At 40.6% G+C, this 267,184-nt stretch overlaps 3 protein-coding genes across 3 annotated transcripts; 2 read left to right on the top strand and 1 right to left on the bottom strand.

The window, feature by feature from the left end:
* Positions 1-24,354: 24,354 nt before the first annotated feature.
* On the top strand, positions 24,355-145,895 carry EPAS1 (endothelial PAS domain protein 1). Its single transcript, XM_060754405.2, has 16 exons — positions 24,355-24,903; positions 88,265-88,455; positions 104,862-105,013; positions 106,351-106,435; positions 108,317-108,435; positions 108,538-108,740; positions 120,660-120,766; positions 126,168-126,315; positions 127,231-127,439; positions 129,916-130,103; positions 132,340-132,450; positions 133,953-134,443; positions 137,138-137,261; positions 137,383-137,506; positions 138,872-139,057; positions 140,584-145,895. The coding sequence occupies exons 1-16, from the start codon at positions 24,878-24,880 to the stop codon at positions 140,733-140,735; spliced, it is 2,616 nt and encodes an 871-aa protein (XP_060610388.2). The 5' UTR covers positions 24,355-24,877; the 3' UTR covers positions 140,736-145,895.
* Positions 145,896-180,646: 34,751 nt separating this feature from the next.
* On the bottom strand, positions 180,647-185,879 carry LOC132777292 (transmembrane protein 247-like). Its single transcript, XM_067463240.1, has 4 exons — positions 185,850-185,879; positions 183,541-183,762; positions 182,404-182,739; positions 180,647-180,850 (listed from the first exon to the last, which is right to left on the bottom strand). The coding sequence occupies exons 1-4, from the start codon at positions 185,877-185,879 to the stop codon at positions 180,647-180,649; spliced, it is 792 nt and encodes a 263-aa protein (XP_067319341.1).
* A 51,470-nt stretch (positions 185,880-237,349) lies between these two features.
* On the top strand, positions 237,350-244,901 carry LOC132777408 (transmembrane protein 247-like). Its single transcript, XM_067463239.1, has 4 exons — positions 237,350-237,601; positions 239,077-239,298; positions 242,402-242,737; positions 244,698-244,901. The coding sequence occupies exons 1-4, from the start codon at positions 237,350-237,352 to the stop codon at positions 244,899-244,901; spliced, it is 1,014 nt and encodes a 337-aa protein (XP_067319340.1).
* Positions 244,902-267,184: the final 22,283 nt, after the last annotated feature.

Raw genomic sequence — 267,184 nt, 5'->3', positions numbered from 1 at the left:
TTACAAAACTTTCCAAAAAAATGTTTTGTTATTTACGAAATTTCGTAAATATTTACAAAACATTTTAGAAACAATTTTTTTCTTGATCAAACAGGCCTAGTAAACATATTTCTCTCTCTCTTTCCCACCTTTATTATTTATTATTATAATAAATAGCCTGAGTAACTATGAGGAGCCACCTACCTGCTTGGCCAAAAGATCCCCCTCCAGAACGCTATCACTTTGCTCTCCTGGGCGCCGCCATCTTTACTGCTCTACGGCGTGAGCAATCCCTTTCCCTGCTTCACCTACGGAAAGCCTGAAGGGACATACTTTCTTCCTCAAAAAAAAAAATACGTATTTGAATACTTGCTTGGTCTGTGAAGCTTGGTTGGCAGGTTGAGGCGTGTGTGGGGAGGGAAACTGATGGTCAAGGCGAAGGCAGGGGAGAAGGGCGTGCGCGAAAGGGAGGGAGATGTGATTGGCCGGCGGGGCAGATGATTGACAGAAACAGGAGAAGGTCGTTGCAGCCAAGCGAAGAGAGAGAGAGGAGGGCGCCCTCCTCCTCCTCCTCCCCCTCCAGCTGGGAAGAGAGCAAGCGAAGAGAGAGAGAGAGGAGGGCGCAGCAGCCCGAGCCGATCGGATGGCGCGCGCTCCTGCGCCCTCCTCTCTCTCTCTCTTCGCTTGCTCTCTTCCCAGCTGGAGGGGGGGGAGGAGGAGGGCGCCCTCCTCCTCCTCCTCCTCCTCCAGCTGGGAAGAGAGCAAGCGAAGAGAGAGAGAGAGGAGGGCGCAGCAGCCCGAGCCGATCGAATGGCGCGAGCTCCTGCGCCCTCCTCTCTCTCTCTCTTCGCTTGCTCTCTTCCCAGCTGGAGGGGGGGGAGGAGGAGGGCGCCCTCCTCCTCCTCCTCCTCCTCCTCCTCCAGCTGGGAAGAGAGCAAGCGAAGAGAGAGAGAGAGGAGGGCGCAGCAGCCCGAGCCGATCGGATGGCGCGCGCTCCTGCGCCCTCCTCTCTCTCTCTCTTCGCTTGCTCTCTTCCCAGCTGGAGGGGGGGGAGGAGGAGGGCGCCCTCCTCTCTCTCTCTCTTCGCTTGCTCTCTTCCCAGCTGGAGGAGGAGGAGGAGGAGGAGGGCGCCCTCCTCTCTCTCTCTTCGCTTGGCTGCAACGACCTTCTCCTGTTTCTGTCAATCATCTGCCCCGCCGGCCAATCACATCTCCCTCCCTTTCGCGCGCGCCCTTCTCCCCTGCCTTCGCCTTGACCATCAGTTTCCCTCCCCACACACGCCGCCCTCAACCTGCCAACCAAGCTTCACAGACCAAGCAAGTATTCAATACGTATTTTTTTTTTTTAGGAAGAAAGTATGTCCCTTCAGGCTTTCCGTAGGTGAAGCAGGGAAAGGGAAAGGGCAGGCACCAGCAGCACTCAGCAGCCTCCATCCCATTAACGAGACGAGCTGAAGCTCGTAAAAAAAATGGGGCTGCTGTTTCGATATTTTTAAACCCTTCCGGGTTTGAAAAAATGTTTTGAAATCGCGTCGGATATGCTAAAAATAACGAATAAATTCCGAAAAACGAATTAACGAACTAAAATCGACAGGCCTAGTAATTATGTATACATTTGCTATTATTTTATTTTATGTTATTTCCTACCTATCTCTCTGTGTAAGAGATCATCATCATAAGAAAACAATTAAAAAGTCATTAAATAAGTGATCATATTAATAACAGCACTGAATTTAAAACAAATTTTAAAAACAATAGAATTAATTCTTGGGAGCTAGGTTTGGTTCATATGCAAACTTGTTGACAGAGTAATTTATTCAGCTGGCAAAGCTAAATTTTTCTTGGCTCCAAATGTTATTTATCTTAGCACAGATGCCAAATTTCTAAGGGTGTGGGTTGCTTTTTTTAAAAAGCAGGGATGAAAAAGCTCTAGCCCATGCAGGTTCCTCATCCACCCATAGATTTATTCTGCTATTTTAAATCATTGAAACTGTTGTGTGGAAATTTGCCATTCTTAGCATCCTGGAAAGTTATCGCCTTATAGCTTACTCCTGTGTAGACACGTAGATCAATTTTCTATCTTTGGTGCAGTAAAGGCTAAAAGTGATATTTAGCTCTGCTAAATTTCTTTGGGTCCTGTCTGGCTTCTTTAATTTAGGGAGGGATATTTAGAATTCTGTGTCAGAGCATTTTAGCACCCCAGCAAACTATAAACCCCAAGATTCCACACAACCCTAGCAATTGGTGCTATGATGCTGTATTGCTAAGGTATTCGGATTACTGTGGGATCATAGAGTTCGAAGGAGGACTATAGACCATAAGGTCCAACCCACTGCTCAGCTCAGGTTCTCCAGCTAAAACATGTGAAACAGCTAGATCTCCAGCCTCTTTTGAAGATGTCCAGAGAAGGAGACTCCAACACATCTCAATGAAATTGATTCCATTGACAAACTGCTCTCACTACCAAGAGGTTCCTTCGCATGTTCAATCAAACTTTATCCTTTTGTAACTTCAAGCCATTAGACCTAGTTCTACCATTTGAAGCATCAGACAACACATTTACACCTTTTTCTTTGTGACAGCTCTTGTGGTCTTCAAAAGTGTGTAACTATGTTACTACCTCAGTATCTACTTGACCAAGCTGAACATGCCCAGCTCTTTCAACCTTTTCTCATATGTTCTGCTCTACATACCTCTTATCAACCTTGTTGTTCTTCTCTAAACCCTCTCTGACTTGTCTAGCCATTTTGGAAGCAAGATGGTGGGTGTGAGCCATCTTTTCTCTTCTCTAGTAGAAGTGTTCTGTTGGTCTTTTGGGTGAACTGAATCCTTAACAAGCTTCTTTGAGAAATCTGACTCACTTCAAAATACTGTAATGTCTTCCTAGTAAGAATGTATTTCTATCACTGCAATCTAAAATGTTGGGCAATACAAGATTAATTAGGACTTTCCCTGTCAATTCGACATTGTTGGAAGGTGTTGGTCTGGACCTATTTTAAAACACTGGATGTGCATGGAATTATCTAATATCATCTGTTCCTTAGGTTTGGTAAGAAAGTACTGTAAATATTTTTGATCCTCCACTTTGCAAGTTTGACTTTTGCAGATTTGATTAAAGTGTTATCTCTAGGAATCTCTAACCTAGAGTCATCCTAGAGTTCTGCTGGAAAACATAGACAGTGCTAGAGAGGTGTCATCTCAGGGTGAAAAAGAGTATTTTTTTTAATTTTCTGGTTTTGGCTTTCACAGAGGCCCTGTACTCCAAAATTTCAGTGAATTTATTTCTTTATCGTATCAGGAGCGAACCAAACAGTTGTATTGCATTAAAAACAAACAAACAAAACACAAAGTTTGCAAACTTGGTAGTTGATTAAATGTCCTTTGACCAGTAGCTGGCTACTTGGAGTGCCTCTGGTGTTGCTGCAAGAAGGTCCTCCATTGTGCATGTAGCAGGGCTCAGGTTGCATTGCAGCAGGTGGACAGTGGTTTGCTCTTCTCCACACTCGCATGTCGTGGATTCCACTTTGTAGACCCATTTCTTATAGTTGGCTCTGCATCTCATGGTGCCAGAGTGCAGTCTGTTCAGCGCTTCCTAAGTCGCCCAGTTTTCTGTGTGCCCAGGAGGGAGTCTTTCATTTGGTATCAGCCATTGATTGAGGTTCTGGGTTTTAACCTGCCACTTTTGGACTCTCGCTTGCTGGGGTGTTCTAGTGAGTATCTCTGTAGATCTTAGAAAACTATTTCTTGATTTAAGTGAATGAGGAGAGCTGAGTGTGCTATGATTTACCCATATCACTGAATTTTGCTCAATATAAAAATTATATCTGTGGAGGATGAAGAAGAGGAGAGAGGAAGTGTTGATAGATTTGCATCTCTATCACCTTTACATTTGATTACCATTTTCAGTGGCTTTTTCCATTGTGCTCAATGTACTGATAATGATTATATGCTTGGTGAGGACACTTTACTCAAGTGTCATTGGGTACATTGTGATGCATACCAATATAACCAAACTTAAGGCAAAGCAATAAGCCTACACCAGGTCACTTGTGATATTTGCTGGCTGGCCTACTCATCATGTAGATATTTACCATCTGTAATTGTTTGCTGATATTCCTTCCCGATAAGACACCTTTCGAAAGCCCTTTATTTGTGTCCCCATGATAAACTCTCACCTTTACCTATTTTTAACACCTTTCCCCTTGGTTTGGTAACATAAGTAGATCATTCTGTATCTCTTGCCTATTTGCGCCATTTAGTCAGCATTTTCCCTGGAGGTCACAGAGGAGGGAAATGTTCAGGGCTACCCATGGCATCCCAAAATGCTCACTTTCTACACACCTAATACCTTTGGCATGAGAAAACAATTTCTGGCTGAAAGGAGAGCTAACTGGAAAATAAGGATGATGGTCAATTGGGCCAAAATAAGAAGCTCTTACTAATGTAGATCTTCTCCAGGCAGGGGTTTGTGGTATTTGTTTTGGAGTTTTTGAAAAACTTCCAGATGTTTTTACTGACTCAAGATTAATTCATGCTATGCAAATATAGCAGTATGATTCCACTATAACCATCATGATTCAATTGCCTGAAATTGCGGGGTTTGTCATTTATCGAGGAACTCTCTAGCTGTGAATTCTAAATGTCCTTAGACTGCCAAAGGAGAACATAATTATGTGGGTTAATGTGGAATAATAATACTATATAGCAGGTATGAGCAAACTTTGGCCCTCCAGGTGTTTGGACTTCAACTCCCAGAATAGCTAAGTGTCTCAGGCCATTTCCTTTCCCCCCTCAGCTGCTTAAGTGGTTGAGGAGGAAAAGGAATGGGTCTGAGGCTGTTAGGAATTCTGGGAGGTGAAGTCCAAACACTTGGAGGGCCAAAGTTTGCTCATGCCTGCTATACAGTCAGCCTTCCAAATTGGCTGAGTTCAAGGGTGTAGTGCCTCCATGAAAGTGGAACAAGCCTAGAGCTTCCTAGGCGGAACCTGTTAATCAAATCTGTGAATAATGAAATCCAGTGCAGAAGATTGACTGCATTCCTGTAATGCGAATGAATTTTCAATTCATTCAGGTATCAGCTACAAATTTTATTCCTAGCCTTAAATTTATTTATTTTTAATTTCCATGCCTATTGAAGCAGTATGTCTATACATGTCACTATAGGAATCTTATCACAGAAGGTTTTGTACCCAAATAAACTGATTTTTGGTAATCAGATTTATTGCTTTCAGACATCAACACTGACTGACTTCTATAAAAAGCTGAAAGACTTGAGTCACCTAATGCAGTCCTTTGAAAACTTAGGGCAAGGGATGTGATTTGTATCTTTGTAGATTCTGTTATGTTCTATCCCACTCCCACAACTGTGTGAATATGTTTTATAGTTTAGGACTTTGTATTACTCTGCACTGCATCAGAAGTGGGTTTATAGCCACAAAACATCCTTTTCCTTCCACAATGGCACTCCTTAAAGGGTTAGTTCAGTTACTCATACTTAAAGTTCTTCACCTTTGGACTTTTTAGTTGTGACTTCCAGTTTCAGTTTTATATATACTAATAATAAAAGCATATTGCTATGTTATATCATAACTGTGCAAACTTTTACTTTTCCACGAATAACTAGAGTCTTATTCCCTAAGAGTAAACAATGGGCGGTATTGGTTGCCTGTAAAATCCAACAAGACAGGCCTTCTTGTAGCAGCTTCAGATTAAATGTGTTACATTGTTACCATATGTGCCTCCAAGTCATTTCCAAATTATGTCTATCCTGTCATAGGGTGATCTTGGCAAGATTTGTTTAGAAAGTTGGCGTTGCCTTTGCCTTCTTCTGAGGCACACAGGGGCGGTTGGGTAAGCATTTGCAGTATAGTTGATTTTGCCCAGGGACGCTCTTGAGGCGCTCTTGGGGGAAAATAGACCTTGACATATGCAAGTTGTAGTTACTGGGATGTATAGTTCACCTACAATCAAAGAGCATTCTGAACTCCACCAATGATGGAATTGAACCAAATATGGCACACAGAACTCCCACGACGAACAGAAAATATATATCAGTGATTGGTTGGGGGCGCCAAAATACTGTTTGAAAATTACCTAGGGCCGCCTCTGGAGGCACATAGAGAGTCTTTCTTGCCCAATGTCTCCTAGGGCAAGGATTAGAACCTAATCATACATCACATGTTCATGGATTTCCTGCACCATCTTCTAAAACAATAGGAACTGTAATACATATGGCCCGAGGCTCAGTTTTATATAGGTTGATGCTTCAGTTATTCATTTATACTGTATATATCGACTAACGTTACTGTGGCCAGTGAATTATCCCTATACAGTTATTTACTATATATTTTTATATGAAATCTCTGCTTTTGGGTTGTGTGTTGACTTATGGCAACCCCTTGAATTTCATAGTGTTTTCTCAGAGAAGGAATACTCAGAGGTGATTTTACCTGTTATTTCCTCTGAAATTTAGCCCACAGTGCTTAGGATTCAGTTGTGGTATCTCATGCAAGTGCTAACCAGAGCTAACCTTGCTTAGCTTCCATGAGCAGGAAGTATCTGGGTTTTTTTTGGTATTTGGACATACCCTGTAACATTTCACAAATGTTCTCTGAGTACAAGATCTCAGAGAAGGAAAGAGATCTGTGGTGTTCTGAAGAGCAACAAACAGAAGTTTTTCATGGACTAGAGTTGCCTCATCTGATAAATCTGAGACAGTAGGTTTTAACCCAACAGACTTTATATCTTTAAGGCATCGCAAGACATTACTGTCTGCATGTGGGTTCCCCAAACAGCTGGTACGCTAAACACACGGTAGCTCCAATAATTGTTTTACAGCACTCACAAGGCCAAACTAGATACTAAGCTCAGTCTGCAATTACTGCAAAGTTTCTAAAATATTCCTCCTCCTTACGCTCTTCTATAACTACCAGAGGGAGGCAAGCAAGCAGAAATCGGGATCTAGACTAGAAGGGAAATGTAACCTTTCCCTTTCACCATTTTGACAAAACGAAGTCTCTCTTTCCACCAGCACCATTTTCCTCCAAAACTGTTTGTTTTGTGAAAGAAGCTGTCATTTGGTTGTTCACTGTTTACACATTGTAGGTTTCAATTCTTTATTTCTGGATTGCCTTGGTTTATGGTTGTTAGCAATGAAGTCTGTGAAATATTAAGAAGCAGTCAAGTATCCACTTTTTTTCAGATTCTCTCTGAAACTGACATCGGTTTGGAAGAAAAGCTATTAAAAAGTGATTTGTGGATTTGCTATGCAGGAGTTTGGTCACAGCTCTGGAGAAGTTCCTAGGATTTTGAACAACCCAATTGCAGGCAGAAATTCAACTGGTTAAACTTCCCCTTGTATATTTGGTTCAATGATCAAGAAAACTGTCTTTGTGTGCATGTGCTTGTGTATATTGTTGATGTTGCCATAATTTTGCAATTTCCATAAAATAAAATTAAAAAACCCCAAATACACACTGAATGGGGCATAGGGGAAAATGTGGAGATATGAACTTGGTGCAGAAAATAGAACATGGGACCAAAGATCACCAAACCGGCACTGTAGCACTACTGTGGAGACATATGATAATGAATGTACCTATCCTTGGTTGTTTCCATTCCCTTAATTAAATATTGCAGCAAGAGAGCAGGCTGGTGTGATCGTTTCTACAGAGTTTCGTATCTCAGTGGAGACTATAATCCAGATCTCCCAGATTTTAGTGCAACACTTAAGTACCTACAACAATGCTGGGGCTCAGAAAGGATTACTGTAATGCTGAAAGATATTTTGAGAATAGAGGACACTGTGGATTTTTTAACTGCTGTGAAAAGTATTTCTAATTTCTGTATTTCCATGTTCTGTCTATGACTTTGAATGCCGGATGATTAAAAAAGCTGATAGGAAGAACACTAATGCATTTGAAATGTAGTCCAGGAGATGAGTTACACAGATTCCAATAGATTACCACTTACTTACTTACTTCTTACTTACTTACTTTAGATTACCAAAAAGGCAAATGAATGAGTCCCAGAGCAAACCAGGTCTGAACTCTCAATAGATGAGCAAACTCAAGATATTTTGACCATATCACAAGGCCATGTCACTCACTGGAAATGATTATAATGCTCTATAAAGAGGAAGGCAGCAGCACTAAAGTTAAGAACCCCTTTTTTCTAGTTCCAACAGACCTCACTACCTCTGAGGATGCTTGCCATAGATGTGGGCAAAACATCAAAAGAGAATGCCTCTAGAACATGGCCATATAGCCCGAAAAAACCTACAACAACCCAGTGATTCCGGCCATGAAAGCCTTCGACAATACAAAGTTAAGAAAGATTATTGAACTGATTCAGTCAAGGAAACCAGGGCCCTGGGTTTGCAAAACAAGAGCAGGGCAATTGGAATCAGTCTTACACCTGGAAGTTGCAACAAGTCAAACTGACTTAACAGCAAACAACAAAAAAATGTAAAAGGCAACGTTTGTCTCAATAGTATACTTCCCCCCCATTTTTACGACCCCATTTTTGATGAGCTTCTCCCCCACAAACAATCTGCTCCATCTCTATCTCACCCTGAGTTTTTAGCTTTTAGAATTTTATCCTGTACATGAGGCCCGCTCACTATCACTGTGATTGTGAAAGATTTTATTGTAATTTTATATTGCTTACTGTATTTTTATGTTTTATGTATCTTATTATACTGTTATCTTGTATTTTGATTTGATTTTATTGTATTGCATTGTTGGGCTTGACCTCATGTAAGCCACCCCGAGTCTCCATTGGAGAGATGGTGGCAGGGTATAAACAAAGATGATGATGATGATGATTATTATTATTATGGTAGCAATAGCAGGTAACCAGGAAAAACCTCTCATTTAAGGCTGAGAGAGTATGTTGTGCCTAAGATCACCTAGGCTAGTGGGTTTCCATGGTTGAGAGGGGATTTCAACCCTGGTCTCCAGAATCATAGTCTAATTCTCAACCTATATCATGCTGGTATTTGATCACAGTCATCAATGCTGAAGAATTATTATTTATTTATCATATTTTTATCCCATCTTTCTCACTCCAGAGGGGACTCAAAGCAGCCTTCTCTCATAACCTATGTCTCTCAGAAATAGGTTCTGAGAGAAGGTTGGACACAGCGGCCTTGCTCTCCTGGAGCCACTTTTGGAGGGAGTTCGCAATGTCTTGGCATTGCTGAGAGCAGTCCAGAAGCAGGTTCAGGTGGGATCCAAGGGTCGCACACTTGGAGTGTAGAGTTTGATGCCGTACACACACATATATAAGATAAACAATTATGATTAAAACCAAACCATTAAAACATAAAGATTAAAAACAACAATTAAAATCACGCCAATTAAAACATAATCCAGGGCCATTCCATTTGTCAGTTTCAGAGTGTCTTATTGCAGTGCTCCAATTACTTGTCAAAAGCTTGGTCCCAAAGCCACATTTTAACTTTTTTTTCCTGAAGGTCAAGAGAGAAGAGGCTGATCTGATCTCACCAGGGAGGGAGTTCCATTGGCAAAGGGGCCGCCTCTGAGAAGGCCCTGTCTCTCATCTTGTTAAGCTGGGCTGGAACTGTTTAGGGCTTTATAGGCTAAAGCCAGCACTTTGAATTGTGCTTGATAGCAGACTGGCAGCCAGTGGAGCTGGCGTAACAGGGGGTTGTGTACTCCCTGTACCCTTAATGGGATTGATGGAGTGTTGTCTGTGCAAGCTTGCATGTCCAACATTTTTTTTAATTTTGTCAGGGTTTTGTTTTTTTTTGTTTTTTTGCAATGATTGCTGAAGACTCTACTTAAACAATAGGAAAATTTAATGCAGCCAGAATCAGCAAGAACACAAGCATCAAAATAGAGCAATTTGTTGCTTTCCAGTGAAGCAAAAATACTGAAGGGTTGGTCTTGCTCCATCAGGAGACATCCAGTCTATGCCAACCTTGTTTTCCATCCATTTGTTGCAACAATGGCAGTTGTCATCAATGACTTCTGGTTTTGACTTGTAGTTAACCTTGTCAAGGTTGGCCACTGCAGCATTATTTGCTCAAGTGTTCTCTAAATTGATACCTGGAAAATCCCATTTTACACTGAAATCCTCCTCAATACTCCTATAAAAAGTTTCACCCACATCTCCTCAGCCACCTCAGTTGCTTCCTACATGGGCTTCTTGCCTCTCCTTTTGTGAAGCATATCAATAATGATTACATTACAGACAATAGGAGGGTTAATAAAAATTAATGTGATTACCTACCTGATTAATTGTATAGTAACCCTATGTGATTGTATTCTTTGTTTATTAACCTGGGGAAAATCATTACAACCCTTTCTGGTTTAACACTCACATTAGCTAAAATAGATTACCTCAAAGTATTGGAATAACAACGAATATTTCCCCAAGGAAGATTCTTGTGCCCAGTGGTATACTACTTCTTCTGATGCTTGCATAGATTAGACCAGGCACGGCTTGAAAATATTATTCTAAATCCCAAAAGTAAACCTTGATTTTGCCATTTTATATGAGGGACACATTTTCATTATACCACTGAATATATGGAACTTGAGCATCCATAGGTTTTTGCATCTATGGAGGTTCTGGAAACCAAACTTAGGTAGATGCCGAAAGCCCATGAATTGGACTACGACCAGAGACACTGGGAGACCAGGGTTCGATTCCCCACGCCACAATGTAAATCCATGGGGTGACCTTGGGCAAGTCACTTACTCTCAGCTTTAGGACTGACATGAATTGAAAATGACTTGAAGGCACACAACAACCATAACAACATTTCCAGTCAGCATGGATTACAACAAGGGAGGTCAAGTTTGGCAAGCCTGGGGGACAATTTTCCTCCAACCCACTCCAGGCTATACCAGCCAGGAAAGGCTTAAAAATGAGATTTAAAAAGCCAGACCAGAAGGCATCTGGTTTGATTTTTTCTTTCTTTCCAGGAGTGTGGTTGCTTGTGGGATGCTATGTTCCTTCTGGGAGAGTGGAGGGTGTGAAAAATTAAAAATGTTTCCACATCTGTTGGAAGAGGTTTGAGGAGACATGCACAAATGTCCTGGGGATTACATACAGCCCACAAGGCATGATTTGCCCACCATTGCATTTGATAGTGACCCTCCCTACTTTCAAAGGCACCAAACCATCTTGGAAGCTAACACTAGTTCATACATAGATGAGGGACTATCAATAACATCCAGTGCTATAGGCTGTATTTCAGACCTGAGCATCTCAGGTTATTTTCCTACAGGTTATATAATTTATATGGATAGTTATTTAAGAAAACCTTGATGATAAATATTCTAATAATTTCAGTTTTACATAACTGAAGTAGATTTCACCAATGAACTATCTAGAAAGACCTGGTAATTTTCCTTTCCTTTCGCCCTCGTACATTGCTCTTTCTCTGACACATAAATCCTTGTTACTACTTCTGCAAAACTCAGTCGAAGTGACCTACGATTCACATTCTTCTTCATTTTGTCATCCCTGGCCACAAGGTCATAAGTCACAGGGTCCCTGATGTTTGTTATGAGCCAGAGCTTCTTTGGTCATGTGATTGCATACATATCTGAGATTACAACCTCTAGGATGTTTGGAGAAACTTAAAAACAGTTCTCTTCGTATCTTAGAGACTAACTGAAATAACAAACTTGGTACCATAGATTTTACAAAATCTTTAGTTTTCTTTGGCAAAGAGCTAGTGCCCTACAAAGCTCCAAAAATGAAGTGTTTAAAAACCTCCAGAGAAGGAGATTACACTACCCTCCAAGGCAGTTGTCTGTTTAACTGTCTAACTACTCTTACCAACAGGAACGTCTTCCTAATGTTTAATTGTTTAATTGGAATCTCTTTTTCTGCAATTTAATTTCATTGTTCCATGTCCTAGTCTCTGGAGCAGCAGAAAACAGCTGACTCCAACTTCAATATGACATCCTTCCAACTAGTTAAACATGACTATTGTGTCTTCTCTCAATCATCTCTTCTCCTGGCTAAACATGCCCAGGTCCCTAAGCTACTCATCACAGAGTTTGTTTCCAAACCTTTGACCATTTTGGTCATCCTTCTCTGGACACATTTCAGTTTATCAATATCTTTACTGGACTATGGTGCCCAGAGCTGGATACAGTGTTCCAGGTGAAGTCTGACTAAAGCAGAATAGAGGATACTATTATTTCCCTTGAATTCGTCATTATACTTCTATTGCTGCAGCCTAGAATCACAAACCCTTTTTTAGTTGTTGCATCATACTGTTTACTCATGTTCTTGTGATCTACTAAGGCTCTCAGATCTTTCACGTGTACTATTTTCTACTGAGGTGTGATCCATCTTATATCTGTTTCATTTTTTCAGCCCAAGTGTAGTGCCTGGCATTTCCCCCTATTGTTATATTTGGCCCAGTTCTCTAATCTCTTGGATTGTGATCTTGTCCTCTAGGCTACCTCTCCTAATTTGGTGTCATCTACAAATTTGATAAGCATGACCTCTATTCTAGGCAATGGCAAACCCCTCTGAACAAACATTGCCAAGAGAACCTTGTAATAGGTTTACCTTAGGGTTGGCTTAAGTCTGAAACAACTTGAAGGCACACAAAACAAACAAATGACTAACTCTACAATACAAATGATTTGCATAGCTTGTCCCTAGGGAAGTTTCCATCCTCATTATTACTACATTTTCAGCACTCAGAGGAATCTCAGATTTTACATAATCTGGATATCTGCCTCATTCAAGGAAATGTTGTGACAAGAAAGTGTATTTCCCATGTGTTTATTTTGTGATACAATGTCATCTGCAACTAGATGACCCAGAGCAAAGGAATTGTCAGATCACAGTGGTGACAGGTGTCTTCCATGTCTGCGAAGTGGTGAATCCATTCTTAAGGTACATTTACACTACAGGAATAATGCAGTTTGAGACAACTTTAACTGTTATGGAATTATGGGGTTTGTAGTTTTATAAGTTATTTAGCTTTTTCTGTGAAAGGGAATCTACAAATCCCATGATTCCATAGTACTGAGCCATTGCATTTAAAATGGTTTCAAATGACGTTATTTCAACAAGTAGATGCACTCTTAGTTTCCAAAACACTAACGCTTCATCTCCCAAAACAGATTCACTCTCTTAGAGCTGGGGTCTTCACACTTTTTAAGCAGAGGGCCAGTTCACAGTCCCTCAGACTGCTAGGGGAGGGGGAGGGCAGATTATAGTTTGGGGGAAAAACATGAATGAATTCCTATGCACACTGCATGTATCTTATTTGTAGAGTAAAAAAATGAAACAACAATACAATATTTAAAATGAAGAAAAATTGCATCCAGAAGTATTTCAATGGGAAGTGTGGGCCTGCTTTTGGTTGATGAGATAGTCAAGTTAATTAGGTTTGTTGTGAAGTTTAGGGCAGGGAGCAGGTAAATAAATACCCTTGGAGGGCCACATCCAACCTGCAGGCCTTATTTTGGGGACTCCTGTCTTAAAGCCTCAGTGAAAACTTTGACTAGATCCACTGCTAGATCTACTGCTCAGCTGACATGGAAGTCATTAGCCAGTAGTGCTTGGTACTTGGTGATAATAAAAATAAATTCAGTGATGAAATGTTAAGCGGGCCAACACAGAAAGTGAAAACATTACTCTGGAAGATCATGGAAGTTCTAGTCCAAAATTTCTCTAGCATTTGGCACAGCAGCATCAACTGTCATCATTACTTGTGCCAAATAACTTGTTATGGTCCACTAGAGTTGATATTTGCCCCCATGTCTACCTGTACAACTTTCTATGAGTTGATGATGACAGTGGCTGGGAAGCCACCCCACATTTTTATTTTCCCCCTGATTACCTAGAGTGTTCTTCCAGATAATGAGGAGATTAAAATCATATTAAGATATTGGTACCTGGTGAGATTTTTGCCTTGAATAGGTGAAGGAAACAGAGAGGGCTTCCAGAAGGCAGACCATTCTGCTGGGCACCCCCTGAATTGTAACCTGACTCAAGTGAGTAAAGGCTAGTTTAAGACAATTGTCACTCTAAAACAATTCCAAAAATAGATATCCGTCTGCACACATATGCATACCCCCATAGGAGAGCTGGTTTTGTGTTGTGGTCGATGAGGTTAGGCTGCATTGCTAGGTTAAGAAGACTTTATCACTTTTGCTTGTGTCTACCTATCATGAGCAAACCTGGAGACACAGAGGCAGCAGTTCCAATGGACTACTTGATTCTTTACTTGTATTACATCTGGGCAATAGGATTGTCACATGTTGGTATTGACTGACAACCCATGGAAAGGGCAAGGGAAAGAAACTTCTCTCCAGTACAAGAAATGTGTGTGTACATGGGTGCAAAACTAGAGTAATATCTTAGTCATTGAGAGCTTGCTTCTATTGCATCATTGACCAGTCTTGAAATCTTTAGATTGTAAATCACTCAGCTTGGGAAAGTTCCTTTTTGGACTACAGCTCCCAAAATCCCCATGGGGGGTTATAGTTAAAAGAAGTAGTTGTTTTCATACTTCATCTGTGAACTCCCAATCTAGACCACTATTGCCAACTACAACTAGCAGCAAAGGTATCAGAAAAAGGACCATTTACTGGGAATGCCATGACTTAAAACATTGTTATTTTGTGTCATCAAGCCCTCTCTGGCTTATGACAATTCTAAGATGACTCTATTGTAAGGTTTTCATGCCAAGATTTGTTCATTGGAGGTTGCCTTTGCCTTTCTCTGAAGTCAAGAGAGAGTGTCTTGTTCAAGATCATCCAGTGGGTTGTTGTAGGTTTTTTCGGGCTATATGGCCATGTTCTAGAGGCATTCTCTCCTGATGTTTCACCTGCATCTATGAGGATGCTTGCCATAGATACAGGCAAAACGTCAGGAGAGAATGCCTCTAGAACATGGCCATATAGCCCCAAAAAAACCTACAACAACCCAGTGATTCCGGCCATGAAAGCCTTCAACAATACATCATCCAGTGGGTTTTCATGGCTGAATCTAAATCTGAAACCTGGTTTTCAAAACCACAGCTAAGTGCTTAAACTGATGACTGGCTGGATTAAAACTAGGGATTGGCTTTCTCTTTATTCTGTATGAATATGTAGTTGTACTATACGACTACACAAATGCCCAGCTGTAACAGATATTTCCAGTCCTCTTCCATCGGCAAGACTATGATAATCAGAAACAGGATCTTTGCTGCAATTCCTCCTTGCAATGTCAGTCATTGGTGGGAGAGGACTGGAAAGATCCTCCTTGCAGCTGAACAGATATATAAACACCTCTAAAATGGGATACATCTTAGAATCATAGTGTATATATTATATATCTGTTTTCTGTGGGTGTTATTGAATTGGCTGTGTACATCATACAATTGATGATGTCTTAGAATTGAAGGACCGGGCTTTAGCACAGTGGGTTAAAACACCAGCTGCAGAAAATCTTGCCAATTGAAAGGTCTACAGTTCAAGTCCAGGTTGTGGTGAGCTCCCAACTGTCAGCCCAGCTTCTGTTCACCTAGCATTTCAAAAACAGTAATGTGAGTAGATAAAGAAGTACCACTTTGGCAGGAGGTAGTAAAAGGCGTCCAGGTGGACATTCCGGTGATTTGAACAGGAAAGGGTCTAAAGACAACAAAGCTCCTTAGCAGCACCCCCTGTGGCTGGAGTTGAGCACAGCTTCCAGATGCCGGAGATGGAAAAAGATGGGAAGCCTTTACTCTGTTTATCTACTGTCTGTCTTTGTTAACTGTATAACGGCATTGAATGTTTGCCATATATGTGGACTGTAATCTGCCCTGAGTTGGGGAGATAAGGCAAAATATAAATAAAGATTATTATTATTATTATTATTATTATTATATTGAAGAAATGTGGTACTTAGGCATATAGAACTGCGGAGCCACTGTCAGATATCCTTTATGCACAATGCTAAGAGTTTGCCACTGATTCATGATTTTCAGCAATTCATCTCATCAAACTATTAACCATTGTCAAATGACCCATTGCCTAATGATACAAAGAATCACAGGCTATATCCCTTGAGTGAATATATACCTATATATATACTCTGCAATTGTCCAAGTCCCCTTTGAAGACTTGTTTGTAAAGATGTTGCAAGAGCTATGTTATGAAACTTTCTCATTTCTTCTGGAGTCTTTCAGTGAAAGATGGAGTTCAAAGATAAAACTCTGTAAATGTAGGTAAAGGCATCTCTCATTCCCATCAGGATAATCTGTGTAATAAAGTCTGTAGAAGGAAGGTCATTGAGATGGACTAAAACATGGTATGTCCTCTCAGGGTGCTTTATCTGTGTATTCCTGTATGCGGGGAGTTGGACTAAATGGCCTTTCCGCCTCTGTAATTCTATGAAACTGATTGATAGAAATCTTAATAGTCAACAATCCAAGTTACATTGATTTACAATAGATAAAAACAGAAAATAGCATGGTGGTTAACATTAAAATATGTGTTAAATTGTACTTAAAAAACTATTGACTTTGGAAATCCACTATGAGCAACAGTGATTTTCAACTATCAAAATCACGCATCAGGGGATCAAACTATAAGATGCAGCTACAGTAAACTCTCATCCAACCCTTCATGCAAAAGCCACATTTTATCTCACCTGCTCTTTCTTCTCCAGGCATTGATGCCTTTTATGAGTTTCAAAACCATAGGAATGAGGTACTTTGCTACAACGCCTAGCGCATCTTTTCATTAACTTTCTAACCTCATCAGTTAACTCTTCACCCAGAATACTTATACCCTCAGGGTCCGGTTGAAACAACATGTTCAAGAGCCAAAATTTGGTCCTAGCCATTACAAAGGGTGCCCTTGAGTCTGGCTGTATAGAAGTCTATATTTGGGGGTATATCAAGACCCAATTGTCTCTATTTTTAGTGAGAGACTTTCTTTTCTTTTTAGAGCAGTGGTTCTCAACCTTCCTAATGCTGCAACACCTTAATACAGTTCTTCATGTTGTGGTGACCTCCAACCATCAAATTATTTTATTGCTACTTTGCAACTGTAATTTTGCTACTGTTATGAATTGTGATTAAATATCTGATATGCAGAATGTATTTTCTTTTACTGGACAAAATTTGGCACAAATACCCAATACAACCAAATTAAGTGGCTGAGGGGGGAAAGGAAGGGACCTGGGGCTGTTAGGAATTGTGGGAGTTGAAGTCCAAAACACCTGGAGGGCCAAAGTTTGCCCATGCCTGGGTTAGACCTTTAGGGGCTTGCAAATCCTATTAGAAGAAGCAATAACATGTTCTGCCCCTATCTTTGCCCTTCGCACCAGGTCTCCTTCCTTCTTATCTGTTCCTCAGGAATATGATGGTTGTTATTAATTGCTGACAAGTTGGCTTTGACAGATAGTGACCAAATAAGGCAGTGTTTCTCAAACTGTGCTTCTCCAGGTGTTTTGGACTTCAGTTCCCAGAAATCCCAGCCAGTTTACCAGCTGTTAAGAATTGTGGGAGCTGAAGTCCAAAATATCTAGAGGAGCACAGTTTGAGAAGCTCTGCTATAAGGGTTTGGGCAGCTCTGGAAATTCAAGGTTGTGACATTCTTGAGTTTATCCATGTGTGGAATTCCTCTATTCCTAAGTCCTACTTAATAATGCACCGTCTTCCTTTGTACTGAGTCTTTTTTCCTATGGTCAATCACCAGTGGAAGCTAGCCATTGAATTGCACTGAAGACCTAGAACAAACACAACCCTAGGTCTTCCAGTGAAATAGTATGGTATTCATGTGAACCATAGCATTCTTATATTCCTACTGCTTTCCATTTTATGAAGCACTGTCCTCTTTTCTAATGAATCTGATTTTTATTATCAACTTCCAGATGCATTGCTAGATTCTCCAGCATGCTTTGAATGAAACATGCAGAATAATCACAGGATGTCTCAAACCTACACCTGTTGATAAACTCTACAAGCTATCTAGCATTGACCCCACACCCAGATGAATGACAGGAAGGTTGAACACTGTGAAAGCCATCCACTGATTGGCTATTAAGCTCCAGTAGACTCATGAGAACCTCCACTCCTCTTAACATTCCCCCAGCAACAGTAAGAATATCCCTCTGGGCAGCTAAACCAGGGAATCCCAATTGGATGCCCCCCTCTAAAAGCAAACCAAGAATGGTCCACTTAGAAGTCCCTGAACAGACTCAGAAGTGGAGTGGGAAGATCAAAAGACAACCTGGCAAAATGACACTACCTAAAAGAATCTGCCACCTTGTGTGACTGTGGAAGCAGAACAAACAACTCTGCATCTGTATGCTTGTCCATTATTCCCTGTCTCATGTACAGAGGAAGAATTGTTGGAGGCTACAGACAATGTGGTCACTGTTGCCTGTTTTTCGACAAAAGATATTTTGCCACTTGTGTTCCTTCTATTTTTATCAGTTTTATACTAATTCATGCAATGCTTTTGATACAAAATAAATAAAAAGCATGTTTGCATGATATTATAACTTCTTAGCATATAAACCAGGCATGGGCAAACTTTGGCCCTCCAGGAGTTTTGGACTTCAACTCCTACCAGGCATTGTGGGAGTTGAAGTCCGTAACACCTGAAGGGCCAAAGTTTGCTCATACCTGATATAAATTGAAAGCATATTCAATAAGCTTGTGTAATAAGTGTAACAAAACACCCCATTGTTACCACTTTCTCCCTTCATGATCACTACATCAGACATGGGAGCTGGTGACTCTCTTACCATTTAATGTTAACTCAACCCTTCAAACTTAGAACCATTTTGCCTAGAATCAAGAAACCCCAAGGGCTATGCAATCCAACCATCTGCCATGCAAAAGCACACAATCAAAGCATTCCCAACAGATGGCCATCCAGCCTGTGACAGTTTGGATGCTTTGGTTCATTCATAGATTTGTTTTTTCCCCCCGTGTCAGAAGCGACCTGAGAAATTTGTTAATTGTTGTGGATTGATGTTGTTGATCCTGTTTGTTGCATTTGTTGCGTTTTAATTGCACTGACATTATTTGATAATTTGTACCATGTAAACCTCATTGAGTTGCCTGTTCGGGCTGAAAAATGCGGTATAGAAATAAAGCAAATAAATAAAAATAAATAAACTGCAAGTTGCTTCTGGTGTGAGAGAATAGGCTGTCTGCAAGGACGTTGCCCAGAGCACACCCAGCTGTTTTGATGTTTGATGTTTTACCATCCTTCTGGGAGGCTTTGTCATGTCCCCGCATGAGGAGCTGGAGCTGATAGAGGGAGCTCATCCGTGCTCTCCCCAGATTCGAACCTACAACCTGTCAGTCTTCAGTCCTGCAGGTACAAGGGTTTAGCCCACTGTGCCATCGAGGGCTCCTAGGTGGCGTATTCATGGGTAATGTGAAAATATCTAGTCGGCCTGCCTGTTTTTAGCTTCTTTACATTTCTTATGTATCACCTAAGCGTTTTCTTGCAAAGCACCAGCATTGCCCTTGGGCCTGATTGTTCCTGTTCTCCAGTCCAGTCGACTCTGCTTTGCTTAAACTGTAATTCAAACCTTAGCCGGCATGGCAAGATCTCTTCGTCTTGGGCCAAACTGATAGACCTGGCCTTTGGCCGTGTGCCTCCCATTTAGCTAGTTGAAAGAGTCTTTTTTAACTTGCCGGACTCTGAAGCCTGACTGTTTATCCTAGCATAATCAGATATCGAGAAAGGAGATTTGAATTCAGCTGGTATCAGTGAAGATCCCAAGGGTTCTGTTAATCTAGGGAATGAGTGACCTGGTTCTTTGATCTTGCAATGTTCTTTCTATCATCTGTTAGATAAATGTAGGGATCCTTCATTGCCTGCACATGCATTGTGCTCAACTGAAGTTTCAAATATTTGCAGATTACCATTGTTTATATTCTATTACCCTACAATCAGATTGTTGCTTTGCTGGCATGTTGAACTCGCTTCAGAAGAGAAAGCAGAGGAGATTGGTACAATATGCTCTGGCTTGTTTCTGTTTAACAGGGAGAGCCTGGTCCCCTTCTGCTTATATAGGAAATGTAGAGACGCTGATCAAAAATTGGTTAGTATGGGTCACTTGATGTTTCCTTCTGAGGTTTCCATTTCTCACCCTTTAGTCTTTAGAAATTAAATAAATGCGGATTTGCTCACGGTTTGTAAATTCTATTTTATATGCATTGACTCAGATTTTAAAATGCAGTATATTTCAGTGTAGTGAGGAAGGTACGAATCCAGCCTCAATGCAACTAGAGTAAACCAGCTGACTCCATGGAATACAGTTGTCCCTCCACATCTACGGTTTTGACTGTTATGGATTTGATTAAAAATGTTGGACTCAAGTGTCTTAAGATCACTTTTAGGTATTGTTGATGGGCAAGATTTCTGTGTACCATTTTTGTAGATTTTTTTTAAAAAAAATAGGATTTGGGCTTGTTGTTGTATGGCATCAAGTCATTTCTGACTTCCAGCAACCCTAAAATTATAGGGTTTCTATGGATTCCTGTGGTCAAGTGGGGTTTTGAACACTAGTCTCTCGACCACACTGAAGAATTAATGCAATCTAACACCACTTCAACTACAATGGCTCTATGCTAGGGAATTATGGGAACTTTAATTTTAAAAGGCCTTTAACTTTCTTTGGTGCCTCACCAAACTAGGATTCCATAGAATTGAACCACCTGAGTTAGAATGATGCTTTTTTATCTAATCAGAAGCAACTTGAGAACATACTGCAAGTTGCTTCTGGTGTGAGAGAATTGGCCATCTACAGATGTTGTCCAATGGAGCCTCGGATGTGTTACCATCCTGCTGGAAGGCTTCTCTTATGTCTCCGCAAGCTAGAGCTGACAGATGGGAGTTCACCCCATCTTGCAGATTTGAACCGGCAACCTTCAGGTCAGCAACTCAAACTTCAGGTCAGCAGTCCAGCTGTAACAAGGGTTTAACCAGGCAATGACAAACTTTGGTCCTCTAGGTGTTTTGGACTTCAACTCCTTCAATTCCTAACAGCCTACTTGCTCTCTTAGGAATTTTGGGAGTTGTAGTCTAAAACACCTGGAGGGCCAAAGTTTGCCCATGCCTGGTTAAACCCATTGTGCCATGCTAAACTGCATAAATTCTACAGTATAGTTGCACTCAATGTGGCCACAAAGGCTTTCAGAGGCAAGAATTAAGTAATTAAGATTGACACATTATTCAAATGGTCTAATTTAGTTGGGAGTTAAAGTGTAACGAGGCACCTGCACTCATTGGCATAGGTTTGGACCATGGATATGTACACACATACTTTAAAATTAATTGAAAAATCTTGGGGATTTATTTATTTATTTATTTGCTGTATTTATATACCGCCTTTCTTAGCCCGAAGGTGATGCAAGGCTGTTTATATTCAGCACAATTCAATGCCCCCAAAAACATAAAATACAATTTAAAACAGTAGCATATAAAATATAGATTCATATAAAATCAAAAGCATGTCCTTACTGAAATTATTATGGCTGAGGACACATTTTCCTTCACCCTCGTTGTTTACTATTGGCAACTCACTCAAAAACACCAAGTTGCCAAGCGAGTTTGGCATTCTGAATAATAGCTCAGCCTTAAGGCTAGTCCTGCTTTAATCTCTCTCTCAGTTTTCCAAAGAATTAAGGGAAGTATATAGTACTTAACAGAGAGCCAGCATGGGGTTGTGGTTTGAACATTGGGCTACAACTCTCAGCCTCAGAGGAAAGGAAAGGTAGACTCTCTCTGAACAAATCTTGCCAAGACAACCCTATGAGAGTGGTTTGCCTTAGACTGGAAACAAAGGTAGTGGGTTGTTGTGAGTTTTCCAGACTGTATAGCTATATTCCCAAAGCATTCTCTCTTGATGTTTCGCCCATATCTATGGTAGACATCCTCAGAGATTGTGAGGTCTGTTGGAAACTAGGCAAGTGGGGTTTATGTATCTGTGGAATGTCCAGGGTGAGAGAAAGTACTCTTGTCTGTTTGAGGCAAGTGTGAATGTTGCAATTGGCCACTTTGATTAGCACTGAATAGCTTGGCAGCTTCAAAGCCTGGTTGCTTCCTACCTGGGGTAATCCTTTGTTGGGAGGTTAAATTGGTTAGGATTCTATGAGATATTAATTGAAAAAAAATATAGCAAAATATACTGCAGGATGTCCTGGGGTAATCCTTTGTTGGGAGGTTATCTGGCCCTATGGAGCCCCCGGTGGTGCGGTGCGTTAAACCCCTGTGTCGGCAGGACTGAAGACCAACAGGTCGCAGGTTCAAATCTGGGGAGAGGCGGATGAGTTCCCTCTATCAACTCCAGGTCCTCATGCGGGGACATGAGAGAAGCCTCCCACAAGGATGATAAAAACATCAAATCATCTGGCGTCCCCTGGGCAACGTCCTTGCAGACGGCCAATTATCTCACACCAGAAGCGACTTGAAGTTTCTCAAGTCACTCCTGACACGACAAAAAAAAAACTGGCCCTGATTGTTTCCTGTCTGGAATTCCCCTGTTTTTTGAGTGTTGATCTTTATTTCCTGTCCTGATTTTAGAGTTTTTTTTTTAATAATGATAGCCAGATTTAAAGGTACACAACCTAAAGGTATATAACAACAACGTGCTAAACCCTCACCACAAGGCTAGTCCTCAAATCCACAACTTATCCAAAATAATCTGGGAAGCAATGTGGCTGAGCTGGAGTTTTGCATTTATTATTGTAAATACCCCTTTCTTATTCCAATATAATCTTGAAGTGGCAGAATCTTGACTTCTTTTTAAAATGCTCAATGTACTTTGCAATTTCTTTCCTGCACCTCATATTATCAGACCCGGGGAAAAGTTGCTTCAGCATTGTATGTAACTCCCACTCTGATCATACTGCCTGGGAGATTCTGAAGGGAGTTGCCAATATTTCATTTCATTTTAAATTTTTTCTTCTTCTAGTTTTGCTCTGCCTAACTTTCCAGAGCATTGACCCTGACTGAGTATCCACACTGCAGAATTATTGTATTTTGACACCACTTTTACTCCCAAACCTTCTACAAAATCCTGGAATTTGTAGTTAGTTCAACCTAGTTCAAAGCAGATATTGTGGGATTTTCTGCCTGGATATTCTGGGTTATATGACTGTGTGAAAGGGCCCTTAGTGAGACACCAGCCCTCTTGACCAGTGAAATAGCAATACTTAAAAAAAACATATCATAGGATCCTATATAGGGTGTGATAGGTATGGGCCCTTCAAGTGGTGCCAAACCCTGCAGTATAGAGTGCATTTGCACTGTAGAATGAATGCAGTTTGACATCACTTGAACTGACCTGGCTAAAAGCTATGGAATTATGGGACTTGTAGTCTGGTAAGGCACAGGACTTTTTGGCAGAGAAGGCTAAAGACCTCCTAAAACTACTGTACAGCATCAGTGATTCCTAGCACGGAGCCAGGGTAGTTAAAATGACTTAAAATTGCATTTATTCTACTGTATAGATGCACCAAAACACTTGTTGATCTCTAAGGCACTGCAAGATTTATTTGCAACTGAATTTAGCTATACTTTGTGTTTCCCTGTCAGTCTCTTTGGGGGGGGGAGGGGGGTGCTGCTGCTGCTATAAAACTCCAACTCCAGTGATTCTGTGGCCATGAATCAGCTCAAATGGAAGTCAAACTGCATTTATTCTGCAGCGTTGATGCACTATGACCCTCTTTTAATTTCTAAAGTGCTGCAAGATGCCTTTTGTCACTGTGTCTAAGGCGTTCTTGGCATTTTCCCTGCCGGTTGTTAGGAATGGTGGGAGTGGAAGTCCAAAACACTTGGCGGGCTGACGTTTGCCCGTGCCACTGCCTACTGTAGAGGCACCCTAGGTCCGGGCCTTTTTCCCCCGGGGGTGGGGGTCTCTGCTCCGGAGTGTGTGGTAGAGGAACCTTCTTTGGAAGCTTTTAAACAGAGGCTGGATGGCCATCTGCCGGGGGTGCTTTGAATGTAATTTTCCTGCTTCTTGGCAGGAGATTGGACTAGATGGCCCATGAGGTCTCTTTCAACTCTATGATTCTATGATGCTATAATGTGGGACTTTCTGCCTTGATATTCTGGTATATAGCGCTGTGTGGAAGGGCCCTAAGGCGCCCTTGGCGTTTCCCCTGCTGGCTGTTAGGAATGGTGGGAGTTGAAGTCCAAAACGCCTGGAGAGATGAAGTTTGCCCGTGCCACTGCCTACTGTAGAGGCACCCTAGGTCTGAACCTTTTTCCCCCCGGGAGTGGGGGGTCTGACCCATCCGGCTGTGCCTCCTTCGGCCCCTCCCTCGCTTTGACTTGCGATCAACAAGTGCTGCCAAGTGGCTGGAGGCGGGTCCGGAGGCGTGGGCTTTGCCCGCCCCTTGGAGGCAGCGCCCTCGGCGGCCTCTCCAGCTGGAAGAAGCGCCGCCTGAGGCTCCAGCCTGCCTCTGTCCTCCTGGCCGGTCGGCAGAGCCTTCCCAGGGCGACCCGTCCTCCCTTTCCTCCTCCTCCTCCTCCGTACATATACCCAGCGCCAAAGGAGGAGCGGCAGAAGCAGCCAGGAGCAGTGGCGGCGGGGAGCCGCGGCGCCCTTGCCTCCTCCCTCTCTCTCTCTCTCTCCCCTGAGCGGGCTGTACAATCCTCGGCAGTGTCCTGAGACTGTATGGTCAACTCAGGGGCGGCTCGACGGCCTCCTCCTCTTCCTCTTCCACCCCCGCCAAGCCCAGGAAAGGCAACCCACCCGACGGCAAGCGCGCAAAGAGCGCAACCCATCTCTTCTCCAAAGTGGTCTCCAAGCTTGGCGCGCGCGCTTTCTCTCTCTCTCGTGCGCCCTGACATCTTCCTCCCCAAGGATCCCGACGGACAGAAAGCCCCTTCCTCTCGGGGATACAGCGTGAGAGCATCCCAGCAAGCAAGCAGGAACCCCCGCTTCCCAGGATGACAGCCGAGAAGGAAAAGAAGAGGTAAGGGAGGAGGAAAAGAGAGCCAGGGACATCTTTGCGGGGACAAAGTTCTCGCGCCAGTTCTTTGAAAGCAAGGAAGCTCTTCCGCTGGTTGGATTCAGGAGGGACCTCTCCTTTTGCATCTCTTTCCTAACTCTTCCCAGTCCTTTGGAGCCAGGGAGGTTGAAGTGGGGCTGGATCTCTCTTTCCCCAATCCCAAATGGTCCAACAATGGTGCCTTGTTTGGCTCTACTTCAAGTCCTTTCCCTCTGCGTTCTGCTCCACTCACTTCTCTGAAGCGCCCAGGCTCGGGTCCATCTCTACAGTAGAATAGATGCAGTGTGACACCCCTTGAACTACCAAGGCGCAATGCTAAGGGAGCCTAGCAGTTGTGTTTCCCCAAGGTCTTTAGCCTTCTCTGCCAAATAGAAGTGGTGGTTCAATAAACTGCAACTCCCCAGATTCCAGTAGCACTAAGCTGCGTCAAACTGCACCCATTCTACAGGGTAGATCAGGCCTGGGCAAACCTGTGCCTTCCAGATGTTTTTGGACTTCAACTCCCAACATTCCTGAGGCCCATAAGCGGCTGAAGGGGGAAAGGAAGGAGGCCGAGGCTGTTAGGAATGGTGGGAGTTGAAGTCCAAAACACCCAGAGGGCCCAAGTTTGCCCATGCCTAGTGTAGCTGCCTGAACACTAGGAATTATTTAACTCGAACTGGATCTTGCATTCCAATATCTCAAATAGAGTGAGAAATGTCAGATCTTGGTGCTGTCCTTGCTGTGGCATATTTCGTGATCTAGAATCATAGAATTGGAAGAGACCTCAAGGGCCATCCAGTCCAACCCCTTGCCAAGAAGCAGGAAAATTGCATTCAGGGCACCCCCGACAGATGGCCATCCAGCTTCTGTTTAAAAGCTTCCAAAGAAGGAGCCTCTACCACACTCCGGGGGGAGGGAGTTCCACTGCTGAACAGCTCTCACAGTCAGGAAGTTCTTCTTGATGTCTCTTTTCTTGTCGTTTGAAGCCATTGTTCTGCATCCTAGTCTCCAGGGCAGCAGAAAACAAGTTCACTCCCTATGACTTCCCCTCACATATTTATACATGGCTATCATGTCTCCTCTCAGCCTTCTCTTCTTCAGGCTAAACATGCCCAGCTCTTTAAGCCACTCCTCATAGGGCTTGTTCTCCAGACCCTTGATCATTTTAGTCACCCTCCTCTGGACACATTCCTGTTTGTCAATATCTCTCTTGAATTGTGGTGCCCAGAATTGGACACAATATTCCAGGTGTGGTCTAACCAAGGCGGAATAGAGGGGTAGCATGACTTCTAGACACTCTACTCCTATTGATGCAGGACAAAATCCCACTGGCACTTTTTTTTTTTGCCTTCTTTAGCCTTCTCTGCTGAAGAGGGCTGGTGGTTCAACAAACTGCAACTCCCCCAAATTCCAATAGCACCAAGCGGCTTCAAACTGCATCCATTCTATGGTGTAGATCAGGCCTGGGCAAACTTGTGCCCTCCAGGAGTTTTTGGACTTCAACTCCCACCATTCCTGACAGCCTCAGGCCCACAAGCAGCTGAGGGGGGAAAAGAAGGGGGCTGAGGCTGTTAGGAATGTTGGGAGTTGAAGTCCAAAATACCTGGAGGGCCCATGCCTGGTGTAAGTGCACACTTGGACTGCTTTAATTTGAACTGGATCTTGCATTCCAACATCTCAAATAGAGTGAGAAATGTCAGATCTTGGTGCTGTCCCTGCTGTGGCATATTTGGTGACCTGTGGACTTTCAAAAAGTTTACTTCCACTTCTTGTTTGACTCAGGGCCCTTCCACACAGCCTTATATCCCAGAATATCAAGGCAGAAAATCCTACAATATCTGCTTTGAACTGGGTTATCTGAGTCCACACTCAGATAATGTGGGATTTCCTCCCTTGATATTCTGGGATATAGGGCTATGTGGAAGGGCCCTGACACTCTCTGCAATGCAACCCTGAAAGCCAACTAATAATCAATGTATTGTCGAAGGCTTTCATGGCTGGAATCACTGGGTTGTTGTAGGTTTTTTGAGCTATATGGCCATGTTCTAGAAGCATTCTCTCCTGACGTTTCGCCTGCATCTATGGCAAGCATCCTCAGAAGTTGTGAGACCTCACAACCTCTGAGGATGCTTGCCATAGATGCAGGCGAAACGTCAGGAGAGAATGCTTCTAGAACGTGGCCATATAGCCCAAAAAACCTACAACAACCCAACTAATAATCCCTTGCAAGAAGATTCAGTCCTTTAAGGATGTCCTCACTTTTAATCTCCAACAAAGTGTGGAAGGGCACTTCCGAACAGGATTGTATCATTTTCTTATAGTAGAATGAAGGTGGATGATGGGAAGGCAGCATCCAGTGTTAGATAAGAAGAGGGTACTCACACATTACATTGAATATGCATGTCAGTGCATAGTTTTGGTTGTTTTCTTGGCAATATGCATTCCAGTGTGTGTGTGTGTTTGTGTGATTGTTTTCATGAGGCTGAGAAAGTGTGACTTGACCAAGGTCACACAGTGGATTTCCATCGCCATGTGGCAATCAAACCCAGGTCCCCAGAGTCATAGTCCAACACTCAAAGCGCTACACCTCCTTGAATGGACATTTGTTAAAATGATTGTGAACCTTTGTGAGAAGGAAAGTCACTTGGGAGAGGGAAGCCTTGCCTCTGTTTATGTACTGTTTGTCTTTGTCAATTGTATAACAGCATTGAATGTTTGCCATATATGTACCTGTAATCCATTCTGAGTCCCCTTTGGGAGATAGAGCGGAATATAAATAAAGTATATTATTATTATTATTATTATTATTATTATTATTAAAGTCAATTTGCAAGACTTTCTTCAAGAGAATAGTGCTTTGTCAAAGAAGGCTATAGATTTGTAAAACTACAATTTCCATGATTCTCTCCATAGCATTGAACCGTAGCAGTTAAAATGGTGTCAAAATACATTAATTCTTCACTGTCAACAAGGTAAACTCATCTCCAAATTTAGTTGCCTTCTTCACATTGAACTGAGTGGATATTGGTAAAATAAATTCTAAGATAACATAGGACAGTCTTATTTGGTGTTTTTACTTTATTTAGAGTGTGATTGCGCCAGAGTTAGGCATTTTGAAAGCCTAAGTGTACTTTAAAGCAAACACAGTGTAATCCTACACACACTGTTTTGGAAAGTCAATGAAGCTGGGTTGAAGGTCTTTTACTCCTCAGTAAACTGAACACAGAATTGTAGTCCAAAAACCCTTCAGAATGAAACCAATGTGATATCTTTCTTTCCTAAGCCAGCTTGAATAGTTCCCTTATTTTTTTGAAGCTCATTCTCTTTAGAAAAGGGTTTATTGGATATTTTATTGGTTTGACCAAGCCAAGGGAAAGGAGTGAGTCAGAAACCTGATCAAATAGTAAAACTTTTAGATTACAGCCTCTCCTGTGATTGTCGCTACTCTCTTGCAATGCTTTTGCAGGAAGATGATTGCTTTTTTGCCTCTTTTTATGCGTCCATACAATACAGTTTGGGCATGTTACCAATTTTGTCTTGATGAAGGCATTGCCACTCTGTAAAAGAAAAAGTTAAAGAGGGGGAAATGGAATGGCAGTTCCAAAGGTGGGTCAAAGGTGATGTGTATTATGTAAATAATACATATTCCTGTTCCAAGCCTGGCATATAACAACTTTTAATGTCCTGAGTTTGCTGAGAGAAAGAAGGCAGGAGAACAGTTATTTCATATGACTGGGACATCTAACAAAATATAGTACTATATCTGAATAACTTGCAAGTTGTATTGCAAACCAAAGACTGGAGAGAGAAATGCCAAATGCATGATTTAATCATTCCAGGGTCTTCATCCATTCAGTTCCCAGAGCTGGAATCATTATGGTTGAATTGATCATCAATTGTTTTGGGGTATTTTAAATTGCTAATTTGTTTGTACAGTGGGTCCTTGGTATCCACTGGGGTTTGGTTCCAGGATCCCTTGTGGATACTACAGCCTTGGATGCTCAAGTCCCATTACACTCAGTGGCATAGTAAAATGGCATCCTTTCTATAAAATGGTAAAATCAAGGTTTGTTTTGTGGAATTTTTGAGAATATTTTCAAGCTGTGGATGATGGAATCTGTGGTTACAGAATCTGTGGATACGGAAGTCTGATTGTATTGTATTTGTGACATTTTACTTGTGCCTGTTGAAGTCTTTGACATTCCATAGGCAACTTTTTAATCATTGCTTTTAGTGTTGTGAATTCAGGGTAAACCTTGACCCGTTTCATGTCCTGGCTTTTGGTGAGGGCCCAATCCATTTTTGAGAGCCTTCCGAAATCAGGAGGTGCAGATACCTGTTTTTGCTCTGAGGTGCCGAAAGATCCATTTTCTATTAGCTCATTATGGGAGAGGTGGGCTTCCCAGGCTCCCCTTCCTGTGATTTCAGGCATTGCCATTTAAGCCGTTTCTTTTCTAGAAAAGAAACACTCAGATGCAGGCAGGCTTGCGCTTTAAGGAGGTTTCTTACCTGTTTCTTACTCTAGAGGAGGCATTCAGTTGCTCTTTCCAAGGCAAGGAGGCTGCTCATGAAAAGCAGGTAAGGAGCCAGTACCCACTCCCACTTGCTTTCGTGTCGAGCTGATTTTCTTACAAGGTGGAGTCTTCCCGTTAGGTGCTCCCAAAAGTAACGAAGTAATTAAAGAATGAATGTAACAAAGGAAAATGGTTTCGCACACAACTCTAGTTGCTATAATAGCAGTGCAGGAACGTAGGAAATGCCTTATATTAAATCAGAACATTAGTCAGTCTAGGAGGGCATTATCAGCTGCAGATATCAGCAGTTCTCTATAGTTAAAGCAAAATGGCTTCCTAGCACTACCTAGCTGGAACTCTACAGTAATCCATAGTGATCTCCCTTCTGAAAATTTATCCTGCCCTAACACTGCTTAGCTTCCAGACTCAAATGAGATCAGTTGTATTCAGTGTGAGATATAGATATCTTGAGGTCCTATATTAGGAGAAAGGTGAGATAAAAATAAAGTCAATACATCACAATTAAAATATGTGTAGTTTGGAATTCAAGAAGTGATCAGAAAGTGATTCAGAAATTAATTTCTAGTTTCATCCTGGTACCAAGTTTGAAAAAGAGATGATGATGATTACAGCTTGAACATCTCTTAACCAGACTCCTGAAATACTTCAAAATCTAGAATTGTCCACAAATGGCTGAGATGTTAGGATCCTCGTTTCCGATGGTTCAATATACATAAACTTTATTTTATATACAAATTATTGCACACAAAATTTCCTTCAGCCTATGTAAATGAAACGTATGTGAATTTCTTATTTATACTTGGGTTCCAGCTCAAAATATCCCATTGTGTACATATAGGCAGATGCAGCTATTTTAAAATTTGTGTGTGTGTGTGTGTGGAGGGAACCCAATTCCAAAATTGAGATTTCTGATCTCAAAGGTGTCACCATCTTCAATCACCCATGTAGATGATTTTGGGTTTTGGAGTATTTTGGATTTCTGGAAAATGGAGGCTCAGTCTGTAGTGTTCTATTCTTAATATCACTTGATATTTATACAGATAATGAAGTATTATGCAATATTCTTAACACATGATTTCTGCAATCTATTATAACGATCAGAATTAAAGTAGACTTGATATGAGATTTCTGTATTCTGTCTTTTTTCTGTGAAATGGGTTTATTAGTTTTTGGCTCCAGGGTAGTTCAGAGGATTAGCATGTGACTGTATGGAAAACTTCGCAAAAGCATTGCACTATTAAGTTTTGATACATATTGATATGATATAGCCAGTCCCCGAGTTACAAATATCTGACTTACAAACGACTCATAGTTAAGAACAGGCGTGAGACAACAGGGAGAGAAATCTACCCTTAGGAAGGGAATTTTACTCCTGCAACACAATCAAGATCGTTTCAAAACATTAATCTTATTTTATCACCTGATTAATCAGTGGAAGTTATGGGTTACTCTGTTAAATAGGGACCATATTTTTCTTAATCTGTTTCAATTCATTTTGTATAATCCATCAAACTTACACTACTAATTTTTAATCTATATCTGTGTATTCTTCTTATGGAGAAATGACTTAAGCCAAAAAATCCCTCGGACACCTGTTTTCTGTGCCTTTATGGATGGCCTCAAATTTCACAATAAATACCCACATGGAATCTGCAATCCCTGAAAGCAGAAATCCGGGCAAAGTCCTAAGGCAAAATAACACAACTCTGTATGTCTAAGCAAAAGCAAGCCCAAGTACTGCAATCCAAAGTGCTTAAAGCCACAATCAGATACTTGTTGATCTGGTAGTAAACTTTAAGGATTGGTGCCTTTAAACACAGTTTGGAATATTTTCCACCAGCTTCAACAGGACTTAACTTTGGCTCAGCTGTCTTTTGAAAAGAGGCTCCAACTATTAGATTGCTGCTTTGGAAAAACTTTCTAGTAGTTTCAGATCTTCTGTGTCCATATCTTGTATGTCCTGTTATCTAAGATAAACAAAATAGATGTAGATTTTTTTTCTTTTGGCTTGTTGGCCAAAGCTCTCTGTGTACAACCAGGCATGGAACCTATTCTAAAACATGAATAATAGAAAGAAAGAGAATGACTTGATATACACTATGCCAAGTGTCTTGATTTTACAGAAACAGGCGCAATTAATTCTCTGACATTCTACTCTTTCAGCTGTTTTTAAGTATCCCAGTTTATCTCTCCTTCTCCCTTTGTCCACAGCTTACTTCAATAACTACAAACTCAATTCAAAGTGCCATATATTATATACATAGTTTTACAAATTCTTTCATCTTCTTTGCCAAAGAGTACCAGTGCCTCACAAGACTACAACTCCCATGATTCCATAGCATTGGACCATGGCAATTAAAGTGGTGTTGAACTGCATTATTTCTACAGTCCAGATGCACCTTCCGTGGGGAAGAGAAAAAGAGGGTGATAATCTTGCCCTTCCTAGTCAGTGCAAGCAAATGCAAACTACTGCAAACTCTTTTTTTGTTGTTGCTGTTTATTCATTCAGTTGCTTCTGACTCTTTGTGACCTCATGGACCAGCCCACACCAGAGCTGGTCAGAGACGGCCATCTCCATCTCCTAGCTCCTTCAAGGTCAAGCCAGTCACTTCAAGGATACCATCCATCCACCTTGCCCTCAGTTGGCCCCTCTTCCTTTTTCCTTCAGTTTTCCCCAGAATCATTGTCTTCTCCAAGCTTTCCTGTCTTCTCATTATGTGGCCAAATACTTAATCTTTGCCTCTAATATCCATTCCTCCAGTGAGCATTCGGGCTTTAATTCCTGGAGTATGGAATGGTTTGATCTTCTCGCAGTCCAAGGCACTCTTAGAATTTTCCTCCAACAACACAGTTCAAAAGCGTCTATCTTCATTGACTCGGCCCTCCAACTCTTGCATCCATAGGTTACTACGAGGAATACCATTGCTTTAATTATGTGGATCTTTGTTGCCAGTGTGATGCCTGTACTCGTAACTGTTTTATCAAGATTGATCATTGCTCTCCTCCCAAGAAGTAAACGTCTTCTGATTTCCAGGCTCTATTGTTTATTAATAATTTTTGCAAACTTGACCATACTCTGGTGTTATTTTCTCAAGTCAGGGAGCATGTTGGCACTTGTGCCAAAACAAAAATATGATAATAGTAATAATGTATGTATGTATGCATGTATGTATAGTTGTGAAAGTTGGCCAGTGAAGAAAGAAGCAAGCTGATAGGAAGAAACTAACTCATTTGGAAAATTCTACAATACTGCAGATTGCTAAAAAAACAAAACAAAAAACCAAATAAAGGAGGCCTGGAACAAATCAAGCCTCAAATTTTCACTAGAAGCAGAAATGACAAAATTGAGGCTGTCATACTTTGGAGATATCTGCGAAGACATGACTCAGTAGAAAAGATAATAATGCTTTGTAAGGTAAATGGCAGTAGGAAAAGAGGAAAACTACATCCCAGATGGATAGACTCAATCAAGAAAGCCATAGTTTGAGTCTGCAAAACTGGAGCAGGGCAGTCGAGGACAGTGTGACTTGGAGCTCTCTCATTCATGGCATTGTCATAAGTCAAAGTGTACTTGACAGCAGTTAACAATACCAACACCACACTAAATAACTTATCATTTTGCTACCCTTCCATGACATTCTAAATCAGCTGCACCAAACTCCATACCACAGATCTGAAACCCGGGCGTCTTGACCTCTATGTAACATTTGCCTGCTATAGTGGCATTGCTTCAGGGCACAGCAGAGTAACTGGAAGTGGGCAGACCTGTTTGGCTGAGATAATAGATATTTGCATTGAACTTTAACACATTTGTATAGTTACTGTATATTGAATTCTCTTCCTCCCATATCTCTGCCCTTCCATGCTTTGAGACTATACATCACTGCAAAGGAATGATAGTAGTGATGATCATGTATAATAAATATATAATAATTATACACATAATTAAAAATATATAAATATACCATAATGAAATGTATAAGACTAAAGATTCATCTACGCTGTAGCAATAATGCAGTTTGATACCATTTTAACTTCCATGGTTCCATGCTATGCAATCATGTGATCTGTAGTGTTTTCGTGCTCTCTTTCAAAGAGTGCTGGTCCCTCACCAAACTACAATCACCATGATGCCATAGCATTGAGCTATGCCAATTAAAGTACTGTCAAACTGCATTAATTCTATAGTCTAAAGCAGGGGTCCTCAAACTTTTTAAACAGAGGGCCAGGCCACAGTCCCTCAAACTGTTAGAGGGCCAGATTATAATTTGAAAAAACATGAATGAATTCCTATGCACACTACATATATCTTATTTGTAGTGCAAAAAACACTGTAACACAATACAATAATTGAAATGAAGAACAATTTTAACAAAGATAGGATTGTTGTTTTTGTGTGCTTTCAAGTCATTTTAGACTTAGGTTGGCCCTGAGTGAGGGCCGGGCAAATGACCTTGGAGGGCCGCATCCGCCCCCCGGGCCTTAGTTTGGAGACCCCTGGTCTAGAAGATGCCGCCTAAGAAATTTACGCTGTATTGCCTAGGCTGATGATTTTTGCTTATAATGTGAGTGAACTAAAAGTCTGGTCGCAAAATTTGTTTTAAATCAAGTTCCTGAATGAAACGTAGTAATTTTAATAAATGGCAAAATTTAGTGATCTGTGGATCTACTTGTCTATAAATGCTTGGGATGCCAAATCTAAATTTAAGAATAATCTTTGGTCCATAACAGTTACAAAATGTACATTCTGGAGCAAGACCAAACAACTCTCAATAGGTCGTTCCAGACAGGCCCAATATCCCAGGATCTGATCCCAGGTTTTCTGTTTATCCCAGATTATCTGGCAGTGCAAACTCATATAATCCAGTTTAAACCAGAAAACATGAGATCAGATCCTGGGATATAGGGCCTGATTGGAAGCCCCCCCCCCCCAAAAAAAGTCTTTGCTTTTGTCCTGTAAGATAACATAACAAGTTAAGTGACCCCGTGAAGCATGCAAATTGTAATGTGAATGTTTTCTTAGTTGATGGTACTTCATACTTCAAGTATTCTTTTACCATACATTGATTAATAGTTAATAATTTCAATATGTGCTTGTTATATTTGTTAGGATCATTAAAATAGAATTTAAGAAAGTAAGAATGCCTATATGAATAAGCATAAACCCATTTACTAGTCCCAACAATTTTTCACTAAATCAGTGGAAAATTGATAAATCAACTTTTATATAAATTCTATTAATTTTGTGGGTTAATTCTGAGTGTAATTCCAGTAGGTATTGCAAGGAAACATGATTCCAATGTGGTGAAACAGCCTTATTTATCATCATAATGTTTAATGCAGCAGTTGAGATAGATAGATAGATGTTAAGCACTGCCTACAGTGGTCTTGGTTATGGAAACCTATTGGGTCATACTAGGCAAGTCACGGGGTGCATCTACATGGTATAATTAATGAAGTTTGGTGCCTCTTTAACTACCATGGCTCAATGCTATGGAATTGCCAGAGGTGTTGTTTGGTAAGATGCATTCTTTGGTATAGAAGACTTAAAATCTTGGAAAACTCTCCCATGATTCCACAGCACTGACACATGGCAGTTAAAGTGGTGTCAAACTGTATTCATTCAACAATGTGGATACACCCCAAGACTGCAATCCTGGACAGATTTAGCTGGCTGTAAAAACTCTGGGGAATAGTAAGACTTACTTTGGAGTAAGCATATATAGGATGGTACGGAGCATATATAGGATGGTACCTTGGACTAAAAGGGCCAGATTCTTCTTTATATAGACTTCCTGTTTTCTTTTGAAATTCCAATATCCAATGTTCTGAGAATATTGTAAACTGTCTTCTTGAGAAGTCTTGATTTTTCACTTAGTCGGAGTCCCAGGGTGCTTATAAAACTACTTAAACATTTTGTTGCTGTTGCCAAAGGCATGCACAAGGCCAGGCAGATATTCTTGTTTTGTCTACTAGAATCGAGCATTAATTTGAATTATTGAATTCAAATTGTTGCAAACGTTGGCTTGATTGAAAAGAAGAAAGTTCAATGACTTTCTGCATTCTCAGTGTGCCTTGTTTTGTATTTGTCTTCTCAGTCTATGTTGACAATATTTTTTTTGCTTTAGTCATTTGGAACAAATGTTAATAGGTTAGTCAAAGCAATATCAGATGTTGCAGTCTAGGCTGGATAATGGTGGTTAAGCCCTGCTACAGTCCGCAAAACTGGAGCCAATTTATGAAGATACTGGAAACTGCTCTTCTAATAGCACATCTACACTGTAGAATGAATGGAGTTGGACAACACTTTCACTCAATGCTATGGGATCCTGAGAGCTGTAGTTTGGTGAGGAACCAGCACTCTTTGGCAAAGAAGGCTAAAGACCCTTTAAAACTACAAGTAGCCATTTTGAGTCTCTTTTAAGAAAGGAAATGGTGATTATTATGATGAGTTTATCTGAGTATCTTCTCCTTCTCCTTCCCAAAGTACCTTTTCTCATAGGGGTTTAAGGTCCTTTACTATTTTCTGCAGCAGTGGGTAGGTGAAATTAAAGAAATACTAAAAGGTGTGTATCGACTTGTACTGTTTAAATTGTTGGATTCCAAAACTCTTTTCTTCTTGTAAACTGCATTACTGAAATGATAGATGAGTCACATGGGTGTGAGGTAATATCTTCCAGAGATGGCATGCTGTTGTGTGTGGTATTACAACATGCAAAAGTCGTTTTAGAAATTCCATTATAGCCACTAGACTAGTCATGTTAACTGTACACACTGGAATATGTTTCCATGTGGTGGGATGGAAACATAGCGATATGGTTTATCACCTCCGAAGTCCTTTGAATACAGTTCATAGCATCAAACTTGAGTGTTATTTCTACTCTATTGTCAGTGTGGGCAAGGTTGGGTCTACTTTTAAACTGAGCGAAGCAATTTCTTTGGGTGGCAAACTGTTGGGTGCACCAAATTCATCCTTAGGTCTGGGACCATTTCCTTCTCTCTTGGTGAGCAGTAGAACTAGTAGAACAGAAGCAGTTTCCTTCTCTTGAACTACCCTGGTTCCCTCAGGTATTGATAATTGTGGGTGAGTATTGGATTATTTCAGCTTGCTTGGCACAGTGTCATCCCTGTATTTGTGGGACCAGTACCCATGGTTTCACCCATGTTCAAAAATCATGTTTTCTCTAGTCCACTAATGGAATTTTGTGACATGTTTCCACCAGAAGTTGATTATAGAGTGATACTGGAGGAACTATAAATGCTGGAGAGATGTTCTTTCTCATTATTTTCTATGTTTTCCAGTGTAATTTTGTGGTGTTCTTTCAATGGAACGTGATCATAGAGTTGCAGTAAAGGACCATGAAATTCTGGAGGGGCGTTCTCTTTAGGCATTTTCTAGGTCCTCCAATGCGATTCTGTGGTATCCTTCCTCCAAAAGTAGCTCTGATCAATAGCTTTCACTGCTGTCTGTGGTTTTGTGTTTCCACAAGTCCAAAAATGGATCCCACACAGATATGGGGGTTTCACTGTACTTAGTTTGGAATGGGGTTATGCACTGAGGTTCATCTAACATTTCGGTAAAACGTGCTGTGGCCTCTATGTGTGCTCATAGGCTTTGTCCATATTTTGCCACAAAAATCCATGGGTTCAGTGTATTCAAAATAAAAGGTCATCCAGTAAAATAATCATGGGAATTTTTGCTTGAGTGGATTCAATAGTACTTGAGTTCTAAGTGTTCTAGAATGTACAGTTTGTTCACTTGGCGCATATTTGTCATCTGTGATTTAAAAAAAAAAACGTCCGAAAGCCATCGTTTCAAGAGGTTCTGAAATAGTTTCTGTAAATGTCATTTTGCCCAAGTTAAGCAAGATGGCTTGTGTTTGATTTTACTCCTGATGAGGTTAGCTAAACATAATGGCATCAATAATGGTCCATGTTCTGTGCCCTTTTAATTAGAAATATCATGCTGCTTAGTCTCACGCTCACTTTATATGGCAAATCACAGGCTGATCCTTGAAATATCCCACCTCTGGATAACATTATCAATGAATCTCCTAGCCATGTGTGTTCAAAATTAGATTGCCCTCCATGTAAACAAATGCTTGATGTTATCAGACCAATTAAGTTTGTAGTATTTTAGAGCTTTAAAGGTGGTATACTAAAGCACTGTGGTTTTTTGCTTAAATTGCATTTTAAAATTCACAGTTCTCACCACCAATCTAGAATATAGATTTTTTTAAATTTTCTGAGCATTTTTATGTGTCGTGTTTTCAACTACAGCAAATTTGCCCATTTCCCTTTGCACAGCATTATTATTTAATCTTAAAATTAGATGGACTGTGAAACATGTCAAAATATGTAAAAGACATATGATTATATTGGAATGGCAGTAGCAACAAAACTTTAAAAAGAAAAGGAAGGTTAATCGGAAAAGCAAAAGAGTCCGTTTTGTCCATTCTACTGCTCCAAAAGGAGAGAAAAACTAGGATGAACACCACAGCCAAAGGAATCAGTAAAATAAAAGGTGTATGATTTAATACATACCATCTGATTAATCATTGGCAATGGCATAAGTATTTCAAAACTCAACTTGCTATGATTACATATACTAAATACGTTTAGCATATACTAATTAAAAAAGTGGTGTTGTGGAAAATATTGTGGGCCAAAGTTCAACTTTGTGCCTAGAATTAGGCATGAAATGGATTAAAAATGGGCATCACCTTGTACAATGCTGACTTATGTTAATCTCTATAGAGCCAATGTGGTGTTGTGGTTTCAGTAATAGACGAAGCCTCTGGGTGATCTTGGGCAAATCACATTCTCTCAGCCTCAGAGGAAGACAAAGGCAACCCTCCTCTGAAAAAAATCTTGCCAAAGTCCTCCAATGCAATTCTGTGGTATCCTTCCTCCAAAACACATCACAGATTTGCCTTGGAGTGCCATAAATCAGAAAGTACAACAACAATGTTAATCTCTATGCTGAAAAATAAAGATATACAATTTTCAATAAAAAAACAAAATGAGGGAAAACTTTGTCTCAGTAGGCTTTCCAAGTGTGGATGGTATCAGACAACTTTGATTATAATTTTTTTACTTTAGTGGGTCTTTTATCTTAGACTTAGGCTGAACTATCCTTCAAATAAAGCAAATTTATAACTGGCCAAGACACAGTTTGGTGCCTCCAATGTTAGACCTGTTTCTGGCCTGCTCCCTTCCCAGAAGAGCCAGGGAGACAAACATGCCGCTGTCAAACAGCAGCAGTGTGTTTGTCTTCCTCGAGAGAGACCTGCCCTTCACTCTCACTGCCCCAGCCCCACCTTTCCACTCCTGGCTGAGCCCCTTCTGGCCTTGCCCCTTCTGGCCACAGCTCCACCCCCTTCTGGCCCTGAACCCTCCACTTCTGGCCCTACCCACACTCCCTCCTGGCCCAGTCCTTGCAGCTAGGATCACAAGGTAGCTCCAGGGCAAAAAGGTTTGCCCTGGAGCAAATGGTTTTTCCACCAATCTATCCAACAGAGCTTGGAAATGTTATTTTTGGACTTCAGTCCTCAGAATCCCCCAGTTGTTATGCTAACTAGGGAAATTGCAGTGAGTTATTGTCAAGATAATTTTAAAAGTATTTTTATTGGCAAAATGTTTATATACAAAGTTTTAAAAAGATTAGGAATGAAAGGAAGGGCAGGGAATGGTTGATGGTAGTGAAAGGAATTAGGAGGAAAAAAGAATAGGGGGAGAGGGAGTAGGCGAGGGAGTAGTTGGGAGCAGGAGTGGAGGGGAGTTTGTTGACCTCCAATCTCTTTTATCATGGTTTGTTCATTCGTTTTTTAGTTTTGTTTATTTCTGTAGCTCCCAGACGTTCTTTCTCTTGGTGTGGAGCATTTTCATGTGTATCTTCCTTGGATTCAAATCATCATTATCATTTTTTCTTGTTTTATGTAATCTTTAAATAATGTCCAGTCAGATGGGGGGGTTTTTTTGGACCACCATGGTTATTTTAGAGTTGTTAAGTTGCCCATACTCATTATGCCTACAATTTTTAATAGCCATTCGTCTGCTGATGGAATTTTTTTAACTTTCCAGTTTCTTGCGTAGGTTATTCTAGCTGCTGTTATGTAATAAACGAATATAATGTCTTTGTTTTTTTTTCTGATTCCAAGTCTATCATTCCCAAAAAGGAAATATCCAGGTTTCAATAGAATCCTTATTTTCAATATTTTCTAATTTTTTTTGGATGTTCTTCCAATAGTTATTCACTATTTTGCAGGACCACCACATGTGGTAAAAGGTACCCACATGTGTTCTGCATTTCCAACATTTGTCTTGTATGGGTTTTTTTTAACCATTTTGCCATTTTTTGGGAGGTTATATAACACTGGTACATCATTTTGTACCAGTTCCTTTTTAGATCATATACATAGATGTATTTCAAGTTTTTTATTCCAAATTCTTTCCCATTCTTCCATTTTAATTGAGTGTCCAATGTTGGCTGCCCATTTTATCATACAGTCTTTCACTTAGTTTCTGTTGACTATTTTGTATATTTTGGTGATTCCTTTCTTTTCTATCATTTTTTTTATCCCATGTGGATTCTTTGTCCAAGAATCATCTTACCTTATCTTTAAAATAATATTATTTCAATTGCCTATACTGGAACTATGAAACATTCTCATATAATTTATTGATTTCTTTTTGGGTTTTTTTAACTACTTCATCACACTAGAGAATGAATCCACTTAAATCCAGTTTCTGCTTTCTGCAGAATTCTGGAGTTTGTAGTTTAGTGAGGCTGTTAAAGGCTCCTCCCTTAACTACAAACCCCAGAATTCTGCAGAAAGCAGCAACCAGATTTAAAGTGGATTCATGCTCTAGTGTGATGCGATCCATAGTCTGTAATCTTCATTTTGTTTCTTCAATATATCTCTGTATGTTGGCCACTTTTTCCAAGCTAGTTTCCTCCTTAGTAGTGCTTCCACTATAGAATCTGTTTTTATATTTCTCCCATATTTTAATTAGGGCAGACCTTATAAACAGTTTTTTTCGATTTTGTTATACCACATGCACGAGAGCCATCCACCTCTAAGATCAAAACCTTCCAATATTAAAATCTTTTCTTTGTTTAAGTTAGTCTACTCCTTTATTCAGAGCATTACACATGCTTCATAGTGTAGTTTCAGATATGTTAGGCCGAAGCTGCCCCTTTTTTTGTTGTCTGTTAGGCTTATTAATTTTATTCTTGTTTTTTTTCCCTAGCCAGATGAATTTTGCTAAGTCTTTATTTCAATTTTTAAATATCTGGCCATTTCTTAATATTGGAATGGTTTGGAAGAGGAATAGCATTTTTGGAAGGATATTAATTTTGATCGCAGAAATTCTTCCCATTAAGGCGAGGTTTAGATGCTTCCAATTCTTCAGATCTTTTTTATTTCTTTCCATTTTGTTTCATAATTATTTTTCAGTAATTGGGTATTTTTAGCTGTTATGTATACACCTAAGTATTTGATTTTGTTTGTGATTTGTAGCCCCGCTATTTCTTTTAGTTCCTCGTCTCTTCTTGGACATATCCTTGGTCAGTGTAATTGTCTTCTTATTTATCTTATGTCCCAATAGTTTCCAGATTCTTCAGTTATTCATCCATTTTTGGAGATTTTCCAATAGGTCTTTTATTATGCATGTTAAATCATCAGGGAAAGCTCCTATTTTTAAAGATTCTTTCTTATCTTGGTTCCAATTAGATTTTTGTCTTCTCTCATGGCATTCATTAGTATTTCCAGACATTATAAATAGTAGGGGTGAATAGGAGGCACCCCTGACTTGTTCTTTTATTTATTTTGAAACTTTTAGCCTCTTGACCATTTATTGGAATGTTAGCCTCTTGATAGTCATAAATTGATTTTATCGCATTTGTAAAGTAATGGCCCATATTCGTCAAGATAATTTTTTCAAGCATTGCATTAAATGTTGAGCCAGTTTAATATACTTAGGTTTCCTGGGTTGCCAGGTGGCTTATCTTCTATTGATGCCATAAAGATTTATATTCCTTAAAGATTTATATTCCTTAAATAGGCTTACACTATTATTAGTTTCTAGTGGCAGAAAGATTTGGTATATCATCTAGTGTTATCTTGTTCACTGTTTTGGAACACACTTACTGCTTAATAAAGATTGCATTGTGCCAGAAGCTGAGAAGGGGAAAGTACCAGTTATCCTGTGTGTTCATTGTGCTCTCCAGTTAAATCATTAAGGTGTTGTGAATGGCTTTTTCCTCACTAAATTGCTTTTTTGAGTTAAAACACCAGCTGTTCTGTGACATAGGTACACTCAGGTAATTTGTCTTAGTTGTAGCTTTTGATATGCATGTAGATGTTTTTACTATCTATTGATGAAGATGCTTGTCTGACAAAATTTACACTGATTGAAAATACACAAAGAGGCTAATCACATTGGCTAAACCCATATTATTAAGGATGTTTAACAGCTCCATGGTTTTGTCTTATGGGTACATCCTAGCCAATATAGATTGGATGAAAACGTCTTCCCACATATAAATATGTTAGCTGGGATCAGAACTTTTAAAATTTCCTAAAAATCAGTGGATGACTGCAAGTTTCTGAAATTTGGCAGGCTTAAAGTAGGCAATGTTATCTACAAACATGCCAAATTTCCCCCTAATAGCCATAAAAATGATAGACAAATGAACGTTGAAATTTTCCCAATTGCCACTAATGGAATAAATCTTAATGAAGCAATTATGAAGCTTTGGAGATTTAGATTACAAATCAGAATAGAAGCAGGGGCCACTTGAATCTCTGGAACGAATTACTAATCTGATTTCATTTGTTTCACCCACCTCTTTCTGGCTAGTAGATTCCAAGTGCTATAGTCCAAAAATGTGACTAGCACAGGGTTTGAATAAGGGAGATCCTGGGAAGGATAAATGTGCCTTTGGATAGTGCTTGCCGCACAATGTGTTTCTTCCATCATTGTATTGCATTTGCATCATCGTTGTTTTCCCATTGATAGGGAAAATTGTTAATCCAATCCAGTTGCAGGAAAATGGGGGGGGGGGGTATTAAGAAACATTGAAAAAGTACATGCTCTGGGTTGGGCAAACATGCGTAGGATTTGAGACTATGAGGAAAATTGTTCACAGAAATTCACATCAACAAAATAGCAGGATTGCACAATTGCTATGAAGTGTGAAAACAATTGTTCAAAAATGGTATGTTTCTGTTTGTTTGCAATCTGTGATTGTGATAAGATAACACACTGCTATAATAAAGTCCTCAGATTTTTTTAATCAAATTCCTTTTCTGTAAGGAGATATCCCACTCCCATTCATGTTCATCATTTTTACAATTTAAGCTACTGTTAAAATTAGTAAATCAATAGACATTTTGGTAAAGCCATTTCTTAATAAGAAAGCAATTGAAGCTTGTTTCTGTGATATTGATTCTTAAGCAACATATTTTATTTATTTATTTATTTGCTGTATTTGTATACCACCCTTCCCAACCCCGAAGGCGACTCAGGGCAGTTCACAGTGTTGGCAACAATTCAATGCCCTCGATAAAAACTTTATAAAATATCAAAATTGACCCTTCCCTGATAAAACATTGAACATCATTAAACACATCACATAAAATAACATCACATATCACACAGAGACATAGCCGTTGTCCGTAAACAGTCCTGGGTCTGTTTACTGTTGCAATTTTCATCATTGGGTAACTTGGTGCAACTTTTTGGTGACATCCATGTTTTATTAAAAGCTGGAGTGTATAACAAGGAACATAGGAAGAAAGTTCTATTAAAAACCCACCATATTTCTCATGACAGCATTGCTTGTATATTTAATTCATTTTCTGTTTGAGAAATCAAAACTGTCTAGGGTTTTGGCTCACAACTGTAACCCTTTGTCTTGGCTTAGATAGGGTATGTTTATTTGTATAGGACTCTTTTTTACAAAGCTCGCTTGCATCATGTAACCTCAGTCCTCATCTGAACCTATTACTCTCCATAATTAACAATGGTAATGGCTCATAATTATTGGGAAGGTGTGGTTAAAGTATGAAGCCTACTCTGTCATGCAATCTGCATTGCAACTTCTCCTCCCACCAGCCACTCGTGTTTTTCTGTGTAAGCAACTGGGCAAGATTTCATTTTCAAATCATTTATATGTTATTTTTGCATGTAACCTTTGTACACCATCTATGTCAAGATTAAATACTATTGGAAACAATTAGCTAGGTATGTTTTGAGAGCTTATAGCAGAAAGAGTGTGTCATGTAGATGAGTCATCTATTGTTGTGGTTGATGATGGCTAAGATTGGTGTTGTCATGTTGAATCTGTAGAATGTGATGTAGAAAGTAGATAAAACAATGCCCTGATAGAGTTGATAGTGTGGCATAGTACTGATCAGGGAGGGTGTATAAAACCCCTTTGTTGATTTGATTAGGTTGATACTTTGATCACGGCTCTCGTATTCATTCATTTATCAATTTCCATTTAATTGGTATCCAGTGTTTCTCCCAGCATGGGATTCAAAGCGGCTTAGATTTGATAGAGAGAACATGATATTGATTGTGAAAGCAGAACTAAAAATCCCAAGCGGTGTTCATGGGACTCAAATAAAAAACAGTTGGCTGTTGATATCTGTTGAGGTTTAGTTCAAGGACCCCTGTGGATAGCAAAAACCATGAGTACTCAAATACTATTATATATCGTGGTGAAGGAAAATGGTATCCCTTATATAAAGTGGCAAAAATCAAGGTTTGCTTTTTGTATGTTTTAAAAAATTAAACATACAAAATTAAACATACAAGAGGTAGCACAGCTGGGGAAAGAAGAAGAAGTAATTATATGAATTATAGATATGTTTTTTTGTAATGAAATAAATATAAATGTAATAAAATTATTTTTAAAAATTTCAATCGATATGAATCCGTGGATTCAAAGGTTGACTATACTCATTTTTTCTGCATAGAAATCTTTGTAGTTATGTAACTATTATGCCATTTGCAAAAAGGCTATGCAAGTGCATTAATACACAGTGCATTTGTTGTTTTCCAGTATGTGCAGTATAAAATCATGTGTATTTTTGCACAAATGAGTTTCCCGAATAATATTCCGCAGTATGAATAGTGTTCAAAAGTTGCACAGAAACCCTCACATACCTGCAGAATGAAGAAAACAAGGTTGAAAATATCCATTAGATGAAAGCAGGGGCTGAAGACCAATTCATTACATGTTTAATTGTAATGAAGTCTCATCTTCCTTTGTGTGTGTACACACACAAAGGAAGATGAGACTTCCTTTGTGTCTCAGAATTTGTGTCTCAGACTTCCTTTGTGTCTCAGAATACTATGTGTGTACACAAGTGCACATGTGTACACACATAGTATTCTGAACAGGTGGAGGGGGCACAAACTAAGGGTAAGGGGAAGAGGGGGAAATGGTATAATAATAATTATAAAGAAATACAATATGTATAACTGGATAAAAGGTGTGTGATAGAGTTATATGTAGCACAAGTTGTAATGGAAATTTAAAAATACTGATAAGAAATATGATCAAAGAAGTTTTTGATGTTTATTTACTGTTACATTGTATATAATATGAAAAAAATAAAAAATATTTTTAAAAAAACATAGTATTCTGAACAGAAAATTCTGTTACCACAAAACTGAAAATTTGCCAGTGACCTTTCTGTATAATATCTGCATGGATTCTTTGATTCTTGCTTTGGTGCAAGTGCCCTTTCTCTTTACTTTACTAAAAAGAAGGGCATCACTGCGGAAATGAATTTTTGGCAAGATGTGTCTTCTGAAGACTGGATGGAAAACATTTTGGTTGATAATCATAGTATTAGTGAGACCTTTCACAAAACTAATTTAAGATATACAGTTTCATCTTGGTACAGGTTGAGTATACTGTCTCTAAATGTTGGTGTCTTCCAAAATCTGAAATACTCCAAATTCCAAAATTGCCCGTATAGGTGGCTGAAATAGTAACACATTTTGTTTCTGATGGTTCAGTTGTATACAAACCTTATTTTGTGCACTAAATTATTAAAATATTATGTATATAGTTACTTTCTAGCTACCACAATGTGCTAATGAAAGTTAAATTAATTTTGTGTTAAATTTGGGTCTCATCTTCAAGAGAGCTCATGATGTATATAAAAGTATTCCAAAATCTGGAGATAAAATCCAAAATTCTGAACACTTCTGGTCTCAAGCATATTGTACAAGGGATACTCAACCTGTATTAGATGCAACATATTTGTGTATGTTGGAAGGAAGAGGAGTTGTGGAAAATCTACTATATATTCCACACAGAATTTGAAAAATGAAAGATTTTATGGGCCACAGAATGTTAGCAGGAATGTTGACTGGGAAAGTCTGAAATTCGTTGAAAAAAAAGAGTAAGCGCTCCAATATTTAATTTCACAACTGATAGCATACTTAAGGAGATTTAAACTGATGGTTAGATCTCCTTGAGTTTATAGTCTTCAAAGTTCTTGTTTTGATGGATGTTATTAGAGGCTGAAAAAATTGTTCCATTAGTTGGATGAAGACCAAAGTTGGAATGCCTTTGTTCTTTACTATAGCTTAGATCAAAGAAAATAAGAACATTTATAAGGGTTTAATGAAGACATTTTCATTTTTAAAATAGCATTTCGAAGGCTTTGTGGTTCTGCCTGAAGCACCCCTCTTGCTATACATTCTTAGGAAACTTGCTAACACTCTTTTTCCCTGTTCAAGGTGTTCATCTTTAAGAAATGCATGATTATTTTGCTTTTTCTTCAAAGAGTTCAGAGTAGTACATTACTTCCCTTTCACACATTTTATTTCCAAATCAACCTTGTGACATAGATAAAACAAAGATATAGTGACTGGCTTAGGGTTATCATATTTGAAAAAGAGGACACGACATATTGACTGCTTCAAATTACTGATTGCCATAAAGATACCCCTACTATATAAAATGTGATAATCACTACTAGAAATATTCCCAATTTTCATTGTATTTAAATAGCAACAATTTTGCATCTTCTGTATCCATTGGTGATCACCTTTTGTAAAGGAAAAGCTTCCCAAAGGCTTCCCACTGGGAGAAAAATCAAAGGGGAACAATGTAATATGAAAGGTTCCAGCCAAATATCCTATTATTGTGCTTTAATTGAGATGTATAAGATTCTAGGATTTATATGTGGGAAATGGAGCAGTGATATCATGAGATAAATCCCGTTGTTATCCTGCTGCAATAGCAATTTTCTTGCCTTGTGCGATAAGATCCGAGGACTTATTCTTGGTAAATGGATTATCCAAAACTAAATCTTTATTTGTCACTTTTAGGTACAACAGACCAGGTTGATAAAATATTATCTTTTATCAATAAAAGCCCTCTTAGTAAAGGTTTCCCCTTGACATTAAGTCTAAACTAGTCGAATCCAACTCTTGGGGGTGGTGGTTATCTCCATTTCTAAGGCAAAAAGCCAGCTTTGTCCATAGACGCCTCCAAAGTCATGTGGCCAGTATGACTGCATGGAGCAATGTTACCTTTCCACTAAAGTAGTACCTATTGATCTACTCACATTTGCATGTTTTTGAACTGCTAGGTTTGCAGAAGCTGGGGCTAACAGCAAGAGCTCACCCTGTCCTGCGGATTCAAACTGCCAATCTTCTGGTCAGCAAATTCTGCATCTTAGCAGTTTAACCCACTGTGCCACTGCAGTCCCTTAAAAAATCCTCTTATTCATGTTTATTTTCCATACTGGATTCCTGTGAAAGTGAAAAATGCAGTCTCTCTAGGCATTTCTAAGTCCTCCAGCATGATTGCTAGAAGCTGACCACAGAATTGCCATAGAGGTCCTAGAGATTCCTAGTTAGAGTACTTTAATCAAATCCGTGAATAATCAAATCTGCAGTCAAATTCACAAATGTGGAAGGTTGACCGTACAATGTATGTAATCCTTTCTTGATGGAAATTGTAATCCAGTATCAGTTACAGTTTTACCTCCCCGTATTTGCAGATGTTACATAGTACTTTCTCAGCTTCTATCAAGTTGTAATAAGTTCACTTGTAAAGGGTCTTTCAGAATAAATATAATAAGATATGTGAAATCCCATTGTGCAATATGGCTGCTTAAAATGTAGAAATCTCCACAGATATGCCATGTTGAATTTTGACTGCAGAGCTACTTTTTTTCACTTGAATAGCTGTTATATCTCGAACATGTTTTTCCATTGTGCTTTGCTACCTAAATCTGTTTTTCCAAAAAATATTGTGAATAGAAATTAAGTGGTATTTAATGTATTGTCGAAGGCTTTCATGGCCGGAATCACTGGGTTGTTGTAGGTTTTTTTCGGGCTACATGGCCATGTTCTAGACTAGAGGCATTCTCTCCTGATGTTTTGCCTGCATCTATGGCAAGCATCCTCAGAGGTAGTGAGTTATTTTATTGTCAGTTGTTAAACATAACTTTAGATAACTGCCATTTTAAATCCATTCAATGTATATGTGGTGAGCAAACATTTCTCGACAAGAGCAGGATATGAACAACTTCGCTTGCTGTTTTGGCCATGATGCATGTAGGAGAGAGGGCTATTGTTTCATTGTTTGGAAGGTAACTGTGGAAATGCAATATTGAGTCTGTGGAAGATGATGACTCTGAATACCACAGCAACAATTGCTCTCTTACGCAAAATGAGCCAGTGAGGTCAAGAGGGAGCACTAATTTCAAATCCCTATTTAGTCATGAATTAAGTGATCATGTTAGCAGTCATAACTATAGTCAGATTATTTTTGTAATGCATTCTCCACAAATGCATTTTATTAGAGTCGTTTACAGGAAAAAGCGTGAGGTATCTAAATACAATAATAGCACAGATCAATTTTAACTATAATACACAAAAAGTTACAGCTGAGAATCTACATTGTGTAAAATTGTACTTGTGTAGCACATGAGGGTTGTCAATACTATTTTTCTGATGTATAACAATATTGTGGAATTGATTGTGTATCTTCCAGTGAACCTGTATATTATCCATTTGTGCAACCAAAAATGCACAAAGGCTCTTTCTGCAACCTAAGTGCATAAATAAGTGCATAGAAAGTATTGATGACTGCACCAGCCAGCAAGGTGCAACTGCATGGCGGGAATCATCATCATCAACAGCAACATCATCATCTTTGTTTATATCCTGCCGCCTCTCCCCAAAGGGACTCGAGGTGGCTTACAACAACAGAGCAAATACAGCAAATGATATAACAGACAATAATCACATATCAATAAGACAAAATGGTACAATATTGTAAACAAAAATAAATAAACAGTTTAAAAGACTATTTAGCCCTCTAAAACAGTATATATTTAAAATGCTATTTAAAACCAGCCAATTCCTATGATCAGGGTATTATAGTTCTGATAACCATTTAAAGTCCTGTTTGATAGGGTGATTAGTACTCTTAGTCATTATCAAAAGCCTGCTTGAATAGCCAGGTTTTCAAGTCCTTCCTGAAAGTTATGAGGGCAGGTGCTTGTCTTATTTCCTTGGAGAGGGCATTCCAAAGTCAGGGGGCACTACCGAGAAGGCCCTCTCCCTCGTCCCTTGCTTGTGAGGGAGGTGGAATCAAGAGGAGCCCCCCCCCCCAGCTGATCATAAGGTGAGATGGGGGTCATGTAAATAGGCAGGACCCGAACCATATAAGGTTTTATAAGTAATAACATGTACTTTGAATTGAGCCTGGAAGCAGATTGGCAACCAATGGAGCTGCTTTAAGAGGGGGGTAGTATGCTTCCTACAATTTATCCCGATCAGCAGTCTGGCTGTGGATCTTTGCAGTAATTGAAGCTTCCAGACCGTCTTCATAGATTGCCCTATGTAGAGGTTTTTTCAGTAATCCGTTCAAGATGTAACTAAGGTGTAGACCACTGTGACCAGGCATAGCTTTTCGAGGTATGGTTGCAACTGGCGCACAATTTTAACTATGTGAAGGCCCTCCCGGCCCTCCTGAGCTTCAAGCATCAGCACTGAGTCCAGGGGGACCTCCAGACTGCGGACCTCTGTCCTCAAGGAGAGTGTAACCCCATTGAGCACAGATTGCCACCGTATACCCTGATCAGTCTCAAGACTGACCAGGAGGACCTCTATCTTGTCTGGATTAAGCTTCATTTCATTAACCCTCATCCAGCCTGTCACAGCTGTCAGGCACTGGTTCAGGACTTGGGGAGCTTCCTTGGATTGGGGTGGAAATGAATAATAGAGTTGTGTGTCATCTGTGCACACATGAATTCACCCAGCAGTTTCATGTAGATGTTAAAAAGCATGGGGGATAATAGAGTTGTGTGTCATCTGCATTGGTTAGTCCCAGTGAGACTAGACTTATACGAGTCAAGAATAGGTACATTTTGTTCAATAGTTCTTTTCTAATTAGGACCAACTATAATATTTAGATTCATGTGAAACAATTACAATTGCACAACTTCACATACACAACCATGAACTGAATATGTTCATTACACAATAGTCAAAAACGTTCAACTGAATGCACCAACAGAACTCCAGAAATATTTTATAATAGAACTGAAAAAATCTATACCATTTTAAGTACTGAAAGTTGAAATTAAGCATAGAACATACTTTGCTGGCACAGTCAATACCAGTTTTATCAACACTGTTACCACATTAAAGAGTTTATTTGGCAACTCATCTTAAGCGGTTTAACCATCTAATATCTATCTATACTAGCTTAAATCTAAACTAGTAGCAGGAGAGGAATAAGTGCAATGTAAGTATGCTTAGTAGCAGCTTTCCTCCAAGTTAGGGCTGTTATGACATATCCCTGGAGCAGCATTTGTTAAAGTAGGGATATTCAGAAATGTGTCCACATTGCATAGTTATATCATCCTAATTGCATTTTAACTATGATGGTTATATCCCATGGAATCCTATGAATGTAGTCTAGTGAGAGACTTGGATTTCATTAGCATCTTCCCCTCAACTATAGTATTAGCATTCACTGGTACAGAATTCTGAATATTTTACTAGATTACAAAATACAGGACTTCACAGAATGTAGAGAAGAAGCATTGAATCCCTCTACTTTCTCCACCATGGCACCACTTTGGGCTTTCTGGAATGCCTGGGCAGAGAAATAGTGGTGGTGGTCATGAGCCATTAGCCCCATCAGATGGGTGCTTCCCCATCTCCATGAATGACCCCGAACCTATCCACAGGTCATGAGTTTGGTCTCAAAACCTTCCCTTGACTTATTTGGCAAGACTTGTTTGCAGAGTTTTCTTTGTTTGGGTAAAATTACTTTGAGCAATTGTTTCGTGTATGTTAGATGCCATGAATGCAAGCAGTGCATTCATGGCATATAACAAATACTGAATGGGCACTCCCACCGCTCCTGTCCTCAGCTCCCCACAAGAAAAACAGTTGGCACAGAGAGAGGGGGGGACCTGGGTTTATCTGATTTCCGTCAGGTACACAACGTTCTGGATCACAGCCCACTGGCAAAAACATGTGGAGTATTATCCTCTGCAGCACTAGGAATGTTCTCTGCTCAAGTTGGCGCCAATGACCGAGGTCTGCTTGTTAGCCGAAGTTCACACAGACTTCTTGCCAGGCCTGCCCAGAATACTGTCTCCTCAGACTTCCTGTGGTCTTGCATAATATTTCCTTGCTGCTTGTTATAGCTGTGTGCGGCTTCATTTGGTTGCTCTGTGCTGTTAACGTGGCACATATCCAAAGCTTGATGCTTCAAAAGTCTTAGCCAAGAAGGACTGCTTTACCTGAAGAGCATTGGAGGGGTCATTTGGGGCAGTATTGTCTCCTGAAGATGGTTACAGCTTGAGGTTCAGATTGAACTGTGTTGATTGTAGTTTTAGGCCATATTTTGGAAATATTTTTAGACAGTAGCTCACAGTATAGGGTAGCTGCTCAGGGATGTTGGGAATTGAAATCCAAAACATTTTTTCTTTTTTATTATTTTTTAAATTTTCATGTTCACAGTTTTATGACATAAAAGAAAGGGGAACAAAGGAAGAGGAAAAAAGATGGGCGATAGGCGAAAATGTATTATGTTGGTCATGGAGTTTTGTTAGTAAATTAATTTTATGAATCATTCTATTGTATTACTTAGGGTGTGAAGAGGGGAGAAATTATTATAGATATTCTTTAACATATAAAGGAGTTCCATCTACAGTATCTTTTATACCAAAGGCAAATGAGTTCTTTTCACCTGGTGTTTGTGTTGATCTTTGTCTTCTTATATTATTCCATCATTTTTCTTATCCTCCTCTTAGCCTGTGCAATAAGTGTTCCTTCTAACTGTTTTATCAGTTCACTTATGTATGTTCTATTTCCCCCCCTAGTTTTAATAATATCCATCCATTAACATAGCTCATGCAGTTCCCAGTGGCACAGCAGGCTAAACCACTGAGCTGCTGCACTTGCTGACCAAAAGGTTGGCAGTTCAAATATGGAGAGCAGGGTGAGCTCCCGCTGTTAGCCCCAGCTTCTGTCAACCTAGCAGTTCAAAAATATGCAAATAAGAGTAGATCAGTAGGTGCTGCTTCTGCAGGAAGGTAACAGTGCTCCATGTAGTCTTGACCTTGGAAGTGTCTACAGAAAATGCTGGCTCTTGAGATTAGAAATAGAGATGAGCACCACCCCCCAGAGTTGGATACAACTAGACTTAATGTCAAGGGAAAAGCTTTACCTTTAACACATCTCAAAGTCTGTTCTTTTGTTAATACATTAGTAATGCATATGTAAATACTATTGTATTAATCTATCTTCTATGCAGAATATAGTCAAAAAGTTGTGTGTGTGTGTATGTGTGTGTGTGTACACACACACTGAGTTGACCTTTGGCTGTTTTCAGGATCTTTCTGCACTGAGTGACAACTTAGGCTACCACTTCAGTACATGTATATGTATTGTTAAGGGTGATGCATAGATAAATCCAAATAAGTTATGGCTGCAAAGGTGGCCTTAAGACAAATCTTTCTCACTGTTTTCTTGGCAAGTTTGTTTACAGAGGGTTTGCCTTTTTCTCCAGAGTGGAAAAACGGGACCGGTCCAAGGTCACCCAGTGGGGCTCTGTGACTCAACAGGGATTCAAACCTGGATCTCCAGAGGGGTAGCCCACATCTCAAACCACCATCACATTGGATCTCTGCTGGTGCTGTGCTCCAGTAAAAAAAACTGACATACTGGCATTAGTCACCAGAAGAACTCTATCATGTGCCTATCTTTCTATCTACTTATGTTTGTATTGCTCCCACAATTATTAGAGAGAGAGAGAGAGAACTTTGAGGATGTAGCATATCCTTTGTTAAATCTTCAGTACAAGGTCACAGTACATAGAATGACTTGGATTGTTCTAAGATCTACCAAACACTGGATACTGTGGAAGTGATTTTGCTATTGGCAGCTAAACAAGGCAGCTGGAGTGGAAGGCTTTGTTCCTAAGCCGTAGAGTTCTAGATGTCCAGAGCCACTGAATTCATTGGGACTGCTTCCTTCCCCTCCCTGCAAAAAAAGATGTTTGCAAAATTGAAGTGCGATTTTTTTTTCCTGTTCTCGAGACCTTTTGTTATCTTGAACAGCCTGCAGTTTTAAGTGACGTGCATGCTGACGGTGCCATATAAATAATAACAGCGATATTTGAGAGTTTTTGTTTTAAAGCACACCTTACTATTTAGGATAAGAAGAGGATAATGTTTGTTTATTAAATTTGTATGCCATCTTTCTCTCAAAGTGGGACACTTGGCAGCTTCCAAAAAGAATACATTAAAATATTTCCTGTATATAATTTAAAATCATATCATATGCATTTAAAATAAATTTAAACATACAGTAATGAAATGCTCCATAAAACATGCCCAACAAATGGTCATGATGTTCCTGAAATAATAAAGAATATATACCTGGGTGTGGATTAATCCGATTAGTGGCAATTATAAATGAATGAAAGAAAAGTGTGACATCTTTCTTTGTTGAACTCTTTGTGAAAAGCAAACCAGGTGTCTCCAGATTAAAATGACAACAAGCATAGTGAAATGCTTCAGAATTCATTTAGAATTATCTCCCCACCCCAGTTATTCAGATTTTCTTCTTTCCCATTCTGATTAATGTCTGTATCCAAGATTTTATACACTTTTAACAAATAAAATAACATATATTTGGCAAAGTTGAGTGTAAATAACTCCTGTATCCTGTAGATATGAAACTGAATGTGTTTTGGGTGCATGAATTGCATAATGGTCAATGAGCTGCTACCCAGTCAGCAATCAAACAGAGGGATGTGTGTTGCCCTTCTGAAATGGCTGTCTTCACAAGGAAGAGCACTTACACAACTGTTGAAGAAGCAGAACTGTTTGTACAAGTATTTTTATTATAGTATATAGTGCCCCAGAAGGATTCCAGTATAAATTCTGATATCATCATGATAATCTTATCTATAGAATCATAGTTGGAAAAGACTAATCATGAGCCATCCAGTCCAACCCTCTGCCAAGAAACAGGAAAATCACATTCAAAGCACCCCTGACAGATGGCCATCCAGCTTCTATTTAAAAAGCCTCCAAAGAAGGAGCCTCCACCACACTCCGGGGCAGAAAGTTCCACCGCTGAACAGCTCTCACAGTCAGGAAGTTCTTCCTCATGTTCAGGTTGAATCTCTTTTCCTTCAGTTTGAAGCCATTGTTCCACATCCTAGACTCCAGGGGAGCAGAAAACAAGCTTGCTCCATTCTCCCTATGGCTCCCCCTCACTTTAAGAGGTGCATATATATATTTATATTAAATTGAACAAGTTGAGCATCCATTATCCAGAATCCCCAAACCCAAAATAATCTAAAATTGTCCACATGGATGGCTGAGATAGTGCTTTCTGGGGGTTTAAACTTTGTTTAATGTTTAACATTATTCAAATATATTATATAAAATTATCTTCAGGTCTTGTGTACAAGGTGTACATGAACCATAAATTGATTTGAATTATTTTAATGTGTGTGTTACTCTTTTAGCTATGTGTTTTAATCTATGTACTTTACGTGGCTTTATTTTTTATCTTTTGCATCAAAACTATGTTGTATCCTGCTTTGGTCCTTGGTGAATGGTGGATGAGAAATAAAATTATTATTGTTATAGTTTAGACTTGGGTCCCATTTCCAAGGCAACTCATTGTAGATGTATGTGCAAAGACAAATATTCCAAAATACGAAAAGATTCAAAATCCAAAACACTCCTGATCCTAAGCATTTTGAATATAACCTGCATTTGCTTTTGATGTTGAGTGATCATAGATCATCCAGAACCAAGAATTCAGAAAGAAGTAATAGAAGTGTGCCATACTTAAATAAGAAGTGGCAGATTGACCATGTAGTGAAAAACAGGTTGTTAAAAGTGGGTCCCAAGTTTTGAGCCAGAATTCTGAATCTGAAAAACTTCAATGGTGTTATGGACCACTCATCCTAAAATGAAATAGTATTTGCTATGTTGAGTTTATACTTTGACGGAGATCTTACATTGAACAAGCAGAGCATAGTGGAGTTGCATCTTTTATATAGTGCAAATACAAGGGGGAAGGAGTGGAAAAGCCTGTCCAGAGAAGAGGAGTTTCATGAATACAGTTTTCCAAAGTTTATTGGCTGATATAAATTCTTCCTGCTCAGATTGACTTACAGGTCTATGAAGATGAAATTATCCCTGCTCACAGACGTACAGTGTAAAGGTGTGTTTCTCAAGTTCTCAGATGTGATGCATTGGCCATTATTGTTTTTTTACTGTTCCAGGGACAGGTGCTAAATGTGTGAGCATTAGGTACAATTGTTCCTTTCTTTCCTGTAAATTTGCCAAGGAACACCAATTTGAGTAGCAAAACACAGCACAAAAGGAAAAAGGATAAGGAGGAAAAAGGAAAGGATGAAAAAGAAGAGAAAGCTCCAGTTATATGGCTCTTGTAACAACAACACAATGCAACTGTAATACATTCTAGGAATTGTAATGCAAAATTACTAAAGTAAACCTCGGTATTCAACCAAAGAATGTGTTTTGGAAGGGCCTTTTAAATGCAAAAGTTACATGGGGTTTACATTGAGAGATGTTTGTGAGTTTGTTCTTTAAATATTTTTGGACTAGTACATAGCTAGTCCAAAATAATCTGCTTTCAAAGATATGGAAACACCCTTGTTTTGCTTATGTAATAGCTGTATTGCACTTTATGCAAGTTCCAGTTAACACCGACATCACGTCTCAGCAGTAAGCAAATCGTTCAAACTTTGTATCTGTTCCGAGTCTCCTTGCATCCACTGTTCAGTTGTAATTGTGGCATAGAGATACTGCCGTTCCCCAAAGGCCTGTTGAGGCAGATAATTCAATGTCTAGAGATGCCTGAGCCCAAAGATAAAAGGGGAGTAGGTTGTTACAGGCTGGGCTGTTTTGCCCATGCATTCTGACATCTTCTCTATGATGACATTCTGGTACTCTCTTTATTGTGGATTTTAAACGCAAAAGTAGAGTTTGGGAAATTTTTGGAGTGCAACTCCCAGAATCCCCAGTCACCACACCCAGTTGCAGCCCCAAAATGTCATATTTCCAGTATCTGTGGAAAGCATATAATAATCCATGTGTAGAGTAGACATTATCTTTGTTTCTTGTGTGCCTCTAAGGCAGGGGTTCTCAACCTGTGGGTCCCCAGGTGTTTTGGCCTACAACTCCCAGAAATCCCAGCCAGTTTACCAGCTGTTAGGATTTCTGGGAGTTGAAGGCCAAAAAACATCTGGGGACCCCAGGTTGAGAACCACTGCTCTAAGGCATTTCTGACTTATGGTGACCCTAGAGCAGCCTTATCCTGGGTTTTCTGGGACTGAGAGTATGTGACTCACCCTGGGTCACCCAGTGGGTTTCTGTGACTCAGGGCAGAATTCAGCCTAAGCCTCCAGAGTCATAGCTCAAAGGACTATACCATTGTGTTACCTTCTGGGAAATGGAAACTGAAGAGCTTCATGATTCCCTTAAGGCAGGGGTCCTTAAACTAAGGTCCGAGGGCTGGATGTGGCCTTCCAAGGTCATTTACCCAGCCCTCACTCAGGATCAAACTAAGTCTGAAACGACTTGAAAGCACACAACAATTACAACAACAATCCTATCTCATCAGCCAAAAGCAGGCCCACTCTTCCCATTGAAATTTATATTTATATTTGTTAAAACTGTTCTTCATTTTAATTATTGTATTGTTTTTAAGTGTTATTTGCACTACAAACAAGATATAGGAATTCATTCATGTTTTTTCCCCAAATTATAATCCAGCCAACCAACAGTTTGATGGACTGTGACCTGGCCCTCTGTTTAAAAAGTTTGAGGATCCCTGCCTTAAGGTATCAGATGAAGTGGGGTGTAATTTACAAAACCTAATGCTGTAATGTACAGTTATAGCACCTTCTAAAGTGCCACCAAACTCTATGCTGCTTCTGGTGTAGGAAGTGAACACAGCTTACCCACTGGAGGGCCATTCACACTACATAAGAATAGTATTATAGTCTACTTTAGCTGCCATGGCAACATCCCATGGAATACAGGGATATGTAGTTTAGTGAGGCACTTGGATCCTATGGCTGTGCATCCCTAAAGTATCAATCACAGGATTCTATAGTTTATTGTCATTGCAATTCAAGTGGAATGTTGCACTATAATTCTGTCATGTTAATAACGTATTGGCTTTTGATTTGCAAAGCATAATTTTGATTAAAGTTCCCACATCTCCACCTAGACCTTCTTCTTCAGGTGTCAAGGTGAGGGGAAGAAATCTCAGAGTGAAAACTGTTTTTAGGCTATATAACTAAATCTGCATTGGGTTAATTTTTTTTCTTACAAATGGCTATCTTGATTTGTGTGCCACCAAACCGAAGGACCAACAAGAAGGAATGATTGTCACCACTGCTACCTGCATTTCTCCATATAGGTGACTAGTTGTGTTGGAATTTGAAGTAGGAACTGAATTTTCATTCCAGCACACCATGGTTTGGATTCTGAGCTTATGTCGTTGTACTGCTATGCAAAAAGAAAAAAAAAGATGAATGAAAAGTGATTATTATGCATCTTAGAAATGACATGTTTTGTGGTCAGAATTGAAATCGTAATAGCTTCCTTTCTGCACATGCATAATATTTCTCTTCTGTTATGTAAACGTAAAACAGCACTTGGACACATTATTTGTTCAGGCTTTCAAATCGTATTTCTCTGAAATGTTGCACCCTAGTTTTTCATTGTTTCAAAGGAAAACAAGCCCATTCTTTAAAATGTAAGAAGTCTTTCCTTCAACGCTATCAGGAAAGGGGATTTTTTTTTTCATGCCCACCTAATTTCACTACAGCAATCGCTACCCGTAATTTTCATAGCCTGGCTTTCACATAAAGATAACATGCTGCGTAGAATTAGGAGAACCCTGTGATAAGGTATGGGTAGTTTTATGGAGTGATGATGAAGCTTACTGCCTTAGAAGGAATAAAAACAAGGTTGTATTTGCTTTTTCTTATATGGAGAGATCTAATTAAGCCCAAAGAGGAAATTTTAACAGATATGGAGAGCAAGTATAAGAAAGGATTGCTTAAAAAGATTGGTTTATCAAACTGATATACAGTCAGCTCTCCATATTCGCTGGGGTTAGGGGTATAGGGCCCTCATGAAACTGAAAAACTGCAAATAAAGGGTTTTTTTTTAATCTGAAAAATCATATCTGTAGGGATTCCTGGGACCTCTGGCATGTGAAAAGCAGCAGCTTTCTGATCTGCTTTTTTATAGACACAAAATATATGAAATGTTCATTGAAAGCAAAGGCAGAAATATTGCAGAGGTTCATTTGAGAAGTAACATGATAGGAACTGTAGGGTGTCAGATCAGAAAATACTAGTTTAAGAGCCCTGGAATTCTTCATTCTCAGATTCATTTATGTTGATTTAGTATGGTCTGCTCTGTAGCAACTATCCACATTTATTCTCCTAAATGAAAAAAATGGCATCTGCAACAGTTCATTAAGGCTGTTTTGGACATAGTGGATAGCTTAAGTGTATTTCCATGGATCCCGCTAGAAGGTTCCCAATCTTTGTTTGACCAGGGACCACCTTCCAACACTATACCAAAAGGGTTACGAATCAGTTTTTAGTCAACTTTAGATTTGGTTTGGTTATTTGGGTTGCTGGTTCAGAAAATTGCATTGGATAGATCACATCAGCTCCAGCTTCTGACACAGAACATATGCCATTCAGTAGTCACCATCTGTTTGCCCACAGAAAACCATATTTAACTTTTAAAGGGTTTTGTGAGACCAGTCACTCTCGTTGCAGTGGTGTAGTAACGGTGAAGCTCCAGACCATATTTTACTTCTTGCAGACCACTGGTGGTCCATGGACCACAGGTTGGGAACTACTGCCTAGATCCTCAGGATTCAAGTCGGATTCCTATCCTGTTGAAATTCTGCCTACTTTACAGGGTTGTACAAACAAACAAGATAAGTTGTTCCACAGTCTATCGCATGCTTTCAGTGCTGTTTGAAGGATTACTAATTGGAATATCTCATGGCAATGAAAGGCCTTTGAAAGAGTGTGACTTCTGTGTACCTCAGCAGTGCAAAACAAGGCAATTGGGACATTTGTGTTCAAATGTTCTAAGAAGAAGGTCACTAAAATATTAACGTTACAGAGAGGCATTGTTTGTTTATTGTACCCACCAGAAAACATAACTTTTAGTTATAAAACAGTTCAACAAAAAGGTTTTCATGTGCCTGCATTCATGGAAGCAACAGAAACAAGGGGCCTGTGCTTCTTTTTTATATTGATATAAAATTTAATATGTGTGTGTGTGTATAAAATGGAGTGGGTCTTTCTGGCTTGTTTGGGGATATATATATCACACATGACTGGTTCTGATATTTCATAGCCAAACATGAGAGCTATGGATGACTCTTGGGAATGACATGCAGGTGAGCTCTTAAGATACGATTAAGTATAATACCTGTAGCGTCAACCACATTTGCTCAGAATGCTCTGAGCAATTATGGCTTCATGTATGACACTTTACCTTTAACACTTCAGCCTTCAGATAAAAAAGCAAAAATGATTTAGAAGATCATAAAAACAATTTTGAACACGCACACACACAAAACCTCTTCATCATTCAATTTTCAGAACTCTACCAATTATTAGCACTATTAGTCTTCTTCATTCAGGTTCTTGAATTCTCCTTCATCTACGACATAATGATCACCATAATCATCATAATATTACTAATAGTAATCATATATTCGGGGGAAGGGGAGACAAAGAGGAGGATATGCCTGCCCTACTTCTATTTGTGCAACCCCGCCCTTCCATGTCTGCCTGTGTTACTACTCAAAAAGCAATCTTGTGTGTGTACACCTTCAAGATGCCAATTGAGCTATGGTGACCCCAAGGATTTCATAGGGTCATGTGATTTTCCTATAAAAACTGTATATGTGTATGAGTGTGCTTTCAAGTCATCTGTTGACTATTGGTGTCCCTGTGAATTTTATTGGGGTTTCTTCAGCAAGGATTTCTCAGAGGTGGTTTTGCCAGTTCTTCCTCCGAAATATATCCTACAGTGCCTGAAATTCATTGGCAGTCTCCTATCTAAGTAGTCACCAGAGACAACCCATACTGAGTTTTATTGAAACAACTTGAATTTCTGAGAGTTCAACCTATCCTAGTCAGTAACAGAGTTGAAGTGACAGAAAGAAGGTAGGAGAAGAAAGCAATGGATGCAACCAAGGGAAGAAGGGATAGAAGGAGAAAGAGATAGAAGAAGAGAGATGAAGAATGAAGGTCAAGATGAAATATAGTTTAAAGAAGTGGGGATAAGGGAAAAAAAGAAGATGACAAATTAAACTCAGAATTCTGAGAGAGGAAGAAGATATTTAGCCAAGACTTGATAAAAGAACTAGGGAGAATCAAACCCCCTGCCATGCAGGCACAACCAAAGCACTCCTGACAGATGGCCATCCAGCCTCTGTTTAAAAGCCTCCACGGAAGGAGCTTTCACCACACTCTGAGGCAGAGAGTGCCACTGTTGAACATCTCATACGGTCAGGAAGTTTTTCCTAATGGTCAAGTGGAATGCCCCTTCTTCTCATTTGAATCCATTACTCCGAGTCCGGGAGGCCTCATCACACTAGAGAAAAAATCCACTTAAAATTGGGATTCTGCCTCCTGCAGAATTCTGGAGTTTGTAGTTCAGGGAGGAGCCTTTAACAGCCTCACAAAACTACAAACCCCAGAATGCAGGAGGCAGAAACCAGAATTTAAGTGTATTTTTCTCTAGTGTGATGAAACTAGCCTCCAGAAGGAGGAAGAAAAGAAGGGCAAGAGAGACTTGGGAATAAAGGGCTCACTGAGTATACCAGGAAACTGTAGGGGATGGGAAAGGTGTGTGCCTATGTCAATTGTACAACTCACATTTCATAGCAAAAAGGAAAATATTTTGCAACCTCAACTATTTAAGGCACCATAAGGAAAGTAGGAACAGACCTAGAAAAGTTAGCAATACAACAGGGAAAACGGCAAAACAGAGGTCCTTTAGAACTATATTCTGCAAGCTGAGGCATCAGAGTACTTAGGAAATGAACCATTTCCCTATCTGGCTGAACCCTCTGGTGTGGCCTTTGTTTGAGAAATTTTGGGAAAAGAGAGGGAAGGAGTGGTGAGGTGGATCCCTTGAATTGTCTACAGCAGCTGCTCCAAAGCATCTTTCAGCAGCACCAGGGACCCTTGTCTAGGAGATGAATCTCTGGCCAAGACCCTAGCATCCGGGAAGTCTAAAGAATGCAGTAATAAACTAATAAATTGGGAAAACATTAGCTTCTGTTCTGAAAGGTACTTCATGGCGCCAGACAGTCAAATTATGTGCAAACAAGTTCAGGCTTGCTTTGTGGCATAACTGTTGCTTATTTGCAAATTGGGACAGTTATAGTTGTTTCTTGATTGATAACAATCTCCAGTGAACAAATTACCTTCAACAGAATTCTTAGGGCAAGGATTACAATATAAGATATGAAAATATGGAGGGTTAGTACTTGTTTCTAGTTAAAACTAGGGGTGGGATAGCTAGATATTAGCTTCAGTGTGTATCCTTAAGTCATGGTAGGAAATAATGCCTCCAAAGCCACTGCACAGGAGGGTAAATGTCTGGGATAAAAAGAAATAGATCAACCGTTATATTTAATTTGATGGCTCAGTCAGAGAAGTCAATAGTTCTGGTATTGCTGGGCTATTCTGTTTCTGATTTCCCAGTCTGTAAAGATGTGACCTATAAGGCTTAGGTTCAGGTCATGTGAAAGACAGCACATCCCCGTACAAACCTGCCATTGAGTGGAATACTGCATCCAATACTGAAGGTAATGCAATATAGTCAGCATGAGTAGTAGGCATTGATATTTCCATCTTCCTCCCATTAACTAATTTTAGAATGCCAACACTGTGCATCATGATATACAGGATGCAAAAAGACAGTCCTTCTTATGTAGCCATGTGCCCTGTTAAAGTCTGTCATATACCCAGTTTCCTAAAGAGTTGCTGTGTTCTCTTTCTGGAGTTCTTTTTAAAAAATAAATGTTGTCTTTTGTTTAGCGATGTGGCCTTTTACTACCTGCCACTCCTTTCCCTGTGCCCTATAACCTTGACAGACACATTTCTGTCTTCGAGCAGAGTAGGATAGACACACACAGAGAGAGAGAACTAAAAGTCCTTTCACGTTACACAACTGAAATGCTATGTTTCCCTGCCAATTGCCATGGGATCAAACTATAGATTCCTGAAATTTGCAGTCTAAGGAGGAGTATTTTTAATTGGGACAGAGACCTTTGGTACCTCACTAAGCTCCAGACCCGCAGGGACCCTGCAAGTTGTCATGCCAGGTAAAGTGCAAGCATTGTGCTATCAACTGCACATTGTGAAAGGGTCCAGAGAGAAATCTTCCAGGGTCATGGCCCTCTTGTAGTAAGTTGATGATGTTTGGACCACATCTCGTTTGGACTAAACTAAATAATTAAGGCAGCATGGTCAGATTTCTTTCCTCTCTAGTTGTGATATTGGGCTGCCCCAATATCTGGGAAGCACAGCTGAGAGGTATAATCTCCCCTCCAGTTAAAGTGTTAATGATGTGTTGGATTTATATTGAATCTAATCAGGATAGCATCACAAAGGAGCAACAGTGATCACAAGAGACAATGTCCCAGTTTGGGAAGAAGTGTTAAAGCTTCAAGATAATTTCTAGCATGAAGTTATAAGAGGCAGAGAGACAGAGAGAGAGAGAGAGAGAGAGGGACTTTGGGACTGAGGCTGCTGCCTCACTTAGGGAGTTTGGACATAGGCTACTTCCATACAGCTGTATACAATCCACATTGAACTGGATTATATGGCAGTGTGTTCTTGTTGTTGTTTATTCATTCAGTCACTTCCGACTCTTCGTGATCTCCTGGACTAACCCACGCCAGAGCTCCCGGTCAGCCGTCACCACGCCCAGCTCCTTCAGAGTCAATCCAGTCACTTCAAGGATAAAATCAATCCATTATGCCCTTGGTTGGCCCCTTTTCATTTTTCCTTCATAATGATTCTATGAAATAGACAGAAGGGCCCTGAGATCTGGCAACCCTTTTCTTCTCCCTGGCAACCCTTTTCTTCTACCACATGTGTTTTCAAAATTTGTTGTGAAATGTCTAGGAGTTGCAGAGGCTCCAGGTGGGACCATATGAGTCCATCCCAATGAAATGTTCCATCAGCAGAAGGGCAGTAGTTGGATTTCGTCCTCTGATTATTTTTATTAATGCAATGTGTTTGTCTATTGTTTTACGGGATCTCTACCCAACCTTTTCATATAACGGTCCATGACAAAGATGAAATATTATACAAAATAGTATTTAATGACATGAAAAGATAATCACGATCTGTATCTTGTCCTCATCATATGGAGAAGATATTTTCCATAGTTGCTGCAATAATGGCACAGAATTAGTTAAGTCGAGAATGACTGCATCCAAAATAGGGGTAGTTTTGCTTTTGCAACTCTGATAAGATCCTGGATACACATCATGGCCTCTCCTTGTCTGCCAACAAGTAAAAATGCATTTTGCGTGGATTCATCTGCTCAATGTTTGTTAAAAATGGCAATGGATTCTGAAAAGTGTACTTCAGAAAATGACCTTTGCAAGCTCTCTCAACACAGACAGTGGGAAAGTCAATGAATTTCTCTCTCTCAAAAGCAGTCATTCCGTGTTATGTAGCAAAACATCCCCTTGAAATTCATTATAAGTTTCATATTGCCTATTTTCTTGCATTCTTGTATGTCTGGGACTGATATTCTTCCAGCATAATTCAATGCAAATAGCCAGTCATCTTAACATGGGGCAGGTAACACTTTTTGTGGGTGTAAACATGCATCATCCATGGCACTTGTTTTCCATCTTTAGAATGCAAAGCAGTTAGGTTAATTAATCCTTCCACCACCATCCAGCAGTCAGTACACTGAATTATTAACTTGACAAATCCATCTAGCAATATGGTAGAAGTGCTGAGCTTAGGCATGCCTGGAATTCCTTCTGTACTGAAAAGTGCTTAACCCCCTTTTCTATTGAGATTAGTAGGGCCTGTGTGCTTAACTTTGGGAATATTAGGCATAGATACCAAAATCAGTGGATGCTCAAGTCCCATTATATACAATAGCATAGTAAAATGGTATCTTACATAAAATGGCAAAATCAAGGCTGGCCTTTTAATTATTATTTTTTTGTGTGGTGATGGTGTATGCAAGTTTTGGGTTGAACTCTGTATACAGATATCCTGATTGTATCTTCTGCTGTCTGTTATTTGGCAATCATTTCCACAACCACTTAAACCTGGTATGTTTCTGACTTGGAAGAAGGAGGCATTATATTTGGGTGGAGATATCCAGATGACACCATACTACAATCAGAAAATAGCAAAAAAACTGGAATGATTGCTGAAGAAAGAATAATAAAGTGATAGAATTATAGACCACAAAGGATATTCAGTCAACCCCTGCCATGAAGGAAAACTTTAAAAAAAAAACCCGCCACTGCCACCCAGATTTCTTCCTAATATTCAGGTGAAATCTCCTTTCCTGTTGTTTGAATCCATTGCTCTGTGTTTTAATCCGTGAAGCGGCAGAAAACAAGCTTGCTCCATCTTCAGATCATTAAACATGGCTGTCATGTCACTTCTTCTGTTGGCAGGACTGCTGTCCTGCAGATCAAAGCTGGGGAGTGGGGTGAACTTCAGTCTGCCACCCATAGGATGGTAAAACATCTGGGCATCCCCAGGGCAACATCCTTGCAGATGGCCAATTCTCTTACACCAGAAGCAACTTGCAGTTTCTCAAGTCACTCCTGACACACACAAAAATGTCCCAGTCCCATTGTTCGCCCCTCCTGGGTTCCCCCACAGACACATATTTCTACATTTACTTGTCTCACCCAGGGTTTTATCAATCTTATTCTGTGCATTTGGCCCGCCCACTGTGCTTTCATTTTATTTCTTCATCATGTTATTTTGCATCTGTTTATCTCATTTTCTGTTATTTTATGTATTTTATTTTGATGTTATTATTTGCTGTTTGTAATTCTGGGCTTAGCCTCATGTTAGCTGCCCCGAGTCCCCTTTGGGGAGATGGTGGCAGGGTATAAATGATGATGATGATGATGATGATGATGATTTGAAACACAACAAGATGAGTCCACAGGAGACAAGATCACTCTGCTGGCTGTTGTATTGGATCACATGTTGGACACTTCCCAAGGGTCTAGGACTGTGTGATGTATTGGCGAATAATGCGAGTAGATCCTAGTATGGTGGCCTTCTGCAGCTGGCAGATGGAAATTTTGTCAGCGCCGATTGTGTTTAAGTGAAGGCCAAGGTCTTTAAGCACTGCACCCAGTGTGCCGATCACCACTGGGACCACCTTTACTGGCTTGTGCCAGAATATTTGCAGTTTGATCTTTAAATACTGATATTGTGTCCACTTTTACAGTTGTTTCTCTTCAATCCTGCTGTCACCTGGGACTGCAACATCGACAATACATATTTTATTTTTTAACACAATTGTGAGGTCAGGAGTATTGTGCTTTAAAACTCTGTCAGTTTGAATTTGGAAGTCCCAGAATAGTTTGACCTATTCATTTTCTGTAACTTTTTCAGTCTTGTGATCCCACCAGTTTTTTTGTCGCAAGCAGATGGTATTTGTGGCACAAGTTGCAATGGATCACCTGAGCAATGGTGTTATGCCTCTGCTTGTAGCCTGTCTGCACAATCTTCTTGCAGCAGCTGAGGATGTGATCTGTTGTTTCATCTTTGCAGAGTCTACATTTGGGATCTGTCACTGACTTTTCACTTCTGGCTTTGATGGCATTTTTCTAATAGCTTGTTCTTGGGCTGCCAGAATCAGGCCCTCCATCTCCTTTTTCTGTTGTTGTTGTTGTTGTTGTTGTTGTTGTTGTTATTCTCCATATTGGCTCTAGAATCTTCCCTAGTAGTGAATTCAGCCTAACTGGCCAGTAATTGTTCGGGTCCCTTTCCTTTTTTCCTTTTGCTCTCCAGTCTGCTGGAATTTCTCCTGTTCTCCAGAAATTCTCTAAACGGTATTGCCAGTGATTTTGAAATTGCCCCTCCAGTCTTTTTAATGCTCATATGGTTCTGGAGAATTTGTTTTGAATAGTCAGATATATCTTTTAATGAGAACTTTGAACTATTTTGGACTGAATTTTCTACAGTTCTAACTCTTGGCTTCTCTGGCTGCGGCTGATGGGAGATGAAATCCAACCAAATGTGGAGGGTTGCACAGTTCCCACACCCACCTTGTATGTTACGTCAGCTTTTATATTATGTCTTGCTCTTTAGAAGAACTGGCGGATATATGACTGTGATAGTGAAGACTCATGTAAATATGTTTGGGTTTGTATATGGTTTTTGAGGTTATCCTGAGCTGCTTTCATATTCTCTCCGTGGTCACAGTGAACTCAGTGGGCTCCCATGGGATTGTCAAATAGGAAGAAGGTTCAGTTTGTTCTCTAAAATTAAATGTTGGGAGCTCTAAATGGACAACATGTGCACCAGGCATTTTAAGTCTTTGGGAAAGCTTTGACTTTTGAACTCCTTGTAAAGGAAGAGTGGGGCAGGGAGGAACTCAGAGGCTCAGCTGAGAGCTTAACTGCTGTAATACTTGCCAGCCAGCAACCAAGTTTCCCTTTCCTTTTTACTACAACTTATTTTCTAGAATTTTCATTTCTGGTATTACTTTTTTAAATATATAGTGTTATATTTGTATTAAGGAAGGGGGGAATCAATGCAGAGTTTAGAGAAATTACCTTGCTGAACTATAATTTCAAAGTTTCCCACAAAAGTAGCTTTTCATTAGAAAACAGAATGATCTATTTTGTTTCATATATAGGTTATAAGTGGAGGCTCTGTTCTGGATATGAGATCTATTGCTTTTTAACTTATTCTGACTTCTTGATGAATTGATGTTTTTATATGTGCATGTGTTTTATTTTATTGTATTTTACACTGTGTTCACCGGTGGCACAATGGGTTAAACCCTTGTGCCAGCAGGACTGAAGACCAACAGGTCAGAGGTTTGAATCCGGGAAGAGTGTGGATGAGCTCCCTCTATCAGTTCCAGCTCCCCATGCAAGGATATGAGAGAAGCCTCATATCACATAAACAACAAAACATTCAGGTGTCCACTGGCCAACTCTCACACACCAGAAGCGACTTGCAGTTTCTCGAGTCGCTCCGGACACACAAAAAAACTTTTGTTTGTTTTTAGGCACTTTATGCCGTCTGTAAGCCAATCCAATCTTGGGAGGAGAGCAATGTCCAGTCTCGATAAAATAGTGAAGAGTAGAGACATCAGACTGGCAACAAAGATCCGCTTAGTCAAAGCCATGGTATTCCCTGTAGTAACCTACGGATTTGAGAGCTGGACCTTAGGGAAGGCTGAGCAAAGGAAGATCGATGCTTTTGAGCTGTGGTGTTGGAGGAAAGTGCTGAGAGTGCCTTGGACTGCGAGAAGATCCAACCAGTCCATCCTCCAGGAAATAAAGCCCGACTGCTCACTGGAGGGAAAGATACTAGAGACAAAGTTGAAGTACTTTGGCCACATCATGAGGAGACAGGAAAGCCTAGAGAAGACAATTATGCTGGGGAAAGTGGAAGGCAAAAGGAAGAGGGGCCGACCAAGGGCAAGATGGATGGATGGCATCCTTGAAGTGACTGGACTGACCTTGAGGGAGCTGGGGGTGGTAACGGCCGACAGGGAGCTCTGGCGTAGGCTGGTCCATGAGGTCACAAAGAGTCGGAGACGACTGAACAAATGAACAACAACAACAAGCCAATCCAAGTTCTTCGGGTAGATGGTGGTGGGATATAAGAATAACTAGGTTCATCCGTATAGCTAGTTTGCCTGTAGCATTTTATAACTAGTGACAGAAGAGCAAATTGCACCCACTTCTCATGCGCCAACTAAGGTGCATCATTCTCAAAGCTGGCCAAATCATGTTGGCTCATGGAGCATAAAATCTCACAAGCATCTCTCACAATTCCTAGCAACATGTGCATGTATAAATGAATTATATAGCTAACAATTTATTTTTCTTTCATGATTTCCAAAGTCTGTTGCCTGAGGCATCTGTCTCATCTTGCCTAATGAGTTGTCATCTTTTGAGCATAACTTACTAGAATATGCTTGTATCCAGTGGTCTTTTAAATGGGGGACGGCACTGTACTTGAGCCTAGCTGAAATGTGAAGTGATTCCCAGTGTTTAGTTCCTTATTGCTAATGTTAAGATGCAATTCATTTTTCCCTTAGGCATCTGGGCTTGTTTTTAAATACTCGTTTAAAGCAGGAAATGGCTGGCAAAGTTCTATCTTGTGCAATTAGTGGAAATTTCCAGAATAGTTTAAATAGCTTTGAATGTTAGCCTAACTATGACTCTGTTAACCGAGCATTGTGTAGTCAGTACAGTGCAGAGGTTTGCATGCTGGACTATGACTTCGGGGACCAGGGTTTAAATCCCTGCTCAGTCTTGGAAACCCACTACGGCTCCTTCTACACTGCCATATAAAATCTGGAGTATGGCAGTGTAGACTCATAAGCCCAGTCAAAGCAGATAATATGGATTATCTGCTTTGATCAATTGGATTTTATAGCAGTGTAGAAGGGGTCTAAAGTGACTCTCAGATGAAGGGAAAGACAAAGCTGTTTCGAACAAATCTTTGAGGGGGGAAACCTGTGATAAGTTTGACTTAGGATGGCCATAAAATTGCTTTAAGACATACAATCAATTTGACCACTAGAAGTAATAAAAAACATTTTCCATTAGGGGTGGATCCAGCCAGGCCCTTATTCCGGGGGAATCCGCGTTTGAAAAACATGGATTTTCCTTGGGGCCTGTTCACACACTTCCAGAAAGTGTGCGCTTTCTGGGGTGAGTGTTCAGACGTTCTCCTGGTACTAGCCCGGGAGAATTCTGGAAGCCCTACCCCCCTCCTCCGAAGCCCCCAGAACCTTTTGAAAAGTTAAAAAACTTACCCGGTGTCCAGTATACTCTCAGGGTAGATTCCCCCCCCCCCCCAGCTCTCCTGGCACATCATTTCTACATGCCGGGAGAGCTGCTCCAAGAATATACTGAAGGCCGGGTAAGTTTTTTTTTAAAAACTTTTCAAATGGGTTTAGGGGTTTTGGTGGCGGGTGTGGGTATTCCCACAGTTTACTAGGCGTATTTAGCATGGTAAACTGTGGGAATGTTGTCTGGACTGTAGTCCACACATTGGAAGTAGGTGCGGAATAAATCCACTATCTAATTAATTCACCACAAACCAGGGTTGTCCTGGCTTGTGGGAAATTAATTTGGGACTGTCCAGAACGTTATCTGGACAGCTTCTCCTTTATTGCGGTAGATACCACAATAAAGATACTGTCGGAAAGGGCCCTAGGTTTCCCAACTAATAGAATATTACATAAGTTCCTAAGGTCTTTTGCAGTAGAAATTATAGTTGGCAGGCAATGTTATGACTAAAGTATATGCTGCCCTAGAACATATGTTGCAAACAATATAGATAAGGAACTACATAAAATATAATATAATGGAAACATATAATGAAAATATATATAAAAATACATAAAATGTAATGAAAATATAGATGTAAAAAATATAATGGCAGCTAAGATATCAAGAGTCTTGTCAGATTATTATAAAAATACCAGAACTAAAGAGTTGAAATTACTGCAGATAAGAGTTCGTAAAGGTTGTTAAGTAATGGTGATGTTTTTCCCCCAGCTTCTAAAAGGCAACATACATATGTTATCAGATGCTATGCTGTTGTATTTAAATGGAACTAAACACAAATATGTGGACATAAGCACACTGGATAGTTCTAGCTCACATTAACAATGCTTTCTCTAGATGTGTTGAACAGCAACTCTCGCTTGCTATCTGGGGATGATGGTGATTGTAATTCCAAACAAGGCAAGAATACCAGATTGGCAAATTCTGGTCTCAATAATAATTTTAAGCATTTGCAAACTTCCAGAACTGTGTAGAAACACAAAAGTCCTAAGTCCTGCATATAGTTGTGATTGTCTGCTGTTTACAGAATGTCCAGAACAATGTCTTCTTAAAATGTGACTTGAGAGCTTTAATTGGCTTTGATTTGTCCGTGTTAATGGATGGTACAAGTGCTGGAGCAGCTGTAAAACAAATTGGTTGTCCATGTTGTCTGTGAGAGATAATGAAATAAAAAGCTAAATTATATCCAATGAAAGGTAATTTGCAGATGAGATAACAATACAAGACAGAGATAGTCATTTAGCAATCAGAATGTACGTATAATACCTCCTGCATGCTTCTAGCTTGCCCTCGTTCTCTCTTCTTTTTTCTCCCTTTAAAATCAGTGATTTTTTTTCCCAGGATGCAATTAAGCAGAGAAACACCCCCCCCCCCCTCTCTTTTACATCCCATGGCAAACTTCCTGTATTTTGGACCTATTCTTAGCCTTTTGTTATCGTATCGTTTCCACTACAAGATTGTATTGTCAAAGGGAGTGGTCCCTGTGAGGTAATGAAATTAGAAAGCCATAATGAGTCTTAAAGCACCATTAAGCCGAACTTGCGGCATGTGGGAATTATGATCATGTACTGCTTAAAAGGGCAAGGTTGCTCCCCTCCAGCCCTAGATGCCCATCATGACTTGCAACCAGAAAAGAGTACAGGGAAAGGTTACTTTATCTATTAAATTTTATTTATTTTAATGTATTGTCGAAGGCTTCCATGGCTGGAATCACTGGGTTGCTGTAGGTTTTTTGGGCTATATGGTCATATTCTAGGAGCATTCTCTCCTGACGTTTCGCCTACATCTATGGCAGACATCCTCAGAGGTTGTGAAGTTGTTTACTTAATTCTGATCCTGATATAGAGACTCAATATTTGGCACAGTTGAGTGCATCATGGTGTTCAGTTCCTTGAAACACAGCTTCATTGAAAGGAGAGAAGGAAATGCTGTATTTTAACTGGAGCTAACAGGGTATCATGTATGAAAAAATTGCAGCAGGGAAGAGCTCCTTGCCCCACCCCAGCCATTCCACAGATATATAAACCCATTTGTCCTAATTCCAACAGACCTCTGAGGATGCTTGCCATAGATGCAGGCGAAACGTCAGGAGAAATGCCTCTAGAACATGGCCATATAGCCCAAAAAAACCCACAAGAACTGAGTGATTCCGGCCATGAAAGCCTTCGACAATGTATGAAAATATAATTTATATTCCCTGGGACAGTTTTGAGCCTGTGCAACTTGGCAGCTTGTGTCCTGTGCTTGCCTTTTCCCAAATGTCAAGGACAGTTAGAATTGCATGTTATCAAGTGGCCTGTGGAGGAAGAAACCAGAGAGTGTTTATCCGTCACAATTTTCCCAGCTTCTGTTCTTTATCCTTTTCTTTTATCCATAGCTTCATAATGTACAGAGCTTTGGAAATTTATTTCTTTGGACTATACATAAAACAGCTTGGCTAAAGCATTCTGGGTATTGTCATCTAAGAAAGTAACTTTCTATTGCTTTTGTCGTACCAGATACTCATTATAAACTTTCCGTAGTGTAGAGTTTAATTGGACTGGATTGCTATAGACATTAATGCTTCCTGGTGAGTGTCCCGGGATGAACCCTGCTATTTGGACCCATATTTTGGAGTATTGCAGAAATTAGCAATGCAATCTCAATATTAATGCTATCATGCTACAGAAAAGTAGAAGCTACAGCATTTTCATGTTTTCATTTATCCTCCCGGCTCCTAAGCGTGGAGCATTTCTGGCGTGTTTGTTTACCAAAGAAGCTCTAATAGTTTCCTAGAAGTAAATAGCACCTCTCAAAACAATGTGAGAAGAGCGTGACAGAAAGCTGGCTGTCAGCATACAGAAGTTTCTAAGAGGCTTCTAATAATAAACAAGCAGAAGGTATTTGTGAGCTGATTATTAAAGGACACATTTAAACACACTCATATACATTGGCCCTCTTCATCCATGGGTTCTGTATACACGGATTAGACTGACCACAGTTCTAAAACATTTTTGAAAAGTCATCAAAGACAAACCCTGATTTTGCCAGAGGTTAAGCACTATGTCCCCTTAATTCAATGTTGGGACAACAGTAAACATTTTCTGAACGTCACCTAGTGGCTGTTTTAGACATTTGCACGAATCAGTATGTGCAGTATTTACAGTGGTCTCTGCAGAAAATGCTTCCGCTGTAAAAAAAAAAAAAGGAAAAGGAAAAGGAAAAGGAAAATCAGTCTGTCAAGCAAGCCTTGCAAATGCTGATTTCTCATCACAAAATGTTTGATTTTTATAACTATTTTATGTACCCATATACCTGGTGTCATGTAAAAAAATTCTCAGGCCAAAAACGGTCCCAAGTAGAAATGTTTGAGAAGCCCTGCTTTCGACCTGTATATAAACGAATTCAGACCTAGGAGACTTTCTAACAAAAAAAGGAAGTAAAGCAGAAATCAATTTTTAAAAGATTCTTAAAAGACGAAACTCTTGGTGTAAAATACTTCAGTGGGATAAGGCCCATGGGACTTCAAAAAAGACAGCAGTTTTTGGGCTGCGCTTTCACACAATCTGGTATCATACTGTCCAACTATCCTGATTTAGTAGTCAGATAAACTCTCCTGATTAATTCTCTGTGCTAGTAGTAGTAGTAGTAGTAGTTGTTGTTGTTCTTGTTGTTGTTGATGATGATGATGATGATGATGTTGTGTGCCATTGAATTGTTTCCTAATTACTTGCTTATCCAACATAAATAGACCAGCAGAATGTTGGATAAGCGAAAATGTTGGATAATAAGGAGAGATTAAGGAAAAGCCTATTAAACATCAAATTACATTATGATTTTACAAATTAAGCACTGAAACATCATGTTTTTCAACAAATCGACAGAAAAAGCAGTTCAATACATGGTAACGTTATGTAGTAATTAGTGTATTTACGAATTTAGCATCAAAACATCACAATGTATTGAAACAGCTGTGGATCCGGGCAGGAGGCAGACTGTGTTGGATAATGCAGAATGTTGGATGAGCAAAGGTTGGATAAGTGAGACTCTACTGTATAACAAGCCTATCACAAGGTTTTACTTTGCAAGATTTCTTTAGGAGGGGTTTGCCTTTGCCACCTGCTGAGTCTGAGAGAGTGTGAGTTTCCATGGCTCAGCAAGGATTCAAACCCTGGTCTCCAGAGTCATAGCCCACACCATTACACTGCACTGGCGGTCAGGCAAGAATTAGGCCCATACAAGGGGGAGATATAGTGAAACCAAAGTGCATATGTTAACTGTGCATTTATGGGAGATTAAATGTATTATTTGACCAAAGTTGTTCTGCTACTTGTTCTATCAGTTCTCCTTTTGGCTGGGAAGACTTTTGCCAGTTCTATAGAGATTGAATGTTGCAGCTATAACAACATGCAGGTTTGCACTTTCAAGACTGTTTAATCAAAATGTTTGAATATTTAATTTTCCCCATGATGACTCTTTCAGGAGTGAATTTCCCATCCAGGGGGTAATTTCTCTCACTTCCTGTTGTCTCACACCCGTTCTTAACTATGAGTTATTTTTACATTGGATGTTTGTAACTCAGGGACTGCCTGTATTCTCTATTGTTGTTTCAAATTTTATTTTCCACTTGATTTTACATGTATGCCACCTTGAGATTGCATGATACAAAGATCTAGCTAAGAGCTAAAGAGGGAAAGTGCTTTACTGTAAAAGAACATCTATTAAAGTCCTGAAGCACTCTCCAAGGTATTACAGGGAAATTGATAAAACGGTTGGCATTACCAAATCCTGAGATAAGTTATGGTAACTGGAACTGAGCAAACCTACTTAAGTGAAATCTGATCTCTTTGGGGGTGCACATTTTTCTGGAGGGTCTACTTAATTCCTGTGCAGGTATCAGACAACTTTATTAATTACAAGATTTAATACACTTGTGAGCGAAATGTCAGGAGAACATGGCCATACAGCCCCGAAAACTCACAGCAACTCAGTGATTCCAGCCGTGAAAGCCTTCAATTTTTTTTTTTGTCGTGTCAGGAGCAACCACTCCTGTTGTGAGAGAACTGGCCGTCTGCAAGGACGTTGCCAAAGGGACACCGGGATGATTTTTGATGTTTTATCATCCTTGTGGGAGGCTTCTCTCATGTCCCTGCATGAGGAGCTGGAGCTAATAGAGGGAGCTCATCCACCTCTCCCCAGATTCGAACCTGCGACCTGTCGGTCTTCAGTTTTGCCGGCACAGTGCTTTAACCCACTGCGCCACGGGGGGCACCTTCGATAACACATTAGTACACTTACATTGCTAGAGAAAAATGGAAATTGAGTAGGAGACTATAATGGCTCATGTGCTGCATATGATTTAGGAAGGAAAAGGTTAATCCCGCAATAAAATTATTTATTTATTTATTTATTTACTTGTATACCGCAGTTTCTCAGCCCAACAGGCAACTCAACGCGGTTTACAACAAGGATAAGAATCAATCAACGATATATACAATTTAAAACCATAAAAGCATAATATACAATATTGACACAACAATAGACAACACAATGCATCTCATAACTAGAGTCGTGATCCAATCCGTCGTCCAAATTTACATTCCTGTAATCATCACATTCATTGCACTGTTTAACCGAATGCCCGTTATTATGGAAGAGTCATCTGCAATGTAGACTCTGACTATCCGCTCTTACCCTGATCCTTTTATTTTCTAATAGTTGAGAGCCTCCTTGACATTCCCTGTTGTTTACAAGTGTACTTCAGATTTCTAAGCAACTATTTTAGTGTTTAGCAATCAACTCCTGCAACATACCCAAGGCTGCTCATTTTGAACTTATGGCATGAATATACTGCACACTACTTACCATACATACTCGTGTATAAGTCTAGAAATTTTAGTTTAAAAAATCCAACCCAAGAAACCTGGGTCAACTTATCCACAAGTCAATGCAATGTACCTTAACTCTTATCAAAAAAGGAACCACTCCTTTCTCTGAGTAGAGTAGTGAAAGGCAAGAGCTTAGTCTATCCTAGGGCAACCTAAAATAAGCCCTGACTACTGTCTCCCTCATGCCATTTCTGGACTTTCAAATGTTTGAGTGAGGCTAGTGGCACCTGACCCCCTGAGGGAACATTGGTCTTTCCCCCTTTCCACAAAATGAACCTCAATAAGTCCATGGGTCATATAAAAATCCACAAGTTTGTCCCCAAAAACTGCCCTCGACTTATACAAGAAGTCAACTTACATATTGTATATGGCAATCAAATGGATAGGCTGATGGTGCATTGGCATTTCCCCTAAACTTGATTTTTCCTGCACCATAACATACTACCATCTAATGCATTTGGGGGGGGGGGGGGAGCAATATTTTTTTCTTGCAGAAAACATTCTATGAAAACCTCCCCTGAGTTGATCCATCATTCTGAATCTTGTTTTAAAAATTAAAATACAATTGCAATTAAAGACATGAAAAACTACCCGACTTTCTTGTGTTTTTATAAGGCCCATTCATTCTTTGTTTTCATTAGGTTGTCAGACTTTGTTTTTTCCTTCCTGTGTGGACATTCACATTTTTCTGACCACATTTTTCACAATGAACACATTTATTTATATACTTTATCAAATGCATACATTTTCCTTATCATCTGCAGAATGTTTGTATATATTTGGCAGCTGTATTTATTTTTAGCATTTTTTAAAAAATGCTTTGGGAATCTCTAAGACTACAATGACACACACACACACACACACACACACACATATAAACATAGATGTTGAGTTAAAGCACTCAGTGCCCAAGCCCACTGCAGCTGCTGAATGGATAATTTTCAAGACCACAAAATTCATTTTCATCCTTGTTCATAATGAAATCTTATACCAGTTTTGTATGGAAATGAACATGTCTGATGGATTGGGATTTGTGTTTAAATGCAGATTTGTGATGTTCAATGCTGGCCCTTAAGACATAAAAACTGTTGCACTAGAGCCCTGAAACACCTTTTCACCACAAAGCATGTTGTGTCTAGATAATCCACAAATAAAAGTTTTATTTAGAGAAGAGTATATTTAAAAAATAAGCAAATCTAAAAAAGAGAATCAAAGTTCCAAAAGTTATTCCAAGATAGGCAAGAGTCCAAAATCTTTCAAATACACTCTCAAGAGTCAATCCACAGATATATCTGTAAACATGATAGCATAAATCCAAGGTAGGCAATCTATGCCACACGTGAACTAGAAAATGAAACAAACTTGAATACCTGAATTCCAAAAATGTAGGACCAAGAACCAAGAGCGGTTCACCTGAATACCACCTTGCTCTCTCAAAGGATTGCACGAGCAGAAACCACTTTAAAAGGCCTTAATCCCTCCCATGACATCATTTCTCATATACCTGCTTTTCCTCTCCTTATCTCTAACCCTTTGTTCTATACTCTAGCTCCAAGTTCCAAGCACCTCGATCTGGACAAACATTCATCTCCCACATTACTCTCAGTCTGCACTTCTGTCAGGTTCTCATGAGAACTGATAACACTTTCATGGGAACTGCCAGAAGATTCCAAAACAACTCTCTCTAGGCCACTACTATCCTCCTCTTGGCCCTTTAATTCTATCCCAGCATCCCCTTCCTCATTTTCTGAGCACTCAGAATCTGACCAGGCTACAACAAAATCTGCATTAGTAGGTAGAACTCAAATCCAAGCAAATAGACACATTTTCACTCACTTTGAAGGGGAGCTTAGAAAAAGTTGCTATTTTTGACCACAGTTTTCAGAATCCACAACTGTGGATTCTGGGAGCTGTAGCCAGAAAATATTTTCAAGCTCTGCATTATGCACAGCTTTTTCCCTTTAAGGGACCAATTTCCCTTTGTCACAATATTTTAGAACAAAGTAGAAAAATGAACCTTAAGGGTCAAATGAAATTTTATGGTAAATGTTGAGTTGAAGCTTCTAGTGCATGAGCCCACTCTGCACGTTTCCCCTCTGTAATATTTGTAATATGAGAGAATATCACTCATATTGTGGACTCAGTGCTCCATCGTTCCTTGCCGTGAGCCAGTGTTACTGAGGAATAGATGGAAAAATGCAGAACGTTGAGATTGCAAGATATGGGTTGAGCAAGAGTAGAAAATCATCAGTTTAGAGTGTGAGTTCAAAAGTAGCTCTTTGCAACTATTTAGATCCAAGTTAGCCTCACTGACTATGGAGGGATCTACACTGCCATATAATGCTGTTTTAACTGCATTAAACTGCATTATATGGGCCTGTAAATGGCAGTGTAGAACCAGACTATGGATGTCAAGAATTGTAGAGAATGGCTCTTGAAAACGCATTGTATTTATTTCAAGCTGGAGACAATGAGATAAGCAATGGGTGTTTACACATGAATCAAAGTTAATTTAATCTTAATAGTGATTCCTGTGGTGCAGCAAAGTAAGGAATCCCTTATTCATGTTGGAGAGGTATACTTTTAAAAGATGGTAGGATTGTCTGGCCTTCCTATTGAATACATAACAGGACACAACATGACTGCAGGCTCACTGTATGTAATATACACATATACAAGCTATAAGCTATTGTTCATTTTAATGGACTTCATAACGTGAAGTGTAGCATCGAATAAAACCAACAGGGAAGTGCTACTTCATTTAGCGACCAATGCAAATATGACCATGTTGGGTGGAATATCTCTTTCACTTCCCTTCTTGGAAACAGAATGGGGACCTGAGTGCATATGTTATCATTAGAAAAGACTTAGATGGAATAGCCATTTTCCAGAAAGTGACTGGCAGGTGTCTGACACATACTTTCAAACAGAAGGACATTCTCTGTAAAGCATTATACATGATAACTCCACATATCAAATCAACGAGAAAACTTTCCAGTATGTTTAAGCAATGCAATCAGATATAATACTCTTATAGCAATTGAAATCCAAAGTAACAAACTGTAATAAGGGTAAAGCCTACTTTACATGAGAGTCAGCATGAGACAGTGGCTAGAGTGCTGGATGACAACTCTGGAAACCAAGATTCAAATTCCTGCTCTGCCATGGAAATCCAGTGGGTGACTTTAACAGGTCACTCTTTCTTAGCCTCAATGGAAGGCAGATGCAAACCAAGAAAACCCCATAATAAAAGATTTGCTTTAGGGCAAGGATCTCCAAACTATGGTCCACGAACCGGATGTGGCTATCCACGGTAATTTCCCCCACGTGTGTACGTGACTGGCAGAGGTGAGTGTTTTAGGAAGCAGTGGCAGGGTGTGTGTGTTCATGGCATCAGTGGGTATGTGGCATGCTGTCATGCACATGTGCCCACACGCAATTAAGCCCATCCCCCCACCCCCCCAAAAATCTGAGGGGCTGTGAACTGGCCCTCCACTTGAAAGGTTTGGGGAACCCTGCCTTAGGGTCATCATAAGTCAGGCACAACTTGAAGGCTCGCAACAGAAACTTTGCAGTACAGTACACTTGGACAATTGCTTGTCCTTACAAGTAGCAATTATTTATCTATATCTCTCCAATTCACCATATGACACAACTTGTTCTTTTTTGCCATTGGCCTATAAATTTTATATTGCCCATTGCTGTTATTAAGAAAATAGTGGTGTCAGTGTGTTTTAGAACATGAGTTTTGTTAACTGGAATATATAATATTATAATTTTGTTATAATCTAGCAAAATTATAGCCGTGGTAGAAAGGTGGGTTAAATCGCTAGCTTCAAGAAAGCTGCTGACTGGAAGGTTGGCATTTCAAGGCTGCGAGTTGGGGTGAGCTCCCGACCATTTGAAATCATGCAATGCGAGTAGTTTGAAATCATGCAATGTGAGTAGCTCAATAGGTACTGCCTCGGCAGAAAGGTAAAAGGGCACCCCATGCAGATATGCAGACATGCTGGCAACACAGTCGGAGATGTCTATGGACAACAGGCTCCTCGGCATGGAAAAATGGAACAAGAGCCCCTCCCCATGGCCGGAGTTGAGCATCACCTCCAGACACCAAAGATGGGAAAAGGAGAAGGCCTTTATCTTTGTCTGTGTTGTATGTATGTCTGTGTGTAAAAGGCATCGAATGTTTGCCTCATATGTATATTGTCCCTCTGGGAAGATAAAGTGGAATATAAATAGTGTAATTCATTCATTCATTCATTCATTCAATACCTTGAGAGCCACCTTGAAAAAGTTAGACCTGAATGATAAACTATTCAAACAATAAAGCAATAAATCCAGCTTCTCTTATCTGATGGTTTCATAGGTAGCTTGAAATTGCCATTTCAAATGATAATACAGTATTTAAGAACATGAATCAGTCCCACTATGACAATATAGTGATTCATGCTATTAAGTACTATCTGATGTCACAATGAATTTACTATCTCTCCCTCTTTTCTTTTATTACATGCCTTTGAACTGTCCTGATAGAACAGTCTTGATTAATTCTCCATCACCCCATTTTTCGTCTGCCTACACAGCATCTCAGTTTCTTTATCCTTCTGCCACTTTCCCCTTTGTCCTAAATTTATTTCAGTTTCTGCTGATTTTAAAGTGAAAAAGTAATTCGCATTCTGCCAACTCAGCAGGAGGAAGAACAGAGGAAGGGCAGAATCTTGCCCTTCCCAGTAGGTTCAAGCACAAGAAAACTGCTGCAACTTCTTCTACTTTGTGTGTTCTTATTCGTGAATTGCTTTTTGCCTCTTGATCACACTGTGGTGTTGCTTGGACACATACCATATTTGTTGTTGTTGTTGTTTATTCATTCAGTCGCTTCCGACTCTTCATGACCTCATGGACCAGCCCATGCCAGAGCTCCCTGTCAGCCGTCACTGACTCCAGCTCCTTCAGAGTCACTTCAAAGATACCATCCATGCATCTTGCTCTTGGTCAGCCTCTCTTCCTTTTTCCTTCCTTTTTCCTCAACCTCATTGTCTTCTCTAAGATTTCCTGTCTTCTCATGAATAGGCCAAAGTACTTCATCTTTGCCTCTAATATCCTTCCCTCCAATGAGTAGTCGGGCTTTATTTCCTAAAGTATGGACTGGTTGGATCTTCTTGCGGTTCAAGTCACTCTCAGAACTTTCCTCGAACACCACAATTCAAAATCATCTATCTTCCTTTGCTCAGCCTTCCTTATGGTCCAGCTCTTATATCGTATTTACCGTATTTACACCATTCGAATGCTCACCTTTATTGACTAAATTACCTTTCCAAAATTAGGGTGCAAATTAGATTCATGTAATATGGTAAATACTTTTGGGGTTTTCATGGTTTTGAAAATGCATTAGATTCGATGGTGCATTAGACTTGAGTAAATAAGGGTATATCTGAATTTTCAGCTGTGAAATGTTGGAGGGGATTCTTATTGCTTCACATCTTGTGAATTTATCCTTCACATCTTCTGAACTTATGGTATCCATAATAAAATATGGGTCAGGATCATACTGGGTAGGTATGAATATTACAGAGCACTAGTCTTTAATTATTCGTTGGTGTATGGAGGGCCTCAAGATGCTAATCTGAGAGCTGTCTTTCCACTGTAGTGATCACTCATTTATTCTTGACAGCTTATCTACTGCTTTTGGGGGGTAGGACATCATTACCCAGAAGCTAAACCTGCATTGCTGAGATCTTCCTGCAGATAAGTCAACTATTTACATATTCTAAAAAGTACATACCAAAAGGGGTGGTCAAAGTGTAGGGCAAAGGGCTTCCAAGCTGAATGTGGAGCTCTCAGGAATGAGAGAGAATGAGTTTCTATAACATGAACAGCTTGATCCTGTAAGTCAGTAAGTTCAATAAGTCACCATGTTTTTACCCATAGGCAAAGCTTGCAAAGATTTGTTTGGGGGCTGTAATTCCTCAAGCCTCTAGAATGCATGGCTAGTTGGCTGCTTGTCACTACTCGTACCAGCTGGGGAATCCTGGGAGTTATAGTCCTACAAAGTTATCTTTTCTTACCAGTTCATAAATTGTGTGTTGCAGTTACCCATGATTTGATAGCACCAAGTCATGACAGTTAAAACTGTGTCAAGTTGCAATAATTCTGTAGCGTATTTGCACCCTGTATTTCTTTTTCATGCTGTGAGATGCACCACCATAAGTTGAGCTCATTTTATGGAGCCCTAGGATTTGTAATTTGGGGAGACACTAGAACTTTTTGGTTGAGGATGCTGCCATCATAATTACAAATGTGCAATGTGAAGGATCTGGCATCCTTCAATGGGGGAGACCATGGACTAAGATGCTTTAACAAGAGAGATAACCAGAGACTGGGGTTCCTTTCATGGGAGACAACAGAGATTGAGTATAAACTTTTCAGCATGTGTTCTATCACTAAGATTTACTCATGTACATTACTAGGCATTTGCTTATCTTTAACACTCTTCAGTCTTGACCATATTTGGTGTTCTTAATGTGTGTTGAGCAAATAGCATGCAAGATGGAGAGAACGTTGTATGGCTATCCCATCCAGCAGGAGGAGGGAACCAATATCCATCTAAATGAAATATGAATGACTAAGATTGAATCCACACTGCAGAATTATACCAGTTTAAAACCATATTAACTTCCATGGCTCAATGTTATGGATTTGTGGGATTTGATTAACTTTCTCTGTCAACGAGCTCTGATGCCACAACATACAACAAATCCCAGAACTCCATACAATGGAGCTAATATGTCAGTTAAAGTGATATCAAATTATGCTGTGCATACAGGAGGTGAGTTTGGCCATGTAAGTCCCCCATTTAATTTGCCTTATGGTAGTCCTTACTTTGTTATTTTACATAGTCATATTATATCCATAAGATTGCTTTGGGATGCTGTGGGGAAAAGTGTGGTATTGATAGATCAGTAATACAAATAAAAACCAAATTTGTAAGATATTACTATAAGTAATTACTAATTACAATAAGTAGTAAGTTAAATTACTGCAAGTAGTAACTTACTATTGTAAGTTACTTTTAGAGCTATAGAGTGTGGCCTCACTGCACAGTGAAGGAGAGATATCACATTTTTACAAACATGGCTTATGTTTTCATTTGTGCTGTTGCCTTGTACTTGGTTGTAGATACTGAGTTTGCATGATCATGGATGAGGCTATGTTTTGCACCACAGGCCAATGACTTGTTGTCTTTAGATGTTTATTTTTAAGTAGCAAAAAGTATCTGTTTTGACAACATTTGAGAAAGAGGAAATTAAAGAGTTACTTTTCAAAATGTGACATAGTGATTACTAACTATTGGGGAAAGTTAACTGCGTTCTGTGCTTAATTACATTTTAAATTGTCAATTATATTGTTTTCAGTGTTGTAAGAGAGCCTTCGGTGGCACAGTGGGTTAAAGCCCTGTGCCGGCAGGACTGAAGACCGACAGGTCGCAGGTTCGAATCCGGGGAGAGGCGGATGAGCTCCCTCTATCAGCTCCAGCTCCTCATGCGGGGACATGAGAGAAGCTTTCCACAAGGATGATAAAATGTCAAATCATCCGGGTGTCCCCTGGGCAACATCCTTGCAGACGGCCAATTCTCTCACAACAGGAGCGACTTGCAGTTTCTCAGGAACTGCAAGTTTTGTCGTTCCTGACACGACAAAAAAAGTGTTGTAAGACAGGCTTGTTTTAAGAGAGAAATAACTACAATAACTACAACAATCACAAGACCAGTATCAGTGGTTTCACTCATCCACCTCTGAAAAACTATATCCTCTCTGGGCATTTGTTAGGTTTTCTAGTACATTTCTATGGTATTCTTGGTCCAGAAGCTCTTCATTTCAATAGGATTTGCTATTATCTGCACATTTGCATTTTCTGCAAAGTACAGGGATATATCCCTTTTTGGGGAGAGGGTTGTATAATGTAACTAATTGATTTTCCAAAGTACCTCCCAAACATTGATGGGAGCATAAGCACTATGGTTTGTGCATGTCACAGGATAAGGAAGCATGTTGTTGTTCTCTTGAACTCTGAAAATATCCCCCTTAAACTGTAGTTATATGATCTCTGGTTTCCATTTGTGCAGAAAGCCAGGCATATTTTCCTTTATCTCTGGGTAGCATTAAAACATGCTATTCTTGTTCTGCGAGTTAACATTTGAAGTTGTGATAACAAACCTTTTGACAGCAGCATTTATTCCTGACAAGCTAATTAACTATAGATTCTTGACCTTTGAGGTGCATGAACCAACATTATACAATACAACAAACAGAGGTAGGATGGGGAATTTATGTTTGTATAGAATCATAGAATTGGAAGAGACCCCAAGGACCATCCAGTCCAACATTCTTCCGCCGTGCAGGAACCCAGATAGCCATCCAGCCTCTGCTTAAAGCCTCCATAGGAAGAGACTCTGCCATCCTCCGAAGCAGCCTGCTCTTAGCATCAGTTGTAATTTCTCCATCTCCACTTACTTCAGCTCTCAGAATTCCTGACCATTGAACAAGCTGGCAAAGGCTTCTAGGAACTGGAGTTACAAACACCTAGAAAACCAAAGATTGGGCACTGCTGGCTTAAACTCACCAGATCCCATCTGATCTTGGAAGCTAAGCAGGGTCAGTCCTAGTTCCTACTTGGATTCAATACTATGTGCTACAAGCTATCCCTTCTTCTCCTGGCTGCCTTCATTACTTTCCTCTCCTTTCCTTTTTCTCTGTTTCTTCAATTTCATTTTCCCCATCTTGACACCAAGATTAGGGTGGATTGGATGGTCAAGATTTCAAAGTTGTCTTATTCAAACACAACAATTCAAACACAATACCTTCTGTTTAGTACTTTGATGATCAACCAATTAATTTAAGGTGCTGTATGTTATATTGCAGTGGAAGAAACTGGCAAAACCACCTTTTGAGTATTCCTTGCCCAACCTTATTAAATTCATGGTATGGCTGTAATTGACTTGAAGGCTCATACACATACATCAATTTGAGAATCAGAAAGCTTGTCCTTTATAAGGGTGGCAGGTGTTCTCTATTGTAAGAGATGTTCCTTCCTTGAGGGTTAAAGGATTTTCTATTTTATATAGATTGAATGAACAAGACTCCCAAATACCATATTTCGGGGGTGTTGGTTCTTTCAAACAGCATAAATGTAGTTTATGAACATGAAAAGCATGCTGAAGTCACCAAACAATCTGTTGCTTGAAGAAATTAGTTTGAGAGGTACATTGTACACCTTGCATATTGTTTGTGGTTAAACTGTTGTGGTTCGGATTATGGTTTGTTTCTACAGGAAATGTACTTGTAGGTTTTTGGCCTGCAGTATCCCCAAAGGCACAGGGTAAATTACTTTGACTTGGATGTTTTATGTTTGTTTATCTCCAAAATAAATCCTTCTTTTATTCAGTTGTGGTTGTTTGTTTGTGTTGACATAATTAAGACTGAATACATTGTTTAGAGAATTATAATATTTTAAATTGGTTGATGTCTTTTGATGATTCTTTCCTTTGAATATTGTCTGGCATTTACAGCACTCCCGTTTCTTGATTACTTGTAACTTTCTTTGTTTTATAAGCAGCCTTGAGACCCAGTCATACTGGAAAAATGACTTATAAAATTATTGATTGACTGCACTTATACTGTAGAATTAGTGCAGTTTGACGCCATTTTAACTGTCCTGACTCAATGCTGTGGAATCATAGGAGTTGTGGACAGCTGGTAGGATGCCTTCTATTCACAGTTGAATGAATATGTATGAATTCATTTTGAAATCATGACTCCCTGTGTATTTATTAGGCAGGTTTGTGTAATTTCTCTGTTAGTAAACCAAGTATCTCAATTGGACAATTTAGCTTCTTCCATTAATCTCATTGGTATACACATTATCTTTTATCTAGAATTCCAAAAACCCAAATTGTCCATATGGATGGCTGAGATAGTGACACCTTTCCTTTCCAATGGTGCAGTATAGGCAAACTTTATTTTCTGCACAAAACCATTACAAATATTGTGTATAAGATTACCTTCAAGTTATCATTACAAGGTATGTATATGAAACATAAATGATCTTTAGACTTGGGTCCCATTTTCATGATATCTCTTTATTTATTTATTTATTTATTTATTATTTGGACTTATATGCCGCCACTCCCCTGGGGCTCGGAGCGGCTTACAAGATTCAATTGCCTATGTATAGGCAATTATTCCAAGATCAGTCTCAAGTATTTCAGATAAGGGCTACTCAACCTATCTTATCCAATTTGTCATCAATCCATTCCTTTTGCCAAAATATACGGTCCTGTGCTTTTCTTTTCCATTTCTGGATGAATAGTTTAACCATTGGTTCATCCCATCGAGTAAGAGGTCTGCCAAGTGCCACTTGTGGTCTCTTGTTATCCAGTTTGTTATTTGACATGTCTATCGGTTGTCTCTTGTTCGTGCTATATGCCCTGTCCATCTTTTTGTCTCATAAATTTTATTGACTACATCTCTTATCCCAGTTCTTTGATTCAGCTCTTCATTGCTTATCATCTGATACAGATCATGATTAAAACACCTAGCCTTTTCTAAATATTTGGTGATGGTAGTGATGCTATTAGAGGTTTCATATTCAATGCCATATGCATGCATAATGGCAAAAGGTATTTAGGGGAGCAATTACAGAGGAAATTGTATTTTGCACATTCTAGGACATTTGTTCCTTCTTAGAATTGGATGTCAGGTACTTGTCAGAAGGTTGGCTGATGAAGAAATAACTATTTGTTGATAGAACTATTTTCTCTTAATTTTTCTTTGTAACGCCTTTGGGATAGAATTCCCAAACAGACGTTATAAATCTTTACACATTCCACTCTCTGTTTCCATGAGTTCTGTATTCACAGATTCTACCATTTAAGGCTTGAAAAATTTCCAGAAAGGAAAACGCCCAAAAGCAAAACTTTGTTTACCATTTTAAATAGGTGACGCCATTTTACTATGATGTTGTATACAATTGAACTTGAGCATCTGCAGGTTTTGGAATCAATCCCCAGCAAATACCAAGGACCCACTGTATTTCAACTGATATATTGGGGGGAGGCTGGGAAAAAGAAAATGTCATTTTCTGATTAGCCACAATTCAAGTATGAAGACACAGAATAGATATATGAAATATATATTTTCCACGGAGAAACATCTGTGTAAAATATGTACTACTGTCTTCCTCTTGTGGGGATATGAGATGAAAGAACAGGAAGTTAATTCTGAGCTGTTACTTCAACATTTTTGACATCCTCAGGTTTAATCCTCTGTCATCCCACCTTTTCAACTGCTTTTAAAATCCCACTTCCCCCTTTTTCCTCATCTTACTATAATGTGGTGTATAGTTTAATCCTGAAAGAGATGAATATCCTAATGCAAAATATCCTTTCACCAAGGAAATGTTACTCTTTTGAATATGACCCAAATTTCTCAGCCAAACTAAGTTCAAAGTAAAATAATAATAATAATAATAATAATAATAGCATGGACACTGGAGAGGAAAGGAGATGGAGGGCCCTTGGGGTGCATCTACACAGTAGAATGAATGCAGTTTGCCACCACTGTACACGCCTTGGTGCAATGTTATGGAATTGTGGGAGTTGTATTTGTATTAGATCTTTAGCCTCCTTTGTCAAAGAGTCCCAGTGCCTCACCAAATTGCAACTCCTAGGATTCCATAGCATTGAACCAAGCAAGTATCAAATGCATTAATCTTACAGTGTACACATACTCTTCTCTATGGGCGCCGACAAAAATGAACTGTTGCAACATCTCCTAATTTGTGCTTTCTTCTGTATCAATATGTTTTGCCATCTTGATCACACTCTGATATTGCTTGACCACATATCTTTCAGTATTAATCTGTGAAATGATAGTGCCAAAACAGAATGTTTTTGCTGTTACTCCTCTTTTCTTTGGTCCCATCCACACTGACTATTTAATGCAGTTTCAAACCGGTATTGAAGAAAGTGGTTTCACTGGGCATATGATTACAGAGGAAATCCTGGAACCAGTTTGAGGCTCGGATGGTGATTACATAAACCGTAGAGCAGTGATGCTCTTTACGGGCTTTCTCTTGCATGCTTTTGTGGGAGTTTGTTGCCTGACCACCACAGTTTGAAGCTAAATTTGAACTGCATTAAATGGTTCGTGTAAATGGAGCCGAAGGCCACAAAAACAAGGCCAAAGACGGGAGGTCTCCTATCTCTTGACCTGTGGAGTAGTATGAGATTTTAAACAGACAAGATAAAATAGTGAACTCCTTTACACTGATGACGCATGGCCTCTTCCAAGCTAGCAAAACACTTAAGATAGGCATCGCTAACCTGTTCTGCCACAACTTGTTCTTGCTCAAACTATGTATATAGCAGTAATCACACACACACTTTCTGTAACAACATGAAAACAAGATCTAGCCCAGGTCCAATTTTTCATTTTTTGCAAGGAATTCTTCCAGTATGATTTATGACAGCATTTCTAGTCTGGCCTTCAGTTTCAGGTTCAGGAGCCAAAATGCAAAATGACACAACCGTAGAATGCAACCTCATTGTAAAATGATAGGATAAACCATTAAAAGGAGCATGAAAGCCAGGAAACATTAAAAAGGAACAAACTAGTGCATGCATGCACACACATAGGCATATACAACCTGTATGGTTGCCAAGTGATCTTACTATTATTTATTTATTTTACTGCATTTCTATACCACTCTCTCACACACACCATGAAGGGGACTCATAGCGGTGTACAACATGGCAAAATTCAATGCCGAACATATATACAAATCAATCAATGACATTAACTAAAATTAGTAACATATAGAAATGAATTAAAACCATTCAAACACTATACATAAAACATCATAACATCAACCAAAATATATTAAGATTACTTAGCAGCCAGTAGTGCTTGGAAATACTTGCATAATTTCCATAATTCTCTAGTTGGCATGCTGATTGAGAAATATGAGAGTAGGTTCATATTCAAATAAGTAACTTTTCTAAGGTGGAATGCTTTTGTTTTGTTTTGCTCTTTTAAAATTAAACCATGCTTTATATTGTGTGTACAGCTATACTTGTTGAAGTTATACCACAGTTTTATGAAACTCCACTGACACTTTTTGTGGTGGGTGAGAGAGACCTTTGTATGTATTTGTTCTGCTGAAATATAAATTATATCTCAAGATCTTTCTTTCTCTTCTTCTGTTTTGACAAGGAGCAGCTCTGAAAGGAGGAAGGAGAAGTCCAGGGATGCAGCAAGGTGCAGAAGAAGCAAAGAAACTGAGGTTTTCTATGAGCTGGCCCATGAACTCCCTTTGCCTCACAATATCAGCTCACACCTGGACAAAGCATCCATCATGCGTCTTGCAATCAGTTTCTTGCGGACACACAAGCTCTTGTCTTCAGGTAAGCCAGGCTGTCAAAGATGGTCATGTTGAAACATCATTAAAGTGCCTGACTTCTGGTCCCAGCAATCCACAGTGTTCTGTTGTAAGACCTTGAGAAGAAGTGTCTTCTCCAGTAATTTGGTAGGTCCTCCAACACAACTTCTGGAGGACACATGCAATAAAATCGCCTGGAAAACCTAGGTAATTTCTAGAGATATCATTTTCCCCCAGATACAGATGGATATGGATTCAGTGGCTGCTGGATTTTCTTCTAAATAGCGAAACCCTGTAGAATTGGGTTTTTTTAAGTCTTTCTTTGCCAGTGTGACATGTTTGGGCAAGGGGCTCTTTCTGACAGTTCAGCGACGTTCAGTAAAGCTTCACACATCCAGCAGATATATCTCAAGTCAGAATCTGAAAAACAGAATCAAGGTTTTAATGGTCAGTATCATATAAGAAAGTCAGGAAAGCCAAGTACGGGGACACAAGTACTCCAAGTACAAAGCAAAAGACTGATAACAATACAGGGCCATCGGCCAGCAATGCAAAACATAACAGGAATTTCAGGAACACCAACAGCCAGTAAGTTCTGAGTATGCTGCTGAGACTAACACTGTTATGCAGGAATAGCTAAAACCACATTCCAATTCAGTGCAAGTCTGTTAAAAACATGGGTGAAAATCAATCTGGTATCAGCAACCTTTGCTAGCAAAGACATGGGTGCTGATTGTTAGGAGTTGCACTGCCAACATTTGAAAGGCTGCATCACTCCCACCCTTATGTTAGAGGTTTCTAGAGCAACCCTTCCACTTCAGGAATCCTTTGCTTCCAAAATGTCATGCTGCAGCTAAATATTTCTTCTAGCCGAGGCCTGCTCAATCTATGGTCCTCCAGGTGTTTGGGACTTCAGCTGTCCATTGGGGAAGTTGCCTAGGGATTCTGGGAGTTGGAATCTCAAACACCTGTAAGGCAACAAGTTATACAGGCATGTCTATCTTCCCCTCTCTGTCTCCCAAAACAGCATAACATGCCTATCTGCGATTTGTAGCAAATAATTTCAAGGGCAAATATTTCTGACTCATTTTGAGCAAGAAAGCATCATGCAAGGAGCAAGGTTGTATTGTCATTCCTCAACAGAATGCTGATCCATATTTCAAGAACTGCTTTTGTTTTGTTTGAAAATTGGAATTCTGAACATTAGATTTAAGAAGTCATTTTTTATCCTCAACTGGGCAATTTTGTTTTTAAAAAAGCAGCTTCCACTGAGTGCCTCAAGTTGGGATATTTCTGACCCCAATGAAACTTCTAGCATATTGTGGAGTATTAAAATAGTAATACCCATATCCACCAAACTGCTGTGAGCAAGTGTGTGTGTGTATGTTGTGTGCCTTCAAGTTGTTTGTCCATGTATGGTGACCCTATGAATTCCATAGAAAGGAAGGGAAGATGCAAATGTGGCTTTGCCAAAACCTTTATTTGAAATAGAGCCTACACATCACCTGCCATTTGATGGCAGTTTCCCATTCAAGTGGAACTTTCTGGCCCAAAAGGGAGCCCCGGTGTGTGGTGGAGGCTTCTTCTTTGGAGGCTTTTAAACAGAGACTGGATGGCCATCTGTTGTGCGTGCTTTGAATGCAATTTTCCTGCTTCTTGGCAGGGGGTTGGACTGGATGGCCCCCGAGCTCTATACCAACTCTATTTCTGTAAGTACTAACTTCGGCTTAGCTTCCAAGATCAAATGAAATTTGGCTGAGCAAATATGACTTTATCTAATTTTGGAAACTAGCCAGAAACATATCTAATTAATATTTATTTATTTATTTATAGCATTTCTATCCCACCTTTCTCACCCCGAAGGGGACTCAGGGTGTATCAAAGAACACTACACGACAAATATTCAATGTCTTTAAACAGACAGGACACACACACATTTTCCCAACTTTGGAGTCCTGGAGGTTGTCCTCGATTCCAGCCACAGGGAGGTGCTGTTGCTCCATATTATATGTCAAAGAGCCCTTGATCACAGACTTCCTCCTTTCTTTTGATCATCATCATTTTTGGGTATTTCTTTTTTGTGGTGCAATAAAATACCTCCCCACTTAAGCAGTACCTAATTTATCTACTCACAGCTGTTTTTGAACTGCTTAGGTGGACATGCGCTGGGCTGAAGGTCAGGCACTCACCCCGACCCAGGCTTTGAACTGCCAACCTTTCCATTTGTAAGATTTCTTGCAGCTGGTGATTAACCAGCTATGCTAAAGCCCAGCCCTACTTAGATTGGAAACCACCACAATCATAAAATAATAGCATTGGGAGGGAACCTATGGTCAATTGAATCCAGCTCTCCCCTTCAGTGCAGGATCTCCAGCTAAACCATCCCCATTAGATAGTCCAGCCTATTTTTGAAAACATCCAGAGAAGGAGATCTTATCTCCTCTGTAGGCAATTGGTTCCATTGCTGAACTGGCCTCATTGTCAAGAAGTTATTTCTAACATTAAATTGAAATCTACCCACCTGTAACTTAAAGCCATTTGAACATGAATACTAGGGATCTCCAGGTAAGGATTGAGAAAGAATACTGCTTGAAACCCTAGACAGGCTTTACTGATGGAGATGATTATACTGGACTAGACTGACCAGCAGATGGACTCATTATAAAATAGCTTCCCACAAGTGTTTATTGGACAGAATCAAGAGTATTGCACAATTCCCAAGCACGCAAACACCAAGGTAGTTTCTGTTGTCAAATGAAATGACAATGTTGTCAAAAGACATGAATTCTAGCCCCTTGGAGCCAGCACATCTTTAAGTTAGGATCACCCTGTTAAAATTTTTAGAGGTGAAACCCATAAATGTAATAAATAAAATAAACATGTTACCAAAGCAGCCAATAAAGTCCAAAAAAAGCCACATTACTTCATAAAGGTAAGGAATACATCTAAAAATAAAACTTTTTAATTAAAGCCAATTAAATTATTTAGGCCTGAAGAGTTTTAATACTAATTAAAATACCAGAGATTATAAATTACAAAAGATTTCCATGCTGGAGCAAGCATATCTCAATTTGATGTGGAAAACACGTTTGCACAATTGCATTTAGAAAGTAGCTGCGTCATCCAAAGGTTTCACCTAAGCAGGATTATGCACAAAGCCAATCTGTTTCTCCCATTATCTGTAGTTTACTATTGGTCATTATAGTAATCTGTAACACTGTTAGTTAATACACACATAATCACAAACATGAAAGATTTGTGCATATTATGTTTGCAAAGGTTGGGGAAATGAATAGGGATTTCCCCTGAGAAAGGGTCGGAGGAGTTTACATCTTGCCCTTATTGCTTTGCGTGCAACTGCAAATGATGTTTTGACATTGTTTTTCTCCCTGACAAGGTGCTCTGTGTAATGCAAAAGCATGTATCTATCAGCATCAGTTGATATTTGTCCAGTAGTTAGCTTAGCATTAGCTTGCAGCAGCATTTATATGGTATAGACTTCTTAAACTTTTCCAATGGCGATCCCTTTTCGCTCAATTATTTTTATATCACTCAGGTATATAGGTATATAAAATATGTATAAAAATCAAACATTTACTGATAATAAATCAGCATCTGCAGGGGTTGCTAAACAGGATGATTTTCCTTTTTATGAAGTACATCTGAAGCATCTTCTGCAGCATCCACTGTAAATGCTACACAACACTTTTGTGTAAATATCTAAAAGCAGCTACTAGGTGCATTCAGAAACCCTTTACTGTTGTCAGATTTTTTTTGACCTCAACTTTGAGAGCTAAAGGGACCTTATTTGACTTTGGGACCCACAGTTTAAGAAGCAGTGTTGTAGACTGTTGAAACCATACAGTCATAGAATCATAGAGTTGGAAGAGACCTCATGGGCCATCCAGTCCAACCCCCTGCCAAGAAGCAGGAAAATTGCATTCAAAGCACCCCTGACAGATGTCCATCCAGCCTCTGTTTAAAAGCTTCCAAAGAAGGAGCCTCTACCACACTCCGGGGCAGAGAGTTCCACTGCTGAACAGCTCTCACAGTCAGGAAGTTCTTCCTAATGTTCAGATGGAATCTCCAGTCTATTGCAGTCAGTAGACCTAGACTGTCAATGTCTTATACCATATCATGTAGTCCTGTTACCTTCATACATGAGATTAAGGTCACCCACTTTGCCCAGGCATGCAAAATAGAGCTTGATACAAGAGGTTGTTTGCTGGTTAAGCATGCATTAGATGTAAATGTTTAACTGGAGGTTTGCAAGATAGTACTGTGTATTGATAGGTAACATCACTCTGTTGAGCTGGTTCTCACACTCCACTATGACCAATGTGCAGGTGAAAACTAAATCTAAAGCATGCCCATATTTCCTATATGGAAGGCCCATAGCTTGCAGCAGCAAAGCATATACTTTGCGTATAGAAGGTTAAAAGGTTCAAACCCCAGCCAGCACTGACCCAGCTTTTCCTGCTTGCTGAGGTGGAATAAACAATAGCCCTTGCCCCCATAATTGAAAATGATGCTTCTTGCCAAAGATTTGTGTAGGCAGATGTTAAATTTGAATTAAAAGATTGCATCACTCTTTAGGCTAAGTGCTTTCATGCATTAGGCAGGGATGAAATTAAACAGTTTGGGCTACACCAATAACTATAATGATGGGTACAACATTTCCTGTTGCTCAGAGGACATCCTCTTATATAGTCCACCCTTTGTTTAGATTGATCTGATTTTTCCAGAGCAAACCATGTTTAATACTATCTGATGATTTTAACTCTATCTTTAAGAATGCTGCATTACATAAAAGGGATTCTTCATCTGTTAGAACAGTGAATTATAATATTTTATGTATTGAGGGAGGGTTATTATACCAGGTATGACCTAAATATATTTAAATACAATTAATACAGAAATCATGAATTGATGTAATAGACACAGGTTCCCTTCCATAGTGGATGATATTGCCATTTTCTTGGAAAATGCATTACTTGCTGATTTTTGCCTGTTATGCTACTTTAAAAGTATGGCAAGATCAGCTGAAATAAATAGATCAAATCAGTCACAGCCAAAGTCATTTTTTAGTAGGAACTAACTTACAGTACAGTCATGTACTTGTCTACTCAGATGCAAGGCCCCATGAACTGGCTGGAGATAAGACATAAAAGAAGACATCTGGAGGTCACCAAAGTGGAGCAGGCTGATGTACTAATACTGGTGGTTGCAAGAAGGTATTTTGTCAGCTCAAGGGATGCTTGGAAGTAGCAGAATTGTTGTGCCTTTCTGTGTATTCAATTGCTCATTCTGCTGCATTTTTCCTGTCTCATTAGCTTTATGTACTCTTCACTCTATAACCCCATGAGTTCACAGAGTTACTGCTATGAGTTTGACATGTAATAAAGTCAATCATTATGATAATGATCATGTAAGCCACCTTGAGTCCCTCTTGGGGTCGAGAAAGACGGGATATAAATATAGTAAATAAATAAATAAATAATAAGTCTGGGACTTGAACAAAAGAACACCATGTGCCATGATAACTTTCTAATGTCTCTTCATGTCCACTCCATTCAATGCTACTCCCTTTTAATAATATCTTAACAGTGTTTCCCCAACTCTATTCTTATGGGAGTTTTGGACTTCAAATTCCAGAAGCCTCACCTGTCATGGTCAGGGATTCTGGGACTTGAAGTCCAGGACACCTGGAAAATCAGAGTTTTTGAAAACACTGTTTCATTTGTAAAGATATACCTCCATTTACAATGTTGTTTTCTAGGTCTAGATCAGTTGTTCTCAACCTGTGCTTCCCCAGATGTTTTGGCTTCAACTCCCAGAAATCCTAACAGCTGGTAAATTGGATGAGATTTCTGGGAGTTGTATGCCAAAACACCTGGCGACTCACAGGTTGAGAACCACTGGTCTAGATCTTCATGCAGCCAAAACGGTACCTTCCACACTTAATAGGGTAGTAACAGGAGGCCTGAAGGTACTCCATAGTTTGCAGAAGTGAAAAATAAAATAGTAATGGTAGTGAATGGAAGTGGGAAGATGCCATGGTTTTTCAGAAGAGAAGGACACTTCTGGCTGCTTAGAAACCTGATCACGAGCACCTGACACTGCAGTATTTTGTTGCAGGTGCCCACTAGTTTCTATTTGACTTGCAGTCACCATATGTCAATAAGCAATGCGGGCAGAAGTATGAAGTCTGGGGTGAAACAGCTGGTCAGATTGTGGCTGACACTCTGCAGAAGTTGCATGGATCTTAAATTAAGAATGATTGAGGATTCCTAACTTAAGCTGTCCAATTAAATTTGGTATTTAAAGTGTGATCAGTGGGCATGTTCAGCCACAAATATGGAAATTGCCTAAATATTTTTGTTACATCCCGCTTTATTTTATCCTATTTCTGGGCTGTTCCGCTTCCTGTTATGTCTCATTGCTCCAGACAGCTGGTGTGATTATTTACATTAATGGCTTTATTCAAAACAAAAAAGAAGTCTTCAGGCTTACTTGTTGTTATTGTTGTTTAACTCTTAAGAAGCAAAACTGTGTTCAGAAAATGAAATTAAACAATTTTAGTAAAGCTTTCAGCTGATCTGCTCTATTTTGTATTTGTTTTATGAACTGAGTTTTGACACTTGCTTTACTGGAAAGCACTAATTGCTATCGAGCCTCAAGATTGCTTCCTAAGTTCTTATCAATTGTCAGCTGAAGCATGTAAATCATGCACGTATCCCAGCTTGCCCTCTCAAAAAGAGTTGTTTGAATTTTTTCTGATGTTTTTAGCATTGAGTTTAATATGCCACGTAGAGATATTCCCCTGACCCTAAGTAAAAATTCTTGAGTTTGGCCGTTTGGCCCATTTTGTAATAGGAAATGTTGGTCCCATGGCTTCAAGTTCAAAAGAATGCAGCATACCAAGCATTACTTTATTTTGGTTCCTTCTTTACTTAGTAACCATTTCTCTTTGATTTTCACAGTAGGCTGCGCAGTGTGAGAATGCGGGGAAGGAAGCCTTGGGACTGTTAGTCTGGTCTCCAGCCTGAAATGACTATTGCAGGAAGCTAACTGGAACAATAGCTGTAAAATATTGTTCCTATCGTCTGCAGGGTGTATTCCGTTGGTTGATACTCCTCCACTGCCATTTGATAAGGTTTCAGTGCCTTTAAACATGAATGGAAGGCATCTATTAAGAGACTTGGGTTTGATGGGAACCTTCATAGTAACTCTTGAGTTGCAGAGCTCTCTTTGCAAACAAATTAGGCTGATCTTTAGACACCTGGTAAAAATATTATTTTGTTGAGCTTTCAAACGACTAATAATTAGGAACGGGGATGAGACAACAGGAAGTGAGAGGAAGGGAAATTCACCCCTGAAAGAGTTATCATGGGGGGAAAAATGTCTCCATTGATGCTTGTCTCCAATCCTTGTTTCCCCAACAAGCCAAGTTTTTCAAAATCCAATTATCAAAGCGACAGTAAGTGAGGTGAAATCTTCTGAACCTGGACCCAGACAGCAAAGTAAACAACACAGGGGTGTTAACCCTTCCCTATACTATCCAAAGCTAATATATGTATATTTTTGACTGAAGTTATACATAAAAAATGTACCTATTTCGACTTACATACAAATTCAACTTAAAAACAAACCAACTGAGTCTATCTTGTTCATAACTGGGGACTGCCTGTACACTGTTCCTGGATTTCGTAGGATTCTGTTTTATTGTAACTTTTAAAAATCTTACCTTTTGTTGTTGTATATTCATTCAATCGCTTCCGACTCTTCATGACCTCATGGACCAGCCCATGCTAAAGCTCCCTGTCAGCCATGGCCACACCCAGTTCCTTCAAAGTCAAGCCAGTCACTTCAAGGATACCAATCATCCATCTTGATGGCCCCTCTTCCTTTTTTCCTTCCATTTTCCCCAGCATCATTGTCTTCTTTAAGCTTTCCTGTGTTCTCATGATGTGGCCAAAGTACTTCATCTTTGCCTCTAATATCTTCCCTCCAGTGAGCAGTCGGGCTTTATTTCCTGGAGGATGGACTGGTTGGATCTTCTTGCGGTCCAAGTCACTTTCAAAAATTTTCTCCCTTACCTACTTTTTCATAATTCTCTTGCTTTATCTTTTATAGTGTTAATATAAATCGCTTTGAACGCTCATGAATAGAAGATGTATTTTAAAAATATGCAAAATAAAATAAATTGAACAGATATGGCTTTTTTCAGCATGGGAAAATAATGGGTAAAAAGTTCAAGGCAATACAAATGAGTGTCACAAATGTTTAATGCAGTATTTCTTGTTTGTCATTCATTTGACTTCAATTTTTGGTGACCCAAAGAATGAGAGACCTCAAAGTATCCAGGTCTTCACCTGCCTTCCCACTCTAAGAGTAATGGCTTCCAAGATTGAAGCTGTTCTCCCATAATATGGTTTCACTTGTCCCTACATCTCTCTACTTTTTTGTTTGCCTCTAACAAAAAAGTGTGACTTTCCAACTTATGGCAACCCTAACACAAACCTTTGACAGGATTTTCTTGGCAAGATTTGCCCTCCTGAGATTGAAACAATATGATTTGCCCAATGTCAACCAGTGAATTTCATGACTGAGTTGGGATTTTTCCTTGATGCACATCACCTTATAATATAGTCAAAATGTAACTGCCTCGGTTCTGTCATCTTGTATTTCTAAGAAAAATTCAGGCTTGATTCTGTAGAATTCTTCTCCAATGCCATACTTGCAATTAATTGATTCTCTTTCTGTTAGCTGTGTTCCTTGTCAACTGTGTTAGCTGTGTTCCTACAGAGAAATTCAATGGCTTGGATGACTGTGACTTTAGTATTTAATATTTCTTTACATCTGAATGTTTAATGTTCAGCAGGAAAAATGTATAAAGCCAGACACCCTTTGTAAAAAAACGGAGTAGGAAAACCAGAAATGCCAGCACCATTACTTTGTTTATATTCCAAATTCTTAATCTGTTCAAATGCTAACTATGGTTAAGTTTAGCATATATTCCATTAGCGGCTGGTGGTTTACATGTCAGTGAATCTGCCCTTAATTTTAATCTGAGTTTAAAGGCACCTTCAAGGAACTTTAAATGGCACTGAGCACTATCCTAAAAATAAATTCAGTACAGTGAATAACTCCTCTACAACTTGTAAACCTACACTGGGTTTGCTGCCCTACTGAATGAGTGCCATTTTTGTATTTTAAAGAAAAATATAATAGTTAATGTTGCAAATTAGGGGAGCAGTGTGCATTTGTTGTGTTTCCAAGGCTTGGTTTAGATTTGCAGCTAAATCTTTCATGACCAAGTGTTAGGCCTGGATATGATGATTTTCAGAGAATGGAGAGCAAAGCCCAGAAGATACAGGCTTTTCAGTTTAGTGGGGCTGGGGAATCATGTGGCCCTTCAAATGTTTTGGAACTGCATTTCCAATGAGTCCAAGCCAACATGGCCAATGGTAAGATATGCCGGGAGTTCCAAGCATGGAATTCCCTCAACTGGACTCAACAAACAAAGATGTTAATTTTTGTCTGGACTCCATTTTTAGCAAACAGACCTTTGTGAGGGTTTCTGAAAGTGTAATTTCTCTCTTCCTTCCTCATTTTCTGCTTTCTTGAGCAGGTGGAGGAAACAGTTCAGTTTCCCCTCCTCTCCCTCGTGGCTATTGATGGCAAAAGAGATGGAGGTGGATAGGAAACAGACAGGAAGTTTTTCCAGAAAAGAGAGACTACAAGGAAAATAGATTTCTTTCAAAACACATATTAGCAAATCCAGGGAGCAACTGAGGAACAGGGTGTGGATGAGTATGAAAGATATGCTTATGATTTTTTTTTGAAATGTTGCAAGCTTTTTGGGATGATGGTGGCCCATTTCATAATCTATGCACACACTAAAGTATGTACATACCTTAAAGATAGCCTTGCTGAATCATGTTGACCTGTGTCCAGCTGTTAGTTTTGTCTAGAATACATCCATTCAATCAGGATAAGATTTGACTTGCCAATTTCCTCTTAATTCCTGTTGTCTGGGGATCAACTGGATTTTGACCTTTGTCAGCTAGGCTCTTCTTAATGGTTTTTTATTTTATTTTTCTTCCTTGGAAACAAATTGGCAGTTTGAAAAAACTGTGTCAGTTATAAGTTACAAGTAAGCCTGCAAATGCAGTGGAACATAATGCTAAGGAGAGAGGCAATAAAAAAAAACTACATCCTAAAATGTAAAGTGAACACATCTTCATTCTTCTTTTTGTCCTCTTGTGATTTGCTTGCCTTTCTTCACTACTGTCCATTTAAAAATATTTTTGCATTTTGAGGAACTGCATTAAGGGGTCACAGCATTAGAAAGGTTTAGAACCATTGGCCTAGATAGTTTCAAACCTGAATGGCCAAGAAAGCATTTCTTGCCATAGTAATATGCCTGATGATCCTCCTCCAAAGCCCATCTTCCCTTTACTTTTCTGGTGGTGGTACTTCAACTCTAGGACATGCTCACTAGATAGGCTTGTGTACTGCTAACGTTGCAATCTTTTTGCCCAGGGCATTTTAATAAGGAAGGGTGTTCATTGCTGTCTGGTGTAATTCTCATCATAAATAAATTCTACCTAACTTAATGAGGTTTGTAAAGTCAGCTTGCCTGTATAACATTTGTATGAAGTGTTGCTTTAATCAGATAGCCTGTGGTTTTCAGCTGGGACTGATGCAATTTATTTCCCTTGATTAGCTGTGGGTAATAATCCCAATTTGAATGCCACGCACTGCAGTTGTCTATACATTAATATCTGATTACAGCTGCAAGGAAGCTAAAAAGGATATATGGTAGGGTGAAATCTACAGCCCAGTATCTTCAGGTCATATGCTTTGAAATATGGTGTTATATAAAGATGGCTCTAATGTAAAATCAATTTTGCATCATTAAAAATATAGACTGAGATCCTACATTATCAACTTTTATTATGAATGTGTCCAGTGGACCCTCAATATCCAATGGGATATTAAAGGACCACCTCCATGGATAGCAAAACCTGTGAATGCTCTTGTCATATTATATGCGGTTGTCTAGCAAAATTATGTCCTTTACATAAAATGATGAACATCCAGTGCCAGAGTGAGCTTGAGGATTTGTGAAATGGTGGGGAGCTACAACAGGGCATGCCTACGCATGAATCTAATACACAGTTTATAGCAAAATGAAGTGTCCCGTCCCCCCACCCAAATTTATTTTCAAGCCATAGTTGGTTGAATCTATAGATATGGAGGGCCATCTGTAAGTGAACCTTAGCCACCATAAATCATTTCAGGCAATAGAGGACTGGATTGAGTCACAATAGGATGGCCCCTGTTCTTCATCATACAGCAGATCACTGGTGGGAGGTAGCTGAAAATGCCATCCTGATCTACTCTGATCCATCAACAGAATTGATCTCCATCACTCGCAACAGCTTCTGTGGCTACTAAGACATACCAGGAGATGATATTGGGTTACAGTTTTAGGAAGCATATATGATGGTAACATAGGGCCATTGTATAATAGAATATAGAGCAGTTGTGGATGCACAATTCTTGGTTATGAGTCTGTAACTGCATTGTAGGATAACAGTCAGTTTCCCTTATCCAAAAGGCTTGGGAGCCATATTTTGGATTCCCCCCTTGTATTTTGGAATGTCTTAGACATTTTGAGATTTTGAGATATAATGAAATATCTTGGAGGTTGGACCCAAATCTAAACACATGTATTTATATTTCATATACACCTTATACACATAGCTTGAATATATTTTTATACACAATATGTTTAATAATTTTGTGCATGAAGCAAAGTTTGTGTATATTGAACCACCCAAGAACAAAAGTGTTGCTATCTCACCCGTGATCAGGCATGTAGCCGGGGGGGGGGGGGGCTCGGGGGGCTTCAGCCCCCCCCCCCCCCCGAAATTCTCATGGTGGTTCGCGAAAAGGCCTTACTGGTGCATTATTTAAACTGTTATGTTTATTAATATCATGATTTGATCACCATTCTCACTATATCCCATATGTATGGGGGTATTGGGGTAATGATACAAAAGGTTTGCTAGGCTAGACCCTCTTTCACTCAGACTCAGCCCCCCCCCCCCCCCGAAACTCAGCCCCCCCCCCCCGAAACCCCCCCTGAAATTTTTTTAGCCCCCCCCCCCCCGAAACAAAATCCTGGCTACGGGCCTGCCCGTGATGACAATTTTGGAATTTGGAGTATTTCATATTCCAGAATTCTGGATCAGGGATACTCAGACAGTACATGTTTCATGTCATCTTACTGAAGTCTACTGATTTTATTGTGTTGAGTAGGCACTATACCATATGATTTATCCCCTTAAATTTTAGTGCCCGTATCAAAATGAAATATGTCTAAGGGCCCTTCCAGACAGGCCTCATATCCCAGGATTTGCTTTAAACAGGATTATATGAGTCTGCACTGCCGGATAATCTGGAATAAACAGAAAACCTGGGATCAGCTCCTGGGATATGGGACCTGTCTGGAAGGGCCCTAAATCAGAGTAGATACTTCTGTATGTTGTATGCAGTGTTTGAGTTGGATCTCACCTATGCCATTCCTTCTTACAAAGAGATTTCAACCTGTGCTGTCTGCTGCATTACAAGAAGATAGCTAAAGGAAGTGAGCAAGCATCTGTGGAAACATATCTTGGCCCTTTGGAACTGTGCATATCCTGACAGTGGGAATAAATCAAAGTTTGTTTACAAAGGTTATTTTTAGCATAAAAGAATATTTTCTTGGGCTATTGTACTAGGTATTTGTCATAAAAGGGCAGAGCCATGTGACTATTTGTACTTTTTTCTAATTCTGCATGATTGAGAAAAGGTACAAGGTAACTATGTGTATTAACAAAAGGATTTTAGTAGGTAGAGTGGTCTCTGAGTACTTTAGGCCAAGAATCAGTCTAAAATTTGGAAGATAACCTTGTTCTCCGTGATAGGAAGAAGGACAGGGGATTACACATGTGAAATTACCTGCTCACCAATGTCAATTTGTAAAGTGGTCTTGTGGATACCTATCCAAATATTACATTCTGAAATCCTGGAGTCTTGCTGTCACATAATCAGAGCATAGAAAGGTTCCCCTTTGAAATACAGGTCCCAGAATCCCCAACCAGTATGGTCACTAGCCATACTAGTTAAGGGATTCTGGGAATTGTGATTTTTTTTTAAAAAAACATAATTTACTAATCTCTGCAGATAATGCTGAAAGGACCAATTATCTGGCTTAATATGTTTCTATCCATGGCCTTGTTTAAATAGAAATGAAATGTGCAGAAAGGAGCTGCACTACAGTCAAAATGTGTCCTTGAATAACTTTGGCACAACTTTCCATTGTTCTTAATATACATCCTTCAAGTTATTTCTTTTCACCACTGAGTGTAAACAGGAAAATGAAAGGCCTTAATTACCAAAATTGTCAGCATTCATAATAACCCTTTCTCAAAGGGAGAACATATATGTAGCTCTTGTTACAAAACTTAATTAGAAAATTGTTTGGGCAGAGCACAAGTCAATAATTGCTTCAAGAACCTAGCCTCAGCATAGCTGGATGCATGAGTAAGCTGTCTCCCTCCCTGCTAGAGTTTATTGGAGTTCATCACAGTGGCTCTGACACCTGGTCTTGAAATATGCAGTCTACTCCATCCATTCCTTGATAACGTCTTTCATATTGATTTGAAATTAGCCTGGCTCTGACGCTAGGAAGTGTAATAGTGGCAGCAGATACTGGAATATGTATGTCAGTATCAGCTTCATACAAGACAGAGATGGCCTCGATCTCATTGGAAGTTATTTTGTTGCTACTAATGAATTTGAACTGTTGTTGCCTGTCTTTTACTGCCCTTTCTCACCTCATGACCAACAAGAAGAGTAACCTCAAACAAATGGAGGGCTGTGACTCACAACAGCATCACTTGTATTTTTCTGCATGGTGTAGTGGCTTGAGCATTACTATGACCCTGGAGACCAAGGTTCAAGTCTCTACTCAACCATAGAAACCCATTGGGTGACCTTTGTCAAGCCACACACTCTCAGCCCCTCTAAAATCCACAATATTACAATAAACCAGTGCTTTGAATTCTAGCACTTTGTCATAAGTCCCAGAATTCCTCAGCAATGATAACCAGTTAAGGGACTTTTCTTGAGCTCTGGCACTAATATAACAGCAAACTCTGGTTAATGCTTAGATGGAAAGAACCTGTTGAAGCAGAAGTGGGGAAAGGTGAGCTCGAGACTTGTTTCTATAGTAGTTTGATAATATCTCTGAACATGATTACTGCCACAGTTTTTTGGAATTTTCCCTTGTAACTGATGCTTGTTTCATCATTCTCACTGGTCAGGCTGATAGATGTCTGTCTCCAAGTGCTGCAGTTTTCAGATCCATTGAACATATACAGTACATATGAGTTGGGAGGGGTACTTTCATGCAATTGCCCATGGCTGGGACACCTTTAGTGCCATGGATTGCATATTTCCAACTCAAAGGATACTTCAAAGTATCCATATGCCTGTTGCATCTAGGGAAGCCAGAATTTTACCAGAAACACTTTTTTTATATAAAGTAGATGCCACAACCAAACAAGCTGCATAATGGAGCAACCTTTCTACCACTCAAGCCTATTTATAACCTCATTAAGCTTGAAGTCCAAAAGCACTACAGTTCAAATGCAGGCAATCCGCTCAAGTCCTTTCGTTGCTAAACACTTACTCAATGAAATGGTATGAGACCAAACACTTTACTTCCTGTTTCAGGAGATGTTTACTTTTTCATACAGACTTTCTTGGAAAGGCTCTTCACCAAAAAAATGTACATTAAGATTGCGTGGGCCATTGGCCTTGGTTGCATCAGGCATGTGCTTTGCATAGAGCTTGGGAAAATGTCCTTCTTTCCCTCAATCTTTTTCATCAATCAAGGAAGCCAGGCTTTTGCACAGCTGGTTAATCACCAGCAGCAATAGATCTTAGCAATCGAAAGGCTGGCAGTTGGAAGCACGGGTCAGGGTGAGCACCTGTCCTTCAGCCCAGCTTACTGTCCACCTAAACTGTTTGAAAACAGTTGTGAGCTGTGTGTAGAGAAATTAGGCACTGCTTAAGCGGGGAGGTATTTTACGGCATCCTAATGGAAATACCAGAAAAATTCTGGTGATCAAAGGAAGGAAGAAGTCTGTGATCAAAGCTCTTCATCATAGAGGATGGAGCAACAGCACCACCTGTGGCTGAAATCGAGCATGACCTCCAGGATGACAAAGGCAGAGAAAATGCTGACATAATACCTCTGTCTGTTGTCTGTCCTGTTTAACAGCATCGAATGTTTGCTGTATATGTGTTCTGTGATCCGCCCCAAGTCCCCTTTGGGGTGAGAAGGGCAGAATATAAATGCTATAAATAAATAAGTTAATAAATAATTTAAATCTACCAGACCTGAGCAAGATAGTTACAGATTGGAGCTCTTCATAGAGTTGCCATAAGTAAAGTCAACTTGACAGCTGTGAGCAGCAAAACTATGATAACTACGTGTCCTAATTTACAAATGAGCTGCCCAGTTCAAGTTCTGTTTTAAGTTCAAAAGTAGATAGAAATAGATGTTCCAAAGCTTATCATGAATAATAGTACTTGGAGTGGCAGGCACATATATCAAGTGGTAATTGTGGCTTCTCCACTATGGTGTAATATATTTTGTTTCTATTTATAGTTTGCATCTATACATATGTATAGATGCAAACTATACATATAGTTTCTATGTATAGTTTGCATCTATACATAAATGAGCATATGAAATCTTGTGCAAATCAGTGTTTTAATTTTTACTGCTGTTTACCCCTTTTTGGTAGTAGGTAAGCAAGTATTTCTAGGAACACATTAGATGTGCATTTAGTGGAAAGTAGACTCCACTAAATGCAGTTGATCTTACTACCAAGTTGGCTTTCCTGGGATTACGGTTAAAGAATCTGCAGATATGAGTTATTTGGAGGTCCCACCCATGAAGTGGGAGAAATTGTCCCAAATAGTTCAACTGTCATTCCAGAAGTGATAGATACTTCTGTAACAATCTTCAGTCAAGAACACTTCCAAATGAAGAAAATTGATTGAAAATGTAAAAAGAAAGCATATTAGAAAATGCCAGTCATTTTCCTTTTCTGACTCTTTCGGAGGAGAGGAGGAGAGACAGTTGTTGGCCCCTGTCATGTTATGTGAAGTTCAATAATATTATAGTACTATGTCATAATATTCTGTTTAAAATATGTTTCCAATAAAAGTAACATTGCAGACATTTTGTTGGATGTTACTGGAAACATTATAGGTGTTGACAAGGTCATGTTTTGGAAGTAATGGCCTAAATGTCATTTCTGGTCTTCCTTTTTGTTCCCTTCCTTTCACCCCTTTGCACAGTCTGCACTGAAGACAAGAGAGAAATTGAGTCAGATCAGCAGATGGACAACTTGTACCTGAAAGCTTTGGAGGGATTTATCACTGTCATCACACAAGATGGAGACATGATATTTTTGTCAGAGAACATCAGCAAATACATGGGTTTGACGCAGGTAACACGTCCTCTATTAATTTCACAAAGAGCAAGTTGGGTTGTAATTGCATCCGCTTCTCCCTTTTGGTAATGTGTTCCACATAATCCCACAAATGCTCCTGTAAATCTGAGAGAAGCATACTATAGTTGATGAAATACTTTTCAAATGAAAGGAAAGGCGGGTTCATTATTAAAAGAGAAAGAGACCTGTATGGAAAGTCTAGACACCCTAAAAGCACCAGATCCTGTCTGATCTTAGAAACTAAGAAGGGTCAGCTATGGTTAGTTCTTGGGTGAAAGACAACCAGTGAATTTCAGATGCTGTAAGCTAGGTATTTCAGAGCAAGAAAACTCTATGCGATTGCTATAAGTCAACAAGTGACTTGAAGACATCAGTCTTAGGGACAAACTGAATGAAAAGAGTAGAAAGATCTTTGAATGCAACAATGTGATGCAACAAGTAAATATATACTGATGATTCTTGTGTACATTGTTGTTCAGTTAGTACGCCATCCTTTTTGCCTATACAGTCATGCATCACCCTTAAACATCCACACACTTATTGAAATAGTATTCTTAGTGTCACATTCCTGAAAAAAAGAAACATACCCCCTATTGCTTAAGTGCCCCCACAAAAACTATGAAGGATGAGAAATATCTAAAAGATAATGGGAAATTTTGTCATATAGTGTCTTAAGCCTTTTGAATGGGGTCTGGACAACACCCATTGAAATACAGGAGATGCAGTGGAAATGGAAGGGGACATTTAGGCACTTTATCTGGTTTTTTTTGTGTGTGTCAGGAATGACTTGAGAAACTGCAAGTCGCTTCTGGTGTGAGAGAATTGGCCATCTGTAAAGATGTTGCCCAGGGGACGCCTTGATGTTTTGATGTTTTACCATCCTTGTGGGAGGCTTCTCTCATGTCCCCGGATAGGGAGCTGGAGCTGACATCTGCACTCTCCCTGGATTTGAACCTCTGACCTGTCAATCTTCAGTCCTGCTGGCACAAGGGTTTAACCCATTGCATCACCGGGGTTTCCTTGTTTTAATATAAAGTATACAGTTCATAAAGGCTTTATACTTAAAGTAATTGCATTTTTAAACAGTACACCAGGTTGCAGTGCCATCGCAGTGCAGTCATTGAGGGCTAATAGTAATAAGAGATGCTTGGGAGTAACAAAATGTCATGGACCATGTGTTGCTAAGACCAGATTTTGGGGAAAATAGGATGCAGATTTGACAGTCTAGAATATTTGTTTCTGTATACAGTTATGTTGTAGAATCAGCTATATCCCAACAGTTCCCTTTTCCCCTTTTGATTTCATTTTTGTTTTGTTTTGTTATTTCCAACCAGGTGGAATTGACTGGGCACAGCATTTTTGACTTCACTCACCCATGTGATCATGAGGAAATTCGAGAAAACCTGAGCTTGAAAAATGGCAAGTAATATTTTAAAAAGTGCGCTTTAGGCATGGCTCGCAAGATGCCAAAATGAAGTTAATGTGTTTGCTGCAGAAAAAAAAATGATCAATATTTCCAATGGAAAGACCTAAAAATGATTTCAAAACTCAATGAGAACTGTTTCTTCAAACCTGAGGGGATTATGGAACCATGAGAGTTAAAATTGCCATAGCACTAGTGTAGGGGTATCGTAGGAAAGATTGAGAGGACCCTTCAATGCTTAAGTGTTCACTTCTGCACATTTTCCCAGCTCAATGGAAAGATGAGGGCTCTGCCAGGAAATTGATCCTGCTTTTTTTAAAAAAAAAAAAAAGTCAGCTTCCTAGAGATTTCTGCATTTCAACTCCATAATCGTGATATCAAACACTGAGATCCTTCATAGAATCATAGAATTGGAAAGGGCCTCAAGTGCCACTAAGCTCAATTCACAATCTCCAGCGAAAGCCTTCCCAGCAGGTAGCTGTCCAGACTCTTTCTTTAAACATCCAGAAAAGGACACTTATCTAGGCAATTGGTTCCCTTGGTTTCATTACCAAACTGCTCTGACTGACAAGAAGTTCCTTCTCATGTTCATTTGAATCTTATTACTGGACCTTTGCCCTACCTTATGAGAAAGAATAGGCTCCCCCCCTTTCCTCCATACTTGGTCTAATAATTGCTTTGCAATGAAACCACAAAACACTCAGACCATAACAACAGAGAAATGTTACAGAAAGATAAACTGGTCGAACTTAACAATCAATCAGTCCGAAAGTCTGCAGAGTATCTGGACGACAACCAAGAGTAGAGCTGGGGCATACCATATTTTTCAATAAGTTAAATTGTTATGTTTCACTGTTATGTGACAAAATAATTAGCATATCTTGATAATTTCCACCTACTTGAAAATAACTAAAGAATGCTTGAGGAATTTATTATTTGTAAATACAGGCCCCTTCTACACTGCCATATAATCCAGATTATCAAAGCAGATAATCCACATTATCTGTTTTGAACTGGATATGAGTCTACACTGCCATATAATCCAGTTAAAAGCAGATAATATGGATGTTATATGACAGCGTAGAAGGGGTCTCAGATGCAAACTAACTCAATCTTTTCCTCCTGGCTTAGTGTGCTTCAAAACAAAATTTATCCTTTAAATATTGTAGTTCTCTGCTCAAAAGACCTAACAGGGTACAACATAAAATGTTTGGAAAGTTCATACTATGTGTGTATTTGTGTGTTTCATATTTTGATAAAATATTTTAAAAATGCAATAAGCTGTATTTTAATTAGACATTAATGTTGAAATAAAATGGAGCAGGTATGTGACATTGGCATGGAATGAAAATGGGTGATCTGTCCTAATCTGAACTAGGGTTGGGAAACAATTATGTTCAATTTACATTAGGATACGTATTTACCATGCCTTCATCTTTTGAATATATATACAAACTGGAATGCCATTACCCTATTGTATCAATGTTTCTCTGAAAAGTGCAGACTAATTTTCCTAGAAAAATGTTGTGCAGAGAAATGCACCCTAAAAAGTGAATGTTAGTGGGACGAAACCACACAAAACATTAGAGTACCATGAAAAACATATTTGGGATGTGTGAGTGTATAAGCAAACCTACATGCTAAAATGAACATATTTGACCAATCTAAAACCACAGTGGGGGTATGTGGGGGTCGAGCACACTGAAAATAACATTTTTAAATGTTGTTATGCTGAGCAAATGGCAATGAGGATGTTTTCACCTTATTAGGTAGACAAGAATAAATACTTCACTCAAAGAGGAGTAGTTTTAAAGCAGTACAGCAGCGGTTATATCAAGTCATTTTTCCAAGAATAATCTCATCTACCTTCTCTTTAGGTCCAGGCTTTGGGAAAAAAAACAAAGAGATGTCCATGGAACGTGACTTCTTCATGAGGATGAAATGCACTGTTACCAACAGAGGCAGAACTGTAAATCTCAAATCTGCCACGTGGAAGGCAAGATATTTTTCCCTTACATTGGTTGGAAGATTTAATATATTGGAGAAAATTACTGTTTAATAATATAAATAATCTCTCTCTCTCTCTCTTTCATTTCAGGTTTTGCACTGCACTGGACAAATTAAAGTCTACAATACTTGCCCTCCTCATGCTCTGTGTGGTTATAAGGAGCCTCTCCTGTCCTGCCTTGTATTAATGTGTGAACCTATTCAGCACCCCTCCAATACTGACATCCCACTGGATAGCAAGACCTTCTTGAGCCGTCATAGCATGGACATGAAATTCACCTACTGTGATGACAGGTAAAGGGATCCAACTGACTGCACAGGTGGGGGAAGTCTAGCCCTCCAGGTGTTGTTGGATTGCAACTTTAAATAGGTTCAGCTAGCACAACCAACAGCAATGAATTGTAAAAGTTGCAGTTCAACAATATTCAGAAGGTTTCAGAAAATCACATTCATAACCATTTGGAGATCATAACCTTTTGGAAAAGCATGACCTTTCAGAGGAGAGCCAAAAACCTTTTATAGTAGAATCTTCTCTTGTGGTACACAAAGAGATGTAATTATGCAAGGCAATTTGGCTTCAGTTGTTAGACTGATAGCTGAATCTGTTAGGGAACAGAGAATATGCCAGTGCACAAAATAGCAGTGCTTCAGAAGTGTTTCTCGGTTGCCCAAAAATAAATCTACTCTCCCATAAGACAACTTGTTTTATATCATGCACTCAGGAGACAAAAGTGAAGTAGATTTTGTTAAAAATAATATATCTGGTTTACTCACAACTTCATGTGTTCAGCATACATAGGTACAAAACTTATCAGTCCAGTTACGTTTGAGATAATCTCTATTTGCAGATGCATCTTTTTTACCATCAACAGTAGGCAAGTGTTAGTCTGAGCAGTCTCAAAGTCTAATAGAGTCTGAGCTCTAAAATGGAGTCTGAGGTCTGAGCAGTCTCAGAGCAGATCATGTGATTTGCAGCCCCTCCCACAACCTCTCAGGAAACATAGAGCTAATGAAGCTGCATGTCAGAACATATATACAATAAGTAAGTAACAGGGTCACATATAAACAAATTACTAGAGGAGGCTTGATGAAGGTTGTCATTTCCAACAGAAGGCCACCCGTTACCCACCGTTGCTTCTTTATGTAACAGGAGGAACAGTGTTGTGTTCCCAGTGTGATACATTGTGATGCACTTCCTTGTATTGATATCTTGAGAAAAGTGCAATAACTTTAAGTCTGTGTTGATGCAATATGGGGCGAAAATGGCAATTCGGATATAGTTACAAGCAAAATAACTGCCCCAGTTTTGGAGGTAACGTTGATTGCACTCCGCATGGATGAGCATGTCCTGAATTAATATAAATAGAGTCCCAAAGTAAACATGATGGACAAGTCCACTTGAATTGAATTTGTCTGGGAATCACAAAGTCTGTGGTCCTGGCAATACCATCCTGTAATCCTATGATGCAGAATCCATTCAGGAATGCTCCAGATTAGAACCAGGATGAGGTTTTTATGTGGATTGTTTCATGGTCTCTGCAAATAACAAAATAAGACAAAGGATTTTGAGGTTATACACTGGACTGTATGGTTCCAGCACTCAGGTGTGATAATATTTTTGATAACTTCTGTAATTTAGGGGGGAAAGCATTAGGAATATAAAATTAAGGGCTAAATCTAGTAAGACCTATAGTAGATGTATTTAAATCAATGAGACTTTGACTAATGAAACCCAATTACTATAGTGGACATATTTTTGCGTTTCACTAACATACTTCTAATAAACAGGAAGCAAGTTAAACCAACCCTTCCAATTGGGTTGGAGTTCTAATTGTATCTTTCTGATTAGAAAATAATGATAATATAATACATTTTATTTATACCCCACCCCCTCTCCCCGAAGGGACTCGGAGCGGCTTAAAACAAGCACATGATAAACAACAATAACAAAAACAATTATCATTTAGTACAATTTAAAACACCATAAGCATTAATAAATAACAATTTAAAAGCTATTTGTCCTGTAAAAACCATCTAAATATATCTCACAGTTTAACCAACCATTCCTCTTATCAAGCTATCCAGCAGTTATAATTAATGATCTTTTGGTCATTCCAATCCTCTCAAATAGTTTCCAATAAAATCTAGCTGTTTTTAAAGGATTTCTTAAGTAACCAAGTTTTTAGCTCCTTCCAAAAGATTAACAAGGTGGGTGCTTGTCTTATATCTTTGGGGAGAGCATGCTAGAGTTGGAGAACCACTACAGGGAAGGCCCTCTCCCTCATTCCCACCAACTGCACTTGTGAGGGAGGTGGGATCGAGAGGAGGGTCTCCCTAGCTGATCTTAAAGTCTGGACAAGTTCATAGGGAGAGATGTCACGAAAATATTCAGAAATATTCAGAAATAGCACCCCACGATCTGGAGTAGTAGACTTGCTATGGTAGATTACATCAAATCTACCATACCATTCAACTGCCAGAGGATTGATCAACAAAAGTGGGAGGAAGAGAAGAGATAACAGATGTGGTGGGTCCTGTTTATGAATGGCCCTCACTTTTATAAATGTTTAAATAAAGTGTATCTGCCCAGAAATATCTTGTAATTACCATAATGGTAATTGTGTGTTGATCTGCCATCACACTCCTTTGTTGCATCTTCAAATTGCCAGTTAAAGCAGCAGGAGCTTTTATAGACTAGAGCATGAACTGTGGCAGATTTACTGCCTACAATCAACTACAAAGATATAAACACAAGTTGTCAAGATCTGGTCTAAAGCAGGCCAAAGGTGGATCTGGATCCAGTTCCAGATCTCTGCATGATTTTACATAGATTTGCAATGTGTTTCTAACAGTGGTTTAACAACTGGCAGCAATAGAATGACACAAGTACATATGCCATAAATTATACTGCTCTTCCTATGAAATTGCTTTGTTTCTTTCGCAGTTTACTCTAATATAGAAATATATATATAACTGAAAAACAATGCTGTGGGGATGCTTATGTGCTCTGAGTTAAGCACCTCCTAAAGTGCTGCCATTAGCACCTTTGCCATCATTAGTTGAAAATGAAAGGGCAACATTCATCATTGTTTTGAGCCCACCGTGTTTTTTGTTAACAAGTCTAGCCGTTGTGCAGCTGGGATTGTAGGAAAGATTAGGCAAATGCTCTTATGACTGTGCAAAGACCACTTGTGACCGAGATCAGAACATTTCAGGATTTGGTATGCAAAATATCACATTACGTAAGGTGTATTTAGTGGACCTGCAAGTTTTCTTCCCAAAACATTCACATATTTCAGAATAGTTCAATAAATCTGTATGGGCAAATAATACCAACCAAATCTGAATAAGTATTAGAAGAGAGAAGAAGGAGGAAGATATGTGATAGAAAAGAGCTTTCTTTCTGTAGAAATACCCAGGCACTTCCAGATCAGGAAGAGATGACAAAGAACAGATGACGATACAAAACAGAGTCAATGTATTCATTTTACTAAACAGTATCAGCAATAGATGTTAGTTCAGAAATTGTATGTTTTGTGCCTTGCTTTCCTAGACCCATATAGCAAGAATGCAAGAAAGTGCTTAAATATGATTTTTTTTTCATGTCAGGAGCGATTTGAGAAACTGCAAGTCACTTCTGGTGTAAGAGAATTAGCCGTCTGCAGGGACGTTGCCCAGGGGATGCCTGGATATTTTGATGTTTTACCATCTTTGTAGGAGGCTTCTCTCATGTCTGCATGGGGATCTGGAGCTGACAGAGGGAGCTCATCCATGCTCTCCCCAGATTCGAACCTCTGATCTGTCAGCCTTTAGTCCTGATGTCACAAGGGTTTAACCCATTGTGCCACCAGGGGCTCCTTTCAATATGATGTAGTACAGCTGTTGTTGCACGTTGCTTGCTTTTACATACAATTCGTCGTTGGCTTGTAGAGAGACAAATATCAATGCTTATTACTTAGGCCAGTGGCTCCTAACCTTTGGTTCCCCAGGTGTTTTAGAGAACCAATAGACCTTCAGGTCCCACAGTTCCTAACAGCTGACAAGATGACTGGGATTTCTGGGAGTTGAAGTCCAAAACCAAAGGTTGGGAACCACTAGCTTAGGCATTAACTAAAGCACCACACAGGCTCATGGGAGACCTTGCTCAAACCCTTCTTAGATTCAACTTACATTCTTCTTATAATAGGATACATCATTTAGAGTTGCTGTGGACTTTCTGTGCATGATTAGCAGATCGCTATGAATCCTAACTGTAAAGATATTATAGTAAAGTAAAGGTAAAGGTTTTCCCTTGACATTAAGTCTAGCCATGTCTGACCCTGGGGTGGTGGTGGTGCTCATTTCCTTTTTTAAACCAAAAAGCCAGCATTGCCCGTAGACACCTCCAAGGTCATGTGGCTGGAATGACTGCACGGAATGCCATTACCTTCCCGAAGAAACAGTACTTATTAATCTACTCACATCTGAATGTTTTCAAACTGATAGGTTAGCAGAAACTGTGGCTAACAGTGGGAGCTCACCCCACTCCCTGGATTAAAACTGCTGACCTTTTGGTCAGCAAGTTCAGTAGCTCAGCAGTTTAACCCAATGTGACAAATAGCAGAAAGGTATTATACTTTTTTCTATTTATCAAATGCATCTTTAAAATGTGGTTTTGCTCTTCTCTGGTCCCTTGCCATGCTAGAATGTATAGTCAGGTTTTTTTTCAAGCTGTTTCCATGTAAAATAGGCCCTTTCTCCCAAAAGATACAACACTGAAATTCCTGCTGTAAGATGAATCTTCCTGTTGGATTAATGATGTATTCAGCTGACCCACACTTGCTTGTTAAAGGAGGAATAATCCATTCCCTAAACCTCTGGTGTGGGTGAGACTAAACTTGGGAAGGATTTAGATTGGCTGCTAACAAGTGGCTTTAATTGGGTGCTTAAATGAAGTGGAGCCTGAATTCAGATTTTTTGAAAAATTTGTATAAGTTCCATTCAGCCAGTCTTGCCATTTAGGATACTCCATTCTGTTGATCTCCAGTCCACTGGAGCCCCCAGTGGCTCAAGGGTTATGGCCTGCAGACTGAAAGGTTGGCGCTTCAAATCTGGAGAGCGGGGTGAGCTCCAGTCTGTGAGCTCCAGCTTTCCATGCAGGAAATGAGAAAAGCCTCCCACAGGATGGTAAAACATAATGGTGTCCCCTGGGCAATGTCTTTGCAGACTGCCAGTTCTCTCAAATCAGAAGTGACTTGCAGTTTCTCAAATCAATCCTCTCACACACACACAAATCCCACCCTCCCACCAGAGCCCCAATAATCATTTATTCCAGTGTGACTGAGCATGCTTTTTCCTATTTTAGGTTTCGGGAAAGAGTTTTTTCTATCTACTTTGAAGGGCTGTTAATATCAAGTTGTCTTCTACGACACTTATTCCTAGAATCACCTAGAATAAGTTGATGCTGACTTGATGGGAGTTAACAACAACAACAGCAACAACATTTATTTTCCTTTCCTTAAATTTTTTTTTTGTATTAGAGAGAGAAAAACTTTGCAACCTTTAGCATTTTTCTGAATTAGTGATGGCTAGATTGAGTAAGAAGAAATAGGAAATTTGCCTATCAGGTTAAGATAGTATCTTTCAGTGCATTTCCATGGCTGAGTCAGCATTTGACCTCCAACCTGGAGTCCCACTGCAGTACTCAAAGCACTTCAGCACATTGACTCATAATATGTAAAGTATCATAAAACCAAACATAAACTGAGAAGCTCCAAGATGTATAACAACACACGGGACTGTGCTACAAGCAACATCTGAGTCTGGATCTGATACTTCTGGTGTCTTTTCTGCTTCTCTTATCTATGCATGAAACATGTGTTGCTTGAAAGGGACTTGGGCAAAGTGTGCGATGTGACACGGGCAAGACATTTAACATCACATCTGGTGCTTAAAGCCACATGGAGCTCGCTAATGCAATTTCCATATCTGCTGTCTGCATGCATTAAGGCTTTTGGAGATCATTGGTGGGGAATATACTGTTGGTTTGGAGCAAAACTTGCTAGACTTACTAAGTTATTTCTGCAAAATTTAGGTAGTTCAAAAAGCTAAAAGTCAAATGCCTTTAGCTAATCAATTTGTTACAAGATTATTTACTGTTTTTATATTAGTTTAAATAAATAAGTAAACAGTCACGTAACAAATCTCTTTTCTACCTACCAGGCGCCAAAAAGCTATGTACAATACATAGAAGCATTTTTCAAAATGAAATTGAACAATTCAGTCCTGACTGGCAGAAGAAAATATAGAGCCAACTTGACTTTCCTTGAAAAAACGGAGATGCTCCCAAAGAGAACACATAAATGTACCATCCTAGGCTTTTGAGGGGATTTACAAAACAAAACAAACAAGAACCTGTGTTTTATTAAGGGGTAATGCCACAAAAGTATTAGCTGAAGCAGGGGTATGCAAATGATTTCCTCCGGTTTTCAGGTGTAGCTATTTTAAAACTTTAATCACCAGTTAATATTTCAATCTTAGATACATAATGTTTATAATTTCATTCTTTTTCAGTATTACTGATCTTTTAGAGCATAAACACAGTTGGGTTGCTGTGAGTTTTCCGGGCTGTATGGAGATGTTCCAGAAGCATCCTTTGGAATTCTTTGGATTCCCCCAAGCAGGAATCAGCCAGGCTTTGAAGCTACAAGGCTTTGCAATGCTAATCAAAGTCATTAATTGCAACATTCACACTTGCCTCCAACAGAAAAAAGTTATTTCTCCCACCCTGGACAGATATATAAACCTCCCTTGCATAGTTTCCAACAGACCTCACAACCTCTGTGGATGCCTCCCATAGATGTGGGTGAAACGTCAGGAGAGAATGCTTCTGGAACATGGCTATACAGATTCGAAAACTCACAGCAACCCAGTGAATCCGGCCATGAAAACCTTTGAAAACACATGAACGCAGTTCCCTGACATTTAAATAGGTTTTAATACTGTGGGCATACTTCTTAGTTGGTTTTGGTTGAAAGGCAATGAGACACCACTTCTAGTATGCAAGGTAACTTTTAATCCAAGATTATACTGATCCAATTGGACATGACATTTTCACAGGAGACGTACGCAATATAAGAGGTAATTCTGTGGTGTGAACTTTTGTGAAGTTAATGTCATGTTGAGGAAGTTAGGCAAAGACTGAAAGAATGTGAAGGGATTAAGATGCTCAGGATTGGCATGAGACCCAGGAATGAATACACAATGTTGTCTTTCAGCCGCAGGGTGAAATGCATTGTCAGGCATCTATAAAGTCTGTCTGAGCTTTTCCTGCTCAAATACCCTGGGTGGTTTCATTTTAATTAATGAGCTTTTCCTAATATTTAGGAATCTCACTCACCATGTAACATTTGATTAGCTTGTGCTACAACTGGAAGTAGGTTAGCACTCTGAAATAGGGTTAATTCCAGTTTTTAGGGAAACTCTGGCTACAGCTCCCATGCTTGGTACTTTTTCCCATCCCTGGCCTTTACCCTAAAAAGCATTCTCTTTGCTTGTCAGGCCCCTTCTACACTGCCATATAATCCAGGTTATAAAAGCGAATGATCCACATTATCTGCTTTAAAATGGACTATATAAATCTACACTGCTTATGATTCAGTTCAAAGCAGTTAATCTGGATCTTATATGGCAGTGTTGAAGGGCTCACAGAAAAAGCCTTCTGACTGGTACATATAACCAACTTTGCCTACTTCAAGCTCCCTGTTGCTTGGACAGCTGAAATAGGTACAGAGGTAATTCTTTACTCATTTCCTTTTTTGGGAAATACAAGCCACTGGTAATTTTAGCAACTTTTTTCCAGCTGTGGGAAAGTCTCTTAAAATCTTGGAGTTTTCATTGTGAAAAGATTTATTCTGTGCAAAAATTATGCATAGTCATATTGCACATAAAGCAGCATTTTCTATGCAAAACAGGATGCTTTCTATGGAAATCACCTATGTGTGAATTTTGCACAGGGTAATGCTGTAACTGCAGCATTTTCTGCACAGTAAACAACATTTTATCTGACCGCAAAATGCTGTTCCTTGTGCAAAACAACCACATGCAAATTATTTACATGGTAAGTGTGAAGAATCTCATGAGTCCAAAGTTTCTCAACATTCAAACTTTTTTGACCGTTTAAACAATTTTTTTGAATATTCTCTCAATTCCGAGTAGAAAATGAAATTGTATCAGTAGTGTAGAAATAAGATCCATCAGCCCATTGATTCCTATAGTCAGAATGGGGTGAAACATGCATAATAATAGTTGTTATTATATTCTTATTCTTATTGTTACTATTACTATTCCCCCAAAACAAGACACTGTCTTATATTTATTTTTTCCTCAAGAAGACTATGGCTTATTTTCAGGGAATGTCTTGTATGGTACAACAATCTGCATTTATGGGCTGATCTCTCTGAGCTCAGTAGCAGACTGCTTGCTGAAGGTTTTCCCCTATCCCCTGGTCTTTGTTTGGGGTGAGAGAGACCCACAGACTGTTGCTGGTCAGCGCTAGGGAGCAGCAGCTTTACTGGTATTTCTGAGGGTTGAGAGAGACCCACAGATCTGGTAAAATGGCAGCCACAGCTTTACTTCTTCCCCCTGAGGACACACAATACCTAAAAGCAGAGCATCCTGCTCCTCACTTCATTGAGGAGACTTTTACTTGCACTTTCTATGTCTCCCTCTATGCTTCAGCTTGCAGCACGCACAGAATGACAAGGACCTGTCACGACTATCACTATGTCTTATTTTCGGGGTATGGTTTATGTTGCACAAATGCTTAGAAATCCTGCTATGGCTTATTTTACGGGTATGTCTTATTTTCAGGGAAACAAGGTATCATTATTCTGCTTGTCTTAAACTGGAGCAGAAGAGGAATATAAAATTGATTGTCAGTAGACTTGGAACAAGACATTTGAGGCATCTGTTGTACCCTGCCTCAAACCCCAAGGAGAGGTAGATCCTGGAGATTTGAGGCAGGCTACAACTGATGCCTCAAATGTCTTGTTTCATTCCTACTGATGATCCATGTTATATGCCTCTTCTGCTCCAGTTTAAGCCAAGCAGAATATCTGTGTCTTGAGACCCAAGCCTCGTATTATCATGACTAATTAGTCCCTTAAGTGTGAATCTCGAAAACAGCAGGTACAACACGAAACCTTTTTGGGGGGAAATGGTCTGATTTCTTGCTTTTTTCTGCTGTACTTCTAGCTTGCCTCTTTAAAAAAAATTAAAATCTGTGTGAAATGGATAGGGAGGAGAAGGAAGAGCCAGACTGTTCCAATGTTGCACAGAAGTCAGCATCCTTGTGAGAATAGAGTGTTGCCATCATTAGTGATAATGGCAATTACGTGCTTGGAAGCAGAGGAGGCTGTGTGTGTTTGTTCTAGGGTTGTATTTCCTGGCTGTAGAAGGTTAATGTCAACTGGGAATGATGCCGTTCAAAGGGGGGTGCGGTCGGACGTGGGGACACACACGTGCATCGTAGCCTCTTGGCTTTGGAGGGGTTTTTCTTCTCTTTTTTTTTTTTTACAAAAGTGTCATCCAATTACGTTATACAGCAGACGATACAAGATGAACTCTTGGCTTAGATATGATCAAAACTATACAAAATGTAACAAGGTTATCCTGAAATGCTGAGAAAGAGGACTGAGAAAAATGAAGCCTCTCTCTTAAAAGCAATGTACAGCAGTCATTTGGATATAGTAGATTTTATCATAGATTTAATGGATTTTTTTAAAAAAATCTTGGCAGTCAGTACATTTGTAAACAATTGTGTTTTTCCGGCCCAAATCTTCACTATTTGTTTGTAACTCAGCACTTGTATACTGGTGACGTAAATAGCAAAGTCTCTGTGTGAAAATCTTCATGGAATTTAGCTTAGGAAACATTATTGCATAAGTACAGCAGCTGACTCTCAAAGGACAGGGAGACCCACTTTTAAGACCTGGTCTAGTATTTGTTTAAAGTGTTCTCTTAATAAGGGAAATACCAGAAGCAGTGAGCTCATTCTTAGTAACCATTTCCTTTTAAAAAAATAAATTCTTAATAGAAGAAAAGGCCCAATATAAAACAACAATTCTTATGCATACATAAAAACAGATATACACAACAACAATTACGTATCAAACTACACAGCATACACCTCTATTCTAATTACCTATAAGTCTAAACTACAAATATATACATGAATAGAGGGCTGCGGTGATGCAGCGGGTTAAACCGCTGAGCTGCTGAACTTGCCAACTGGAAGGTCGGTGATTCAAATCCACGGGATGGAATGAGCTCTTACTGTTAGCCCCAGTTTCCTCCAACCTTGCAGTTCAAAAACATGCAAATGTGAATAGATCCCACTTCAGTGGGAAAGTAACGACAACCACATGACCTAGGAGGCATCTATGGACAATGCCAGCTCTTCAGCTTAGAAGTGGAGATGAACACCAACCCCACAGAGTCTGACTCAACTAGACTTAATGTCAAGGGCAAACCTTTACCTATATACATGAATTGATTTTGAAAGTGGATTTCTTGCTTTCCTTTTTTCTTTTTTTCTTTTTTTGGTTTCTCTATAATTTAGTTTTTTTTCTTCCAACTTATGTCCCGCCAGTAATTTACTTCTGCTTATTTCAACATTAAATAATAAATATCTCAATGATTTCTATTTCCAATAACATTCTGCCAGCCCGTTTATGTTGTATAATTGAGACTATACTATATTTCCCACATATTTACCATGCATAGAGTTGGTAGCTCTGTGGTTTTCCATTTTTGAGCATATGAAATTTTCACTACTGTTATCATGTACTACAGTATTCCTTTGTGTTTCTTTTTTATTTTATCGTACAACAGTCCTAGTAATGTAAGTCTGACTAGAAATTTATTCTTATTTTAAGTTCTTGGATTACCCCATGAATTTGTCTCCATACTGTTTTAACTTTTCTGCAGGTCCATCATATATGGTAGTAGGTGCCTTCATGGACTTTACACTTCCAACACTTATTATTTGCAACTTTATACATTTTGATATGTGAAAGACCTATGATCGAATAAATCTTGATTTGACTTGATATAAGCATCGAATAAATCTTGATTTGACTTGATATATAACAGACATGGGCAAACTTGGGCGTCCAGTGTTTTGGACTTCAACTTTCTCAATTCCAAACAGCCTTAACATATTCCTACTGCTAGGTTCAACTTCCAAATCTGTCAAAGCTTTATTGAGCTATAGTAAGCAGTATCTGTTTTATGTGAAATGTAGAATAGAGTTCTGCCCAGTTTAAGCATGCCTGTTCTTCAGTTACTCAATACTTGGTAGGTGAGGAATGAAAATGTATTATGCCAAAAGTGATAAGAAAGTGCTGACATGTCAAGTTTGGTAATTTGCCCATTAAATCCAGTATTTAATCAACTAGTCACCCAGCAATGTAATAATAATAATGATAGTAATAATAAAACAAGAATAATAATTTTGTTTCTTACCTGCCCTGCCTTGTGGCTCAAGGTGGGTTATAACATAGCCAAAAACAAATAATCATCATAAACATTATAAAATATGCATATTAAATCATATTTCTACAAGTCCATATATTAAAATACAGAGAACAAAGAGTAAAATATAGTGAACACAAGAAATCATTTTAAAATTCATGATTAAAACTTTTTCTTTTACTTATATATTAGAAAGTCATTAATGTCTGGGATTCTGTGCTTAAGTATACAAATGTATGAATGGGGTCCCATTCCAACTTTACATTTGCCAACTTAATGTTGAGACCAACATGAGGGTTTTGGATGATGGAAGTTGTAGACCAATAATCTAGAAGGCATCAGGTTGAGAAAAGATTGCTCCGTCAAATAACAAGAAGCTCAGCATTTATGAAGACTCAGAAGACAAAAGGGATTGTGGCATATCTGACTAAAAATTTCAAGTGGTTTCAATTTAGACCAAACTATAGACGTGTACAGCTTCTGGTTGTTGAGATACTTAGAGAGTGGATGTTTGTGGATATGACTAGCTATATCTGTCACACACATTGGCCACCTTTATTCCTAATATCACAAATAGCTGGGTTATTTTTTGTAATTTATTTATTTAACTTGAGGAAATGAAATATTATGAAATGAAAGGTGTGAGGAATGTTCAAAATCCAACATCTAATGAAAATCTTTTTCTCTCTGAAAATCAAGGATAACTGAATTAGTGGGATATCATCCTGATGAGCTGCTTGGCCGATCTGCATATGAATTCTACCATGCACTAGACTCCGAGAATATGACAAAAAGCCATCAGAACTGTAAGTCATAGTAAGAGGCACTATTTATTTGGCACAGGGTTGTAAAGAGTATTTGTAACTTTTCTTGTCCTCAGAGAGAATGTCTTGACACTTGAAAAATCTAATTCAGAAGTTCAATAACCATTTTGAGAATTTTTGTGTTCATGGACTTTTTAGTTAAAAAATTGCGTTAACATGTTTTTATGCACAAAAATATGCATTAAAACTGTGTTTTGCCCAAAGTACATTATTCTCTATGCTAAAATGTTTTTGCATAAACTAATTTTTGCCAAAAACAACAAAAATCCCAAAGTGTGAAATATTGTTGAAAATTCTGCAGAACACTCAAGATTCTAGCCAACAAAGAAAAACTTTGTAAACTATTCATTTTTGCATTCAAGAATGAAATAAGCAAATCTTTACATTCCCAATTTGCCAGGAATTTTTGTTGTAGTTTAATATGGTGAGCAATATGAGTAACTGATTTTCACACACATAAAGTAGTTGAAGGGATGAGGGTTCTAGGTCGGTGGGGCATTTTTGAACATTTGCCCACATTTGGTGTGTTTTGGGTGCCATTTTCTAGAAAAATCACCTGATTTTGTTGGGGCTTTGTTGGGGGGTGGGAATTGAGGCACTCGGGGACTCAGGGACAATTTCCCCACCCCTGGTATCGATACTGTATTAATTATATTGCACTCGATTTTCATATTTATTATTATTATTATTTAAAAATAATGAAGTGACTATAACTCTAAAAAAAAAACCCATCCAGAGTGGCCAATTCTGGGAACTGTAGTCTAAAAAGTAAACTTTTCAAACATTAATACTCAGGAATCAGAATTCAGTACATATGTTTCTGTTCAGTCATCTGTATATCTAATTATGTGTATAAGCATATACTGTATATGAACAGACACTATAAATATTTGGGCATTTGCCCTCCTGTGAACAACAAGAGGTGAAAGTAAGGAGGTGAAAGTAAAAAAAAAAAGAGAGGGGGGGGGAGAGAGAGAGTGCCTAATGGCAACATAGAAAAGAAATTAAAAGTTTTGAAACAGAACAGCAGAATTTAGGGCCAGGCGATTTCTTGTCAGATCTTAGAGCTGCATTATTGCAAAATTGGAAGAAGGAGTTGGTGACCCTACCCAGCAGTCTATGAAGGACGCTGCAAGTTTTGCAAAACTTCATAGGGACCAAATAGCCAACATTTAATGAAGTTATTTTTAAAATATGTGGTGCACGGTACCCAACTGAATAAAGCAATTCATAACAACTGGATCCTTTTGTGAACAGGGTGGACTAATAGTGGGCTGGGATTTGTGGAATCCATGGTCTAGCTCCCATCAAACTGTGAAAAAGATTGTGTCACTTGGAGCTAGACACGAACTGACCTACTTCATACGATTGTTGTGAAGATAATATACGAGGAAAGAAGCCATGTGTGACACCTTGTGATACTTGGAAGACCCCTGAAAGCAGAGGCATATGGTGACTCCATTATTCTAAGCTGACAGACCCATTCTGGGTTTTATGGGAACTATTTCATGTTTTATAGCAACTATCCAGATCCAAACTATTTTGGAAGTATGGTTCAGTGCTTTGGGAAGCCTCTATATGGATTTATCAACCTGAAACTTATTTCCAACTGATATTGACTTGGTGTGGGATATAAATGCATCAAATAAATAAATATTGTCAATAAATAAATATATATGTTAGGGCAGACATCTGGGCAAAAGAATAATCAGATATGAAGAAAATGTCACGTTTGAGTCTCACAACTTCAGACCGGACAGAAAAGACTTTCAAAACAGGCACTGGTCTATTTTTATTTCTATTCTTTCCCCCTCAGTCTGCCCTCTCAGTTCCTTTTCTATTGTTTGTCACCTTAACATGTTGCACACTGTCTAAAAATAGCGGCTAATCTCTTTGTGGCTGTGTATTGTCACCCAGCAGAATGGCCAAATGCTGCACAGCCCACATCCTCACCCCATTCAGTCTCTTCTGTTGTGGAAATTTGTGCTAAAGAACAAGGCATTTGTACTAAACAGGGTAAACTATAAAAATACTTTATGTTCCCCAGAAGATTTTTAGGGCAGAGCAATAAGAAGATAAACCCCATGTGATACACTTGGCCAGGGAGCCAGCATGATAGTGGTTTACGTGTTGGACAATAACTCAAGTGACCAGGGCTCAATTCTTGCTCAGTTATGGAAACTCACTGGGAGACCTGGGGTGAGTCACACATTCTCAGCTCCAGAAAAACTCTGAGGGGTCACCATACATTGGAAATGACTTGAAGGCACACAACAACAACAACAAATATTTAACAATACTTCAGACATTTTTTGCCTACAATTCTTTACAAATTCTAGCTAGCATAGCGAGTGGGTTACATATTATGGAGTTTATAACACTGAAGTGTACCAGAGAAGGGAAGACTGCTTCATAATTTTTAGAAAGTGGACTCTACATCATTTGGTGCACTTGTGATTATCTTCAGAAACAAGCAAAATGGACACATTTATTCATTATTAGTATATCTAATTAGTATTAGTATGTCATTAGGGAAGGAAGGTTCCAACCGCATGGTAGCCTTAACATAGCAATGTGTCCCATAGCTTTTATGGAATCATAGAGTTGGAAGAGACAACAAGAGCCATACACTTCAGCGTGGGTTTAAGCCCCACAAGTGCCCCCAAACCCGTGTTTTCCCAGGGACAGTGTCTACATGCCATCTCAAAGCCCCCCCCCCCCCCATAACCCTAGAAATAAAATACAACTTACATTCCTCCTCACGCTCTCCTGGTGCGAGGAAATGACATACCAGGAGACGGGACAGGATGGGACATTGAGGAGAAAATTCCCCCCTCACCCTCTCCATCTCCTGGCACATCATTTCCTTGCATCAGAAGAGCAAGAGAAGGGATGTAATGGTGGCCTGGTAAATTTTATTTTATTTCTAGGGGTTATTTTGAGGCTTGGGGAAAGGGGTGAGTGCCTTTGGTGTGAGATGGCAATGGGGACTCACCCCAGTAGTGAGTCCCCACAGACCCAATACCCCATTAGACCTGGCCCTTTCAGGAAGGGAAACCCTGATTTGATCCAAATTAATTTGGTTTTACTGGAGGCATTATTTGGACACCTCCAGTAAAACTGATACAGGTCCTGGTTTTTGGGTCTCTCTTTTTGTACCCTAAGTGTATCAAATGCCCCGATTTATTCTAAACTGCTTCCTATACTAGTTTCTCAACACTATTTTCTCAAACCCTGGAAAATGTAAGGTAATTGTTTTCAGCTGGATTTTTTAATTACAGAAATTTAAAAATTAAAAGGGAAATGGAAGAAATAATAATAACAGCTTATTTATTTATTTATTTATTTATTATAAATAAATAAATAAATAAATAAATAAATAATAACAGCTAAAATGTTTACAAATACAGCTGCTCTTCTTACAGTTAGAGCTTGCTCCATTACTGAACTCTTGTTTTGTTGTCTTGTCTATTGGCTCATGGCATTGTTCTTAAATAAGCTACAGTATTGTTTGCATTTTTGGCTTTAAATATAAAAATTCTATACAGTTTGCAAGACTTAATTGGTAAGTCATCAGAGACTAGAAAAGGATTAAATTTGACAGAGTTGGCATGTACGTATTAATCCTTGTAACCATGGCGTGAAAGATGATGTCTTTGTCTTACTGCTTAACGTGTCCTGATAATGTGCTATAGAATTATTATACTAAGCAATTAATTATGTTCCATAATTAATGTTCTAGTATAATCCCAGACCTTGGAAAGCTCTACACCTTCAAGAATCATTCAGATCTGTTCCTGTTCTCTCTAAATGCTGTTGTTCATCTCAATGAAAAGCCAAATGAATGTCTTTACAGGGCCTTTTGATCAATATGTTTCATTTGTAAAGCATTTAAAGCTGACATTTTAAATATATAGGCTGTGTGGCATATATGGCATTCACTTTGGGGACATGTTAAATCAGACGATCCCAAACATCCCATTCAGATTTGGTGGAAATCCATCCAACCATTTTTATGAATTGTGTTAGCAAACAGAAACTGAATTTTATTTATTCACAAAGAGTAGTTTATTTGGATGGTCAATCAGTTGAGGCACGCCCTCTCAATTTTAGTTGAGACTGATGCACAATATGGGCAACAACGGAGCATACTAAGAGATAGATACTGGTCCTCTAAAGGACCATTAATGGTGGTTAATGATTGTCCCTGAAATGCTGGAACACATATAAACTAGCACATGCAAATATTATGCAAAGCAGTATCCCCTTTTGCTCTCTTTTGATTATGCATTCCTTTTTTTCACAATATAACTGTCCCATTCTGTAGCTGATCCAAATGTTGATAACTGTTTTCTTATAACATCAATCTCTCCCAATACAACTTGGAAAGAAGGGTGCAATCACTCTTTGTTAGAACAGAACATAATGTGATTTATTGTTCTTTTAAAAACAGATTAAAGTAGCAAAAAGCTTTGTGGTAATTTAACAGGCAACTCTCATTATGACTCTTTACTGATAAGTTGATTATTAGGAAGTGAATGTAATAGTAATTCACAGGCACTCCAGAATCCATTTGCTCAAATGATCTTAAGACAAGACCTTTGATCTCCTGCCCTCCTGTGTCTGCATGCAAGTAATCTGGTAATCAAAAGATAATCTTCTACAATAAATTAGAGCAGGATAATTATTGTTTTAAAATCTTTTTGTGACAGCAATAGAGAGATACTGAGAAGGACAGTAAATACAAGACAATGACAGAAGTACCTTGGAGATTGCACATAAGCCAAAGGCGTAGCGCAGTCATTTCTGGGTGCTAGAAAAGCTGTGCTTCCTATTCAATGTTTCTTTAACAGTATCATAAGCCAAGGGACTTGTATAAGGCGAACTAAAACATTAGCTAGAAAATGTGCATAAATGGTTGGTGAATATGGAAAGTAACTTTAGATTAAGGAGTTTTGGAATCAAGCTTCAGAGATTTTTGAAGTACAGGATTCATATTAATTAGTTTTACAATTTTAACAGTAATTTCCACAACTACTATCCCTTTTGATTAACCTAATCCATGACAGTCATAATATTATAGAATCATAAAATCACAGAGACCTCGTGGGCCATCCATCCAGTCCATCCAGTCATCCAGTTTTGGATGAAAGTAGGTAGAGGAGTGGCCACCCTATTGTGTTGTCACAAAAATTAAGCAAGAGTCTTGTGGAAACTTAAAAACTAACATATCTATTACAAGACAACTTTCTCCTATTGCTCTGAAATACTAAAGCTTTGGCCCATGGAAAATGCTATTTGTGTCAGCCTTGTTTAATGCATGCTGTTTGAGTCAATATTTACATACAGTTGCTCCTGTTTGTTATGTTTCCCTCATCTCCAGTGTGTGCAAAAGGTCAAGTCGTCACTGGACAGTACCGCATGCTTGCAAAACATGGTGGATATGTGTGGCTGGAGACTCAAGGAACAGTCATTTACAATACACGCAACCTGCAGCCTCAGTGTATCATCTGTGTCAACTATGTTCTGAGGTAAAACAGCTGGAATTCTACAAGACTGTTTGTTGAATGAGGATTGCCATAGCAAAGAGATAATCCAGCATTCTTGTGTAATTCCCTAGAACCCATTCCTAGTTGTGTGATTTCGCCTTGGAGTTTTGGCATATAAGCTTCTCAAAATACAGACCTGTTTCAGTCAGAGTTGAATACATTGTGGTCCCTCAGATGTTTTTGGGCTCCAGCATCCATCAACTTCAACCATCATAGTTCATGATCAGGAATTATGGGGATTTTGAGCCAACAGTATCTGAGTATCTGATCACAACTCTTACATTGGCTTTTCACTAGTCATCTGCTGTTCCCAGAAGAATGTGAAAATATTTTCTTGAATGTGACCATTTGATAGAAAAAGAACATAAACAATGCTCTTCAGCTGTAGACAAGTGCATAGATTTCAGTTTAATCCTGTTTATTGTGATTATAAAGTTCCATTCTGTTAATCTAGTAAATAAACCAACTAAAACAGAGTTCGATGCATCGCATTTTCTATTTATTCAAAGAGAAGTTGTGGTGTTCTGATTGCCAAAGTCAGATAGTAGTTTGGGTTTTTTAAAAATTCTTTTTAATCTATTACAGTTGTTTGGCTATTACAGATTTGATTATTCATGACTTTGATTTAAATGTCCTCCCTAGGAAACTCTAGGCCCTCCAATGTGTTTCTGTAGTCATTTCTGGTCGATCACACAGCTGTGCTGGAGGACTTAGCAATTCCTTGAGAAGTGGGCTCTCGGTTAAACAAAATTATGGGGGTTTTTTATTGGTATTTTTCACCACGCATTATGTGCTACTTACCCCAGTGAAAGTGGAGGGCTGACTCTAACTGATAATTTGTTAATTCAAGATTGATTTCTATTTAAGTAATCTAAAGCGCCTAATTTTTCTGTTTAGTGAAATCGAGAACAATGATATCGTGTTCTCCATGGATCAAACAGAATCACTGTTCAAGCCTCGCATGATGGCAATGAATTCAGTGTATGACAATGGTGTCCCAGTGACAGATAAGAGTGATTTCTTGTTCACCAAACTGAAGGAAGAACCAGAAGAACTTGCACAGTTGGCACCAACACCAGGAGATGCTATTATATCTCTTGACTTTGGTTAGTAGTTTTCTTTTCCTTTTTTCCCCATTTGGTGGGGAAGGTTGCATAATAGTTCACTAGCAGTATGTTGCTAAACTAATACATCATTCATAAACTGTGAAAGTACCAAATTAAGCTTTAGCCATCTCTATAGTATACACAAAATACTGCCATTCTAATCAGCACTTAGCTGTCATGGGCAATGGTGAAGGACTGTGGGAGCTGCTGTTCCCCATCCCTCATTTAGATTATGATCTAAATGCTTGAAGAGTCAGCAGATCTGTGAACATTCAGACAGATACCCAGGTTAGGCAACTGCATATGAGTCAGTATAATTTTATGGTGTCTGGTCACAGGAACATGTAATCTGCATCTGCACATAGGCTCATAGGCTCTCCCATGTTGCTGTCTTCCAGTTCCAATGTTATTCATACCCTTTACATTTTTAGCCACATACAAAGGTCTTGTCTAACTCTCCTTTGTATAGAGTATAAGTCCTCAGATCTGTTGGTGTGGAGGTAGTTATGTAAAATGTTTGCCTAGGTAAAGCACTGTGAGGCACAGCAAGACACTCGGCTACCTTCAGCTTCCAAGACCATTTTTATGTTGCTGCCATTTACTACTGCCAAAATGTTGCTTGTGGCAATAAAATATGGATGCAGTCATGCACAAAGGTCTTTTTCACATTCAGTTTCCCTTCAGAGGTAGGACGTTATTGAATGGAGGTGGTGAACTGACACAATAGCAGAAACATCACCTTTGATGATCCTGCTACTGTGTTGCTAGACTGCCACTTCCCTGAAAGTTGTCAGGGGCTACTGGCTGGCTGCCTCCCATCATAATGACAGGCAGCATTGCACACTTTACCCATCAATAGCTCGATTACTCCACAGTCCTGGGGACTTATCTCTGTACAATAAAGTCCAAGGACTTTGTGGATTCTTTGGTGGCATCTATCCCTCCCCATTGAGGGGAGGGGTTGAAAATATATCGGGTGGTGGGTTTTTTCCCTCTATCACTTTTTAAAAAGGGGGGGGGGACACAAAATGGCAGCAGCATAGCAGGAGGAGAGGGGAGTTAGCAACCCATCAAAAAGTGCAGCTTCACACTGCTGAGGCAACATAACTGTTCAATGCCAGAGCTGTGCAATGTTACCCATCATCATGACAGGCAGTAGCTGTTTTCCTATGTTCCAGAATGCTGTAGGGCAGCCCCTTGCGTGCAGCAATATCCATTATCTGTAACTGACAGTAAGCCATGGACAAGGAACATTCTCCAGTGTAGAACCTGTACTGCAAGCAACTGTTGTACTGATTTATTTATTTCAAATATTTGTACCCCACCCTTCTCTACCCCCAAAGGGGGACTCAGGGTGGCTTACAATCAGCAACAATTTGATGCCCCCTCCCTATTACAAACAGATGAAACAACAGCTACCTAATAGGTAAACAATTAATTTAAATTAAAAACCATTAAAAATAGTGCAAATTGAATTGGTGGGCCAAATCTAAATCTGAGTACTGCTATCAACCACTTAGTCCAAAGCCTGTCCATAGTCCATTTTCCATAGCATTGTCACCATTTATCTGCCTGCTATCCTAATGCCTGGTCCCATAGCCACATTTTCAGCTTTTTCCTGAAGGAAAGGAGGGAAGCAGTTGACCTAATTTCTTACCACCAAGTTCAGAGTCCATTGTGATAATTACAATAACCTTTCTAGTAACAGCAGCACTAAGCTCTGTAGCAGTGTGGCTGCTAATGGGTTGACAGGACACTTATATGCCCTCCTTCCCCTGGAAGTTGTCTAGGCCTACCACAAGAACAGAAGTTGTGGAGAAAATTCTTTCTTCACGGTAACTTCAATGGTACTTTCTCCAGACATATGTCACCAAAATACCCCCCCCCCCAAAAAAAAACCCAAAACCTTATGTTCCTTTCCACAAATGTGGGAAAGTCCCGCTTCCACCGAAGTAGTAGTAGTAGTAGTAGTAGTAGTAGTAGTAAAATAATAATAATAATAATAATAATAATAATATTTATTTATACCCCGCCACCATCTCCCCAAAGGGGACTCAGGGCAGCTTACATGAGGCCGAGCCCAGTAGTACATTACAACAAAATAAAACCAAACATCACAATAAAAAAGTATAGGAATACAATAAAACAATGCAAGTTAATACAATGAAAAATCAATCACAATGAGCGGGCCACATGTACGACATAAAATGGTAATTAAGGATGATTAACACTAGTATGAGAGAGTTCTGATGACCTCAAGATTAAAGGAGACGCTTGAGTGATAACTTGATCAGGCTTAACTTCTGTTTACTAACACTTAGACATGTTCTGCTTCTCTATGTGAAAGGCTCCTTGCAATCAATTTCACCCTTGTTGAACAAAAAATGGCCATGATACCCAATCCTCCATTTTTTTTCTTTTGTTTACAAAAATGTCTCAGGATTGGATGAACTGACCTTGTTTATCTCAATTTCAGGGACACAGAAGTTTGAGGAAATCTCTACCTACAACAAAGCTGTGATGACCCCAAACAAGCCGTGGCCTCCTGAAGCAAAGAGCCAGGCACCTCAGGCGGAAAAGCTGAGCGTGCCGTCATTTACATTGCCCCAAGTTGCACCTGGCAGTACCACCCCCAGCGCAAGCAGCAACAGCAGCTGTTCCACTGTAAGAAAGGCCTTTGCGTTGAAGGTTGACCTTGTTGTTCCCGTTTGCTGGCCTCCAGTGAAAACCCATCCTGTGCATTGGAGCATGTGTGATATTTAAAAAGAGTAATTAATTCCAGAAGAGTAGCCGCATTAAGTACTGCTTCAGCCAAAACCAACAACAAATGCCAACAACAATTGGGATTTGGCTTGGCAAGATCTTGCTTTATTCAAAGTGGGTAGTGAGAGATTTGGGCCAGAATGGCCATCATTTTGAATCTGGGGTGCTACATATCCCCAGGCCAAACTGCTATGGCAGAGGTAAAACTCATTTTCATCAAGGGCCAAATCAACCTAATGATTGAGTTTATGTAGGTTTTTTGGGTTGTATGGCCATGTTCTAGAAGCATTTTCTCCTGATGTTTCACTTGCATCTCTGGCCGGCATCCTCAGAGACAGCTGCCTCCCTATGTTTAAGGGATATGCTGGTCCCATATATGTGTGCAAGTCAGAACTGCAACAAATGCAGCATCGTGGAGTGCCTCTATTCAGGGTTTTAGCTAATGAGTGATGAATGCCATTTTCTAAAATTCTCCATTCTGCTCTTATTGCCCCAGATTTCTGCCCCTAAAACTTAGCATTTGTGGTAACTAAGCAAGCATAGTCCTCACTGAGATGGTTTTTGAAGATTCTTGCTCACTGTGTGTTTTTACCAGCCCACACTTTCCACACACAGAAATATTTACCTCCCTTTTTGTTTTAATTGCTCTGTTATATAGCTACTTAACCAACTGAATTTACTGTCAGATTGTTACATGGTAATGAATGGAATGGGGAGGGAAATACATTTGAGATTTTTTAAAATCCTAAAACATGTATAGCAATACATTAAGTCTTCCATTTTTTAAAGACGGAAGGGCACAGGACCCTGTTTAAAAAGTGCTATTTTTTACCTTCTAAAACAGTTCTCTAGGAATCTCTAGATCTTCCAGGGCAACTCTAGAAAAAAATTGACCACAGAGAGTCACATTGAGGACCTAGAGCAGTGGTTCTCAACCTGGGGTCCCAAGATGTTTTTTGGCCTACAACTCCCAGAAATCCCAGCCAGTTTACCAGCTGTTAGGATTTCTGGGAGTTGAAAGCCAAAAACATCTGGGGACCTCAGGCTAAGAACCACTGGCCTAGAGATTCCTAGAGAAATAATATCTCTAGAAATGTCCTCCAGCACAATTCTGTGTCCAGTTTCTGGCAGAGGTTGACCATATAGCATTCCTGCTGTTAGCCCCAGATTCTGCCAACCTACCAGTTTGAAAACATGAAGGTGTGAGTAGATCAATAGGTACAGCTTCTGCAGGAAGGTAACAGTGCTCCATGCAGACATGCCGGCCACATGGCCTTGGAGGTGTCTACAGACAATGCCGGCTCTTCAGCTTAGACATGGAGACGAGCACCAACTCCCAGAGTTGGACACGACTGGACTTAATGTCAAGGGAAAACCTTTACCTTTAAGATGAATAAAGCATATGGAAAAGCAGCATGCCCGTACATGCTTTTAAAAGAATAAATTAACTTTACCCATTTAGATGTTGCATTTCCCGTAGTCTCAAAGAGCCTTGTATACTTTTAAACATCAGAACCAACTGGGTGAAAATAACATTAATAACATCAAAGCTTACTAATCTGGGCTTAGTTTAAGTCAACTGAACTGAAAACAAGAAAGAGCCAGGTCTTCTTTATTTAGCAGATACTGAGGCTTAATGCTCTTTCAGCTTCCCTTTTATGCTAAATCAAGCTTACAAATATACTCCAAAATTACCAGTCTGCTTGTCGGTACATACCTGTGCCTCCCTTTTTTAAAAGGTGAGGTGAATTTTGCCTGTCAGTTTTCTAGATGACATTCTTACTAGCCTTAGATTACTAGACATGAGCCAATCTTAAGAAATGGAGCTCTAAAGTGGAGTCCACAACATGTGAGTGTTGAGAAGAGCAAATCACAGACCACCTACTACAATGCAGTCTGAGCCTTGCCACATGCACAATGGAGGACCTTCTCACAGAGACACCAGAGGCACTCAAAGTGGCCAGCTTCTGGACAAAGGAAATATAGCATAATGCCAAGTTTTAAGCTTTGTTTTTGTTTTTTATATACATTATAACTGTATTCTCAATTTGCTTCCGATGCAATAAATAAAAGAATAAACTAGACATGAGGCTAGATGCAAAATTTTGAAAGGCCATTTTGCTTTTCTGTTCTGCAGCCAAGTAGCCCAGGAGACTACTACACATCCTTGGATGAAGACCTGAAGATTGAGATGATTGAGAAGCTTTTTGCCATGGACACAAATGCCAAGAATCAGTGCAGCTCACAGGTAAAACTAAGACCTTACCCTAAAAATACTTTGTCTTAAAAGGAAGGTGTAACTCTCTGTGTCAGTATATGAACACTATAGTAAAATATATATTTAAAACAACATGGTATTTCAAAAATGAATTACCACAATTCAAGAGAGATATTGACAAGCTGGAATGTGTCCAGAGGAGGGCGACTAAAATGATCAAGGGTCTGGAGAACAAGCCCTATGAGGAGCGGCTTAGGGAACTGGGCATGTTTAGCCTGAAGAAGAGAAGGCTGAGAGGAGATATGATAGCCATGTATAAATATGTGAGAGGAAGCCACAGGGAGGAGGGAGCAAGCTTGTTTTCTGCTTCCCTGGAGACTAGGACGTGGAACAATGGCTTCAAACTACAAGAAAGGAGATTCCATCTGAACATGAGGAAGAACTTCCTGACTGTGAGAGCTGTTCATCAGTGGAACTCTTTGCCCCAGAGTGTGATGGAGGCTCCTTCTTTGGAAGCTTTTAAACAGAGGCTGGATGGCCATCTGTCAGGGGTGATTTGAATGCAATACTCCTGCTTCTTGGCAGGGGGTTGGGCTAGATGGCCCATGAGGTCTCTTCCAACTCTTTGATTCTATGATTCTATGATTCTATATGGATAGGATTTTTTAAAAGCACTCCATTTTCTAAACCATCCATCTCTAGAAGACATAAGATTGGGCAAGTGTGTTCTAAACATTAGAGGTCAAACTAGAAAGAAACTTAAGTTTTTAGAATAGGTGTTCCCTCAGGAGCTGAAAGACATCTATTTTTCATAGTAGGTGATTTTCCTCGCCTATATATTTTGCATTTACCAGTACTTTGCTATCTATTTGGACATTGGAGTGGAAACACAGCTTTCAATGGCAAATCTGATTGCTGAGGCACTAAACCTGTTCTGTGGCAGGAAGGAAAATTGGTTTAGAACAGAGATTATACTTTCCCCTTTAACACAGACTTTGACCCAGTGTGACCCTGCTATAGATGCCAGTATTATACCCATTTACCTAGTAAAACCCACTAATAACACTGAGGCTGATTTCTTGCAAACACATTTGGTGGGACGAGAGAGAGGGCCTTCTCGATGGTGGCCCCCTGCCTGTGGAACACGCTCTCCAGCGAAATTAGGTCAGCTCCATCCCTCCTTTCCTTTAGGAAGAAGCTCAAAACATGGTTTTGGGACCAGGCATTTGGGTAACAGGCTTGACAGTAATCACAGTGTTTTAGAACAGACTATGGACAGGCTTTCGACTGGGTCGTTGGCTGCTGAATCGGACTCAGATATGGCAATATGGTTGATAATAATGTTTTAAATGGATTTTAACCTAATGTGTTTATCTACTCTGTTATGTAATGTTGTATTGTATTTTTGTATGTGTTGGCATCAAATTGTTGCCATTGTAAGCCACCCAGAGCCTCTCCTCAGGGATTGAGAAGGACAGGGTACAAATGTTTGAAATAAATAAACAAACAAACTCCATGTTCTCTTTTGATAGACTGACTTCAATGAACTGGACCTTGAAACTTTGGCACCTTATATTCCCATGGATGGAGAAGATTTCCAACTGAGTCCCATCTGTCAAGAGGAGCGCCCGCTCTCCGAAAATGCCCAGCTCACTCAGCAGAGTTTAAATAACATGAACAGCCTCTTCCAGCCCCTGGCTCCTCCTGCACAGAACCAGTTCCTCCTGGAGAAATATTGCCCCCAGATGTCTGACAAGAATATAAACACGGGTCAAGGGACTCTGCCACCAGCGTTCTTCAACAATGGGAACCAGTCAGCATCCTTGTTGCCCTACTATGCACAAGCCACCACTCCCCTGTCTTCGATGGGTGGGAGACCAAACACGCAGTGGCCACCTGACCCGCCATTACAATACACCCCTACCAAATGGAGAGTCATGGGCAATAAGATCTCCAGATCCATGGCTAGCACTCCGTCAGGGCCACCACTGCATTTGCCAAATGTGAATCTATATAAGAAAAGGTAACTCAGGGTGGAAATCATTGTTGCTACCTTAGACGGGTTTGTGTGTTGAATTTAATATTCAGAGACAGAGCTGCGTCTGCTTCAGCATAAAAAAAGAGGAAGGGATATTTTTTCCTTTAGTTTTCCTTTTCAACAGTGGCTCCCAACCTTTGGCCCTCCAGGTGGGAACCAGTCAGCATCCTTGTTGCCCTACTATGCACAAGCCACCACTCCCCTGTCTTCGATGGGTGGGAGACCAAACACGCAGTGGCCACCTGACCCGCCATTACAATACACCCCTACCAAATGGAGAGTCATGGGTAATAAGATCTCCAGATCCATGGCTAGCACTCCGTCAGGGCCACCACTGCATTTGCCAAATGTGAATCTATATAAGAAAAGGTAACTCAGGGTGGAAATCATTGTTGCTACCTTAGACGGGTTTGTGTGTTGAATTTAATATTCAGAGACAGAGCTGCGTCTGCTTCAGCATAAAAAAAGAGGAAGGGATATTTTTTCCTTTAGTTTTCCTTTTCAACAGTGGCTCCCAACCTTTGGCCCTCCAGGTGTTTTGGACTACAACTCCCACAATTTCTAACAGCTCGTAAAACGGAGGATCAAATGTTGGGAGCCACTGCTTTACAAGCAAGGTAAAAAAAGGAGCAAAAGATGCTGTATTTTACTTTTACATCGCAATGTATTGTAACAGCTGTGGATCCAGATGGGAGGCACAGGTGTTTGGATAATACAGAATGTTGGATGAGCGAAGGTTGGATAAGCAAGACTCTACTGTATATATAAAGGGAAATGGTTTAGAGCTGCATGTTACCTTTCTAATTGAATTGGTTCAATCTTAGTATACAGCTACAGGAAATGATTAAAAGGAATCAAAGGTAACATTTGAATTGTCGTTTATCATTGGAATTGTTTCCTTGCAGACCTTAAACAATATATCTGCTCTTAGATAAAACTGATAAAGTTGTAAGAAGTCAGGACAGCTTTTTAGTTGTATTTCTTGCAGCAATGAGTTAACTCCCCCCCCCCCCCCCCCCCTTAATTCAAGCTGGTCTTCAATAGTTTTGAAAATGTAGAATAATTACAGCCATATCTTTTTTGAGAGTCACAAATTGATTTGCTGAGATGATCGAGCACAGTTAATTGCAATTTCATACTCACCTCAGAAACAAGTGGTTGAATCCAAAAAAGGGAACAGTAACCACAATATATTTAATGGCTACAGAAGTGGAAACCTCATGAGGAAGTCTTTATTCTCCCATTGAAGTGGAAGCTTGCCAGCAGACATGTTGATCTAAAATGTCAAGAGGAGGTCAGCGCTGGGTTAGCAGCATTCCCCTAATTCAGCAAAATGTGTCAATAAACAGGACTGTATACTTTTAAAACATTACTGGCATTCTATAGGATAATGTGCTTACACTATGCATCTTCTCATATTTAATTGTGAACATATTTCCAATCAAAATTGAGGGAAATGATAGAAATTTAAGGGCATCTGTGCAGGCAGGTGTTCAGGGCTGTGAGGATAGAAGTTCCTGGTAATTTCATGTATTTATGACATTTATATCCCACCCTTCTCACCCCAAAGGAGACTCAGAGTGGCTTACTAGTTTTATGTACAAACAATATATTATACTAGTTGTCCCCTGCCATGCGTAGCTGTGACCCTCGAAAAACAGAGGAATTCTAGGCATGAAACAATAGACAGAAGGGACAGATGGAAGGGACATTGATAGATGGAACAGAAAGAAGATGGATAGAACATAGATAGATAGATAGATAGATAGATAGATAGTCGGACAGACACACACACACACTCCTTTCAGGCCAAATGAGGTTGGACTGGATGGCCTTTGGAGCTCCCTTCCAACTGATTGACCATCTGTCGAGTAGGCTTTGGTGGTGTCTTCCTTTACTGCCAAATGAGGTTGGACTGGATGGCCTTCGGGGCTCCTTTTCAACTGGATGACCAAGTGTCGGGAGGGCTTTGATGGTGTCTACTGCAAAAAGTGGTTGGACTGGACGGCCTATAGGGCACCTTTAACTGCTATGGTTCAATGCTGTGGAATAATTCCACAGTGTAGACCAGGCAGGGACAAACTTGGGCCCTCCAGGGATTTTGGACTCCAACTCCACTTAAGTGGCTGAGGGGGGAAAGGAAGGGGTCTGAGGTTGTTAGGAACTGTTGGAGTTGAAGTCAAAACACCCGGAAGGCTGAAGTTTGCCCATGCCTGCACTAGAGTATGTATCCACTTTAAATTCTGCCTCCTGCAGAATTCTGAGGTTTGTAGTTTTGGTAGGAGCCTTTAAACTGCTCATTCAGAGGAGTCCTATGCCTCACTAAACTGCAAACCTCAGAATCCAGCAAAATCCTGCAAAATACCATGCTCTGGTGTGATAAGGCTGTATCTCTTATTATCATTCTAAATACTTTACTTATGTGCCTAAAGAATACTGTCTCCTATTCCTGCTAGGAAGTTTTATGGAATCCGAAATGATATTGGACAGTATGGATAGTTAATAAAAGAGTTTATATTTCATCATTTGTATCTCCTACAGCTGTGTTCTACAATCATTGAATTCTCTTCCAAGAAAGATATTTCTGACCTGACTGCCAACAGTCAGATAAAAGCCTGTTCTCCAAAAAAAAAAATTATAATTATTTAGTTTTTCCAAAATATTGTTTTGTTTTGACAGGTCATTGGAGAGTTTTGGCCAGCGAGGCATAGATATAAATCCTGCGCGGGTTGCTCTCGCCAACAGTTTGAAGCTGAAGCGGCACCTGGAGTATGAAGAACAAGCTTTTCAGCACCTGAATGGGGTAATCAATCGTTAACTATGACTATCATTAGCTTTATGTGATATTAAAAATGAAATAGAAAACAAGACAGTGTACATTTCTAGAGTCATTTATCCCTTCTCTTTCCATCTCTTTCTTGTAGCCACAAGGAGATACATCTGGCATTAATCCGACCCACTTAATGTGGAAAAGGATGAAAATTCTCAGAGGTGAAAACTGTGCACTGCTCACAGAAAAGAAGTCACTCAGCACAAGTGTCCTTAACGGTAAGACTTTAGGGAAAATGTAATATTGAAGTGTGGCTCCCTTGCCAAATGTATGCAGTGTCTCCACTGAAGAGCATTTGTGTTTGCTAGTAAGCTGACTATTTCACTGTTTCATACATGAAGTTGCCTCTTCTGGCCAGCATGTTGTTGATTTCATAGGTGTAAGTATGCTACCCTACAGATATGATTATAGTTTTTGGTCCATGAATGTGCTCACTTCATTACTGTACATGCAGGGTTCTGAGAACATAACCATTTCATTGTGGGCATTAATCCATTTATATCTCTTATTAGAGTAGAGCCATAGAATCAATTGGACTTTACTTACATTAAATATCAACATTTCCTTAACATTCAGCAATTGATTCAATAGGACAATTCTAGGATTTATCAGCAGACCTCCAGCCATGCCATTGCACATTCTTGGATAGAGTATAACTATTTCATAGAATCATAGAATAACAGAATTGGAAGAGAACACATGGGCCATCTAGTCCAACCCCTGCTATGCATTTGTCAGTGCCTTTAGTGTTCCATTTTATTTACTGAATTGCAGAAACAGCTATAGAGCATTTTCCACAATACAGTGGGACAATGAGCAGGCCCATTGAATAGCACAGTGCTGTTGAAAGTGATGTTCCTTGGACCAGTGCTGGTCTGTGAACCATCAGCTGCTCATTTTTCTGATCCCTGGCGCATTGGGAGAATGTTCCTGGGAACCTCAGATAGACTATGGGGTGCTGGTATAGCATAACCACCATGTAACTATAGGTAAGTAGATTCACATCCCATAGGTATAGTAAAGGATCTCAGACACAATGCAAATGTCTGAAGGCCCTCCTTCCTGCATACATTCAATCTTAACAGTGATTACCGCCTGAAAAGAGGTTGTGAAAGACTTATGAATATGCTGTGTTCTTTCATATTTCAACATCAAACTATGAACTGATGCTCCCAAGCAAGCCAACTCCACCCTGCTGTGATGGACAACACGTTGGCTTACAGTTGTTGTTGGACTTTAGAATTTTGCACCCTCAGTTATTCTAGTTTATGCAATGGAAGTTTAGTCAAATAAGATCAAAGGTCTACATGTTTTCACCCCAACTAGTGACCATTTGCAATCAGTCTTCTCCAATGTAGGAAGCCATTCTTTAAGTGTAAGTCATCATTGTTGAAACTGCAGCCTTAGGAAATCATGCCAAAGACATCCCAGACTCAAGTGGGGAATCCTTTCTAAGCAAAATGTGTATGCCACAACAATAGGAATGTGAGAAAAGCTATGCTGAGTCAAACCAAAGTTGATAAAGTTTTGTATCCAGATGTTTGCTTTTAAACTCTACTTTTTTTCTTTCTTTTTATTTGCAGATGAATTTCTTTGTAACCCACAAAGAGGTTCGGGCCAACCAGTGAACATGGTGCATCAGCAGCAACCATTGCATCCCCCACCCTCCTCTGGAAACTCTGCTAACAACCCCAAAGCCATCTTCTCCCCCAACTTTTATAATCCCCCTTATCAGGAGTTCAGTGTGTCGCAAGCTCATAGGATGTCGGGTAAGGATCACGGCAGTCGATAAAACTAACTTGAAAGTAGATCAGGTTGCTTTGAAGAACTTTAGTGGGTATGCACACTTGGTTTGTGACACTGGGTACCAATATTTTATAGATCAGTGGTCCACAAGAACTTAAATGTGGTCCATAACCTCATCGTTGCAATGAGAGCAACTGGTCTCGCAAAACCTTCTTATAGTGCTGAGGCTTATTAAATTTGGTTTACTGAGGGCAAGCAGATGGTGACTACTGGGTGGCATATGTTCTGTATCAGAAACTAGAGTTGATGTGGTCTATCCAATGCAATTTTCTGAACCCCAAATAACCAAACCGAATCTAAAGTTGACCAAAAACCGATTTGTAACCCTTTTGGTATTAATGTTGGAGAGTGGTCCCTGGTCAAGTGGTCCCTGGTTAGAGTGCTACCTGGTCAAAAAAAGGTTGGGAACCACGGTTATAGATCAATGCTCAACTATGCTGTGTGATTGTAACTGAACAAATGATAGCCTTATTTCTTTTGTCATATAACTTCCAACTCTTTGTGGTGTGACCAAATTGCAGAGAATATGTTGTGAGTTAAGGGCTGCCTCCTGCTATGTGCTCTTGAGTTGAGAGGGAGATAAATAGAACTTATAACATCCATTGTAAAAGCTAACTTTATCTGTGTTGTTAGTTTGGGTGGTAAAGGGCAGATTTACTTTTTAAAATTCTAACTATAATGGCAACAGATTGAAGATGTTTGAGATCTGTAACTGCAACTAAGTAACTTTATTTAAACTCTATAAAGTTACTTAGTTGCAGTTACAGATCTAAAACATCCTCAATCTGTTGCCATTATAGTTAGAATTTTAAAAAGTAAATCTACCCTTTACCACCCAAACTAACAACACAGATAAAGTTAGCTTTTACAATGGATGTTCAGAATGTGCTAGGAGAGATCCAAACCAAGATTTACAGTGTTGAAATATGGATTTAATGGCTTGAACCTCCCAGTCATACTGCAGAATTATAACTATTTGAAATAATCAAAACAAAACTGCTTAACAAAAAAATATTTGGGTATTTTGATTTTTAGGCCTGTTCCTGGAGTTATTTGGATCCTGATTCAGAAATTGCATTGAATAGACCACAACAGCTCTAGTTTCTTCAATATGTTTCACATAATTTCTTATGAGAGAGCAGTTGAAGTCTGGTATATGGCATATGTTCTGTATCTCAAAAACTAGAGCTGATATGGGAAAACTGGTACCATTTTTGGAATCGGCAGGTCAAATATACACAGAAACAGATCTAACATTTGAGGCACCAAAATTTCTGCTGGTCAGTGTAATCAGTAGAAGTGTCATCAACAGGAGTTTGGGTTGACCCAGTCTGGGTTGGGATCATAGCAAGGGCAAAGTTGTAATTTGAATCAGCCGGGAAATTTATGATGATAGTAAACTGATGGTTGTAAACTGCCTTTAAGGTCTTTGGGGAAGGGCATAATTCAAGATGTATTATCAAATCACCCTCAAATCTTTATATTTCAGGAATGACAAGTCGTCTGCTTGGCTCATCGTTTGAACCTTATTTGTTGCCAGAGTTGACCCGATATGACTGTGAGGTTAACGTCCCGATGGTGGGCAGCTCCATGCTTCTGCAAGGAAGTGATTTGCTTCGAGCTCTGGACCAAGCGACCTGAGCCAACCCTGCGGCGTTCCCTGGCCTATACTGTTCAAAACAGCTGCAGTTTTAAAATCTATTTTTGCAAGTAGACAATTTCTAATACTGATTACACTTTTACAAGATTTTACTTACCTATTGAACTTGTCCACGTTACCAAATAGTGGCCTTTCTGTGAAGTTACTCACTTTCTTATTCGTATTAAATGAAATATGCATCTACTGTATTTTCCCCCCTTCTATTTCGATAAAGCGTTTCTTAGAAAAATTTATATTATATGATTCCCCTTGTGTGTAATTTATATGAAACTTCCTCAGTATTCATGCTAATAATAATAAAAAGCTATGATGTGCTAATGCCTCTATGTAATACTTTGGCTCCATTTATTGCAAAGATTTTTTTTTTATTTTTGCCAAAGATGAGTGAAATGAACCCGTCTTTTCCCTAACTCTTGTTGGTAGTGTTGTATTATGAGAAAATATACACATTGTTGTCCCTGGTGTCTCTGAATGTTCTTGCAGCAAAAAATGTAGCTGATAGTCGTCTTGATGATTTTAAGAGCAACAAATTTTTCTGAGTCCACCTTCTCTCTCTGCAACATGCCAAAAATATGGTTATGTTGGGTGGATGCTGTGCAAATGATATGTTATTATTGGATCACAAATCTCATACTTGGTCCTGCGTCTTTCTGATGTAAATGAAACTCAATTGCATATATTGCAACCAGCAGTACACTGTCTGGTTTAATATATAGTCATCCTTCCAGATATGTGGTTTTGATTTTTGCAAATTTGATTAACCAGTTTGATTCATGTCCAAGTCCTTAGGAATAACTAGGTCCTCTAGTGTGACTCCATGGTCAATTTCCTTCAGTCGTGTTGGAGAACCTAAAGATTTTAGAGAGAATATCTTTCTAGGAAACTCTAGGTCTCCCAATGCGATTTTATGGTCAACGTCCAGCACAAGTTGACCATAGATTCATGCTGAGATCTAGAAATGTGTTCTCTCAGGTAAAGAAAAAAAATCAATTCCTTTATTCATTTTCATGGGGGTGCCCTTAACTCCAGCGGACATGGAGGGCTGAATGTATGTCTTCTTCTGGCAAGGATTTGAGGATTGGTGAGTTTTTCATTCTAGCAGAAGAACCAAAGCTACCAGGCAAATAACTCCTACTATTTGGATTTTAGCAATAACATGGTGTTTTTTATACTAGGCTATATCTAATGCCCAAGATCTTAGTGTCCTTTTGATTCAAACTGATGGAGTGGTTGCTGCCATTTTAGATTTAGAGCATGGTACTGCAGAATAATCAAAGAAAGCAGACAACGCTTCTCATTTAAGTCAGTGTCACCCTCCTATAATCTCTCCAATTATGGCAGGAGTGTGAAAACAAAGTTGAAAACAGTGGAAAGAATGATTACACTGTTTTAATTTTCCTTTTAAAAATATTTGAAGTATAACTGATTCTTTGATGCTTTTCTCCAAGTTAAATGTTTATATTGGTACTTTGCTATACCTGTTCAGGCATGGTCACAACACTATGTAGTGTCTGTAGGAACTGTTTTATTTGCACCTGGTAGTTTTAGGGTGCCTTTTCTGACATTGTGGGATAAGTCCAAAAGCTATTACTAATAGTGCTAATTAATTGCCTATTAATTTTTATTTTCTTCCCCAGCCAGTTATAGCTATATCCCTGCACTACTGAATTTTGCTAAGAAGTAAATTAAAATATATTTGCTTGCCATTTTATTATACTGGGAGGAAATAAAATTTTATAGGCTCTGGAGCCATTGAGTGGGAGGATTATTACTGGTCTTTTTAGCTTACCTTTTAATTGTTGATAGCTTTTTGAATGCAAATCGTCTTTCACGAGGTCATTAGAAGGGCAATCTGAACTTTCAGAAACACTGTGTTGGTGCTCAGGAATTTATTTCAGCAGAAGGAGTTCATGTCATTCCATGCAATATTGCTTGCCTTTGCCAGGCACACTTATCTATTCAGTCCAGCAATAATACAGTTCAAGGACCTGGAGTTTGTGTGTAGATTTTATAATATTTATTAAAGCTTAGTATTTCAGTGGGAAGAGCAAGACTGGGAAAGGCAAATTCAGAGCAAGGGGAAATGTGATGTTGTCAGGCTTCCTGCTAAAATCTTCAGAGCTTGCTACATAACTTTTTAAAACAAGTAATGATTTAGAATTGTAGTTCAAAAACCTGGAAATTTTAGCGTCCAATTAAAAATAATTTCCCCATTTCTCAAAGTAATTATAATAGTAGCCATAGCTATGTCTATGTGTGTGTGTTTTTTAATCCAGTTACATGAAGCACAGAAGTTTTCTCCTCTGCCATTTGAGGTAGCCAAATCCTGTATTTAGGAAAGTAACTAAAATTAATACTTATCCCACAAGAGCCATTATCCTTGTTAAGTTATACAGTTGGCCTACCATATCCACAGATTCTGTATCCATGGGTTCAATCATCCACAACTTAAAATATCACCATCCCTTTTAAAAAAGAAAAAAAACCCTTGATTTTGCCATTTTATATGAGGGATACTATTTTATTACTCCATTGTATAAAATAGCACTTCACCATCCATGGATTTGGTGTCCATGGAAGGTCCTGGAACCAGACTCCAGCAGATACTACTATCTTCCACTGTCTAATCACAGTGGAATATAGTTTCAATTTAACTGTAGGGCAGGTGTATGACTCAGTCCTCTGGGTGTGTTGGACTGCAACTCCCAGTATTCCTCATCATTGGCTATTCCATATAGAGCTTCTGGAAACTGCAGTCCAATGATTTCCACAGGGTTGTATGATTCTCATTACAGCCTTTCATGCTTTATGTCACATCCTCATCATCGTTTTCATCTAATCTAAGAGTGCCCATTTCCAAGCTCCAACTAGAATGCCAATACTCAGAGGTACATGGCACTGGTGTCATATGCCAAAGCCAATATTTCAATTTGATCATTTAGATGCTACAGTCCCATGTGGACATGATCCAGCCAAAAGTAAGCACTAGTGGAGTGTTAATGCATTGCTTGAACCTTTCTCATTTTGAATGAATGGGAATTGGAGTAGCTCATTGGTAAAAGTTTGTAGCTCCTGTTTGAAGAATAAAGGGATGCAATTCCAGAGAGGGTTACTCATAAAAGCTATGATACAGGGAAAGGTCTGTGAGAAGAAATATCCAAGAGTCTTTTATGCTCAGCAATCTTTCCTTCAAAATCCACAGCAAGCTTTTTGTTCCATTTGTTCATATTTTGATGTCATAGTTCTCATGATTACAAGAGTGAAAGATGAAGGAAAAAGAGGAACAATTTCATGTCTGTTATCTAGAATCCTTTCAGCCCGATGTCCACAGTTTTGCACTTAGAAAATAGTTGTGGTTCCAGAATAAGATCTTCTTTAGCCTCCAAATATCACCCCTTCAAATGTTATGGTCTGCAGCTCCTAGCCAAAATAGCCAATTTTGAAGAGTAGTAGATTTGTAGTCCATATTGGAGAGCCGTATTTTGTTCACCTGTACAATAAACCCTGTTTGGATAGCATCCTAATTCTGGTTGTCAAGTCATAATCAGAGAAGCTCTTCTGAATCAATTGGATTTACCTATTTTTTGAGTCTCACCACTCAAAAATTGATTTAATTGGTAGATATCCCAATGAATACATCTCTTAGCAGCAAACTCTAGAGTTTGTGTAGAATTACTAGTCCACATCTGCCACAGGATACAAAGCTCAGGAATATTGTGCAGATCATGCTTTCAGAATTAGGAGCCATCATACTTCTAAGCTGATACTATATTGGGTTGTAGGTTTTTCGGGCTATATGGCCACGTTCTAGAAGCATTCTCTCCTGACGTTTCGGCTGCATCTATGGCAGGCATCCTCAGAGGCTGTGAGGTCTCACAACCTCTGAGGACACCTACCATAAATGCAGGCAAAATGTCAGGAGAGAATGCTTCTAGAACATGGCCATATAGCTCGAAAAACCTACAACAGCCCAGTGATTCTGGCCATGAAAGCCTTTGACAATATATTGATACTATATTGTCTTCTGTGCCTTCAAGTCATTTATGGCTTATAGATAGCATAACAGGACCTATCATGCAGTTTGTATTGGCAAGATTTATTCAGAGGGGAGTTGCCTGTGAGGTGCATCTGCACTGCAGAATTAACTGACAGGACTCAATGCTATGGAATCATGGGAGTTGAATGGTAATAGCTGTGAATGACAGGGAAGAGGCATGGACTCTGGGGGCAGATCAAGACCTTCAGTGTGCCAGATGAAGCCCGTTGGCTGGATGTTCTGTTCTTTTCTAATGAAGAGAAGTTACTAAGAACACAGGAAGTTGGTTTTGACCATTGGCCCATCTACACCAATATTATCATCTCTGACAAGTAGCAGCAGTAATCTAGTATTTGAAGAAGAATCCTTTCCTAGACCTTGATGGCCTCCCATGTAAACCTTTACCAGGCCTGACCCTTATTCTGAAATTAGAGAAGATCAGTCTGTTGAAGAGTGGTATGATGGGTCCTCTTTTTTAAATGAAGGGCACAATTGTGCCAGTGTTAAGAATATGTGAAAGCAGGGGAAAGATGTTTGCAAAGGTGTATCATTAAGTAACATCGTTCAAAGAATGGGTCCAAGCTTCTCATTGATTGCATCCAGCTAGCTTAAAAAAACAACTAATTGATCCTTTTGGGTCATACTTTGAGCTAACCTGGTAATTTTATAGCCAAGCTTTAGAAAAGAAGCATAAGTTAAAAATGTCAGTTTTAGCCTGTCACCTGCAAGCAGTCGTTCACAAGCAATTCCATTGATTTCCAATTGCTTCTCTAGAGTAAATGGTCTGACGCAGATGTGATTGTGGTCATGATTGTGTGCTAGAAGGCTTAATGACACTTAAATATTGCTATTTTATTTGTATTCTCTATTTGTAGTTCCAGTGTTAAGATGTACCCTAACCATTTACTAAAACGCACTGGGGAAGGGAGGTGGGGGTAAAAAAAAAAAGCATTGTTAAAAATATTAACCGTGACTATTATGTTTTTCATGCTCTCTATATTGTTGGATTTCCTATTGATAATCTTGTAACTCTATGGGAACTTTTAACTTGATAAGGAAATGTATTTTGACACTGATACCTTATTAAAGTATACTGATCCTTAAATGTCTTTTGACTCTTGTTTCTGATAAAATATATATATTGTCACTTTTTATGTATCATTGTAAAACAAAAATATTTATTAAATTATTTATAGAAAATGAAGATTTGCACTGATCTTTAAATTCACGAAACAAGGGAAATGGCCCATGTTTGAAAGCTTATCACAAGGATACTACACAGAATAGGAAGATGAAGTAAGACTTTATGATTGCTAGTATTCTACATCAACAACTTAGCAAAACTAAGAACAAGAATAACAGCAGCAGCAGCTAGCATAGTAATCTAGTTTGCTGTGTACTAATCTTGTTGCGTTTCAAATAATAATAACAATGACAACAACAATAATTTTATTTCTTACCCGCCTCTTCTCATGGCTCGAGGCAGGCTACAGAACAATTTAAACGCATAAACACTACAAAAACACAAGGACCAGACTGTCACGCAGCTAGTTAGTAGCCAGCTGCATTAAATTGCTACTGACCAAGAGATCAGGAATTCAAATCCTGCCCGGGTTGGAATGAGCTCCCGACCATTAATAGTTTAGCTTGCTGTTGACCTATGCAGCCCGAAAGACGGTGGGGTCTGTCAAATAGGAAATGTAGGTACTGCTTTAAGTGGGGAGGCTAATTTACAAGGCCATAAAATCTTCCAGCAGTGTGTGGAAGAATGAGGAAGTACTCCATGAAAGGACTAAGTGTCACAAGTGGATCGTGAAGCAGCAGCTTCTCTTGTGGCCGGAATTGAGCATACCCTCATGAAGCCAGAAAAGCTGGAATGTTAAAATGCCTATGTGTCTGTCTATATATGGTATATGTCTAAATGGCATTGAATGTTTGCCATGTGCATGTGCATTGTAATCTGGCCTGAGTCCCCTGCGGGGTGAGAAGGGTGGAATATAAATACTGTAAATAAATAATAAATAAATAAATATTAAAATACACCTCTATAAAAGCTACACACCAAAACATATCTCTATAAAGTGCATATTAAAATACACAAAACAGAGATTAAACAAAGGACCTGCATTTAAAACTCGTGTTTAAAGACTGACCCAGTACTTTCTGTCAGTCAACCTCAACAGCCAACAGTAGGATTGGGTGAAAGAGGTCAGCTGTCAGTTTGGGCATAAGGAGGAGGATGTTTCCAACACCTTTCCATGCAAGCAACAAGGCTATGAAAATCAGCAGCAGGGGACACGGGGCGGCTTACTTAACGGGTATTATTCCATGCCCAAACAACAACAATTACAAGCAATCAAACAACAATGTAAGACAACATTCAAATGCATATGTAAAAATGTATTGTCGAAGGCTTTCATGGCTGGAATTGATGCGGAGCATCTTTCCCCCCACCCCCCAAGTATTTGTAGTTCGCCAAGGGCCGGACAATGGATTCTGTTGCTTCCTGACCCAGCACACATAACTGGGTTCCTGTTTCCTCTTTGTGAATTCTCTGGCTTGTGCACTGGACCCTGGCCCCTGATCAGGGAAATGTAGTTTCCCAAAGGACATTGCTTCACAGATCGCAACCCGGAAGCCCCCCTTTGAACTCTCTTGCTTGCCCTCTCCTATTGACTTTCTGCTCCACATCCCGGACTGTTTTCAGCCACGTTTTGGACACAAACCTTCGGCTCAGGCTTGCTCCGATTTGCAAGCAGTCTCCACTTCCGTGTGCCTTTCACCAGGAACCCGTGAATTTCTTCCAATAATAAAGTGACTGAATATTATTATCTTTAATAAACCTTGCTGGGTTGGGGATGGGAATTCATTTATGAAATGTATGAAGAACATGAAGCATGTAGAATGTATATAATGGATATCTATCACATGAAATGTACCCTGCCTCCCTTCCCCACCTTTTTTCCCTCTGAACTTTGCCCCAAAGAAGGAATGTGACCTGAGGTTACTGTTAAGAGGAAAACCCATTTCCTCCAAGTAAACCAGTTCATATTTACATCTGCATGGATCCATGATTGATCCTATCTCGAGGCTCATTTTCAGAGCAGACAATGAGATGAGAGATAGGTCAACAGAAACTCCGGTAAAAGACTGATTAACTCAACTTTTGGTGTTTGTTGAAGCTCCTTTGTCTACAGGGCCCCCCTGTTTACAGAGTTTTGAGATCCAAATGCCATCAACAGCCCCTTTTCATATTTACCCTCAAATCCAATCACCAGACCAGGAAACTCTTTGTTTCTCCTGTCTGCCACCCCGCCGATAAGAACAAAGGCGCGGAAACAGCTGGTGAGTGCCCCCTGGGCACTCCGCTCCCCCTGCGCTGTCAAACTTCGTCCCGCCTCCTGGCCTCTGATTGGACCATCTCCGGAGGCGCTAGGAAGGCGCCGATTGGCCCCCTAGAGACAGCCACGCTTGCTGATTGGTCAAGAGGCGGGACGTACAGCCAAGCCTCCTCCCAGCTGTTTCGGGGCCAGCCAATCAGGGCGAAGCCGGCCAGCAGAGGGCGGGCGGGATTTTCAAACTGTTTTTCCTTTGTTCTGACAGTATAAAAATGCCTGTAACTTCTGTGAATGTATGCTTGTATGTGAACTATCACTGCAATCGCATCCTTTTCAGCTGAATCACAGAAATAAACGCCTCGGTCACTGGATACCTCTTCAGCCTCTGGTGAGATTAATTCTTAATATTCTTGTGCTTTGGATTGGGTCTCGCTGGCTGCTCACCAAGGTCAAAGACCCCATTAGCGGTCTTCAGGGATCTCCCTCGCTGGGAGGGCCCCACAAAAAGAGCTCGATAACAGAATCACTGGGTTGTTGTAGGTTTTTCGTGCTGTATGGCCATGTTCTAGAAGCATTTTCTCCTGACATTTCACCTGCATATGTGGCAAGCATCCTCAGAGGTTGTGAGGTCACCTCCCCACAAAGGATTCCCCCGGTCAGTAAGAAGCCAGACATTAAAACTGCTGGGCCATTAAATACTAATCAAGGTGGCCTTCTTTTCTCCAATCAACCCCAAAAACCTACAACAACCCTGCATATGTAAACATTAGACTTTTGTGCATAGATGATTCCATAGCATTGACCCATGTCAAACTTCATTAATTCTACAGTGTAGATGCACCCTTAGAGGAACTACCATATCAAATTAGTGTTTATGTACCCCAAAACATCACAGACAAGAGTCTTAAGGGCCAGATCATGTGTTCTGTTTATTTACTGTTCTGTTTTTGACAAAGAGCTCTTGCTGCTGCGGGAAAAACATCCTTTCTCCTGGACTTTGAAGTCCCTAACCGAAACATTGCCTTTGCCTAGCACCTTTTGGGCTGAAATGACTAAAACCTGGAACAAGCCTTACCTGAAATCAATCTCTAAAATGCTCTGAGTTCCCCTCCTCCTAGATCTGGGATTTAAGGCATACACAGGCATTCTTCCAGTGTTTTGAAGTTATTAATCTTTTCATAATGGTTTTCAGTAGCAAACTGACAGCACATCAATTTGCGTGCATTCATCTCTCAAACTGTGTAGCATTTGGCCACAACAATCTTCCTGAAAGATTTATTGCCTTTCTTTTGGCAGATATTTTATGTTGCACATTGTGGCCTGTTTTTCTTGTGCTGCTTCTTTTTAAAAAGCAAAGCAAAACAAAAACAAGACAGAGCCTTTCAATAATTACATAAAGGCTGTGTTGCCCAGAAAAATCAGGAAAAAATGTGTTGTTGTGCTAATTAAAAAAAAAAGAATTAGAAAACACAATTTTGAGTGCATTCTCCTAGCGACAGTGTCCCCCATCTTAACTGGTTTCTTGTGAAGATCATCAAGGCATACTCTACAAAAGATATCCAGGATTGCAGTATTTGCACACTGCATGTAAATGAATCGTAAAACAGTTTCTAACTGAGTTTTGTGGCACCAGGGAAGGTGTCAGCAGCAAAGTGGGTGAACTTTTGGTCAGGGGAGAAACACAGTTGGCCGAGTCCCATTAATTGGCGCACTGTTTTTTTCCCAAGAGCGAACCCATGAATTGGTAGAGTCCATTCATGATCTCATTCCTCTAATTGCACGTCTGCTTTATTTTTTCATGTTGCACACTTCCTCCCAGGAAAAAAAATGAAAGAAAAACTATTTTCAAAGCATGAGAGCAGCCATCTTTGAGAACAGAATAACAACACCGATGGCATTCACTTCACCCTTCCTTCCTTTAACCCTCACAGCTGCTTTCTGCCTTCTCTCTGGGTTTGTATGCAAGTATTGTGACCTCACCCCAGGCCAACAGGGGGTTCTGTGATTCGGGGCAGGGCAAGCGGAGGACTGACTCGGGGATCACCATTCCCCTACACTCTGTTCATTGTTCCTCCTTTTGGCATCAGAGAGGCTGTTTATCACTCTGAACCCTCTACTCCAAAGCACCATAGGATGTATTGTCGAAGGCTTTCATGGCTGGAATCACTGGGTTGTTGCAGGGTTTTTTTCGGGCTGCATGGCCATGTTCTAGAGGCCTTTTCTCCTGACGTTTTGCTTGCATCTATGGCAAGCATCCTCAGAGGTTGTGAGGTCTCACAACCTCTGAGGATGCTTGCCATAGATGCAGGCAAAACGTCAGGAGAAAAGGCCTCTAGAACATGGTCATACAGCCCAAAAAAACCTACAACAATCCACCATAGGATGTTCTTCCAACCGGCACAAGCCCCATTGTGGACGAGATTGCATTAAACTCATTTGCATCATTCCATAATAACTTTTCCAATCAGTTAGCCATTTGAAAACTTAAGCTCATTCACATCATTCCATAAGACCTTTTACAACCAGAGAAGCCATTTGAAATGTTAAGCACTTCCTGAAGAAACCTTGGAAGTGTCAAAATAGCACACAATGCCCTAAATTCTATTGTTAGCCCTACCTAGATCTGTTGAATCACAGAATCATAGAGTTGGAAGAGATCACAAAGACCATCCAATCCAATCCCCTGGCATGTAGGAACACATATTGGAAGCATTTCTCACAGATGGCTATTTTGCCTCTTTTAACATAAAAACCTCCAGAGAATGAGACCACGACACCTCAAGGCAGAATATGCCACTATTAAACAGCTCTTACTATCAGGAAGTTATTCCTAATGTTTAGGTGGATTCTCTTTTCCTGCAGTTTGAATCCATTGCTCTGTCTCCTAGTCTCTAGAGCAGCCAAAAACAAACTTATTCCCTCCTCAATGTGACTTCTTTTCAAATATTTAAAAATGGCTTTCATGTCAGCAGGTTAAACAGCTGAGCTGCTGAACCTGCTGACCAGAAGGTCAGTGGTTTGAATCCAGGGTGTGATGTGAACTCCTGCTGTAAGGTTCAGCTTATGCCAACCTAGCAGTTCGAAAACATGCAAATGTGAGTAGATCAATAGGTACCGCTGTCAGCTATCATGTCCCCTCTCGACCTTCTTTTCTCCAGGCTAAACATACCCAGCTCCCTTAGCCATTCCTCATGGGGCTTGGATTCCAAACCTTTGATCATTTTCAACTCCCTTCTCAGGATACCTTCTGGCTTTTCAATATCCTTCTTGGTTTTGGTTTTAATGTTTTTGCTTATTTACCCATGTATTAATATATGGCATTGAACTGTTGCCTTTGTAAGGCTGCTCTGAGTCCCCTTCAGGGTTGAGAAGGACGGGATATAAATGTGGGAAATAAATACATACATACATACATACATACATACATACATTCTTAAATTGTGATGCTCAGAACTGGATACAGATCTTCTTCAATCTGGACTACTGATGCAGCCTAGAATAGCATTTAGCTTTTTTAGCTGCCACATTATACTATTGTGTGCAAAGCTCCTAGATCCCATTCACCATTCACATCAAATGGATTTATCTATGTGCTAACTCATAATAATAATAATAATAATAATAATAATAATAATAATAATAATAGATCTTTATTTGTATCCCACCATCATCTATCTCCACGAAGGGACTCGGGGCAGTTCACAGAAATCATTCAATAGTGCAGCAATGCACAAATACAACAAAACACAGAAAAGTAAAAAATTAATAACAATAAAATTAACCCACTTATACTTAAAACAGCAATAAACCCCCTATTAATTTAAAATATACTATGAAACCCAGCAAGCTACGAAAATAGCAGCTGTATGCAACATCACTCTCCTGTTGTTTTAATGAGTCCACTCTACCATTTTGGTTTCATCCAAAATGTGTCAGATTTGGCAATTTAGGAAGCAGAATATAACTGAGAAATTATTATTATTATTATATTTATATCCCACTTTATCTCTCCTAGAGGAGACTCAAAGTGGCTTAACATAAAAGCATCAGCATACAATGTAAAATATACAAATATGCAAACTTTAAAACAGGACTAAATATAAACAGCATTAAAAATTCTCTTTTAAAAACCATTAAAACATGTTCAAAGTTAAAAACCACAGCACTCTCGACTTGATCTTAAACAACATCATTTTTAAAAGCCTGTCTGAATAAATAGGTTTTAGCCCAGAAGGACAACAGGCATGGGTCATTCTGGCTATTATAGCCAATTCTCTCATAGAAAAGAACATAATTCACCCAATGCATTACAGTCTATGAAAGCCTTGGCCATAATCTATGTTGCCCAACTAGGCAGGTGATATAGGAATGAGTAGAGATGAAGAATCATTGGCCCTAACATTCCACCAGCCCCAACCAACATAATTGCTGCTAAAAAAAAAGGTTGTAGGTACTATGCTAAAAATACAGGGAGCCACCAAACACAACTATAAACACAGACAATAGTGAGCCATCAAACACAACTAAAGATCTGTGGTCAAATAGGTTGACATTATGTAGGCTCTATCACACCCTATACCATATTTTGAGTGTTTAGGCTTTAGTTGCTGGCATCAATGTTTTAACAAGCACTGTGATTTTTTTTCAAATGTATAAAGAAACAAAACCCCAGCCCACTGAAATTTTATGCACAATATTTTCAATAGTTTTGTGGATAAAACAAATTTGTGTGCATTGAACCATTAGCTAGCAAAGGTATTAGAATCGCAGTCACCCAAGTTAACCATTTTGGATTTTGGAGTATTTTGTATTTCAGAATTCCATTATTCAGTTGGACCCTGGCCATTGAATTGGACTGGTGCTGATGATTGATCATTTTCTTCAGATCGCATTTGTTAGGAACTTCCCAAAATGTGCAGATTTCTTCTGAATATAACATAAGCAAGGTGTTGTCGTTTTAAAGAAGTCTTAACATGTGTGCAAACACATCCTACAAACGCAACCATCTTTTTTTCATTAAAGTGAATTTTGAAGATTGAGAGCATCCAAGCCACCTCGATGTCATATTTCATCTTTCACGCTTCACTTCCACAATTCTTTAATCGGACTAATGAGATCTGGTGTGAAGAAGCCCTTTTGTTTCTTTTTCAAGTGTCCATCCCACCCACAAAACCTAGACTGAATACCTAATGAGCTTAGTTTAGATCATAATAAAAACTATATTTATTAGTCCTACTCGGTTGTATTTGCAAACATTACAAACAGCCATGAGCACCAGGAGTGCCACATTGACCCTGCCATCCATAATGGTGTTTTTCATTATCTTAAAAACATTTGTGGTCATAGATAAGCAAGGGAGGGGCTGGAGGGCAACAGCTTTGGAAATGAGATAATTAATAGGATTGGGTAGCATATGTAAGACTAAACATTAAGTAGATTTCCTGTAAAGGAAAAAAAGACATTAATATGATCCATCCAAAATTTAAAAGTTCACAACCCCACAGATTTAACTCCAAGAACATTAAACATATGTCACTAAAATATTCAGGACACAGATGTTCTTAATTTTGCTTCAACCTGGTCCATCCCAATTTAATTTGACACAATATTAATTGGAGTAAATATCTGAAATATTCCATTAGTTCACATTTCCTAGATTCAGTTCTCCAAGACTGGGAATAGACTTCAGAAAGACTCAGCTTTTTTTACTGGAACGCCTAAATATTTTGGGCTGCCAAATTTTGATCGACAAATCTGCAAATCTATAGGTTTTGGACTAAATCACTCAGAATCCCCAAGAGTCACTGATCCCAAGGACAGAGAGAAGCAATGCTGCAGTGCTAACAGAAGAAAGTTTGGAGAAGTTACTTTTTAAACTACCAAAAATTCCCATTTTTCTAGGCTCTGGTTTGTAAACTTTTTAGGGGTGTGAGGAGAATGTCTCAAATATGTAAAACAAAAATGGTTGCATGGAAATCAAGGCTTTCAACTGAGGAGATAGCTTGGGAATTAAAGTACAAAGGTGAGTTAAAACAATCACTATTACAGGGAAAGGTGACCAGGAGGTAAAGGAGAAACAAGACCTGAAAATGCTTTCTTACAAACCCGGGCTCAATCATGAAATTGTATTTCAAGAAATGAAAAAGAAATACAGTTGGAATGTGTCCAGGGGTAAAAGGTCTGGAAGCCAATCCCAATGAAGAGTGGCTTAGGGAACTGTTATGTTTAGCAAGTGGAGGGCAGGGGAACTCGTCGGCCCATGCCCCACATTGCCCGTCTTCCCCCCTACATCATCCACAGGGGGAAGTGTTTGCCACCCAACTTCTTCCCATTGATTCAAATGTAGCATGGGAAGGCTCCCGTGTTGCTACCGTGGCAGCATAAGCTAGATCTTCTGTAGTTTTAAGACGGAGCCCCACCAGAAGTAGTTCAAGGTCGTAGGATGGGAATCAACTGGCTCCATCACAAAAGTATAGAATATCTGGTGCATGCCAGCAAAAGTAACCCCATTTGATGAGGTCGTAGGCCATGGATTCAAATTACAGGGGGGAAAAGATTCCACCTAAACATTAGGAATAACTTACTGACAATAAGAATCGGTTTGACAGTGGAATACTCTTTCTCAGAGTGTGATGGAGTCTCCTTCTTTAAAAGATTTTAAACAAAGGCTGAATGGTCATTTCTTGGGGCTGCTTTGATTGGATATTTCTGCATGACATTACAGAGGGTTGGACTAAATGGCCATTGAAGTCTCTTCCAATTCTATGGTTCTATGAACAACAGGAAAGGCATTATAATAACATCAAAGCTGGTTTAAAATAGTAATCCAAGAAATACAGAGGTATCCATATGCATTTCTTCTAAACTAGCAATCCCAGGAACACTGAGGTATACCTGCAGACAAACGTCGCTTGAAATTGAAACTGAGTTGACAAAGCAAATAGATCGACTCAGATTGTTTCACGGTTGCAAGCAGAGTTAGAAGAGCTGCCTGTCAGCACTCTTTCTGAGAAACGTAACCCCAAAAAGTTATTTTCAGCTAAAAGCAACACACACAAAAACACTAACTAATTACTAGCCGCAAGCAAGATGTGTGACTAATGAGAGAACAAAGGCATTGTGTATCTCTCCAAAGCACCCCACCTTTACAAAAGTCTTCCAAATGCTTGCACTGCCAAGTTTTGCAAGATGGAAGGAAGACACTCCCAGCACTCAGATCAATTTGCTTATGGGTATCTTCAACAACTGCATTCACCATTCTCAGCAAACAAGAGATGTGCTAGATGTGGATTATGAAACTTCTAGTCCTACAAGATTGCCATGTCGGTGGCCTCTGATTTACAGGAAGATCATATAGCAGGTTTTCCAGATGATCACTACTCTAATTTAGGGGTGAGGAAAATATCCACCAAGTTTCACTTTCCTCCACATTTAAACGTACTTAACCTCAAGCACTTTCCATCCAAATTATGAAGTCTGTGACTTGGTAAATGGTTCAGAAATGAACAATACATACTTCTGCTCCATTTCTACTGACTAAATTCAGGAGGTAGAGTATTCCCAGCAGGTAGAAGCGATTGATCCAGAAGCGAGAACTGATGTTGAATTTCTGACATATTAGGTTTGAATCTAACTGTATATAATCCTTTAATTTGATAACAGTCCTCATTATATTAAAGCTCTATTCTTTTTACTATTCCAATTATACTCTGGAGGAGAAAAGTCTTAAAGTGGACTAAATATGGTAAAACCATGTTGAAGAAAACAGACTACTTAGACTGTCAGTTTAGAGATTTCAAGTTAAGTTAAATGTGTACAATTTGTTCTGAGTCATGTTCCAAAACATCTTACCATGTTCTGCTGATACAAAGAGACCCAGAATGCTAAAATATGATGCAAAAATATGTTTAAAGTGCATTATTTAGAATAGTACTTGCTCTTTATTTGTGACTTTGTATGTCTTTTGTTGCTTAGTGGTTGCCATTACATGTTTTGGTAAGAATTCTATCTAAAGTTGATTTAAATGCTTGCTTGGAGTGGAGGTCTGGGCTTCCAAGCCAAAGTACTCCTGACACTGTGTCATAAAATGATCTACGGAGCTCAATCTGTTATCAGACACCACACATGAACCTCCGTGGTCTTTTAAAAATTCTCCTCAGTTTATTATGGGGCACTGTACACCATTATCTGCCTATTCGTTTTTGGTATATGAGTAGTATGCAGTCCAAATGCAATGAGCTCATCAACATCAGCAAATATACTATACAAGATTGGAAAGAGAAATGGAAGGGAGAGGGACATTGTTTCCTTTAAGGTCCTTATCCCACCCACTCCACCCTACATTTTAAATATTTCTAATCCATGGAGGGCATGATTTATGACAGAGCTCTTCCCACAATTCAGGGGAACTTCCTGTCAACTTCACGGTTTGTTAGTTAAACATCAGAAACAGTCCAAAAAGGGGAGGGGGGAGATGGTCTGAGATTGTCTTCTGGACACAGGAACTGGGAAATTTGTTGCTTATTCATTCAGTCTCTTCTGACTCTTCATGACCTCATGGACCAGCCCACACCAGAGCTCCTTGTTGGCCATAACCACCCCCAGCTCCTTCAGAGTCAAGTCAGTCACTTCAAGGATACCATCTATCCATCTTGACCTTGGTGAGCCCCTCTTCCTTTTTCCTTGCATTTTCTCCAGGATCATTGTCTTCTCTAAGCTTTCCTGTCTTCTCATGATGTGGCCAAGGTACTTCATCTTTGCCTCTACTATCCTTCCCTCCAATGAACAGTCGGGCTTCATTTCCTGAAGTATGGACTGGTTGGATCTTCTTGCAGTCCAAGGCACTCTCAGAATTTTCCTCCAGCACCACAGTTCAAAAGCATCTATCGTCCTTCACTCCAGCTCTCACATCCATAGGTTACTATGGGGAATACCATTGCTTTGACTATATGGATCTTCATTGCCAGTGTGATATCTCTAGTCTTCACTATTTTATCGACATAAGTCATTGCTTTCCTACCAAGAAGGAAACGTCTTCTGATTTCCTGGCTGCAGTCTGAGTCTGCAGTCATCTTTGCACCTAGAAATACAAAGTCTGTCACTGCCTCCATGTTTTCTCAACTGGGATATTATTCCATTTCAAAAGTACAAATACACATGGGATAAGAGCTTTTAGAATCGCCTGCATTAAAATAAATCAATGACGTGGGCGAATGGGCTGTCCTGTGGGTAGTGAGATCTTGGTACTCTGCCATAATTTAGCCGCTCGATCCTTTTTGGTAATTTTTTTAAAAAAAATTAAAACTAAAAAATATTGCTACCTTAGTAGATTGCTATTTTTATTTCCCTATAATCACAAGGTTTTCTTCTTTTTCTATCCTTTTTTAAAAAAATGCAAAACTTGATACCACAAGAGTTTGATCCCTTGCAACAACAAAATAAGACCCAATTTTTGGCGATGAAAGGGCAGTGAATCCACTCGCTTGTGGGATAAGGATGAAAAAGGTTAGTAATGGAGAAACCAGAACATCCTACAGGACTAAACACCATGATTACGTAACGTTACTCCCCCACTCACATGGGATAAGGTCCCTTAAAGGAAAAGAAACTTTGAACTAATACCTAACTTCATTTTCTAACCTTAGATGCATGCTGAGGAAGGTGTATTTATTTATTTACTATATTTATATCCCGCCTTTCTCTACCCCGGAGGGGGCTCAAGGCGGCTTACAGATAGGCAATAATTCAATGCTTTCACAACAATTTGTTGGCGAAGTTGCCTATGGGCCCTTCCAAACAACCCTATATCCCAGAATATCAAGACAGAAAATTCCACAATATCTACTTTGAAGTGGGTTACCTGAGTCCACACTCAGATAATGTGGGATTTTCTGCCTTGATATTCTGGGATATAGGGCTGTGTGGAAAGGCCTTCAGATTGGGGGGAAAAAAAGATCTGCTGCTGAGGACATACCTTTTAGAAAGGGGAAATCCTTGAATTGGCTTGCATGATGTGTTTCATGCATTTTGATTGACCTGTAACTCTAAGTAAAAACTACCTGAGTCAATGCCTTCATCTGTCTGCTTTGGTATAATAGAGCAAAACGTGAAATCTATAAAAGTATCACCCCTTTGTAGATTTTGGATTTTACTTTATCATATTGAGGCAGATGAAGGGGTTGACTCAGAGTGGTTTTCATTCGAAAAAAAGAGGCTTCTTTAACAAATGGTAAAAGAGATAAGTATCGTAACATTTCATTGGGTTAACAATTTTTGTAACCCTGTAATAGTTCACATGGTGATACTTATAGATTTGACAGTTGATATCTTTCTTTATTATTCACCAGTTTTTTTTAACCTGTGGGTAGGACTACACTGTCAAACAAGATCACAGGTTTCCTGGTAAAGAAGAGAAACAATTCATGGGGGAAAACCTAGTGGGTTTTTTTTAATAGGGTTGCCAGATCTCAAGACCTGTCTTTGAGTGTCCAGTTTCCAGGGACCACCTCCAAGCAGGGGAGAAGTTGGAAATTCAACAGTTTTGGAGGATTCCTCTCTAAGCAAAAGGAAAAGACAGGATGCGAGTCTCTGGCTCAGTTAGTAGAGCAGGAACATGGTACAATGTCCTGGGCTTAACTGATTTGTTGCTCCACCAGGATTTGTTGCTCTAGGTCTGTATATTTATTTAGGAAGTTTATATATTTATTAGATATTTAAATCCTACTTTCTGTCTAAGGATCCTTCCACACAGCCATATAACCCAGAATATCAAGGCAAAAAATTCCACAATATCTGCTTTGAACTGGGTTATCTGAGTCCATACTGCCATATATATTCCAGTTCAAAGCAGATAATGTGGGATTTTATTCAGCTGTGTGGAAGGGGATTAGAACTTACCTTCTATTCTCTTCTACATCTGCTTTCTGGCTAGAAGTAAGTATGCTAGATCAAATTTCTTTATTCTTCCCTAAGTAAGAGAGATGGAATAATTGCCTCATTTCAGCTTGATCTCAGACTAGTGCCTCTTGGACAGAATTCTGTTCTAATTTCTAATTTGTTGTGTTTCAATGAGAAGCTGAGCATCTGTGATGGGTGCTTCAAACTTGGTGATATCATTAAGTGTTAGACATTACATCCCAGGTCTCAGCTTTTGGTCTGGAAACATCAGAACCTAAGATTATATTGAACTCGCAACTCTTTTTATTAGTCCAAACTATAGTTTACCCATTGAGTTAGAGGGATTTACCTACATATTAATAGATCATTCAACAACTGATTCAGAGAGCCTAACTCTAGTCAGGAATAACCAAGAAAATTCAAGTCAACAGAAATACCTTCTCCCATCATTGAAAAATCCCAAAGACAAAAGCTGTGTTGGTCCTCTAACCACACAGGTGGTGGAATACATAAAGTAAATCTATATTTCTGTGTTTTTCTCCACTCACGTCAGTATGTGCACAACTCAGCTTGGGATTGGGTTATTTCCTCCCACTCCGACTTGTCCAACCATCTCCAACTGGATGGCATGAATGGCTGCAGTGTTCCTGAGAGTCAACCTCTTTTGCATTGTTTTGGAATTAAAGAGCAAACAACACACTCACACAGAGTATCTCATGGAGTCACAAAGGGGAGTGCAAGAGAATACGGCTTCTTCCGCACAGCTGTCAGTCCAACAACCTCACATGACAGTTGCCTCAGCAGGCACCACGTTCCACCCGCAGCTGTAGGAGCAGTCAATGTGGAGTGGTACAGCTGGTGTTGAACAGTGCCATGCCATTTTTCTCCCACAAAATACAGCCAGCTGGGCAGGGCAGATGGGAAGGGCAGACACTGGTGAGAAGATCGGTTTTGCCCAACCACGGGTCGAAACACACGGAGACAGGGGCTGGGGAAACCCAGTGGAAGACAGAGGTCAACCAAAGGACATCCCAGTGCTGCAGCCAGGAAGGCGGAGTAAAAGACACATGCATCAGATTGGTTGAAGTCATTCTGTAATGACACAACAAGGAAGTGGCGCAAAGGGAGATCACCAAAACAGTACAAACTGTACAAAAGAAGGTATTTGTTCAGGATGTTGTGGCAAGAGAAGCAAAGATGAAGTCTATCCCAAAGGGGTTCCACCACTATATCGCTACAGATGTATTACGGTAGTAGGGATTACTTGATTCCAGTCCTATTTCCGATTATATGGCTGTCAACAGCAACCATGTTTACATCCCAATTCAACCACTTTTGGCATCAGGATCAATCATCTGTGTATTATCATTCTCATAGGGAGGGACAACATCCTCCTTTGGCCACCCGTGTCACCACACCTCTGCCTAATCCTATCTCAGGGAGACATGATGTAACTTTACACTCAAAGAGTTAACATAACACTTGCACAAGGTCATCTCACTAGTGAATGGTGTTTGCAGGGGAGCTTAAGCATTCTTTACTCATTTACTTCTTTACTCATTCACAGCCACAAATAGGGCTTTAATACAGCCTTAAAGACTGCATTATATGATAAAGCCACTGCTCACTAAATGCATCCACATATCTGAAGGTACAGCAGCATAGAGGGTGCCTTCTTCATGAGATGACCACATTGAATAGTATGAAATGGAGGAGGGCAAGGATGCTGTAACAAAATATTGGCGAATGGAGCTGTATATAGTCTGCCCTCCATCCCCATGGATTCTGCATCCACACATTTGACCATCCATTTGAAAATATATTTTTTAAAAAATTCCCAAAAGCAAATCTGGAGTTTAACATTTTATATATGGGAAGCCATTTTGCTATGCCACTGTATATAATGGGACTTGAGCATCCACAGATGTAGTAGATGTAGTAGTAGTAGTAGTAGTAGTAGTAGTTCCATGCAGTTCCGGCGCTCCATGCAGTCATGCCGGCCACATGACCTTGGAGGTGTCTACGGACAACGCTGGCTCTTCGGCTTAGAAATGGAGATGAGCACCACACCCCAGAGTCAGACATGACTGGACTTAATGTCAGGGGACTACCTTTACCTAGTAGTAATAATAATAATAATAATAATAATAATAATAACACGAAATAAGATGAAATCCAGCATATATATCTCGTTTGCTATGCCATATGTGTTTTTGTGTCAGTAAAATAATAATAATAATAATAATAATAATAATAATAATATTTATTTTTCTCCCCAGAGGGGCTCAGGGCGGTTTACATACAAAAAAGGTAAACATTCAATGCCTCAAAATGGGTACAAACATTTCAAAATAATACAGGATTATGGATAGTAACAACAATAAACTTACAATGAAAAAAAATTGAGCATCAAAATAAAAAAAATTAAACAAGAACAATCCACTAAGACATAAAAAACTAAAACATGAGTAAACATTACAATATCAACTGGGGTCCTGGAACCTAACCTCAGCCAATACCAAGGACCCACTTTAAGCCACACACTCTGCCTTGAGTCTACAGGTTTGTTTGCCACTCCCAGGTGCCATGGAGTATGATATTCCATTACCAAAACAGAATGCGTTCTTGAGAAAGTTACATTCTGGGACCTTGGTTCCTAAAATCCTCCAACTAGTATATCTACTGGGTATGCTGAGTGGTGGATTATAAAACTTCCAGTACAAACGTGTAGTTCAAAAAAGTAACTCTGTGATTGAAGCAAGATACAAATCCCAGTTTATTCAGTCTCTTTACATGGACGGGGATGGATTGCTGTCTATCTATTTTGCCCCAGGTGTCAAAATGCCCAGGCTTAGTCTTTGAAAACTTCCCTTCCCTTTTTTGAAAACCACAATTCTATAGAAGGCACATCAAGATTATGAATGGGCCCCAATGTTGTCACAAAATCATCACCCTAAGTACCAATTTACACTACAGAAGAAAGGAAATAAGTGTGAGCATTCTCCCTTGAGTTGTATTAGACAGGATTAGGTGAGGTTGACATGATTTACACCTGTACGTAAATAATTGCTCAAATAACAGTACCATGTTGTCTCATGAAGAGGTAAGCCAAAGCACTCTTTCGAAAATACTCTCTACCTCGTGGCTAAATTTCTCCAATTAGAGTGGATAACAATGGAACATGACGGGCAAGAAGATTTCTATGCGCGACTTACGTTTGATCACTGGGACTTCCCAACATCAACCCAAAACAATAGGTTTGGTTTGTTCACAATTGGATGGATGCTGATTTGTCAGTGCCAAAACTGAGACAACAGAGAGAGACAACAGAGAACCAGTCATAATGCTGGCTTCAACTTGTGACAAATGTATAAATATCCTAAAGCAGGGGTCCTCAAACTTTTTAAACAGAGGGCCAGGTCACAGACCTTCAAACTGTTGGAGGGCCGGATTATAATTAGAAAAAACCCCCAAACAAACATGAATTCCTATTCACACTGTACATATCTTATTTGTAGTGCAAAAAACACTTAAAAACAATACAATAATTAAAATGAAGAACAATTTTAACAAATATAGACTTATTAGAGAAGTGTGGGCCTGCTTTTGGCTGATGAGATAGGATTGTTGTTATTATTATTGTGTGCTTTCAAGTCATTTCAGACTTAGGTTGACCCTGAGCAAGGGCCGGGTAAATGACCTTGGAGGGCCGTATCCAGCCCCCGGGCCTTAGTTTGAAAATCCCTGTCCTAAAGGCTCCACATCCCATTCATGTTAGAACCTAAACAGGATCAATCCTAGTTGCTAATGATTGCAAAGTGCTGTTGACTATATTCCTGATGGAGACTGATGGGATTTGCTTCCTGGATTTGTTCTACTACAGTATGCAAAAGGCGAAACAAAACCAGCCATCTAGCCAGGTAGCATGTGCAAGCAATTTTGTTCCTCCTCCGTTTCACTTCACAAAAAAGGTAATAAGAGCCAAAGTAGGTCCCTATGACATCAATGTGCATGGCAGACAGGCCCGTAGCCAGGATTTCGTTTCGGGGGGGGGGGGGGCTGAATTTTTTTTCAGGGGGGGTTTCGGGGGGGCTGAGTTTCGGGGGGGGGGGGCTGAGTCTGAGTGAAAGAGGGTCTAGCCTAGCAAACCTTTTGTATCATTACCCCAATACCCCCATGCATATGGGATATATTGAGTATGGTGATCAGATCATGATATGAATAAACAGAACAGTTTAAATAATGCACCAGTAAGGCCTTTTCGTGAACCACCATGAAAATTTCGGGGGGGGGGGGGCTGAAGCCCCCCGAGCCCCCCCCCCCCCCCCCCCCCCCGGCTACATGCCTGATGGCAGATAAAAGATATTACCTATCCCTGCTACTTGTTTGGGGTTTTTCTGGTGGTTACATTAATGCTTTGTTTTTGCATTTTAATGCTCTATACTCCCGGTAGAAGCTAAAATTTGTGTACATTCTTCCAGGGCAACTCCATGCATTAGGGAAAATCCTTGAGGTTATGAAGAGCCACAGATATTTACTAGGCCTTGAACTTGGCCCCAGCTGGTGTCTGGGCATGTTATGCCTTGAGTGCCCAGATGCCTGAGTCCTTGGATCATGGCCCCAACAGCCACAGCCTAATTGACTTGCTCTTGGTTTCAACAGCCTGCCTCACCACAGGTAACCACCTGAAGCTCTGCAGGCTCAGGAGGGAGATTGGCCGGTTGGATAACTGCCATCAACTACTCTGAATGGTTTGGAAGATTAAAACAAGCACACAAATACACAGGTGTGCAGCTCCTTCCTGCCTATTGTGTCATATTTTTTCCATCTTTGGAGCTAGTAAAACGACAACAGCCAAGATAATGTTTGGCTCTGCTCATATTTCAGAGCTCATAATACACAACAATGGCCCTATATACAAATGTGTAAGGCTAGAAATTATAGCTGATATTAGAATTGACTATTTTGGGAATTCTCTTATCTAATCTAATTTTATCTAATCTAAATTTTAGTTTTGTTGTTTATATTTAATATATTGTATTTTAATGGTATTGAATTTTAATATAAAAGATCTATATGCCAATTATTACATGTTGTAGTAGGAATATTTTGCACAGTAGTATTAATATACTCATAGCAGCTAACACTAAAAATCATACAGTTTATGTAGCACTTTTATATATTTTTTTATATTGCTTCAATTTTAGATCATAGTCTTTTTGGTGGGAAAATGGCAGCAGTAGTCACGGGCAGTTAACTCCTAAGGTGACATTGGTGCTTTCCGTCTCTGCAGAATAAGCCTCAACTTATCCACAGGTCATATCAAAATCCATAATTTTGGAAACAAGACATTTATTTGAATCATACGTAAGTATAAGTCAGTAGGTTGCAGACATCATGACTCTAGGGAAATATCGTATGATCCCTGTATCCATGGGAGATACATTCCTGGACTTACTGTGGAAATAGGAAACAATGAATAGCCCAAGTGAAGTGCACAACTTCATCCAGAAGTTATCATAAAAATATCCTGAGGCCATACAACATTCCTAGAAATATGCTCTCAAGTGCACTTCTATGCTAACTTCTGGTGGGCAAAAACAATAGATTCACCTAGAAAATTTGCTAGGACTCTATGGTAATTTAGAGTGGCAGCATATCATAACATCAACTGGAGAACCTTGAAAATTCCTAGAGATGACACATTTTGTCAGATGCAGGGTGAAACTATGTTACAATTATATCCCACCTTTCACCCAGTGACTTAAAATGATGTACATGGCTCTACTCTTCCTACTCCCATGTCATATATCCCCACAATACAGTGTTCCCTCACTTATCATGGGGGTTTTGTTCCAGGACCACCCGTGATAAGTGAAAATCCGCCAAGTAGGGACGCCATATTAATTTTAATATTTATACATTATTTTATATATTATTTTCTTACCCACGCTTCCTTAATCGCCTCTCGGCCCATCCCCAGGGTGCCTGCCTGCCTCTCTGGCCTCCGCAGAGCATCCAGAGCCACACAGGAAGCAGCGGATCAGGGAGGCAATGCCTCAGGCTGCCACACTTCCGAGGTCCCTGGCCTCCACTGGACACAAATATTTAATATTTTATATTATTAATATTTTCAAAAACCCACAAAACAGCGAGCCTGCTAAAAGCTAACCGCAAAGTAGCGAGGGAACACTGTAACTCCATGAAGTAGGTTAAGCAGTGATAAGGTACTGACATAAGGTCATGCTGTAAGTTTCATGGCTCAGTGGGAACTAAAAGTCTGGATCTCCTAAGCATCAGGGCAGCATTTAACTATTGCACATAATAGCCTCTCACAATACTCTCATGCTATCCTACTAGAATTTATACTCTGAACTATTGTCAGTGAGGATTTCCTCCCCGTGTTTCTCTTTTCTGATTACCTTGTTCTTGTTTGTTTCTCTTCTGCTGGCATAAAAGTTCACAAACACCAGGATTATCAAAACCAAAAGGTAAGACCTGCCATTGCTTTTCCCATGAGAATCTTTCACTTTGTGGTCACTTGAGGAAGTTGACTTCAGCGATTTAAGACGAGCTGGTGGTTTTCCTTTTTTCTTAAAGAAAGAAAAACTAACCCTCGACACCCAAAATATCACTGAACCTTCTGAACAAGTGTGATAGGCAACAGGGAAACCTCTCTTCAGGTTATAGATGGGTCACACAGATAACACAACCTTTTGCGGTGTCGCACTCTCTTAGGCGTCTAGCAAGCAAGCGTGGTGCTGCAGTTAGTGAACGTTAAAGACGTTCAAACCAAATCCCTGTTGTGTTTGGAGGACTGAACTTCAGAAAAGGAAGACTGCGCTTTTTTCCTGCTGTTTTCTATATGACATGTAACGTATCAGCTACAATTGCAACTCATGACAATGCTGAAGTGCAAGCAAGAGTCTCATATTCAAAGACTATTTTTTCAGTATAGCTAAAGACCAGAGCTTGGGGAATGTTGCTTTCTGGATAAAAACTTACATAATTGCTCAACTAGGAAGACGTTGTCCAAGGATAACTTTTTCAATCTCAGCCAGAGTTGTAGAAAGCTGTTTTATACTAGGACAATTTGCTTATTTAATGCAGTGGTGTCCATTCTGACGGGCAGCACTTGTACAGAGTATATGGCAGAGGTTTTTCTACTCATTCGATCCTCCAAAATATTTTAAACTAATGCTACATATACAGGAGAATTGTGTGGGTTTGAACCTGGTCTTTTTATATGCCACTCTTGATTTCCCTCATTGTAATATGAGGAGAGAAATTATCTGGTATCCAATGTGGGGTAGTGGTTTAAGCATTGGATTATGACCGGAGAACAGGCTTTGAATTCCTACTTAACCATGAAAAGCCTATGGGCAAGTCACACACACTTAACCTCAGAAAAACCTGTGATAGAGTCACCATAAGTCAGAAATAATTTGAAGGCACACAACAAGGAAACATTTTTGGGCTGCAATTCCCAGCATCCCATATCATTACTCAATACTAGCTAGGGCTGATGGAAATTGAGTCCAACCACAACTGGAGAACCTTAGAATAATAATAATCATCGTCATCATCATCACACGGTCCTAAACGCTTGGGAAGTGTTCGACTTGTGATTTTGTGATATGAAATCCAGCATATAGATCTCGTTTGCTGTGACATACTGTGTTTTAGTGTCAGTAAAATAATAATAATAATAATAATAATAATAATAATAATAATAATAATATAAAACTTTATTTATATTCCGCTCTATCTCCCCAAAGGGACTCAGGGCGGATTCCAAACATAAAAGGCAAACATTCAATGCCCGAATGCAACAAAAATACATCCACACCAAAATTTAAACAACCCAACATATAAACATGGATTATAAACTTAACAACTAAAATTAAATAAAAAACACAGTCTGTTGTAACAGAAATAAGACAAAACATCAAACATCGAATGGAAACAATAATTTCCCATTTCCTTGAGGCAAACTGATTAATCATTGCTTAAGATATCTACTGAGCTGGTGGGTTAAGCAGGGCATGGATACGGATGGCAACTATTAATCAGAGGTATAATGGTAGTATTACCAACTACCATTCCTCTTCCTCGTGAGCCAGTGAGCAAAGGATATCTTCAACTGTTTCTTGAAAGTGAGGAGGGAGGGGGCCATCTTTAAAGGAGTTAGGAAGGGAGTTTCAGAGGTGAGGGGAGCCACTGAGAAGGCCCTTTCTCTCGTTCCCACCAGCCATGCTTGGGACAGGTGGAACTGAGAGGAGGACCTCCTCCGATGATAACAGTTGGTCTATAGAGGGAGATGCGGTTTATCGAATAGTCTGGACCTAAGCCATTTAGGGCTTTAAAGGTAAGAACCGTCACTTTGTATTTAGCTCAGAAGCAGAGTGGCAGCCAGTGGAGGTGCCACAACATGGGAGTGGTTCTCTCCCTGAACTCTCTGCCATTTTGGGGGGGGAAAGTATGGAAACTGTAACAAAGAATTCTAAGCACCTCACCAAATTATGGAGTAATGGTTCTCAACCTGTGAGTCCCCAGATGTTTTAGTTGAGATTTCTAGGTGTTGTAGGCCAAAACACCTGGGGACCCACAGGTTGAAAACCACTGCTATAGAACCTTGGATCCCATTGAATGGAGACATAACAGTTAAAGTGGCATGAAACTGATACAAATACACAGTGTAAATGCACATGTAGCCATAGCAGCCAACTCAGAGAAATATGAAAATCCCATAATAGATGTTTTATTTAGGGGCAATGGGCTTTGGCAACAATTCCTAACAGAGACAACTATCTGTATTTTAGCTTAATATTTTGAAAGTTGCTGTAGGTAGGAGGTGATGGGCAAATACCTTCAATAAATAGAGAGTATCGAGCTAAATAGATGGTTGTAAACAACATTAGGGCTAAACAACGCCATGTTCTCTGGCAGTTAACACATGTTACCTTTCATCTCATCCATGATGTGAAAGGATTTGTTTCCATCCTTAAATGCAATATAGCATTTCCATTCATCTGCCACTTGAAATATATAACTCGAGTGCGTGGGTTGGTTCTGGAATGCTTCACAGGTTCAATGTTGTCTTTGTTGTCATTTGTGTTTCAGTGTAAAATTTCAGTTTGAAATATGTTCTGACATTTGATGGTATAATTAAGGTGGAAATACAGAGACATAATCCCCTGCTATAGTGAAAGCATAGCGAGACACCAGATGCAAACTGACTGTAATAGTCATTGCCATTTGTCAGGCAATCCGTTTTGGGTATGGATGGGGAGAATATTCTACAGTATTTTAAAAGGTCAAAAATTATTTCTCAAGTGTTTGCAATCACAGTTCAATGTGAATTTTCACAGTTTGAGAATTATTCTGGTTTGCATAAAGTAGCAAACCACTAAAGTTATTCTATACATTGCATTGTCAAATTCACTGAGTTGTTGTGAGTTTTTCGGGCTGTATGGCCATGTTTCAAAAGCATTCTCTCCTGACGTTTTGCCTGCATTTATGGCCGGCATCCTCAGAGGTTGTGAGGTCTGTTGGAAACCACCAAACACAGCATTGCCCAAACACGAAAGGCACTGCAGACTACTTCAACCAGAGAAGTCAGCCATAGCAGAGCACCTGATGAACAAACTTGGACACAGCTTATTATGTGAGAACATAGAAATGTTGAACCACTCTAACAAATACCATGTCAGACTGCACAGAGAAGCCATTGAAATCCACAAGCATGGGGACAATTTCAACAGAAAGGAAGAAACCATGAAAATGAACAAAATCTGGCTACCAGTATTAAAAAACTCTAAAATCATAATACTAAATAAAGAACAACACTCAAACACAGGGGAATTTCAGACAAGAAACAATCAGGACCAGCTAATCACCTTCCAACAAAGGATTCCCCCAAGCAATAAGAAGCCAGACCTTGAAACTGCTAGGTCACTAAATGCTAAACAAGGTGGCCAATTACAACATTCACACACTTGCCTCAAAAGGACAAGTGTTCTTTCTCCCACCCTGGACATTATTCCACAGATATATAAACCGCATTTTCCTAGTTTTCAACAGATCTCACAATCCCTGAGGATGTCTGCCATAGATGCAGGCAAAACATCAGGAGAGAATCCTTCTGGAACAAGGCCATACAGCCCGCAAAAATCACAACAACCCAGTTATTCTATACAAAATTTGCATGTGTTCGTTTTGCACAGAAAATAGCAATCTTCTATACAAAAATATTTAAGAACAGAAAACAGCCTTTTTCAGAGCTAAACAATAATTCAGAGGGGGTTTTGTGCATAATGTTTTTTATCAATTCTCAAAAATTGCACTGCTTAAAAAGACTTTCTCACAATGAGAAGAAAATTGGAAAAATTACTTGTTGCTTTGAGAAGAAAATTAGGAATTTCAGTGTGTGCCTATGTGTCTTTGTGCATAAAAGAGAGCGCAAGAGAAAAGAACCCAAGGTCTCTTATTGTTCAAAAAGTTGCCATGAAAACTCGGGTAAAGCTAATGCTGATATTGTAGGTGATTGCTCTGTGAATTCTCTTATTGAATCTAATTTTAGTGTTGTTGTTTATATTTAATGTATTTTATTGTATTTTAATGGTATTGAATTTTAATATAAAAGATCAGTATGCTAATAATTGTATGTAGCCGTAGTATTTAACCCAGTAATATTTATATCCCGCTTTTTCTCCCCACAAAGGATACTCATAGTGGCTAATACTAAAAATCATACAGTTCATGTAGTGTGTGTGTTGCTGCAATTTTACATCATAGCTTTTTATTTTGTATATGAATAGCCTATGGTCTAAATATTAATAACCTGTAGCTATTACTCCTACTCCTACCACTGAGAAAATTGGTCTAGCTAACTAGGTTTTGTGTTATGTGAGTGCGTATATGAGAGAGAGAACAAACTAGTCTCAGGATTCCATAGCACTGTGCCATGGCAGTTAAAGTGGTTTCAAACTGCATTAATTCTACAGTGTAGATGCACCCTAGTTTCTGCTTCTGCAACCAGTAGTATCTCTGGTTGTTGAAGAAAAGGAACCATGTCAGCCAATCCCATTGTGTATCTTTAGAAGCCAGTCTCCTTGATTTTTGTGAGGCAGCCTTTTAAAAATTATACCTGTTTATGTTTGTGGTAAAGGCAATGATGGCTTGAAAGTGGCAATGCTCTGTATACTCAAGGTCTCTTATGTTGCTATTTTTTAAAGAGGCTAGGTGCATTTGCAGCATGTGAATTAAAAAAAATCCCTCTGGCAGTTATGCATTCTATAGGGCTCCTCCAATAATTTTTGCTAGGAAGGACTGCCGCCTTGTGGTGATCTGAGCAACTTGTGTGGATTCTCAAACATTCAGATGTACATAAGGTGCAGATGGTGAACACTCTAAAATTACAACAGCAAAACAACAGAGAGGAAACAATCAGGGACAGCTAATCACCTCTCAACAAAAGATTCCCTCGGGCATTAACAAGCCACCCCAAAAAACTGCCAGGCCATCAAATGCTAATCAAGGTGGTCAGTTGAAACATTCACACCTAGCTCCAACAGATAAGAGTTCTTTGTCCCACCCTGGTCATTGCACAGATATATAAACCCATTTTCCTAGTTCCAACAGACCTCACAACCTCTGAGGATGCTTGCCATAGATGCAGGCGAAACGTCAAGAGAGAATGCCTCTAGAATATGGCCATATAGCCCGAAAAAAGCTATAACAACTCAGTGAACACTGGTTGTTGTAGTCATAAACGGTGTATCTGCTGACATCCCCAGATTATTCTGCAGAAGCCTATATCCTAAACCAGTGGTTCTCAAACTGTGCTTCTCCAGGTGTTTTAGACCTCAACTCCCAGAAATCCCAGCCAGCTTACCAGCTGTTAAGAATTAAGGGAGCTGAAGTCCAAAACACCTGGAGGAGCACAGTTTGAGAACCACTGTCCGAAACTGGCAACTTTCCTTGTATAAAGTGTTCACTTTACACCTGGTTCTGTGACACTTCTTAGAACTGGCAGGTTCTCCCAAACGTCTACACCATCCTTGATCTGCTGTTTGTAACCATGGGTGCATCAACACTGTCGAATGAATGTGGTTTGATAACACTATAACCGTCATGGCTCAATGCTATGGAATCACGAGGCTGTAGTTTTTCAAGGTCTTTAGTCTTCTCTGTCAGAATGTTGGTGGGCCACCAAACTACAACTCCAGAGAATTCATAGCATTGAGCCATGGCAGTTAAAGTAATATGAAGCTGCATTACTTCTGCCAGGTGGTTATATCCTAGACCAGGCCTGGGCAAACACCTGGAGGGCCTTGGCCCTCCAGGTGTTTTGGACTTCAACTCCCACAATTCCTAACAGCTTCAGGCTCCTTCCTTTTCCCCCTCTGCCTGAGGCTGTTAGGAATTGTGGGAGTTGAAGTCCAAAACACCTAGAGAGCCAAAGTTTGCCCAGGCCTGATCTAGACATTACTTTAACTATTGTGGTTACATCCATGACTGCTGTAGAATGCTGGGGTTTGAAGTTTGATGAAGCAATATAATCTCTCTGATCAAAGAATGCAGTATCTCACCAAATTACTAATCCATATGATGGAGCAATTAGCATTAAAGTGATACTAAAATGACATAAATCCATAGTGTGGATGCTGAGGTCAATTTAAAGGTTGCCTAGTTCAGCTTTTTTTTTTTTCAAATTGAAGGAAGTTTTAGAAATCCAAAGATTTGTGGTATCTATGTGCTGTCGTGCGAAAGCCAGAAAGAACTACCACCTTTTTGTCTGTTAGAATGAGATGAAATCTGAAAGCCTAATATGTTATGATAGAAAGGCAAAAGCCTGCCAAAACTCCCAAAACTTCCAAAGTTTGCCTAGAAGGGGAATACTATGTGCCTTTATGATTTCATTTTAACACTTTACATTTATAAATGGCAGTTCCTAATTGGTTCTGTGATTAAAAAATCGCCAATATTGAAATAATGAATTTTTGAAAGTTTTGTTAGAGTTCTGAAATTTTCACCACCAGAACTTTAGCCACACTGTAGAAATAAAGCACCAGCGCCCCCTAGTTTTCACCACTAGAACATTAGTTTAGTACTTTAGAACCATGGATTGCCCATGCCTACCTGCCTCATTACAAATCTTGCAAAGAAATAGTAACAGGTTCACTTTAGGATCATAATAAGTACGATTCTGCCTGAAGCCATAGAATGAAAACAGGTTATAGCTCCTGGTATTTTTTTTAACAGTCGCCTTTTGAAGTGCCAACCAAGGTTGCATCTACATTGAAGAATCAATGCAGTTTGACACCACCTTAACTCCCATGGCTCTATGCTATGAAATCATAGGAGTTATAATTTGGTGAGGCACCAGCATGTTTTGGCAGGGAAGGTGAAGGACAGCTCCTAAGATGGCATAGCACTGAGTAATGGCAGTGAAAGTGGTATCAAACTACATTAATTCTACAGTGTAGATGCACCTTAAGTCTGATTCAAAGAGGAAGTGGTACCTGGTACCTTTAGGGGAGCAGAATTCCACATGTAGCTCTTACATGCATACACAATAAAGTGTGGTAAGCAAAGGTTTACTAGTAGAGTTAGTTTGCTACGAGTTAATTAGATTTTATTTGTTGACTGAAGGCGCAGGATAATTGAACACCTTGTTCAGATGATGCAACTTCCATGATCCTTGACCATTGGGTATACTGGCTAGAAAATTAATGGGACCTGCAGTCCAACAACATTTGGAAGGCCAATAATTCCTCCCTGTTGTTCCACACAATGACAGGCAACATTTATTGGGAATTTTAAACAGGAGACTTTTGCAAGCTTCCTTGGAGACCTCAGGGATCACAATGAAAAGTGTGTGCAAAACCTTTGCTCCGCCACTGAACTTGGATCAATGCACCCTCTCAGGCCCATTACATAAGCCAAAGATTTTTCTCTCTTTGCTCTCTTTTCACAATGTAATATCCAGCCAGGGGCAATGGTACTGAACCAGGGAATTTTAGAAGGTAGCTGTGAAGGAAATTAAAGAGATGGTACTGAAAGACAAGCTACCTTTACCAATTTTCTTTGAGTTTTATGGGACCTTGGACTGCTTTTCAATCTGTTGAGACTTAAAGTCACAATGCAGATTTAACAGTCAGCTGTTCATGGCTTGGAACACAATGGAATCACCTGTGAATTGTACTACAGATTAAGCTGCACATAAAGGGGGACAATCGCTACATTGGTGAAAATTGAGGAGCCTCAGGAATTTTTAAAAAAAATTTGTGTAAAAGTGATTGAATACCCAGGGATTTAAATGAAGATGTTTAAAATTTTGGCCTGTGAAATGCACAAACTTGTAGCTCTCCCACATTTCATTTTTTTAAAAATACAACAGCAACCTTTTCTATCCTAAATTTGAAGAAATTTGTAAATAAATTTTGCAAAATGAACTGAAAAAAAAACATGCATTTCTGACAATGATAATTAGTTTTTAAAGGAAAGTGAGATGTTCCTGCTAAATTGGCATAGTTAGTATGTTGAAGGTGCCCCTGGTATACAGCAGATAGCTTTTGAAATGGTATCAGTTGCAGTTTGATCTGTAGGACAATTCACAGGTGGTTACATTGTGTTTTTCCTCATGACCACTCTAATGTTGGCTTAGGCACATGTGTCCCCTTTTCAATCTATGAAATGTTGGAAGGTATGCAGTTACCTTTCAGAGAATTGGGTGGTTGTGAGTTTTCCAGGCTGTATGGCCATAATTGTATTGTTTTAATCTACTGCTGTAAACCGCTCCAAGCCAAATTGGGAGTAGCGGTATAAAAATTAAAAAAAAATATTCCAGAAGCATTCTCTCCTGATGTTTTGCCCACATCTATGGCAGAGGTTGGGAGGTCTGTTGGAAACAAGGCAAGTGAGGTTTATATATTTGTGGAATGTCCTGGGTGGAAGAAAGAACTCTTGTCTGCATGAAACAAGTGTGAATGTTGCAATTGACCACCTTGATTAGCATTGAATGGCCTTGAAGCTTCAAAACCTGGCTGTTTCCTGCCTGGGAAAATCCTTTGTTGTAGGTATTAGCTAGCCCTGATTGTTTCCTGTCTGGAATTCCCCTAGTTTTTTTTGTTTTGTTTTTTTTTAGTATTCCTCTTTATTTACTGTTCTGATTTTAGAGCTTTCTAATACTAGCAGCCAGATTTTGTTCATTTTCATTGTTTCCTCCTTTCTGTTGAAATTGTCCACATGCTTGTTGATTTGAATGGCTTTTCTGTGTAGTCTGACATGGTGGTTGTTGGCGTGGTCCGGCATTTCTTATATGCTATGTCCAGATTGTTTCATCAGATGCTCTGCTATGGCTGACTTCTCAGGTTGAATTAGTCTGTAGTGCCTTTCATGTTTCTTTGTGTTTGGACAATGCTGTGTTTAGCGGTTCCTATGTAGATTTGTCCACAGCTGCATTGTATATGGAAGACTCCTGCAGAGGTGAGAGGACCCCTCTTGTCCTTTGCTGAACGTAGCATTTGTTGGATTTTATTAGTGGGTCTGTAGATAGTCTATAGGTTGTGTTTCCTCATCAGCTTCCCTATGCGATCAGTGTTTCCCTTGGTGTATGGTAAGAACACTTTCCCTCTGGGTGGATCTTTGTCTTTACTTCTATGGCTTGTTCTTGGTCTTGCAGCTCTTCTGATGTCTGTGGTGGAGTCTCCATTGGCCTGCAGTGCCCAGTTTAGGTGGTCAGTGCAAGAGTTCTTTCTCCTACCCTGGACATTCCACAGATATATAAACCTCACTTGCCTAGTTTCCAACAGACCTCACAAACTCTGAGTTGCCTGCCATAGATGTGGGTGAAACATCATGAGAGAATGCTTCTGGAACATGGCCATACAGCCCAGAAAACTCACAGCAACCCAGTGATTCGGCCCATAAAAGCCTTTGCCAACACATTGTCAAAGGATTGTTAATATACTAAATTTCTGTGTAATGAACTATAGTACCAGAAGAGGGCATGTTTGGATAATTCTGGTGCTAGCAAGTAATACTGAGTTCCTTTGGGAAGTGAGGACAGTCCAGAAATAAAGTTTTTTATTATTATATTCTCTCTGGAAAAATTATCCCATTTCACAGGTTTTGTTCCATTTCCAGGTATTTAAGAGACAGAATAACCAGCACATCACTTGTGAACTTTGGGAGAAAGGGGATCATAACTGCAAGAGAGGGAGAAAATTAGCAGGTGGTTTATCAGCTTCATTACAAAGCTTCATATAATACAGGGTTAGTCAAAATGCATAGGCCAATAAGCCATTCAATTGAATGGCTTATTGGCCTATGCATTTTGACTAACTCTGTATTTTATATTATTGATTCAAGGCATTTGTTTATTGCTTCTCAGCCCATCAGGCTCTGTCCCTGAAAAGGACAGAATCGTTAATTTCATGCTCCAACAAATCAATGCCATAGAGCAAGCAAACCAGGGATGCATCTAAGGTCAAATTAATGCAGTTTGACATCACTTTAACTGTTATGGCTCAATGCTATGGAATCATGGGAATTGTAGTTTTTATGTCTTTAGCCATATCAGCCCAAGAGTGCTGGCATATCACCAAACTACACTTCCCATTATTCCATAACATTGAGTCATGGCAATTAAACTGGTGTCAAAGTGCATTATTTTTACCATGTAGATACACTGATAGAGCTATTATTGGCTATTTACCTGCCTTTACCCCCCCCCCCCCCCAAATGACAATCACAACCATTAACAGAAAGTCAAGCTAACCCCTTTTCTCCAGTTTGCTACAGATTCATCACAACAATTAAATGTCCAACTGAATGAATATGTCACACCATATTCATAACAATATACAGTATGGTTCCCATATCTATAAAATATATGTTCCTGGAGTTTTTGCAGATATGTGGAATCGTGGATAACTGCAACCCTATTATTTCCAGTAGGACAAATCGTGGAGGTCCCAAGAAGAAAGTTTAACTTATATAGGAAGCTAGAAGTTAAAGTGTGAGAAGTGAAACCACGTATGTCAGTTCTGTGAATATGGAAAATATAAATCCTTGGGAATCCCATCAATGACCTTGTAGGTCATCATTATTATTTTCATAGCCCAAACAGGCAGAAATAACGCATGTTCATTAGAAAAATAATTTAGTCACAAATTGATGTTTGCAAGCAATTAGCATTTATACATGATGGCTAGATATTATCTTAATGATCAATACCACAACATTATAAGCTGAGACATTATCTTAATTCCCTTACTATAAATAGATGGGCAGAGAAAATACTGCATATTCCTTACAAAGAATTGTCAAAAATTTAAGACTGCCAAATTAGAAACAGAACGAGGTTCCTGTACCTTTAAAGATCGTGTAGCAATTCAGCAGGTGGGGCCTGGCACACAACCAGGTAACAGACACCTGTTGGAATTCTACACAACAGGTACTTTCCACTTTTGATTCTGGCAATTCCACACAAATTACTATTCTTAATCACAGTCTAAGCATTTCTATGCCATTTATGTACTATTTTTTAGTAATCCGAACTACTACTTTGTAAGTAAGCCCTTATTTTTAATTCCCATTCAGCTGATGTGTAGGATGAGAAAATAAAACAAAATTATTAAGTTCCCTTTCAAAAGTGAAGAGGAAGAGAAAGATGGTTGACTTTTTAAATGACTGACTTATCTAAGTTACTAGTTAATGTTATGCTGCATTTTTATTAAAAATAATAACATCAATGATGCTAATACTTAGTATTTATATATCATTGGTGATGGTATACATTATGGGTGGATTGATGAGCATATACACTGCTAGATATGTTACTTACAGGTTATTTCTTCTGACAGTGTGTATATCTATTAGGTAATTATCTTAATAATTATTAAGCAATTATCCTCACAATCACCTTGTAAGATGAAACACTGTTGTTGTATTTCCCAAATTACAGGCAAGTAGACTTGAAAACAAATCTTACAGCACATAGGGCTGTCACCTGTAAAGAGTAGGAGGCTCCTATTTCTTTAGTAGTGGCACCAAAGAGCAATTCTAGCATGATACCCAAATTACTTAATTTTCCCAATTTTGGGATCATACAGGACTCTGCGTCCTCTTCTTAATGAGGAACATTCAACCCTCCTTGGGTCACACCAAAAGCTAAATTTCAACCTGAGAACCTTATTGTTTACTTTCTGTCATTGCATTGCACCAGGTTTAAACTTTGAGCTCAGGCTGACAGACAGGTGAGGATGACACTGTTGTTTCAAGGTTGCTGCTGATTCCTTTTCTCTTTGCTTTTTTGATCCACGCAACTTACCTTTAAGGAAGCTCTATAGAGGCAATCGTAGGCATCCAGGAGTCCTTCTTTATTATTCACTGCCTTTAAGAGCAGCTTAAATCCACGCCTTTGAGGCTCTGGGTCCACCAGATACTTCCCCTCTTCCTCTCTTGCTTTCTTAAAGAGTTGCTGATCCTCCTGCTGCTGCCTTTGGCTGCTCAGGGGTGGAGTTTCTTGACAGCTTTGCTATGCTGCTCACTGAAGAGTCTGTAGGCAGCTGGCTTTCTGTGATGATCACCTTCTAACTAAGGAATCATAGTCAAAAGAACCCCCAAGGGCCATCTAGTCCAACCCCATTCTGCCATGTAGGAATACACAATCAAATCACTTCCCATGGATGGCCATCTAATCTCTGTTTAAAAACCTCCACTCAAAGAGACCTCATCACACTTTTTTTTTTTTTGGTCATGTCAGGAGAGACTTGAGAAACTGCAAGTCGCTTCTGGTGTGAGAGAATTGGCCATCTGCAAGGACATTGCCCAGGAGACACCAGGATGTTTTGATGTTTTACCATCCTTGTGGGAGGCTTCTCTCATGTCCCTGCATGGGGAGCTGGAGCTGACAGAGGGAGCTCATCCGCCCTCCCCCGGATTCAAACCTGCAGCCTGTTGGTCTTGAGTCCTGCTGGCACAAGAGTTTAACCCACTGTGCCACTGGGGGCTCCAATCACCCTCATAAAATCATACAATTATAGAGTTGGATGATAGCCCAAGGGTCATCTAGTCCAACCCTTCTGCCATGCAGGAAGACACCATCAAAGCACTCTTGACAGATAACCATCCAGCATCTGTTTCAACACCTCCAGAGTAGGAGATTTCACCAGACTTCAAGGAAGCATATTCCACCGCCAAAGAACACTTACCATCAGGACATTCTACCTAATAGTTAGATGGAATCTCTTTTTCTGTAGTTTGAATGCATTGTTCCACATCTTCATCTCTGGCGCAGCAGAAACCAAGCTTGCTCGCTCCTCAGTCTTGTTCCCACCTCAGTCTTGCTGCCTGGGGGTACATCTACATGGTAGAATTATTGCAAGTTGACACTGCTTACACTGTCATGGCTCAATGCTATAGAATCCTGGGAGTTGTAATTTTGCAAGATCTTTAGATTTAGTTATCAAAGATCTCTGGACTTTTCCAAACAATAACTCCCAGGATTCCATGGCATTAAGTCATGGCAGTTGGTGTCAAATGGCATTAATTCTACAGTGTAGATACAGCCTGGGTCACAGAAATCTTTGGCAGGGATTTTAGATCCTCACCTCACCCCTGAAGGATATCAATAATAAGGGCTTCCCTGTTCCCAAGAACAAATTGGAGTGAGAAGGGGAAAGATTTTTGGATGCAGGTGAAAAAAGTGCCACTGGAAAAGTTATTTTGGACTGCAACTCCTGGAATTCTCAGTGCATACTATGTAGTAGCAATTAAGAAAAAGTTGAGGTGTTTCTTGACACTGTTTTAACTACCATGGCTCAATGCTATGGAATCAAGGGATTTGTAATGTGGTGAAGCACCAGCATTCTTTTTCAGGAAAAGCTAAAGCCTTTGTGAAACTAAACTCCCAAGATTTCACAACATTGAGCCTAGCAGTTAAAGCAATGTCAAGCTGCATTAATTCTCCAAACCTTTGAAAAAATGTGTTCCTTGAGCATTGGAAAACCCTGCCAGGGAAAATCCTTGGTTGGTTCTTTACCATTTGGGACTTATTCTACAAAATTTGTACTTGTTGGTATAGAAAACAACATTTTTAGGTAGCAGCACTGTATGCACAAAGAAATATTTCTGCATTGAATATTATCTATACAGAAAACAATGTTTTCTTTACACACACAAACACACACACACAAACACACACACACACACACACACACCCCAAAAAAGCTGCACGTTTAGACAGAATAACTCCCAAACTGAGAACAGTTTTCAAAAAGCATCAAAGACTAACTTGCAGAAGGAAGAAAATTCCTAAAATTACTTATTGCTCATTTCATTATTAAAGGAAACAAAGGATTACATACATCTATACAATGTTGTGATGCCCCAAATCAGTCCCTAGCCAGTGTTACAGGAGACCCTGATACATCCTGAATGGACCAGGTTGAAAAAAATTGAAACATTCTTGCACTTTGCCCCTGTTCCTTGTCCTATAGATTTAATGTTCTAATTGATATTGCCCTTCTAGCACTAATTTATCACCTGGCTCCTGCACTTTTTCCAACTACCCTGCTCTTACAATTTTATTGCATAAGCCCCTGCCCACCCAAGTATTTGTTTACTTTGTCAGGCTATTGGCTGTTGTTGATGTTATTTTATGTTATGATGTTGCTTTTATAGATTTTATTGTGTTATGCTTTTATGTTTAATCTATGTTTGACCGGGCTTGCCCCCATATAAGCCATCCCAAATCCCTTTGAGGAGATGGTGGCGAGATACAAAAAAAGTTGTTGTTATTGTTGTTGTTGTTGCCCCCAGTAGTGCAGTGGGTTAAACCACTGAGCTTGTTGACAGATTCGAAAGGTCACAGGTTCGAATCCAGAGAGCCGCGTGAGCTCCCGCTGTTAGCCCCAGCTTCTGCTAACCTAGCAGTTCAAAAACATGCAAATGTGAATATTTCAATAGGTACCACCCCGGCAGGAAGGTAATGGCGCTCCATGCTGTCATGCCGGCCACATAACTTTGGAGGTGTCTATGGACAACGCCGGTTTTTTTGGCTTAGAAATGGAGATGAGCACCACTCCCCAGAGTCAGACACAACTGGACTTAATGTCTGGGGAAGACCTTTACCTATTATTATTATTATTATTATTATTATTATGCAACTTCAGAGCTTCATGATATTTTGGGGGTGTTAAAAATTCTAGAATCTTCCACTCTGCTTATCCATAGTGTTTGGAAGATTCTGGAGACTACAGTCTAAGGAAGAAAAAATGTTCCATGTTCAGGCTATAATGTCTTTTTTAGTACAACCAGGGTTACTTTTAATTATTTTTAATGGTCTAATTTGTGCCCCATACCTTTAAAATAAGTATGTTTCCCAGGGGCACTAGACCCAATTTTTAAAATAATACATCTGTATACATATATCATTTTTTTAAAAGCACATGCCCTTAATATAACCACACTGAGATTTGTATTTATTGTTCACCTTAGGAAAGAAGAAGTATCAAGAGGAAAGACGAGAGGACAGAGCAGAGATGGGAAAACATCAGGGATTCTTTTGTCCCTTTTTCTTTACAGTCGAGAGTCTGCTGCTATTTCTCAATTAGTTTTTCTGGCTTTTGCAATCCAAGAGGATCTTCTTGCAAAGGAAATACAGCAACACGACAAAGCAGAATAGGTGGTGTTTGGTAACAAAATAGAAAGCCAGCTCCTTGGCAGTGTAAATAGCATGGATAAATATGAAGCAGAAAAAAAATAGGGCATACTGGTTCTGAGGCTGGAGTAATTCACGAAGCTCTTCTCCAATCTAGAGAAAGGGAAGGGAAAAAGGCAGGAGGAGGGAAGACAGAAAATCATAGGTTGGCTCATAAAGTAGCCCCTTGAATCAGCTGCCCTGATTTTAACGCAGAAGGAAATAAAGGTACTTATAGGAATACCTACTTAGAAGTAAATTTTATGGAGATCAGTAGGACTGATGCCCATATAACAAGGTAACTAGGATTGCAACTTCAGCCATTTTATATGTGCCCGGTCAGGGACGAAGCCCTATTAACATACCCTCCAACTGCTCTGATTTGAAGGGACAGTCCTAATAACTCTCTGCTGTTCCATTTTTTCCCCCAAATGTTCCCAATTTCTCTCTCCTCCCATTTCACCTCTCTGTCCTCAGCTTACTTCCATTGCTACAAACTATGGCCCCACCTACACTTACACATGATGCAGTTTGAAATGGCTCAATGTAGACTCTTATAATATAGTTCAACAACAGCCTGTCTGAGGTTGTCTGCTCTTCCTCATTAATAACTTTGGTGATCTTGACTACACTCTGATATTGCTTGGCTAAAAATAGGGCATAGTGGTTCTATGGGCTCATTTTCATCTGTGAGGCTCATTTTCATCTGTGAAATGTTGGAGGTGTGCATTGTATTCCTTCTAAGTGGATATGCAGTGCTCTAAGGCTACAGTGCAGTGCTGAACCATAGAGGTGGAATAGACCCCAAGGGCATCCAGTCCAACCCCATTCTGCCATGCAGGAGCAATCAATCAAAGCACTCTTAACAGATGGCCCTTCACCCTCTGTTTAAAAAGCCTCCAAAGAAGGAGACCCCACCACACTCGGAGGGAGCATATTCCACTGTCAGTCAGCTCTAACCATCAGAAGGTCTTCCTAATGCTTAGGTGGAATCTATTTTCATGCCAGTTGAGTCCATTGCTCTGTGTCCTAGCAGCAGAAAACAAGCTTGTCCCCACCTCAGTGTGGCATCCTTTCCAATATTTAAACATGGCTTTCATGTCAGCAGGTTAGTGGTTCGAATCCAGGAGTGAGGGAGTGAGGTGAGCTCCTGCCGTTAGGCTCAGCTTCTGCCAACCTAGCAGTTTGAAAACATGCAAGTGTGAGTAGATCAATAGGTACTGCTCCTGCGGGAAGATAATGGCACTCCATGGAGTCATGCTGGCCATGTGACCTAGGAGGTGTCTATGGACAAAACTGGCTCTTCGGCTTAGAAATGGAGATGAGCACCAACTCCAGAGACGGAGACGACTAGACTGAATGTCAGGGAAAACCTTTACCTTTACATATCTGCTGTCAGCCTTTTTTTCTCAGTTAAATAAATATACCCAGTTCCCTAAGCCTTTCCTTATTGGTTTCCAGATCTTTGACCTTTTTGGTTGCCCTTCTCTGGACACATTCCAGTTATATTTCTGTTTCACTGCTTCAGGGCAGACTTGAGCCTGAGTGCCTTAGGAAGCATTGTTAGATCTTGCTTTTTCTTCACCTCATGGTTACTTTTTTCTGTGGGTTAACTTTCTTTCTTACCACTCTCTTACTCTGTTTCTCCATGGTTTTGTCCTACTTACTGATCGAGATCTGGCCTGGAGACGCATCTGTGCCATTTTTTCCTCATGCTGCCTCTGCTTTTCGTTGTCCTCTTGTCGGTACTTCAGCCGGGTCATGGCCCCTTCCAGTCTCATCTTCTCCAAGTCAAGGTCAGTTGCTGTGATATGCCTGATGCCCAGCTGACCCATTCCCTCTAAACTGCTGCCCTCAGCAATCCTGGAGAAGGCTTCTGGCTGCAAAGTACTGGTCCCTCTTGCAGCACTGACTGCCAGCCGCACAGCTTGGTTCTTATTGTCTAAGGTCTCCATTATATCATCGTGGTTGAACGAAGAGCCTGGGGTCTCTATCACTGCATCCTGTAATGACAAAAGGGCAGGAGAAACAATTGTCTTTACCCAAGTCAGCCATTGGTATACTGAAGCAAGGGTTTGCATGGCTAAAACTTGGGCACCTATTGCCTCAGGTGTCCTTGTTTCCTTTGAGCTGCAACCCTTTAAAATGAAATGCTGGCTGTGGTTACAAAACGGACACAAGATGGATTTTCCCAGCAACTCCTCCCTATCATAATGCAAAGTATGTTATTATGACTTGAATTTGAATAACACAAGATCAGCCCTAACCACCTAAAATTAACAAATCCCATCTGATCTTGAAGCTAAACAGTTACCACATGGATACGCGTCACCAGTGTCTATGGGCTTCATTTCAAAGGAAGGAATTAGCAAAACCCCTCTGAGCAGGCCCATAGCCAGGATTTTGTTTTGGGGGAGGCTAAAAAATTTTCGGGGGGGGGGTTCGGGGGGGCTGAGTTTCGGGGGGGGGCTGAGTCTGAGTGAAAGAGGATCTAGCCTAGCAAACCTTTTGTATCATTACCCCAATACCCCCATGCATATGGGATATATTGAGTATGGTGATCAGATCATGATATGAATAAACATAACAGTTTAAATAATGCACCAGTAAGGCCTTTTCGCAAACCACCATGAGAATTTCGGGGGGGGGGGGCTGAAGCCCCTCAAGCTTCAGGTAATATCATGATGCTTTCTGGGCAGAAATAATGATTTATTGCCTTTTTGTGACATTCATCCTGAGAAAGCTTCTTTACTTTCCCCAAACCACACCTTCCTTCCTGTAAATAACTGATTGTCCCCACTTACCGTCTTTTCCTGGTGCTTTTTGGATTCTTTAATTGGTGTTATCTGCACAGCAAATTCAATTCCTGCCTGCATTTCCTTAAGGTCCGCACTGCCTTCTTGATAAGAGCTTCCCATATTGCTGGTGCGATCCAGGTCCGCTTGAATCTCCTTGTCTGTGTGATGAATGGACTCGGCCCCATAGTTGGAGAACTCCGATGAGGAATGGGATTCTCTGCCAGTTTCCTGGGACAGATTAGAAGTTGGGAAGAAGCTTGTGTTTGATTAGATGGAACAGAAATCAGATTTATAAATGGTTGAGGAATGGGGTGAACTTGCCTAGCACTTGAACTATACAATAGTCCTCCTCCACCATTTACTGAGGATATACAGTAATCCTGCAAAAGGAATGAAGTTGCCCTCTGGAAAGCTGCAATCACAAGGTTAATGCAAATATGCAAGATGATCCTGTAGCACCTTTGATATGGAGATAAAGAAGTTGGTAGCATACACTTTCAGAGACATATGTTGACTTTCTCAAATGCAGCTGAGGAAGAAGAGGTCACTGTACGCACATTTATGCTACCAACTTCTCTCTTTCTATTAGGCCTTTCTATGCTGCCATATATTCCAGATTATCAAAGCAGATAATCCACATTATTTGCTTTGAACAGGATTATATGAGTCTACACTGCCAAATAATCCAGTTCAAAGCAGAAAAATCTAGATTTGATATGGCAATGTAGAAGGAGCCTTAGTCTCAAAGCTGCATCTGAGGAAATACACATGAGTCTATGAAAGCTCATGCTACCATGTTCTCTCTCTCAATTCCAAAGCTGCTACTACAACAACAACAACAACACATCAATATCCCGGTAGTGCAGTGGGTTCAACCCCTGTGCCGGCAGGACTGAAAACCAACAGGTCACAGGTTCGAATCCGGGGAGAGGCAGATGAGCTCCCTCTATCAGCTCCAGCTCCCAATTGTGGGGACATGAGAGAAGCCTCCCACAAGGATGATAAAAACATCAAATCATCCAGGCGTCCCCTGGGCAACGTCCTTGCAGATGGCCAATTCTCTCACACCAGGAGTCACTCCTGACACGACAAAAAAAAGAAAAATATTTTTTTTGATAAAATGAGAGCTATTAGGGTGTTGTGACTTGAATGTCAGAAGTAGTACTGAGAAAGCAGAGTTTGAATTCTTTATGTTCAACCACTCACTGGGTGACCTTGGGCAAGTCACCTTGGGCAAGTCACATACTCTCAGTCTAAGAGGTACATAACAATAACACCTGTAAGACAAAACCACCTCGAGTCGCCGGAAACCTGAGAGGGTAGGTATACAAATATAGTAAATCAATAAAACCATGAGGTCACGAAGAGTAGGAACCGACTGAACAAATAAACAACAACAAGACAAAACCCTTGGCCACTCTCCAGGATGATGAAGTGGGGCAGAAGGAACTTGAAGCAGGACTTTGTTAAAAATTAACACAAGGATAGACATTTTAGCTTTCAACCTTCAGAAGCCCCCACCAGTATGTCCAGAGGTGAGGGATTTGCAGGAGCTGTCATCCAAAACATCGAAAGGGCCAAAGGATTCCCTACCCCTGTATTTTAAAGGTCTCGTTTATCAAACTCTCACTGCTTGTCTTTCTTAAGGATTTTGGCATCCCATGGTATTTGCGCAGTCTTAATTTGTGCAATCTTATTTTGCATCTCAACAAAGAGATAAAAGCAAGATATAAAATATCATCATTATTGTCATCAACACTAGTGGGAACTAACCAGGATGATTACCCCTGATATTGAGCTGTTTTGAGTCTCCATGTGGAGAGAAAATGTGGAGTATAAACAAACATTATAATAAAATAATAACATTTCATTTTTTCATGGTTGCACAACAGCTACAATTCATGGTTTCAGGGCCATATGTCTTATTAGGGAGACAAATCTGCCCTCCCACAACAGTATTTCACCATAATGTTTTATTCAAGCAATGTTATAGTTCCACGGTGGCACAGCAGGTTAAACTGCTAAGCTACAGAACTTTCTGACTGGAAGGTCAGCGGTTCAAATCTGCAGGGTGGGGTAAGCTCCCACTGTTATTCCCAGCTTCTACCAACCTAGCAGTTCGAAAACATGCAAATATGAGTAGATCAGTAGGTATCACTTCAGCGGGAAGGTAATGGTGCTCCATTCAGTTATGCCGGCCACATGACCTAGGAGGCATCTACTGACAATGCCCACTCTTCGGCTTAGAAATGGAGATAAGCACCACTCCTCAGAGTAGGACACGACTAGACTTAATGTCAAGGGGAAAGCTTTACCTTATAGTCCCAGTAAAATTTCATTTTCATCTCTAAATGCTGGGACTGAGAAAGGATGAGAGGGAGAGAATCCCACTCTCTAATGCAGTGGTTCTCAACCTATGGGTCCCCAGATGTTTTGGCCTTCAACTCCCAGAAATCCTAACAGCTGGTAAACTGGCTGGGATTTCTGGGAGTTGTAGGCCAAAACACCTGGGGACCCACAGGTTGAGAACTACTGCTCTAATGTCACTTCTCTACTGGCAGAAGAGTGTCACAGAAGATAACTTGCGTTACTGTGCACAATCGTTGGCTATTGATAAGCTTTGCCTGGGCTGGATATGTTGCAGGGAGATAGCAGTCCCAAGTGCATCCCAAATTTGGAAAATGTATATTGTAGCTGTTGTTCTTTTGTGTCACCCCTTAAGACTTAGATATTCTCCTCTCTTTTGTGGAAGAATATCATGGAGACAATGCCTTACCATAGCAGGTTTAATCCTCAGAAGAGAATGGACACCACTATTGCTGCTCCAACACAAGCCACCAGCGCTTCTGCTGAACTGCCACCAGTGATGTCAAAAAGTTCTATTCCGTGGTGAGGTCATAATTTTCTTGTGACTACAATCATTCAGATGAGCATTACTAAGGGCTCTGTTGAACTGCCATTTTATGTTATTTTAATAGCATGAATGGAATAAAGAGATAAGTATCCATGTGCTTGATTTTTATTTTGCCTTCCCCAAGAAAGGGATTCACAGGGTCTTTCAAATTAAAGGGAAAACTCCAAAAATGTGTATAAAAGTACTAAAAATATAGAACACAATTGAAATCCATTGCACTGAAACAATGTACTGAATTTTCTATATGTCATTTTTGCTGTGCTGTCTTTTTATTGGTTTTGATTTTCTAAAACTTACTAAACTATTATTTTGCAATGTTTTGAACACCAAAGGTGTTTAGAGCATCTTATTTTGTAAATATCTTCATTCTCTGAGGTCAGTCATAAACATTCTTGTTTAGCATTTAGAATTGTGACTGAAAGACAATGATCAAGACAAAAAGCAGAAGCCTATCTTTGATTTTCCCCTCCCGGTTTGTTCCATGTCCCTTTCTGCTTTCTTCTACATTCCCATACCTTCTGTGCAGGAATTTATCAGACAATAGCAGCAACAGGCTTTCAATATCTGAAAAGCACCAAAATGAGTTTGGGGTAGGATGGGAAACAATATTATTGGTTGCTTTTATTCTTCTTCCTATCTCCCAATAAAGAAATTATACATTTTTTTAAAAAATGTGTTACTTTGTGTAATACTCAGGGCGCCTGCTTTTGGCAGTGTTTGCCGCTTCAGTGGATATACATTTTTAATTAAAAATGCATTTTAATGATAATCTGAAACCAGAAATATTGCTTCCCCTCCCCACATATTGCATAACCTGAGAAGCACTGGTTTAAACAAGATTGTGCTCTCTGTTGTTGAAGTCCTGCTTCACCAGGCTTCCACTCACAACACAAAATTATAGCATTATGATTATAGCACAAAATGGATTCAAGCTGCAGGAAGAGATTACATCCCAAATAGACTACTTTATTTTGGTGCCAACTGAATACCACTGGGTTGAGGACAAACCCATGTGGCACCCCACTGGTCACTTCTCTCATGGATAAGGAGGAGCCATTGCTCAGCACCCTTTCAGATCATCCAGTTAACTAATTCCCAATCCACCCAACAGTAGCATTGTCTAGTCCTAATATATTTTTTTGTGATAATATCATTGAAAACTTTGTTGAAAGCCTTATTGAACCGAGTGTGGAATTCTGTGACCTCACCATGACAGTTGGCCTAGAATGTGGATTTGAACAATCTGGTTTTGTTAACCAGGGCAGTGAGGTGTCCAACTGAGGAAGGCTGAGGAATCCATCCTAGCTTGTGGTCAACCTGCTTCTTTGCCTGAGCTCAAATCCTCCATGGTAAGTACTAAGCCGTGTTCTAGTTTCTTTAACCTTTGGTTTAATTCCATTGTTTTATTATCCTGTTTTATGAAATGAATCATGGATTTACCAAAGATAATACTTCCTTTGCTGAATATTAAGGTTTTGTGTAACCATGCCATCTCACATTTCACAGATAGAAATTGAGACATGTGACCAAACAATATCAAAGTGTGGTTAAGATGGCAAAAGTTATTGGAGAGAAAGACTGCACAAGCTAGGAGAGGCTGCAGCAGTTTGCTTTTCCATGAGCATAATGGGAATGGCAACATTTGGCCTTTCCTTTCCCTAACTGAATCTACTATTCCCCTCTAGTCCCAGGTAGAGCAGATATCAATGGGATTGTCATAAATGTGGATTCACAATAGGATAAATCTAGTTGGGTCTACCAATAAGACTGGAGAAGGTAATTTGTCACCCTGAAGGAAAGATCTAGAAGGTACCTTCCATTACATGTATTGAATTTTATTGTTTTTATGTTCAATGACACAGAAGATTTGCTTGTTTAAAAAAATATTTTGAAGCATTTGTCCTGTTTTTAATTGGCACCGTGTAAAGTTGCTGTTAGCTGCCTTGGGTCTCTATATAGGATGCCATATAATGTTTTTTAGGATGCCAATGCTGAACTTCCAGTACCAACATCGCAAGTCCTCCCTGCTGGGGCAGCTGATGCTCTGGCGGATGGAGACCAGCAAACACCGCTAGAGACCCGGAGGCAGATGGAGGCCTCCAACAATCCTCAGAGTTTGGAAGTGGTTGCTCAAAAGGATCAGAAAGACCACAAAGATGACAAGAATGACCGCAATAAGGAGCAGGAAGAGAAAAACACCAGACAGACACTTGGTGCTGATAGTGATATTGAAAAGATGCGCTTGGATTTTGAGTTGGCCATGGTGAAGCACCAGCATGAGGAGAACGACAAACAGCGACAACATGAGGAAAGGATGGAGCACATCCGCCACCAGTTTCCATCCAGAACCGGAGCTCGAGGGGAAGAGGAGCCCCATGGTGCCAGGCTGGACCCTATCACTGAAATTGAGTTGGAAAAATTGCGCATGGAGTTTGAGCTGGCCAAGCTGAGGCACATCTCTGAGGAGAATGAGAAACAAAGGGATCATGAGTGGAAGATGTATGCAGACAAGGAGAAGCAGAGGCAGCATGAAGAAAAGATGGAGCAGATGCACCAACGTCAAGGGAACATCAGATTGGTAAGCCAGAAAGTTTCCACCAACGGTATGGCGGAAGCACTGACTAAGACACAGTCTGGGGCCTCTGCAGGGATGGGGAAAGTGAGGATTGAGCTCCAACTTGCTATGGAAGTGTACCTGCCAGAAATGGAGGACAAGAAAAAGAACCATCACTGTGAGCAGAATAGCCTTCAGCAAACCCTAAAGCCTGAGGAGCACGAAGAAAGTAAACCTGAGGCAGGTAAAGCTCAAGCACCTCCTGAACAGCAGATAAATGGCATGACTGAACACCTGGGTCTTTATGTGCCTCACATTGTGGTCAATGGTGCAGAGTCAAAGTGGTCAAGCAGCAGGCTGGACTTAGCCATTGAGACCGAGTTGGAGAAGAGGCGGATGGAGTTTGAGTTGGCAAGGCTGAAATATGAGCATGAGGAGAATGAACGGCAGCGCCAGCATGACGAGAAGATGGAGAGGCTGCGTCAGCAAGGGGTGCTGCCCCGAGAGGTAAGGTCAGGTAAGTGGGGTGGGGATGGTGGAGATAAAAAAGGGGCAAGTAAGTTGCATCGCTTTTTCTTCCCTCTTATGTATGTAGAACCTTCACTTGTTGTTATGAGCCTTCAAATAGTTTCCAGTTTATGTAAACCCCAAGAGAAAGCAATTATAGGGTTTTCTAAGACAAAAAGTGCATTTTGCTGACTGCATTTTGTGGGATAATAAATTATAATTTGGGGAATGTTAGTTAACATTCTCTCTTCAACAATTCCCATGTTGTTATAGTTTACTATACATAGAATAGTTTTAGAATGAAGACTGTTTGGCCCTCCAGATGTTTTGTCCTGTATTTCTCATTGGACCCCTCCCATATAGCCAATGGCAAGAGACTGTGGAAATTGTCTTTTTTGACATGTTAGGGACCAAAGGTTTCTTGATCTCGCTCAAGAAAGCTTCTCCCTTTTGCCTGCATTTTCTTGTTATACTTATATCCCACCTTTCCTATATCCCAAAACAATGTGTCCCACTCTACTCCTCCCTATTTTATCTTCACACTAATGTGAAGTAGAACAGGTTGCAAGAGTGACTGGTCCAAAGTCACCCATCAAATTTCATGGCTCAGTGGGACTATGTCCCAAGTTATAGTAAGGTAAAGGTTTTCCCCAACATTAAATCCAGTCATGTCTGACTCTGGGGATTGATGCTCATCTCTATTTCTAAGCCGAAGAAGCAGCATTGTCTGTGAACACCTCCAAGGTCATGTGGTCAGCATGCCTGCATGGAGCGCCGTTATAGTTATAATACAATTATAGTACAGTTCTGTAACCTCTAAACGTCGCCCTGAGTCGCCTTCGGGCTGATATGAGCAGGATAAAAGTGATGTAAATAATAATAATAATAAATAAATAAACCATATTTACCATAAATGGGTCAGAGTACATTCCTTGCCCTTGGAAATCTGTCTGTGCAACCTAATACTGTCGTTACTCTTACACAGCACCCCACCCCCCAAAACTGATATTGGTTTTCAGGCCTGTTGCTGGGGTTATAGAGGGTGCTGATTCAGAAAACTGCATTAGATAGGCCACTTTAATTCTAGTTTGTTGGATATGGTTATCATGATTTCTTATGGGTGAGCAGATGAAGACTGGTATATGGCATATGTTCTGTATCTCAAAAACTAGAGTTCATAGAGGGAAACTGGTGCCATTTTTGGAATCAGCAATTAAATACACCCAGAAACAGGGATGAAATCTGAGGCACCAAAATGTGTGTTGGCTAGTGATGTTGTTGTTCATGTTATTGTTTTTTGTCCACAGTTGCTGAAGGAAGAACCCATGTCATGATCACTGGCTGCCATTCTTTCATATGCTGTTTCATCACCACAGAGAGATGTTCAGAGAAAAGAATTTTAATTACAATTTTAATTACAACTATAAATCTGTTCTTCATATTGACAATATTATATGATACTTCATTGAAATACTTCAGTACTTCTTTCAGGGTTGCTTTTTCATGTGAGTCAGGCCCGTAGCCAGAATTTCGTTTCGGGGGGGGGGGGGGCTGAATTTTTTTCAGGGGGGGTTCGGGGGGGCTGAATTTCGGGGGGGGGCTGACTCTGAGTGAAAGAGGGTCTACCCTAGCAAACCTTTTGTATCATTACCCCAATACCCCCATGCATATGGGATATATTGAGTATGGTGATCCGATCATGATATGAATAAACATAACAGTTTAAATAATGCACCAGTAAGGCCTTTTCACGAACCACCATGAGAATTTCGGGGGGGGGGGGGGCTAAAGCCCCTCAAGCCCCCCCCCCCCCCCCCCCTGGCTACATGCCTGATGTGAGTGATAATATTGGAGCCAAGAATGTGCTTTGGAATCACTGGTTTAGCACAGTTCTTGGAATCCCCCAGCCCCAGTGCAATTAAAGTCATGAAATTCTGTGGGTTTTTTAATTGCAAAGAAATTATATTGGGAGCAGATGGAGACAAGAAATACAGGAATTAAGAAAGGAATGGAACTAAATCAATAAAAAATTAGTTGGTTGACAATAAAGTGAATATATGAAAACCCATATAAGCATTGCATAGACTTCTAAACAAAATGAAAAAATATCCAGATATGTGTGCATGCAAAGAGATGTCTATGTTGTAACAGACTAGGGATAATGTGACCTTCCAGATGTTATTACACTGCAACAACCAGCATTTTTCATCATTGGCCATGCTGACTAAGGCAGCTGTGAGTTCAATATCTGAAGAACGATGCAATTCCTTCCTCTATATGTCCAAATGTTGAAAGGTTCATCATAAAATCCTCCATCAAGTAATAGCATGTGGCTATATTTGCTGTGAGATTTAGGAACTGTAGACCCAAGCAGTAACTATTCTGTGTTTCTATGTTCAGCAGTGTCTATTTCCTTTCCAGTCCAAACTCAGTCTTTAAGAGTTTATCGAACTCTTTATTTAACAATTAACCATTCCCTTTGATATACACATGCCTGAACCATCCTGCAGGAGTAACACATGATGTCTGGAACAGAGAAACTTAGGTTTCACATTTACACATTATTTTAGTCAACGGATGCCCCTCACCTTCTCATCTCATACAAGGAAACAAATAAGGGTACAATACTTAATTAAAGGCTTATCTATTGAAAACACGGGCCAGAATCCCTTTGGTGTCTTACACGTTCATACATTATCCTATAGAAACTGTTGGGCATTTCTGTCCAGAACAAAATGGCTATAGTCACTTCAATGTTATGAATACAGAGTTCACATCCACTCAAACATTCACTCACAATCCATATACTCAACATATATACTCGCCCTCCCTCCTCCATTCAGGCCTACTGCTGGGGAGAAGAGAGGTGGATGAGCAGATGCTGCACATCCCTGAAGTCTGACAAACTCTATAACAAAGACCTTCTCCTTATGTAGAGATTTTCTCATCCATCAATAGATTGTTTTGATGGTCACTGTCTATTCTGCTCCAACCAGGTGGAACCTCATCAATCACAGAACTAATGCACTGTTTCAAGCTCCTTAATTTTAAAAGTTGTTATCTCTGACTATGTAAACATATCAGCTTTTTCCCAAAATCTCAGTTTGGTTCATTGCTATTTCTCTCATAAGGAGTTTTTGGATGAAAGTGTATGAACTTTGTAAATTCTCTCCTTTTTTACTTTCCCATAATGCAATTTTCTGGCTCCATTTTTGGAATGGTGACTATGTGCACGAAATTAGTTTCTACTGTTTCTTTTGTGTCTTCTGTTTCTTTGTAAACACTAAACAGAAAGCCCCCTCCTCACATAAAAATCTGCTCAACATGAAAGCCTGCCTTCATTTGCATCCGAACTTGCCTCTTTGCCTTTGAAAGAGTGTTGTGTGTGTGTGGCAGGTCAGGCAGGCAGGTAGGCCCAGAGCGCGTCTGCAGCTGAGCGCCTCTTACTCTAGAGTAAGAGGCACTCAGCTGCAGGCACTAGCAGGCGTGCGCGCTTTCCGGGCCTGCCTGTACACCCCATCACATTCACGCACACACACACACACACACACTAAAGTAGAAACAGCAGATGCCAGGTAAGAAGAATGCACACCAGGAAAGGGAGCCAGTGGGTGGGAAGCTGCCCCCCCCCCCACATAATAGTCTAATATTTGGCCCCCAAAATGAAAGAACCGAAAACAACTCCCCCAAATACTGGAGGCTTACAAAAATGGATTGGGGCCCCAAACAAAAGCTGGGACATGAAATGGGACAAATTTTACCCCAAATGCAAATGTCTACTCTGAGGATCAACGTAAGTGGTGTCTCACTCAAAATGTTCCTTATCAGACTGAAAACTAGAGACAGATTCTGCATATTTAATGGTGGTATGCAATATGGGATTTCAGCAGATGTTGCTTGTTGAACAATCAAGTAACCTGTTGAAATTCCCACTAAGATACAACCAGTAAAGGTACAGGAGCCCACACCAATTTTCTATTTGGCAACCCCACGGAAATGCTGGCTTTGATCATAATAGGTAGGTTGCTGAAGTTTATAGGAACCTCGCTTCAGCAGGCAATTTTGGGTAGGAGAGGCATGGGACTACTCTTTGCAGACATTTACTCCATTTGTTCAAGGCTGGGGAGTGTTTGTTGATTGACAATAGACACCTATTCTCAGGAAAGGTTTGGCAAATTGTGTTGGGCCTTGGTGCAATTCCAAAATTGCAATCTTCCTTGTGCACATATTCCACTTATGCTAAGAAATGGAAATTGAATGAATGGAGAAAAACTTTAAAAAATTACAAAGTCCAATAGATAGCAACACAAAAAGAAGTAAAGAATAGGGCAGAAGAACCCATTTTAAAATTGAAGTGAGTTAAAGGGTGGTGGAGGAGATGTCCCATTTATGCGATGCACAGTGACAACGAAGAATGCAATTTCATCCTTGCACTATTAGCAGATACACAGTCCCATGTATTATTATCCAATTATTCAAGCAGCACACAAAATGCTGATGATAACCGGAATATCAGGAAATGAAAAAAAGTGACTGAAGAAGAGAAAGTAAACTCCACTCTTCAGCACTGGTCTGGAACGAGTTGGGAGTCGGAAGCAATTGTGCCAACTGGGCCATGTATAATCTGACCCTGTTCTCAAGGCTTGTCCAGTACAGAATATGCTATGCAGCAGTGGATGGGAACAAAGCCAAAATTAGGTAGGTTTGAGAGTTTACTGTCTTTGCTCTCTGTCTCTTTCGGTCACCCTCCTCTCTTCACTCCAGCTCCCTGTCCAAATACCAGTCAATTAATTGCAAGAGGGCTTTTGAAGTTAGTGCACAACTTGGGAGAAATGACTGCTCTGGACTCCAACTTTCAATCTCCCAAACAGTAAGTTGCTGCAGGATTCTGGAGATTGTAGTCCAAAATAATCATTTTTTCCTTCCAGGTCTGGCAGCAGGAGGGCCACTCCCAGCATTATACCATAACTCCTTCTACATCCATACATTTCTCTCACACTTTCTCTAACAATTCTGGAACTGTTCAAGAAGGTAGAGATCACTTTTGTCCATGGTCTGAATACATTGTTTGCGAACGTTTTTAGTGCCTGCCAAGGGCCACATGAAAGTAGGTTGCCCACCCATCCCTGCCCGAGTTTCTTGCCACATTGATTGAAATTGACTGGAAAACCAGCTGCAGTTAGTTCTTTTTCCTTCTCATTTGGAAGAAACTATCAAATATTAAATAGTCTGTGACCTCCCCATTTTGTTTCAAATATTGCATGCTTATAGTTTAACTTTAAAATGGGAAAAGCACTTTCAAAATTTCTAGAAGTGCAGGGACACATGAACATAGACCATGTCATTTGGGCATTTTGGTGTGACTGTTGCAAACACTTGTTTGTTTGTTTGTTTGTTTGTTTGCTTCATTTATGCCCCGCCTTTCACACCCTGCATGGGATTCAAGGCGGCTTACAACTCTGGCAAAATTCAATGCCGCATAAAACATAACAATTAAAACATATCCCATCAGCTAAAGATGATTAAAACACTTGGGCAAATAAAACACATAGGAGAATGAACATATTAAAACATTTAAAGTGCATAATTCCATTCATCCATAATTCTTGTTCATAATCCTTATTCAGACTGTGTCAAAATCCATAATATCCTATTCTTCAAATGCCTGCATACAGAGCCAGGTCTTTAGGGTTTTTCTGATAATCAGAAGAGATCGGGCCTGCTTGATGTCAGTGGGAAGAGAGTTCCACATCCAAGGGGCCACCACTGAGAAGGCCTTGTCTTTCATCCCCACAAATTGTGCTTGTGAAGAGGGTGGGACCAAGAGCAGGGCCTCCCCAGCAGATCTTAGAGCTCTAGTTGGCTCATAAGCAGAGATGCGTTTGGACCAGAACCATTTAGGACTTTGTAAGCTAAGGCCAGCACTTTGAATTGGGCTTGGTAGCCAACCAGCAGCCAATGGAGCTGACTCAAGAGAAGAGTTGTATGCTTACTGGAGCAGTGTAGGCATCTGGCTGCCGCCCAGTGGACTAATTGAAGCTTCCAGGCCATCTTCAAAGACAACCCCATGTAGAGTGCATTGCAATAGTCTATATGAGATGTAACAAGAGCATGGACCACTGTGGCCAAGTCTGACTTCCCAAATTTGAAAGCATCCACTAATATGTAGGAAGAACATGTTCTGAGCTTGTCACTGGTGTCGTCAAAGAGTGGGAAACAACCAAAGTCAAGCCAGTGATGCGGCCCAACATAAGGCAGCTTTCAGTATTCCTATGCAAAGCTTGGGAAAGTTTTAGCAATGACAGCTGGCAGTTCTTTTGTCAGTGGGGCAGTGGATCCATTTTGGGGTTTGCTCTGGAATTTAAAGGAATTTTGGATAAATCCTTGGATAAATCCAGCACCTTGGATAGCTCATTTAGAGTTCACCAGAGTGGCTTTCTCATCCCATTGATCTGGAAAACCACCGGCTGCTACTAGTTTGGGATTACAATGCTTAGGATCCCCAGCCACCATGGGATATCACATATGGGAACTGTGTATTCCCTATACTTAGGGAATATCACATATGGGAACTGTGGTCATCAGGCTTTGGTTCCTAGATCAACATTGACTCTTTGTTTCTGCAAATGTTTCCAGCAAGGTTAAAACACAATTTAATTTTTTTATTCTGGAATTTCTAAAAACAATGAATGGTTATCCATGTAGTTGCTTGCCCAAAGTGTGATATCAACCCAAACACACCCAACATTTTGTCCCTGCATTCATCAACATTTTCTTCCCTTCCCCCTCTGGTGAAAAAAGCTAGACATAATTAAGATAGATCTTAGCAACAGAGAGGGGAAGGGGGAAGAGGCACGCTACATACTTGTGACTTAGAACATAAATTAAGGCATTGTTAACCAGATAAATATGAAGTAACTGGACACATTCAGGATGCCAAGGGCCGCTTTTCCCTACAAGGGGGGCTTTTGTCTTCATGGCAGTCTGTCTGTATTGAAGGAAAAGGACAACAAATGCCTTTCAAGATACAGACTCTGCCTATTATACATACAGCTGGTCATATTGTGCCTGCAGATCACAAAAAAGACTAACAGAACAAAGAGTCTACTGGCACCTTAAAGACTGTTCAATTTGTTCCATGGACTACTATCCACTTCATTGCTTGTGTATAAAATACTATGCCGAGTTACATAAAAATGCAACATATGGTAAATAGGAAAACAGTAGGGTCAGAAGGGAAGGAAGTGCAAAATGTATGGCCAGTGGTAATTGTGTGATCAAGAACAGTTCTTCCAGACTGGTGAGCAAGGGAAAAGTAAGAGAGACCTTTGGATGTTAGCCTACAAGGGACTGCTCATTCCCAGGTACAATGAATGCACAAGTCATTTCACCAGGTTAAGGAATCTTCTTGTTGTGGTTATGCCTTCATACCAACCAACTCATAATGACTCCAAGCCTTAGAGTCTAAGGCAATCCAATCATGGGGTTTTCTTTGCAAGATTTGTTTGGGAAGATGTGCTTAGGCCACCTTCTGCACTCAGTGGGTTTCCATGGTTGAGCAGGGATTCAAACCCTGGTCTCCAGAGCCATAGTTCAATGCTCAAACCCCACCATACTTCCTCTTGCAATGCCTTATTTTCCTTTTGGAACCCATCTGTGCTTTCCTCTCGAGTTTATTTTATTTATTTTTATTTATTTATTTACCATATTTAGACCCCACCTTTCTCATCCCAGAGGAGACTCAAGACAGCCTTACAACAGGCAGTAATTTAATACCATAACACATATATCAAATAACTATACCAAATTAAAACCAAACAATTAAAACATGAATTATTAAAAACAACAATTAAAATTATGCCAACCAAAACATAATCCAGAGCCGTTCCATTTGTCAATCGCATTGTTTCATATTCAGTTATTGCACTGCTTCAATTACTTGTCAAAAGCTTGGTCCTAAAGCTACATCTTACGTTTTTTTTTCTGAAGGTCAGGAGAGAAGGGACTGATCTGAACTCACTGGGGAGGGAGTTCCATAGTCAAGGGGGCACCACTGACTTTCATCCCCACCAATCACGACTGCAAAGGAGGTGGGACCAAGAGCAGGATTTCCCCAGATGATCTTAATTGCTGAGATGGTTCATAGAGGGAGTTGTTTATTTTATAGATGGTCAGCCTCAAATCGGCTCTGCTTCAGAGATGTTTCCTACTTTTTGTGTTCTCAAATTTTGGTCCTGAACTTTCAGAGCTTGAAATAGTCCTCACATGACAATTTTCATTAAAGAAAACATTTTTCAAAACCAGAGGGGTCTTTTGGACACATCAGAGGAGGAGGGATATTTTTGGCAGTCCATGCAGACTTTCTGGAGGGTCCCAGCCAAGGAGGTGTCACTTAGGCTTGCTGTACTTTTGGATCCCTGAATTATAAGTAGCAGCCAAGGCAAAGAGATTTGCTCTTCAGTTTACTTCTGTCTGCTTCAAGGCTAAGAGATAGTAAACTGATACCACCCCTTTCCAGAGTTTGGGAAGCCTTTTGGGACTACAATTCCCAGAATCCCAGAGATAGTTTGTAATTGGATTTGTAATCCCCAAAATTAAATTTTCCAACCCACGTTCTTATTTTTGCCAACCAATACCACTGCAATGACAACTGGTGATCATGTTCAAATGCTGGGCAGTTAGTCAACATTTCACAGGTCTTTTGGCTGTCATTCCAAGGTCTGTGAACTACAGATGTTCTGAGTCACTTGTAACATCAATCAGACTATGATGTCACAGGGAAGAATCAGTAGCATCATCTTGACAGTATTAAGTCCAGTATTCTTATTTGCGCATCACACATTGCCTGGAACAACAGTTGAAGAAGTGCATCATTGGAAAGTGAGAGCCTAGTTAAGCCAGAGAATATGTCTATTCTGGTTTATTGCATTATGTTTTGCCAAAAATCAGAATAGAACTGTTTTCATCTTAATGCATTACACTGACTGGGTGGGATGTACCCATACTAGTTTTGTTGGGACATTTTTGTTCCTTGGAGTGCCAGTTGGGGGGGGGGGGGGGAGGTCGTGCATGGAATAGTTTTAATTTCAATCATTTTAATTGATGCATATTTAAATTACTTTGAATTCAGTTGTGTTTCACCATTATAATTTACTTAACTTTTGTTGAGATCTTACATTACAAAGATTTAGCCTAAAAGTTCCTCATGAAGAATAATCTTCCATCTCTTTCCTCTCTCACCTCCTTCTTGTGATTTTTAGCTGCAGGAGCATCCCATAGTCACTCAGAGGCTGATGGAACATGGATATGGCATCAGAGGAGTGCCTGGCTAGTCCCTATAGCCCACACATGGGCAAACTTTGGCCCTCCAGGTGTTTTGGATTCCAACTCCCAGAAATCCCAGCCAGCTCACAATGTGCTAAATACTGTGGGAGTTGACATCCAAAACACCTGGAGGGCTGAAGTTTGCCAGATATTGAAAATGAGATCACCTGCCAAGTCCTCCAGAGAGCTCCCTGATATCTCAAGGGTTCTACGCCTGGCTACACTGGACACAGCCATATATGATTTTCCAATGTCCTCTGCTCTCTACAAATTACTAAATGGTCACAAAGAACAGGGGGATGGGGTCTCCTGCAGCTAAAGGGTGGATTGGAGGAGTTCTGGACCATTACTATTTCTATTTCCATGATGACTGCACAAGTGACTTACAATGTATATGTTGCACATGGCATCATAATTCATTAACAGTGTGCCAATCTGTGTTTTAACATTTAAGTAAAGGTAAAGGTTTCCCCTGACATTAAGTCTAGCTGTGTCCAACGCTGGGATGTGGTGCTCATCTCCATTTCTAAGCCAAAGAGCCAGAGTTGTCCACAGACACTTCCAAGGTCATGTGGCCAGCATGACTGCATGGAGCACCATTACCTTCCCGCAGAAGCAGTACCTATTGAGCTACTCATGTTTCCATGTTTTCAAACTGCTAGGTTGACAGAAGCTGGGCCTAACAGCAGGAGCTCACCCTGCTCCCTGGATTCGAAACACCAACCTTTCAGTCAGCAAGTTCAGTAGCTCAGCGGTTTAACCTGCTGCACCACCAGGGGCACATTTATAATATTTTTAAGTTAACAATTTCATTTGATATATTTTTCTAACTTTGTTATGAGCTACCTTCATCCCGTTTTGAAAGACAGGTTACGGGATCCTGGCAGTTGTACGTTTAAAAAGTCTTTTGCTTTCTTTGCCAAAGAGTACTGGTGCCTCACCAAAATACAAATCCAAGAATTCTATAGCATTTTAAAATGGCAGTTAAAGCGGTGTCAAACTACACTAATTCTACAATGTAGATACACCTCATGGCGTCTACCATATGAAAAATGTGCTTCGCTTCAAAAAAAAAAAGAATGTCACTAAATGTTTCTGATGCATCTCTTTGTGTCCCTTCTTGTCTTACGAGATGGATAACTGGGCCCCAAAACAACACCCCAGCAAAAAGAAGGGCCGTAACACTTTGGAACTCCAGTTGAAGAAGATGCGTCTCAAAATAAAACTCATCATGATCAGATACTACTATAAAGATAAGGAGAAGCAAAGGCAACACAAAGAAAATATGGAAGAGATGCGCTTGCTGGCCAAAGCAACACAGGTAAGACTTTTCACCTGCATCTAAGGAGGGTGTTCAGGTCCTGAACCAGTGCTTGGTGGCAGTGATAGTCTGGATGAGGATGACCAACTTGAAATCGAATCCAGACAAGATGGAGGTGCTCCAGGTCTGTTGAAAGGCTGGACAGGGTATAGGGTTACAACCTGTGTTGGACTGGGTTGCTCTCCCCCTGAAGATGCAGGTTTGCAGCTTGGGAGTGATCCTGAATTCAGCGCTGAGCCTGAGGCCCCAGGTTTCAGCCCATATCTTGGGATGTCAGACTTGGCCAGACTTGGGTGGTCCACGCTCTTGTTACAACTCACATAGACCACTGCAATGCCATCTACATGGGGTTGCCTTTGAAGGCAGTCCGGAAGCTTCCATTAGTCCAATGGGCAGCAGCCAGATTTCTAACGGGAGTGGCGTACATGGAGCACACCTGTTGTGTCAGCTCCACTGACTGCCAATTTGCTTCTGAGCCCAATTTAAAGTACTGGTCTTGGCCTATAAAGGCCTAAACGGTTCCTGTCCAACTTACCTGTCATAAAATATCTCCTCGTGTGAGCTAATTAGAACTTTAAGGTCATCTGGGGAGGTTCTGCTCTCGTTTCCACCCTCTTCACAAGTGCACTTAGTGGGGACAAGAGACAGAGCCTTCTCAGTAGTGGCCCCTAGGCTGTGGAGCTTCCTCCCCAGTTACATCAGGTAAGCCTCATCCCTTCTAGTTTTTAGGGGGGAAAAGTTAAAGACATGACTTTGCACACACATGTTTGAAGTAACTATGGGCTTTGTCACGGTTTGAATATGGATTATGAACAAGGATCTTGGATGAATGGAACTATGTGCTATATATGTTTTAATCTGTTACTGTTTTAATGTGTTTTTTCACTAATTATTAACTGTTTTAATGGAGGGGGTTTGTTATTGTTTTTACTGTTAATTTTACCGGCATTGAATTGTACTGGAGTTGTACACTGCCTTGAGTCCCCTTGAGGGGAGAAAGGCGGGGTATACAAGAAGTAAGTAAATAAATAAATAAACATATATCTGACAATATCGGCATATTCATCAGAAACAGAATCCTTTGATGGATACAATGACCATCATGACAAAACCAGGAAATTGAGTCCCCCTCGGGATAGAGAAAGGAGGGATATAAATAAGGTTAATTAATTAATTAATAAGTGTTACGTTTTATGGACTAGAACTCTCAAAATCTCTTTAAAAAGTGCGTGCCCATTGGGGATTCTGGAGTTTGTTGTCCAAAAATATAATTTTTCTAATCTCTGGTTATACTCAGCATACTAAACATAGAGAAACCATTTCAAGAAAGACACTAGAGATAATGTCACATCCAGGCCTGTAGCAAGTGGGGTTTAGGGGTTCAACCCCCCCCCCCCCCGAAATTTTTCAGGTTAAAAAAAATAAACCTGGTTTACTCATGAATTTTAACTGGTTAACCAAATCCCCATGCTTTTGTGTCTATGAGACACAAAAAATTAAGAGTCCTTTCAGAACTGCAAGCACTATCTCAAGCAAATATCGACAATTTATTCACACTGTCATTACTTGCAGCAATAAAGCAACCAAGTCGGGGGGGGGGGGTTAGATTTGAAGGCCCTCGTGAAGGAGACCAGACTTGGTGGAGGTGGTTGACAGGGGCGAAGCTGCAGGCTATTGAAGGCTGCTCTGCCCCCTGCTGAGCTCTTTGTTTCAGCGTGAGCTAAGAGGCAGGTTTCAACCCCCCTCCCTGAAATTTTCAACCCCCCCCCCCCAATTTTCAACCCCCCCCCCCCCCCGATCACATCAACACTGGTAAAGAGTTTGTTTCAGCTGAGAAGAGAAAGAAAGATCTTTCCTGCAGTTATCAGATAAATCTCTACTGCTTAAGATTCTCCAAACCAATTATATGTTAGCTGGAATGGTGAGGGCTTCAGTCCAGCAAATCTGGAGAACATCAGTCTGGGAGAGTCAGAAACAGAGCCAGACAGAAAACATTTGAATGGCCAGCAAGTACAGGAAGAGTGGGTGCATCTACTGACTTCCTAAACTGAGATTCAAATGAATTAGAACAAAACCTCTCCAAAATAAAGTTAGATCATCTGGTCCAGGCCCTGTGCTAGCTCATAGGATCACTGACTGCCAGATGATCAATGTGATTCAAACATTCCAAAAACAACTAATATTTAATAACTTGGCTGTATTTTCTTCTCTCCGCAGCCTTCTGGGAGAGATCATCGCCTCCTCATACTTCAGGATCAGCTTACCTTGTTCCTCTACTGCTTCATCTTCATCCACATCACCTATATAGTGAAAGAGCTGGTGTTCTTTTTCATTAAGAAGCATGTTGGCCATTAAGAAGCATGTTTGCCTCATAGATGCTTATTAAAGCATTATTGAAGTAGAGCCTTTGGGCGTAAATGTGTTTCCCTTTTCCCTGAGCTCCTCAATGATTTTCAGTACTTTGTCAACTTTATTTAACCCAACTCTCTTTTTGCCATCCTCTATCTAAAAGAGGCAGTCGCCAGGTTACAAACAAGATAGATTATGTAGGTTTGTTCTTAAGTTGAATTTGTATGTAAGTTGGAACATGTACATTTTTAACTATAACTCTAGCTATTTTTAAAAAAACAGTTTTGGATAGCATAGGGAAGAGGTAACACTCCTGTAACATTTGTTTTACTATCTGTGCCTCTGTTCAGAAGATTTCACCTTATTTTCTGTCCCTGTGAGAATTGGATTTTGAAAATTTTGGTTTGCTGTGGAAACAGAGATTGGTGATAAAACTTCATGGGAAATACCTTTTCCCCTAATGACTGTTACATGAGTGAATTTCCCTTCTAGGGGTAGATTTCCTCTGACTTCATGTTGTCTCACCAAGTTTCTGTAACAGGTAAGTTTTCCCAGCATGGCTAAATGCTGAGAAAGAATTCCATGTCTCAAAGATATCCAAATACCCAAAGTATCCACTGTCTTGTCAGGAACAAGAACTGGGAATTAAATAAAACTAAAATGATGTATGAGCTCTTGCATTGACATCCCACTTACTACCAGGCAAAGCAGCCCTACTACCTGTAGGCTGAATTTCTTATGCCACCATTTCCCTGCAACCAGATCAACTTACTCTCTAAGGCAGTGGTTCCCAGCCTGTGATCTGTGGACCACTAGTGGTCCTCAAGAACTAAAATAGTCTGCAGCCTCACTATTACTAAACCGCTGCAACGAGAGTGACTGGTCTCACAAAACTCTCTTATATTGCTGAGGCAACCGGGATGTCAAGCAAGTAGAGGGTGATTATCCATGAAAGGTGTGACAACAAGCCTCCTGATTGTTGCTTCTCCTTCTCCTTTTCTCTTCCTAAGCAGAGTCATTCCATGTGACACCTAGAAGTGGGTGCGCCTTGGTGTCTTTGTTTTTAGGCCTTTTCCTGCTTCTTGGCAAGGGGTTGGATTGGATGATCCATGGGGTCTCTTCCAACTCTGTCATTCTATGATTCTATTATTCTAGGCTTGGGCTGGTAGGCTGTTAGGAATTGTGGGAGTTGAAGTCCAAAACACCTGGAGGGTCCAAGTTGGTCCATGCTTGATCTACATTGTGGAATGAATGCTCTTTTACACCACCTGAACTGGCATGGGTTCAATGCTATGTTGTTGTCCAAGTTGTAGTTTGGTGTGGCACCAGCATTCTTTGGCAGAGAAGGCAAAAGGTCTCATACAATCTAAGTACCAGAATCCCATTGTCTTGAAGTTAAAGTGGCAGTTAAAGTGATGCCAGACTGCATTCATACTACAGTGTAGACTCAGCACCCCAAGCTGTTGACTTGGCAACTGTTTGGGGGCCTTTGTTTGCTCTCTCAGACAACCAGACCCAGCTTCTATGAGACAGCACCCAGCCCTCTCCTTCCTTTGACTGATGCAAAAAAGAGCCCAAAGGGCCTGCCACATCCTCCCTCTTCGTTAGTGAAGCGGAGAGAAGCCGACGTGACCCCTGAGGCGGCAGCGCTTGTGCTGGGGAGGAGGCCTTGGCTACGTGCGCCTCGGGCCTTCCCTTTCCTCAGGCTTTGCTCGCTTCCAGAGGCTCCTACGTGAGGCCCGGCAGACGCTCAGCCTGTGCCTCAATCCCCCCTGAAGGGCTGGCGGTGGCCTGGGGTCATGGGGTCCTCCTCACGGAAGGATAAAACACACTCACACGCTCACAAATAGGCAGACACACAGAAGCAGACACACAGAGAGAGATACATAAGCACATACAAATACAAACATACCTAACTATGCACATACAAACAGGCATACACACAGAAAGACACACAAGCACACACAAATATATACACAAGGGCATGCATGGACACACAAATATAAACATATATATACATATAGGGGCATACATAGACACATAAGCACACATAAATATAAACACACAGAAACAGGCACACAAATATAAACATACACAAATATATACACACAAACAGGCATATTTAGACAGAAGCACACACAAATATAAAGATACACAAATATATACATGCAGAGACACAGAAGCACACACAAATATAAACATACACAAATATAAACACTACAGAGTTACGTAAGCACACACAGATATAATCAGCCACAAATACACACAGAAACAGGAATACACAGAAGCACACAAAAATATAAACATACACAAATATACACACAGAAACAGACATACACAGAAACACACTCAAATATAAACATACACAGATGTACACACACAAACAGGCATATTCAAACACATATAAATATAAGCATACATAAATGTACTCAACACACAAATGCACACACAAATGTGTACGCAACCACAAATATGGACACACAAACATACACACACATGCAAGCACACAGAAAAACTCATATACACAAATATATGCACATACATACTCACACATATATATACATGCATGTACATAAGCATGCACACACACTCAAAACCACATATAAACACACACCCAAATATGCATACATGCTGAAACATACCTAGAGACACTCAACACAAACACACAAATACAAGCACATACAAACAAACACTCAAAAACATAAAACGCATACACACAAACAATTACAAACACATACATACAATCATACACACACACACACACAAACATACATGCATACAAATACATACATTTGCACAAAACGTACATGCATACATACACACCCAAAAACACACAGGAGGGAGCTATGCAAACATGCCTTTGTTTCTGTGTGCAATCCTGTTACTTTCTTTTTGTTACTCTCTTGTTTTAAACTTTTAGCATTTTTACAATACACTAAAATGGCAGTGTCGTGCAGTGGTTTGAGTGCTAGACTAAGACTCTGTAGATTTGTGTGTGTGGTTTAAATTGAAGGCATTCCAGTCAACACTTTGGATAGACACACTCATGTAGAATAGATTGCAATAATCTAATTGATAAGATTTGTTTGTTTGTTTTTTTAAAGGCCAAGTAATAATTGTAGGTTGTGTATCCCTTATCTGAAATACTTAAGACCAAAGGTGTTTTGGATTTGGGATTATTATTATTATTATTATTATTATTATTATTATTATTGGAATATTTGTACAGAATAAGATAGTCTCAGATTTGAGCCCCAAGCCTAAACACAAAATTTGTTTATGTTTATATATATATATAATTGATGCATTCCATATTGTAATGCTTAAAAGAAACAATAGGATCTCTCAAAATATAGACAGTCATTCACAAACACAGTCACGTACATATGGAAAAAAATAATAAATGGGCTGAATTAGATCAATTGACAAACATATTAAATAAAAATGCAGATCTATCTAAAAACCTGGCAATCTTTTACAGCCTAAGGAGACATTTGATATATAGAGAGAAATATTTTCTTTACTATGAGGAAAGATAGTAAATGTAGATGTTTAGAGAAGAAGAATATTGCGTATAAGTTTGTGTACTGCTGTGATTGGGTTGCCATAAGTTTTTAATGACTTGAAGGCACAGCAGCTACAGCTGGAAAGTTACCAGCTTATGAATTGCTGTGACCACTGTTTCCCATAGTACTGAGCCATAGTAAGTAGTCTTAAACTGCAGTCATTCTACAATGTAGATGCACCCAGAGATGGATCCAGGAAATCTGAAGTCACATCTTCCAGTGGGAGTGCAACTTGATCCAGGATAGATCCCTTATCCAGGTCCAAGATGTGTGAACCACCAATCCACAGATGCCATATTGTTGTGGTGCCTCTCCGAACTACAAATCCCACGATGCCATAGCATTGAGCCATGGCAGTTAAAGTGGTGTCCAACTGCATTCATTCTACAGTGTTCTACACATTTAATCTTCTTTAATCCAAATTAAACACACTAGGCTCTTTCTACAATTGCCCACAGGACTAAGACCCCTTCCACACAACTGAATAAAACCCCACATTTTCTGCTTTGACCTGGAATATATGGTAGTGTGGACTCAGATAACCCAGTTCAAAGCAGATATTGTGAGATTTTCTATCTTGATATTCTGGGTTGTATGGCTGTGTGGAAAGGCCCTTAATTTCTAGCTCCTTTACCATCTGGATCACTTCTCCTACATTTTGTTGTCACCTTTATTAGTCCTATCTGACCTATGTTATTCCTTTAATTTTATGAATCTGTAGAGATCTCATAGCGGAACAATGAGAACATGACTCCTACAAGAAAGACAAAGGCGTCTCCGTACTGAAGGATTAATGCAGTTTTGGTTACACATACAGTCCCTCTATATGTAACCAAAATCTGTGAATGCTCAAGTCCTATTACAGTCAGCCTTACACATTTGCTGCAGTTTAAGAGCCCAGGATCCCTGCAAAAGTGGGAAACGGTAAATAAAAAACCTGCTATGTTTTTCTCTAGGAAGCTCTAGGTACTCTAGCATGTCTCTATGATCAATTTCCATTGGAAGTTGATCACAGTCATTCTGGAATCCTGGATTTTTTTAGAGAAAACATATTAATCAATGTAATGAATATGGATAGCCAACCGAACTGTATATACAATGGCATAATAAAATGTTGACCCTTATATAAAATGGCAAAACCAAAGTTATATGCCATGGCAATGGGATCCGAGGATTTGTAGTTTGGTGAGGCACCAATCTTTGGCAGGGAAGACTAAAGGTCTTGTAAAAAAAATACAGCTCCTTGGATTCTGTAGCATTGACATACGGCAGTTATAGTGGTGCCAAACTGTATTTATTTTACAGTATAGATCCACCCAAAGCTTTGCTACAAGCCTATCTATGCTATAGATTTCAGAGCTCCAGAACTGTTCCTCTTATTCAGGAACCCTGTAAAATCTGTATATTTATAATCAGGACACTAGAGGTCCCCAGTAGACAATTTTTTCACCACTTAATAAACATTCTCTGGACAACCCAAGGAAAGGACGGAGATGGTTAAAGTGTTTGCTCTGTATTATCATAGCTTAGTTTGGTTCTGCTTCTTCAATATACAGCTTCCAAATGTGTAATACTTCTTCCCCCATAATCCCACAATGTGAATATGGGTGCTGAAGTCCCATATATCTGGAAGACCCCAGATTGAAAAAAAAACAGGATTAATGGACCCGTAAGCACTTCGCCTGTCCTTCAATAAAATCTAAGTGTCTTATATGATTTTCAAATGACTTGGTTTTTTCTGCACTTACAAAGGGTGAATCCATACAGTAGAATTAAGTTGCCATTGCTTTTGAATACAGAGCTTTTTAGTTGCCTGTGATTTTTTAGTTGCCTAAAATGCACCAATTGAACTGCAGCTGTACTGTGGAATTAATGTGATATTGACACCATTTAAATACCATGGGTCAATGCTACAGGTTGGGGGGATGGGGACAATAGCTTTATAAACAAACCCTCTTGGCATCCCTACGAATGTCCCGATACTCAAACACTCTCTGGTTCATTCGGAAAAATGCTGCACTTGCAAAGCTCAGGCGGTGTTGTCTTTCAGTGTCAATGAGGATTTTTGTGGAGAGTTAGCAGAAATGGTCAACATTTTCTACTCTTCAACAACGTTTCGTCTGCAAAATGTGGACTGTCTATAGATATCACATTCAACTCCTGGAACGATTTCACCAGCGTTGCCTCCAAAAAAAACTGCAAATCTCTTGGGAAGACAGGTGGACAAATGTCAGCATGCTGGAAGAAGCAAAGACCACCAGCATTAAAGCGATGCTCCTGCGTCATCAACTCTGCTGGACTGGCCACGTTGTCCTAATGCCCGATCACCATCTCCCAACTCAAGAATGGAAAACAAAATGTTGGCGGACAGGAAAAAAAGATTTAAAGGTGAGCTTAAAATTAACTGTGGCATAGACACCGAGAACTGGGAGCCCCTGGCCCTTGAGCGCTCTGTCTGAAGGTCAGCTGTGACCAGCAGTGCTGTGGAATTCGAAGAGGCATGAATGGAGGGCAAAAGGGAAAATTTTGCCAAGAGGAAGGTGCATCAAGACAACCCTAATTGGGACCGCCTTCCACCCAGAAAACGATGCCCTCACTGTAGAAGAACACGTGGGTCAAGAATAGGGCTCCACAGTCATCTACGTATCCACCGCCAAGACACTACACTTGGAAGGCCATCATACTTGGACAACGAGGGATCACCTAAGTAAGTAAAGTCAATGCTATGGAATCATGAGAGTTATGAGGCAGTAGCGTTAAACCCATCAAGTCCTCATGGGGAGAAAGGGGTATAAATAAAGATAATACAAATAATAATTTGGTAGAGATGGCTGAAGACCTTGTAAAACTACAATTCCTACAATTCCATAGCATTGAGCCATGGCAGTTCAAGTGGTGTCAAACTGTGTTAATTGTACAGTGCAAAGACATCCTATGTCTCTGTCCCAGAAAGGGATGGCTCAGCTCAATTAGTACCTTTTAGACAACCCAAAAAAACCCCAGTGGCGCAGTGGGTTAGACCACTGAGCTGCTGAAATTGCTAACTGAAAGGTCGCAGGTTCGAATCCAGGGAGTGGGGTGAGCTCCCACTGTTAGCCCCAGCTTCTGCCAACCTAGCATTTCGAAAACATGCAAATGTGAGTAGATCAATAGGTACCACTCCAGAGGGAAGGTAATGGCGCTCCATGCAGTCATGCTAGCCACATGACCTTGGAGATGTCTAAGGACAACGCCAGCTCCTCGGCTTAGAAATGGAGATGACCACCAACCCCCAGAGTCATACATGACTGGACTTAATGTCAGGGGAGGACCTTTACTTTTACCTTTACTAGGCAACCCAAAATGTCACAGACAACTAAAAAAAAAGTCTGCATTCAAAACCAGTGCAACCTAATGGGGCTGGACAATTTAACTTTTAAATAAAGGAAACTTTACCAGGCCAAATAGATTTGACGCAGATGACCAAGACAGTTTTAAACAGTGCATTTTCATATTGAGATAAAAAAATTTAATGTTTATGTATGCATATAATGAATTCTTGTTCCGGCATTGAATGTTTGCCGTATACATGCTATGCTCCGCCCTGAATCCCCTTCAGGGTGAGAAGGGCAGAATATAAATGTTTCAAATAAATAAATAAATAAAATGTGTGTCAAGATTTATACATCTATTTCAAAGAGGCTTAATTTTACATAACTGGCAGGACAGTCCCAATTAATCTCTGTCATTTTGCTTTTTAAAATGTCTAAGGGCCCTTCCACACAGCCATTTGACCCAGAATATCAGGGCAGAAAATCTCACAATATCTGTTTTGAACTGGGTTGTCTGAGTCCACACTACCATATATTCCAGTTCAAAGCAGATAATGTAGGATTTTATTCAGCTGTGTGGAAGGGGTCCTAGTTTCACTCTACTCTGCCAAATAGTGCTACTGCACCCATAATTCCATAGCATAATCCTATAGCATAATCACATTTAACTATGGTGGTTAAAGCAGTGTCATGCTGCATTAATTCTACAGTGTAAATACAATAATTAGTACCTTTTAAGCAACTAAAACAATTATAGGCAATGAAAAAAAATCCATATTCAAAACCAATAACAACTTAATTATGCACCCTTTATAAGTGGAGGAGGAAACCAAGTCAATTGAATATCATATAGTTCTTAAAAGCAGAGCAGTCCTTCCAGGAAAAAAGGTTGTAACTTTTACCATGGCATTAAATATATGTGGTTGCGGTGGTATGCAGAACAGTTTTACCACTGCAAATTATTTCCAGCAATGGCAGCAATTATGTAAGAAAGACTTTCAAGCCGCACATGAGAATCTTGTCTCCAATTTGTCAATATTCTTCTAAAACTGCAGTACTGTGGGCCCTTGGTATCCACAGAGATATGTCTGGCTCCAGGACATCCTGCAGATACTAAAGGGCTCAAGTTCAAATATACAGAATGGTATAGTAAAATTGTGTTCCTTTGTACAAAATGACAAAATCAAAGTTTGCGTATTGGATGGGGGGGGGCTATTTTCAAGCTATTGATGGTTGAATCCATTGATACAGAAGCAGTGACTATGGAGAGCCAACTGTATGGCATATTCTGCTTCACTGCTGTGTATAAAAAGTGTCTTTTCTGGGCCAAAATGTTGCCAAATTTCTCCCAAGAGCGTCAGGAACATTTTGAATATAATATCAATTTTCTCCCATAATTTTGGGGAAGTTCTGTAGGGTGTGGAACCTCCAGTGGTGCAGTGGGTTAAACCACTGAGCTGCTGAAGTTGTTGACCGAAAAGTTGCAGGTTCAAATCCAGGGAGCAGGGTGAGCTCCCGCTGCTAGCCTCAGCTTCTGCCAACCTAGCAGTTCGAAAATATGCAAATGTGAGTAGATTAATAGGTACCGCTCTGGCAGGAAGGTAATGGCATTCCATGTAGTCATGCTGGCCACATGACCATGGAGGTGTTCTGTGTACAATACCGGCTCTTTTGCTTAGAAATGGAGATGAGCACCAAACACCCAGAGTCGGACACGACTGGACTTAATGTCAGGGGAAAACTATTACCTTTTGGGCTCCTCTCAATTACACTTTTTCTATTCCTACCTCAGGGTTTTATCATTTTACCTCGTCCATTTGGCCTGCCCATTGTGTTCGATTTTATATTATTTGCTTTATTTATGTTATTTTGCTACTGTATTTATTTTATTCTGATGTATTTTTGTCTGCATTTTGTATTTAATTTTGCTGTGTTGTATCTTTGGGCTTGGCCTCATGTTAGCCGCCACGAGTCCCCTTTGGGGAGATGGTGGTGGGGTATAAATAAAGATTATTATTATTACCTTTACTTACTGTAAGGTCTTATGACCTCATAGTAGGCCTTGAGGGACACATAAATCTACACACCTCAGTTCCTCCACCTGTAACTTGCCCTATAAGATCCTAGTGAATAACAGGTAAAGTGGTGCTGTATGCCTATTGACTTAGGCTTTCACAATCTGGGGTCCTCCAGACCGGATATATTGAACTTCTACATCCCTACTCACACTGTGGGGTTATTGAGTCTAACACATTCGAAAGCCTTACAATGGAAAAAGCAGAACCAGCTCAATCTATAATAAAGCAGATCAAACACTTACCTATCCTTTCCTATGGAGAGCCCAGAGAATGTTTATTAAGTGCTGCAAGACTTGTCTACTGGGGACCCCTAGTGTCCTGCTGATAGATATACAGGTTTTACAAGATTTCTTCTACAAGATGCGAGAAGATCCTCCAGGAAATAAAGCCTGACTGCTCATTGGAGGGAAGGATACTAGAGACAAAGTTGAAGTACTTTGGCCACATCATGAGGAGACAGGAAAGCCTAGAGAAGACAATTATGCTGGGGAAAGTGGAAGGCAAAAGGAAGAGGGGCCGACCAAGGGCAAGATGGATGGATGGCATCCTTGAAGTGACTGGACTGACCTTGAAGGAGTTGGGGGTGGTGACGGTCGACAGGGAGCTCTGGCGTGGACTGGTCCATGAGGTCACGAAGAGTCGGAGACGACTGAACGAATGAACAACAACAACACAAGATTTCTGGATGAAATGCTCAGTTGTTCTGAAGCTCTAAAACTAACAGCACATATAGGCTTATAGCCAAGCTTCATCTTTCTTGTGGGAGCCTTGTTTTCAATGTTCATCTGTGAGATCACTGCAGCTCCCCCATTTAAAGGCATGATGTAGGTAATATACAGTCTAATAAAATTGACAAAAAAATGAAGGACAGTGACCCAGATGGTAAAGGAGCAAGAACCTAAGCCCTGTGAGGAATTGTTGAAAGAGCTGGGTGTGTTTAATTTGCACTTACACTGTAGAATTCAGGCAACTTGAGACCATTTAAACCACCATGGCTCAAAGTTATGGAATCCTGGGATATGAAGTTTGGTGAGGCATCAGTACTCTTTAGCAGAGATAGATAAAACCTTGCAAAGATATCTTTTGGATTCTGAAACTACATTATATGGCAGTGTAGATTCAGCCTGGGCCATGGCAGGTGTGTCAAACCAACTTAAATCCACATTCTAGAATCTCTAGATGCACCTCGAGATTAAAAGCTTGGTAGCCCAAGATTTTGTGGATTTTGCTTCCTTAGATACCACCTTAGTCTCAAAGTTGTTGCAAAACCTATCCCAAATTCTAGTCCTTCCGATGTTATGGATTTCAACTCCTGGACAGTGCAGCTGCCTTGCCCAAAGATCAGAGCTGAAGCCCAAAACACCTAAAAGACCAGAGTTTGAGAAACACTGTCCTAGGCTAACACAGCTACGTAGGTCAATTTTGTCATTTGACTATAGGTGCATCAGCACTGTAGAATGAATGCAGTTCAGCACCACTTTAGATATTATGGCTCAATGCTGTGGGATCCGGACAGCTGTCATTTGGTGAGATCCCAGCAGTTTAGCAGAGAAGGCTAAAAAGACCTTGCAAAACAACAACTCCAAGGATTGCATAGCATTGAACCATGGCAGTTAAAGTTGTAATAAAGGTAAAGGTTTTCCCCTGACATTAAGTCCAGTCGTGTCCGACTCTGGGGGTTGGTGCTTATCTCCATTTCTAAGCCGAAGAGCCAGCATTGTCTGTAGACACCTCCAAGGTCATGCGGCCGGCATGACTGCATGGAGCACTATTACCTGCCTGCCGGAGCAGTACCTGTTGATCTACTCACATTTGCAACTTTTCTAACTGCTAGGTTGGCATAAGCTGGGGCTAACAGTAGGAGCTCAAGCCACTCCCCGGATTCAAACCTGTGACCTTTCAGTTAGCAAGTTCAGCAGGTTAGCGGTTTAACCCACTGCGCCACTGGGGTGCAGTGGTATCAAACTGCATTAATTCCACAATGTATATGTACACATAATGACTGTATTTATTTATTTATTTACCACATTTGTATACCGCCTTTCTCAGCCAGAGGCGACTCAAGGCAGTTCACAGTCAGCAGCAATTTGATGTCATAACAAATATCAAAATACAGTTAAAACAATTATTAAAACAATTCAACCTTTAAATTGTATCCTAGAGTTTTCTTGACAAGATTTGTTCAGAATTGGTTTGCCATTGATTTGTTCTGAGGCTGGGAGAATATGACTTCCCAAAGCCATCCAGTAGGCTTTGATGGCTAAGCAGTGATTCAAATGTTGGTCATCGAGAGTTCCAGTCCAACACCCAAACCACTATACCACATTGCCTTTTATCAGGTTCCCTCTAATGCTAACTGAAATCAGCAACCAGGAAATTTCAACTCTCAGTGGAAATAATTTATTCAAACTCAAGTATACATCAACGTACTTTATTTAAACACTTTATTATGTGGCTGGGGTAGAATCGACAGAATGATGTGGCCAGAACTGGCTGACAGATTCTTTGTACTAGAAAGCGAATGGCAAAGGGAAGGTTGAGTTAAATGAAGTCTATGAAGTACTGAGAGTCACTGAGGAGTGCTGGGAAAAGGGAAACACATTCATGCTCAAAGGCTCTACTTCCAAAATGCTTTAATGGCACATATGAGGAGGAAAATGATGGTAAACATCTCGTGCTTCTTAATGAAAAAGAACACCAGTTCTTTCATTATATAGATGATGTGGATGAAGATGAAGCAATACAGGAACAAGGTAAGCTGATCCTGAGGTACGAGGAGGGAATGACCTCTCTCAGAAGGCTGCAGAGAGAAGATAATAATAATAATAATAATAATAATAATAATAATACCCCGCCATTTCCCAAAAGGAACTCAGGGCGGCTAACAAAGAATTCCAAAGTGCCACACATAAAACAAAAACCATTACAAAGACATCAAATTTACAAATAAAGTAAATAAATAAATAAATAAATAAATAAAAACATGAGCAGACATCCATAAAATATCATGTAATTTTTTTTAAGGGTGAAGTTCTAGTTGTGCTGCACACATGAGTCCAAAATGGCTTAGAGAACAAAGATGGACAGTCATCCCTCTTCTTTTCTGAGTTTGCAGATTTGATTATTTGTGGGTTGCTGTATCTGTTTCCTCTGCTGTTGCCCTACACATAACCAAAAAGAAATACATTATATCTAGACCTCCAGTGTGACTCTATGGTCAGCTTCCGGCTGTTAGGAATTGTGGGAGTTGAAGTCCAAAACACCTGGAGGGCCGAAGTTTGCCCATGCCTGGTCTATACCCATATAATGCACTGTAAGAGGTCTACACCAGGCATGGACAAACTTTGGCACTCCAGGTGTTCAGCTGTTAGGAATTGTGGAGGTTGAAGTCCAAAACACCTGGAAGGCTGAAGTTTGCCCATGCCTGCTCTACACTGACTATATAACACAGTTCAAACTGCATTATTTAAAGGAAATATCCAAGATGCTGGACCTATTTGTGGGGGGAATTAAGTATCATAGACAACTCATTTAAAGTTGGACCTAAATCCTGGTGTAGATCGAGCCCCAACCTGTCTAAGCTTACAGTATAAACTCCTTTCTCCCAGTTAAAAGGTACTGAAAGATTCCTTTGCATGTTCTTGAGTTAACCTATTTTAGGATCCAAGCCATTAGTAGTATGTAGTTCCATACTAAAGTCAGTGATACCTATAAATAATTACTTTTGACTGTTCAAAAAACTGCTATTGGGTTGTATACACAAGAGTCTTTCTACCAGTAGAATAGGCACCACCGTAGAACTGAATTCTCTGTCCAGCCTGCAGCCCCCTGCCTGCCTCCCAGATCTGCTGGAGAGGGTTGGATAATTTTGCTGGAGTAGATCCATGTCCTGGAGAAGAGAAGCTGGGAAATTGCTAATGTATGTACAGAGGACTATTTGTCCGGTGTTGCCTCCAGCATATTGCTTCCCATGGGATGGAGGCAACACAGTATACTGCAGCCAAGCAAGGTCAAAGTATTTTTTTATTAAAGGGGATAATGAGTTTATTTTCTATACCCTTTAATCTTACGAGTTTCTGAGCTTAGAGGCAATCCTCATAGCAGCTGGGTGAACTGAGTGGTTGATTTGCCCAGCAACAATGTATGGTTTTGAGATAGTCCTTGTTGGAATGAAAAAGCATTTCAAGGGTGACTCGATCTCGAATTGGACATTAAGACAAATTGGCTTTACACAAAAGGCCTGGCAGAGATGAACACTGTATGTTCATATGGATTAACACAACTTCCTCTGGCATTTTTGGTTCTTTTTGGAGATATATTTACAAGGTGTATCAGGATGAGGGTTGACATGTCAAAATTTACTGCTACCCCAGCGAGATTTGTTTTCCTGATAGCATTCTGAGCTATTGGCACCCTGGAAAGCTGTCTTATTCTCAGGCCTCTCATCTAGCTTAGTACGGTCAGCTCTGATTCTAGTAGTTGTTCTCCACAGTTTGGACAATATTATTTCCAAGCACTGTCTAAATGTCTCCTTGGTGGTCATCTCTTCAAGTATCAAGTAGGCCCAACTCTACTCATTTTCAGAAATCAGATATGGTGGTTATCTATTTACATACCAAATAGTCCCAACTCTATTTATCTTTAGAAATCAGACATGACTGGATATGTTAAACTGATATATTGGAATATCAGGACAACTTTCATGTATGGCTCCTACCAGCTGAGTGATTTAATATTAGTTGTATTGGGAATGTTTGAATTATGTTAAGCAGCAGGTAGTCGATGTTTTGTTTTGGTTTTGGGGGTTTTCTTTGTTTGTTTCTTTGTTTTGAGCTAACACAAATGCCTTCCCCACAATTTTGGCCATCTCTGCCTGCTGAACCTTACCTGTGTTGCTGGGGTCTGCAGACGTATCTCTTCCATTTTCTCTTTATGTTGCCTTTGCTTCTCTTTATCTTCATAGCGGTATCTGGTCATCGTGAGTTCCATGTCGAGACGCATCTTCTTCAACTGGGGTGCCAAAGCGTCATGGCCCTCCTTTTTATTGGGGTGCTGCATTGGGGCCCAGCTGTCCATCTCACCCTCTGTGTTGGGATGAAGGCTTTCCAACCCCAGCTGTGGCTTTGTCCTCAAGTGTGCCTCTTCCTCTCTGATGTCTAGAGGATCTGTTGCCTCATTTGGGGTACAGGGTGGCTCAGTCAGGTCATCAGGAGCTGATGTTTGCTCTGTCCCATTGTCAGCTGTAGAGGAAGCATTTTCAGGGTTTTCCTCCTAACACAGGGAGCAACACCCAAAGAAGGTGTATGAGAGATATGTCGCTGCATTGTTGTTGTTTTTAAAGTGAAGATTTCACAGAAACATACATAAGTCTACAAGTTAGCACTTATAGTGTAGAATTAATGCAGTTTGACATCACTTTAATTGCTATGAGTCAGTGTTATAGGATGCTGGTATGTATATTTGGTGAGGTGCCAGAGCAGACCAAATTAGCAGAGCAGGCTAAAAAACTTCTAAAAACTACAACTCCCATGATTTAATAACATAGAGCAATGGCAGTTGAAATAGTATCAAACTGCATTAACTCTGCAGTTTAGATGCATCCTAAGTTATTCCTTGTGTCCTCAGAATATTTCACAAGTTATATTACTTTTTTTAAAGTTCTATGTTTTCTTTGCTTGTTTGATTTATACTCAAATCTGTCTCCCAGAACTGGGGATGAGGGCAGTTCACAACAAGGTTTAAAAGCATATAAAATTAAATGATTAAACAACTTATAATCTTAACACAGGCTGGCATGCCGTTTATTAATTATGATGTCAAAAGTAAAACATATGCATTGTAAGTCACTAGTTCAACTGATGTGGAGGTAATATTATTCTTCTGACTTTAAGTAATATTCCAGATCTCCTCCAACCAACCCTTTAGCCGCAGGAGACGCCTTCCCCTACCTTTATAACCATTTAAGGACCAGTGGAAAGCAGAGGACAGAAAATAATATGGCTGTATCCAGGAAGCCGAACATAGAACTATGACAACTCTTGAGACTTCAGGGGACTCTCTGTAGGTCTTAGCAGGTTACCTTTCTCATTGTTCTGTATCTGGCTATAGCAGTGGTTCCCAACTTGTGGTTCTCCAAGAATTTTGGACTTCAACTCCCCAAAATCCCAACCAGTTTAGTAGCTGTTAGAAATTGGAAGCTGAAGTCAAAACACCTGGAGACCAAAGATTGGGACCCACTGGGCTATGGAGACATAGCCAGGCACTCATCTAATGCCACATCCACACTGAGTAGACATGGGGGTCCTCCTACAGCTAAAATGGATAAGGAGGAGGTTAGAGGTTAGATAACATTCCTTATCCAGAACTCTTTTGCTATATCTCTGTGATTCAACACAACTAAAACACAACTGAATTAAAGGTAATTTAAATACAAATTCATTAAAAAGTGTTTCAATTAAAAGCCCCCATCAAAAAAACTGATCAAATGCCAATGTCTGCCTAGATACTAGCAGTTTTGCCTGATGGTGAAAAAAAACAAGCAGTGAAAGTGGTATCAAACTGCATTAATTCGAGAGTGTAGATGAACCCTTAGTTGATAATCTCCTACTGCTTGTCCAGTGATTGGATGAGAAGATATCTTGGGGCCAAACTATATGCGGTGGTATATTCATGATTAGTAATCACATGTGTGTCTAAATAGCACTGTATCCAGTGTTCAAAGTTCATGTACCAGGAAGGGACCTTATAGAGTTATAGAATCAAAGTTTGTTGCCAAGCCCACACAGAACTAGAAATACAATGTGGGTTTTCTATGTCCCCTGCACATTAGTAAAAAAAAAATGTTCCCAGATTTCAGCCACTTGCCATACGTAGTCCTCCTCCCCCCCCCCCCCCCCCGAGAAATAAATAATTATTGAAACAAAAATGCCCTATGCTATTCTTTGGCAAAGCTCAATGCAGTAAACGTGAACTGATGTGTTCAAGAGAAACTGAATTGTCTTCCTTGGAGTTCTCATTGGAGTGTGTTAAACCCAAACCCTGATCTCAGCCCAGGAGAGAGAGAGGAGGCTTCCCCTTTTGCCCCACCATGGTTCTAGCACTTTGCATGAGGGTGAAGGAGAGCTCCCTGCAAGCTGCTGTCAGGTCAGAGCAGGTTAGATTTATAATTCATAGATTCTTACCATAGGGAATTTAGGCTCTAGCAGTGGGAATGTGAACAAGAATTATGCACTTCTCCAACGATTGCCTCAGCCAATGTGTTTCATGCCAATAGGAATACCAGGCTTACGGATCCAACTGCCAAGATGATGTCATTGATTCTGCAGTGTGACATCATACCCTACCTGTTGTTACAAGTGATTCAGAGCATCTCTATTCCGCAGACCTTAAAACAAAAGCCAAAAGACCCATGAAATATTGAGTAACTGCCCAAATTTGACCATGATCAAGTTTTCAGATACGCCCTCAAAAATGGGTTGGAGGAGATCTGGAATAACAACCTACCTTTAAAAAAAGAGAGAGTCGTTATAGTGTTACGGCTTAGCAAGAGTAAGAACATGGCTTGGGAGATTTCATTTTGGAGGACTACAAATCCAACTACAAATTAGCCAGGGGATTCTGGAAATTGTCGTCTAGAAAGATTTCGAAAACATGCAAATTAATAACTAAGATTTATGATAAATTACTGGAATGGTCTACAGAAACTGAAGTGATAAAAAATTGTGGTCAGACCTTTTCACTTGAGCGAATGGGAATTAATCTGCATTCATCATACCTGGGAAATAGCAGTCTCTTGTGGGTTGACATCCAGCAATCTCTCCTTCTTTCCCCTTGTTCTGTAGTCTGGAAGAACCGCTCTTGACAACACAATTACCACTAGCCATACATTTTGCATCTCCTTCACTTCTGACCCCGCTGTTTTCCCATTTACCATATGTCGTATTTTTACATAACTCAGCATAATATTTTATACACATGCAATGAAGTGGACAGTAGCTCACAGAACAATCTGAGTAGTGTTTTAGGTGGCAGAAGACCCTTTGTTCTATCTGTCTGTTTTGTGATCTGCAGGCACAAGTTGTACATATAATGATCAGAGTCTATATCTTGAAAAGCTTTTATTGTCTTTTTCCTTCAATTAAAAACAAACTGCCATGTAGAAAAAAAGCCCCCCTTGTTGGGAAAAGCGGCCCTTGGCATACTGAATGTCTCTGTTTCCTTCATATTTATCTGATATTCATTCTATTCCTCTCTGGGTTAACAATGCCTTGCTTTATGTTCTAAGTCACAAGTGAGTAGCGTGCCTCCCCACCCCCCTCTTCTTCCCCTCTCCATTGCTAGTATCTATCCTAATTAATTATGCTTAGCTTGTGGTTGGGTTAATGTCCCACTTTGTGCATGCAAATTTGTTGACTGTTTTAACAAATACCAGAAAGAAATTAAGTGGTTCCTCAACCTTGCTGGAAACATTTTCAGAGAACAAGAGTCAGTGTTAACTTGGGAACAGAGCTTGATGGAGGGACTGTTTTGGATTACAGTCCCCATATGTGACATTCCCTCAGCAGCCATAGTGGCTTGGGATTCTAAACATTGTAGTCTCAAACCCGTAGCAGCTGGTGGTTTCCAGATCAACAGGAGGAGAATTCCACTCTGGTTTTAATATGAACTTTAAATGAGCTATCCAAGGTGCTGAATGCTATCTTCAAAATGTATGCGTTCTTTCGGATTAGGCTTTAAATTCCAGAGCAAACCCCAAAGAAGATCTACTATCCTGATGAGAAGAGAACTATCAGCTGTCATTGCCAAAAAAGTAACTTTCCCAGGTTCTGCATAGGAATACTGAAAGCTGCCTTATGCTGGGCTGTATCACTGGCTGGACATGATCAGAATTGTCTTCTAAAATGTCTGGCATCATTTCAGTATTCCAGGCTGTCTTGATGTTTCCCCTTCATTAAAAATGCCAGTGATTGAAAATCAAACCATTTTCTTCCAACATATGAGTTAATACTTTCAAATATGTGTTTGCAAGTCATGGCATACTGCTGGAAGGGCATGGCCTGTGTTCATGTGTCCCTGCTCTTCTAGAAGTTTTGAAGCTTTCCCCTCCCTATCCATTATTTTTTTAATGACAGTACAGGCATGTAGTACTTGAAATAAAAAAGGGGGGATGGGAGACATAGAATATGCACCATTTGGTAGATGTTTCCAATGAAAAAGGGGGGAAAAACTGCGAACGATGCATTCAGACTATGGGCAAAAGTCACCTCTACTTTCATGAACTCTTCCAAAAGGGTGGAAAGAGAAAATGGGGAGGGAAGTGTGAGAGAGATGGATATGTGGATGGATAGAGAAGGAGTTACAGTAGTTAATGCTGAAACTGGCCCTCCTGCTGTCAGACCAGGAGGGGGGAAATGATTGTTTTGGACTATATTCCTTAGAAACTCCAAGTAACATACTGGCTGGGAGATTCTGAAAGTTGTAGCCCAAAGCAGTCATCTTCCCCCCCCCCCCACCCCAACCCCAACCCCAACCCCAAATTTTGTACTAACTTCAAAAGTCATCTTACAATTGATTTATTTCAGACTTCTGGAGAAGAAAGCTGTCCATCCCTGGCTAACATCTAGGCAGGGAGCCAGAGAGAGGGATTACAGAGAGAGAGAAGGAGCAAAGACAGTGAAGTCTTGAACCTCACCTAATTTTGGCTTTGTTCCCATCCACTGCTGTGCAGCATATTCTGTACTGGACAAGCCTTGAGAAGAGGGCCAGATTATCCATAGTTCCCTTGGCACAATCACTTCTGACTCTCAACTGGCTCCAGTGCTGAAGAGTGGGGTTTGCTTTCTCTTCTCTAGTCCCTTTCCGCATCTCCTGACATTCTCGTTATCATCAGCATTTTGTGTGCTGTTTGAATAATTGGTTAAAAATACATGGAGCTGTGTATTGCTGATATTGCAAGACTGAAATTGCAGTCTCCGTGCATCACACAAATGAGTGTCTGAAATTAATAGGCCATGCCCTTCCCACCCAGAATTGCCAACTGAAGCAAGGTTCGCTCTAAACTTTAAGCCAGCAGTGCCTTGGTGGTTGGTATAGTGGCATGCCTAGCAGTTGGAGGTGGTTAGCATATATAATGCCTGGCAGTCTGGTGGTGGTTAATATAGTGTCATACTTAGCAGGATGGTAATGGGTAGTAGCTGCTGCAAAATGTATGGTTTTCATCTTCCTTTAATCTTCTAAAGGTCAGAGTGATATTTATGTGAGGACTCACAGGTGGCACCGATGAGAGGAGAGGCCTATCGGAGATAGAATGAAGCCGTGATTGGCTGCATAAAAATAGCCTAGTCAGAGATGGCTCTTTGGGGAGAAAAATATATGTTGTACTTGGCTAGTTTTCCCCTAGGTTGTGTGGACTGTGGTATCCTTACCTGTGTCCTGAAGTCTTGTGATGTACCTTGCACTTTAGCGAGAACCTTGCTTTGGACACTGTTGATCTTGTAATCATGTTGTTGACCTTGAGATATTTTCCATGCCTGGACCCCTGAACAATAAACCTGGCTTTTGATTTATGGATTTTGGATTTTCCTTGGACACTTGATTATCTGGCTTGATCTTTGGAACTTTGACTATAGTTTGTACTCCTAAAACCTTGCACACTACACTAAGGAACTCTAGGCTCTGGACTATCGTTTATCTAGCTCAACTTTTGGAACTCTATGGTTTGTACCCTTGACTGCTGGAATATTATACTAGGTAATCTCTCCGCACTTGATTCATGGACTGCGAACCTTTGCTACTGTTTATTCTTGATCCTGAACTAGCTTATAGTACGTTCATTGTTAATGAAACTTTGCTTTGTATCTTCAGCTATGTGCTATCCAACTCGGACCTTGAAACAGCCAAGTGTTTAAGTTATTGCTTTAAGTAAAAGAGTTTTGACACAAGCTGGGTGTTGTTTTGATTAACCTCTGCCCGCAGAGCCCTGTATCCTGACAGCCATTGCCAAAGAGCAAAGTGGAATGGACTCCTATACCTTTATTAGTTGTATGGAAAGGAGAATTTCAGCAGGTTCTATTTGTTACCTGATTGCTCAACAAGCAGCATCCTCTGAAATTCCCTCTTGTATACCACCATTACAGGTGGTACAGGGTCCCTCTCTAGTTTTCTCTCTGACAACCCTAAGGAGCATTTTGAGTGAGGTATCATTTTTAACCTCAGATGCAGGGTGATACAAAACCATGGCAGGAATTGTTTGGGCATTGAGTATGGAATGGAAATTAGGGAGAGGTCAATGCCTGTACAAACAGATTAACCCATGTGGATTTCCATACTAAGAACTGGACCCATTTAGATTATTTCTGCAGCATAATAATCAATACAAAACATGGCAATTTCTGGAAAAGAAATCTGTATGAAATGACAATGCTAAGCTTAAGAAATGTGCCCTTCATGGCAAACACATTTAATTTTATAACTGCTTCTCAGATTCTGATTCTTGGGATCTGATTTGGATCCATCTATTACTATCTATGTTGCAGGAATACTTTGTATTACATTTGGTTGGTAAGGTGGGTGCAGGTTTTTCTCACAGAGGTGAACCACCTTTTTATGACTTGAGACTAGATTTCATGGCAGTAGTGCACCAAGAACATATCTGGGAAGAGTTATTTTTAAACAACTCTCACAACCCCCCAGCCAGAATAACCAATAAGGAAGCCTGGATGGTATAATCCAAAACATAACCTTTCCAAACACTGGAGAAGATAATATGCTCAGTTCAAGGCACTGGTTGTCATTTACAAAGCTCCAAATACTTTGAGTTCATCATTATTTCTTTCAGACTGCCTGTATCCCAGTATTCCCTCATGGCCTTTGAGGTCAGTTGCATTTACCCTTTGAAATGTACTGGCTAGATGCTTAGGAAGACTATGGAAGAGAGCAAGTCATTGAAAAGTTAGAAACGTCCTACAATTTGCCAAGTAGCTAAAGTGTTGGTGATTATGGATCTTCTAAACTGATTAGACTGTACATCAAGAACACAGAACAATTACACTTGCTAAATTATTTGGAAGTTGCACATCATTTCCTCCTTAATGCATTTGGTTGTCTGACCAAATGCAGATGTGCAATGCAATACACAAATGCAATGGCATATCTGCAGCTCTGGTTTCACAACCTTTAACTGAAATCAGCTATTTTGTATCAGACAGAAATAGAAATGTCCAGCTGCTTCTGTAGGTTTAATGTATGAATGTGTAAGACACCAAAAGGATTCTGGCCCACGTTTCCAATGAATAAGTCCTTAATTCTGTACTTTGCCCTTAACTACTCCATTGTGTGATGGAAACATCCATAGTCACAAAGAATGTGTAAATGTGAAAACTAACTTTCTACTATGGCATCTCTGATCTAGAAGGTGCTGTGTCTGGAAATGTGTTACTCCCACAAAACAATCCGAATGTGAATGTACAAAGCATTTGTTGATTGCTTAGTAAATTCTTAAAGACTGAGTTTGAACTGGAAAGCAAATAGTCTGCTGTACTGATGCTCTAATCTAAAACATCGAAAAGTTACTGCTTGGGACTACAGTTCCTAAATGCCAAAGCAAATGTGTGGATATCTGGATAGTTTTCCTTTTTTCCCAAGAAGTTTATGAATACATGGTTTTTTATTTATGCATTTTCAGTTCATTGCCAGCTGATGAATTTGTTTCATTATTTGGTTTCATTACTTTTTAATTTCTGTATTTCTTGTCTTCTCTGCCCACAATATATCTGTGCAATTAAAAGAAAAAATGCACATAATGTCATGTTTTTAATTGCACTGAGGCTGGGAGACTCCAGGAACTGGGCTTAAACATAGTGATTCCAACCAATGCTCTAGTCTATCAAAGTATTGGTCTTATGAAAAGAAATCTGAAAGCAAGGGTACTGAAATATTTCAATAAAGTATCATATAATATGGTCAATATGGAGAAGAGGTTTACAATCAGAACGAAAAGGCTTTTCTGTGTACATCTCTCTGTGGTGATAATCCAGCATATGAAGGAAAGACAGCCAATGATCATGACATGGGCTCTTCATTCAGAAACTGTGGACAAAATAACAATAACATGAACAACAACAGTATTAGCAAAAGCAATAATATTAGGTTGCATGGAAAGATTTCCAAAGGCAAAGGTTGAAATCTGACCAGTTTAAGTTTAGTTTGGTGTAGAGTTTATATACAGCTGTACTGGGGCTTAGATGATCTAGTCCTTACTGGGCCATGATACTCAATGCAAGCTGATCTATTCGTATATCACAATATTATTGTGAGAACAAAGTAGAGAGCAGCCTGATCTATCTCACATTATTGTTGTGATGATAATGTAGGGAGGATGAGAGCTGTGCACATTGTCTTGGCTTCACTGGAAGAAACGTGGGATATAAATATAACAAAAAAGAAGGTGCAGTTTGAGAAGAAAATCCCTCTTGAACTAGATCAGGAAATCTTTGGCCCCTCATAATTTCCACACCCTTCCAATGGGTCATATTGCTTTGATTGTGCTTTTCCTGCATGGCAGGGGGATGACTGGATGGCCCATGTGATCTTTTCCAACTCTATTATTCTATGATTCTATATGGGATGGAGCCAATGAGAATTACAGGACAAGATGTCTGGAGAACCAAGCAGCTTTCATCCAAAAAAAAAAAAAAAGCACCAGGGAAATTGCTAAAGAGAGAAAACTAAACTAACGTCCCCAAGCCATAATTTAGCCCTCAAAGCGCAAGGTTATGAGAGCCAGCATGCTGTAATGGTTTGAGCATTGTTCTTAGACTCTGGAAACAAGAGTTCAAATCCCCACTCAGTCAGGAAAACATACTTGCCAGTCAAATTTTGCTCTTCCTCTGCAAACCCTGTAATATCTTTACCCTTAGTGTCTCCACAAGCTGGAAACAATCTGAAGGTTCACAACAACAACCATAAGTGCAAGGTTCCACATACACAAGAGGGAAGAAAAAGCAATGCAGCCTTGCCCCTTTTTTGTCTCCACCATTCCCACCCCACTTACCTGACCTTACCTCTCGGGGCAGCACCCCTTGCTGACGCAGCTGCTCCATCTTCTCCTCATGCTGACGCTGCCGTTCGTTCTCCTCATGCTCATATTTCAGCCTTGCCAACTCAAACTCCATCCGCCTCTTCTCCAACTCTGTCTCAATGGCTAAGTCCAGCCTACTGCTTGACCACTTTGACTCTGCACCATTGACCACAATGCGGGGAACTTGTAGGCCCAGGTGTTCAGTCACACCATTGTTTTGCTGTTCAGGAAGTACTTGAGCTTTGCCTGCTTCAGCTTTATTTTCTACTTGCACCCCAAGCTTTGGACTTTCCTGAAGGCTATTCTGCTCACACTGATGGTTCTTTTTCTTGTCTTCCATTTCTGGCAGGGACACTTCCATAGCAAGCTGGAGCTCAATCCTCACCTTCCCCATCTCTGCAGAGGCCCCAGACTGTGCCTCAGTCAATGCTTCTGCCATACCTTTGGTGGAAACCTTCTGGTTTACCAGTCTGATGTTCCCTTGACGTTGGTGCATCTGCTCCATCTTTTCTTCATGCTGCCGCTGCTTCTCCTTGTCTTCGTATATCTTCCGCTCATGATCTCTTTGTTTCTCATTCTCCTCAGAGATGTGCCTCAGCTTGGCCAGCTCAAACTCCATGCGCAATTTTTCCAACTCAATTTCAGTGATAGGGTCCAGCCTGGCACCGTGGGGCTCCTCTTCCCCTCGACCTCCGGTTCTGGATAGCAGCTGCTGGCGGATATGTTCCATCTTTTCCTCATGTTGCCGCTGTTTGTCGTTCTCCTCATGCTGGCGCTTCACCATGGCCAACTCAAAATCCAAGCGCATCTTTTCAATGTCTCTATCAGCACTAAGTGTCTGTCTGGTGTTTCTCTCTTCCTGCTCCTTATTGCGGTCACTCTCATCACCTTTGTGGCCTTTCCGATCCTCTTGGGCAACCACTTCTAAGCTCTGAGGACTGTTGGAGGCCTCCATCTGCCTCCGGGCTTCTAGCGGTGTTTGCTGGTCTCCATCCGCCAGAGCATCAGCTGCCCCAGCAGGGAGGATTTGAGATATTGGCAAGTCAGCATTGGCATCCTAAAAAACATTAGGTGGGTGGAGGGCTATAAGGCATGCATATCTGAAAGAAAATTGGTGAAATCATACATCCCTTACAACACTTCCTTTTTGACAGAGATAGTTGTTATTAACCCTCTGAAGTTCCACTTTTTGATTTGCTTTTAAAATATTGTTCATTTGCTTACTTTATTACTATTTTGCCTGTCTTTATGGATACTCAAAGTGGCCAAAAAAGCAACTTTACATGATACAAATTAAAAACAGAGCAAATACATCAAAAACAAATATTAAAAGACAAGCAAATCCTCAATCTCATCAAGGCTAAAAACAATAAAATACAGTTAAAAAATATAAGATAAAACTGCACAGCCCCCCCCCCCAAAAAAAACGCTTGATATATCCCCATTTCTCTCCCCTCTTCCTGCATTAATAACTTTATTCTTATATCCCACCTCCATCTCCCCGAAGGGACTTGGGGCAGCCTATATTGGACCAAGCCCAATATAAACATAGGTTATAAATAAGACAATTAAAAACATATAAAAGTAAAATATATTAAAACAGTAAAACCAATAAAATATAAATCATCATAAAACATAAACCAAACATCAAACAACCAGTAGCCAAGAAAAGTGGGCATGTGCATGGGAATAAAGTGCTGGAGATCCAACCAAAAGATGAGGGCTAGGCAGTTGCCAAACCGTTATTCAAAGGCACATTGAAACATCCAAGTATTCAAGTCCTCCCGGGAGATGGACAGGATGGGGGTTAATCTAATCTCCCTGGGGAGAAAGTTCCAAAGCCGGGGGCCCATTACTGAGAAGGCGCTCTCTCTCGTCCCTACCAACTGTGCTTGTGGTGGAAGTGGGAGCAAGAGGAGGCCCTCACTGGCAAGGCACTTGTGCTGGTTCATAGAGAGAGATACAGTCGCAGAGATAAGCAGGGCCCGAACTGTTTAGGGATTTATAGATAATAACCTGCACTTTGAATTGGACCTAGAAACTTATCAGCAACCAGTGGAGCTGCTTCAGTAGAGGCGTCATACTCTCTCTGTAACTCACTCCAGTTAACAACCTGGCTGAAGATCTTTGCACATGTTGCAGTTTCCAAGCCATCTTCAAAGGCAGCCCCGCCTAGAGTGCATTGTAGTAATCCAATCTAGATATAACCAAGGTGTGGACCACCATGACCAAATCAGGCTTCTCAAGGTACAGTCACAGTTGCGCACAAGTTTTTAACTGTGCAAAAGTCCTCCCAGCTACCGCCAAATCCTGAGCATCAAGCATCAGCGCTGAGTCCAGAAGGACCCTCAAACTGCAGACCTGTGTCCTCAGGGGGAGTGAAACCCCATCGAGCATGAGCACAGGTTGCCACCCAACTCACCAATTGACCTCCCAACTGACCAGGAGGATCTCTGTCTTGTCAGGATTAAACTTCAGCTTGTCAGCCCTCATCCAGTCCATCGCAGTGGCCATTACTCCTTTGTTCTTGGCTCACTTCAATAATTACAAACTTAATCCAAAGTTCCAAAGTAATTGAGATCAATTCACACAGCAGAACAGGACAGGAAGGTGTCCTTCCCAATAGGCTAAAAAAAACTGCTGCAATCTCCCCAACTTTTCTAATGAGACACTGGCAGATCTCAGCGGACATGTCTTTGTTCTATTCCTTGTGATGTTTTGCTGATTCTCCTTTGTTCTCCAGCCACTTCAGCAAGTTCATGGTAGCAAAATAGTTATCAAAATGGTACAGTGAGTCCTGAAGTTGGTGACAGGGGAGTCATAGTGACGTTTCATTTGCAGAATTCTTATACTATGTGCAGCCATATAGTGGTGCAGCCAATTTGTCTTTCACACTCTAAATTGAAGAGAAAAGAACCCTATTCCATTTCCAGTGCTTCAACTACCAGTCCCATCAACTTCTATACATGCAATGGAAGACGCCTTCTTGTTCTTTCCTTCAGGTAGACAAGTGTTCTGGTTCAATCCTACTGGTGGCCCCAACTAGATTTATCTTTTTGAATGGTGAATCTACATTTATGTCAATCCCACTGATTTAGTATATGTGCTCCAGCTGGGACTAGAAGGGAATAGTAGGTTCATGGTATGCAGAATTTAAGGCCACTCTTGTCCTTTTTGGATATCACTAGCAACTGAAAATTCTTCAGAGTAATGATAATTAGAATTGTCTTGACCCCTTTCTATAGCAGTGCTGGGCTAAGACATAAGATTCAAATGCCTACTCATCACAAATAATGTCAAATGAAAATTATGTTAGTGGGTTGCTGTGAGTTTTCTGGGCTGTATGGCCTTGTTCCAGATGGAACATCTATGGCAGGCATCCTCAGAGGTTGTGAGGTTTGTGGAAGACTAGGCAAGTGGGGTTTATATATCTGTGGAATGTCCAGGATGGACATTCCCCTAGGCAGGAAGCAGCCAAGCTTTGAAGCTGCAAGCTTACTCAATGCTAATCAAGGTAATCAATGGCAACATTAACGCTTGCCTCAAACAAACAAGAGTTCTTTCTCCCATACTGGACATTCCACCGATATATAAACCCCACTTGCCTAATTTCCAACAAACCTCACAACCTCTGAGGATGCTTGCCATAGATGTGGGTGAGACATCAGGAGAGAATGCTTCTGGAACATGGCCATGCAGCCTGCAAAACACACAGTAACCCAGTGATTCCGACCATGAAAATCTTTGACAACACAATATTATGTTAGTTTTCCATAATTAGGAATAAATACAGATGGTGCTACTTAAAAACTAATTTTTAAGAAACTCATTATTACAGGGCCAGAGAAGGTCTTGTGCACAGCTATTAACATTATTAAATGCAACTGAGGAAGACAAAGTGGAAAATGTCAGTTAACCTGACTAGAAGGAAAGAATGCCCTTCTCATAAGAACAATGGAATTGAATTGAAGGACAAAGAAACTAGAACACGGCTTAATACATACCATGGAGAATTTGAACTCTGGCAAAGAAGCCGGATGACCACAGCTCAGATCTATCACTCAGCCTCTCTCAGCTGGACACCCAGCTGCCCTGGTTAGCAAAGTCGAATCATTCAAATCCACATTCTAGGTCAACTGCCATGGTGAGGTCACAAAATTCCACACTTGGCTCAGTAAGGCTTTCAACAAGGTCTCTCGTGATAGAATCATAGAATCATAGAGTTGGAAGAGACCTCTTGGGCCATCCAGTCCAACCCCCTGCCAAGAAGCAGGACAGTTGCATTCAATTTGATATTCTCATAAAGAATAAATGAGGACTCAACAATGCTACTGTTAGGTGGATTGGGAATTGGTTAACTGACCGAACTCAAAGTGTGCTGAGCAATGGCTTTTCCTCATCCTAGAAAGAAGTGATCAGAGGAATGCCTCAGGAGTCTGTTCTCAGCTTTTTTGTGGGCTCAGTGCTATTCAACATCTTTATCAATGACTTGGATGATGGAATAAAGTCCTATACGGCTCTGGCCCAGCTTACTTGTCCAAACGTATTTCACTCTACGTTCCGCCTCAGAGTTAAAATCCACCGGGGAGGCCCTGCTCTCGGTTCCACCAGTCTCCCAAATGTGTCTGGTGGGGACGAGGGTCAGGGCCTTCTTGGTGGTGACCCTCCGCTTGTGGAACTCGCTCCCCAGTGAGATTACATCGGTGTCCTCCCTCCTTTTCTTTAGGGAAAAACTGAAATAGTGGTTTTGGAACCAGGCCTTTGGCTAGCAGGTGTAACGGCACATTGGACACTGAACTGGACCATATGATTGTTATAATAATGGAAACAGCTATATGATTGTATAACTAATGTTATTGTTTTTAATCTATTATGTATTTATGGTTTTATATTGTTGTTATATTGTGATTTGCAGCATCGAATTGCTGCCACTGTTAGCTGCTCTGAGTCCCCTCTCGGGGGTTGAGAAGGGTGGGGTAGAAATGTTGTAAATAAATAAATAATAGAGGGCAGGCGGATGATGTCAGTTTGGGAGGGATGGCTAATAGCTGAGAGGACAGGATCAGAATCCAAAATGATAATAACAAATTAGAGCAGGGGTCCTCAAACCTTTTTAACAGAGGGCCAGGTCACAGTCCCTCAAACTGTTGGAGGGCCGGATAATAATATGGGAAAAAAACATGAATGAATTCCTGTGCACACTGCACATATCTTATTGGTAGTGCAAAAACACTTAAAAACAATACAAAAATTAAAATGAAGAACAATTTTAACAAATATAAACCTATTAGTATTTCAGTGGGAAGTGTGGGCCTGCTTTTGGCTGATGAGATAGGATTGTTGTTGTTGTTGTATGCTTTCAAGTCATTTCAGACTTAGATTGACCCTGAGCGAGGGCTGGGTAAATGACCTTGGAGGGCCGTATCTGGCCGTAGGGCCTTAGTTTGAGGACCCCTGGATTAGAGCACTGGGCCAAAACTAACAAAATAAATTTCAGCAGGGGTAAATGGATCTTGATGCTTTTTTGATATTGAAAGCCTGTTGGTGCTTTTGTCTGATGTTTCTTGCACTGCAGACATGTAAATATATGTAGAAGAAAGACACATAGAACAAAATGAGGGTGGGGAAAATCCATGATAGACATGCTTTGGTCTTGATCTTATCTCTCAGCCACAATTCGGAATGTAAAATTAAAATGTTTATGATTTACTTCAGAGAATGATATTTACAAAACAAGAAAGTATTGTTGATGACCTAAACCTAAATGAATATATAGATTAATTTTTTTAAAAAAAAATCTGAATTTATAAAAAAAAACAGCACAGCAAAAATAACATATAGAAAATTAAGCACATTTGTTTTGAAGATTTTAATTGTTTTTCACATTTTTGGAATTTTAATTAATGTTTTTGGTGTTTTCCCTTTCATTTGAAAGGCCTCATCATTAATCCCATTCTTGGGGAAGGCAGAATAAAAATCAAGCACATGGGATATCTATCTATTTATTCCATTCATGTTTTTAAAATAACATAAAATGGCAGTTCAACAGTCCACAAGAGCCCTTAGTAACGCTCATCTAAACTATTGTAGTGACAGGAAAATTATGACCTCATCACAGAATTGGAACTTTTTGACATCATCAGTGGCAGTTCAGGAGAAGCACTGGTGGCTTGGGTTGGAGCAGTGTGGATGTCTGCTTCAAACTGAGGCAGCTGGTTTTGGTCTTCCCACATGGGGCAGGTGGGGAAATAAGGGGCTTCTGCCTTGGGATCCAATACCAGCGTCCATTCTCTTCTGGGGATTAAAGCTGCTATGGTAAGACATTGTCCCCACGATGTTATTCTATGAAAGAGGGGAGAATATCTAAGACATAAGAGGCGACATGAAAGAATGAGAGCTACAATATACATTTTTCAAATTTGGGATAGACCTAGGACTTTATCCTGCAGTCTGCCATCTCCCTGCAACATACCCAGCCCAAACAAAGCCTATTGTTGTTGTTGTTGTTGTTCATTCATTCAGTCGTCTCTGACTCTTCGTGACCTCATGGACCAGTCCACGCCAGAGTTCCCTGTCGGCCGTCACCACCCTCAGCTCCTTCAAGGTCAGTCCAGTCACTTCAAGGATGCCATCCATCCATCTTGCCCTTGGCCGGCCCCTCTTCCTTTTGCCTTCCACTTTCCCCAGCATAATTGTCTTCTCTGGGCTTTCCTGTCTCCTCATGATGTGGCCAAAGTACTTCAACTTTGTCTCTAGTATCCTTATTTATTATTTATTTATTTATTTCCTGCATTTATAAACCGCCACTCTCAGCCCTAGGGCGACTCGTGGCGGTGAACAACAACATAGAAAAGACAGTTTACAATAAATCAAGACAGTACACAACAATCTACTACTACGTAACATGAACTTATGCTAAAAATCCGCTTCGTCATATCATGGGGTCATAATCAGTTCCATAGTCGTAGTCCATTCCAGTCATCATTTCCAATGATACAGCACTCAGTTGAAGGCCAACTCGAAAAGCCATGTTTTCAGGCTCCTACGAAAGGCCATAAGGGAGGGCGCCTGTCTCACTTCAGCAGGGAGGGTGTTCCACAGCCGGGGGGCCACCACTGAGAAGGCCCGCTCTCTCGTCCCCGCCAGACGTGCCTGCGAGGCGGGCGGGACCGAGAGAAGGGCCTCCCCAGATGATCTCAAGGTCCTCGTGGGCTCGTAGGCCGAGATGCGGTCTGCAAGGTATTTTGGGCCGGAACCGTTTAGGGCTTTGTAGGATAACACCAGCACCTTAAATTGGGCCCGGTAGCAAATCGGCAGCCAATGGAGCTGGGACAGCAGGGGCGTTGTATGCTCCCTGCGCCCTGCTCCTGTTAGCAACATGGCTGCCGCGCGCTGGACTAGCTGAAGCTTCCGGGCCGTCTTCAAGGGCAGCCCCACGTAGAGAGCGTTGCAGTAGTCGAGGCGGGATGTGACCAAAGCGTGTACCACCGTGGCCAGGTCAGACTTCCCAAGATACGGGCGCAGCTGGCGCACAAGCCTGAGCTGTGCAAATGCTCCCCTGGTCACCGCTGAAACCTGGGGATCCAGGCTCAGCGACGAGTCCAGGGTCACACCCAAGCTGCGAACCTGCGCCTTCAAGGGGAGTGCGACCCCGTCCAGCACAGGCTGTAACCCTATACCCTGTTCGGCCTTGCGACTGACCAGGAGTACCTCTGTCTTGTCTGGATTTAATTTCAGTTTGTTCGCCCTCATCCAGACCATTACAGCGGCCAGGCACCGGTTCAGGACTTCGACGGCCTCCTTAGTAGCAGGTGGGAAGGAGTGACAGAGTTGGACATCATCTGCGTACAGATGACACCGCACCCCGAAACTCCGGATGATCTCACCCAGCGGCTTCATGTAGATGTTAAACAGCATGGGGGACAGGATGGAACCCTGAGGAACCCCACAGGTCAAAGGCTGTGGTGTTGAACAGGAGTCCCCCAATAACACCTTCTGAGTGCGACCCTCCAGAAATGACCGGAGCCACTGCAAAGCAGTGCCCCCAAGACCCATCTCTGCAAGGCGCCCCAGAAGAATACCGTGGTCGACGGTATCGAAGGCCGCTGAGAGGTCCAGGAGCACCAACAGGGACACACTCCCCCTGTCTAGCTCCCGGCGTAGATCATCGACTAAGGCGACCAAGACCGTCTCGGTACCATGTCCCGGTCTGAAACCAGACTGTGCCGGATCCAGATAATCCGTGTCTCTCAAGAATACCTGGAGTTGTGAGGCCACCACGCTTTCCATGACTTTGCCCAAGAAGGGAAGATTGGAAACAGGCCGAAAGTTGTCGAATTTGGTGGGGTCCAATGATGGTTTCTTCAACAGCGGCTTTATAACAGCCTGTTTTAGGCTCGCTGGAATCTTGCCTTCCCGAAGGGAGGCATTAACCACCACCGTTACCCACTCGGCCAATCCCCCTCTGGCCTCCTTCAGAAGCCAGGATGGGCAGGGGTCTAGGATGGACGTGGTGGGCCTCATTCCTCCAAGTATCTTGTCCACATCCTCGGGCTTCACAAACTGAAAAGAATCCAACAAAATAGGACAAGCAGGTGCTTGTGTCACATCCACGGAGACTGCATTTAATGTGGCGTCCAGCCCAGAGCGGATCAAAGCGACTTTGTCTGCAAAGAACCGAGCAAATGCTTCACAGCGCGTGGCCGAATTGTCAGGGCTCCCACCTGAGGTAGGGGGAGTTAAAAGACCTCTGACAATCCGAAACAACTCCGCCGGACGGTTTTTTGCAGACGCAATAGTAGCCGCAAAGAAAGTTTTCTTTGCGGCTTTTATTGCCGCGGCATATGCCCTTAAAAAGGACACAAACCGTGTTCGGTTTGGCTCGCTTGGGTCCGAGCGCCACACGCTCTCTAGTACCCTCTTCCTTCGCTTCATCGCTGCCAGCTCCTCAGTGAACCAAGGGGCTGGTTTAGCTCGGTTACTTGAGAGGGGACGTTCCGGAGCGATCATGTCAATTGCCCTGGTCATCTCCCCATTCCAGAGAGCGACCAAGGCCTCGACATGGTCACCTACCAAGGTGGCGGGAAAATCCCCAAGAGCCGTCAGGAATCCATCCGGATCCATAAGCCTCCTGGGGCGGACCATCTTAATGGGTCCTCCACCCTTGCGGAGGTTGGGGGGCGCAGTGAGCCTAAATCTGATCAGGAAGTGGTCGGTCCATGGCAACGGAGAGATAGACAACTCCTCCACACCGCCACCCTGCTCCCATCCCTGGCAGAAGACCAAGTCCAATGTGTGTCCAGCACAGTGGGTGGGGCCAGTTATTCGTTGGGACAGCCCCATGGTTGCCATGGCGGACATGAAGTCCTGAGCCGCTCCTGTGAGGGTTGCCTCGGCATGGATGTTGAAGTCCCCCAGCACAAGAAGCCGTTGGGACTCCACCGCCAGGCTCGAGACCACCCCCGCTAGCTCAGGTAGGGAGACTGTAGTGCAGCGAGGTGGACGGTACACTAACAGAATCCCTATTCTGTCCCGGTCACCCACCCTCAGGTGGACGCATTCAAAATTTGTGGTCTGCGGGATGGGGCTCCTGGTCAGATGGATGGAATCTCTATAGACCACTGCGACCCCGCCTCCCCGTCCTCCGGCTCTTGGTTGGTGTTGCATGGAGAAACCTGGAGGACAAAGCTGGGAGAGGTTTACGCCCCCAGCTTCATCCAACCAGGTCTCCGTGATGCACGCCAGATCTGCCCGCTCCTCCAGGATTAAATCCTGGATCCAGGTCGTTTTTCCGTTGACAGATCTGGCGTTCAACAACACCACCTTCAAACCGGAGGGTCCGCTCACCTGGTTACACCAATTTACCTTAGGAGACCGATTGGGGGTTGTTAATATGGATAAGCAGTCCGAATTAGGCCGAATTTGAGGTCTCCTTTTACCGCATCTCCTCCTTCCCACCACGACCTCTATGGGGGCCCCTCGGCTAGTGGAACACCTCCCCCCCTCCATGCCGCAATCCAGAGCCAAGAAATTGCTTTCTGCTTTGCTCGTTGTTAGATTTTTTGATTCTTGCCAACATCCTCTCTCCCCCTCCCCCCTCCTCCCTACCCCATTTTCATTCACAGGCTCCAACCCACCTCCTCTTCTGCCCCCTCCGCTACATAATAGTAACAAGAACAGTACATAAAGGGGGGTGGGGAACCACATGGATGGCAACAATACAGGTGGTAGTAGGTGTTCCGGCTACACCAATGGGATAGTTCTTAAAGTGCACAAGTTTTCGGTGCAACCCGCCAATAATAATATTCAATCAGCAACAAACACTACGTGCCATCGGGCACATTCATAAAGTGCTGGATCTAAGTGCTCTGTTCAATGATAATTAAAGTGCGGCACGGAGGGACAGGGAAGGGGCGTAAGTGCTGGTGCAATCTAGCAGCAAGCGGCAGGCGCCTTAAAGTGCTCTATTACGTTCTTATCACATTAGCAGCAGATGACAACAATGACAACCAGGAATGTACTATGTTGATAGTATATAATCACCCTCCTATGGGGCTGAGATGATGGCAATTTAGCTAAATGCTGATATGGTCCCAGGTGAAATCCCTAGACGGATGGTATGCCAGCAGATAGGGCTTCCGGAGATGACAACTCGGCGGTGGGGCAGCACAGATGGTCAATCACACTCTTACTCAATATATCAGCGTAGGGAAGGCCAGCTTAAAGGTCTACACAGAAGTATACATAAAAGGCCAGCACAAGGTCTACACAGAGGTCTACACAAGAAGGTCGGTACACAATATCTCATAGAGGTCCACACAAAGACGGCCAGTACACAAGATCTACACAAACTCAATCAGACCCTCCGCAGTCTCGTTGTTTCACCCTGGTGGAAGATGGGCGGCAGTGGAGGCCGTGACTCAGCAGCGGCCTGATGGAAAAGGCGGCCGGATGATGGTAATGGCCGCGGCGATAGCGGCCTGATGGAAAAGGCGGCCGGATGGTGGTAATGGCCGCGGCGATAGCGGCGATAGCGGCCTGATGTGGAAGGCAGCGACGGCCCCCGATCGCGCTGACGGTAGCGGTCTGGCGGTTGTTCGGTCTCTGACCCCGAGGTGATGATGGTCTCGCCCCGAGCGGCAGCGGCGACGGCCTGGCGGCAAAGATGGCTGACCACTCAACAGCGGCCTGATGGTGAAGAGGCCGCGGCGGCGGCCTAATTGCAGTTGCGGCCTAGCCCCTGTAGAGGGCGGCCACTGCAGTTGCGGCCTAGCCCCTGTAGAGGGCGATGGTTTCGTCTGGGAGGCGGCGGCCGCGGCCTAGTGTTGATGTCTGCCGCGGCCTGTTAGTAGTGGCGGCCGCGGCAGCCGCGGCAGCGTCAGCCGCGGCCTGGTGGCTGCGGACTCGCCCGACGGCCGCGGACCCGCGACTGGCCGGCTCAACGATGGACCGGCGAGGCCCGGCGGTGCTCCTAGCCAGCTGTAGGCCCGCCGCGGGAGCGGCGACGACCTCCTCCAGGCGGCAGCGGCAGCGGCCCAGCGATGGCGTCGGCCGCGGCCCGGTCACAATGGCGGCCGCGGCAGCCGCAACGGCAGCGGTGGCCCAGCGTCGGCCGCGGCCTAGTGGCGATGGTCTGGCCGGTCTGGCCGGCCTGATGGTGGTCCGGCGGCTGCAACAGCGGCGGCCCGGCGGCGCTCGGCCTCCACAGTGGGTGGCGGCGGCCCCCCTCCGGATGGCGGCCCAGCGATGATGGCTGCCGCGGCTTAGCGGGAGCGGAGGCTCGGCAGCGCCCGGCAGAGAGCCAGCGGGGGCCCGATGGAGACGGCGGCAACGGCGATAGCGGCGGCCCAGCGATGGAGAGGGATACAGCCCCTGAAGAGCTCGCGGAGACCGCAGAGGCTGCAGGTGGGTCGGCTGCGGTGTAATGGCGACCGCTTCTCCTTCTTCCCCTGCTTCAGCCTTTCCTCCGCCTTTCCTCCGTCTTCCTGGCTCTTTCCCAGCTCTGTGAGCCTCTATGGGGAGCCTAAAGCTCGGGGGTCTCTCATCCCTCAATTTGTAGATGATTTAGTGAGGGGATGGCACAAGATTCCTTCTGATTTCAAAATAAGGTAGAGCAGCTCTGCGTTTTCCAGCTGCTTGCCACCCTGCCGGAACCGGAAATCCTTCCCTCCAATGAGCAGCCGGGCTTTATTTCCTGGAGGATGGACTGGTTGGATCTTCTCGCAGTCCAAGGCACTCTCAGCACTTTCCTCCAACACCACAGCTCAAAAGCATCGATCTTCCTTCGCTCAGCCTTCCCTAAGGTCCAGCTCTCACATCCGTAGGTTACCACAGGGAATACCATGGCTTTGACTAGGCGGATCTTTGTTGCCAGTCTGATGTCTCTACTCTTTACTATTTTATCGAGACTGGACATTGCTCTCCTCCCAAGAAGGAAGCGTCTTCTGATTTCCTGGCCACAGTCTGCATCTGCAGTAATCTTTGCACCTAGAAATACAAAGTCTGTCACGGCCTCCACGTTTTCTCCCTCTATTTCCCAGTTGTCAATCATTCTTGTTGCCATTGTGCCAAACTGCCGCAACTTATCTTGTATGACAGTCTTCCACCTGCACGGAAATGATGTCAAGGAGTGGGATTCTCTCCCTCTTGCTCTTTCCCACTCCCAGTAATTACAGATGAAAATAAAATTTTGCTGAAACTGTAAAGTTGCTTTAATAAAGCATGATGGTGTATTACAATTGCTGGATGTGGGGTGTGGGGGTGAATTTGTCTGTTTGCATTTCCTTGAGGTCTGCACTGCCAACTATTCCCATTTATGTATCCCCACCTACCAGGCCTGTAGCGAGGGGGTAGTTTTAGGGGTTCAACCCCCCCCCCCCCGAAATGTTTCAGATTTTTTTTAAAAAAACCTGGTTTACTCATGAATTTTAACTGGTTAACCAAATCCCCATGCTAAGTCTATGAGATGCAAAAAATTAAGAGTCCCTCCAGAACTGTAAGCACTATCTCAAGCAAATATTGACAATTTATTCACACTGCCATTACTTGCAGCAACAGCCGATGTAGTGAAGCAACCAAGTTGGGGATGTGTGTGTTGAATGCTCTCATTAAGGAGGCCAGACTTGGTGGAGGTGGTTGACAGGGGCAGAGCTGCAGGCTATTGAAGGTTGCTCTGCCCCCTGCTGTGCTCTTTGCTTCAGCGTGAGCTAGGAGGCAGGTTTCAACCCCCCCCCCCCCCGAAATTGTCAACCCTCCCCGAAATTTTTTTCTGGCTACGGCCCTGCCACCTACCCACCACGTATGAAAAAGATATACATAAAATGGCTGTCACACCCCAGCTAGGCTGTAAAAGATAACATTCATTAGCTTATTAAGCATGCGTATAAGCATTCAAAGCATTATCTGGTCAAGCAGCAGTTTCTTAGTGTCTAGACTGGTTTTGAACATTTCCAGTTCACCCCATTCCTCATCCATTTTGTAAATATGATTTCTGTTCCATCTAATTAAACACAAGTTTCTTCCCAACTTCTGATGTGTCCCAGGAAACAGGCAAAGTGTCCCATTCCTCATCGGAGTTCTCCAACTATGGGGCCGAGTCCATTCATCACACAGACAAGGAGATTCAAGCGGACCTGGATCGCACCAGCAATATGGATGGCTCTTATCAAGAAGGCAGTGCAGACCTCAAGGAAATGCAGGCAGGAATTGAGTTTGATGTGCAGATAACACCAATTAAAGAATCCAAAAACCACAAGGAAAAGACAGTAAGTGGGAACAAATGGTTACTTACAGGAAGGAAGGTGTTGTTTGGGCAAAGTAAGGAAGCTGCCTTGAGATGAATGTCAGAAAAAGGCAATAATTTTTTTTAAGAGAGGACTCCTAATATTGCCTTTAGAATATGGTTGAAAATAGGGATAAAAAGAATATTTGGAAAATTTGTTGAAAATGTATTTCTTGGGTGTTGGGAATCTGGGGGAGAGAATATTGGATTTGGCAAAACTCTTTGCAGGTTGAGACTTAGTCTACACAAAGTTTGCACAAGATTATTTTCTGCAGAAAGCTATTTAACAAAAGAATACTATCCATCAGGAGTGCTTTGATTGTGTATTCCTGCATGGCAAAATGGTGTCGGCCCGGATGACCCATGTGGTCTCTTCCAATACTTTTTTATTAAATAACTTCAATACCTTCACAGTTCAGACTATCATCTGGACTAGATTTTACCATCCCACTAGTATGGGAGTCACTGGCTACCACTGTGCGCAAGATTCATGCAGAAAGCTGAAGAGACATCAATGTATTTTCAGCAGATTTCTCTCGGCAGTAGGATGTAAGATAAGCACCTGCTTCTCCGGTTTTAATGGATTATTTTCAGTTGCTGCCACTTGAGGATGTGGACTTGATTCTTGGAGAGATAAGAGCAACCACATGCATCCTGGACCCCTGCCCATCCTGGCTGATAAAGGAAGCCAGAGGGGGTTTGGCAGGGTGGGTGAAGGTGGTGGTTAATGCATCCTTAAAAGAAGGCAAGATTCCAGCAAGCCTAAAGGAGGCTATCATAAAACCACTGTTGAAAAAAATTGACCCCACTCAATTGAACAACTTTCGGCCAGTTTCCAATCTCTCCTTTTTGGGCAAAATCTTGGAACATGTTGTGGCCTTGCAATTCCAGGTGTTCTTGAAGAAAACAGATTACCTGGATCCAATGCAGTCTGACTTTCGGCCGGGTCATGGAACTGAAACAGCCTTGGTCACCTTAGTGGATGATCTGCGTAGTGAACTTGACAAGGGGAGTGTGTCCCTGTTAGTTCTCCTGGACCTATCAGCAGCCTTCGATACCATAGACCATGATGTCCTTCTGGGACACCTCTTGAGAATGGGTCTCAAAGGTACAATTTTACAGTGGCTCCAGTCATTCCTGGAGGGTTGCTCTCAGAAGGCATTTCTGGGGGACACCTGCTCGGCCTTGCAGTCTATGTCCTGTGAGGTCCCTCAAGGCACAGTATTGGCCCCCATGTTGTTTAATATCTATATGAAGCCACTAGAAGAGATCATCTGGAGTTTTGGAGTCCAATGTCATCTGTATGCAGATGACGTCTAACTCTATCATTCCTTTCCACCTAGAATCATAGAATCAAAGAGTTGGAAGAGATCTCATGGGCCATCCAGTCCAACCCCCTGCCAAGAAGGAATATTGCTGCTAAAGAGGCTGTTCAGGTCCTGAACTGGTGCTTGGCAGCTGTGACAATCTGGATGAGGGCAAACAAATTGAAATTGGATCCAGACAAGACAGAGGTCCTCCTGGACAGTCAAAAGGCTGAACAGAATATAGGGTTACAGCCTATGCTGGACGGGGTTACACTCCCCCTGAAGGCACAGGTTCACAACTTGTTACATCAGCACCACTGGCTGCCAGTCTGCTACCGAACACAATTCAAAGTGCTGGCCCAGTTTACCTGTCCAAACATTTCTCCCTCTATGAACCATCGAGGAGATTTAAGATCATCTGGGGAGGTCCTGCTCTCAGTCCCTCTCCTTCCCAGGTGCAGTTGGTGGGGTCAAAAGACCAAGCCATCTCAGTGGTGGCCCCTTGGCTTTGGAACTCCCTCCTCAGTGAATTAAACCAGACCTAGACAGCCTCCTTAGCAGCAGGTGGAAAGGAGTGATCAAGTTGTACATCAACTGCGTTCAGATGCCACTGAACTCCAAAACTCCAGATCAGGCCCGTAGCCAGGATTTCGTTTCAGGGGGGGGGGCTGAATTTTTTTAGGGGGGGCTGAGTCTGAGTGAAACTAGCCTAGCAAACCTTTTGTATCATTACCCCAATACCCCCATGCATATGGGATATATTGAGTATGGTGATCAGATCATGATATGAATAAACATAACAGTTTAAATAATGCACCAGTAAGGCCTTTTCGCGAACCACCATGAGAATTTCGGGGGGGGGGGGGGGGCTGAAGCCCCCCAAGGCCCCCCCCCCCGGCTACATGCCTGCCCCAGATGATCAGTAAGCCTATCCTAGCATGTTTATCTGTACTATGAAAGAGTCTTTTGTAGAGCTTAGTCTGTGTGTATGCCAACTGATGGCGATGCTATGGAATTAAACCAGTTTTCGTAGACAAGGAATATTCAGAAGTGGTTTTGCCAGTTCCTTCCTTTGAAATATAATCCACAGCACCTCGCATTCATTGGAGGCTCCTATCCATGTGCTAACCTGCTTAGCTTCCAAAACCAGATGGGATCTTTGTTGCCTTTAGGATATGTAGGAATAATAATAATAATAATAATAATAATAATACATTTTATTTGTTACAGTTACCCACCACTCCTTACAGATTGATGTAGGACACAAAACACTTAAACACATCACCATAAGATGCATACCATAAAATGTATACATTAAAACACACCACCAGAAAATACATGTATTAAAATGTATACATTAAAACACCATAAAATGTATACATTAAAACACGCCACCAGAAAATACATGTATTAAAGTGCATAATGCAAGCATTAAAATACAATACAAATACATATATTAAAACACAAATAGAATGTAAATTTAAAAGTCACTGTTTAAAACTGACTGGGTAAGCCAGTGCTAGCAGGTCGAAGTCATGCCAACATACTTTGCATTATGATAGAGAAGAGTTGCCAACAATATATTGTTCCTAGAAAAATCCATATGCCTCTGTCCCATAGCCACTTCCAGAAATTCATTTTAAAGGGTTGCAGCTCAAAGGGAACAAGGACACCTGAAGCAATAGGTGAACAAGTTTTAGCCATGCGAACCCTGGCTTCAGTATACCAATGGCTGACTTGGATAAAGACAATTGTTTCTCTGCCCTTTTGTCATTATAGGATGCAGTGATAGAGACCCCAGGCTCTTCGTTCAACCATGATGATATAATGGAGACCTTAGACAATAAGAACCAAGCTGTGCGGCTGGCAGTCAGTGCTGCAAGAGGGACCAGTACTTTGCAGCCAGAAGCCTTCTCCAGGATTGGTGAGGCCAGCAGTTTAGAGGGAATGGGTCAGCTGGGCATCAGGCATATCACAGCGACCGACCTTGACTTGGAGAAGATGAGACTGGAAGGGGCCATGACCCGGCTGAAGTACCGACAAGAGGACAACGAAAAGCAGAGGCGGCATGAGGAAAAAATGGCACGGTTGCATCTCCAGAGCAGATCTCGATCAGTAAGTGGGACAAAATTATGTGTAAACAAATAGAGTAAGCGAGTGGGTAAGAAAGAGTGTTAACTCACTCACAATTACAGGAAAAGGTGACCATGAGGTGAAGAAAAAACAAGAATTGACAATGCTTCCTTAGACAAATATTGAAAAATAAATATATCTGGAATGTGCCCGAGGAAGGGCAACCAAATGGTGAAAGGTCTGGAAACCAATATCAAATAAGAAGAGGCTTAGGGAATTGTGTATATTTAGCTTGGAAAAAAGTAGGTTGACAGCAGACTGCCATGTTTAAATATTGGAAAAGATGTCACATTGAGGAGGGAGTAAGCTTGTTTTCCGCTGCTCTAAAGACTAGGACACAGAGCAATGGACTCAAAATGCATGAAAAGAGAGTCCACCTAAACATTCGGAAGAAATTCCTGTTAGTAAGAGCAGTTTGACAGCAAAATAAGCTCCCTCTGAGAATGGTGGGGTCTCCTTCTCTGGATGCCTTTAAACAGAAGGGTCTCTTCCAGTTGTAAGATTTGGTACTGCATTGTACTACAGCCTTATTCAGTACTTCACTGCACTACATTCAATAAACTGCATTATATGAGTGTATACTGTCCATGCAATGCTGTTTTAAACTGCATCATATGGCAGTATATATGGATTTGTAATTTACAGCAAATGGAAGTAAGCTGAGGGCAGAGGGGGAAATGGGAGGTGGAGAGAGAAACTGGGACATTTAAAAAATGGGATTACAGAGGGCTGATCAGGACTGTACCTCCAAATCAGAACTGGAAGATGTAGTACAAAGTGTTGGTTTTCACCTTTAAAGCCCTACATGGTTTGAGTCCAGGTTACCTACAGGATCACCTTCTCCTGTACAATCTGCTCCGAAAACGTTGGTCCTCTGGGGGAGTAATTACTCCAGCTTGCCAGAACTCAACTAGGAGCAGTCACCAAGAAGACCTTTTCATCAGCTGCCCCACAACTGTGGAATGGCCTGCCGGAAGAGCTCCAACAACTAGATCAGCTGTCAGAATTTATGACACAATTGAAGACTCATCTCTTCCGGCAGGCCTACCCAGTCAATTTTAAGTTCTGAATTTTAATCTGCACTTTATCAGTAGATTTTGCTTGTATTTTAACTCTGTGTATTTTGTTGTATGTCTTTTAATAGCATATTATCTCTTGTTTTAATGATGTTATATCCCACCTCGAGCCAGAGAGAGACGCGGGTAATAAATTATTATATTTTTTTAAAAATGTATGTACAGGTCTTCCCCAAGTTACAAACAAGATTGGTTCTGTAGGTTTGTTCTTAAATTGAATTTGTATGTCAGTTGGGACAGATACTTTTTAAAGTGTAACACCAGCCCCATATCTATGCGTGTGTATGTGGCTTTGTATAGCACAGGGAAGTGTTAACACCCTTGAGGTGTTTGTTTTGCGTCTGTGCCCCTCTTCAGAAGATTTCACCTCACTTTCTGTCCCTGTAATCATTGGATTTTGAAAAAAAAAGGCTTGTGTGGAAACATGGATTAGTGAAAAAGCTTCAGTGGAGCAATCTTTTCCTTTTGCTAACTCTTTCAGGAGTGAATTTACCTTCCTATGGATAGGTTTCCCTCATTTTCTGTTGTCTTACCTTCGTTTGTAACTATGGGTCATTTGTAAGTCAGATGTTTGTAACTTTTAACTGCCTATTTTAATGGGACTTAATCCCTGGGTGGGCACATATTTAAACGGCCAAAGTGCAATCCTAGTTACCTTTTTACATGGACATCAGTCCCACTGATCTCCATGAAACCTACTTCTGAATAAGTATTTCTGTAAGTACATGGCACCCTTTATTTCCTTCTGTGTTAAAATCAGGACAGCTGATCCCAGGAACTACTTTATGATCCAACCTATGATTTTCTGTGATTCCCCCCCCCCCCCCCCGCCTTTCCCTCTTCCCTTCCTTTTCTTTCCTGTGTAGATTGGAGAAGAGCTTCGCGAATTACTCCAGCCTCAGAGCCAGTATGCCCTATTTTTTTTCTGCTTCATCTTTATCCACGTTATTTACACCGCCAAGGAGCTGGCTTTCTATTTTATTACCAAACACCACCTATTCTGCTTTGTCTTGTTGCTGTATTTCCTTTGCAAGAAGATCCTCTTGGATTGCAAAGGTAAAAAAAACTAATTGAGAAATAGCAACAGTTCCTCAACTAGAAAGAAAAAGGGTAAAAACAATCCCTGATGTCTTTGCATCTCCGTTCTGTCCTCTCTTCTTTCCTCTTGATATGTCTTCTTTCCTATGGTGAACAATAAATTCAAATGTCCGTGTGGTGTCTTTAGAGCCCAAGACTTTCCTCTGTTTTGAATATTAGGGTTTCCCCACTGTCATTCACGTAAAGGCTCTTTGACTTCAGCCATCATCACCACTATTAATAAACTAACCTGTGGTTTTTAAAAAATGATATCTGCATACACATGTATTTTTTAAAAAAAATTGGGTCTAGTGCATCTGGGAAATTTACCATATATTTGAGTATAAGCCTAGTTTTTCAGACCTTTTTAGGCAGAAAAAGGCCCCCTTGGCTTATACTCAAGTGAGGGTCCTAGCAGAAAGGTGTGAGGCTAAAAGAAGCCCTTGGTTCGTGTGCTGGGAGGGGAGGTTGTGTGCCTTCCTCTCCTCAGTCCTTCCCACTTCCTCCCTTCCCACCTGTTTTTTCCCCACTTTTCCAGCACCCCTTTCCCACCCCAGTTTTCCTTTTCTAGTTTCCCATTTCCTACCCCAGTCTTCACTATCCCCAGCCCTTCTCTCCCAATTTTCCAGCTCCCTTTCCATCCCAGCCTTTCCCAGGTTCTAGCCTCTCTTTCCCATTTCAGTCTTGCCCCCTTTCCCACTCCAGTTTCCCACTTTCCCAGCCCCCTTCCCCACCTCAGTCTTTCCCACTTCTCCACTTGCCCCTTCCCACTCCAATCTTTCCAGCCCCCTTTTGCACCCCAGTCTTGTCATTTTGCAATCATACTTTCCCCATCCCAATCTTTTCCAGCTGCCCCTCTTTCCCACCCCAATTTCCCCAGCTTTTCCCAATCTATCCCCTTCACACTCTAGACTGGGGTCTTTCCCACTTTTCCAGCCCCCTTTTCACACCTCAGTCATTCCTCCTTCTCCAGTTGCCCCCTTTCCACCCCAATCTGTCCTACTTTTCCAGCTACCCCTTTTCCACCTCATTTCCCCACTTTTTCAACCACCCCTTCCCATTCCAACATTTTCACGTTTCCAGTCTTTCTTTCCCACCCCCTTCCCACGCTAGTCTTTCCCACTTTTCCTTATTCATATACACACAGCATTTCCCCCCAAAATGTATAGTTAAAATAAACTATGGTGATTATTGGAAGGATACATGAGCACATTGAAGAAGGTTAGAATAATGATTTAATCAGAGTTGGTACAGTCTTATCTTAAATTACAGTTTCATATAAATATTCATAAACATTTTACCTACTGATGCCTCAATTGATGTAATTTTATTGGTCTCTATTTTTATTTTGAAATTTACCAGGAGCTGCTGCATTTCCCACCCTCGGCTTATACTCGAGTCAATAAGTTTTCCCAGTTTTTTGTGGCAAAATTAGGTGCCTCGGCTTATATTCGGGTTGGCTTCTGCTCAAGTATATACAGTACTTATATTAAAGACATGCAGCTCAAAGAAAGCAGGGGTGTTTTTTTTAGTCAATTCAAATGAGATCCTGGTTGTACTTAAAAAAAGACATTATGCATAGATATAATAGCTTGAGCATGGAAAGCTTGCTTCCTTGGACTGAAGCCTCCAGAATTCTCCAGGCAGACCAGAAGTTTCTGGGATTTTTAGCCCTAAAAAGACATGTATGGAGTTCTGAAATAGCATAATAGATGATGTTTTCAACTTTTCCAACCTGGCACATTCAGGTTATCACCTGTAACATGGGGCCAGTGGGTAAGGAAGAGGATTGGAAGTGTCACAACCAAGTAGGGATGTAGTTCTATGCTTTCTTTGAGAATGAAATTAGCTATGAATAATTTTAGGAATTTTCTTCCTGCTGCAAGATAATCTTTGCCCAGTTTGTGAAGTCTGTTCTCAGTTTGGGGGTTATTCTTCTCAAATGTGCAGTCTTTCTGGCATAGCAAACATTGTTTTCTGCACAGAAAATATTCATTGCAGAATCCTTTTGTGCATAAAAAGCACAGAATACAATGTTATCTATACCAAAAGAGTGTTAGTTTTGTATAGATACAGTGGTTCTCAACCTGTGAGTCCCCAGGTGCTTTGACCTACAACTCCCAGAAATCCCAGCCAGTTTACCAGCTGTTAGGATTTCTGGGAGTTGAAGGCCAAAATATCTGGAAACCCACAGGTTGAGAACCACTGGTAAAGAATTAGTCCCAAACTGTAAACAGTAGGATTTTCCTAGCCAGGTTTTTCCAATTCTCAAGAACCACACTTTTCAAGGATACATCAACACTGCAGAATTAATGCAGGTTGACACTACATTAACTGTCATGGCTCGATGCTATTGAATCCTGCCAGCTGTAGAGTGACAAGATTTTTGGCCTTAGTTGCCAAAGAGTACTAGTGCCTCACCAAAGTACGATTCTATAGCATTGAGCATTGACAAGAAACACCTTAATTTAGTCTTAATTACATGATTACCGTCATTTATGGTACTGATGGAGATGACTGCATTTTCTTCCCCCTTCCTTCTGGCCATGTCTTCATTTGATCCATATGGTATAATAAAGTATGTTTCCCACACCTGCGCTGGTATATGGCATTTTGATTATCTTCATTTAGTATATGTATCTCATTAAGAAGGATACTATATTTTAAAGATTTTAAACAAATCTAACTTTCTCATTCATGTGAATTTTGGGGAGTTGCAGTCTAAAATAACTTTTCTAAGTGGTACTTTCTAGCATCCCCAGACTAAAAATCTTCCTTTTACTCTTCACCCACCCAAACCTTTTTTTGGGGAGGGGGAAGCCCTTGTTATTAAAATCCTTTGGAGATGATGTGTGGAACTAAAAAAAAAATCCCTGTTAGTTTTCTGTTACCAAACTGTATCTGCACTGTTGAGTTAATGCAGTTTAACACCACTTAAACTGCCATGGCTCAGTGAATGGAATCCTGATAGTTGGAACTTGGTGAGGCACCAGTATTCCTTGGCAACCAAGCCCAGAAATTTTGTAAAATGACAACTGACAGGTTTCCATAGCACTGAACCACGGCAGTTGAAGTGTTGTTAACCTGCCTTAATTCTACAGAGTACACTTGTTTTCTGTTGCTCCAGTGACACAGACACAGAGCAACATATTCACACTACAGGAGAAAGAGATTTCCCCTTAAATATTGGAGGAAACTTCCCGACAGTAAGAGCTGTTCGACAGTGGAATAAGTGCTCTAGCAAAGTCTCCTTCTCTGGAGGTGTTTAAATAAATGCTAGATGGTTATCTGTCATGAGTGCTTTGATGGTGTCTTTCTGCATGGCAGAATGGTGTTGGACTAGATAGCCCTTGGGGGTCTTTCCAACTCGTATGATTCTTTGGCTGGAAGGTGATCATCACAGAAAGCCAGCTGCCTGCAGACTCTTCAATGAGCAGCATAGCAAAGCTGTCCAAAAAAGCGATTCCTGAGCAGCCAAAGGCAACAACAGGATCAGCAACTCTTTAAGAAAGCAAGAGAGGAAGAGGTGAAGTATCTGGTGGAAGCAGAGCCTCAAAGGAACGGATTTAAGCCACTCTTAGGCAGTGAATGGTAAAGAAGGACTCCTGGATGCCTACAATTGCCTCTATAGAGCTTCCAAGGACACGTCAGCAAAAGGTAAGTCGCATGGATCAAAAAGGCAAAGAGGAAAGGAATCAGCAGCAGCCTTGAGACAGCAGTGTCTTGCTCACCTGTCTGCCAGCCTGAGCTCAAAGTTTAAACTTGGAGCAATGCAATGGCAAAGATAGTAAGCGAAATGCTTCCAGGTTCTAATGTGGCTTTTGATGTGACCAGGGAGAGTTGAATGTTTCTTGTTCAGAAGAGGCTCCTTTATGTTCCAAAATTTGTGAAAATTAAGGAGTTTCTATACAGGTATCATGCTGAAAACTGCTCTTCATTGCCATTATTTTAGTGGCACCGGATTTTCAATTTCTTCAGGAGCCCCATGCTCTTTGCAGCTGACTGCCCTGTATGCTGTAAGGTTTGTTTTCTAGTCTACCAACTTGTAATATGAGGAAAACAACAACAATGTTTGAACCTTCAAGGTGGTTGTGATGATTACTAGGATAATTACTTAATAATTAAGATAATTCCTTAAAAGGTATATGCCAAACATAACCAGAAATGACCTGTAATTAATGCATCCAGCAATGTATATACTCATCAATCTACCAATAATGTATATCAGTGGTATATTATCATCATAGTAATCAGGGTGTGGTTTCCAGACTGTATGGCCATATTATAGCAGCATTTTCTCTGGATGTTTCACCTGCATCAGAGGCTGGCACCTTCAGAGGATCTGACTGTAGTCAAGCAATTGGAGTATGTGGCATGTCCAGGGTGGGAGAAAAGAACTCATAGTCTGTTAAGCAATGGTTCTTTTCTCCCACCCTGGACATTGTCTGGTAAACAGTAGTTCTTTTCTCCCACCTTGGATTTCCACAGGTATATATACTCCAATTGCTTGACTACAGTCAGATCCTCTGAAGGTGCCAGCCACAGATGCAGACAAAACAAGCGGAGAAAACATTAGAACATGGCCATACAGCCTGAAACCATACAAAACCCCTGTAATTCTGACCATGAAAACCTTCGACAATACATCATCATCATCGTTGTTGTCAACGATTACAATAATACTTAGCATTTATATGAAATTGATTAATAATTATGCTACATTATCTCATCCTACACATTAGTAGGGTGGGAATTTTAAAAAATGGATTACCTACAAAGTAGTAGTTAGGGTTTCTAAACTAGCACTTGACTGTCATAAATAATCATAGTATTTTTGTAGGAGTGCCAGAATCAAAATCGGAAAGGGTTCCTGTACCTTTAAAGGTTGTGTAGAATTTCACAACACACATTTTGATGCCTCAAATATACCCTGCTTCTGGGTATGTTTGACCTGCTAATTCCAAAAATAGCCCAAGTTTCTCCCCTAGTTTTTGTGATATAGAACATATGCCAAAAACCAGTCGTCATTTGCCTGCCTAAAAAAAGTCATGATAACCATATCTAAGAAAATGAAGCTGATGTGGTCTATCCAATGAAATATTCTGAATCAGTGCCCTAAAAGAACCCCAGGAACAGGTCTAAAAACCAAGATACCAAGAAATTTTGTTGTTGTTTGGCTGTGTACAGAGGCGGCTCAACCCATTACGCAAAGTAAGCATTTGCAGTATAGTAGATTTTGCCCAGAGGCACTCTTGAGGCGCTCTTGGGGGAAAATAGACCTTGACATATGCGAGTTGTAGTTACTGGGATGTATAGTTCACCTACAATCAAAGAGCATTCTGAACTCCACCAATGATGGAATTGAACCAAATATGGCACACAGAACTCCCACGACGAACAGAAAATATATATCAGTGATTGATTGGGGGGAGGGGGGCGCCAAAATACTGTTTGCTTACTGTTGAAAATTACCTCGGGCCGCCTCTGGCTGTGTAATATAATATCTCTAATAATAATAAACTTTATTTATGTCCTGCCCCATCTGCTCACAGGGAGAGGCTTAAAGGAGAAAGGCTTAAAGGAGGACTGGGAAAAACATAATAAATACTACAGGAAAGAGTGGAAGAAAGTTCCATTGGTTACTCAAAAGCAATTTGTAAAGAAACAGTGGTCTATGTATTGTCAAAGGCTTCCATGGCTGGAATCACTGGTTGTTATGAGGTTTCCAGGCTGTATGGCCGTGTTCCATGGCCATACAGTGGTCTCCTTCAAATAGGAGTCTTCTCTGATGATCGAAACCATGTTATTTTTCTGTTTAATCTTTTGCAAACTGCTGCAGCTAGAGAAAGTCTCGGAATGATTTTAATATTCTCTTTTGGGAGTTTATAAATCTTGCTCCTAATCCCCTTACCCATTAAACAAATCCTTGCATCTTACACTAAATCTCTACATTAGGATTATACATTTTAGTCTTGATGCCTTGGTTTCATATAATCCTCAGTTGTGCATCTCGAATCCACAGAATGATCTTGTAGCCTGGTGATTGTTCTGGGACTTCATGTAAACTCTAAAGGATTGTCCAAATTGGAACACTTGAGTATTGAACCAGGTCAGAATTCATGCATGCTTACAGCTACATAAAAATCATGGCATGATATTTAACATGTACATTAAATCTCTGGTAATTGTCACCTGCCAACAAAGAAACATATCAAAAAATCACATCAAAACGAGATGGGTTGTTTAAATTTTGTTATTATGGATGTATTGTTGTTGTATTTGGGCACTGAATGTTTGCCTTTTATGTTTGGAATTCACCCTGAGTCGCTTCGGGGAGATAGAGCTGAATATAAATAAAGTTTCATCATCATCATCATCATCATCATCATCATCATCAAACAATATAAAACAGCTTATACCAAATAAGAATATATAAAAAAAAATTGAACTAACAACCTTAGCAGATATAATCACATCATATACATTTACACAAAATAAAACACTTAAACCATTGGACCCATATTAAGAGGTAGGATGGTTTCCAGCAACTGATAGGCTGAGGTCAATTCCAGTGTAGACAGTATTTAATGTATCTAAACGATTGTATATCTCAAGGCGTATTAGTGATCCTTTTCACCATATGGCAGAGTGCATAGGTGAGATTTAGCAACTTTTTAAAGGCTAGGAGAGAGGGGGAAGTATTTAATTCTTTTGGGAAGAAGTTCCAGAGGTGGGGAGTGATCACAAAGAAGGCCCCTTCTCTCATTCCCACAAGCCATGCTTGAGGCAGGGGTGGGACCGAGGGCAGGGCCTCCTCCGCTGATCGCAGTGCTTGAGTTGGTTTGTAAACGGAGATACAGTTCTGCAAATAGTCTAACCCTTAACCTTTTAAGGCCGTGGTTCTCAGCTTGTGGGAACCCAGGTGTTTTGGCCCACAACTCCCAGAAATCCCAGCCAGTTTGCCATCTGTTAGGATTTCTGGGGGTTGGAGGCTAAAGCATCTGGGGACCCACAGGTTGAGAACAACTGGTTTAGGGCTTTATAGGTAACAACCAATGCTTAGTATTTAGCGTGGAAACAGATCAGCAGCCGGTGGAGCTGCCGCAGCATGGGAGTCGTCCTCTCACAATACAGCACTCCGGTTAGTAACCTGGCTGCCAATCTCTGCTCTAATTGCAGCTTCCAAACTATCTTCAAAGGCAGCCCCATGTAGAGAGCCTGGGGCTGCCTTCAAAGCCAAAGAAGCTGTCCTGATCCTAAACCAGAGTTTCTTATCAATAATGGACTGGATGAGGGCAACCAAACTGAAACTTAATCTGGACAAAACAGAGATGTGTTCCTGGTCAGTCGAAGAACCGATCAGGAAACAGAGATTCAATCTGTACTGGATTGGGTTACACTCCCCTTGAAGTCACAGGTTTTCAATGTGGATGTGATCCAGAACTGCAGAATTGATGCAATTTGACATCACAAAGAAGGCTAAATATCTCACAAAACTAGAAAACCCAGAAGCCCAGAGCATTGGATCAACGTGGTGTCAAATGGCTATAGTTCAGCATTGTGGATATACAGCTCCTGTCCCTAATCCCTTTTGCCTTGTGAATGGAGGGAGGGGGAAACCCAATGTATTATTATTATGTATTGCAATGACATTCATTCACCTAATCTCTGTGAATTTCCTATTCCAATTTAGACTGCTCGCAACCCTATGTCACCCTCATCACCCAGGTTTGACTGCAGTCTTTAGCATCAGCTAATGGTGTCCTTTTGGTGATAACATCCTGCAATCACGAAATCTAATAGTGCAAGGCTACCCCTGCAGCTGTGGAACTCCCTTTCCTGGGAAGGTTGCCAGAAACCAAACTTGGCTGATTCCCAGAAGCACCACGGGATGCCTTTATGCTGGCAGCTCTTAACAGTTACAGTTAAGCAGGTCAGGGGCACTTCTAATTAGGACTCAGTCAGAAATGATCAGTTAGCTTCAGTGCTGTTTCCCACTGAAATAATAGTGCACATATGCACACGCACCAGCCTTTCTTATACTTGCCAGAATTGCCTTGGTGAGTGGAACTCATTGCCTGAGCCAGAAGGAAGAAGGGAAGAACAAAGACAAGGAAAGGCTGGGGAACTGTCGGCTGTTCAGACTACAGCTCCCATCATGTCACCAAACTGTCTGGGCTGATCAGCCTTGATGAGAACTAGAGTTTGAGGACGTCAACAAGTTCCCCAGGTCTAAAATAAGAATAGAGCTATTCTAAATCAAGTCAACACATTTGTAATTCAAAGTAATTTAATGGGGCCATTATAATTATGGTTTACCATTCACTTAGACTTTTGCTGCATTTTCCCCTACTTTGCTGCATTTTCCCCTACATATTCTTCATCTATCATACTTTATCAGGAACAGTCTTGTTTAATTCTCTGCCATTTCAGCTACTGCTTTAAAGTCCTAGTTTCTCTTCCCCTCGCTCACTTTCTTCTTTTGATCTCAGCTTTACTTGAACTGCTGTAAAATGAATTGGAAGTATCGATGTAGCTTGCAATCTGTTAACTTAGCAGGGAAGAGAGAGGAAGGGACAGCATCTTACCTTCCAAGCAGGCTTGGGACTTTATCACACCAGCCTGTTGTCTTGCCTCAGTTGCGTTGGTGTAAGGGCCCTTCCACACAGCCACTTAACCCAGAATATCAATGCAGGAAATCCCACAATATCTGCTCTGAACTGGGTTATCTGAGTCCACACTGCCATATATTCTAGGAGCATATAGAAATTGGTAGAAATGGAGGAGAACTTATATATGATGAGGTCCATTGCTGATATATGATCAAACAAAAGTATGGCTGGTCCATTTATTTATTTACTATATTTCTACCCCACTCTATCTCATCCCATTGGGAACTCAGAGAGGCTTCCAATTCTGGCAATTATTCAATGCCACATTAACAATACATAACACAAGTAAAACCATTAAAACATATTAAAACATAGCACCAATCTCATAATCATTGTCCATGCCGCTTCACTTATATGAGTACTGTGAAAGTGTATTGCACTATAATTATGCTACTCCTCAAACGCCTGATTCCACAGCCAGGTTTAAACTTTTTTTCTGAAGACCAGGAGGGAGGAGGCCGATCTAATCTTAATGGGCAGGGAGTTCCACAGCCAAGGGGCCACCACTAAGAAAGCCCTGTTCCTCATCCTCACCAGTTGCACCTGCAAAGGAGGTGGGACCAAGAGCAGGGCCTCCCTGGTTCGTAGAGGGGGATACATTCGAACAGGTAAGCTGGGCCAGATCTGTTTTCATTTGGCCATAAGAATTTGTCTTAGAACCCTCTGAACATTGAGTTCACCTTTAAGCAACTTCTAAATTGTATCACTATGACTTTTGTTGACTTGAGTTTCTGCCCCACTCACACAAGGAACTTGATAGAAAGCACCATGAAGTCATGCTCGTGTCAGCGCTAGTCAACTGCAATGAAATCACTAAAGCATTGCTGTTCATTTATGATGTTCAGACATACTAACAAAACTCTCTGTTCCTCGAGTGTAGGAGCCTTTTCTGTAATTTAGGGATCATTGTAAAAGGGTAAAAGAAAATGCCTCTTACAGCTACCTGCTCTTTATTTGTGGATATGGACCATCATCCAGCAATACTAGATATCTGCATGAAATTTATAATACAGACCATTAGCCAGAAAGCTGATGCAGTGTGCACAAAGCAAGTCTACATAAGCAATTGATATCCTTCAATTCTTCAGTATTCAAAATGTGAGTATGGAAAAGCAACATAAGGCAAAACACATTGCTATGTGTTTCATATTCATTCTTTCTCCCTGTGATCTCTGTATTGTTGTCATGATGTATATTATTTTTATGTATATATTCATCAACAGTTAATGTTTATGCAGACACTTGGAAGAAGCTAGGAGCTGCACCCACGGCCTAAATAGAACTCTGCATGACAATTTTCCACATTCATACATGCTTACATAAATTTAAAACTCTACTGATTTTTCTTCTTTTAATCTCAATTATATCTACTGACAACTCTTTGTTTGTTTTATCTTATTTTCTACTTTCCAAGGGATATTTGGGGATCTTTTGTTGGGAGGTGTTAGCTAGCACTGATTGATTCTTGTCTGGAATTCCCTCCTTTTTTAGTGTTGTTATTTATTCACAGTCCTGATTTTAGATATTTTTTAAAAAAAAATACTGGTAATATTGAGGCCTGGAATTGTGGGAGTTGAAGTTCAAAACACCTGAAGGGCCGAAGTTTGCCCATTCCTATGTTATAATCATTAGTAGTGAAAAAAACAGCTTTTTATTAATGCTATTTATGGCTGGAGTCCTGCTTGAGAAGTGATTTTTTTTTAAAAAAAATTAATGGGATTTCCTTCCTTGTAAACACTTATAGAAAGACACTGTGAAGTTATAATCTTTACAATATCTCTGTGAGTGTTAATGGCTCGTGTCTAAGATAGGAAACAGATCTGTATTATGAGTGAGGGAATTTTGCATTGTGTTGCTATGCAGTTTTTAACTATTCAAAAGTGCAGTAGCAGAGAAGAGGTACAAGCTGCAAAGGGTGACCGAAAAATGCCGTTTTCTGTTGTAACACTTTTGTTCTCACTTTCTGACAAAGTGCAAATTAATTCAGAGTGAGACTTCAGGGTGGTTGCAAGGAGCACTACAAGAGGACAGGAAAGGTCTACAGCAGCATTGTACCGCAGTGGAAAATGGAAGGGAGGGATGATTGTTCAAGATTAGATCATCAACAGCAAGGGGATTCTGCCACAAGCTTTGATGGCATTTTAATATTACCTCCTTCATCAACTTGTTATAGCTGCTTTCTGAAGTCATCAGTACTTCTGTAACCAGGTGGATTAAACAATGCCTGAGGACTTTATCACACAAACCCATTACTTTACTACAGTCACATTGTCACTGATAGCAATACAGACTCCATTGAGCACCCTTGATATCGCAACATTCTTCATTTCTTCGGCAGCACCGATCCATCAATTTGTGGTCATGTGATCATAACCTTTCCTTCCTGCACTACTGCATTTAGAATCATAGAATCATGGAATCATAGAGTTGGAAGAGACCTCATGGGCCATCCAGTCCAACCCCCTGTCAAGAACCAGGAATATTGCATTCAAAGCACCACTGACAGATGGCCATCCAGCCTCTGTTTAAAAGCCTCCAAAGAAGGAGCCTCCACCACACTCCGGGGCAGAGAGTTCCACTGCTGAACAGCTCTCACAGTCAGGAAGTTCTTCCTCATGTTTAGATGGAATCTCCTTTCTTGTAGTTTGAAGCCATTGTTCCATGTCCTAGTCTCCAGGGAAGCAGAAAACATTTTCAGAGATGGAAGAATCTGACAATTTGCATACTAAGTCTTGGTTAAACAGAATATTTGACTGTTTCCTTTAATGGAAAAACATTTCTCACAGATGTCAGTTGGCCAGAGGCCAAACTAAAAAGGACAGCTTCACTATGATTTGATTCTCATTTACTATACTACATACCAAAACACAGTCTCAACATTCAGCTAGTCTAGTCGTGGCTGACTCGGGGGGGGGGGGGGGTGCTCATCTCCAATTCTAAGCTGAGGAGCCGACGTTGTCCGTAGATACCTCCAAGGTCATGTGGCCAGCATGACTGCATGGAGTGCCATTACCTTCCCGCCAAAGTGATACCTATTGATCTACTCATATTTGCATGTTTTTGAACTCTTAAGTCGGCAAAAGCTGGGGCTAACAGCGGGAGTTCACCCTGCTCCCCGGATTTTGGTCAGCAAGTTCAGCAGCTCAATGGTTTAACCCACTACACCACCAGGCAACCCGAACTGTAAATAGTATTAATTTAAGTTAGCCCTCATTTAGATTTAACAGTATAACTCCAGATAAGGCCTTTTGCTGATGGTACTTACAACAGTCAGCCCTTTACATTCACTGGGGTCAGGGTCAGAAGACCCCCAAGAAAGGGGAAAACTGCAAATAAAGAAATTGCTAGGAATTTATAAGTTCAGCACAACACTGTGGTCAAATTCAGCTGAAAAAATGGTCACAGAATTGCACTGAAGAACCTGGAAATTCCTAGAGAGGTGTTTGCTCTAGGAGCCTTTAGGTGTTGTTGTTGTTCATTCGTTCAGTCACTTCAAACTCTTCATGACCTCATGAACCAGCCCACGCCAGAGCTCCCTGTCGGCCGTCACCACCCCAGCTCCTTCAAGGTCAAGCCAGTCACTTCAATGATTCCATCCATCTTGCCCTTTAGGTCTTCAAGTGTAATGGAGAAAGTTGGCATGGAGGACCTAGAGATCCATTGAGATAACAGTTTATTACTTTTTGCATGAATTCTTTCTTTTTCTTTTCTCTCTTCAAAGGAATTGTTTTATGTTATTTCCTGATTTTGTGTCTGGCCTTTCTCCTAAAGAGCCCAAGGCAGCATAAAACATGGTTCGTCCTCTCTCCAGCTCTCTGCATTAATTTCTACAAGAACCCTGAGCTAGAGCGTGAGTTGAGTGTTACTCAAGGTCATGGCTCAATCAGGCCTGACCTTCCAAGTCCTCAATCAAACTATTTCATGATAGACTCTCACTTATTTTTTTTTCTTTTCAAATTGCCTAGAGTATTATTTCAGAAAAGAATCTGGAGAAGAAATCTTACTCCTCCGCCCACACAATATGCACACACTCATACCACCCACTGCCAATTTCAAACACTGGATCCGTTCTTTCTCCATTGCTCCCGCTTTGTCTTTGGCACGTAGAAACAGCTGTAAGAAACAGCAGGAGGCCGGGCCTCCCACTGCAAGTTAAAGTCACATGAGGAATAAGAAGATTCAGACAGCTGAAAATCCCAGGGTCTAATCTTGCATTGCACTAAGTGCTGGGGGGATCCAGGCTATATGGAAACCAAAGCATTCCATTCTAAAAGGGATTTTTAAGCACCATTCAGAATCCAACCAGGAACAGCATGAACAGACTGGAGATTTTTTTCTGAGCTTGCATGAAGTAGTGGTTTGAGTGTTGGATTGCAACTCTGAAGTAGTTGTTTATTCATTCAGTTATTTTCGACTCTTTGTGACCTCATGGACCAGCCCATGCCATTGCTCCCTGTCGGCCATGGCCATCCCCAGCTCCTTCAAGGTCAAGCCAGTCACTTCAAGGATAACATCCATCCATCTTGCCCTTGGTCGAGCTCTCTTCCTTTTTCTTCCATTTTCCCCAGCATCATTATCTTCTCCAAGTTTTCCTGTCTTCTCATTATGTGGCCAAAGTATTTCAACTTTGCCTCTAATATTCTACCCTCCAGTGAGTAGTTGCACATTATTATTATTATTATTATTATTATTATTATTATTATTACTTTATTTGTACCCCGCTAGCATCTCCCGAAGGACTCGATGTGGCTTACAAAGGCTAAGGCCTCAACACACAATACAACAATACAAAACCTAGGCAAATTAAAAACAATTAAAGCAATATAAACAACAAGCAATAAACAATACACTAAGACACAATAAAACTGGGCCAGGCCAGAGTAATGGGTACAGGATTAAAAGTGCTGATGTGACAGGTGGTATATAAGGCGTATAGGGCAAGTGCAGTGTGCGATGTGCAGCAATCTTAGTTCTAATAAAGTGCTTATGGGACTTGGTATTGGAGATTTCCTATTCTGGGAAGGCACATCGGAACAGCCAGGTCTTCAAGTTCTTTCTAAAGACTGCCAGTGTAGGGGACTGTCTAAGATCTTTGGGGAGGGTGTTCCAGAGTCGGGGGGCCACCACAGAAAAGGCCCTGTCTCGTGTCCTCACCAAACACGCTTGCGACGCAGGCGGGATCACGAGCAGGGCCTCTCCAGATGACAAAGTGAACGCATGGGTTCGTAGACGGAGATGCAGTCATGCAGGTAGGATGGTCCCAAACCGTTCAGGGCTTTGTAGGTAAGCACCTGCACCTTAAATTGGGCTCGGAAAATAAACGGCAGCCAGTGGAGCTCCTTGAACAGGAGGGTTGACCTCTCTCTGTAAGGGGCCCCAGTTAACATCCTGGCCGCTGCCCGTTGGACCAGTTGGAACTTCCGAGCCGTTTTCAAGGGCAGCCCCATGTAGAGCGCATTGCAGTAGTCCAATCTGGAGGTGATCAAGGCATGGACCACCCCGCCAGATCAGCCTCCTGGAGTTATTATTTCCTGGAGTATGGACTCTAGGGACAAGGTTTCAAATCCTCGCTCAACCATAGAAACCCATTGGGTGACAAGTCACACACTCTCAGCCAAAGAAGATTCTGTGACGATAGAATCAACTTAAGAGTAATGAGCAGCTTGAAGGCACACAGCAACGATATGATGACAAGATTGAAACAAGAGATTTTAAAAGTTACTTTTTGGATTGCAACCACCAGACTTCCTTGAACCAGCATAGCTTTCTGGCTGGTGATTCTAAGACCTAAAATTCCAGAAAGTATACCTTCAAATGGAATATGAGGCCAAGATTTCTCCTAATGCCAAAATTGACCCAGGCCAACTCTGCTCTTGATTTATAACTTGTCTATGCTTGTTTATGCTGGGATTATGTCTCGACCAGGAGAAGGCAAATTCTACTCCAAAAGTGCATCTACCCTGTGTTACAGTATATGCATGTATATGACTAAGTTTTTGTAAGAATCATCTCTCCTGTGTGTGTGTGTGTGTGTGTGTGTGTGTGTGTGTTGAGGAAAAACACCTGGATAATTGAAGCAATCAAACTTGAACCACTCCGTGAATTGAGTATAACATGAGGAGTGTTACTAATGGATTTACTAATGGGACTTACTGAACCACTTTCTTCAAGACTTGTCTCCTTGCACCATTGAGGAAGAAGAAGGTGCATGGATTTAATGCATAGGACTTTGTGTGAGTTTTATTTCTGCAAATGGACTGAGTTATTTTCAAAGCTGGATATTTTTGTGAAGCTGCTTATTTAACTCTGTTACTTAAGCATAAATTTTGTTTTTCCCATTTACTTGGCTCATATTTACTCTTTGCGGATGAACAAAGGGCTGGGAAGTCTGGACAAGACTGCACGTTTTCTGGGTTAGCTTTCATATCAACCGCAGCACCCTGTACTATTAATGCAGCTTGACACCATTTTAACTTTTAGGGAAAAAAATAGCATTCATAATCTTTTTGAAAAGAAAAATGATGTCATATCCTTTTGGCAAATGTGAATCTCCATGGACATCTGGAGACCACCTTTTGAAAATCACTAGTCAAGGAAAGACATTACCTTGTTAGAAATCAACCCTTTGAAAAAGTGATGTTCACAAGCATTCATGTAATGGCACTCAGGTAACTCAGCTGTTAGACTGATAAACCATATCTTGAACTGCCAGGGGCAAAGACATGCCACTGCACAAAAATATACTTAACCAGCAAAGTTTTTAAATGTTTCTTTAAATTTGAAGTTGAAATTGCAGTTGCTCAAAACATATACTCTTTCAGAAAACCTCTTATTTTAGAAAATATGCACTCAGAGAAAAAAAACAAAGTCTTATTTAAAAAGTAGCATATCTTGTTTACTCACAAACATCTTGTATTAATTGAGCATACAGGCAAATTTATAGATAGGATGTAGTTTCTCTGTGTTGAGAACACAGGCCATCATTCTTAATCAATAGTCAATAGTCCAAAGCCTTAAAGTACACATCTTACGAAAGTCCAAACTGTATAATTGTACTCCCTGCTTCTCAAAGCAAACATATAGTAAAGTGTTCCTGCATAAGTCTAAATGCAAACTGCTTTCACCAAAATCCAAAAGCTTACTGCATCCACCTCCACTGAGGTGTAAAGCAAACTGCTAACATTGAAGACGAAAAGCATACTCATAACAAAATTGAGTCTTGAGTCTGAACATGCTCAGTACAATCGCATGTCTGGAGTGCTTCCCACACATAGGTAAAGTCAAACTGGCAAATCAATATATATATGCAATACAGGTTAGCAAATATATACATTAACAAAGAAATAGTGAAAGTTTGGAAGGTTGCTATTTCCAACATTAAGTGCCATGGCTTAATGTTGTGGAATCCTGGGAGGTTTGTATGATGAGGCTTCCACACTCTTTGGCAGAGAAGACTGCAAACCTTGTAAAACTGCAAATCCCAGGATTCTATAGTACTCAGCCATGGCATTGAAAGTGATGTCAAACTGCATTCATTCTATAGTGTAGATGCACTCCAACAAAAAGGTTTCGCTTCTGTTTTTATGCAATTCATTCTTTTTCTGGTTGTGGAAAAGAGGTAGGTGCCCATATGGCAGTGGTTCTCAATCTTCCTAATGCCGCAACCCCTTAACGTAGTTCCTCATGTTGTGACCCCCAACCATAACATTATTTTTGCTGCTACTTCATAACTGTAATTTTGCTACTGTTATGAATCGTAATGTAAATATCTGATACACAGGATGTATTTTTATTCACTGGACCAAATTGGGCACAAATACCTGATATGCCCACATTTGAATACTGGTGGGTTTTGGCGGGGGTGGGGGGTGATTTTGTCATTTGGGAGTTGTAGTTGCTGGGATTTATAGTTAACCTACACTCAAAGAGCATTCTGAACTCCACCAATGATGGAATTGAACCAAATTTGGCACACACAACTTCCATGACCAATAGAAAGTACTGGAAGGGTTTAGTGACCATTGACCTTGAGTTTTGGAGTTGTAGTTCACCTATAACCAGAGAGCACTGTGGACTCAAGCAATGATGGATCTGGACCAAACTTGGCACAGATACTCAATATGCTCAAATATGAACACTGATGGAGTTTGGGGAAAATATACCTTGACAGTTAAAGCAATGGTATTCCCTGTAGTCACCTACGGATGTGAGAGCTAGACAATAGGGAAGGCTGAGCGAAGGAAGATAGATGCTTTTGAACTGTGGTGCTGGAGGAAAGTTCTGAGAGTACCTTGGACAGCGAGAAGATCCAACCAGTCCATACTTCAGGAAATGAAGCCTGACCGCTCATTGGAGGGAAGAATAGTAGAAGCCAAGATGAAGTACTTTGGCCACATCATGAGAAGAAAGGAAAGTTTAGAGAAGACAATGATGCTGGGGAAAATGGAAGGAAAAAGAAATAAGGACCGACCAAGGGCAAGATGGATGGATGGCATCCCTGAAATGACTGGCTTGACCTTGAAGGAGCTGGGGGTGGTGACGGCCAACAGGGAGCTCTGGCGTGGACTGGTTCATGAAGTCACAAAGAGTCGGAAATGACTGAAGGAATGAATAACAACATACCTTGACATTTGGGAGTTGTAGTTGCTGGGATTTATAGTTCACCTACAATCAAAGAGCATTCTGAACCTCACCAATGATGGAATCGGGCCAAACTTCCCACACAGAACTGCCATAACTAAGAGAAAATAATGTGTTTTCTGATGGTCTTTGGTGACTCCTTTGACACCCCCTCATGACCACCCCTGGGGTCTCGACCCCCAGGTTGAGAAATGCTGCTATACTCCAAAGCCTTGACCAATGGAAATCTCTGTCTCTGATTTCACTAAACCATTAATTGTTTTCCAGGGCTAGGAAGTTGGTCTTTTAAAGAAGTATTATTAACTACTTTTTATCCTGCCCTTCCTCTGTAAAGCTCAGAGGAGACATGTGCTTAACTCCCTTCCTATTTTAGCCTCGCAATAACCCTGTGAGTGGTATTAGGCCAATACTAAGTCTAGATAAAACACTTCCTTTGAAGCACTGTGGGAAATGTAAAGGGTGGCAATGTTTGGCTGCACATGGTACTCCATGAGAGAGAATAACCCCAATGGGGCATCAGTTGTAGACCAAGGATACCAGCTGGGAATATCCACACCGCTAGACCATGACGGTACTCTGATGTGGCATGCATTTCCATCTGTTCCTCGTTGGGAGAAGCAAAGATGACTGTGAAAAAGATCAGAGGAATCAAAGGAACGAGAGTGTCCAAGCTTTCTGGAAAGGATGATGATTACAGTGAATGAGCTAATGGGTCTCGTCATCTTTATCTTGGATTGTTTCAGTGTGGTTTATCACATGGTTTCACAGCAATTCTGGCATTGGGATATCGAAATACATTCTGAGGTCATACTTGATGGAATAAGCAGCCCCACAGAGCTGCAACTAGAGAAGAGCAAGAAATAATTACTATGCTTGTAACTGATGGAATAAATATTTCAGATACAATAGGCCTTGCAGAATCATTTACTTTAATGTCTGCTACATCACTCTTCTTTGTCTGTCGTCTACCTGATCCATATAATAGTCATTACGCAATTTTACGCAAAACAGCAGTAATTTGGCCTGTGTAATATGGCAAGCAAGTATGATTTTTTTTCCTGCTGGTAAAATGTTTCAGGGGTGCAGCATTTACCTGTTTTTGGTTTGTTTGTTTTTTCCTTTGGATGATACTCACTAAAGGATTACTGGAAATGTATAATATTTTCATTTATTTACAGATGTACAGGAATGTAAAAACAGGACTCACAAGTTACTGAGATTTTGACTGAGAAAAGTTGAGGGCATACTACTCAGCATACAAGGTCTCCCTTTGGTGTAAAATGCCAAGTACTTGGGTTGTGTTTTCTGCATTTTTCGCAAAAGTGTCTTTCCATCTAAGCACATGTGCACAAACACAAAAGGATAGGCTATAAACCTGTCCAAATGCTTCTATTTTCCCCAGTCCATTCAACAAAGTACCATATCTGTTGTCAAATTTTTCACATGTTCAGAAGTGCCCAAAAGTGCTCTTGAAAATGCACGAAATACCTCCAAGATCAACATTCCCTCATGTCTTGCCACATTGTAGAAAGGAGGGTTTGGGAGGTAGGACCATTTTTCTGTTTACATCATGGACAAACATATCCAGATTTAGAATAGTCAAAGGCCTAATTTAAACACTCTAATAATAGAAATCTTACACCTTTACATCTCATAAGAAGGAGCCCCCAGTGGTGCAATGGGTTAAACCCCTGTGCCAGCAGGATGCTGACCAACAGGTCAGCAGTTCAAATCCGGGGAGAGTGGGTTGAGCTCCTTCTGTCAGCTCCAGCTCCCCATGCAGGGACATGAGAGAAACCTCTCACAAGGATGGTAAAACATCCCCTGGGCAACATCCTTGCAGACGGCCAATTCTCTCACCACAGAAGTAACTTGCAGTTTCTCAACAGTTTCTCACTTCTGACAAGGAAAAATTATCATAAGAAGTCAAGCTCTATGAGGAAGCAGAGCTTTCAAAACTGTGTTGCTATACATTAGTGTCTCTGCTGCAGTGTGTAGGTGTGTTGCGCAAAAGTAACTAGACACCTCTGAAGCTCTGTGAATTAAACAATAAATCATATATTTTAAGTATATATAAATGATGAGTTTTCAAGAGATATGCTGTGCCTCCATGCATTTGTTTATTACAATTTATGTATGTGTCTGTAACTCTTATAAGACATTGATTTAACATCCAGGTTGCTAGCAAAACTGAATTGCTGTGTTGTGAAATGATTCATGTCTAAAAAGTGTGTCACCGACATGAAATGTTTGGAAAGTTCTGATCTAGAGTGCATATGAGCACTAAAGTGTGTTGACTTTTTGCTTAGAATCATAGAATCACAGAGATGGAAGAGACCAAAAGGGCTATCCAGTGCAACCTCCTGCCATGCAGGAACACAATCAAAGCATTCCTGAAAGATGGCCAACCCGCCTCTGTTTAAAGACCTTCAAAGAAGAAAATTCCACCAAAATACCTCTGAGGCGACATATTCCATTGCCAAATAGTTCTTTCTAATGTTTAGGTGAAATCTAGTTTCCTGCAATTTAAATCAATTGCTCTGGGTCCTAGTCTCCGGAGCAGCAGAAAACATGCTTGTCCCTTCCTTAAGGGTCACCTGACCCATAAGGAAATGCCAGAAAAAATGCCATCAAAGGAGGGAGCTTAGGAACAAAGCTCTTTGGCAAGCCTCCAAGATGTTGAAGATAGGAAATGCCTATATATACCTCTACCTATGTATAATTGTCTGTCTTGTCAGTGTATAAACAGCATTGAAATGTTTGCTGTATCTGTGTTCTGTGAAAAGCCCTGAGTCCCCGTCAGGGAGAGAAGGGAGGAATATAAATACTGTAAATAAATAAATAAGGAACACCAGAACATGGTCAGGGTTGCGCAAGTTATAGTGAAGAAGAACATAGAAGCTGAGAGAGTGTTTCAGTTTTTCTTAAGGGCAGAGCCAGACAGGCCTTTATCCCAGGAGAATCCGTGTTTTAAAAACCTGGATTTTCCTGTGGCCCGTCCACACCCACCCCAGAAAGTGTGCACTTTCTGGGGTGGGTGTCCAGATGCTTTCATAACACTGTCCCACAAGAACATCTGGAGGCCCTACCCCCCTCCCCCAAAGCCCCCAGACCCCTTAGAAAAGTAATGAAAACTTACCCGGCCTCCATTACAGGCTTCGGCCAGCTCTCCCGGCACGTAGAAATGACACACCAGGAGAGCCGGGGGGGCGGCGGCAATTATTTAACCTGGTGAACTATGGGAATACTGTCTTGACTGCAGTATTCTGCAGTCTAGAACCGGAAATAGTGAGTTTATCTCACACTTTCCAAAAAGGAAACAGCTTGGGTGTGATCCTGGACTCCTCGCTAAGCTTGGAACCCCAGGTCTCGGCGGTGTCCAGGGGAGCATTTGCACAACTCAAACTTGTGCACCAGCTGCGCCCGTACCTTGGGAAGTCGGACTTGGCCACGGTGGTCCACGCTCTGGTCACATCCCGGATTGATTACTGCAACGCGCTCTACGTGGGGTTGCCCTTGAAGACGGCCCGGAAGCTTCAGATAGTCCAGCGCTCGGCAGCCAGGTTGCTAACAGGAGCGGCACTCAGGGAGCACACCACTCCTCTGCTGAGCCAGCTCCACTGGCTGCCGATCCGCTACCGGGCTCAATTCAAGGTGCTGGCCTTGGCCTATAAAGCCCTAAACGGTTCTGGCCCCGCTTACCTCTCCGAACGCATTTCCGCCTATGAACCGACTAGAACATTAAGATCGTCTGGGGAGGCCCTGCTCTCGATCCCGCCTGCGTCACAGGCGCGCTTGGCGGGGACGAGAGACAGGGCCGTCTCAGTGGTGGCCCCTCGGCTATGGAATGCCTTGCCAGCAGACATCAGACAGGCACCTTCGTTGCTGGCGTTTCGGAGAATGGTCAAGACCTGGCTTTACGAACAAGCGTTTGGCTAGGCAATGCAACTAATTAAGGAAGACGGTAACTGAACATAGGAACGGCACAATGACTATGAGAATGGATCTGACTTTAACGGAGGCGTTATATATGTTATTTGTTGATTTGTCTGTCTGATGTTAATTGTTGTGGAGCGACGTTGTCGTCCCGGTTGTTGTATTGCTGTGTTTTAATTGCACTGTAAACCGCATTGAGTCGCCTGTCAAGGGCTGAAAAATGCGGTATAAAAGTGAAGCAAATAAATAAATAAATAAATAAATAAATAAACCCACAACCTAATTAATTTGCTGCAAACCAGGGTTTTCCTGGTTTGTAGTGAATAAATTCAAGACTGATACCGCAATAAAGATACTGTCTGGATGGGCCCCAAGACAACTGGGAAAAGCAATTTTCCATCACCTTCTCTCCTCTCTCTCCAGCTGAGTTAAACTGAGTGCAAATTCCTTTGAATTCTCTTTGAATTCAGTTTGCAGCCATGGAAGTAAGCTGAGAACAAAGTGAAAAGGGGAGAGGAGGAAAGAGAAACTGGGGTCAAGGTGAATCATGAAGTCTGTACCACAAGACTGGATGTTATGGGGTGCCTATATTAATGACCAATCTTATCACACAGTTCCATAGTGCCACCAATGCATCAAATGAATTGCCAGCCCTTTGTGCCAGAAAATGCCATAGAGCATTCAGGACTTGTTCAGATCCCATATGACTCCAAAGGAAGACCACTTTAATAAATCATGCAACCTATTTTCAGGCTATGAATGATGGGATCTGTGGATGTAGAGGGCTAACTCTAAGTAGAGAGAGGAGAAGGAAGAAAGAAAGAAATAGAATTTACAGAGAGCATTTCAATCTTATGCATCCTTTCGTTTTTCTCTATTTAGTTGCCACTACTCACAAGTAAAGATACAATATACTGTAGCTTTAAAATGTGGGTTTAATCTCCATTTCGTGAGTTTCTGTCACACGCAAAAAGTTTAGTTTAAAAATAGGCATATAATCCCCTCTGCAATCATCTCCTCTTATCTGT

The sequence above is a fragment of the Anolis sagrei genome, chromosome 1, assembly GCF_037176765.1.
Source record: "Anolis sagrei isolate rAnoSag1 chromosome 1, rAnoSag1.mat, whole genome shotgun sequence".
NCBI lineage: Eukaryota > Metazoa > Chordata > Lepidosauria > Squamata > Dactyloidae > Anolis > Anolis sagrei.
Note: the sequence above shows the minus strand (reverse complement) of the source record. Positions and strands in the feature narration are given on the sequence as shown.

What these genes read in the sequence shown, in the direction of transcription:
- LOC132777292 (XM_067463240.1), bottom strand. Translation starts at nt 185,879, where the DNA reads ATGAAAATGAAATTTTACTGGGACTATAAG. An exon ending in AATTTTACTGGGACTATAAG is followed by an intron (nt 183,763 to 185,849) that starts GTAAAGCTTTCC and finishes AATCTGTCCCAG; the next exon opens with GAAACTGGCAGAGAATCCCA. An exon ending in TCCAGGCCAGATCTCGATCA is followed by an intron (nt 180,851 to 182,403) that starts GTAAGTAGGACA and finishes CCCTTTCTCTAG; the next exon opens with ATTGGAGAAGAGCTTCGTGA.
- EPAS1 (XM_060754405.2), top strand. Translation starts at nt 24,878, where the DNA reads ATGACAGCCGAGAAGGAAAAGAAGAG. An exon ending in AGAATCAGTGCAGCTCACAG is followed by an intron (nt 132,451 to 133,952) that starts GTAAAACTAAGA and finishes CTCTTTTGATAG; the next exon opens with ACTGACTTCAATGAACTGGA. An exon ending in GTGAATCTATATAAGAAAAG is followed by an intron (nt 134,444 to 137,137) that starts GTAACTCAGGGT and finishes TTGTTTTGACAG; the next exon opens with GTCATTGGAGAGTTTTGGCC.
- LOC132777408 (XM_067463239.1), top strand. Translation starts at nt 237,350, where the DNA reads ATGGAGACGGCGGCAACGGCGATAGCGGCGGCCCAGCGATGGAGAGGG. An exon ending in AAAACCACAAGGAAAAGACA is followed by an intron (nt 239,299 to 242,401) that starts GTAAGTGGGAAC and finishes TTGTCATTATAG; the next exon opens with GATGCAGTGATAGAGACCCC. An exon ending in TCCAGAGCAGATCTCGATCA is followed by an intron (nt 242,738 to 244,697) that starts GTAAGTGGGACA and finishes TTTCCTGTGTAG; the next exon opens with ATTGGAGAAGAGCTTCGCGA.